Source organism: Colletotrichum graminicola (assembly GCF_000149035.1).
Source record: "Colletotrichum graminicola M1.001 genomic scaffold supercont1.1, whole genome shotgun sequence".
Classification (NCBI taxonomy): Eukaryota; Fungi; Ascomycota; class Sordariomycetes; order Glomerellales; family Glomerellaceae; genus Colletotrichum; species Colletotrichum graminicola.
Window position 1 is genome coordinate 1 of NW_007361005.1, and position 269,282 is coordinate 269,282.

Here is a 269,282-nt window from a genome sequence, read left to right on the forward strand (position 1 = left end):
TTATACTTAACTTATTATTTAAATTAATATAGCTTATTATATAGTAACCTTATAGTTCTAATTATATTATAAATAATTTATTTATTATACTTATTTAGTAGTTATTAAATATCTTTATTTATAACGTTAAGAATTATTTATTATATCTTTATTTAGTAAGTAATAGCTTTCTTACTTATAGTAATAATCTTAGTTAGTTATATACTAAAGCTAGTAGCTTTATATATAGTTTACTTAAAGTCTTACTTTAATTACTATTATTTCTAGTAGTTACTTTATATTTTAATATAAAGTTATAACTTTTTACTAAGGGTGTCTAAGGTTTTCTTTATATATAATTAATCTTTTTTATCTTATATAGCGTCCTATATCTAGATTAGTTTAATAATAAGTTATTAGTTTTATACCTTAAAGTCTTTAACTTTTTAGATTTATTACTTTCTAGCTACTATAATAGTTTTAGTAATTTCTTATAGTTATTCTTCTTTAAGTGTCTTTAATTATCTAATGTCTTCTTAAGTAGCTATCTATTATTCCTTTTTATTACTATATTATTAAGTAATTACTATAGTTTATTAGTTAATTTACTAAATATCTATAGGTTTAGTAGCCTAGGTTATAGTATTAGTGCTTTCTTTTAGGGTGCTATTATATAGTCCCTTTATTATAGTTTTTATTATTTCTTTAACCTTAACCTAGTTATAAAATTCTTTTATATTAATTATTATAAACTATCTTTATTAGGCTGCCTTAGTAGTGTCTTTAGGCTTTTTTAAGTACTATCTTACTTATTTTTTACTATCCTTATAAGTTAGGTAGTTATTATTATAGTAAGTAGTTTATAAAAGTTATTTATAAGGAACCTTTTTTTAAGCTATATTAGCTTTTTATATATACTTAAGTAGGTTTTTATTCTATAGCTTTTTAGGCTATTTATAGTCTTATATAAAGTGTTTTATTTTTTTATAGTTATAGTACTTAATTATACTAGCGTCTTAAACTAGTTACTAATTTTATTTCCTAATAATACTAATATCTATAGGTCTTATATATTATCTATAAGTAGCACTTAAGTAACTATTATATAATTACTACTAGTAGTTTTATTTCTTATTTTATTAGTATAGTTACTTAAGTCTTTAGGTATACTTCTTACTTATATTAGTACTAAGTTTTAATAAAAAGTTTAATATAAAATAAGAAGTCCTTAGGTAGGTTAATAATCTTAATAAGTTTATTTTTAATATTATCCTTAAGTCTTTAATAAAAAGTAAAAATTAGTAATTCTTAAGTAATATTAAGTTAAGTAGCTAGTTATTAGAATTTAGCTATATAGTAAGAGGCTAACTTAGTTTATTATAAGCTAGCTAGGTCTTACTTAGCTTATTACTTCTTATTAAGATCTTAAAATAGTAACTATAAGGCCTTTATAAAACTAGTTATACTTTTAAAGATATTTTATACTTTATAGAAGTATATAGTAAGGTTACTATTATACTTAAGAAATTCTTCTAAATAAGGTTTATACTAGATAAAAAATAAGCACTTATTTATAAGTAAGATAAGTACTTAGTAGATACCTAAGTAAGCACTAATTCTACTTTATAACTATTAGTTAAAAAAACTATTAGGGAATAGTTAGGACTTATATATAAGATAGACTTAGACGTACTTAAGGACAGACTCTTATAGCTCTTTAGTAATTAACTTATAATATATTCTCTAAATATCTTTTAGTATTTAACCTTAGTAATTTAATTAATAAGAAGCTATATAAGCTGCCCTATAACCCTAAGCCTTCACTAATTACTAGGTAATTAATAAAGATAATAAGAAAAACAAATACTGTTAACTAAGTACTAACCTCTGCTTACTATTAGTAGAAACCCTACTGTCTAGAAACTAGCTGTAATATATAGTTAGGAAATAAATAAATAGTAAGACCTAAATACTTAATATATATATAATATATTATATATACTTTATATATATATTCTTTTAGTAAGTAACCTTTTATAAAAGAAGGTTAACTATAAATATATCTCTTATTTATTACTTATCTTATTTTATATTATTTCTTAAGCTCCTTATTATTACTTATCTTACTTTACTACTTTACTATTATACTTTGCTTTTATACTATATTACTTTATGTTACTATTATAGCCTAGCTTTATCTTATTAGATTTATAATAGCTATTTAAAAGGCTATATTACTATTAATACTTAGTTCTTAGGCTTAATTAAGTCTTTTTTTATAATTACTTAAAGTTATAGCTTTTAGTTTAAAGGTTTTTCTTATTTTTAAAATAAGTCTAATATAAATAGTAGTAAATATAAATTACTATTAAAGTGCTAAAGAAGGTAGAAAATATATATCTTATAGAGATAGTTTTTAAATTATTAAGTTTTCTTAATAATCTTTATATTAATTATATTAATATTATTAATCTTAGTAATAGCTATATAAAGTAAATTAATATTATTAAGCTTAGTAATAGCTATATAAAGTAGATTAATATTATTAATCTTAGTAATAGCTATATAAAGTAAATTAATATTATTAATCTTAATAATAGCTATAAAGTAAATTATATATTATAAAGTATACTTACTAAAAGACCTAAAGCTAAGTAGTATATAAATTTTAAGGCTTATAATTTTAATATTTATAATATCTATCCTAAAATCTACTTTATAACTATAATATCTAGACCTATAAGTAAAAAATATCTATCTAGATCTAACTATTTTACCCATAAATTATATTTACTTAAAAAGTCTATATTAATAAGATCTATTAACTATATAGATATATCTACTAGATCTATAGACTGTGTTATAAGGAAATCTATATAGATATCTATAGATATCTTTAACCTTACTAACTCTTGCTAATAACCTACTATCATGGCGCCTGTTGGCTCTTATCTCACTGGCCTTCCGATTCTTCACAGCAAAAAGAGCTATCAGCATTCGCTAGTTGCCATCAGGGCCCTTCTGGATGAACATGACCTTCTTAAGTACATCGAGTCTGACCTGCCTGCTCCTGTTGACCCCACTGCCTTCCTCCGAGCAGTGGCGAAAGGGCCGAGCCTCTCTGCCTATGACATCGTTATCAACATTTCCTTCGTGCGGATAGGAGAACAATCAGGGCCTGAAGACCAGCAAGTACCTGGTGTTGCATGTTTCTCTTTATTCGACCTTTACCTTCAGACGTTCAGTCACTCTGCGGAGGAGATCTTCCGCAAGATTGTCAAGTCTTCAAAAGGGTGCCCACTTAAGAAGCATAAGACGGGCGGCCGGGCGGTTGGCAGTTTTCTTTCGTTGACTTATGTCAGTTTTGAGGAAGGTATCAGGCAATAAACGACTTGATGTTGAAGGAGGATAATGAGCCCGAGACCAGGTCCCTTGACGGTACTGGAGCCTATTGTCTTTCTGAGCGGAACCTAAACATTACGCTCCCAATCAATCAATTCAGTCTTTTGTCTCTGGGAAAAAAAGACGGGGGGTTCAATTCAAGTTCGTTGTCACCCCTTTTCTCTGCTCCAATGGCTCCCTCCATAAAGCTGAGCTTTGAAAAAGAAGACCAATAAACATACAACACCGGGTATTCGCTGGTCGTCACCGACCCAACTACTAATCCGGCCCTCACTGGCTTATCTATGGGAGAGCGGACGGGATCCCGAGTTCTCCAGTGGGTATGGTCGTATGTGGCAGGTGAAGGTGTTGGATATACTTATCATGCTTTTCCCCCGTTCCAGCGAGTTCTGCCTCCCCACAGCCGCTAGGGGGCTCTGCCTCGACGAAAGCCTTTCTTCCAAAGCAGGTCTTTAGCGAGAACGACCATGTACGAGTTGGTTTGCGCGGCCTTTTCGGACAGGGGTTTCCTAGATGCCTGGATAACAGAACCTGAAGAGAGGGACGCGTCGGGGGACTCTCTGCGAAAACCGCCCTCGATGCGACAACTGCGACGCTCACACACACCTTCGTTACACATGTCGGCATCCTCGAACACGAGCAGCGAAACAAGTAAGCGGAAGAGAACAATCCTATTTTCTTCTTTTAGTACCGTAGTCTATCCTTGTCCCCGCCCCGTCTATGGTCTGTCTATGGGGTATCATCATCCTGGCAACGCGCGCCGGAACCCAGTCTCTTCTGACGCCCACCCTCCGCTTGCCACCCCGCCCCCCCCTTCCCCGCGGCCTCTGCGGCCCTGTGAGTCTGCCCCTTTTGTTCAGTTCGCCGCCAAAATCTCCGCCGCGTCCGGCGCCGAGCTGTGGTCCCGCTTGCCGTCGGCCATCTTGAGCATCTCGGCCTGCTTCCTGAGGCGCTCCGCCTCGGCCTGCCGCGCGTGGCTCACGTACGTGCCGTACCGCAGCGTCCCCAGCGTCAGCACCGCCATGAACAGGATCCCGATGACGGACCGTCGGATCAGGATCCACCGCAGGCCCTCGATCTCCGACTTGGCGTCGCTGCTGAGGTGCAAGCTGATCTTGTAGTTGATCTGCTGGATCTGCGGGGGGTGTCAGTCACGTGGGACAGAAGAAAGTATGAAATATAAAAACGGGGGCAGGGAATGTAATCAACCACTCACCACGCTGTCGCCGGCCTTCTGCTCCTCCCGCACCGCCATTTTGCGGTCGTTGAACATGCCGCGGACGTTGTCGTTGAGCGTGAGCAGCTCCTGGTTGAGGCTCTGCGCAAGAATGTCCACCTCGTGCTGCAGCAGCGTTCGCCTCTGCCGCATCTCCTCGTCCGCCAGCTTCTGGTTGTTCTTGACCTCGGTGCTCAGCTCCGAGCACGCCGCCCGGAAGAGATACGTCTCCTGTTCCGGCTGTCAGTCTGGTCCTATTTCATTGCAGTTGCAGGTCAAGACGAAGAACAAAAAGAGGGGGGGGGGGGGGGGGGGGGGGGGAGGGCCCACATTCTCGACGTCGCTCTTGCTCACGAGGCTCTCCTGCGCGACGTCCAGGTTATGCGCCAGGAGCGCCCGGATCGCCTTCATCAGCGTGATGGCCTGCTTCTTGCTGTACCCGCCGCGCTCGAGGTCCTTGACGAGCGAGTAGCTGTCAAAGTGGTGCACGTACGGCGGCGGCGCCATGTGCGGCCGCTGCCCCGCGCCCGACACCGCCACCGCAACCGCCTCCTCGGGCGGGCCCATGTGAAGGATCGCCTCTAGCGGTCCGCTCTTCTTGGCCTGGTCGCGCGCCTCCTGCTTCGCCGCCTTGGCCTCGCCGGCCTCGTTATCTTCTCCCGGCGCGGCTGTCTGACTCGGTGTCGCCGCCGCCGCCGCCGTCGTACCCGTCGCCGTTGTAGCAGTCTTAGTCGTCGTCGTATTCGCCGTCTTCGGGTCCAGCCCACTGATGGCATCCCCCTTGGACGCCCCGACCGTCGTCTCGTCCATTTTCGTCACCGGCTCAACGCCCTTGCCGTGCCGCGGCGCGAACCCGGACTGCCGCGCCCCCGTCGTCGGGGCGAACGCAGCGTACCCCCGTAGCCGGACCTCGGCCGGCGCTCGTCCACGGCATGGTGTCGTTGATGATGGGGATGACGACCTCGAGGCGTTCGCGGCGGCGCCCTCGGCGACGCGTATCGTCCGGAACAGGGGCGGGTAGAGAAAGGTCAATCGGGCGGAATGCATCGTTCCCGGTCGCGCTGCATATATTCCGCGGTGGTTGTGTGTGTGTGTGTTTGTGTGTGTGTTGTTGGTGTTGGTGTTTGCGGGAAGGGAAAAAGCGCTTTGGGGGTGAGGGAAAGGAGCGGTTAATTTCCACGATGCCCTGACACGTGGGGCCGCGGGCGTCCTGAGCTGGTCGGAGGCTAGATGCAGGGACCAGCCGGGTGATGTCATGTGCCTACCTCTGTCGTCTTACATAATCCCGATCCCAAGCAGAGCGGCGTCAGATGCCCTTCCGAGCCGGGTCATGTGCCGAAGGGCCTTGGCGGAACGCCAGACTTCCTCCCTTGACGAGGACGACAAGTGTCTGGGATGCCTAAGGCATCCATATATCCAAAGAGTACAGGGGACATCTTAGATCCACTATAGCTTCAGAGAATACATCTATAATACACACACTTGGCTTGCCCCTAGGTGCACACCCTCATAACGAGGGTGAGGATGAGTGACACACGAAAGCTCCCTGGGATGAACGGCAGCAGATTTCCATCCAGACCTCACTTGCGTTCCACACTTTTTCATGCACTGACGTCTATTGACAGGTCTACCATCAGACTGAGACTGGTATCGCTAGACACAAGGAATCCAAATAAAGTACAAGAAGACAATAAATCAACCCAGCCATTGCGACGCGCCGTGTCCCGAATGCCCCAAGTGAAACCGTGAGAATCTCTCATCCCACATTGACCGGTTCGCCAAGTTTTTTTCTTTTTCTGCCACTGCCCTCTGTAGTCGTCCCCCCCCCCCAGTCCATCTCTCAAGACTCATTATCCGGGAAAATAAACAGAAAGCATGCGACGACACCAATCATGTCCCGTTTTGTCCAGTTCCTTACTATGTTTTCCCCGTAATGTTTGTCCAGACAATTTTCTACCGTAGTGAACCCCACCATGTATGTGTGTGTGTGTGTGTGTGTGTGTGTGTGTGTGTGTTTGTGTTGCCGAATATCCGAAGCTGTCAAATGTAAACAGAAATTAGGTGCAATCGTTTCGAAACAAGTCTGGCACGAGGGGGAGGGGGGAATCCCTCGCGTCCGGAATCGTCAAATCCGTATGTGGTGTCGTGATGCATGTCCGTGGTACCTCGAATCAACCGTAGACGCCGTCATCCCCGTGGTTCCGTGTGCTGTTTGTTCAGGCCTCGTCCACCTCCACCTTGAGGCTGACGCCACCCGGAGCGCCGACCTTGCTGTCGTCCTCTGCCACCTCGCCGACGGCGCTGGCGCTGGTGCTTGGGGGACTGCTGCTCTGCGGGCTGTTGGGCTCCATGGTCAGGACCGGGGTCGCAGCCGTCGAGTCGGCCTGGGACCCGCCAGTCTTGGCCGGGGGCTGCGTCTGCGTCGCGTAGATGAGCCTGTCGATGGCCGCCAGCTGGCGGCTGGTGCTGGTCTTACGCAGTGTGTTGAACTGGGGTCGCATCTCCTCGACAAAGGCCTCGCGCTCAGGTCCGTCGAGCTGGTTCAGCAGCTTCTGGATAACGTAGTTGCCGTACTGGTCCTTCATCATCAGCTGGAGCGAGCTGGTGCCGTCGGCGCTCTGGGAGATGATCTGCTCGCGGATGCCCTTGCGCTCCTCGGCGGAGCCGTACTGAATGCACTTCTCGACGACGTTGGACGCGAACTTGTGCTTGGACATGGTGACGAGCTGCGCGATGACGAGCTGGATGATCCTCGACCGGTCCTCGGACTTGCCGTGCTCGATGATGTGCTGCACAACATAGTTACCGTACTGGTCAGTGATGAGGACCTGCGTCGAGTTATGCAGCTCGGCCAGGATGGTCTCCTTGTCCTGGTCCGTGCCGTACTCAAGCATGCGCTGGATAACGCGGCAGGCGTACATGTGCGCCGCCAGCTGGCTGACCTGGCCGCGGAACGAGTCCATAACGAAGTCAATGTACTGGCGGGGGACGAGCTCGATGATCTTCTGCACGACGTGGTTGCCGTTCTGGTCCTTTACAACCTTAAGAATCTCGGGCTCCAGCTCCTTGACGAGCTCTGCCTGCTGCTCGACGAGGACGTGTTCGAGGGCCTAGACAACGTCAGCGGGTCCGAGGGAAACGGAAAAACCGACAAGGGGAGGGCTACGCACCTTCTGCACGACCCTGCAGGCGTACATCTGCATCGATAGGTCGACGACCTTGCCCTTCATCTGCGAAGCCAGCACCTTCTTCTGGACCTGGTTGCCGTGCTCAAAGAACTTCTGGATGACGTAATTGCCGAAGACGTCCTTCATCAGCTGGATGGCGTTGGGCTCGATCTCGCGGAAGACCTGATCCTTCTCGTCGCTATTGGCCGTCTCAAGCTTCTGCTGGATGAACCTCGAGCCGTGCTGGTCACCGCTGAACTCGACGACGTGGCCGTAAATGTCCTTGAGCTCGTATCGCTTGTTCGACTTGGAGCTGGACCTGAATTCCTCCAGGAGCAGGCTCCGGACGCCCTTGCCGGGGTCCTGGTCCTTGGCCGGACGGACGGGCATGACGCCGGGGATGGAGTAGGGCGCCATGTGCAGGCCGTAGCCGGGCAGGGGCAGCGAGGGCCTGCCATAGGGGTCGAACATCTGAGGAGGGTATTGCCCGGCGTAGTTGGGGCTATAGTAGGGGCCGGGGTAGAAGGCCGGGGCCTGGGCCTGAATGAAGGCCGGGACGGGCGTCCGCCGGTCACTGTCCGGGACCATTCTCAGGTCGCGAGACGGCTGCCTCTGGGCCCAGGGGTCGGAGAGCTGGGGCGCATAGTTCTTCGGGCTGGTGACGACCCGGTACTGGCTGGAGGAGGTGGTGGCGGCGACGGGGCCGCGCTTGTGCGGGAGGTACTGGGCCATGGCATCGGCGTAGGCGTCGGTTGTGGTGACGTCTGCCCTCCAGGGTTGGGACACGGGGTTGAATTGGAAGTTCTGCGCGCTAGCGGCAGCGAGGCTCTGGGCCTCGTCGAGGGTGAGAGTCTTCTTGAACTGCGAGGCCAGGTCGGCGTCGTCCATCTGCCTGCCGTTGGCCATGAAGGCGCGATTGTTGGCCGTCTGCGTGGGGAAGGAGGAAGAGTGGCCGGGGATGGCCGGGCGGGAAATCGAGTTGCTAGGCGTGTGGCCGTAGCCACCGAAGGTGTCCCGGAATGCTGGGGGCGAGTGGTGCGAATCGTCCGACTGACGCGAGGGGGGAATGCTGTCGTCTCTCGAGGGAGCGCCAACGACGCCGAGGCCGAGGTAGGCGTTGTCCTTGGAGCCGCGCTTCTCCTGCCGGGTGTAGGAGCCGTCGAAGGGGCTGTTGTAGCTGGGGCCGAAGCCGGCGTTCTCCTTATCCTCCTCGAGGTAGGACTTTGGGCGGCCATTGATGAGGCCCCGTCCCTGACCGACGGCATTGTTCTCGAAGAAGGACGTGGCACCGTGCAGGCTGTCGCGTGTGCGGTTGGGCGAGGCGCTGCCGGAGGCCGTCCGGGTCTGGGCGTCCTGGTTCCACGGGCTGTGGCTCCAGGTCTCGGCCTCCGAGTTCTCTCTGAGGGCGCTAGACCCGGACGGTTGTCCGGGGAAGGCGTCTTCGGGTCCTGTTGATTGATGTTGTGTCAGATGCCGTCGCAGAGGGCTAGTCCGGAGGGGAGGGGGTGTGGTGGGGATGGGATTGTAGGCATACCTCTTGTGTCTCTCTTGGCGGCGCCGCCATACGTGGGGTTCCAGATGTTCTGCGAGTACAGGTTGGAGCCGGTGAAGCCGCCGGGGGCGACGGCCGGGGCTTGCTTCTCGTTCTGGCCGTTGGTCATTGGGAAGCTCCCGTACCGACCTGCTGGCCGGGCCTGGTGAAGGTGACAGGTTAGCGAAGTGGCAGCCATGGGTGGTGGATGGCAATAGAGGAATGGAGAGGGTTGAAAACGAGGCGCGAAGCACGCATTTTTGAGCTGTTGACCAGGTCTAGGCGAAGCTCCGAGCGCCGGATGAGTGAGTCGGGCCAAGGCCATGACGGCGCTAGCAAGATGCAAGTCTTTGACACACACGGTCGCGCGCTCGCAACTCCGCGACCCGGGGGGGGAGCTTGCATCCCCCATCGGACCTCACGTGGTGTAAAGGGGAACCAACTTACGGTAGTCGTCATGTTGGCGGGCGGTCTCTGTGCAGCAGCGACGGTCGCAAAGCAGGATGGCGGATCGGGTGTTTTAGTGGGCGAAGCGGGGAGGATCGAGAGTTTTCGGAGGATTGGGATGGCGAAGGGGTCGCGGGCTGCGATGAATGGAAGCAGGAGTCGGAGCACCTGGCGTCGATAGCACACACAAAGGTTGTTGAGCGTGTGGCAGTTGGCTGGTAGCGACACACGCGGAGGGTGTGTGTGTGTGGTGTCGGCCGGTAATGTACGGTTTTGGATTTGCTGGGGGGGAGGGGCTTTTTTTTTTTCTTTTCTTTTTTTTTCGGGGGATTTTTTTTGGGGGTTCCCCGTTCGTGAATTATATACCGAGTAGGCGTAAACCTTTTTTTTTTCTTCCTTCTTTTGGGAATGCGACAGGAACTTTCTCCAGGAATACTCTCTATGGCGCAGACTAAAAAACGAAGGGAGAACACCGAACGTCAGCAAAACCAGGCAGACTAGGGTGCACACAATCTAATGCCAAGCAGGGACAGTTGTTGAGGTTGTGCTTTGTCGTGAGGGAGAGAGGTATGAGGAGGCGAAGAGGGACAATAGAGTATGGAGGGATAAGGGTGGACGAGCAGATTTCAATTATGTAGAAAGAAACGGAAGCGAGCGGGCTTCGAGGGCGAAGGGACCGGGGGGGTGGACAGGGGTGGGGGAGGGGTGGTGGTAAGGAGGAGACGAGAGAGAGAGAGAGGCGAGAAAGAAAACAGTGAGAGTGCGCGCGGTGTGTGTGTATGTGTGTGTGTGTGTGAGTGAGAGAGTGGTATGTGGAAGCTAATAGCGAGAAGAGAGGGATGAGGAATGAGGAGTACGAGATGACGAAGAGGGAGACGAGTATGGAGAGCAGGGAATCGATGGAGAGCCAACAAAAACAAGAAATAAAAATAAAAAGGGTAGAGAAAGAAACACCCCGACAGGTCAAGCGTCGTGGTAAGGCTGATTAGGTTGATTGATGATGGAGCACCCGCTGCCAGCTGGGGCAATGGACAAGGCGGGAAGCGAGCAGCTAAGGATTAACTCTGTAGGTTTCTTTGCCCTCCCTTATCTTCCTCTTCCCTTCTTCCTGCTTGTGACGGCGCAATCCCCGTCATGGACGGTGACACCCTTGGGGTGTTAGGTGGTGATGTGCTGCTGTATTGCGCCGTGCTGCAAACTGGAAGCATCCGCCGGCACGGGGACGGGAGAGAAGGGGGGGGTGGAGGGGCGGGTTTGAAGGGGAGCTGAACATGGAGCTTCTTCGTCTTGGGCCCTGGGTTTTGACCCAGTCAATCCACCCACGGCTGGCTTGCTCGCTTGCTGGCCCAGCCTGCAAGCATGGATATGGCTGAGTGGAACCGGGGGGCAGACGTGCCAAGATGGGGGTGGGTGGGTGGATGGATGGATGTAGGGAGTTGTAGGCCTTGGACTTACTTGGACGATAGACGTGGAGCCGGAGAAGAGGGGACAAGACCACTTTGGACGATGGATGGACGGGGGAACAGGAAGAGACGGCTGATACGAGGGGTGGTGGGAAAGGGTACTGACGGACACGAGAGGGAGAGGGAGAGGGAGAGAGAGAGAGAGAGAGAGAGAGAGGGGGGGGGGGGGCCTTCCTCCGATACCCGAATCGTACCTTGAGGTTTGGTTTTTTCGGTTATTGGTTTTTGGCCTTTAATTTTTTTGGCCTTGGGGGCGTACCAAACATGGACCGCGACAGTGCACGGTGAGAAAAGCGATGCATGTATGTGTGTGTGTATGTGTGTGTGTGTGTGTGTGTGTGTGTGTGTGTGGAGAGAGAGAGGATTGGAGGGACGAGGGAGGCGAGGGAACAGCAACATGGGAATGACCGAAATAGGTAGACAAGGAAGGGGGGTCATTGGCCCCCAATTCAAGAGAGACTTGCTTCGACTTACCGAAATCTTGTCCCTATATGCGCTCTTTCGAGTATGAACAATCCCTCCTCCCTAGCTGCTGTGATCCGTGGTGCTGAAAATAAAGGCCGGCTGCGGATTTCTCCCCTTCCCCTCTTCTCCTTTAGTTTCTTGAGATTGTCTCTCGAGTGAGGGAACAAACAGATGGGCCGGCAGGCCGGCAGGCAGGCAGGCACGCGGGCAGCCGGGTGGTAATGATGACAGATGGACGTTCGGAATGGGAAACGGTGTCTCTGGTTTGTGCGCCGTGGGTAGGGAACAGCGTTCGTCTCCAAATGATGTGATGTGCGGCTTGACAAAAGCTAATGATCGTTTGCGGTTTGTTGTATGGGCTGCTTATGCGTGCGTTCGTACACCGAGGGGGGGCGGCCAAAGGCGGCTGCGGTAGCAGCTAGGTGCGCAATAGGTGCAGTAGGGTAGGCTGTATGTATCCGTAGGTAGTTGGCCAAAGGATACGGATACCTTGGCGACGAAAGGCTACCTTCCTTGTACGTATACCTCACTGCGTAGACAGACAGGTAGACAGACTCTGGCACATGTACCTACAGCTGAGGGCTGGGGCGCAAAGAGGTACCGACCGTATCGGTAGTGGAGGCGGACAATGTCGACGTCCAATCATACAGTGTACCGAGCCAATGGCAAACTGGAAACTCGATGATGCCTCTTGGATGCAGCTGCAAGCTTAGTCGACTAGAAGCCAGACTCTCGAGATTCAGAAGAGCGGTCGAGCAGTACAGAGCCCCCAGGGTTCGAAACGTCGAAAGAGGTCGGGACGAAAGGGGCGTACGCAATCTGTCGCGCGTGTGTGTTGTCTGTCCTATGTCGTGGGCGTGCCGTCTATGTTTGGGCTTTGTAACTACTGTCGTCCGGTCTTCCACAGGCAAAATGTCTTCTCAGGGTAGGGTAGGGTAGGGTAGGGTCCGGCAGACTCGACGAGATGGCCGCCCTAACAGGCATAGGATATATAGGCAAAAAGAAAAGAGGATGCGAGGATGGAGAAAGCGGGCGAGGCGTCGGGCACGAAGGAGGAAAGAGGAAGAGGAAGAGGAAAAGAAAGAGAAGAGAGCAGAGAGGAGCCCGTGACGAGGCGTGGCTCAAGATAATAAACATGGAGACAGCGGGAGATTCAATGGATGTACGAGTGCGACGAGGTGCCTCTGGAGCCCTTCTTTTTCTCTGCTCCTCTGGAATGGGATGGTGGTTTGCGATTGGCCTCCGACGGCTGGCCACAGGCACGACAGGGAGAGAGAGATGTTGATGTTGCAATTGTACAAAATCCACAAGGCGAGGTACTTTGGGTTACCTCGGCAGAGTAAGGCCAAAGCAGGCAAGTCAAAGGTACACCGACCTTGAATACCCAAAGAACCTTGCAGACGTGTGTGTGTGTACCGAAACCGAAATGAACCCTCTTGATAACAAGCTTTGAGGGATCTGGTATTGGTGCTGCTGGTGCTGACATGGCAGATACGCGATGCACTTCTCGCCCCGCCGATGCATCATGAGTTGCAGACGGCTGTCCGACTTGAATGGCTGGAAACGCCCACTCAACAGGATACGATACATACGACAGGGCTGTTTCGTTTGTGCAGCTTGCAATCTTGCCTTGCAGCAAATCGAACAGAGAAACACAGGCCCAGTCGTCCAGGTAGAAATGTGTACCTATCTGATGCTGCCGCGGTGCGTCCACACCTATCTGCCCCAGAGAATCCTCAGGCCAGGAGAATGCGCGCCTCAGCTGTGTTATTACGCTGGCCGAGGCGAGAATGCGGATGAGAGATGCAACGCACGGAGCCGCGAGTGTGGGCCACTGCCGAGCGAGGGGGGGGGGGACAGAGGAGACAGATGGGATCAACAGAATCAAAAAGGTAGGTAGGCCAGACCAGATGGAACAAGGCCAGGCACACAGCCAACACTCTCCCGTGGCTAGAGCTTCGTACGGGCGTGGCGTGCTGGATTGTACGAAAGCAGAGCCAGCTGCAGGTCCATTTGAGACACGAGAACAAATTGGTGCAGGTCCTGCCTGTCCTGGGACGACGAGAATGACAAGAGTCGCCGTCGCGAGACCTCGTGTGGTGCGACGGCGAGTGCAGGGCGAATATGGGAAACGGATTTCCGTCCATCCACGAGATTGTGGTCATTGCCGGCACTCCAGTTGATGCGTGCTGTATGGCGCTATCACGGCAGAGAGAGTACAACACACTGGGTATCGTTGGCGGTCCGAGGCTTAGGCCTGGGGGGAAACTGGGCTGAACGATGCGCAGGCAAATCCAAGCGGGGAAAAGGCAGCGGACAGGAGCAGGCGCTAGGACGGGTCAAGTTAAGAGCAGAAGCCCCGTCCGCCGGAGGAGAAGATGGGGGTATGTCGCCTTTTTAGCGTCCAACGGGGGTCTGCCTGCTCGGAAGCTCATCGACGGAGCCATGGGATCGAGAGCGGGCGGGCGGGCGCGCAAGAGTTGGAGAGTTGGAGAGATGGAGAGATGGAGAGATGGAGAGATGGAGAGATGGAGAGATGGAGAGATGGAGAGATGGAGAGATGGAGAGAGACGTTTCCAGCCTGCGCCTGGGGGGGGGGGGGGGCGCAGCTTGCATTCTCGGAAAGCAAACGGATACGGCGCGCTTTCTCTGAAGAACACGTTATCCGGCAGATCTGGCGCTGACCGGAGATCAGTGCAGGAGAAACGACACTGGCAAGGGACGGCTGCTGTTGAGAGACAAGCCCGCGCCTGCGATTGATTGCCCTGAGCGGGTGGTCTGCGTTGTTGTATTGTCTCTAAGGGAATCCGCGGATGGCGTAATTGCCTGGCCAAGCGATATTAACCCGAAGCCGTCGCTTCACTCGCAACAGAGGAGCTCACGCTACTTGGTGAGCCGCAGCACCTTTTAGGGAGGGTCGACGTGAAGAAGCTTGCTTGAGCCAGGGGTTTAGGGGGGGGGGGACACGGGACCACAACTCTGCAGCAGCCGGGTGGATCGTTGTGTAAGAGACTGCCCGATGACGACGAGCAGCCAGCCGCGGTTGTTTGGTTTGTTTCCTCGCCTTGTGTGAACGAGCAAACTGCTCGTCGCCGTTGTCGTTGTCGCCGTCGTTGCAGCCACCGGCTGGAGGCTAGAGTTGACGGCAGCTCTCTCGAAGCATGGTTTGGAGAGGTCGCCACCAACTGCCAGGACCCCGGATCTACCAGGGCGGGAGGGCATGCATGCATGCATTGGTGTCCTGCTGTCTCTGCGCCGTGCCGTGTTGCGTCGTTTCGACTCTTGCCCGCTGTCTGTCCGGGGGGCGTGGGGAATCAGGACCAGCCAGGGGGGAGGCGATATATACCTCTTGGGCGGCAATGGTATCGCCTCGCCTCTGCCCGAAAACAACGGTGCTTGCTCTCCAAAGAGAGAAAAAAAAAAGAATGGATCAATGCTGTGAAAAAGGAAAACTACTGCTATTCAAGGTCGTGTGGTTCGCCTCGTGGTTGCTTGAATCCAACACCCTCTGCATGCTTGTGGAACTCGGTCTATGTACCAGAGGGAGAACTGGCAGTAGGCAAAGTGATTGCTTTGGTGCAAGACAATGCAACACAGCCAATGTCGAAAGTATGCTCCAGAGCCAATCCCCGTGTCTGTTCCTGTCGGGTCATCGAAAGCCTAAAGGTACATGGCTCGTCGGACCTGGGTCATTCGTTGGAAGGGTCTAGATCATGGTACGTGCTTTCCCGTATGATAAAATAGAACTCTTGGAACAGCCAACCCAGGTTAGTCGCTGCATCGACAAAGTATCATTGCTTTGCCGGGTCCCCAAGAAGGGAGGACGAAAGCAAAGTTATTTAGTTGAAAAGGAAAAAGAAAAGAAAAGAAAAAGCCAGCGTCATCATCGCTGGTCACATGCCGAGTCAATGGTTTGGCCGCACCTCGCCCCTTTTCCTCTGTCGTCCCAAAGGAGAGCAGCGGGAGGTGCATGTGACACCATCGCCGAGTTGAAGACAAACTGCGGAGCACCCGGCACGCCAAGCTCCTGGGACATGGCTGCCATATCTCGTCAAGCTTGTCTCTCGAAACTCTGGACCGGAATGTGGTAATCTAGCTGACGGGCGCGCCGGTATGTGCGTGGTCATCCCTCGGCTGATCAAATGAGCTGTTCGACCTTCCCGCTTGGTACGAACCGGTCCACGGGCCCGGCACTTTTGGCCGGGGCTTTCCCGTCCCAAAGCGCCCTGTCAAACCCACATCGGTTGGCTTGGTATCGCAACCAGGAACAAAAGTGGTAATAGTAGCTTGGGGCGCCACCTTGGGAAGGCCTTGTTTTAAGCACCCACGCGCGCGCCAAGCCGTTTCCGCCGCCCTCATGTCGCCAAGTAGTTTGCATGTCCGACGACTGGACTCTTCCGCAGCGTCACACCGTGACTGGATGCGGCCCCAAGACCCCTTAACAATGTCAAAGACAAGCCGGACCCGAGGCAACCGTGTTCTCGGGGCGGGATGGTCCTCTTTCATGAGGTTAAAATGTTTCGTGGAGTGTTTTCTTTCATGTCACGAGTGTGCTGTGACCCCCAAGCGCTCGTCCTCTTACTACACAGCCTCTGGGTAAAGCAGGTGCCTGCAGCCTTTGCCGTGCGTCGCTTTGCGCCATCTCACGGGTGCGACCTCAGTACCCCGCCTGCATTCATTATATGCCTTACGATCCGCTCTTTAAGAGAGAGGCTGCCACGTTCGGAGTCCGGAGTGCTTCTCTCGGGCGTTGCGGGGATTCCTTGAAACTTGGAACTGGGCCTCTTCTATTCTCTCAGCGACGCATGCCCGATGTTGGACCCCGGATTGTACCCCACTCCTGTGAGGACGTCGTTGTTTCAGTGTTTCAACTCTGCCGGTTCAAGGGGCTACCCGTGTTTGTTCACTCCTGGCGGCCTGGTCCGTCAAACTTTTTGTTGCCTTGATGCTTCGGGAGAGCAGCTCATTGGATGCCAGCACTTGAAGCAGCTATAAATGAGGAAGAAGGGAGAAGAGAGAGAAGAAAAAGAAAAAAAGGAAGAAAGAAAAAATAAAAAGAAAAGAAGAAGAAAAAAGACAATTGAAAGGCAAACGGGGGGGGGAACGAAGGGTTAAGAGGCAGTAAAAGAAGGGGTGGCAAAACTACGGCGACAACATCAGAGCCGTCGTCGTCCGGCCTTACTATGGCATCATGGTAAACTGGCATTTGTGCAATGTTGCATGAGGACATGAAATTGCTTTAGGCTGCGTTGTTCTGTTGCTAGGCCATACGCCAGCTCGCGAGGCTTTCATTGAGATATTGCCCATGAGAGATGCTCTCGCTTTCTTCTTCTTGGGTGGGGGGCAACATCTGCACCTGTTGCTCGGGCAGCCCTCTGCTTCCACATATGGCACTTGAAGCTAGGCTGATCCTACTGCTGAAGATGCGGCCGCAAGGATCCATGGTATGCCCGCCGAGCTCTTGGGCCTGGTGTCACTGGCGTCGACTGGCGTCGCGAGTTGGTTCGTAGAGGCCTGGAGGAAAAGCAAACCGAGACACGTCCGTTATGACCTGCCTGAAAATCGGTCACTCGTACAATGCACAATCGCCCGGGACAGTCGCTGCCTGGCCATTACGAATCGAAGTTGTTTAACTCCTCATGCTAACCATTATGAACGTAGAGAGCTGTGCTGTCAAGGGCAGACTCCGGGACGTGCAGCGTGAGTTGTCGAGGACGCGTCTGTCCGTGTAGAAGGAAGCGTCAGGGTTTTCACAAAGGTCTCGTCTGCTGCTGAGGGAAACCGAAATCATTCGCTGGTTACAAACGGTCTCGGTGATCAGCCACGTCGCTGACCGCCTTATGTTTGCTTTTTAACGTGAGCCGACTGGGCTTGCATGTCAACAGTGGGCATTGCCAGCAAGTCAGGCCGAGACATCCTTAGGTCGGCCGGCAGTCCCATCTTGCAGTCGCTCGTCGCTGTGTGACATCAATATTTCCCGCCAAATATCCATACGTGGCTGCTGCTCCTAAGCGCCGTGAATCGAGTGGTATTATCTCAGGCATCTTTCAAACGTAGTTTCACTCGAAGCACCGCCGAAAAAAGTGCCACACCACCTCGTCTATGGTTAGTCTGGAAGACGAGTCCGACACGATTTGCTCAAGTGCCAACGACGAGGTTTTCGATGTATCGCAGCGGGTAGCTGCATCCGGGGTAACTCAAGCAAGCACTGGTGCTTCGTAAGTCAGAGGTCGAGAGCATACCGCGCTATGTCGCCGACAGGCACTGCCACCACCTGGTGTCTCGGAGGCTGTCAGAGCAGGGCTATAGTCGCAAGCTAGTCGGATCTCCGTTCCGGGTTCCGATGGTTGATGAGCAAAGCTTCGCGGCCGTATGTTCAACCGCATACTTAGCTGTGGTGTCTGTTCGCTGGGGTCGAGTCGAAGCATGCTGGCGTCTCGTAGAGTCCTGCGTCAAGTTGTACCATGCCCGCCTATACCGTGGTTTCGCCGTGTCCCTGAAGCTGTCTCGCACTCGTTGCGGCATCACGGGCTACCTCGTTTTCGCGAGCCAAAGCTGATGGGCAGAATAGCGACCGAGGAGCTGCTCTAGGCAGGAGCCATCTCAAACCACTCCGAAGGTACAGCATTACTCTCCGAGGGCCACGATTGGCGTCGGCGTTGTCGAATCTCTGAGCGACGGTTTGGAGAGGGCAAAGGTGATGCCGATATGAGCATGCCGTTGGGCCTGATAACAGAGCTAGACCGGGTGCTTTCCCTGTCTCTGCCGTCGGTGCGGGAAAGCGACCACGTTTGATGCGGTGGGCTGGTAGGTGAATAGCTGGGCAACACGGGTCCATGGAGTGAGCACGAGTAGTCGCAAATGACTCTGCGGATGATGTGCTATTTAGCAACGGCGGGCGATCTGATCTGGGCTTGAGGGAAGGGCGTCAGCCCGCCTGCTGTGGCGTCTTGTGAATCGGGCGAGCTGACGCCACGCCTCGGGAGCCCAGAGAGGAGGCGTAAGCCACAGAGCAGGGCCGAGCACGGGTTCGGTGTTCGGTGACAAGCCGGCAATGTTGCATTGGGCATGGGTCGGCATGGGTTGAGGGATAAGAGGTGGTCGCTGCCTTGCACAGCGCAACGTGGCTCATAACAACCGAGATGAGCAGCTCTCTCGTTTTGTCTCCAAGGGGCATTGGCAATTCGAGGGAATCTCCTAGGTGTACCTAAAAGGGAAGACCTGCGACAAGAGGAGCCCGGATGTGGGAGCCGGAAGGGAAAGCTCTGGCTCGACTAGGTAGGGCGGCGGAAAAACGTTGAAAGAGCCCATCTGCGAGCTGGCCGCAATCTCGTGGCGTAGAGTAACGCTGGAGTCGACAGGGTGGACCGTGCTCCACAAGCCTCGACTCTAATGTGGCTATTTCTAGCGTCGAGAGATGGAAAGAGATGGGAGAGAGCAGGGAATTGCATGTGGTGCTTCTAGAATGGAGTCGGAGTTAGCAAGCGTGATCTGACATTGTTGAATGATGTGTTCGTGGGTGTCTCATTGGGAGGGCAAACGCAAATCGGGACGGGACATGGACACGTTGGGTCTTGTCAATCGACGACGGGCGGGGAGTTGAACGGTCACCGGCAGAACCGGGCGAGGTCGAGGACGAGGACGAGGTTGAGGTCGGAGACAGTCAGTCGAGTCGGTCCATGGAGTGGGCGGAGGCGGGAGGCGATAGGAGGGGACGGTGGGGGACGGTGGGAGAGCTCAATCTCAAAGCCACCCCCGTTAGCCGTTGGACGCTGCATTGAATTTGTTGTTCATGCCGCCGATAGTTTGTCGCCACGCAGCCTGAGAATTATTGCTGACGGGCGGGGACACATTGGTTCCCGAAATGGATGTCATCACAACGCTAAAGCGTCTTCGTTGTAAACTAATAGTACGGAGTACCTACATCCATACCTAGGTAGTCCCCGCCAATCAAGGGCCCGCGGTGGATGCTGATTTGCGAGTCCAGATTGCACAAGAAGAGGGGAGCCCCAGCTTCTCATCGGTGCGATCCAGTGGAAAGACAAGGCAACACCTAGCAGAGCAAAGGAGCCAAGTACACACAGTGACATGTAATAAGTCTGGGCTCACCTAATCAAGGTGGCACATTGTGTGGTGAGCCAGACTTATTACATGTCACTGTATCCGTATTGGTGCAGTACTGAGTAAGTACGTAGTAGGTAGATAGTAAGATGGGGGATGGGGGGGGTAGTGCAGGATACAGGAACAGGAAGGAGCAGGCAGGCAGGAGCCAGGGGCTCGCTCTCGGCTTGGCTCACGAGCTCACGGACCAAGAGCCCCCTTGCAGGGGGGTCAATGAGCTTAGTTCACAAACCACCAACGGCCGCCCAATAATCCGCCCCGTTTCATGGAGGCACCCGGTAGAGTCCCACCTATGTCAGGAATAATCCACGACCATTGGTCAATGGGGGGAAATTGCAGCTGGCCGTCGACGAATCGCCCACGCCTGTCAATCTGGAGCGTTGCTTGGTACCATACCGAATTCAGTCCAAATCACTCCGTGGGCTGTGCTCGCCAGAATGGACATCTGTCCAGGTCCAGGTTCCACCTCGCCAACAGAAGATGGGGCTATCCCATGGAGGGCGCGTATGAATACTACCTGTACGTACGAAGTACGGATACAGTGGTTCCTTTTGGAGGGCTGTCCTCCGATACCTCATCTCCTCTTCTTGGAGCTTCTGCTATCGGCGGGCGGTACCAATGGATACAGGGCCAGAACCAATGCAGCCCCCCCCCCCCCCCCCTTTTTTCTTCCCGTGCTGGCCAGGCCCCATGTCAACAATGTGACGTTGTCGGGGGGGGGGGGGAGGGGAGACGGAGCGCCTAGGGAGAACCCAATCTGCGATCACGAACCGGCGTGTCGCCCACCTCGCCATGTGCTGTGTGCCGCGTTGTGCTTGTACTGTACTGTGACGTCCGCCTTATCCTTGGATGATGCAGTAAAGCCGAGAACGGAAAGGTTCCATCGCGCGAGCTACTTACTCCGAAGCGTCCAATTCCCACTGGCTCTGTGCCTGGGAGGCGTGGAGGCGTGGAGGCGGCCACCGCCCAGTCCCAAGAGGGCTTGCAAGCCTGCCAAAAAAACATCCCTGCTCATTCATTTCCACGACATATCCTTCCTCCTCCCCGTCCCGACTTCTTCTCCTCCTCTTCCCCCCCTTCTTCTTCAACAACTTTGTTCAATCGCCGTCGTCCTTGCTGTACGTTGGCAGGATCGTGTGTTGTCACTCGCTCTTTACCTTTGGTTACTTACCATTTTCACAGTCATTCTCTAATATCGCCCTCCGTCCCCCTTTGGAATTCCGGCCTACATTCACTCGGCTGCGTTTTCCGTCCTTTCGTTAATCCCACTCGCTACTACCTACGTCTCTGCCCCACCCAAACACCGAAGCCCAAAAATACACACGGACAGCCAGAAACAAGTGCGTTCTTCACCACTTTTCGCCACGGCCCTGCAGACAGAAGACTTAATCCCTTGCGTACGTCCGTTCTGCTCCGCCCCTGTCCGATCCCACGAGGACATCTGCTGCGCTGGCCGGGGTGGGAAAAGGGAGATCCGGAACAGGGTCCCTTTTCCCCAATCTTCACCTGCCAGTGTTCCGGATTGTCTTCGCAGACGTCGGAATCTCGCACAGCAAGCCCCTTTCGCGATGCTAACTGGCCGTCACAGTCGTCTTCTCATAAATCATAATTGCACTGAATACCGCTCCCTCCCGCCGAACTAGGACGACCTACTCTCGAACCAAACGAGGTACATTCAGCAGTAGTAATCAGGGCCATTTCCACCAACGATTCGATTCGCAATGCCTTCTATCCAGCACCTCGTTTCCCGAAGCGCCTCGGGCGTCGTCCGCCGTAGCGACGACAACGGCGTCACGCTTAACCTCATGATCGTCGTCCTGGCGTTGGTCTTCTTCGCCCTCCTCCTAGTCTCCACACTCTTCCTCATGCGCCGCATGCGCAGACAACAACGGCAAGACGCTCTTCCCACCTACCAAGAGGTGAAGGGCGTCCCCCGCAACCACCACAACCTCACCATCCAGACAAGCCAGGACGGCCGCTCAAGCGTCCTGTACATCGGCCATGACGGACGCTCGCCGATGCTCCAGAACCCCCAGTCTGCCCCCCACTCCCCCGACAACGTCCCCGAGATCCACATCACCTTCCCCGACGAGCAGGACGAGGGCGGTCGCCCCAAGAGTGGCCGCGTGCTGGTCGTTCGCGTCGGTGACGGCGGCTCCGTCGGCCTCGAGCCCGTCCGCGATGAGGAGCTACCCGCCTACGAGAAGGACAGCAAGTCGCAGTTCTACTCTGTCGACATGGACTCGATCGGCGGCCTGCGTGAGAAGGAGCGCAACAACTAAGCATGTATACCCATGCAACCCTTTCAAATGTCCCAAATGCTCGGACAATACATTTCGAAATGTACAGATGGGCACCCGCTGTACAAACAAACCATGAAGCATCTTTCTCGACATGGCATGGCGTTGGACGACACACCTTTATACCCTGCGCACCGATTGACTTTGCTCAATGCATGATCCATAAACGGAGGATCGGCCAGTGTTCTGTGGAGTTATCGTGCATCGACATGGAGATGCGGATCTGGGCGCAACAATTACGTATATAAATCTAACGACCACCCTGGGAAGCCTGTCCCGCGGTGTGAACGAAAACAGGAACCACCTCGTGGGTGAAGGCCCAATGCCGGGTTGTGGAATATTTGTTTATTTCAATACTGTATAATTTTCCTTCGTCTCACACTTATTGAATATAGCCGGTGATTATGGCTTCCCAAGTGTCTTATTGCCCTTGCCTGCAACATTTCGTTCCCTTTGGCATGTCTCCGGCCGGCCTGCCGATGGAGGTCCGTCGGCAGGTCCTCGTCGGCCAAGCTGCTCTCCGGGATCAGGACGAGCAGCCGTGCGCGGGACGGCGAGCGAGTTGCTGCCTCGTCCGTCTGAGGGTCAGCCCAGAGAATAGCAGATCCTCGTGCTCCAAAGTTCCGAGGCCGTCGGCCAACTACCCGATGCCCGCCTCGGGCTGTCACCCCGGGCAATCGTTCGGGGCACGCAGCCGTGGTGGGCAAGATCGACGGCGATCACGCCCACCGCGGGCAATACACATGTGCATGCCCCCTTCCTTTCCCCTCGATCTATGTGTCGTCGCTCATCTCGTTTCCTGGGAGCGGCCCGTATCTGGTCTCCCCACATCCGCTCGGCCTGGCTCTGGAGCCCAAGCCGGTCCACGTAAGTTCGAGCTTCATCACCTCGAGAGGCTTCTCGTATCACCTCTCACGATGGCGTTCTCATCGTAGATCCCCCTCCTCTTCACGGGCAGATCCGGCCAGTTGAAAGTGGGCAGGCCCAACTTCACCAATTCTTCGTGCCGGATCAGCTCGACCATGACTCGCCGAGGTCTCAACGAGAACACGGCCATAATCGCTGACTCACGGAAGCATTCGCCCCTGGCTCATGACATGTAGCCAAGAAGCCCCTCCATTGATTGCTTCAGGAACCGCCTCATACACGCCTCGGTCTGCGCGCAGTCCCGTGGCAGCATCTTCATGGGCATCTACCCGCGCGTCTCCGGGCTACCGCCCTCTCGCGACCCTCACCAATCCGTGGGAGCCAGCCCTGTTCCACTCTCTGCGGGGAGGGGGGAACCTACCTTCGCACCGGCGATGGCGCAGCAGTCACTAGACGGAAAACGTATTCTCCGGGCCGGAAACACAAGAGGGGATCTAGAAGCAGGCCCTCTACAAGGTCCATGAGGAACCTCTCCGAGGCCATGGAGTACGACGACGCGGTCACGAGGGGCATGCTGGACTGGTCGGAGCACCCGTCGGCCGATAGACTGTGGACGCTGCTCATGCTGTAGAGCTACTGCCTATCGGCAAAGGTTGGCTGTTCCACAAGCTTGCACTTGGTCAAGCAACCAGCACGGGTTTATGCTGAAAAGTACTTGCCCGTAGGTGAAGGTTGTTGCTGATGGTGAGTCTTTTGCCGAAACGAGAAAGCATGCGCCAGGCCAGAGAAACATTAGCGGAAAACTACATGCGCTTGCCGACAGCCTTCTGGACTGGTCAAGGCCACTAGCACTGTCCGCCTGTCCGTTCCAGGCGGGGGGCCGTACTTCTTGCACGGCACGATCGGGACCAGATGGGCAAAGCTACGGACCCGGCCGAGAAGGCGAATCCTCAATTCCTGGCAAGTTTCGAACCCCTCGATCAATAGAACATAGCAGACCGTCTGCGAGCCCCACTACGTTACAGTCCAAGCCGCGACAAGTCCGTCGCCCACGGCCCGATGGTCGGGATCTGGGTCGAGATAGCGACATACTACGGCATGATTTCCCGGCCGGACGACGACGCTCTCGTTACCCGACCACGTGGGGTACCTCAAAAACGGAGTCCACATTCATGGTGGAGTGCTAGTTCCTGACGAGCAGGCGTTGTATTTGAGTGACGTCAAGGCGGCGCGGCATCACGGGGACACGGCGGCCGCGGGCAAGAGCATGGCGTGCCGTAACAGAAAGCAGGACGTCGGTGTACGGCCTGGCCGCGGTGGCCGGGTTACCACGAATATGCGCGATGCTTCCGGGCCCGAGGTTTCGGGTCGAGCTGTGCTGGTTCAGCGCCGCCGTGGACGAGCAGCGCCATGGACGAGACCATCTTCGAGGGCGAAAGGCTGCGTGTCCATTTGCCTGGATAGCCCGCGTATTCCGATTGACATGCGGAGCCTGGCCAGAGGTAAAAGTCTCCGACTAAGAGGGAGGGGGGGGGATCGGTCCCGTCCGATGACTCCCATCTTGGCGCCCGGTAGCGGTGTTCCGAACGAGCCACTGATGCGACGAAACCCTCGCGGATATACGGCAACCAGCCAACCCACGATAACCCGGGAAGGAGGAGAAGACGAGAAAATCAAATGAGACGTTATTTTCAGACGACGGAGGAATCCCCCCCGCACGCAAGCACGACCAGGCGTGGCGCCACGGACGGCAAGGGGGGGCAGCGTCATGGCTATTTGAGAAGTACGGATATATCTGGAAAAAGCGCAACCTGAGTCCTGTACCGCGAGCCGGATGACGCGCGGAGCGCTTCAGTTCGAGCATCATGCCGCGGGCTTTTTTTTCTTTTTCTTTCCTTTTCTTCTTTTTTTCTTTTGCGTGGTTCGCCACGGTGACACACCGGGTTGCCGGGAATATATCCTCGACGTTGGGTGTGTGGTTTAGTACAAGCAGCCAAACCCAATCTGTCCCAATCGAGGGAAACGACCTCGGGGGAACCCAGAAAACAAACACACATACACACTGCAGCAGCCGAAATTTAACTCTATTTGATCAATGAGCCTGTCGGAATGTTTTCCCTCTGTGTCCTGCCGACCTTCCCCTTTCCGGCGGCGTGGAACCCTCCCACGATAATCACACACACACACACACACACAAACAGAAATATGCATAGAAGGTTGTTCTTTGGGTCAAAGCCAGGGGTACGGCGGGGAGGAAAATGAACGAGGAGGAGGAGGAGAGGTTGAAGAGGCATGGGGCGTGACTAAGGCTCCCAGACCGTTTCCCCCCCGCCGATCAGAGTGGTATCTCTCGACTTGTTTTGTCTGATGCCCAAACCTCGTCCGTTTCTCCGTCTCTCCGACCCTGCTTTTGCTGCGTCTGCGACGCCGCCGCTTCTTTTTTTAATCTCATCTTACTGCGTAGGCAACCTGCGCAGGTAGCTAAGTGTGTAGTATTTAGCCCCTGACAAGGAGTGGGGGGGGGGCGGTTTCTCCACCCATTGGAGAGCTCCTGCAACACATCTGACACACGACACACGGGCCCCTGGACACGCCCATCAACCGGGGTCTTGACACAAGAAACATTCCACCACGGGCTTATTTGCACATCACCGCACCCGGCACCATCGCTCATCACTACCGTGGTTGGTATAGGTAAGTGCGCAGCTGCAGGGATCAAACAATGGCAGCATCCAATTGGGATTGTCCTTTGGTCCCTAATTCGCGTCTACTTTCCCTCCTCGCAAAGCGACCTGTCTTGAAAGCCATCTTCCCCGCGCATCTTCAAGTCGCCGCCATGGCCCATAGGGGTGGGTGTGCAACCAACCGGCCAGCTGGCGGCTCAACGGCATAAGGACGACATCGGGCCAAACCGCCAGGCGACCCGGGTAATCAGACCAGACTGTTTAGACTATCAGGCCGCCGGGCCGGAGGAGGCCAGCCAGGCATATATACCTACATGCTATGATACGTACTATACGGAGTATCAGACTGTGATACGTAGTGCATCCCGTACAATACCTAGGTACCTCCTACCAAGGTAATTAGGGGACAGTGGTAGTATTTTACAAAAAACAAAGGACCAAGAGAGAGACACACACACACACGAGAGAGACTCGGTTGCACATTTCCGAATCCCATGGACGGGCACAGACGAGGCGGTCCAGGTCTGCGTTTCCAGGGATGCGGGTCTGGCCAAGCTCGCAGGCCCTGCTTGTCACGTCTACCGCGCGCGCGCGCATAACCAACTATCGCATCTTGTCTCTTTCACTTGACCCACACGCCCCCCCCCCCCCCCCCCCCCCAGCTCCAGTCCTGCCGCTCCCCCACGAACATCCCAAACACTGGTCTAGCCTGTGTCGAGCTCGAACCCTGCCGTCCCGCAGCAGGCATGCTTCAAAGTCGAGGGCGCTGGCACAGGGGGAGGGGGCTTACTGTTTGCTCTTTGTTGTTGTTTTTTACCCTATCGAGATTGCACGGGGATATTTAATACGAAAAGTCCCGTAGTACCCGCCCTCGCTCGGCCTGGAGTCCTTGGGAAACATCTGACTGTCATATACATAGTATATATATATCAATGGGACGAAAGTAGCGTCTTCCATCTCCCTCTACGCCTCTCCGCCTCCATCTCTCTTTCTTTCCTGTGGTTTCTTAAGCGGGGTTTCGTCTTCTTCTTATACTTCTTCTTCTTCTTCTGGCTTCTCCCTATTCGTGTCTGTGTAGATCACAACCGAGGCTCTTTCTTATTATTCCTTTTTCTTCTCCTTCGTTCTCTCCACTGATACCGCTCCTTCTTCGTCGCCATCATGAAGGCCTCACTCGTGCTCCTGGGCGCAGGCTCTGCCCTCGCCTTCCGGGAGTCCAAGATCATGTCATCGGGCTCCGGTGAGATGTGCATCTCGTCACAGCTGCTCGCCGCCTCGTCGGGCGAATTCGTCTGCCGCAACAACAAGGACGGCTCGGGCCTCTTCTACAACGACCGCGAGGACCAGCAGTTCCCCTTGGCGGGCACGTCATCCCCCTTCACATCCTCGCCCCTCTCACACTCGGTCTGGACGCACTCGACCCCCTGCTTCAAGAACAGCACCGACAGCCCCAAGTTCTGCATCTACCACGCCGGCAGCTACGCGTCGGGCAAGGGCATCTCCATCATCACCGAAGCCGACCGCGCCGCCCACATCACCCGCTCCCGGGGCTTCACACATCCCGAGGATCTCGAGGGCACCAACCAGCCGCTGCGCAAGTTCCAGGTCGCCAAGGTTCCCGGCAAGGACTACGGCCTCGTGGCCACGCTGCCCATCCGCCGCGGCGAGATCATCCTCCGCGAGACGGCCAGCCTGCTCATCGACTACGCCGCTTTCACGCACATCCCCCCCGAAGACATGCGCAAGCTGCAGGCCCAAGCCATCGACTACCTACCCTTCCCCCACCGCGGCGAGTGGCTCAACATGTCGAGCCACGGCTACCAGGGCGACCATATCTCCATGGTCGACAAGATCCTCATCACCAACTCTTTCGACGTCGAGATGGACGACAAGCGCAGTGACGACTTTTACGCCGTCTTCGTTAACAGTATGTCCCCCTTACCAGACAGTAAAACCCCTCCTCCTCCACCCCCCCACACACTAATACGCTCAGCCTCCCGCATGAACCACGACTGCCGCCCTAACGTGGACTACTATTTCGACCCGCGCACGCTGACGCAGCGCACCGTCGCCCTCCGCGACATCATCCCCGGCGAGGAGCTGACGCTCTCGTACATCGACCCGATGCAGTCGCGCGAGGCCCGCCGCGAGCGCCTGCACTCGACCTGGGGCTTCCACTGCTCCTGCCACCACTGCACGCAGCACCGCCTCAAGACGGAGGAATCGGACCGCCGCATCGAGCAGATCTCCGCCCTGCGCGAGGAGTTCAACGACTACACGCCCGCCTCCCGCGCCACCCCCGAGATGGCCCAGCTGCTCATCTCCCTCTACGAGCAGGAGCAGCACTGGGGCCTGCTCAGCGAGGCCTACACCCTAGCCGCCATCGAGTACAACGGCGTCGGCGAGCCCTGGCTCGCCACAAAGTACGCCCGCCTCGCCGTCGAGGCCGGCCTCACCACCCACTGGGAGGGCCACGGCGACGTCGTCGAGATGAGCAAGCTCGCCGAGGACCCCTGGTCCCACTGGAGCTGGATGCTGCGCACCCGCAAGCGCTACAGCTGGGGCGGCAAGCCCGGCCGCTACGACGACGACGGCGACGACGACGAGTAAGCGGGAGACGCACGCACACGAAAACCCCACCTCCAGGGTTTCCGGGTTTGGAATTAAAAGCATACACACATACACACACACATTTCATGTAGATGTGACCAATTTGTCCGACGACATGTACTCTATCAAGGTCAGGCCAGTGGGAGGGAGGGTTTATTTAAGTCATGGGCGTTACGGGCAACACGGCGTTCTTTGGGAGGTAGGGGGCGGGAGGGGAATTAGGGGGTTACCTTAATCCTCCTAGCCTCTACTACTATTGTAGCACGTAGACGAAGAAAATGAACAAAACGTGAACTATTAACGCCGTGGGACACACAATCGGAAGAAATTCCGAATCGTCTCGTCTTATCTCGTCTATCGTATATCACACACACACACACACACATAGTTGAGATGAAAAATGACGATGCCTGCCCCTCGTCGCCCCATCGAGTATTTGCCCGCGGCGGATATGCCGCCCCGCCGTTGACACTGCCAAGCCGGCCTCGCCCACCGGCTCTTTGCTGGCGAACTCACTCCAGCCCTACTTGTGCTGAGACGGCGCCGGAGGGGGGCCTCGGGGGCACGGGGCAATCGATGGCTTCGGCAACTTGTAGCAGAAACCATATCGTCCTGAATCATGACAACACCCTCGCGGGGCTGGGCAGGGCAGAGCCGCGGGATCCAGCACACAAAAAAAAAACAAAAAAAAAGACAGTGAACAATGGGCTGTTTTGAAATGTCGTGTGCTGCTGTTCATTCGACGTGTCTATCCAGGTAAAAATGAGGCTGAAGTACGCCAGCCGTGGCGTACGCGATGTGTGCCGCACCTCTTTCAAACGGGCCTTGCTTTCCCATCTGTCGTAGCCCGCCTGATGCCGTTGCCTTCCATATGCCTGACGCCGCGGAAAATGGTCTAAAACCCGGGTATCGTAAACCAATTGTAATGAGAGAGTGTTGCCAAAATGGACCCGACGACGCTAAAAATCAAGAAGAAAAGAGAAAAAGACAAACAACCCCCACCCCCCCTCCTCTCCGTATGTTGAACCCAAGATCGTCTTTAAAAGGTGAGAGATGGCAGCAGGGGCGCTCTGCCATCCGTATGCCACGCCGCGGACTTGACGCGAGACTCGAGCTTCACCCCGGCATACCGGGCCGCCACCTCGGTCCACGCCTCGACGGTCCGCTCCCACGGCTTGAAATCAAAGGTACTGGTCCAGGTGAGCGTTGCCTTTGACGGCTTTTCGTTGGCCTCCTCGACCCTGTACTCAAGCTCGTGCTTGCCTGCCCACATGAGGGGCCGCTGCTTGACGGTCATGTGCTTCAGCCGGGGCATCGTGTAAGCCATCCGAGCGGCTGCGAGCGAGACGTTCTGACGGAATTCAACAAGCTCCGACGACTCATTGATGTTGTCGCCCTGCTTGTGCCACTCTGTGTTGTACCAGATGGAGCCGTAAGAGATGTACAGCGTTTCGAGGTGCCAGAACTCGGGGTAGTAGGGGCGATGAGCCAGGAAGGGCTCCGTGTCGTCGGCGCCAAGGGGCCAGTGGGGCCGGAGGAACTCCCGTATCCGCACGACGTTGGTGACGTTGAGGTGCTTGAGGTGCTGGGCGGTGGAGCGGAGCCTCTCACAGAGCTTGGCGCCGCTGTCGCCTTCGGCCAAGGCCTCGTGGGGAATCTGACGCCACGACGAGATGGTGTTGCTGGCCATGGTGAGCGACTTGAGCGTGATGGGCCAGTTGCTCATGGAGCCGGCGAATTCTGCGAGGGTGGTTAGCCGTCGTGCACTTGAAGAGGATAAGATGACGGGGGGAGGGGGGCGACGCACGGTTAAAGTGGATTTTACGCGTCTCCTTCTTACGATCCTTAGTGATGTCGAAGCAGGCTTCTTGCAGCCCTGGCAGTCTCGCAACGATGTCGGCGTGGGCGGCAGGCATCAGAGCTCGGTGGTTCTGGGGGCTCAAGGTGAAGGACCGGATGACACTGACGGCGGGCAGGCGGTTGACCCTGTCGAACTCCTCGTCCTGGCCGACAAAGTCGATCCAGGAATCGGCGAAGCGCTTCTCGCCAATGTCTTTGATGTTCCATCTGCGGCGTTGCCACAGCTCAAAATTGGCGTTGCGAAGGTCGCTGGGTGAGGAGATGCTCAGAGTGAAGTGGATGCCGCCGCTGGTGACGTCGTCGGCGGACCAGCGGCTCATGATGTGAAAGAGGCGGTAAAATGCACGGGTGAAGCAGACATTGTTCTCGGCCTTGTCCTCCCAAGTCTCCTTCTTCTCGCAGGGATCATTGTCGTAGGTGGGCAGCTCGACGTGCAGATTAATCTGCCTCACGATACCCCGCCTCGAGCCCACCATGGCGGTCTCGAAGTCGTCCAGGTTGGCCTGGGTGACTCGCAAAACGGCAAAGTTGAAACGCTCAACGATGGCCTGCCACTCCTTGCAGACGAGTGCGTAGTCGGCGATGGAGTCAGAATCATCGCCGTGGCGCCAGTGGTCGACGACGTGCTCGACGACTGCGGCGCGGAGCTCCGGGGGGAGCCGACAGAACCTATCCATCCTGGTGGGAGGGGACGGTGAAGCGCAAGAAGACATGGAGGGGGGAGAGAGTGAGGGCTAGATAGTATAGCGGCTCTGCGAGACTGCGCAAGAGCAGATGAGGTTGCGGGATGAGACGGCACGACGTTGACTTGAGTTCGGCTGTAGCCTGCCAATGTGGTCGGCAAGTATCGGTCAGGTCCAAGTGTAGTGAGTGTAGTGTGGTAAGAGGGCGTTTGGCGGACAAGTGAGCAAGCGGCAGGGCGGGGAGCGCACCTGATTTCCCTCTTGGTGGGATGGGATGATGTGATGGGACGGGACAAGAGAGTACTTCTGCCAGAGAGGGAGGATCCCGCGGTGAGGGTCTGGCCGGGAGGGGGAGTGTGACGACGCATGTACCACGGCGATACCACGACTGTCGAACCCTCGCAAAGCGCTGGACTTGGGTTAGGTACCTAAGTTTACCTAGCTTACATTACCAGCTAGGCCCGCCGTTTGCTAGGGCAGCGGCCATATTGTATACTGCGTACCTATGTAAGGTGGTAGGTAGGTACGGATACCTCAAGAAAAGGCAACCACCACGGATGGCGGGTGCGGTGCGGTGCGGGGGAACCGGTGTGTGATTGACAGACTGACAAAGGGTAAGACTGACAGATGGCGCCGGATGATGACCTCTGTCGGAGGAAATGGAACAGTTACTAGGAGAGACTCTCATATAGCGTTACCATCTCTCCGCTTTGGCCCGGGTTGATATCCCAAAGATAGGCTCTCTCTCTCTCTCTCTTTTGTTTGTCGGTGTGCACCTGCAACCCAAACGATAATCGAGTGTGCCAAAGGAGAAGTGACACAAGACAGGCAAGCAGGGTCAAAGGTACTGGCAGATCCAGGGTACATCCACCACAGGCATCGATCGTATCGTATCGTATCGTAGGTACTAAGGTATCTTCTCGTGCCTTACCATATCGCACTGCGCTCCTTCCCCGGTCGCCAAGGGGTTGTCGCAGTGCATCCCGCTATCTTGGCCCTCCACTCTGTGTTATCGATAACGCATCCCCAGCGCAGCGAGTCTCCAGGGTCCCGTCCCCGACCCACAGATTAGAGGGGACTACCTAGGGACGGTCGGATACTCAGTAATGTCAAGCATCATTCAAACACGGGCCGATCGTCCGCAAACCGGTGTACTGCATGAATGAATGACACTGCCACCCGCTCTCCTGAGTAGGTATCCCGTTCTGAGAAATCCCAGATCTGCCGTCGCAGAATGCAGGCACTGGGCATAATTAGACGCTGGACTGCACCAGACACGTTCACCGCCAAGCCTGCTCCCCGCCCCAACTGGAACCGGCCTGCGCTGGACCTGATGGCCGCCGGGTTTCATTGCACTCGTCCACTGACACGTCTGCACCGAGGGCGGGGGCAGCCTCTAGTTCCACCGGAGACCCTCGGTGTTCCAGCATGCCTTCAACTCTCTCTCTCCCTCACGATCCAGTGTGTCCCCGCCCCATCCTCACTGAATCAAGGCTAGTGCGGGGTTCTCATGCTGAGCCCACCGGTGGCATTTCTGGGTCTTGCTGCCATCGCCCGCCTCAATCTCCTCTACCCAGGTACCTAGTCTAGTGGTGTGTACCTACCTACCACTTGTGGGCACTAGCATTGTGAACTGCAATGTGGTGAGGTGCTAAGTGCTAATTATATTATTGGCTGATGGGGGAGAATTTGGATTGGAACCTCTCCCCCCACCCTTGCTCTCTTCTCCGGCCGCACTACATTCAGCGCCGATGACGAAGCTTGGAAAGACGCAGCCTCTCTTTTTTTCCTCGTGCTATTCTTCTTCCCCTTGTCTCCCTCTCCGCTCGTTTCGCCCAGACTTCTTCTCACCCAAACCGAACGACAGACAGAGAGGTGTCGAGCTGAACCATGATTGAAGCGACGAATCACCCTATCGCCATGGCTGACAAGCCCAACGGCCTCCAGGCCCTGCGCGAGTCCAAGCCACCCGCGACCGATACGTTCACCTATCTCACCATCATCGGCGAGGTGCTTTCGCCCGAAATCTTGCCCGAACTCAACGAAATTCTCCAGGATGCCCAGCTCACCCAAGACATAGGCTGGGACTTGGTCGAGATGCTCGTACCCGTCCAGGGGAGCGAGCAGTGTCTCGAGACCATCGCCCAGCTCGGCAACCCGCGCGAGGTCATCCTGAAGGTCCTCGAGGTCATGGAAAAGACCGTCCACGAGGCCACCGACGGCGAGGACGACCCCGCGACGACGGCCATCTTTGTCCACCTGGTCGGCATGCTGAGCATCCTGCACAAGCGCTTGAATGTCGCGCGTCCCTCACGCTTCGTTCACACGACCCTCCAGAGCGTCTATCGCACTTACCACCCCCGCAACCCCGAAATGACAGCTGCTGTCATCGCCCTCGTCCGCTCCCTCTCGGGCGATAAGCGCCCGCCCCTGCCCACCCGCCAGTCCAGCAACAAGCTCGACACGCCCTTCACCAAGAGCGACCCTACGAAGCATGCACCCGACCCCGAGGCCGGCCAGAAAGAGCAGCTCGCGCCGACCGAGCCGGACACGACCAAGAGGCTGCTCCAGTCCTTCATCACCTGCATAATCGAGGCCTACGTCAACTGTACGGGCATGGAGTGGGCATCACGCCTGTTGGAATTCTACAACCCAGAGCGTGTCGTGATCCGCAAGAGCGTCCTGCGCGCCTTTAAAGAGGACGCCGACCTCTTGGCGAGGGACGCTCTGGTTGGTCAGTTGGTTGTACGTGCAATTCGTCTGATGTCGCGGACGGACGAACCTGCTAACAGTAAGCCCAGGCACTTGCAGGAGATCTTGGCCTGAACAGAGTGCATGCTCTTTCCGTCAAGGACATCTTCGAGGGGTCCATCCCCAACAGCCCGCTGGCCATCGACGCCGACGTCCTCGGCCCCGATACCATCAAGCTCTCCACTGGCGGCGTCTGGTGCCTGGTTGCATACTGGCTCTTCTCGGCCGAGGTCTTTGACGCCGATTATGAGCAGGTCCAGATGACAATGTTCCCCGACCACCTCAAACTCCTGCAGAACTTCCTCAGCGACGACCCGCAGTCGCGCATCGTGGGCAACCCTGGCACCACCGAGGCCCTCGTCGTCATGGGGCTCTGGCTGGAGAACTACAAGCGCATCTCGCCGTCAGACGGCGACTTCATGCCCTACCACCACCTCTTGACGCTGGTTTCCGTCTTCCACCCCTCGCTCTCGGTCCGGAACGTCGCCACGACCCTCGCGGGGCTCGTCTTGCACGACGACCCGGATGACAACGACCGGCTGAAGATTCTCGAGGACCTCCTCGAGAACTGCATCTTCTCCGCTCTGCAGGCTTCTGCAGTGACGTGGTTGAGGGAGGAGTTGATCGTCGCTCAGAAACGCAAGCTCACAAACAGGTTTGCGACAGCAGACGCAATCGAGGCCCTGCAGTACGCGCTGTTCCCCAACATGGCATTCCTCAAGGAGCAGGACGTTCCGGCACTCTGGGAATATTGGGTGCAGAACTTCCCCTTCCACCTGCAGGTCGCCAACTTTGCCTACCTTTTGTTCGCCGGCACGAGCTTCCAACATCTGGTACCGGCCAGCATGCCCGGGGCCGTGGAGCAACGCTACGTCGAGCCCTTGCAGCACGCCGCGCAGACGTTGCTGACGGCCATCGAGAAAAAGGAGGTGGACGATCAGGGACAGGGAGGAGAAGTCCGCCAGCAACTCGAAATTCTGACGATGCGGTTAAAGAGTCTACCTTTGCAGTAAAGTTCTTGTGCAGTGGCAGCTGGATACCACGGGGGCCCCCGGCGCAGGTAAGCCGAGATGCTTCGTGGTGTGGCTTCGCATTTCGGGAAGTAGGTTTCACGGCGAAGGAGTCTCTTATGAGTTACGAATGATCTTGGCTGCTGAGCAACGTGCAGCCGCATGAATTTGAAAGTAAAAAAAGTCCAAATGTTTCCACCGATGCTCGATGCCGCATTCTGCAAAATTGATTCTGGTGATGGTTCGGTAGAGGGGATATGGTACAGCTAGGAGCGGAGCGGAGCGGGGCGTTTATGGAAAAACGCGGCGTACCTGTACGGCACACTCACCAAGCAAATCATTACAAAAGGCACGGAATGTAACCAGCAGTAAAAAGTCACACGTGTCGTCTCTACGGATCCACAGCCAGGCGAGGACGCGATTGAGAGATGCTAAAGGTCGCTTCGGGCGGATGACGGAGTCTGTGCAAAAACAGCCACGACCAGGTCCAGCCGTCCATCATCGCCCCCCTCCAAAAGCCACATCCACGCATCGTAACACACAAATACTAGACTAGAATTTGACCCTCATACATAAGTGGGTACACATATCACAGTGATGACATGGACGTTGCAAAATGCTGGGCTGGCCGGTGGACACAGCATGTGGCGAGTGACTCGTGGCTGTGCTTCGCGTGTGCGGACCGATGACCGACTTCATTGGACCGCATCGGACAGGTGTGGATCACATGCGTGGCGCCAGAATAAGTCAACCATGGTAGCTCGCCCCTCAAAACCAAAAGGTTCCAGGTCGTGCGTGTCTGGGGCGACGTGCCGTGTGCAGTGTGCATGGTCCAAGAGGCTTGAGCCCAGTTTGGGTTCAGGCGGGAAACTGCTAGCGAGGCGGGATGCGGTCTCATACTTTTTCGATTCGGTTGAGGCTGCATGCTCATTACGGTCATGCTATCTGTGCCTGACGTGTCTTGGTGGAAGCCGACGACGTGACTGACAGAAAGACAGGGAGGGGAGGTGCGTTGTCGAGGAGGTAACGTCTGCATAGGAATTGTTGAAGACGGGTTGGAATCCAGAGGCCGTGTTTGGCTAGAAGAACCGGGCAAGAGTCTCCGCCTACCACACACGGGATTATATTCGCACGGGCCAGACCGATCTAGCCAATGTCAGTGAATGCACGGACCAGGAGCTACCTCACTGGCAGGGGTGGTCCTTGCAAGCGCATACGTCTAGCGCCCTGGGGATGTGATGTCATCGGGAGCAGGGGCCTGGAATTCCAAGCTCAAACTGTGATGATGATGCTTTGGGAAACAGTTGGAGCGGTGCGTCAAGCCCAGTCCAGTCCGTCCTCATGAGCTAGCTTTCTTTTTCGTGAAACCCTTCAGGTACCTATCCACCTGAGCAATTAGCGCCCCGGTACTACTAAGGTAAGGGACAACAACGCTTCTCTCAATGCTTCCGCCGCCTTCTCATTACACTAGCCCTGCTGCCTCCTCTCGCTTCGTGCCTACCGTACGTCCATCTTCGCATGACAACAAGCCAAGATACGGTGACGCGACTTCTACATTGTTTGACCTTTCGCCCCCAAGTCCCTTCTGCCTAATTGCCCATAGTCGCACCGGGTGTCGTCTCTAGTTCAACCCACTTCTTTTGTGCGCAGGCATTTTACATCATACTCCTCGACCTACACAACGAGCTTTCCCCAGACATCTCCATCGAAAAAAACTCAATTCAAGATCAACCACACGTGAAAACCAACGCCATCATGGCGCACCAACCCACCGCGGCAAAGCTGGCCTTGGGCACGGCGACAGAGTCCGAGGAGGCTGCAACGCCGCCGCCCCAGGAGCTTCATATCGAAGAGATCAACCGGGGCGGCCAGAACGCCGCAGTCGTGAGAGACGAAAATAAGAACATCGCCTATCCGTCGTTGGTGCCGCCCGAGGTTACATCGCCACAACCGATGACAGCCCCCAACCCGTCCGGAGCACCGCAGAAAGACGACAGGCCGCAAAACGCACCCTCGTCGAAACATCTGGCCCCTCCGCTCTCTGGACCGTCCGGTGCGATCAACCACCAAGAGCGCCCGTCCATCGAACAGAGGTCGAGGACAGATGCGCCGGCCCGCAAAGCCGGACCCAGCAGCGCAGGCTTCCGTCGCGTACCCAAGCGCGCGGGAACATCCCACTTGGACAGGGCCCTCTGGGCCGCCAACAGACGCGATTCGAGCTCGAGCTCGAGCTCAAGCGACTCCTCGGACAACGAGGATGAAGATTCGGGAAGCACCGCCGCAAAGAAGGATGCCCAGAACAGAGCCAACGCGAAACGCCAGAAGGAAATCGCCGAGCGTTACCGCCGCTTTCACGTCGGAAACGATAATTACAACACCAAGGGGAAGGTGAAGAAGGATGGCCGTCTGCGCATCTCAGTCAAGGAGACGGCAAACACGGGGTATTTAGCCAAGGCCCTGGGACAGGCCGTCAAAAAGGTCGTGCCAGTGCCCGAGGGCGAGGAGCGCCCGGACGACCAGCGGTCTGCAACCTCTCGTCTATCGTCTGCCACCACGGCCACAGCCGATCGCGAACCGGCACCACGACTGAACATTGTCATCATGGTAATCGGGTCGCGCGGTGATGCCCAACCTTTTTTAAAAATTGGCAAAATCCTCAAGGAAGACTACGGCCACCGCGTCCGCATCGCGACCCATCCCGCGTTCCGCGACTTTGTCGAACAGGACTCGGGCCTCGAGTTCTTCTCCGTTGGAGGAGACCCCTCGGAACTGATGGCTTTCATGGTGAAGAACCCGGGAATGATCCCGACGCTCGACGCCGTCAAAGCCGGAGACATCGGCCGACGCAGATCGGCCATGGCCGAAATGTTTGACGGGTTCTGGAGAGCCTGCATCAACGCCACCGACGACGAAAAAGACGTACACAACGTCAAGATGATGGGAGAGAAAGACCCCTTCATTGCTGATGCCATCATCGCCAACCCTCCCAGCTTCGCCCATGTCCACTGTGCCGAAGCCTTGGGCATCCCGCTACATCTCATGTTCACCTTCCCGTACACGCCGACTCAAGCCTTTCCCCACCCGTTGGCGAGCATCAAGAAGTCCAATGTAGACCCGGGCTACACCAACTTCATTTCGTACCCCCTGGTCGAGATGATGGTCTGGCAGGGGCTGGGCGACTTGGTCAACGACTTCCGCGTCAAGACACTCGGTCTGGATGCTGTTTCGACGCTGTGGGCCCCTGGAGCCACGTATCGTCTACACGTCCCCTTCACCTACCTCTGGAGCCCAGGTCTTGTCCCGAAGCCACAGGACTGGGGCCAAGAGATCGACGTCTCTGGCTTCGTTTTCCTCGACTTGGCCTCGACCTTTGAGCCTCCTAGCGACCTGGAGAAGTTCCTCGACGCCGGAGAGCCGCCCATCTATATCGGCTTCGGCTCCATCGTCGTCGATGACGCTGACCGCTTTACTCAGATGATCTTCGAGGCTGTGAAACTTGCCGGTGTGCGCGCCCTGGTGTCCAAAGGCTGGGGCGGCCTAGGAGGGGACGAGATGGATGTGCCTGACAACATCTTCATGCTCGAGAACACACCTCACGATTGGCTCTTCCCCCGAGTCAAGGCCTGCGTCATCCACGGCGGAGCGGGAACCACCGCCATCGCTCTCAAGTGCGGCTTGCCGACCATGATCGTCCCGTTCTTTGGCGACCAGCATTTCTGGGGCAGCATCTTGTCAAATTCCAAGGCGGGGCCTGAAGCCGTGCCTTACAAGCAGCTCGATGCCGAAAAGCTCGCCGCCGGTATTGGATACTGCCTTACGGACGAGGCGAAAGAAGCGGCCGCCAAGGTGGCTAAGGACATCGAGCTGGAAGGCGACGGCGCGAAGAATGCCGTCAGGTCGTTCCACCACCACCTTACCTTGTCTGGCATGAACTCCATGCGGTGCACCATCCTCAAAGACCGCGCAGCAGTCTGGACGGTCAAGAATACCAACGTCAAGCTCAGCGCACTCGCCGCCGACGTCATCGTCGAGCACGGCGAGTTATCGTGGAAGAAGCTCAGACTACTACGTCACACCGAATGGAACGATTTCGAAGGTCCCGGGGAGCCGGTGACGGGAATAGCGGGCTCGATCGCCGGGACCATGGGCAACGTCTTTGGCGGAATCGGAAGCGTGCCGTACAGACTCGCCAAGACCTCTCACAAACGAAAGGAAAAGAAGGAGAAGAAGCGGAAGCTCAGGGCCCTCAGAGACAAGCGCACAAACGCCAAGAACCGGAACCTCCAGGCCGACGCGAACCTCCACCAACACGTCGAGATTAGCAACGACGCCCTTCAGACGACCGGCAACCCGCCGGAAGAGGGCAGCGCCAGGGGGGAGACAAACAAAGAGCAACCCCAGGCCGACGGAAATGCGTCCAGCAGACCGGGAGCTCAGGACCGCCGGGACACAATGTCTTCCGTCGACACGGGAACCGATATCGAAGACGCCGTGGACGAGTACGCCAACGATGTCGGAGAAGGCGTGAGCAAATCGGCCCAAGCCCTAGCGAAGGCGCCGGTGAATCTGTCGATGGCAATCGCACAAGGCTTCCACAACGCGCCTCGCTTGTACGGAGACGACACCGTCCGGCGCCCGCCTCGCGTCACCGGTATCAGCTCCGGTCTCAAAGCGGCCGGCAAAGAATTTGCATATGGCATCTACGACGGCACAACCGGTCTGGTCCGGCTTCCCGTCAGGGGCGCCAAGAAGGAGGGTGTGAAGGGCTTCATCAAGGGAACAGGTATGGGCATAACGGGGTTTGTCCTCAAGGACCTTAGTGCTATCATCAGCCCCTTCGGCTACACCCTCAAGGGCATTGCCAAGCAGGTCGAGCGGAGAAAGCAGCCTGACCGCGTCGTCCGCCGCGCACGCCTTGTGCAGGGTCAGCGCGAGCGGCGCAAGCAGGCAGACGATGTCAAGAAGAACCTCGACAAGGACGTCATGGCTGGCTGGGCCACGATTCGCGAGCTCATGGAGACCCTCGAGGCGGAGGAGAAGAAAAAGGGCGTCTGGGGCATGCTCCAGTCGAAAAAGGACCGGGTCAACAACGCGGCCTTCGAGAGCGTTGACGTTGCTGAGCGCGCGCTCCAGGCGATCAAGAACGGCCAGGGCATGGACACCGTCGTCGGCACTGAGAAGGAACTCCGCAAGACGGACGAGAAGCTCAAGAGCCGCGCGACAAGGCACAGCACCGATACCAGACGGTCTGGGAAGACGGAAACGGCACAACGATCCACGGACGCGCGCAAGTCCACGGAGAGCCCCAAGAAGCCCGACGACATTACCGAGAACGAGGAAGGGGAGCAACGGGCCGAGTCGGCGGACCGGGCCGACGCGAAGGGCACCACCGACGCCCAAGACAGCGCCAAGCCCAACGGAAAGGCCCTGGTGAACGGTAGCGAAGAGACCGGACACGGAGGAGGCGGCAGAGACGGAGCCGTGGAGAAAGCGGGAGCTGCTCAGGCGGAGGACGGACCCAGCCGGCTCAGCGTTGATCGCGCGAGAACGGCACAGGTCTAGGAGCCCGGAGGACGGATAACAGCACCGGCGCGTCGGCGTTTGCTTTGTCCTTGATTATAATTTCAATGCGAGAGGCTAGACGCGCCCTGATATATATGTTGTTGGCGTTTTGGGGGGAGAGTTGTTTCTCAGCTTTTCCTGGTTTTTTTTTTTTTTCATAATCTTTGACTTTATACCCCCCTCTTTACCCGCCATACTCGTTTTCCTTTTTCCCTCGGGTCTTTGAGAGATCCTATTGCAGAACTGTAGAGTATAATCCCAGTAATCCAGGTAACAAATCATACCGAACCCGCCCAGGCCGGACCAGCCGATGAGGCGAAGTGACGATCGTCTTGTCTGCCCTCTTTCTTAGTTTTGCCGCCTTGGCATGAGCCAAGGTGTTTGACTCTCTGTCGTGACCCGGGTGGCTGAATACTGCCCGCGAGAGACGGGGGAAGAAGAGAAAAAGAAAAACCCTAAACTTCGACACTCGAGGCTTCTCCTCCGTTCACGAGGCCCCATGAGCTTTCCGAGTCACGACCAACTCACGTCGGGATGGCAGCTGGCTTTCAGAGGGCCAAGTACCCTGGAGAAAGGGGTTTATGTCTACGAAGGCATGCGGCTTTTCTCTTCCGGGGGTTCCCCATTTCAGAAGCACACCTGGGTATCACGCGCTGAATCAACACACGCCAACACACACTAACACACTAACACAGCCCCGACGGACGTAAGGCCGACAAATGGGTCTGGCGGGCGAGGAAATCGTGGGTACCATGATGAGGGTATATATATTGACAATGCAAAAACGACGACGCAAACGTCGAGGAAGGAGATCAATATACAGGGGGGATTCGCAAAAGAATAAAAAGTAAACAAATGAATTCAGGTGCTGTCGCAAGTGTCCTCTCAGAGCACCTCCCGTCCTACCCCTCACAAGGGATTGTCCATCGCCTATAAGCCAAACGAAGTAGCTAAAAACCTCTCGCAAGCTAACTGCAACGCAAAAGTTTAGGGGGAGAAACCACTATTTGTTTTTGTACAATCCCCTCGACACACTCCTCACTCGCTCCCATCAATGTCCATCGACTCTTTGGCGGCCCTCCCTCGCGTCGTTCGCGCCGACGCCCTAGTCGCCGCTCTCGGGGCAGGCTTCTCCTTGGCCGCGGGTCGGGCCGGAAGCTTCGTTTTGGCCGCCGCCCTGGATGCTGCCGCAGCCGATCTGCCCTTGCGTCCGTTGGATTTGGGCGGTGGTGTGGCGGCTTCCTCGGGCTCCTCTTCGTCATCTGCTGCTGCTTCTTCCTCCGCTTCTTCTTCTACTTCCTCCTCCTTCTCCGGCTCCGGGTCAGCCGTCGCCTCGTCCTCGGGTTCAGACAGGGCCGATTCCTCATCACTGCCGTTGGCCACGGCAATGGACTTCTTCCCTCCCTTTTTGCCATCCTTCTCGTCGGGAACGTCTGAAAGGACCGAAGAGTCGTCCTCATCCTCGTCCTCGTCGGACCCTTCTTCCTGCGTAGGCTCGCCGTCAACGTATTCCCACTTGCTAACACCATCCCACATCTCGCGGTCGTCGTCTGAGGAGTCGCGCTCGGTGTACTGAGAGACCCTGGTGGCTCGGGCGCTGCGTCTTCGGTTCTCTGGCGGAATGTCGGACTCAGGGCGTCTTGGCTTGGCCTTGGCAGGCTTCTTGACCTTCTGCTTCTTTGGCTTGGGCTCCTTGGGTGCTTTGGGCTCTTTGGTCCTGGGTGCCTGCTTGGCCTTCTTGGCGGGTTGATGATCCCCCCTCTCGTCCATGGATTTCCTCTTCTGCAGTACTGTTAGCCTTGGCCACCGAGCATGCGATGGGCACGGCAACTCACCTTCTTTCGGTCGATAGACTTGAAAAGACCGTCCAGCTTCTCGTCAATCTCTGCTGGCAGATATTGCTTCTCGGCAATCTCCTGGGCGACCTGGTGCGAAGGCAGAGCAGTGTAGAGACCGATCGGCAGGCCGACCTTACCCGGGTACGCCTGGAAGCTCCAGTTCTTCCTTTCCTGCCATTTCCTTATGACGGCCTGGGCCAGGTCACTGACGATGTATAGGTTCTCGCTCGCCTCCGGATCGATCGCGTCGCGAGTCTGCTTGACCCTTTCAGCGTACTTGTAGATGAGCCCCAGATTGTCCTCGGTGGCCACGTTGGTGAGATAATAAAGGATGTAGCGGCCATGGTCCGCCAGGTCGCTTGCATAAGCTGCCAATTCCTCAGCGCTGGCGTTTTCTAAGTTGTCCGGCTTGTTAAAATCGGGATGGTGGGCCAGCAGGGAGATGAGTCTTCCCATGATAGCCTCCATGGGATGCTGTTCGCTCGTTTGCAAGGCGCGGACGCGAGAGCGAATCCAAGTCTCGACGCGCTGCTTGAGGTCCGCGCTTGGCTCGAAAGCCGTCAGAAACACGACAGTGTAGAACCGCGCTCGGAGCTTGCCCTGAACGAGGTACTTCTGGAGCTTCTCGAGGAAGCCGCGGCGAACGTTGAGCTGCGGGTCCTGCGCGGTGAAAGCAAGGCGGTTGAAGTCGGCAGGGGTCAGGAAATCATCAAAGTGCTTGATGGTGCACAGCTTCAACAGTAACCGAGCGGCCAACAGGCGAAGTCGAGACTTGTGGTGGTTGGGCGTGTCCTTGACCTTGCAGAGCTCCCCCCTCTTGGCGACTAGCGTCTTGAGAAGCTTGAACACCGGGAGGGCCTTCTCCTTGGCTTCCTCGACATCGTCCATGCTGCGCAGTCGGTTGACGAGAATGTGCATGGACAGGCACTTCGCATGTAGTTCCTCGTCCACGTCGGCATCCTCAACCCACTCGGGATCCTTGTCTGTAGCGTCCGTGCGGACCTTGAGCAGGATTTGCTGTACCGTCATGTTGAGAATGCTGTCGTCCGAGTCCAGAGTGATCTTTGGGGCCTGCAATTCGAGCTGGGCGACGGACTGCAATTTGTTTAGGAAGTGCGAAGAGCCGTAGTTCCAGTCTTCCATAATCTTCTCCAGCAAGCTGGTTGCGTTGACGAGGCCCTTACTGTCACCCTTTGCCAGAAGGATCTTGATGGCGTATTTGGCAGACTTGACAGGCCGTCCGTATAGAGCGTAGCTCACGAGAGCCTGCGAAAACTTGCGATCCTGTGGAATCTCTTCGGGGTATTTCTTAGAGTACGACGCACAAGCCTTCAGGGTGTCGACGACGGTCGAGTCGTTATCGTTGGTCTCCGTAGGCGCCTGCTCGACCAGGCCCTTGCAAAGCTCGCCCACGTGGGTCTTGAAAAGCTCGGGGTTGCGCTGGGAGATCTCGTTCAGGATCTCATGGGAGACGGAGCCCAGGCCATCCTTATCGTTCCTGGAGTAATCCAGGATTGTCGCCAAATGGCTGCGGTTGAACAACAAGCAGGCCGACCGGTACAGGAGAGGCAGGAGGGTGTCCAGGCACGTCGCGCTCTGGCTTGCGTTGATGCGCTTGACCAACTCCTTGATGGCCTGACGCACCGTCTTGTAGTCGCTCCCGGCGCTGACGGAGAACCTGACAAGCTGGTAGGCGCGTCGGTCGTTGAGGTTGGCGAACTTCTGGAGATCCGTCTTGACCTTGAATGGGTCCGGGAAGAACTGCGTGATGTACTGGACCGTCCTCTCCAGGTTGGCCGTCTTCTTTGGCCGGTTGTCATCCATCACACCGCCGTTGTAGCTCTCGCACTGGTTGATGAAGGCCTCAAGAACCTGCGCGAACTGGGGCTGGCGGCCTTGCATTGCGAAAAAGGCTCTCTTGGCCGCGGGGTCCAACGACTGAGTGAGGAGCAGGATTCTCTCTGCCCGGATGCGGTCCTGATCCGCAACGCTCGCAGTCTGTGAGCTCTGGCTGGCCACGGCCCTGGTGTTCTTGGGCGCTTTGATGGGGGGGTAGGACAATGGTACCAGGCACTCGAAGAGCACACGATCCAGCAGGATGTTGAGCTCAGAGTCATTTGCGTAAAACGCGTTGAATATGCGAGAGGGGATCCCGGCCAGGGCCGCAATAACGCTCTCCTGCCCGGCGGCCAACTCTCCAGACCCAACAGCCCACAGCTTCGCGAGCAGAGTCATGGCGTCGACTCGGACAGCGGTGCGCTTGTCACGACAGCGGTCGGCAAGACTGCTCAGAACCGAGCCATCCTTATCCACGCCACCGGGTGCGGCAAGCTTGGTGACGAAGTCTCGGAAGCTGAAGAGCTCCATCACCTTGACAGCAGCCAGACGAACCTTTTCGTCACCATCATTGAGCTTTTCTCCAAGATGTTTCACAAGCTCGGACTGCTCCTCGCGGTTCAGACCGATACCACCAGCCGAAGTGGCCAAGATGTACCCAACAGCAGTGGTCCAGGCTGCGCGAATTGTTGCTGTCTTATCGTTCCTCCTTCCCAGGAAATGGTTATACGCCGACGAATGCGTTTGCGCAAATGATTGAGGCGATAGAGGCGTGGTGAGGACGTTGTCGGAAATCTGACTAGGGGCCTCATCGGCCAAGCGCAGCGGTGGGTACTGGGCAGGGTCCAAAATGGGCGGCGGCGGCGGGCCGGCGGCACCGATTCCAGAGATCATATCTCCGAGTGTCTCGGTGGCCAGCTGTCGAAGATCCACGTTGTCGGCCGAAAGCTCGGCCTCGACCTGCGGAATCACATTTTGCAACACGGATGGCGCGGCGCGCCACAGCTCCCTGATGAGGTAGTGGGCCTTCTTGAGCTCCTTCAGTTCTGCATCCGTTGGGCCCCTGGGCGCATCCTCGTCCTCGTCCTCGTCGTGACGGTTTCCGACAGTCTTTGCCGCGAACCGTGAGGCATCAAGGATAACATCGCTGAAGTACTGGCTAACGTAGTGTACCATCTTCTCTGTACACTCGTTGCAGATCTCCTTGGCCATGATATAGGCAGGCGGCTCGTCCTTGGGCAGCAACGTCAACTGGCTGCCGTTTTGCTCCGCGCGTTCGGTGCGGCTCTGGAAACCCCCTGGGGGCGCTGCCCTCAGGAATTGGGCCATAATGACCTCGATGACCTTGGGGTTCATTCCCGACGCCTCGTCGACCAGGGCAATCAGCATCTCCGTCATGGTGTTGCGGACCTCTTTCGAGACACCCTCCTCCGGGCCTGCGTTCGAGCCGCCAGAGACGCCATCGAAAAAGACGGAAAACAGTTTCAATAACAAATCATCGGCGCCGTCGACATCATTGATCAGGAGGATACTTTTGACATCGGTGAGCGCCGTTAGCACATACTTGTGCTGTCTGTGGTAAGCATGACCTTGATCGCTCAAGGAGGGAAAGATGTGTGTGACCACGAGGTTGAAGAACATCTAATGCGGTCATTAGCCAGGAGACCACGGCATTGAGGGCTCATGACGTACCTTGGTCTGGTCGGCGGTAAATGGCGCGTCGGGCGCACACAGGCGCAGGATGTCCGCTATGCATACTGCGGCGTACGCCCTCACGCCCTTATCCTTGTGCGCCAGCAGGTTACGTTGACCCAGCGCGTGGGCAACGTCGTTCAGAGAGTCGACATCGACAGTATCCTGGTCGAGCCCGCCAAGCTCTTCGGATAGGAGCTGCAGGCGGATGAGAAGTTCGGTAGTAGGTATGGGTTTCCCGGGCTTCCAGGTCAATTCTTGGTCGAATTGAAGGCTGACAAGCTCTTCTCCCTCTCCCTGTTCCTGTTCCTGTTCCTCCTCGACCTCCTCTTGAGGCTCAGCGCGACCGCGACGGGGCGCCATCTTGGAAGTTGCGTTGCGGGCGCTCGGAGGTTGACGTGTTGGTGAAGCGGGGAAGGGCTGTATTGATGCTGTCGTCGATCGACTAGGGCGTGTTGGGGAAGCGATGATACGCGCGTGGCCTAAATCATGGATGGAATTTAGCGCGTCGAGAGCACTGTTTGAGACGCGCGGCGAATGCGGCGGGTGCGAGGAGTCGCGAGTTCAATTGTGGTGGTGGCAACGGGAAGGGGGTGAAGCCGGCGTTCTCGAGGTTGCGACGAAAATGGAAGATTGATGGGAATAGTTGAGGCGTGTTTCGCGCCTACGCCTACAGTTCGTCAGGTAACGCGTGCTTACCTGAGCTAAGGTAGAGGGAAGGTACCTGCTCAAGCTTGCTGTACCTTCCCCCTTGTCGTGGCTTGACGCAGCCCGGGCGCGAACACATGTGGAGTCGCGGCTGCTGTGCCTCGGGGGTGGCTGGTGACGGAGGTCGCCGTTCATTGCTCAACGACCTGTCTCCACTTCACTTCCATGCTCTCTACTTTAAGCTTCATCTCAAGTTTCTCGTCATGGGCGGCCGGCCGACTCAACCATGATTGTTTACTTGTGCTTCGCTCAGCATCTGGCATGGGATGAATCAATTTGGTGTATGTGGCTCTCCCTTTGATTTCCTGTGTTATTTTTCTAACCTGCTCAGGTTCTCCCCCCACCCCCTTTGTGGCTGCGGAGTTTACTCTTAGTCCCGACTAGGGGAGAGATAAAGGAACCGTGTTTTAGATGGGCAGTGAATTTGCCATCCTCTGTGTTGGGCTTCTCGACGAAACTGACAGGTAGACCGTTGTTTTAAATGTAAGACGCATTCTCAAAAACACAAACAGTGTCCATTTGGTAGGGGAAATGTTCGAACGCAGCACCGGGTGTCGAGTCAACATGACGCGTAACCTTTCTTTTCTCAAGTTTTTGAGAAGCACGTCTTCTACATCAATATTCATAGCAGACTTTTTCAAATCAACCAGCAATAATGCATGTCAACAGATAAATTAGGGAAGCGGCCCACAGTTATATCCTCCCACACTGGCCTCAAGCCTCGACTAAGACGATATAAGGTTAACAAAAGAAAAGCATGGTCGGGTTTCTAAATCTTACAAAGAGTGCAAGTGATACCTGCCCAGATACCCTCACAGAATAGTCTGCTCCGCGGGTGATAGCGTAGCACAAGGTGGTCAGGCCATCTTGCTTTTCTTTTGCGAGCACATGTATAGGATTAGTCGTTCAAAGGGGTACTTTTCAAATACGCAATGCCTTTTCCTCAAAGATGTGTATTCAAGGAAGTTCCATTGGCATACAATATTGGACTCGGAAAGCAAGATCCCACGATAGTTTCATGACACCAGAAGCTATCATTCTAAATCTCAGGATGTGATCATAGTGCTTCAGCAAACGTAGGAGTGCCCTCAGGTACAATCGCCGTGCCTCTTGTTACTTTAAGGACCATGTTTGGTTTGTCATGCCGCATACTGGAGTGGTTGATTGACTGGATGCGGGGCAATAGCCTCCTGGCGAGCATCCTACCACCTCGACTGGTTGCTCCATAATCACACCAAGAGTATTCACCCCCTCACCGATGAACTGACGAAACGGATTCTCTGCCAACTCATAATTGGTCTTAATAAAGCACCTGTCATTCTTCTCTTCCCACCCACGCAATCTTGAATCCGCTTCCACTTTTCTACTAAAACACCACCACCGCATATCGCGCCACAACTTTCGTTTGCCCTCTAGCAAATTCAAGGTATGTTGACTGATTGAAAAAAATCCTTCTTTCTCCGTTTGTTTATTCCCTATATCGTCGTCGCTGATGATAGAAACAGCACACTTTGCGTCCTTCGTTCTCATCGCCAGCACTCTTTTGCCATCTCGCCTTCGAGGTAAGTTAAGATCACCACTTTGCAGTCTTGATATCCATCTCATCTTTGAGATGGAATCAGCCCGTTTCATATACTGTTTTTTGTTTCTCCTTATTATCCTCACTCCTGGATCATGGCTCATGAGAAGATCAATTACATCTCGATTGCCTTGATCATCAGATCGAAATAAGCTATCCGTTATCTCACATGATATCTCTCTATTACGCCCTTGCTGTTTCTGTCAGCCCGAGTTTTTCAGAGAATCCATCCATCCATCCCTTCGTACCTTCCTGAGCAGATTTGGGTGTGCGGTCTTGTTATTTCCCATCTTTGTTGACGCGCTTCTCCCACCCTCCTCCGCGTACCTTCTCTCACTGAGCTTCTCACTCTCACACACCAACAATACTTCACACTCTTTTTACGTCAACACACAAAGTCTTTCTCTTTCTCACAACCAACTGACCGCAGAAATCTTTTTGCAGACGACACACTCTCTTCCGCTTTATCTCTCGTTCAACAGACGCAGTAAGTCAGACTCATTCATTTGTTTCTCATTCGTTTTACACATCTACACATTTGCTAAATGCTTCTTTGTGGCTCAACGGCATTAAACCCTTGCTTTCACCTTTGCCCTCATCTTTGCCTCATCAGATCACACTCTTTCATTGCTCCCGAGTCTCTCTCGTGAAAAATGGCGAGCTAACAAATCCTCAGATCAACCCAAGCCAGCACTTTTCCAACAAGCTGCAGGTTTCCATCACAATGACGAGTAAGTCTTTTGTCGTTTGAGCACCCCAGACTTCTGTGGAGAAACTAACCGGCTTCACAGACAAGCACTGCCCCCGCAGCCATCGCGGCTACTATCGCGAGGATGACGACCTGAGCGTCCATGATGGTGCCGTCCAGAACAACAAGGACTGGAGCACTTATCGCAAGACTGACACGTTCATTGTCATCTGCGCTGCAATTGTCCTTGCGTCCATCATTGGCGGTGGCATTGCTATTGGCGTTCATTGTGAGTGTTGTGTCTTTTCAGAGATTTCACTCTCCTCTTATGTACTAACACCAAAATAGTCGCGACTGGAGGCTCGGCTACCGGTAGCGCTGGCCATGATTCGGGCACTCACATTGTCCCTCGTTTCCCTGCCATGCAGTACAACGCTGCTCACATCAACAGCACTCACCACGGCATCAATTCCACTCTTTCTGACATCTTGCCCACTGGTACCCTGACTCTCTGCTCTGATGACGCTGAGGAGACTGTCACCGGCTTTATGAACCAGACTACCGCCGACACTACCACGACCATTAAGATGACTCGCACTCGGACTCTTCACCAGTCTGCCAAGGGCACCACCGTCTCATCTGCCAAGGCCGTCAATGCGACCCTGTCTGGCCCATCCGCTGTCTCTGAGTAAGTTTCCCTCCTTCCGATCTTGTTGCTCGTTTCTTACACTCTCTCAGGTCTGTCCCCATTGTCACTCAGTTCATCACTACCTCTGTGACTAAGACTGCGTACTTGACCGCCACTGCCACTGAGAGCCACGTCGACTCTGAGCCCATTGTCAGCATGTCTTCCACGGGCGTTTCCACCAGCGAGGCTACCCCTTCGGTAGAGCCCTCTTCTGCTGATATCGCCTCGGTCATCCTTACCAAGACCCTGACTGAAATCCATGTGGTCACGTCGGCTGTCCAGGAGGTCACCTCGACCTTCACTTACACACCCACGACCATCATTCTGTCCACCGTCACGGTTGACTTCCAGCCCAGTTTCACTCCTTCCCTCGAGGCCCAGTGCTCGCCTGAGGTTCAGGACCACACCGTGTACGTGACCGTCACCGAGGCAGCCATTGTCAGCTCGTCTTCCTCGGCCCTTGTTTCTTCCAAGATCTCAAAGACGACCTCTTCGGCTCCTGATTCCGAAACCACTGACACCATCTTGATCACCTACACGGTCACTGTCGATAGCCTGACGCCCATCTCCGAGATGCCCATCGTCAGCTCGTCCTATGACGTTCCCAAGCATTCGACCAAGACTTCCTCGCGCTCCAAGGCGACCCAGGTCGTGACAGAGGTAGCGACGCAGACCGTCTACGTCTCCGTGGCTGATGGAACCACTCTGACCTTCAGCACTGCAGTGTCTTCTGCCATAGGCCACGTCGGCACTCCTGCCCTGACCTCCACCGAGACCTCCCAGGCCTCGACCGCCACGGACGTCGTCGTCATCACCAAGACAGTCACCGACCAGGTGTTTGAGACCGTCAGCGCCTCCCCCGCGTCCTCGGGCGGTGTCGAGACTCACATCATGACCGACACCCAAACTTCCGTCGTTACAATCACCGCCAGCGACCACGTCCAGACGTCCCTGGTCACTGTGAACAAGAACCTGACCGCCACAGTCACGCAGAGCAATACCAAGAACAGCACTGCTAGTATCTTTACGGATGTTTTCCGTCTGCCCCCGGCCAGCACGACCATCTACATCACGGGCACCCCAATGCTGCACCCGCGTCCTACCACGGACGTCTTCCCCCCCTACCCCATCACCAACGGCACCGTCTTCCGCCCGACCGCGCCCCCGGCCCTGTCCTTTGGCAGCAGCGCCAACGGCAGCGGCTCCCGTCCACCCGCCAGCACCACGGTGGTCGTCGTCTCCAACGCGGAGAAGCGCGCCGAGCCCGTCATGTTCAGCCTCGATGCCGCCACCGGCGGCTGCAAGAGTTGCACCACGTGCCTGGTCATCTTCGTCCTGGGCCTGCTGGTTCTGTTCTAAGCAGCATTCTCACTCTTTACTTTGTTTGCTTTGCTTTCCTCCCCACTGACTGAGGCATGAAAAAAAGCAAAGCATATTTCTTTCTGTTTTTCTTTGGACGGAGTTGGGAACGGTTGATACCCCCACTCGTGTTGCGGAATGGTTTTACGGGGATATTTCCCCCCCTATGAGTTCCGATACTTGGTCGTTCGGCAACGGGGATGAAACTGCAGAGGGTTTTCCCCTTGCTCTTCACGGTATACTTGGAACCACGACCGAAGGAACTTCTAGGTCTACGAGGGCGGCATTTTCTCAGATGTGATGTCCTTTCTCTTTCTCGACAACGGCTTTTGGGTGGTGGTTAGTCTTCACTTTTTTTGTTGTAGATAACACTTGCCGGGGTGGCGGGTCAAGGTTGGGTTTGTGGACGTGGCACTTGGAGACGGGCGGCCCTTCTGGGTAGTTTTGAGTGTCGAGGATCCGAGGGTTGGAGGGCGAGCATGACTTGGCTGCATGGACCAGTTGCCTAATGATACCAGGACACACGCATTATTCATTACCTGACGGGTCCCTTTGTGATGTTTTGAGGTGACGTTCCTCCGTGATGGCCTCGATGCTATTCGGCCGAACTAGTCGGCCTGGCCTCTCATCCACCCCCTCTCCCATGTCACTGGCGACATGTGCCGTCTCGGAATATTCGCGATTCGTCAAGGCCCAAACGCCAGGGTCGTAGTCATTCATCGTTATTATCTTGATTCTATCTTGGCGTCGTCCTGCCCGCTCAGTTGTGGGCGACCTTCAGGATCCACTTCTCCATCTCCTCGAACGCGCCGACGATGGGTTGGTACCGCTGGAACACGCCGTCCTTGAACCCGTCGTCGACCTTCTGGATTGCGCCCTCCTCCTTCCACCGCTTCCCAATGAGCTCGTCGAAGCTTTCGCCCTCGGCTCGCTCGAGCGCCCACACGGCCTTGTACGCGCCGCCCAGAGCGCACGCGTTGCCGCCAACGTCGAGCTTGTATACGCCGTCGACGCCGCCCAGCACATCGCCCATGACCCGCGCGATCGCCGGGTTCAGGGAGCCACCGCCGACAAGGTAGATCCGGCGCGGCTGCGCCGGGAGCCCGTCGCGGGCGCTGTGCACGAGATTCTGGCTGCGCAGGCGCATCGAGAGCGCCTGCGACTCGACAATGATGCGCGGGTCCGTCTGCTTGTCCCACGCGGCCGCGGACTCAGCGAGGTCGCTGCCGTCCTGGTTCGCCGTGTACCGCCATGTGCCGGCCTTGATGTTGGGCACGATCTCGGGGAGGTCAAAGTACAGACCCAGCTTCGCCCTGTCGGACTCGGAGCGGACGTCGAGCGGTGGGGTGTCGAGGACGGCCCGGTTGAAGTTAGCCCAGGGGTCGCCGCCCTCAGGCCGGGTGAGGGCGTCGCGGACGCTCTCGCGCGCGAGCCCACCGTTCTTGTAGCAGAGCATGAACATGTACTGGCCCGGGGTGCAGGGATGGTTGAAGAAGTGGTAGGCAGCGTCGGGTTTGTAGACGGGGGTGACCATGAGGAAGGTCGACGAAGTGCCGAGCGAGACAATGGCGTCCATGGGCCGCAGCGGCAGCGCGAGGATAGTGGCCGGGTTGTCGCCAGTGAAGGGGGCGATCTGGCAGTCCTTGCTGAAGCCGTAGCGCTCGACAAAGTACCGGGAGATGGGACCCATCGAGCCGCCGCCATCGTGCCGTGGCTCGCCCAGTTTGACGCGCAGGTCAGCCGCCTTGGACTTGTCGCCAGCGGTGAGCTCAAGGAGCGGCTCGCTCCAGGCGCCGGCGGGGATGTCCCAGAGGTTCATGCCACAGACGTCGCTGATGTCGATGGGCGCTACGGTGCCGAGGAGCACAGAAGCGAGGAAGGAGGAGACAAGAGAGATGCGGGACGTGGCGGCGTACATTTCGGGAAGCTTCTGGCGGAGGCGCATGATCTGCGTGCCGGTGAAGCGCTATCCTTGCGTATTAGTCAGGGGCACACACGGGCGGGGAGGCTCTCGGGCGGCAACACGAGGGGGAACACATACGTGGTGAGCGGCGCTGCCGGTGATCTCGGCTAGGCGCTGCGCTGTCTCGAAGTTGGCATCGAACTCGTCGCACTGCGCCTGCGTGCTGTGGTCTTGCCAGTTGGGCGCGTAGGGGTGCGAGAAGGCTTGCTTGAGCTGCTCGACAAGCGGTTTGTCCGCCCGCAGCCCGCCCAGCAGCGCCTCGGCGTCCTTGCCCCAGTAGGTGCTGCCGTGCTGTTGGCACGAGCCGCTGATGCCCTTGACGCGGTCCAGCGGCGTCTTGGCCTTGAGGCGTTCCAGAACGAGGTCGATGGCCTCGAGGAACATGGCGACCGGGGCGTAGACCTCGCCCTCGGCCTCGTTGGTCAGGACACCCTTGCGCAGGCCATACTGCTTGCCGAAGTCGGCATCAAAATCGACCTTGGCCTCGGAGACGACCGTTAGGTCGGATTGCACGACAATGGCTGTGAATGCATTAGAGCCGAGAACCGAGATGAGGGGTCGATGATTCCGTGGACTGACCTTTGAGCTGTTGGGTCGAAAGGTCGAACCCGAGATACAACGGACCGGAACTCATGATGGGAAGACGAGGCACTCAACACTGGGGGTTATTCAGGATCCGTCAATCTCCAAAATTGTGTGGCTAAGATGATAGACAGACAGGCATGTGTGAAGGAGAGAAAGGGACGCAGATCAACCGACTACTTGTAAAAGTTAGCCGTTGCCAACACTGCTTCTACGTGTACATCACCTTGACGTGGGGGGTGTGGGCATGGAGGGGCAGTTCGGACGGGGTGCATGACCTCAGCCTTGCGGTAATTCAGGCTAAATGCGGGCAGGCCAATCGTCGGTTCCACAGGTCGATGTAACGGATACGCGCGCCAATGATGCCGGGACAGCTTGGCCGGAGCCAGAACAGCCTTGTCCCTGGACTCGGGACTTGGGACAGCTCGTCCCGCATACTCTGTGCATCTACACTAGCGTAGGCTGTGACCCTGCATATGTATTTGAGGTATCCGTAAGGGTTGCGGGATTGGACAGGGCATGGGCGGTTCAACGAGACACAGTGGCATGCACACCGGCGAGTGAGACAAGAGCAAAGTCAGTATTGTATGATTGAGTAGCCGCGAAACAGAAACTGTCCTAAATGGCGGGCCTGTCGCTGGCCTGTTGCAAAAACCCCTTCAACGCCGTCCCGATGCAAATGGATGCCTCGAGTGTGCTATCCGCAGATGCTCTCTATACATGGTAATCCCTGTCAACTAATGAAGAAGGGACAAAAAAAAAACACCTAGATAAAAAAAACAGACGGCGGCGTATCCACGCTTCCAGAAATGGTTAGGGAACCTAGGGTATCTCATCGTGAACGGCAAGCTCTTCTTCTGAACGCACAAGGAGTTTGGCGGGCTTATTCATGCTTGTGGCCATTGCCGTTGGCGTGGGCGTGGCCCTCGGCTTCCTCGCGAACATCCCGATTGGCTTCTCCCGGGATAAACTCATCAAACTTGCGCGCAACCTCGGCCTCCTTCGGCACGAACCGCACCTTGATCCTCCGCACACCTCGGACCTTGGTGCCTACCAACGTGCGGACCTGGTCCTCCACATCACGGACGGTCTCGACAGACCAAGCTCCGGGCACAGCCAGATCGATGTCCACCAGGTAGTTCTGGCCCGACTTGACGCCGGAGACGTTACGAACATCGACCTCGTGGCCGTCAGTAATATCAGAGAGGCTCCTCAGGGTGTACTTCCGGATGTCGTCTTTGACTTCCTCGTCAATGGCACGGTCGGCCAATTCGTATACGGCAGAGAGTGTGTTTTCGGCTCCGGCCTTGATGACAAGAAGGGAAATCATGAGTCCACCGACAGGATCCAACCAGGTTGCGTCCTTGAAAAAGTTTGCACCCAGGATGGCGAGTAAGGTGACGATACCAGTCCAGCTGTCGACACGGTGATGGACGGCGTTGGAGGCAAGAACGGAGGACTTTCGTTCGCGGGCGACTTTCATGGCTGTTCCACTTCCTTATTAGCTCTTCACCTTCTTTGGCTCGACTCGGACCTGGGGAGGGTTGGGGAATAGTGCTTACTAGCTTGGTACAGCCATTCCTTGATTGCGACCGTACCCAGTGCCAACCAGGCGGCGTGCAAACTCGGGCCAGTATGGGCATGGCTATGGCTGTGACCGTGGTGAGCGTGGGCGATTGCCTCTGCAGCGGCTGCAGGGTCGAGGAAGAGGTGTGCGTGGAGGGTGATCAAGCTGCTCCAGCACATGAACAGGCCGCCGCCCAGAAGCATGCTGGACACGCCCAGAGACCCGAGACTTTCGATTTTGCCGAAACCGGTGGGGAAGGCGTCGGTCGGGGGCTTCAGGCTCCACGAAACAGTGGCCAGCGTCAAGATGTCGGAGGCCAGGTCAGTCAGACTGTGCCAGGCGTCGGCAATCATGGCCTGGGAGCCGAAGGCGTAGCCGCCAGCGCCCTTGGCAAAGGCCATCCCCAGGTTGGAGAAGAGGCCGATGCGGGTGATGCGCACGCCGGCATCGTTCTTGTTGGCCGAGGTCAAGTAGACATTGTCGTGGCCGTGGTGGTGGTGGTGCGAGTGACCGCCATGGCTCCGACGGGACTGGACGGGGTTGGCAGTCATGGTGGCAGTTGAGGTGGAAGACATGATGACTGCGGCTGGTATTGAAGGGGAAGTGTTCCTCGCAGCCGTCAGGGTGTGTGTGAGATGGGGGAAGGAGGGAGTGGTGGAGCGTAGGCGGACGGAATGGCGGGCGGCGCTGAGGGTTATGTAGGGATCGCAGGGAGAGGCGGCCGGGCTAGATGTTTGATAGACGCGGAGGGCGACGCGGCGCAGATGTGATTGAGGTGGCCTAAAGGGGTATGCAAAATGGAGGCAACGGAGTAGGGTGTGTGTTCCCGTGCCGGATCCTCCAGGTGCGGCTGCGGCTGTTCGTGCAGACGTCACACAGCTCACATAGGAAAGGCGGCAGAGCAGTCCCGCAGGACGCTTGGATGGGGGAGACATGCCCAGAAGACTGTCTCTCTTAGATGTTGCCGAGATGCAAGGCTAAGGTAAATTGACCCGACAGGCGTTGCGTGGACTGAAGGGGAGGAGGGGGGGGGCAGGAACAACGGGTTTGGCTAATTGCGAGCAGGCCAGGGGCACGCGTACATGACAAGCAAGCGACCGAGGAAGCGACCGAGCAAAAAACAAGGGCCGGGAAACGGTTCGTCAGACAATTACAGAGGGAGACGGAGTGTGTCTCGGTCTTAGGTAACGTTAGATAGACAAACGAGGGGAGTAGTGCAGGTATGGAAGGGGTGAAGGGTGGGAGGGAGGGAAGGTTCAGTCAGGTACGGCGACAGATTCAGCAGGTTCGGTGCGGCGGCAATCCTCGAAAGGTCAAGGCAGGGACGATGGTTCCGGCTGCGCCGGCGCCCGGGCAGCCTTACCTGCTTGCCAGCCCACTACATAATCCAAGCACCAAGCTGCTCTTGCTGTAGGTACTGTGCTGTAGGTGGTAGGTTGCACAGGTACCTAGGCAAGGCAATTGGGATGAGATTGGATGGATTGATGAATTGATGGAACTTTCTTGCCAATACCAAACATTCGGATCCCTGGATAGGTCCGCTCTTTGTTTTCGCCGAACCCACATCAAACTCGAGTCAATCCAGCGTGAGCCACCAGATCAAATTTCCTTCAGATCAAATCCATACATGGTCGTAGTACAGAGTACTAGTGGTTCATCTTGCGCCCCAGCGCCGTCGGGATTGCGGATCGGGAAGAAGCTTGAGGTACCTGATATCTTTCTTCTCTGCGCAATGCAGGTGCTTTTGGCGCCTCCATAGCAGCACAGCGCTTGTTGTCCCTGACTTGAGCAACGGCACACCTCAGTCTCCAAGACCATGGGGACCCGGCCGGAAACGCTGGCACGTGGCTCTTTTGATACAAATTGAGTCGTGACAAAACGAGGATATCCATCAGCTCAAGGGTCCATCCGTCCTATGGACACGTTTCTCCGCATGTCCAGCTGACCTTGCGACAAAGAACAAGCGCAAACACTACGCAGCAATATACTGGTACAACCACCGCCGACACGATCCAAAACAGACCAGCGGAACGCCGCCCTCCACGATGCTACTTCGTCCTGCAGGCCCTGCAGTGCGGTAGAGGCTGGCCCTTCATTGGTGAACTGGCGGCGTGAGTACACCCCTTGGTGTTCCCCAGAAAAACTACGAATCCTTTGGGTGTGGTTGCTGACTACGGCGTAGCATCTGATGGAGCAATCTGCCCAATTTGTCGCAGGGTTGTTGTGCATGTCTGAGGTACGTGGGAACTCTCGACTTAGTAAGCAAATTATTATCTAATCGGCCTAAACACTGCCTCAAGCCACATGGGGCTTGGTCATCCTGTGGAGATGCTGGCGAGGCTCGTCGCCGAATCATGACGAATTGACCACTGATATGAGATCGCCCCCTTCAGCTTACAAGATGGGCCTGTCACAACGTTTTCCGCATACACGCGCTCTTCTAAACTACCTAGAATTCTCTTCCCGTCCCTTGCACACTTCTATTCTTGGACTCGTGCTGGGGTTTGCATGTCCACATAATACTGCCAGTTTCCTCTTAACCTCTACCGAAGACGGACTTTCCCCTGGCGCTTTCTCGCCCTGATTCGACAGCTCCGGCATCACCTCCCACATCACGGCAGCCTTACGCTACGCGACACCTCCCCAATGCGCAAACCTCTTATGCGTATTCCTTACACGGAACTCTTAGCCCCCCCTACAGTCCGCCCAAGCAACGCAAACACAATCCCGGGTGCTGTCGCGGCCCTCGAGAACTTCTTCACGGCTCCGCCCCCTAAAGGCTTGCCTAGGTCGACCGTCGTATTGACTGGCGCGGGCCTCTCTGTCTCTAGTGGGCTCGCCGACTACCGGGGCGTCAATGGCACATATCGTGTGAACAAGACGTACCGCCCGATCTACTACCACGAGTTTCTTGCCAACCACGAAGCCAGAAAACGGTATTGGGCAAGGAGTTTCCTGGGTTGGACGTCACTTCACAAGGCGTCGCCAAACCAAGGCCACTATGCCGTCCGAGACCTAGGGCAACTGGGCTTGGTTCGGAGCGTCGTTACGCAAAACGTCGACTCTTTTCATTCGAGAGCTCATCCAGACATTCCTACTCTGGAGCTTCACGGCTACCTAAGGTCCACAGTTTGCGTGACTTGTAGGAACGAGTACCCCAGAGACATCTTCCAAGAGGAGCTCGCACGGCTCAATCCCGCTTGGGCTGCCTTCCTTGTAGAGGCTTTAGCTTCTGGTGCTCTCGACACGGAGAACCCTGCCGAGCGCAAGGCCAAGGGCATCAGAACGAACCCTGATGGAGACGTGGACTTGCCGGGCGCGCCTTACACCACCTTTAGATACCCAGCCTGCCCGCATTGCCTCGCGAAGCCGCCCTCCACGCTTGAAGGCTCCAGACATGTCATCGAGGTCGACCACGACGGGGCGTGGAAGCCCACCAGCTCGGGAGGAATATTGAAACCTGCCGTGGTCATGTTCGGCGAAAGTATCGCCGGCCAAGTGAAGACGGCGGCCGAGGAGGCCATCGACGGGGCTGGCAGGCTCCTCATCCTCGGAACTTCGCTTGCCACGTACTCGGCATGGCGACTGGCAAAGAGGGCGCTGGATCGCGGTATGCCCATCGCGATCGTCAATACGGGAGGCGTGCGAGGCGAGGATCAGATTTCTGCCGTGTTGGACCCGGATCCAACAGGCGCTCTGGGACTTCGGACAGAAGTGTCTACAGACATCGTGCTCCCGGCGCTGGTCGAGCGGCTTCAACAGTTACCGGGAAGGGCGTCGGGCCTGAACAGGACAGCTCTTGGGGAGAACCACGGCGTTTTCAAAGATATGTTGTCATAGCCCTAAACATGTACCAATTCATAGCTTTTCCGTTTGTAATCTAGAAAAAGCTCGACATGCCCCGTGCTGGCGCTTTGACAGCCTCGGGTGCCACTGTTGGTTGCCGCTCCGTGATTGCTTCGGCCTTGCTCTTTGCTGCGGCCTCCGCCTGCCGTGCCTTTTCCTGCTTCTTTTGACGGAACATGTCCTCGCGCTCGATCTCTTTCAGCACTGGGAACGACTCGTTAGCATGGCCGAACGTGGTGCTCTCGTGCTAGTGACCTACTCTCTTCCCACTCCAGCTCCTTCTGCGGGTCGCCAGTGCCCAGTGCCTTTTCTACATCAACTGTCTCACCCCTTTGAAGTTTCTCGACAACCTCCTTGAGGACGCTAATGCGCACGTCCGCTTGGCGCGAAAAGGCCTCAAACGTCTGCTTCGTCGATAGCATGTTGATGGACATGGATCCGATCAGCAGGAAGATGACGATGTAGAAGGTCGCCGGGTTCCACTCCTTCTTCCTCTTCGATTTGACGCGCTTGATCATGGGATCGTCGCGAAGCTTCTCCTCTGATCGGAACGGCTTGGGGATAAGGGACTTCCAGAAGTCCAGTTGTGCGACCGTGGGAAGGGAGCTCGAGTGTCGCGCGGGGAGGTAGAGGGGACGATGGGCGGCTTGCGCAATTGTCACAGCTCGCAGGCACGGCGATGCTGCGAACAGCCGTTTGGTGGAAACTCGTGACATGGTGGATGCTCCGATAGTCATAATAAGGAAGAATTGTGATTCAACGTCGCCTTCCCACTGAAGAGCAACTGGCCAAAAAAGTGCCGGATCCCATCGCGGTTCCTTCCAGTCTGGATGGTCCGTGCATCTATGGTTCCTGTCTGCCCCTGCACGGACCGAATCGGGGGCTCGGTTGCCCCCAGCAACGCCCCGGGGCAATGTTTAGCGAGACCTGACAACTGCCAACCGCGCACGCCTTAGCGATCTGGATGGAGTCATGTCAAACTACTCACAAACTACAGCAGTATTGCCATCAACTGGCCATTTTCTCGTCGAACTGTCTGGAATGAAGAACAGATGACGATACGCTTATGACCTCGATACGCACGACTCCATGACTTCCTTACAAAGCAAGGTAGACGTCGCCAAGGCGGCGGCAGCATCGACCGCCACATGCACACCAGCAACCTCGGTTCTCCTCAAAGAACTTCTCGCGACGGAGACCGAAAATCCCACGACATCTCAAAAGTCGACAGCAAGAACGACGAAGGCCACGACGACAACGCGAGGAAAGACAGCTGGATCAGCCAGACCGGGCACGACTGCGAGCAAAAATGAACAACTGACGCCAAAGGAAAAGGCTACACTGGCCGCGTACATCATCAATGTTGCCCTCAAGTCGCTGACGGAGGCGTCAAAGCCTGCACCCGCCGTACGACCCACGACACCCTGTCGAAAAGAAAACTCGGGCGATGACCTGCAGAAACCTCCTAGCAAGCGGACCCTGAGACGATCGAGTTCCATGCCGATGAGCCCCATGCAGCCACGTTCGCTGAACCGAACCTCAACATCCCCCATTACCACGCCCAAGCCCTCAAAGACAACAACAACAACGCCGACGGCGCCTGCCATCGCGTGTCTCGCTACGGTTGAATGTTTGCGAACCGCATTCACATGCTTGCGATCCTTACAGACCTCTGGCGCGGTGACGCTTCCGGACCTGCAGCTCGAGAGCGGAATGTCTTCTCTCATCGGCAAGCTCGTAGGGCTTGGTCTTCAGGAGCACGCATTGCGCGAATTGACCGTTCTCAAGCGAAGACTCGAGGCAATGGGCACTTCGACGAAGGTCAAACCGAAAGGAGGAAAGCCGACAGTAGCAGATACCAAGGTAAAAGGACTGGCAGAGCTTTTGGACTTTGGCGATGCCAAGTTCTCAGGATCGACGCTCAGTCTTGTCATCACGACCCAGACCCAGATCCTGCGTCTCATGTCTGCAACAAAAAAGGCAGCTGTCATCGAAAGGGCGTTGCCAAGTCTCGTTGCGTCTTGCCCTACATCCCCCGCAAACCTCCTCCTGGAAGCTGCCAGAGAGTCAGCACAAGCCAAGACAAAGGTTGCGCGGCAGCTCGATCTGCTCTCGCAGCTACTCCTATCACTGGCTCCTAGTCTATCGATCAAAGACGACGAGGTGGCCATGGACTCTCGCTTGAGCTGCGCTCCCTCCACCGCACTGGAACTGCAAGCGCTGGGACTGGAGGCGCGTTTGCACTGGTGGCAGATGGCCAGTCACAAGGCAGATGTCGACAAGGACATCATTTCGCCACTTTCACGATGCATCACTTCGTTTATCCGCAGAGCCAAATCCGACCCAATTGGGGCGTATCAAAAATCTTCCGCCGTCTTTGACCGCATCACCGTGATGACTAAGTCCCAGCGTTTGGAGGCCACCCTGTCATCAAAATCACCACTCGCCGTGATCTATCAGGCTCTGGGAACGGCAGCTCAGGCAGCTCGATTATACAAGGAATCGGCCGACTGGATCTCCAAGATCAAGGGAACTCTCGACCCTGAGAGTGACTCGGCATCCAGGTGTTGCGCAGTAGCTGCGCAGCTTGTGGCCGTCCACGCGAAACAAACACCATTGCCTCACGAACAGCTGTCCGCGCTTTTGAGGGAGGTGACCGATGCTCTCCAGGGAACGCTCAAGGGCGATGTGACGGAGTTGGAGGAACTCATGGTCAATCTGTCTGCTGCCCGTAGGTCTGTGGTAGGTATCTTGGCCAGCAAGACTGGGGACGGGTCAGAAGACGTCCACGAACTGATGAACAACCTCGTCCTTCAATTCCCTCGGTTTGCCGTAAGGTGGCTGGGGAAAGCGCCGACGAAGGACGCCTCTCCTAAAGAACATGTGCGCCACGAGTCGAGGAGACAACTTTTACTCACATCCGTTTCCCAGATCCTGGAATCGGCCCTCATGGTCGCCAAATCACACATCGATAGCAACAAAATGGCTTGGGGAACCCTCGATACCCTTCTCCAGGAGTGCCTCTTGTTGCTCGAGTATGTGGGGGACATCAGTGCCGCCGGCTCCAAATCAGACGCTGCAAGCTCCCACTACGTCAGGCTATCTCACCTCTACTTCATGTTCTTTCACTGGTATCGCCGCAATGCCGAGAGCAAACCCGGCGACAAGACCCTCCTTCGGGCTCTGAGACGGTCTGTTGATTGTGTCAAGGACAGGTCCCCGGAAGAAAAGGAGAAGGCGCAGACAACAGCGAAACTTGAGTACTTCGCAGACCTTTGTGAGCGGGCTGGTAGAATCAATGACGCCCGAGATGCCCTCAAGCTCATCTGCACGAACATGGTAGAGGAGGGCGTCCTGGCCGCAGTGGCAGCCTCGTTGTCGGAGAAGTCACCGGCCGTGGCCTGGAGCACGAGTGTCAAGGCGGAGACGTTGTCGCGGGCCTTGGCAGCCATGATCAAGCTCGACCAGTCCTGGAATGACTGGACATTCTTTCTCGCAGATGTTGAGCGAGCGGCAGTCCTGGAGCGTATCATCCAGCTCATCCTTTCCAACTCTTCGAGCGACTCGAGCCCCGGCGACATCAAGGAGCCCGTGGAGGAAGCTCTCCTACGGATCTACACGCCCGATCGCTTCCCGATTCGTCGCCTTCGGACTCTGTCTCAACTACTGACCATGTCCATCGGCAAACGGGAGGAGTTCCAGAACCTTCGCGAACAGACCGAAGCAGCTTTGCTATTATGCCGTGGCCAGAGCTTCGGGGAGGACGGCGGCCTGGCCTCGTACGTCCCCGATCTGGAAGCCGGTCTCTCTTGTACTTTGGCTCTGGTCGCATCAGAAACTGGATGGCGGGCGGCAGACTTTGAGAAGTCAATCAGCGTCTGGCGCGCCCTCGTCAACGAATGCCAAACCAAGGATGAGCTGCTGACCAAGGTCAATGACACGGAAGGGCTCCTCAGACAACTCAATGCGGTCGCCGAGTACGCCAAGCTTAGGGGCGAAGACGAGTTTTTGCTCTCAGTTCTAACACTAGCCGCCGACTTCTCGTTTAAGCTCTCAGACTTGTCGACGGACTTGCTCGTCCAGGCGCACAGCAATCTGGCAGACCAGTATACCCACCTGGGCTACTCCGAGAAGGCCGAAGAGATTCTCAATAAGGCCAAGGAGTTTGCCGAATCCACGAGCAGCAGCCCCGATCTTGCAGCAGTCAACCTCCAAATATCTTTTACGGAGTACCAACTGGCGGCCCAGAACTCGGATGCTGCGTAAGTTGTCCCAACCCGAAATGAAGAGCAACATCTAACACGAAACAGTCACAAAATGCTTCTGCAGGGTGAGGTTGCGTTCGAGAAGGCCTCGTCTTCTATCCGAAAAGCGTCCAGGCTCCAGAGGAAGCTCCTCCTGGCAAGGGCTGCTTGCCTGTCTTCTCGCATAAAGTGGGACAAGGGCGAATACCAGCATGCGCTGTTCCACGCAAAAACGAGTGTCCGCATGCTGTACCAGGACTGGACCAAACTGGAAGCTCGGTGGCAAATGGCGCCAAAAGCAGAGCCCAAGCAGTCCCCCAGGCAAGACTCGTCCGACGCCGAGGAAATCGTCATCGGGACGGAAGCCTCCACAAATCTGATTGAGCTGTCCGACGGCCCCGACAACTGGTCACTGGCGTGCGCTCTGCTGAGGTCCGTTTTGCATCTGTCTTCTGTGTATGCCCATTTAGGCATGTTCCAGGAGACGGTGTATTATGCAGAAAAGGCACATCAAATCGCCAACGCGACGGACGCCTCGATTCATAGGGCCCAAGCAGCAAGCTGGATTGGCTCCGTGTGGATCAAGGCCTGCAAACTCGACAAGAGCATTGGTTACCTGAACGAGGCGAGACAGCTCATGGCCACAGCCGTCAAACCCACACGCCAAGCTTTCCAGCTCGCCTGCGAGCTCAGCGCTTCGTTCGGAGAGATGAAAGATCATGAAAACGAGCACCTGCTTCTCGAGCTTGCCGAGGTTACGCTTGGCAAACTGAACAACAGCAGCCGCGGTACCATCACCGGGGTCAGTAATGGGCAGGTTGTTACTAAGATGGCAAAGCTCACGCTCAAGGCCCCGGCAACCAAACGAACCAGAGCAACCAAGGCAGCGGCCCCTGCAACGACGAGAACGACGAGAACGACAAGAAGGGTGGCGGCTCCGAAGACCAAAGCTGCTGCGCCGTCCAAGGCCGTGGTAGTGGCCTCGAACGACAAAGCGTCCGACCTGAAGGCCTCCATGCTGATGTACAAGGCGCTCGTTCACCTTAGCAAGGGGGACTGGGTTGACGCTGCAGCACTCCTCGAAGAGGCAAAGCAAATGTCCAGCAGCTTACGGGAGTCTCTGAGAGTGCAGATTGGCGAAGCGATCTGCCTCATCGAACAAGGCACCAAACAGATGGAGGGCGACTCGGTCTTCTCGGTGGTGAAGGAGTCAACAATCTCCTACCCCTCGATCCACGCGGCGCCTGACAAGAACCATGCGGAAAAGACGTTGGCGATGGGTCACTCGCCTCGGAAGGCCCAGAGCCATGCTGCCTCCGCCGAGCGAAAGGCGTCCAAGGACAGTTCCACTTTCGTCGAGACTTTGGAACAAGCGCAGGCCCAGCTGATGGAAGCGCAGGCTGCCGCTGCTGTTTCAGGAAACGGGCATCTAGTTCATCGCATCTCAGCGTTGCTTCAGAGCACGGGCATATTCTTGTCAGCGGCTTCCCAGAGTATGCCCAAGAATATTGGAAGCTTTGGATACGCCACCTGCTCCGTCGAATTCGCACGCAATCTGACGTGGAGACGAGAGCGAAACACCGTGGTGACGGAACAACTCAATCCTAGCTTCAGCGAGATGGGATGGCCGCTGGCTCTACCGGTCAAGGACGATAGACGAGCGAGCATCATCACCGTCGACGACATGGCGAAATTCCAACGCGACTACGTCGACATCATCCCCAAGGCATGGACCGTCTTGTCAATCGCGCTGAGCGACAACCGCAAGGATCTCTGCATCACCAAGCTGCGGGCAGGTCAGACGCCTTTCGTCTTGCGGTTGCCACTCGAACGCGTGGCCTCGCGGGATGGCGAGAACGAGCTGTTCGACTTCCAGCACGGCTATGCCGAGCTCATGGATATCATCCAGGCAACCAATACGAGCTGTCACAATTCCGGCGACTACGCGTCCAAGGGAGCAAAGTCAGCCTGGTGGGCCCAGCGCGAGAATCTGGACGAGAGGTTCAAAGACCTCCTCGACAATGTCGAACAAGTCTGGCTCGGCGGGTTCAAGGGCATCTTCTCCCAACATCGCCACCGTGCTGATCTCCTTGCCAAGTTCCAAAAGGCCTTCTCCAAGATTCTCGACAAGCATCTCCCATCGCGTAGACAGGTCCGAGGAAAGAAGACCAGCAAGACCCCCAAGATTGCTCTGGAGCCGCGGATCCTCGACCTGTTTGTCGGCCTCGGAGACCACTCGGCGTCGGACGCCGATCTCGAGGACCCCCTGAACGATCTCCTCTACTTTGTCGTGGACATTCTGCAATTCCACGGCGAGAGGAACGCTTACGACGAGATCGACTTCGACTCGATGGTCGTGGACACCTTGGACGCCCTGGACGCATACCACACCGCAGCCAAAACGTCGGTCCCCGAGGAAGGCGCCCACAGCATTTTGATTCTCGACAAGGCCCTCCACGCGTTTCCCTGGGAGTCACTTCCGTGCATGGAGGGGCTAGCCTATTCTCGTGTCCCCTCGCTGTCGTGCCTCCGCAGACTGCTTCTCGAGCAGCGAGCCGCCAGAAATGGAGACGAAATCACTGATGACCATCGATCCACTGTATCTCCCCTCGGCGGCACATACATCCTCAACCCCGGCTCGGACCTCAAGAACACTCTCGCCACTTTCGAGAATCCACTGAAGGCTCTCGGCGACTCCTGGACAGGTATTGTGTCGCGCAAGCCAACCGAGGACGAGTTTGAGGGTGCACTCAAGGGCTCGGACATTTTGCTTTACTTCGGCCACGGCAGTGGCGCGCAGTACATCCGTGGTAAGACGATCAGGAGACTCGAAAAGTGCAAGGCGGCGGCGCTTCTCATGGGGTGCAGCTCGGCGTCGCTCCAGAACGTCGGCGAGTACGAATGCCATGGCCCTGTATGGAACTACATGCTGGCAGGATGCCCCGCTGTCGTGGGGACACTGTGGGATGTGACAGACAGGGACATTGACCGGTACGCCGGGCGACTATTCGAGGAGTGGGGGCTCCTGGAAAGGGGCACCTTTGTGGACGATGGTGGAAAGCATGGCAAGACAGGCAAGAGCAAGGGGAAGAAGCTATTTGCGTCTGCTGCTGCGAATAAGGAAAGGGGGAAGAAGGCAAGCCCCGCTGAAGGCGAGGGTTCAAGAGGGGGTGCGTCGCTCGTGGAGGCCGCGGCCAAGGCTAGGGACGCTTGTCGGTTCAGGTACATCACGGCCGGCGCGGTGTGCGTGTACGGCATCCCTGTGTATATTGACAAGGCCAAGCTCAGTGACTCATGAGCAGGAGAGGAGTGTATATGGAGAGGAGGAGCGTGTCGGCAAGGAAAGGGGGCGGTTGGAGGGGTTCAAGGCAATCTTTCTGATTCGATGGCAGGAATGGGCTCGGACTGATAACATTGGATGGAACTTAAGGAGTCGGATGAACATTGTCTGAGTTATGCTGCTGTCATGTTCAAGTGGCAAAGCATTCAGGGGTGGTAGCATGAGAGGAGGGGGGGGGGGGGGGGGGGAGTTGGGTCATGCCTCGGTCTTTGGGTCACGACCACTTCTGCATTGTACCGGTGTATATGGAGCAGGGAAGCGGGTTTTGATAGCGTGGGCAAAGGGGTATACCAACTGATTGTTCTCATCTGTTTTCCCACAGGTTCTTTTTCCCCTTCCCGCTACCCCTGGCGTGACATGGGATGGGATGGGATGAAGGCTGCCATTGTCTATCCTCGGTACGTCTATCTGGTGTAGGTCTCAAGGCGTAGGGAGGGAAAAAAAGGATACACCACGCAAGGAGAGAGCAAGAAGGGAAAGAGGGTATCCGTCGTGGCGGTGGGACTTGGGGTGGACTGGGATGGGCAGGACGTCGTCGGGCCTGCCTTAGCACACTCGCGAAATTTGGCCATATTCGGCGTCTTCCTCGGGACAGGTTGAGGTGAGAGAAGCCCAAGGAAGGTTCCACGATGTGGCCATTCTAGAAGGAAAGGGAACGAGTACAACGGACGGGGGGAGGGAGATGGAAGAGAGGGAGGGGGGGGTGTGGTTGTCCGGAGGAGCCGTATTGGCGGGACTGGCCAGTCGAGTCGGCCGAGCTGATGGTTGCCTGTGAGAAGGAGGGCACAGGAGATTGCGCTCGAGAGGGGAAACAGAGCCCTTGCTCGTTGTCATCCTATGCTTGGCCCGAACGAGGATGGGACGACGGGTCTTTCATCTTGGAAGCATGATGGGCCTCGTTCATTTGGGGGGGGGGTGGCTCAGGTGGAGGGCGCTCCGTCGTTGTTGTTGTCGTCGTCGTCGTTGTCGTCGTAGGATTTGTCGAGGCCAGCCGCGAGCGGGTTCTTCCCCTTGTTTGCCGGCCGGCCTTGCCTATATCTGATGACTCGTCGACGTCAGGAGCGCGCGAGATGCTGTAGAGACGAAGAAGCCCTTGGGAAGGGGGGGGGAGGGGGCGGCGGAGGGGTGAGTGGGATGTTGTTGTCTGAGGTCATCTCATCTCGACTGTGTCATGCACCACCAGGAAGCTTGGTATCGTGGGAAGGGGAAAAAACATTGCGGTGGCAGGGCAACTGGGCTTTGCTGCGTGCTTCTTTGGTGTGTGGGGGGGGGGGGAGGGCACAAGGAGGGTGGCGATGAGTTTCGGAGCGTCCTCAACATGAGGAGGGCCTTTTGGTTTTGGGTTATTCGACCCGGTATCATTATAATATCGAGTATGTTAGTTGTGAGAGACGACGGACGGAGATGAAGGATGGGACTGAGGAAAGAAGACAGGATGGGTCGTTCGTCATGCGTACGTTCGTTCTCTCACCCCCCTCCAACACACACACACACACACACACACAGACACAGACACAGACATAGACATAGACATAGACATAGACACATAAACACATAGATACACGGGTCTTGGTCTGCGAGACCGCGCATCATGAGGTTCACGTCTGATGGGCACTGCGCGCTGCGCCTCCCGGTTTGATGTTTCCAGGTCCATGGTTTCGTTTCCCGAGACGGGCCTTGGTCGGAGGGGGGATGGGACGGCACTCACATACACGCCCTTGTTCGGACTGTTTTTTTTTTTTTCATTTTCCTAATTTCCTAACAAAGCCCAGATCCTTGAAGCCAAGCCACCCTTTTCCCTTTCTCCCGATCTGGCGTGGTATCCATCGCTGGGACCGCATCTTGGGAGACTCCCGTCCCACAAACGAGAGAGGCCTGTCGTGTTTTGGAAAAGTCGGACGGATGGGTAGATGGATTGGCAGGTGCGGGACGACCGATGACCTCCCAGTCTATTTCCTATTTACCAACCCAGATCTGATGGCGGGCCTCCGAACCACCCCCTGGATGCCAATGTCATCGGCCAAAGTGGCAGAAACCTACCCCCCCCATCATATCAGGTGGGAGGAGGAACGAGGTCCGTCTGGTCCTGTCATTGGATCCAAGACGCGGAAGATCATCTCCTTTGGCGGCCCTGATCCTGTAAAAGGGGGGGGGGCATGGTATCCGCGGAGACCGCCTCTTGTTGGGACAGCTCCTATCCCATGCAGACGGTGGCGTGAACAATCCGAGAGAGAGAGAGAGAGAGAGAGAGAGAAAAGGGGCCCCCAAAGAACCTGGCTCTCGCTTTCACTTCCCCAATCGGATACTGCCAGGCCTCCAGCAGTTAGTGTACAGCCTGTACGGCCTGGATGGCCTCCCTTTCCGTACAGCGACGTGGCCGACTCTTTCCTGCTCTCACGGACGTTGCTCGTTCCTCCCGCCCCATACGATCCCTGCCGGGCTGGATTACGACATGGAGTTGCAGCCAGGTCGATGAGCGGAGGTGATGTGCGGGCGAGATCTGGGCGATTTCTTTCTGTCGGTAGTGTCGTTGGCTGGCAGTCTAGGATCAGGGGGGAACGCGCACCCCCCCGGGCACCCAGGGCGGTGGATGCTATATCGGCTCTGACATTGGAAAGGGGGCCTCTATGCCTCACAACCAGCGCCAGATGTCCAGATGAGGCCCTCCATGGGTGTCGCGAGCCCGACGCCTAGCATCCCGGGTCCGACTATATTCAACACATGTAGTTGGACGTCAGTCGATGGGGTGCTCATGACGGCGCGGCGCCGATAAGAATTACATTGGAGGCATCCATCCGTGCGCGCGTTGTGTGGGTTTTCGCACCTAAAGGTCGCAGCAGAACGAGGTTCCTCTCCCAGAAGCGATACTCTTTAAAGGTCAATGGGGAAAGGCTACCACAATCTTATTTTGGAATTTTATTCTCATCTTCTCGAACGGAACAGATGTCACAAGCCACACTAAGGCGTCTTCTGTCAGCCTATGCATTTTCTAGGCGAAAGGTAAATAGTTAGGAGCACCGGTGTTGGGGGAGTGGGTAGGTGGATGGGTAGTAGGTATTTCGAACCTATAGGTACGGATACCTATAGGTAGCATGCTGCACCTGGCATAGCCACAGGACAGACACCTCCGTCTTCGCCTCCACGTGAATAAGGTGGTGCGATGGTTTTGCTTCTTTTCTTCGGTGAAGAAGAAGAATTGAGCAACGAACCTCCTTTGTGTCCTGGCAGCCTCACCGTCATTTGGATCGCAGCGGCTGTCCGACTAGCTTAGCTGCGTTCGGGGAGCGTTCCGAAACGCGGCTGCTGCGGACAAGGCCACGAGGAAGATGGTGGCCTGGCGTCTGCTTGCCGGGCGGGGGTCCTCTGCAAGGTGTCGCTGCAAGGCCAGTCATCAAAAGTAACAGGGAGGGAACAGCAATGCAGATCATAGCCCGGGGAGGGACGGGGGGGGGGGGGGGGTCGTTCTGGCGGCTAGTTGAGGAGCCAATCGTATCCTCGGAGAATCACCGAGTGGGGCCGAATTGGGACAGAAGGCTTGGTGAAAGAGGAGGGCATAGTGAAAGAGACGTTAAGAATGACTCCTTGACAAAAAAAAAAAAAAAAAAAAGACGGACGTGAGGCCGACAAACAATTGGATGAGGTGTGCGGTGCGAATGAGTACGGATACGCACGTACGAAACGCTACCGCTATAACGGGAAGCTGTTTCCTAGATTGGTGACGAAACGTCGCGGTTCCCCTGCCCAAGGCAGGGTGCCGACCAGGGACCGCGGGAAGGGGGTAGGAATGGGCTCGGCCTGGGAGCGACCGGGCCACAAGATGCCAGGTGCCGTAGTAGTACGTAGTACAGAGTACGGCTACATTGCACCGAAACAAACGCGCCATCGATGCCATCCCATCATGACTGCGCTGAGTCGTAGACCCGTAGGGCAACGAGCTGGCAAACACCGGGCAGAAATTCTAGTTCTAGGAGCAACGTGGCTAGGCTCTTCTGACTTACACGCTATCACTGCACCATTACTGGCGAGAAAGCCTATCGGGGAAGTGCCCCGAAGATCGGTGCCCATCGGGGACAACATGTGTGTCTCCTGGAAGTCCGATCTCATCGCTTCTTCTTCCCAAAGTCAATACCATGCTGACGAAATAGGTAGCCACACATGGCCGCCCCGGAAAGATTTCAGCTTTTCCACCATTACCTTGACTATCGGCCGTGGAAGAACAGCCCTTCACCCATAGGATCGAGAGGAACGCCGAAGGCAGCGCTCTGAGCGTCGCTGGCAGGGCCCCTCGGGTTCCTATTCGTCGTCTCCCCTGCCGTCAAAGCGGGAGAAGGGGAAGACATTCGCCCTTGCTCCCATGCCGCTCCGCTCTGTCTTTGGCCAGAATTCAATCTGCCAGATTGTCTGCTCGGTGCCCGGTCCCTATGGCTGATAACGACATATGCACGAGCCTGCCAGATCCTCGTGTGCAGCGCCTTGGGCTACACGAATCGATGCGGCGGCTGCCACATTTGGTGGAGAGACCTGGCTTTGAGGACTGATGTGCGCCTTGCATGCAGTAGCGGCTCGGAATCTTGCGCGCATGTCGTGTTTGTTGGCGTGCTGCCAGAGCGCAATATGACCCAACTGAGTAATTCGAACCGCCAGCCGCAGCTCCAGTCAGTGGCATGAGCCTAGGAATGTAATTGTCTGAAGGTTTCGTAGACGACGCGACGGAGATCATCCATCCGGGGATACTACCCTGTAGGTACACGGCTCGACACGTACCGTTATCGTGCGTGCCCCAGGCCACCTGCCATATACCTGGGTAGCGAATAGGGCACACAAGCAACGACGAGGAGCGGGGCAGCCAGGGAGATGCGGTGACTGGTACACGGAGATTTACAGTGCGTACATGAGATTTGCGAGGAAAATTCCGAGGTACACGGTTGATTTGTTGACGAAATCAGCAATGCTACCTCGAATAGAAAGGGGGGGAGGGGGGTGAGCATACAGACGTGCCAGGCAAACTGGCGGTATCAACACATGGCCAATAGATTGTACGCATGATGTCCTGGCGAGTTGGCTGCTTATGCCAGAATTTCCTGCGGTGCCTGTCCTCTCGCCTTATCCCGCAAATGCTCGTAGTATCTAAGTCGAAGGAAATCAAGGTGCTGACGGCTGCGGGTGCGAGGGCCGACGAGCTTGAGTATGTGTCGATCTTGGGTTACTCTCGGGGATTGAAGGCAGTGGGTGCGCTTTGGCATTCGTCTGAAGTCGGATTACCTTGTGTACATGTATGTACAAGAGGCAAGTTAAGAATAGCGATGGCTTATCAACGGCGGTCCCACTCTCTGTTTCTGGTTGACGTTCAATGTTCTGGCTGACGGCGTGTCAAACTCGCCAAAGCATGTTGACCCAAAGACAGTGATCCAGATCCCAGGGCAGGGATACGGACGTCCATGCGGCTCGAAATGAAATATGTAATAGGAAGAAGCAAAGCGAAACAGAGGTTCGATAAGGCTTGGCGGTTGTCGATGGAAACCCTCTGACAGCATGTGGATAAAAGCTGCCAAGCCATGAAGGACGGTGAAGATTGGAAATACTCATATGAGTCTTCAACAACGCGTGATGTTTTTGGCACGAGGAACGGGCCAAAGTGGAGCTTGGATACCAGCACCTGGAAGGTACAGGGGAAAATGTTCCCTTGCCGCACGCATGCCATCCTGTGATTACCACATGGGCAATATAGGGAGGTGCACGTAAGAGAAAGTGAGAGAGAGGAAGTGAGAAGGAGCGAGCTGTCGTAAACTGCAACAATAGGTCGTTGCCCTCTCAGTTCCTCTGATAACTTGCAATTTGCGCCTATAGGGATCCATTAGTCATGGCAGCGTCTCTTGGCCACTTGAATCGAGGCGGCCCCCTTCCCATTCCGCCCTTTCCCTCATCCATTGTTGAGCTTAGATGACGGGCGCCGGTCGATTTCGTCGACATTGGGTCGGACTTTGGGGCCAATACCATGGCTTGGATCTGAACAGAAGAGATAATCCAGGCACAACCAAGAAGCCAAAGTCATGTCCGGCGACCCAATCAAACCCTACCCTACCACTGGGCACAGACAATGCCAGGGAATCCCATTCAGCATGAAGGAGGCAGGCATACGATGTAACAGTCCATACCTGTTCCTCCTAACCATTCGACTTGGAGCCACAGGGAATTGCAGGCGCTCAGACTGGGCTTTACGTGGCTGATAGGCCGTCCCTAACAAAAACCTTACTTACATCGTATATGTGCTTCAGCAGAACAGTTTTAACCGAATCTGGTCGCTTGGCCCGGCGTAGGTCGTCTTTGAGCCTCGCCTCGCCTCGTCGAAACCCACCCACTAGGAGCGTTTTCGCGCCACCGACAGCAGCCAAATTGGACGCAAGGCAGGGTTCGCGGCAGCCTAGTCGTGCCACGTCGCTGACGAATCATTCGTTGGGCGTGTTGATCGCGGTCGCGTGCTGTAGTAATAAATCCTCGCACGTAATACATACATAGTACTATGTGCCGTGTCTGTGCAGTTGCGTTGCGCCTAGCGGATCCTGAGACAGCTACCGGGTCCTGGCCGGACATGCGAGACAATAATGTCTTGCAGACGAAGAAGCTCTGAATTGACGTCGATGTAGAATAGCCCAGATGTGCTAGGTAGGAATGTCTTACATTGCGTGAAGCCGCGGAATGCCTGCAACCACGAAGCCAGCGACACAGTACCTAGCTTGTCTTTGTGCTCCTGGAACCCGTTTGTGCTTTCCACGAGGACTAGCTTTTCTGACGCTACCTACCTAGGTACCCACCTTCCTACCTACCTACCTCAGTACCTAAGGTGTATTGGATACCTAGATAGGTATCTAGCTACCCAAGTAGGTAGTGGAAGGTAAAGACAAGTGATTATTACCCATCGACCTCCTCCTCGTTCCCATCCTTACCTCAGCAGTCATCGTACCCTAATCGACCAATCATAAAGCACGAAAATCCGAGGCGACTAGCTGAAGTGGGTACTGGTTCTAGCGCGTGTCCTCCACACCCTCATCCCCTCCTCCTCCTATCATCGTTCAGGCATATCGCGATCTACCACCAGGGTCATCATGTCTTTCTTCAGCTTGCCAACTCCAAATTCCGACCGTTCGAGATGTCCTACCTGGTAACCTGTTGAGGAATCGATACCCCTCGTTTATGTGGCCCCCAAATCTCCAAAACCCCGTGGCAGCCCATGCAGCATGATTGTTTATCTTCTTCACCGACATGGGTGACTGACTCCGACCTGAAGCTATCTTATCCCTCATTCGACCGAATGACCATGAGGTCCCCTATACCACCTCAGGCTCTCATCCGTCAGGAGCATCACCTTTCATTCCCACCCCGGACCGCGATATTCGATGCCGAATTTACCGGGCTCCACCAGTGGAGTCGACGAAAACAGAGTCCAGCATCAAGGCACTGCACTTGAGTCTTTACAGTATGCCATCTTACAAAGCTTCCAAAGTCCGACTTTGGTTGAACAAAGAGACCAGCCCAGCCCAGCCAACCTCCCCCCGCCAACGTACGCCTACGTCCCATTGCGTCGGCGCCACTGAAACCCGCGCTAGTGGCTTCGCTAGACTTCATGCTTGGCTATCGACAGAGTTCAATCCACCTACGTTCTATCCAAACAACGGATTCCATGGCAAGGGCCCTACAAGTAGTTGGGACACTACGCCTTACAGATCCGGCTACATGCTCAGCAACGTATTTGTAGCAGACGACACCCCCGGGCTACAGGGTGGCCAGGGCCAGCCCCGACAAACACGCGTCATGGCCAAACCGATGCAAGTCCGCCGCAGTCACTCCTAGCCCGGGTCCGGGATCCCTAGGCCGGCTGTGACCGTTCCTGGTGGGACTTATCGCCGAACAGCCACGCAACCGGCTGTGGCGGCTTGACGGCCCTCCTTTTAGCGTTCCGTTGAAGACATCCTATGAACGATAAGTCAGACACCAGCATGCATGTGCGGACGGGATGCCATCGCATTCCCAATGTCGTCATTGCGACGGCCTGGGTAGTGCGGGGCTGGCTGCACCAGCCAACCAGCTTCGAGATGTCGTGTCTGGCAGCACTTTTCTTTCTTTTTTTTTTTTTTTTTTTTTTGTGTGTGGCTGAGAAGACGCATGGCCAATCCATAACCTGAAGGCATGGTGATGTTAGTGGGGTTTCGCGAAACACCACACTCGAACGGCGACTGCCGTTTCTGATACTTTGCTCACGACTAATGCCCACACGCTTACGACCGCTTGGAGGCTCAAATGATTACAACCAACCCGGTTTCGCCATGTCCCCCTAGACCAAGGGCAACACCAACAACAACAACACCGACCTGCAAGATGGGACGACGGGAGTCCTGCATATAATTCCCTTTGGCCATGCAATGGTATCGCATTCTGAACTGGGGGCTTACTGCCTGCGATGCGCGTCTCAAGTAACGGAATCACCGCGCAGTCAGACTCCTGTCTCTCCTGGGCATTTGGATATCCTTGTCTGTATGGCCTAGGTGTTCTACAAAACCAAAACCATCGGAGTAGGAACATCATCTCCACCTGGTATCTCACCTGGGCACGGAGCGCTTACCCACCCGTCGCGGCAGAGCTCGGACGATGTTCCTAGTCGATTCCACCAGACTTCCGGCCCTGATGAGATGCGTTCTTGAGGGCCATTTCGACTGCTGTCGTTGTCTCCACTTGCTACACCCCCCTCCACTTTGGGTTTCCATACCTCTTCACAATGCACTGCCATCGTGGGTCTTACTATGGAGCCGGGGTGAGGGAAAGTATCGGTCCAGGCGAAGACATATTCAAATACCTACCTGTACGGAGTATGGATACTAACGGGCAAGGAGATGGAGTAGTTACCACCCCCTTGTAGATCAGTTCCCGTGTTCTCAAAGCCAGGGCTAGCTCCTGCTGCGATATCTTTGGATGGCTGTTGTCGATGTTTCAATGTTAAGACGGACTAACATCTTTCTGTGTAGACTAGCTACCGCGAGGCTAAATGCAGACAGGCAAGTGTCGACATGGCGCTTGATCCCGCCCGGGGCACCGGGATGCAACATTCAGGTCAAGCGAGAAACGAGGGTGGAAACAAAAAAACACCAAAGACCGAGAAGACAACTTTGGGAGCTGCGCGTCGATGACGCTTGTCTGGCCGTCGAAGCACCAGGCCAAGCTTTTCTTTTTCTAAGCTGCCGCACATCACGGCGCCAGTACAAATGCAGTAATGGATGTCTCCAGTACCATGCCTCTCCCCCCCCTATCACCCATGTTTGCACTCCAAGGACAGGCAGGCAAGGACCATGTATACCTATACGTCCCCTTTCTTGCAGACATTCTTAGCACAGGCCGCAGGGACCAGGTTTGATTGTGGTTTCCACCCCAACCCTGACTTACTATCCGTACACTTTTTTTCCTTTTTCCCATGCCGCTCAGGGTCCAGGTTGACCATCACTTCCTGCTGTTCCTCTATTCTTGTTCCTTTACGACTCGCCCTCGTCGTCTCTACTGTCGTTATAAGAGAACCCCAGGCCCCTCCTGTTCAGGCACGACCGCAGTTATCTCGTGCACGCCCGCAAAGCTTGGGGGATTTTGGATGCATCATAGCCCGCAAACCTTCACAAACGTCACAAGCCTCGAGGCCTGTCCCATCGTTGTTGGCTCTACTAGTTCTCTTGTCTAACCGGCGCCGAGCTCGAACGGAGCCTCTGTCTCAAAGGGAAGAGGGTATTGCGCCGCCAAAGTTACAGACAAGACTTGTCTTAGCCCCAGCTAATCATCCCCCTCGACGACGTCGGGCAGCAGCGCTGCTCGCACGCGGGGCTTTTCACCGATCCACCGAGCCGTCCCGGTACCCAGCAAGCTGCCACTGCGATCAAGCCACGGAACCGACCGACGACAAGAAGGACGAAGAACGGCCTACCGCCCTAAATTCCATCGATTCCCGAGCGCGAGCGCGAGCGACAGCAGGTGTCAATCGTCTGCTTCCGGAGCGCTCGGAGTTTCCTGGGACATCTCTCGTCCCCCCTCACGGCCATCAGAGCAAGTTCCACCGAGGACGGGATCACCCGGCGGTTATTAGCATCGCCATACATAGTAAGCATCTGTCAGCCGAAACCCAGACACCGAAACCGCCAGCGTCGCCAGCACTGGTCGGAGAAGGAAAGCTCACCACATTGTGACTGTGCTGTGTGGTCTGGCCAGCAGCGGGACCAGAAGCTTATTCACTTCATCCAGCGAGTAAAATCGGGGGTTACTATCTGTAGACGACAGCCAGGCCTGTCTCTGTCTCGTGACGAAGCGTGGGAAAAAGAGAGAGAAAAAAAGGTACTTCCCCCCGCAAAGAGTTCTGCAGACGGCCCGAGTCTCGTCCCCCCCCCCCCTTCGCTCCTCCTCAATTCTACAATGTACAATACCCAGGTACCTAACCAATGTACAGCGCATGCTCTACGACAAGCCCGGCCACGTTCCAATTCCAGCATCGACACGGCACCCCACAATTTCACCGCCGGAAACGCTTTTTTGCTGCAAGAGTCTCCAACTCGGTCGCCCACACACGCCTGCACATCCATCTGCACCAGACTTGCACGCCCACTTGTATTGGAGCACCACTGCCCTTCCATGCAATCAGAAGCGGTCCTTTAGCACACGCCCCCTCCTTCACGACGGTCGCCCCACCACTCCACTTCCCCCTCTCCCCGGCCGACCGGCCATCTCCCCCAACCCCAGTTTTTGCTGCTGCAGCGAAAAGCCGGCGACATTCCCCATCTCCATTGGAAATCGCAAGCTGGTTTGGTTTGGTTTGGTTTGGGTTTTTCCCTTTCTTTTCGGCCTGGGCCTTCTCGCTCGACTTGATTTGACCCAAGATAGACCTGGCCTCGCTCCCCTCAGCCTTCAGGACTCTGCTTTTTTCCTCCCCAAGGTGCTTTACAAGTGGTAGAGTCGGAATTTCTTCTCTACGACAAAGCTCGACGCCTCTTTCTCTCTCTCTCTCTCAAAGTCTCTCTCTCTCTCTCTCTCTCTCTCTCAGGGCTCTGTGATGCAATTACGTTCTCCAGGCATAGAGACTATGCCATCAACAACAGGGGCGCGGCCTGTCAGCGGTTGTTATACGCTCTCGATAGTCCCCAGTCGTTTCTTGAGGCCCGTCGCTGCCAAGCGTTCTCTTTGATTCAGCTTCCTTCCAGGCTCCTCCTGATTTGTATAGTCTCTCTGGGTCATTTATATGCATGTGCTGGCCCGAGATCCTCAGTTAAGTGGAACTAGCAATAGCCCGTTCACAGTAACAGCAAAGGTCCTCCTCGCCCGCAGGACCTGTTCCCGACAATTTATCTATAATGTAAAGGAACCGAACTCAAGAGAGCGTTCAGGTCCTCAGCAAAAGCTGTCCCACGGCGAGCAATTCATTCATGTCTCCACCTTCATCGCTGCAGGTCGGTTCGGCTGTTAGTTTTCCGTTGTTAATAGTCAATGAGTCAACGTCCCCGTATCGTTGTTCGCGTAGGCTTGATCCCCATTCGTTCCCTCGTACCCTTCTTCTCTCCAACTCTGTACATCTTTCTCGCCAACCAACACATTACAACACTTGGCACCACCGGGAGAGACGAAACCGCCGACGAAGACGGGGCAAAGCGACCGCGTTGCTCCTTCGCCTTGGGATCGGTCATTTTATTTTTATACTTTTCTCTTTTCTTTTTTTTTTTTGCCCTACATATTATGGTCCCTGCTTACGACAGCTGTGACCCCCACTGTTCACAATCGCGTTCACACTTACACCGCGGTCGGAAAGCATAAACAGACACAGGGACAGACGCTGTCCTCCAACACCGGCGTGCGGGGAGCCAGTTTGCTCGGGACTGTCCTCTTCCCGCAGTCGCCTTTCTGTTGATCTTTTCCCTTTGCTCGTCTCCTCCCGCATGGCAGAGGAAAAATGTCATCTAGTAGTATGCAGCAGCTCCAAAGCCAGCAATTCAGAGCTGCCAGTCTTGAATACTCTCAGCAGGGCCTGGACTCGCCCGGCGCTCACTCCCACATAACCACCACTTCCTCGGCCTCCCACCAAGCATTTTCCTCCAGAACTTCAAATGACGGCATGCCCTCCAACAACGTCTCCCAAACTCTCATCGGCCCTTCTCACTTTGCCAACGGCCTTTCCTTTCCACCCCACGACCTCCACGACCAGAATCCAATCATGTTCCTCGGCGAGCCAGATCATGCTTCCGACCCCTTCGCGACGTCCCACCCCCCCTCTTTATCCTCAATAGCCGCACGCCAAAATACCATAACCGTCATGCCTGGTCCTTTTGACAGAACCATGGGCCGGCGACGTAATAGCGTAATCACCTCGGAAGACGGCAGCCAAGATAGTGGCCACGCCGACCACAACCCCCTCGAAGACGCCGGAGCCGACGAGTTCGGCTTGCCTACGCAGACGGCTGGCAACGGCGCCGAGCCGGCCGGCAAGGCCAAGGAGGACAAGACGGACCAGACCCCCGCATGGAGTGAACTAAAGACCAAGGCCGGGAAGGAACGAAAGCGCCTTCCACTGGCATGCATCGCGTGCCGACGCAAAAAGATCCGGTGCTCCGGTGAAAAGCCCGCCTGCAAGCACTGCCTGCGCTCCCGGATCCCCTGCGTGTACAAGGTGACGACCAGGAAGGCCGCGCCCAGGACCGATTACATGGCCATGTTGGACAAGCGCCTCAAGCGCATGGAGGAGCGCATCATCAAGATCGTCCCGAAAAACGAACGAGACGCCAATGCCGCGTCGCTGACCCGCGCCGTCGTTAAGCCGGCCATCCCGGGTACCCTCCCCGCAGCCAAGGCCGGCTCCAAGAAGCGAGCCGCCGACGAGGCCTTCGGCCAAGACCTCGACCACTGGGCAAAAGCACCGGTCAAAAACCTGCTCGAGACGCCCAACAAGCCAACTTCACTTCGGGCGCAGGAAGCCGAAGACAATAAGCTGTTCCTCGAGGGGCTCGACGCACTGCCTTCCAAGGAGATCCAGGAACATTTAGCCGAGGTCTTTTTCGAGAACATTTATGGCCAAGCATACCACTTGCTTCACAAGCCGAGTTATATGAGGAAGCTTAGGTATGTCTCGTGAGACGGCCTCCGCTGCCGACCCAAGGCTAACCGATTCGCAGAGCCGGCACGCTGCCACCCGTTCTCATCCTGTCCGTCTGCGCCGTCGCCGCGCGCTTCTCCAGCCACCCCAAGCTCAACAGCTCCTCGCCCAATTTCTTGCGCGGGGAGGAGTGGGCATCACACGCCAGAGATATCTGCACCAGGCGGTACGAATGGCCCAACATCACCATTCTGACATGCCTGTTGATCCTGGGCTTGCACGAGTTCGGCACGTGCCACGGCGGGAGGAGTTGGGCCCTGGGCGGGCAAGCAATCCGCATGGCGTTCGCCCTTCAACTTCACAAGGACCTGGACCACGACCCGCTTAATCGGAACGGGTCATCGCAGTTGAGCTTTATCGACCGGGAAATTCGACGAAGGACGATGTGGGCCTGCTTCCTCATGGATCGGTTCAACTCATCGGGCACAGAACGGCCGACGTTTGTACGGGAGGAGACGGTCGACATACCATTACCGATCAAGGAGAGGTATTTCCAACTCGACATGCCGGCGCCGACGGAAACCCTCAAGGGTAAGGTTCCGCATCCCGTGTCGGCAGAAGATGGCCAGATGGCCAATGCCAAAGAAAACATGGGCGTTGCCGCCCACATGATCAAGACGATCGCCTTCTGGGGGAGGGTCATCAACTATATCAACCAAGGAGGAAAGGAGCTCGATCCCCACCCCATCTGGAGCCCCGAGTCCCAATACGCCACGCTGCTCGAGGAGGCGGACAGGCTGCTGGATGACCTCCCCGAGTTCCTGCGATACTCGCCCGAGAACCTGGCACTCCATGACACGGAGAGGATGGCCAACCAGTTCCTTTTTCTCCACATCGCGATCCATCAAAACATCTTATTCCTCAACCGTGCCGCCGTGGTGACACCGGAAAGCGCCGCGGCCCAAGGGTTTCCCAGCGACTTTGTCACCAAGGCCGGCGACAAAACATTCGCGGCGGCCAACCGCATCTCCGAACTCCTCAAGGACGCCGAGTCTCACATGGTCACCGCCCCCTTTGTCGGATACTGCGCGTTCTCTTCGGGAACCATTCACATACTTGGCATCTTTTCCGGCAACCCCGCCGTGGAGGCGGCCTCAAAGAGAAACCTGGCAACCAACGTCAAATTCCTCTCCAAAATGAAAAGGTACTGGGGCATGTTCCACTACATGTCGGAAAACCTTCGTAGCCAATACCGGACATACGCCGACGCTGCCAGACGGGGATCCTCGAGCAAGGATGCCACCACGGCCTCCCCCATCTTCCAGTACGGCGACTGGTTCGACCGATACCCCCATGGCGTATCACAATCCGACTTTTCGGACCCAGCGACGCAGAAGAAGAAAGAAAAGGGCGACGATGCGGTCTTGGAACAGAAGCCCGAGCTACATACCGTGGAAGAGTATTTTACCAAGCTGTCACCGCCTCGTAGCGTAGAGGGCAGCTCCTTGAGGCCGAACCCGTCTAAGCGCAAGTCTTTTGCTGGAAAGAAACTGTGCATGGGGGTCAGGGGGGGAGGGGCCCATTCCGAGCCGCTCTCTACCGAGAACATTGCCGCTACCGCGCAGGAGCAGCTGAGCGCTCGCATGCAGCAGCAGAGAGCCGCGCAAGGCTCCCTCGGCGCCCAGGCCAGCGGTTCAGCCAACTTCAACCCCCTCGGCGTGGCTCACTCGCAGGGACCGAGTTACCATGCCCTCTCGCCAATCAGTCCGATCGCCGTCGGCCAATTCGGGCAACACCACCAGGGCACGTCGCCATTCTATCCGCCCGACTGGCTCAGCATGTCGTTGCATCAGCAGAGCGGAATTCTGCAGCCCCTCGACCGGCAGCTCGTTTTTGGCGGGTACTCTATGGAACAGGGCAACATGGGCCATTTTGACGGCATCGACTGGGATGGCATGCCCTCCAGTGCCCACAGCGCATCGGGGACACACCGTGAGGGCGCCCGTCCTCGTCCGCATCGCGGCGGCAACCCCAACGGTATGGGTGGGCCCGGTCACGGACACCCGGACAGCGTTGCAGGATTCGGGGGTCAAGAGGCATCGACGGCGTGGTTTATGCCGTTCAATATGGAGCCGCCCGAAATCGGCCAAGACATGGGTATGAACCTGGACGGGTTCGGCAACGTTTTTGGCCACAGCCTGCATCACGGAGCGCGCTGAAGCGGTCGGTTGAGGCGTGGCGTTGAGTAAAAAAAAAAAAAAAAAAAAAGTAAATAAGGAAGGCATCGGGCGTTCCTATGAACCACATACACATACCACCTGGTGCATTGCTCATGTCTTGGGGAGGGGGTTCTTTTGGCGTTTTCCCTCCTCTCTACTAATGAATCACATGACGGAGGCGAAAAAGGAAGGGACGGTATAGGGACAGGACTTTTGTAGATATAAAAAAGGTTTCGGGCGGTTTTTAGCTTAACTATTGCACTTGCGAGATACCTACCATTAATGGCAATGAGAGGATGCAGTAAGCTTGTTTGGGTTTTATGATGCGTGCGGCCCGTGACCCGTTCCCGTCTTAGTCCGACGAGGGGGAAAACTGTACATGGATAGTATGGTATCATGGGGTGTGAGTGTGGTCTAAATACAACTATTTTTTTTTTTTCCATGCCTGCCCGATGCAATGACTAAAAAAAAAAACCCAAAGAAAAAAAAAATGACTTTTATGAAAAAAAAAAAAAAAGCCCCCAGGATCAACAGGTAAACTGACCGGCTCTTCGGTATAGGTAGCCCCCGTCACTCCGCCGCTACGCCATCGGCCTTCTTCTTGCCCCCCCTGGACCTCTTGCGCTTCTTGCTGGCGCCGTCCAGCGCGGCGCCGCCGTCTTCGGCGTTCTCCTCGACCCCACCCTCGCCGTCGCCGCCGTCGCCCGAGCGCTTCTTGCCCCGCTTCTTGCTCTTCTTCTCCTTGAGCTGGACCTCGTCGAGGCCGAAGGTCGGGCCGGTGCGCTCGTACTCCTGGCCAAAGTGCTCGCGGCGCCACTGGCGGAGGCGGGCCTTCTTGCCGAGGCGCTTCTTGTCCTTGCGCTTCTTGTCCTCGTCGCGGAAGGTCGCGAGCTTCTTGAGGCCGGCGAAGCTGTTGAGCGCCGCGTCCGAGGGCGCCAGCAGGATGTCGCGCGCCGTCAGGCCGAACGACTGCGGCGACGTCTCGCGGTACCGGAAGGCCGGGAGCTCCGTGTCCTTCTGCGACGAGGAGCCGGACGGCAGCGCCGCGTCCATGTCCATCTTGGCGTCGACGAGGGCCTCGAGCTTGGCCCGCTCGGCCTTGGCGGCCTTTTTGGCCTCGAGCCGTTCCTTCTTCAGGTCCTTTGTCGTCTTGCGCTTCTTGGACGGGCGGCCGTCCTCGTCGTCGTCGTCGTCGTCTTCTTCTTCTTGTTCTTCTTCTGCTGCTGCCGCCGCCGCCTCGTCGTCTGTGAGCGTGATGGGGGGGAGTTCTGTGCCGTCCTTGAACTCGGGGACGATGTCCTTGATGTCAATGTCGTCGTCCCACGTGGGCTTCTTGGGCTTCTTCTTCTTCCGCTTCTTCTGGTCGTCGCCGTCGCCGCCCTCCTCCGCCGCGTCCGAGTCCGAGTCGGAGCCGCCGCCCTCGGCCACGGCGTAGTAGTCCTCGCCGAACCGCCGCTTCATCTCGTCCTCCCACTTGTCGTCGTCCCAGGCGTCGTTGAGGAACCGCAGCCACTCCTCGTCCTTGAGCTCCTTGCCGCTCAGGCCCGCGGCGTGCTTGATCTTCTTCAGCTTCTCCTCGGCCTCCTCGAGCTTCAGCTTGCGCAGGCGCGCCTTCTCCTCCTTGCGCTGCTGCTTCTCCGCCTCCTTGCGCTCCCGCTCGGCCTCGCGCTGCTTCTTGCGCGAGCTGGCCGCCTCCTTGCGGACGGACCGCGCGTTGATAATCTCACGCGAGTACGTCTTGAGGGCCTGGTTGGCCTTTTCCGGATCCTCGAACCGGAGGTTGTACGCCTCCTCGAACTTGTCGTACAGCTCGCCCTCGTCGCCCTCGCCCTCGTCCGAGTCAAAAGCCTTCCAGCCGTGCTCGCCGCCCTCGGTCCACGCGCGCGCCGCCATGAAGTTGGACAGGAACAGCTCCGGGTCCTTGTCGGCGTTGGCGATGTCGTCCTCGGTGATCTGCTTCTTGGTCTTCTTCTTGTACGGGTTGACGTTGGCCGCGCGCGCCGGGTGGATTCCCTCGTCGCCGAGGTCCTGCGGCTTCACCACCTCCTGTCCCGGTTTCCGCTGCACAAAGTCGTCCTCGTTGTCCGACTCGGCGGCCTTGTTGATCTCCGAGATGATGGACTTCTTGAGGGCGTCCTGCTCCTGGTTGTACGTCTGCGGCGGCGGCGGGGCGTCGTCGTCCTCGTCGTCGGAGGCGCCGACGCCTCCGGCCAGGATCTTTTCGCGGTGGTAGTCCTTGAGGAACATCGGCTTCTCCTTCTTCTTCGAGGGCGTCGCCTCGGCGACGGCGTTTGATGTATCCTGGAAGAAGGAAAAGTTCTTGTCGAGCACCCTGGGGTCCTTGTTCTTGATCGCGCTGAGGGTCGCCGAGATCTGGGCGTCCAGGTCCTCGGTCGCGAGGAACCCGTCTTCGTCCTCGGTCTCATCCGACGACGACGAGTCGGCGTCGGAGTCGTCATCCTTGCCTTTGCCGGTCTTCTTGAACTTCTCCTCAACTGCCTTGTGTCAGGTATTGCCTCCGGCTACCATGAAGGACTCGAATTGGGCCCACTTACGTCTGTGCAGCTCCTCGCGCTTCTTGTTGTGCTCGAATCGCTTCGCGTACTCCTCGTTGACCTTCAGTTGCGGCGTCGCGATGTCTGCCCCTCCATCCTCGTCGTCTGAGTCGCTTTCGTCCAAAAGGTTGACCTTCTTCGGCACCTTCTCTTTGTTCGATTCGGGCGCCATTATGTCGGTTCCCTTTTCCCGAGGCCGGGCGTATGTGCACAATGTTGGGGTGGGCGAAAGAGAGAATTGAAGTCTTGCAAGCCTTTGCCGGACCCTCCAGAATCCAAGATTCAAAGGTGGTCAAGGAACTTTTTTTTTCTGCCGCCCAGTAACGGCTGCCGTACGCCTGTCGCGGGCCTGGCCAGACGGGCGCCCACACCCCCCCCCCCCGACCACCCTACCCAAGCGGACTTCGGCACATCAATTCTCCGCCCCCCCTCCAGGAATTCTAGAGCTGGAGAAGAGCAAGCGCACGGACCAACACCGGCGCCGCCTGTCGAACGGGGGCGCTTCGTCATTGTTGCGCCTCATCCTCGTTGTTTCAGTGGCCAAACTGCCGTCTAACCTGCACTACCTCACAATCACGAAAACCGTTCAACCAACCACCTCACGCGAAGCCAGCAACTTGATTCAAATTCGTCGCCCTTGCCCATCTGCACCGACTTTTCAACTCGTCCGCCCGCCCAACTCACGAAACTCCATACAGGCTGTCGTTATCGACCCAACTACCGATCAAGATGGACGGATCCGGCGGTGCCCCCAAGCCGAGCAGCAGCGTCAAGCTGGTCCTGCTCGGTGAAGCTGCGGTCGGAAAGGTACGGCCACCATCCGAACTCGGCATCGTGAATTCGTGCTAAACGCATCTCAGTCGTCGCTTGTCCTGCGCTTCGTCAACAACGATTTCCAAGAAAACAAGGAGCCCACTATCGGAGGTACGAGACATCGCCGTTGCAGGACGGTCGCTGGGCCAAGAGCTAACCCGACGACTCTATTGCAGCCGCCTTCCTGACACAAAAGTGCAACCTCCCGACCCGGACGATCAAGTTCGAGATCTGGGATACCGCTGGCCAGGAGCGTTTTGCCTCGCTGGCGCCCATGTACTACCGCAACGCCCAAGCCGCCCTCGTTGTCTACGACCTCACGAAGCCGACGTCGCTGATCAAGGCCAAGCACTGGGTGGCGGAACTCCAACGACAAGCCTCGCCTGGTATCGTCATCGCCCTCGTCGGCAACAAGCTCGATCTCACAAGCGAAACTGATTCCGGATCTGCCGGCGACAGCGAGGGGGCCGACGCGGACGACTCTGGCGACGCCCGGAAGGTCTCGACGGAAGAGGCCAAGACGTACGCCGAGGAGGAGAGCCTGCTCTTCTTCGAGACGAGTGCCAAGACGGGCCACAACGTCACCGAGGTCTTCACGGCGATCGCCAACGCCATCCCGGAGACGTCGTTGAAGAGCGCGCGGGGCCCGGGCGCCTCGCACGCTGTCAGCCGGGGCGGAGAGGACCAGCAGCGCGTCAGCCTCACGGGATCTGGGGACGCCGCCGCCAAGGAGGGATGCGCTTGCTGATCGTAGGCCGACGTGCGTGCTCGTTTGCGTTTGCGTTTGCGCGTGTGTGTGTGTGTGTGTGAGAGAGGGGCAGAGAGAGTGTGGCCAGACCCCGAGAGGGACCGACTTGGCGAAGAGGAATCGTTATTTTCATCATTTTGGAGTCGTTCAGTTTTCATGCGCTGCATTTCTGCTATAGGGTTCATTTTTATGGGAGCGTCCATCCGGCAGCCGCGGGGAAGTTCGTCACGGGTTGGAAGCAGGCCCAAAGACGCTCGCACCCCTCTGCATGCCGACTTTCCGTCGTGTAACATGGTCGTTTTGGTACTGGAATGTATTGCAGCAGAAGACATTGGGATGGATTGCGGGTCAGTTGGAACTGATGCTTCGTAGTGCATTATGTAGATGAAGTCTCCTACACAGTCAAGACGATTGATTCACAGTAGCGCTCTCATGTTCTTTAAGACAGCCCGGTACAACAAACCCCAGGCCCCGCCGCCCGTTTCATCGTGGGATTGCCAGACTGAAGGGGTGAGTCGGCAGGTGAGCGAGTAATTCACTGGGCAGCACGGGTATCCGATCCCAAGCAAGCACTGTAAAACGAGCAGGCCAGTAACGTGAATGGTGGCGCCTGATTGGTCAGGCGTCACCCACGCGTCCCACCGTTTTTCTGGTCCTTCCCGCGCCTCGTCCACCTCAAACCTGTCCGTCACTACAGAATCTTTCTGCGGCCGCCTGCTTTCTTGCGCAAACAAGCAAAACAACGCACAACCGTCACGACCAGCCGTCATGAGAGTGACCTGCGCGACACGTTGAACCCCTTATTTATCCCCTTTCCACACCCAATCTCCGGCTGACCGCAACGCGGCCACTTCCGCTGTACTTTTCAGACCCCTCCATCGCCCATGTCTCCCTCGTCTTGAGCGCCCTTCCTTCTACACCGACGACAGCATGGCTTCGTCAATCACCCCGGCTCAGGCCGAGCTCATCAGGTAAGTCTGCAATCTTAACTGCTTACTTGGGGTGCCGGGCTAACCCGTCGCCTTTAGCTCACTCGCGCCCGATGACATTCCGATCAAGCTGCGGTGCGCCATCTGCAGCAAGCTCGCCGTCAACGCCTTCCGCCTCCCCTGCTGCGAGCAGGCCATTTGCGAATCTTGTCAGTCGTACAACCTCCTGCGCTACCGTTGCGATCGTCCTCTGACTGATATCCCAGGCCAATCTTCCCTACCCTCGTCTTGCCCGGTTTGCGAGCACTCGCCCGTGTCCGCCGAGGACTGCACGCCGCACAAGTCGCTGCGAACGACAATCAAAGTCTTCCTCCGTACTCAGGAGAAAAAGCGCGAGGAGGCGCGGTTCAGGGATGTGAAGGACTCGGCACCACCTCCCCCCCTCGATTCGAAGCCGAATCCATACCCAGCTGCCCCCTCCGAATCCCCGGCCGTCGAGACCCCTTCGCAGCCTGCTGCTGCACCCAGTGCGCAGGGCGAACATGCCGATTCCAGGCCTGCGCCCGCCGCGGACGCGAGTACGAGCGAGAACACTGACGCCGATGCGGCTGCGGCACAGAACAGCAACGTTGGTGCCCCAATTGATGCTTGTGCTGGTTTGAAACCTCGCTGACACGCCTTCTAGGACGCGCCCAACCACGGCGAAGAGCCATCCATCTCTAAGGGAGAGGAGGACGACGACGAGATAATCATCATCACCGGCGACGAGAACGTGGCCAAAGGCAACGGAAACGCCGAACCGCAGGAGGGTGATGATGCCGCGGAGAATGAAGGTGCCAAAGGTGATGATGCGAATGCGAATGGAAACGCCAGCTTCAATGGTATGAATGGAGGCGGCTTTTTGAACATGAACTTCGCCGGGAACGGCGACTTCAACCAGATGCAGATGATGATGGCCATGCAGAACGGCATGGGGGCTAACTCGTTCGGCAACTTTCCTATGATGGGTAGGTCTCATCCGTTGCCACATGCGCAACCTGAGCTGACGTTACAAGGTATGCCAGGAATGGGTATGGACCCAATGGCGATGCAGAACATGTACATGAACGGCGGCTATGGTCCTCAAGGCATGGGCATGGGAGGCTTCGGCGGTGGTTTCGGCTCAGGCTCCAATAACTGGAACGGGCAACAGTCATGGAATTTCGGCCAAGATAATTTCAATTCTGCTAATGCTGCTGGCATGGGATCTGGTGACTTTGGCAACTATAACTCAGGATTCCAGTCAGGGTACAATCAAGGTAATTATGGTCACCAATTCAATGACTACCGCCGCAACAACTACGGCAACCGTGGGCGTGGACGAGGACGCGGCTTTTACGGCGGTGGCTATGGTCGGGGCGGATACCAACAGTATGGCGGCTACGGGGACCAGAGCCACATGCAACAGCAGCACGGGTCCAACATGCCCGCCCAAGCATCTGACGTCGCTGGTCGAGCAGCCAGCAACGTGGACGAGTTTGGCCGCGAGCGCACCAACGAGCAAGGCGACGCCTCTCATGCGGGAGGTGACAACAGCGGAGAGGATGGTAGTGGTGGGGGCGAAGGTTCCAAACCCGTGAACGAGGCCGGGAACGAGGAGGGCCCTCGTGATGGATTGGAGAACGCTGAGGACGGATCACACATGGCACAGGATTCCGGTGACTACTCTGCATATAACGGGAACGGTATGCCTGTAGGCTATGGACCCCAGCGTATCCCACCCCCGACTTTCCCAAACCAGAACCCGGGATTCGCGCCTGCGGCACCTGATGTTCCTATAAATGCCCCGACGGGTCCCAAGGCCATGCGCCAGGGCCTGCCGAATACAAGCTTGCACACGTTGCGTGCACGAGGATATGTCGTTCCTGATGAGAGAGGCGGTCGACAGGCGTCGGCTGATGGGCCTGTCGCGCAGAGCCCCGTCGTGGAACAGCAACGATCGAGGAGCAGCTCATCTACGCGCACCAAGGATAAGGACCGCAGCCTGCGACGGGAGGCGAGTCAAGATCGTGAGAGGGAGCCTGACGTCAAACCAGAGAGGGACAATGTCGCCCGCGAACGGGACCACTCACGCTCCCCATCACGCAGCAGAGATCAGAGCCGAGAGCGCAAGAGCGAGCGCGGCGACCGCCACCGGCGTCGGCGCAGACGCTCAGAATCCAGGTCCGTCGACGATCGAGACGATGAGTACCGTCGCAGGAAGCATAAGAGCCGGAAGCACACCTCATATAACGACGACGACGAGGTCAAGTCCCGATCCAGAGACGATGGCTACGAGGAAAGGTCGAGGTCTGCCTCGCCCAGCGACTCGAAGAGATCCGGTCACCGGGGCCGCAGGGACCGCGACGAGAAGCGGCGCGACCGGGAGAAGGACAAGTACCGGGACGAGCACGACGATGACTACCACAGGAAGTCCAGCCACCGCTCCCACAGAGACAGAGATCGCGACCGCGACCACGACCGTGAGCGTGACCGCAAGGATCGCGACCGTGAGAAGGATCGCAAGCGCGACAAACACAGGGATCGGGAACACCGTCACCGCAGCAGTCGCAAGCACTCGGCCGAGCCGCCGACGCCCGTCGAAAAGGACTTCAACCCGCCCACCGGCCCGCGGGGCAGCACATCAGGCCTCGAGATCAGGGGAGCGAGCTCCAAGCCTGGCCGAGCCTCGGACCGGCAAGACACGGGAAGACGAGGCTCTCAGGCATCGGTCAATAGCAAAGCCGCGCCTAGCGTGCCCACCAAGGATGCCCATGCCCTCGAGCGTGAGGCCAGGGACCGCGAGCGTCTGCTCAAGGAGACGCAGCGCATGGCTGGGCTGGCCGGCCTGGCGGGTGTCAAGCGGGGCAGAGACGAAGGCGGCGACGACGGAAAGCGCAGCCGACGCAAGGGGCGCCGCAGCGAGGCCATCAGCGCGGAGGACGAAGAGGAGCGCATGCGCAGGATGGAGGCCGAGCGGGAGGGACACCGTTGGGGCTAGCAGCCCGGCGGTAACGCTGCGTGTGCCGGTATAGGGGCGAAGGGGAAGGCCGGCGGCAGGTTGGGTCACCACGTTATCCGCCCGAGCAGACAGCGGCGGGCGGACAATGCCACCGACCACTTCTGACCGGGGTGGGTTTGCACTTATGTAGAGGTCGGAGGAGGGGCATACCAGGTTACATTCGATACCAACTCAACAAAAAAAAAAAGTCCTGTTCTCCCCACGCTACGGCCAGTGAGCACTGGCGGCTCGCGAGATTTAAAAAAAAAAAAACCGGTAATAGGTAGACCTTTTACGCTTCAGCAGTCGCGCGCGGCCTTTTAAAGTTGTAATTGAACTCATTGATATGACTTTGGCTTTCCAACCTGGGTGATGCTTGCGAGATGCGTGATCCTGTGACAGCAAACTCACGACTGGACGAGGATTCCATTCCGATAATGGACGGGCTCGTCCGCGGCTCGTCCCTCGGACTCGGGCATGGTCACTGCACGGTTGCGCGCCGGGATCCGCGGTCGAGTCAGTCGGGAAACCTGAAAGAGATGTATACGCGCGGACGCCGGGTTCCTCTTCACGGCCCGCGCCGCCGGCGAGGTGCGTCGACCGGCACCCATTTTACGGGATGTACTCGGGGCCGGGGCGGTACGCCAGACCCAAACCCCCGCCGTCGGTCCCCCATGATATACTACGTATCCCTTCCCATCGTCGTGTGCACCAAGGCCCAGCCCAGCCAACCATCTGGAACACGTTGTGGCGCCATATAGTCTGACAAAGCGTCGACGACCTTTTTATTAGTGGACCCTGCCTAATTTGCCGGCGTCCATTCAGGGTGACTAGGCCGCCCATCCCACTACCAGCCGGCGCTTACCGGGCAATCAATACTCGAGTTTGCCGGCCAACGTGCTGCGGCAGTATCCTAACGGGGGGGAGGAAGCACATCACGTCAGCACCAGCGATCATCCCTGGCAGGTACCGAATCGAGGGCGCCCGCCCTACGGCCCAGGTCTGCAGTTGTATGAGGAAGAGGCAGTCAGTCTTGGCTCTGCGCGGACCCCCCGACACGCAGGGGCACCGAATAATCAAGCTCATTCGGCTTTTGTCAAGCGGATGCACCATCGGAACCGTCTTGTTGGCCGGTGCTCTCGAACGCCCCACGCCCCTGCCAATGTCGGGCTCTTCAATTCCCGGAGAACCTGCACGACTGCTACGGTACCCGCCCATCTCGAATACGACACCACGTCGGCTTGGTAGTTTGCCCAGGATTCGCAGAGCTCGACTGAAGGAGGAAAAGGCCACATCTCTTTCTCTCCTGTTCGTCAGTTTGTCGAGATGGGAAAGCTCGTGGAGATGACACAAAAGCCAACGAAGAGGACGTGCTCGACGTCGAGTCTGGCTAGGCGCCAGGATCATCTCTCATCGCGCTAGCTTGGGGATCATTGTTTCTGGCCTTACGATTGGGGGGTCTCGTTTGAGGTAATGTAGATACAGCTTCAAATCCGGGGGCCATATGGGGGGACAGGCCGTACCTCCACGGCTCCAAGTATACTTACACACTTGGTAAATACGAGGTGGAGGATCATTGCCTGCCGGAGAGGGATGCGTACAGCAGTTGATCACAGCAGCGACAACCGGATCCCGCTGCCGTCTGCTCTGGCGCGTTTCCCCGGGCTATCCTGATGCCTGGCTGATGCGCGAACGCCACCAAGGGCAGGGCTGGAGGAGTGGACGGCACCAAAGCGAGCGTCGGGCCAATACGGGCCCAGCCCATCGGGTCAGCCCAGATGGTCTCAGGTCTGGCCCTCTCTTTCCCTTTTCCCCTTCTTTTCCTTGAACAGTCTTCGGTTTCTTTCACCTTTTGCGCGAGCCTCGCTGCTTCTTTGCTTTACTGCCGCGGACCTTTTTTTTATTTTTTTAATCCCCCTTAGCGTGCTTGCGTTCCTCCCCGCCCCTCGTTCCGTTTGTTCCGCTTGGTAGTAGAGCCAAGTTACTCTGCGAAAGGCGTCTAAACCCTCACCATCTGGAGTGCATCTCTCGGCGAAAGTGGCTGCTCTTGTACTCCATTAACGGCCGGCGCTCTTCGATCTGCCGCCGGGGGAAATCGGAAAATTCGGTAGATAGGGTTCAAAGGGAATGGACAGAAGCGGGAGAGACGATGCCAAAGCACGCGAGCATACCGCCGCCGACGGAGACGGGGTGAGAGAGGGGGAGAAGTATCTCAACATGAAGCACCATCACCGACACCAGGACCAGCAGGAGTACGAGTCGGGCCTCGAGGTCGTCGACGCCCCGAGCCCCTGGCGCCCGAACGACATCCCGCTCCCAGAGGTCGTGCCCTACGCCCACGCCCACGTCGACGCCAAAACCGCCTTGGCGCCGCACATCGCCGACGACGCCATCGCCTGGCACAACTACTACAAACAGAACCCGGGCCTTGAGGTCGCCCCCGTCTCGTCGTACTCGCCGGCGGCATCGGCGTACGGCCCCGGTGGCCAGCAGCATCCCCCGGGCTACCACCACCTGCCGGCGACGCCGCTGGGCCAGAGGTCGCTCGACACCGACGGCCAGCGGAAGCTATGCGGCGTGCGTCGGAAGCTATGCTACATCGTCATGGTCGTCGCCATCGTCATCGTCGTGGCGGCCATCGCCATCGGCGTCGGCGTGGGCTTGGCGGTCGGGCGGCGTTCGCAAAGAGACTCAGGGTATGTCTCGTTTCACTTTCTTTCCCCCTTTTCTCTCTCTCCCTCTCCCATATGCCCGTTGTCTCTGTGCCTCTGTCTCTCTCTCTCTCTCACTTCCGGCTCTTAAACGGATATGGGGTCGAAACAGTGACTAGGGCCAGCCACAAGATTAGGTCGGCCGTGACAAGGTGCTAAGTATTAAAATCTATCGCCCTTCATATCCACTTTTGGTATCGCCGGTACGTGTAACTGACCCTAATCTGCCTAGCCACAGGGCGCCACCGGACTTACTCGCGGGCTCGGCATCTCTAGGAAGAACTTGCGTGAGATATCGTAGCTGATCTTAAAAGCAGGCCCCCACCTCAGATATCATAGGTCGTTGTCATTATTATCCAACACTAACACATTCTAGCTCTTATTCTTATTGGACCTGAACGTGTCAACTATTGAACTTCAGCAAGATACAGTCCGTCTCTGTTAAATGATTGGAACGGCGGAACAGCCCGTCGGACTTGGATCCCCTTAACAAGTGATCTTAACTAGAGTATCTCCCGGTAGACCAAATATCCTGGCGTTCCCTCTTCCTTGCTCAATCCTTGGCTGGAGCGTCTACTCTCTAATCGGTCGAGGAGGTAGGTGGATGCCGGATGCACCTTGTTTTAGAAATTTGAGCTTAGTGGAACGGTTTTTATTCAAACTAAAGACTCTGGCGCCGGTTGATGGGAGCTAGCTCTCTCTCTCTCTCTCTCTCTCTCTCTCTCTCTCTCTCTCTCTCTCTCTCTCTCTCTCTCTCTCTCTCTCTCTCTCTCTCTCTCTCTCTCTCTCTCTCTCTCTCTCTCTCTCTCTCTCTCTCTCTCTCTCTCTCTCTCTCGGCTCCGCACCATCCCATGTTTTGGCCGACCCAGCTAACACAGACCTCTCTTCTCTTCCCCTCCTCCAGCAACTCAATAAACATCGAGTCAACAGAACATGCGACAATCACCTGCCCGGCCAAGGACAACGCGACCTTCTCGGCACAGGGCAACCCCGCCCGTCACTTCCGCCTCATCTGCGGCCACGACTTCAACTCGGGGGACGGCGCCATAGACCTCTCGTCGCAGGAGACCACCACGATGGCCGCCTGCATCGACCTCTGCGCCGCCCACACCGACTGCGTCGGCGCCGGCTGGGGCGACTACTACGGCAGCCGCATCTGCTGGATGAAGAGCCGGCTCGGGGAGATGAACACATCAGGGAAATGGCTCTTCGCCGTGGACGTCAACAAGGCGAAGGTGTAACCTGCGTCAGGAACCTTTTTCCCCCTTTGGATCTTGTTTTGTGTGCGGCTGCCGGGGTCAAGGCTGCATGGTGTCGGATGAGAAGGAAGGAACAGGCGGCGGCGGCGGGCAACGGGAAGCCCATCGATGAGAAACATGACGGCGCTCGGGAGGCGCTTGATCTTGCGCTGAAGGGTCCTCGGTAACGGAACGGGAACGGCCTTTTCCGCGAGTTGGGACGACTAATGAACATTGAAAATCATAATGGCCTGTACAGGGGAAAAGGGGGGAAAGAAACGGGCGACAACGGTGCGGCGATATGGCTCGGAATTGATGGCTGGGGCAGGCTGGGGGGAGAACATGTACGATACCAAGTTCATTCCATTCTCGGACAAGGTGGTGTCATCAAACGTTCAAAGTCTTTTCATTCATTGCTTTTTTTCTGCTGCTTTCTGATCATTTGCAGCTCTTCGTCACCCGCCAAGCGACAAGACCGCGCCTACCGATCACCCGTGCCAGGGTGTTCCAAATGCCGTCGTCGCCAAAATCCAAATCGTCGAGGTTTAGATGCTGCCTGTAACGCCATACCTCGCGGAACCGCAGGCCCTTGAGCCCCTTATTGGGGATATAGGGGTCGATCCATGTCGCCGACGCCGGCGCCATCAGGTACGTGCCGTTCTTCTCCTTCAGGTACTCCGAGTTGCGTCGGTCGGCGGGCGTATCGCACGTCGCGAGCTTGGTGAGCTCCTCGAGGAGCGTATCGCCCTTCATGCCCATAACGTCGCGCGTGGTGAGAACCTCATTTTTGCCGTTGAGCAGCCAGATGGGCGGCGTGTAAGTCTTCCACCAGACGGCTTGCGTCGCATCTGGTTGCTTGCTCAGAAACACCTGACCTGGCACAACACCTCCCTGGTGGTAGATGCCCATCAGGATGCCGAAGAACAAATTGAAGACAATCCAGGCGCCGATCCACACCCGGAGAAGAGTACGACTCCTGGGCATGTGAACAGACGAGAGGATGAGCGGGACGGTCGGCAACAGGAACCGGGCTTCTTGGTGCTGGAAGATGGATAGCACGAAGACGCCGGAGATGGCCGAGTAGAGTCGAAGCGAGATGTGCGGCTGGGTGAAGAGCAGCACTGCCGCCGGGCCAATCAGCATGGGGATGTTGACCAGGAGATGCTGGTACCAGGGGTGTAGGCCATGCTGCGCGAGGTTATTTGTGTCAATGTTGTAGAGAAGGTTGTTGAGTGGCGTGATGACGGGGCGGGAAATGAGGTCTGTCCATTTAATGGGCTCAGAAAGATAAAATGCCGTATCCAGTGTGATGGCGACGAAAGTGGTTGTGAGACCAGCCAAGGCCATGACGATGAAGGAGACGGGCCTGTCACGTTGTTAGTGGGCGCGTGCATCCCTGATACCATGACATCAGGGGAAAAGACCAACCTGTTGAGAAAATGGGGTATCAAGCGAAGTCCCGGAATCAGCAAAAACGCCGGGAAAGTTATCCTATTAAACAATCCGAACACGGCTACTACGCCAAGAATCGAAGAAGCGAGAAGCGACGATTGTTGCTGCCACAAGCATTAGCATGTCAGTCGGTGTGCGGCCGCAAAGCTCTGCTGAACGGGTCCTTACCGGGCTCTCGACAATGCGCTGAATCAGGACCAAACACCACGCAACAACCAGGCATTCAACCGAGTTGGAGAACGTGTGGGTTTGGTAGGTCCATGTGACATAAGACGAAGCAACCAAAAGCACAGCAACGCGTCGGTGGCGCGGGGAGCTGATGAGCTCGTGGATGGCCCAGTCCTCCAGTACAAAGCTGGTGGCGAACATGAGCACGCGAAGGGTCCAAAAGACTGCGATGGGAGGGATCTCCCCGTCCTTGCCGTTACCGATCCACAGCCATCGCAGTAGCAACATGGGCAGGCCGTACACAGGCCATAATGGAAAGACGCTTCGTATCGGATGTTCGTTTGTGAATTCCCACGTGTGTCGGACCGGGTAGCTGAAGATTTGGCCTGCGCCACGCCGTCAGTCTGGATCCTTGACGAAAACGAGCCCCAACTCAACCCGAGCTCAAGTGAAGCTCGGGGAAGCTCGACGGCGCACAACACAGAGATGCACCTATGACCCGCACCGAATGGGACAGCGTATTAGACATACCTGCGATAACCTCTGGGCCTTGGAAGTTCTCGTCGGGGTGGAGGTAGCTGGGCGACAGCGCGAACCACAGCCGGATCAACACCAGGAACAGGTAGGTCCTCCGCCACATAGCTCGTCACGCTTTTGATCAATATATGGCCGTCGGGGGTGCTGCGTGCAGCTCGAGCATCGGTCAGCAGTCGAGTGCGAAGGAATTACAAGTTGATGGTCGTTAGTCGGGACAAGGACGACAGGTTTGTTGTGAAGAGTATTGGTCGCAACGTCGCATCATCAGGAGGAAGAGCGCATGCAAAGAAGCCGAACATGCGATTGTTCGCCAAGGGTAGGTCGGCGGCGAGGTGTGGAGGGGGAAGGAGAGAAATGTAGGATCAAGTAATCCAACAGAAAATGGATGTTGTAAGGTGAAGGAGAGGGCGGAGGAAGAAAAAAGAAACGAAGGCAATGAACTGCGCAGCAGAGAAGAGATGAGGTAGGGTGATGGTCAGGGTATTTCTGCGCGAACGCTGAGCGCCCAGTCCCAACGTGTCCCAGTGGATGGAGGGGGGGTACTCCGTACTCTGGTGCTTTTTTTTAGGGTAAGGTTCCAGGTCCCGAGCATTAGACACAGAACTCTCCATATGAGGGTGTATCCGCAATCCCTGAAGTAGGCACATGGCCCCTGCCCTTGATTCTGCTTGGTGCTTCGCTACTCTTTCTTGCCAGGGGACTTCTGGATGGCATGAGATGTCAGGTGAGGGAGAGTTCTGGTCTGGTCAGACGGACGGACAGAACTCCAGGGAAGGTAGCTCGAGGATTCTGAAGACCGCAAAGGTGGCTGTCATCTCAAGGCAAGCAGGCACGATGTCCTCTACCTACCTACCTGAGCTGAGTACTATTACAGATAGTCTACCAAGCATCACCTTAAAAACACCTTATACCTACCTTCCTTGGATGGGGTGCATGCCAACTGCCAACGCGCGACCGTACTACTAATGTATACGTCGCTGCAACGGCCCCCCTGTTCCCTGCCAGTATCTTCTCGCAAGAGGCCTCGCATCGGACCACTAGCCCCCAAAACGGCTAAGGCGGGGGGCTCCTTCCATTATCTGATTTACTTGTCCTCCTCCTCGTCCACTCGCTCTCCGTACAATACACTGCGTGCCGGGGGGGTAACAACACCCCTTTCCCCAACCAAGGCCAACCAAATAACACGATATGAATTAGCGTCATCATGCATCATCTCCATCCGGCATCCCCTCAACCTAGCGATGGCTTGCCAACTTGTTGCACTCCTGAAGTCAACCCGTCTCTGGAGTAACAGGCGCACATGCACATACACACGCATGCACGCTCACACTCACACACACACACACACACACCCGGATGAAGTCGGTTGACAAACATCGTTCGTCCGGTGAGGCCTGATATCAGACGAACGTAATGTAATTTGGCCCGGGGCACCTTACATCCATCCGCGCAAGCTTCGGCTTCGTGGGCCCCATTAACATTAGAGGCGCTATAGGTTACCATTGATGACTGTTAGGGACGAAAGCGCGCCACCTACTCTGGCTGGAGCGGTACCATGAAATTAAGTCCGGAAAATGGACCCAGCAATCTTTGTACTTCTTTCCAGTCTCGCGCCCAGGAGTTTTTTTGCGCGACAGGGAATGCTTCGCAGAATGTAGCCATCTCGAATGTCTTGGGCCATATGACTGCGCGTCATGAGACCATTGGCTCTCCCCTGCGTGTCGTGGGGGTTGATTCCCTGGGGCAGACAGGCTTCCTTAAGTGCGTGCAGCTCGCTTTCGCCATCGGCCCTGGCTTGCCTTATCGCCCGCCCCCATCGTCTCCAGATGCCAGTCCGATATGGGCTTCGGTACAGGGCCACATCCATGGCGCGTGTAAGTTGACAATACTGCGTCGTGCCATGAGAAACACAGTCACGCTCAGGCGGTGAGCACAAGCCCCGCCGCCAAATTCACTGCCGTCGTCATCGTCATCGTCGTCGTTGTTGTTGTTGTTGTTAGCAAGCATCAACCTAGGAAGTCAGAGCCATCCCGCCCGAGCAGCTCGTTCACCGAACAACCGTTGAACGGGTGGCGGTGCTTTGCCGGCACTCTAACGGAGGCGCCAAAGACCCGGTTCTGTTCCGGCGTTTGCCTTTCCGGTCGGTTTTGGCAAATGTACACCCGCCCAACGGCGTCACGCAAGCGTCCTCCCGGTACCGGAACATCTTTGCTCTCCCGTTCCTCATTGACACACAAACCTGGAAATGGACAACTCATTTTACACTGACCTTACACTTGTATTTCCTTTACAGGGCACATGCAGCGGTAAGAGCGTGCTTTGCTTCGAATTCGATTTTATCAGCTGGGGCGTCTATGGTCACGAGTTGTCTACTCGGTCACAAGCGTCTCTCGAAGGGGCATCGTCTGGACTATTGTCATGGGATAGGCCCGACTTCCAGGGAATCAAAATCTGGGCCCAACCAGATACGGCACCGTATCTGTGTGATTCGTTGAGTTGGCATATTTATATGCGCAACTTGAAACCGTTCAGCACGGTACCTAATATGGCATCTTCGTCAGACCACGGTCGATAGTTCCAGGGCAAACCGCTCTGCAGCAAGAAAATATAATATGATCAAGCCCAAAGTATATGCAGCACAGTTGCCCTGTATCAGAAGCCTGTAACAAATGAGGCCGTCAAACATCAGCCGCTGTCAAGGCCATGTTTGAGTTGATGGTTCTGCTGATCACTCTCCGCCAGGTGCCTGGCTGAAAGGCCTGTGGCTATCGGTGGCTTGACCTGACCTGCTTTCTAACAGCAACCATAGATCAGCCAAGTGAGAGTCGGCAAACGAATCGATTCCGAAACGCAAGGTGTTATGTCGCCCGCGGTAGACCTATAATTACTAAGCGCAAGAGAGAACTGGGCCAAACATTTTCACCAGTGCTGTCACTTTTTTTCCATCTTGAGCTTCAAAGCGCTGCTGGATTGGCCTTGGTCGCTGCGGGTTACAAGTTATAGGAGAGTATCTTGTCCTTGTTGGAGTCAACCGCAAAGGGCATGCAGACAGCATCACCTTTCCTTGCCCCTTAGAGGTGAAGGGAATTCGGAAAGTAGTCATCCCGGGTCTAGAAAGATCTTGAATTCTCTAATGCTTCTGCCTAGTCACACTGGGGCCTTGAACTAAAAACCAACACCTTTATTATTAAAATAGACTCCAGGAGAGCGGGGGGTTCTCTCCTGTCCTGAAGCGCAATGGGTTCCGCTGCCCTGCAGCTTTAGTGGGGGGCTTTGGCTGAGGCCTTTGAGGTCGGCTGAAAGACGATGATTTGCGGCCTAGGACCAGCTTCTCCAGTCTCCAGGCACCAGAGGCAACGGGCCCACTATTCACTAAGAGCAAACGATTCAAGCCAATCACAGTACCTGCCTCTCTTCCTTTTTCTAGCGCTTGCGTTTTCCACAGGTAGCCATCCCCTCCGTGACTTCCTTTTCTCCACAACCTACCACCCCCGACCCCAAAACCATCCAACCCAAAGTCAGCCTGCCAGCCGTGATCAAAAGCTACCTCCGACTGCACACCATTTCCACTCTGTTTGTCGACATTGCTTCGAACAAATCCCAGGTTGTCTTCGCCTACGAACATAAACCTATTCGATATATTGCATTCTCCGAACCGTAAGTTGTCAGTGCACATCAGCGTGCGACAGCCGCTTCACCCAGGCTCGCCTTCCCCCACCATCTTCCGCCTTCCACCCTCAGCCGATTAATCAATCAAGCAACGCTCCATCATCGCAACTCACCACTTCAAGCTAATACCCCCCAGGACAGCATCACACGGTTAACAGCCCATATCATACAAAATGGCCGCCGAAAAGAAGGATTCCAAGATCTGGGTCCAGTCTAACGACAACATCACCATCCCAGTTGGTACGTCAGACCCCTCCCGCCGCCGCTCGACCTTGTCGCACCCTGCTGACTGAAAGGCACTAGATCGTGTTGTCGCTGAGCGCTCCATGCTCATCAAGAACATGCTCGAGGATGTTGGTGACGACAGCATCAGCCAGGAGAACCCTATTCCCATCCCCAACGTACGTCGTTACCCCGCCATTTCTGCGTCACCCATGACCACAGCGCTAACCTTCCTTCCGCAGGTGAATGAGGCAGTCCTTCGCAAGGTCATCGACTGGTGCGACCACCACCGCAACGACCCCGTTCAGACCCAGGACGACGAGAACGATGCTCGCAAAAAGACTACCGAGATCGAGGAGTGGGACCAGAAGTTTATGCAGGTTGACCAGGAGATGCTTTTCGAGATCATCCTTGTATGACGCTCTGCCGCCCATCGATTGTTAATGTGACCGAGCTAATACCTGTCTAGGCTTCCAACTACCTTGACATCAAGCCTCTACTCGACGTTGGTTGCAAGACCGTTGCCAACATGATCAAGGGCAAGTCCCCCGAGGAAATCCGCAAGACCTTCAACATTACCAACGACTTCACACCCGAGGAGGAGGAGCAGATTCGCCGTGAGAACGAGTGGGCCGAGGATCGCTAAGAACCATGGTCGATTCGGGTGGTGGATGGCCGGAGTATGGGTTCGAATCCCTCTTCGGATATCTCTCTTCACTCCTAATGTGTGATGCATCGTACTCCGGCGTTTATGACGATCGCTCTTTTATTCGGTTTCGGTTGCCTGGAAAGTTTGCGGGTTGCTCCACAGGTCAGGATTTGGGTGTTCACGGACAGGGACATCAGGATGGTGAGTGAGACAGTCGACACACGACTCCCTCTTGCCGAGCAAACATGCTCCGCCAGTTGGTTTGCTAGACAGTTATAGCAAGACACTTTGAGTACTCATTCTCTCTGAACCTGAGGATGGCCAGACGATTCCAGTTTGCCTTATTCCTTTTCTCTTGGTAGGCAAGTGAAGTGCCCTGCGGGGATCCATTCTTATTGCGCTGCCTATTGGAGCTTGAGGTCTACAGTGTCTGGATTACAAGTCCTGGGCAGGACAGCTTGTGCCTAGCAATTCCTCGGGCCTACATATTTGCGTTCTAGCCTAATTTGGTTGCGAACTACCCAAGTAGGGCGGGGCAGTCGGCACGGAGGACCAGGATGGACTAACAATCTCAGGGCGCTTCTGCACACAATGTAAAAGAGCAATCATTTTACCCGTCATCGGAACGGCAAGTGCTTGAGCAGCCGCTCACCGGGTATCGTCCACGAATCACAAAATTTGAAGTAAATGCGGGCTCTACAGGCAGTATCCGTCAGGGCCGCCGTCGTCTCGGTGCCGATATCATAGTCCTATTGTACCGGATGAAGGCGGCCTTGCCGGCCTGAGTTGGCATCAGGACCCGAGTATCATTGACTGACTTGGCATACACGTTGACGTATACCGACGAGCCAAACTGGCGAGCCAGACCCTGAACGACCGTTAAAGTCACGGAAATCCAAGCCAGCGAGCAGTGGTGGGGTTCTTGTGTCTTCGTTCAGAGGCATCAATGATTTTGCATTCCTTTCCCTATGACCGTAACATGCAATACGTAGAGAGTCTAGCCGAGCCGGGCATTCCCATTTTGGTTCCCCTCCATCCTGTGAGACTACCTCCCCCTCGAATCGGGACTCGAGCCAGCGGGTATTTAACGAGTCCGTCAGAGTGACCCCTCCTAGTTGTGAAAGAAAATTTTCCTCAAGTCGAGCGCGGTGTCGTCGTTTCTTCGGTCGGCGGTACCATGGGAGACCGGGAAAAGCCCGCAAGGTATGGCAAGGGGATTTTGAAGAGAGAAGGAGGCGAGTGGTTTAGATGCCGAGCTTGCTCTTGCGCCAGTGGCGTCTCTTCGCGTTGTAGCTGTACTTCACGTCAGTCATGTGCTCGATCAGACTTCGGGGTCGAGATCTTCCCCGCCTGGCCGTCCTTCCAGCACGTAGTGCCGAAGGATGATGGCTGGAGGGAGCAATCCCGAGGGTGTATCGTACCGAATGGTGTTACCGGTGCGAAGACGGATCCATTGGGGGATGGGGCGGTTCTGCTTCTGCGCCTTGGCGAGCTTCTGCTTCGTGCGGAAAGACTTGTGGCTCTGTATTCGAGAAGAATGTCAGCGCTCTGCTTCCGGGTTGGAATATTGTTCCTCGTTGCGGCCCCTTCTCTCCGATCGTGATAGCGATGATGTGTATTGCCCCTCCACCTCTCTCCTCAAAAAGTCCACGAACCCGCGCGCGGCGGCGGCGGCGGCCGGGGGGGGGGGGGGGGTTCGCTTCTCTTCACCATCCGTTTTCCGGGTAATTCGACCGCGACGGAGGGGAATCACATCATCATTGTCGTCGTCGTCGTCGTCGAAAAGGGGCGCGCAGAGAGAGCGTGGGCATCACGTACCGGCATTTTGACGGCTGTTGGCTGATCAAACTGGTCGAGTCCTTGGGGTGCAGTTGTGCTCTCGATGGGTTTGGGAGATTTTTCTGATTTCTAGAGAATTCGTGCGCACGAGGCGTACTGGGTTAGCGAGCCCGCAGTTGCCCTGATTGGCGGGCAGGGCAAGAGGTGGGGTCGGTCACGCTTTCCGGAGGAGTCACTGCGGTCACTCGCCTCAGAGGCTCAACCGTGTGGCTCCGCATGTGGCTCTCCCCTCCTTAGTGTACATCGAAGGCCTTCTGATTAGATAAGACTCTTTCTTTTTATCCTTTTCTTCGGAAATGACTCGACATCGAAATTCTGCCTAAGGCAGTATGAGCAGACGCTGATTACGTGATAACCCCCAACCGGCCCCAGAGGTGCCGCTTGAACGCCCGGACAGGAATTCCCATCCCCCCATGCATGTCTTAAAAATTGTCAATTAGGGGGGGGGACCCGTTTACCGTTACCTTACGGGAGCAAGCCGTCAAGATTCTTGTACAACGGTCCTTTGTTCACTAGGTTGCAGACAAAACAGCTTGAAGAAACGGACAGCGCGACTATTTGTCACCAAAACAGAAAGGGATAGGCAGGCCTCTTGTCATTTTACTTACCCCTGAACTTCATCCGATCTCTCGGGTTTTTCTCTATCAATGCGAACACGGGTACTATTGCCCTGTACATAAGGTACCTAACTCACCGCCAGGGGTCTTCCGTCATTCTGCTGCCGCCTCCTGGGAAACAAGCCACCTTTGCTACCTATTTACACCACCAACCCTTATGTCCCGAGGCCAACCGCGTACAGTGGCAAGCAAGCATTACTACACTCGCCCGCAACACCACGGTCCTTGCGTCCCTACTTGCCAGTCCTGAACCCAGCAACAACCCCTTCCGAACCCTCCAACGTATAATCCATCAAGATGGGCGCAAGCATGTCATGGCTCTCCGGCCTTCTGTGGTCCAAGAAGGAGATTCGGATACTGATCTTGGGACTGGTACGCAAAAACTCCCCCGATAGACACGTCCCCCCATCGCTGCCGCTTTCTGGGGGACCCCAAACCCCCGTCCAGACACGGATGCACGAAGCTGACAAACTGCGGATGTAGGATAACGCCGGCAAGACGACACTCCTGTACAGACTAAAGGTGTGCTTGCGCTCTAAACATCCCCGACGCTCGCGCGGGCGGGCGCGCATATGTGGTCAACTGGGAAGCTAACGTTTTGCACCGTTCAGATCGGCGAGGTTGTCACCACGATCCCGACGATAGGATTCAACGTCGAGTCCGTCACATACAAAAACCTCAATTTCAACGTCTGGGTACGCGGAGCCCCCCCTCCATGCACCCCTCACACGTTTTAGCGAGCACGCAAGAGACTGACACGAGCGCCCCGCGCGCTTTGCCCGTAGGATCTAGGCGGCCAGACCAGCATCCGCCCGTACTGGCGGTGTTACTACGCCAACACGGCCGCCGTCATCTTCGTCGTCGACTCGACCGATATCGAGCGTCTACAGACCGCCGCCGAGGAGCTGGGCGCCATGCTCAACGAGGAGGAGCTCAAGGACGCCTCGCTTCTCGTCTTCGCCAACAAACAGGACCAGCCCGGCGCCAAGGGCGCGGGCGAGATCTCGGAGGCGTTGCGCCTGGGCGAGCTGCGCGACCGGAACTGGAGCATCATGGCCTGCTCCGCCGTCGACGGCAGCGGTGTTACGGAGGGCATGGATTGGCTTGTCGTACGTTGACGTCCTACCCCTTGGCTTTCTTAAGGAGCAAGTCATTTTCCTCAACAGTACTAACGTCTTGTAGCAAACTGTCAACCAGGAGTCATAAACAAGGAGTCTCGGCTCCGTGAACCCCATACGCCCAGCCAACCTCCCCCCAGCAACCATTATACATAACGCCCTTTACGATTCATAATATGGCCCCTTTTAGCCGGGTAGAGCTGCGCATCAGTGGTGTGTTTTGTCGGTGTCTTTTGGTTAGGGAGAAGGCACCACGTAGGATTGTTTTTTTTTTTCGGCCTTAGGGTACCGAAGCATCGGCGTTTCGCCTTCGTCGAGGGTGTAACACAGTGATGAACGTGGAATCGGGTGGCAGTATTGACCGGTCAGCCTCGCCGGTTGTTAATGGGCGTCAACGCCCTCGTTGGAACGATGGGCTCTCGACCGGGAACGGATGGATACATACATTTCGCAGATACATTGCATGAGGCGGTCAAAGGGCATGGCCGGGACGAGACAGACAGAGGGAAACTCGAGTTGATTCGTCGTTTTATCAGTTTATACGCTTCTAATGCCAGCACGGGGACGTCGTACCGCGTCCCTGGTTTCTGTTCTGACAGAGCCGTTCCTGTTGTCCACGCCTTGGCCGCACGATATGACTGTGGAAATGAGGTGGGAGGGGTGCGTAAGAAACATTTCACAAGGCCTCGCTTGAGTATCGAGACTCGCGCGCAGCAGACACCTGACGTGGTTGTAATTCTCGGATTGGATTCATGGGCATGAGCGAGCCCTATTTGAAACATGGAAAAAAAAAAAAAGCAATGCCGATTTTATCGAGCAGCTGCCTCGTTATTATGAGGACCTCCAGAGCAGGCTAAACCAGCAACGCAACGGCGGCAGCAAGCGCCGCGACATCCCACCGCCGGTGTGGGACGGCGGCGGCCGCCCCGGTCTCGGTGGGGACCCCGGCCGGGGTGTCGAGCGAGGACACGAGCGACGTGGGGCAGGGCACCTGGTTCCCATCCGAGGGCGCCCGCCTCGCGAGCGGCACGTCGAAAAAGCACGTCGGCGGTTGCTGGTCCGCGTCCGTCGGCGTCAGCTGCGTGTGAACCGTCCGCGTCCGCGTCGTGGTGGACGACACCGTGATGGTCGGCGGTCCGGGCGGCGGGGATGGGGACGGCGACGGGGAAGTAGGAGGGGAAGGGTGCTGGTTTGCCGGGTTGCGGCAGCCCTCCTTCCTTGACGGGCCGCACGACTGGGCGCTCTCGCATGACCAGAAGTCGGCGGTGAAGGGGTCGTTGCAGCAGCGCTGGTTGTCGCGGACGCAGACTGGGCCGCAGGCGATCGTGCCCTCGGGGCAGACAGTGTCGTCGTCGTCGTCCGGGGCCGGGGCCGGGCTGGGTGTTGCTGCGGTGAGAATGAGGAGGAGAGAGAGTGGTATTGCGAGGTGCATGATGGGCTGTTCTTTAACGGCTGAAGGTCCACGGAGGAGTCTGTAGCTCGAAGCTGGGGGTTTTTTGTTTTTTTTTCGAAAGATTACTGAAAATACCAGATATTGTTGTTCTGTACCAAAACAGGGTTGGGAGAGTGGTATATAGGATTCTCAGTCTACTTCGGCAACTCCGGCGGCAAGATTTCCTGTAGCCGCGATGAAAAGGGGTTCGCTGTGAATCACGGAGGGTGTGTGACGGTGAATTCTGTGATAGACTCATGTGTTCTCACAGCCACACGCTCGTGGAAACCCCCTACTTGAGCATCCACCGTGGATAGAGGGCGCGTTCGGGTGCGGGTCGGATGCGGGTGTGACGCTGGCCTTCCCATCGCGGAGAATTCGCCACGTTTGCTCCCTCCCGCTTGTCCTTCGCTGTGCGGTGTCGTGGTTCGTGTGTCGCCGTAGTTTGGGGGTGGCAAGCTGGGGATGACGCATCCAGCTCGTCCTCTCTGCTTCGGCGCGAAGACTGCCATCGAGCGGGGAGAGAATCACCTGTAACACTTGACAGAAGTAGGGGAGGTTGTTGCGGGGGAATGATGAGCCTGTTCGTTCCGCATGGCCGGAGGCTGTAATAGGCAAGAACCTGGGGCGCACGTCGGCGGTTCTGCCGTCAACCTCCCGAGCCGGCGCGTCGTACATCATATGTCGCCGGACTTGCCCTCTTCACCTGTCCGACGAAGGTCGATTTTGCCTGTCACGAGAACTTCCCATTCGGCCAAGCCGATAGAGACCTACTAATACCTTCTCGGCGGACGAAGGCGAGGCTCGTCAGCCAAATAGTCGGTGACACTGGTTGAGGTTGCTTGCCGTACGTCCCCCATATGACGCGCCCATAATTTCTTTGACGGGCAAACAAACTGTTTATTCCCCTCTGTTTTAGTACCGGACGTTTTTTTATCTCGTTTTATCTGGCCATAACGCCGCACTAGCTTTTACAAGAGAGGACAAGCACCAAGTCGATGTGGTGATGGTGCCGGTTTGATCCAAGACTTGGTCTTCCTCTCGGCAAGCCGAGTTCTGATATTCAACAGCACGTTGACGCCTGTTGCATGACGGATAGCAAGTGCCTCTCGATCAAGGCCTACGTCGAATTCGTTGACTATGAGTTTGTAGTTGTGAGAGCGGGGACGTCGTGCATCCGACGTCGTGGTATGTCGCTGGTAGTTGATAGGGTTGTTGGGTAGATGTAACCGGGGGAATCCAATGCGCTCACCCCTGTCACCTACCGGAGCTCCTCTTCCAAGCTGCCTACGAATATAGTGCAGCTTGAGACTTACAGCTCCGGAATGGCTTCCGCGCCGGAAGGCGCCGTCTGTCTTGCTGAGGGAACGCCACCTCCATTCTTCCGCGGAGCCACGTGGATCCTCACCGGGTTGAAAGAGAAATTCTGTCTCTTACTGGCGGGCGGACATGGGATCTTCCATGTTGTGTTCCTCTCCCAGCGCAGCATTTCGACTCGATCGGGGGAGATTCGTCCCTACAGTCCTGTCCGTTATGGTGTATAGACAACCAATAGCATGCACACCAGCTACATGGTCTTCAGGCTCAATGCAAGATTCCGGCCACCCCCGGGATATCGCCGAGATGCGAGGTCTCAGTCCTCGGCGCTTGGCTGACAGCACGCACCCCTTGCCCAAAAGCAGAGCCCGCGGGGCCCGGCGCGCTTCCCGGGCCCCGTCGGCTCGTCGGCCGAACCTGGCGAGCGGCCATGTGACGCAGCGAGATAGAAGTTCTGTCTACCTGAATGCAGCGCTCGGCGGCTGCAAGAAGTCTCTGGTGTGGACGTGACCTTTGCCACGGCGATAACGCCCCGCGCGATGTCGGTGATAACGCACAGCTCTGGCCGCTGTTAATTCGTCCTGTGCTCCATTTCCAAACCGAGGGGTAGTCACCGTGGATTGGGGGGGGGGGGGCATCGTCGGTTGGATGCCGTGTATTCTTTGTCCTTTGGTACATCTTACATCTCAAGGGCGTGCCTTGGACGACGGTGTTCTCCGAAAGAAACCCTTGGCCTCGGTCAACAATGTTGAGACTGCTCATCCACGTTCCGCCACATAAAGTTGCATAGTCACTAGGTTTAAGCCGCCCCTTGGATATTATCATATCGCCAGTTCTTAGTACAGATCCAAGGAGATGTAATGCAAACTTCTTTCTAGATGTGGAGCTATAAACAACCTTTAGACACGATCAACTTGGGGCCTAATTCTGGCCAGGATATTTCCCTTGTATTTATTCGATGCGCGGGATGATTATAACGGTGCAAAAGGACTGAGTAGGGTGCGTTGGCATGGGTTGGTCCTGGGGCAAGCTTCACCCACACATCTCAGCAACAAGGGGGTGGAGCTATGGAGTACCATCTACAGATACAAGGGGGGTGGCCGAATGACGCTAGGAAATCTCGCGATGGAGCCTCCCGGTGGACCTCGGCCGTCCCAAGCTTGCATTCATCGGTCCTCCCATTGGTCACACACTCTGCTGGAGCTTCACGAACGTGAGAGAACGCTGGTTCCAGGAGCCGAAGAAACTGGGCAGCAGAGGGGCCGAGGTGATGGGAGGGACCCGCTGTCTTTTTGCCTTGTCGTACAACAGAGAGGATTTATCTTTTCCACTTCCCTTCCAGCGGACCCTCCCCCAGCGATCTCGTTTGATCTGTTTCCCGATCTGACTTCTGTGCTTGTTGGTGCTCAATTGGACCCAAGCCGACCGACACTCACTCGAAGCCTCACCTCACCCTCTCCTTCCCACCCGAACGAAGACGATAACAGACCGACGAGATGGGTTCCGACGACGAGAAGCCTCCTTCCACCTACCGGTACGACGAGAAGCCGACTTACACCACCTCCAATGGCGCCCCCGTCGAGAACCCCCAGGCGTGGCAGCGCATCGGGCCCCAGGGCCCTCTGCTGCTCCAGGACTTCCACCTGATCGACCTGCTGGCTCACTTTGACCGCGAGCGCATCCCCGAGCGCGTCGTCCACGCCAAGGGCGCTGGCGCCTACGGCGAGGTTCGTTTTGTTTTTCGAAAGAGGGACGGGGGGCAACGTGAACAAGATTACTGACATGGCGGCTGCAGTTCGAGGTCACCCACGACATCAGCGACATCTCCTCCATCAACATGCTCAACCAGGTCGGCAAGAAGACCAAGGCCCTCGTCCGGTTCTCGACCGTCGGCGGCGAGAAGGGCTCCGCCGACTCCGCGCGCGACCCCAGAGGCTTCTCCGTCAAGTTCTACACTGAAGAGGGCAACTGGGACTGGGTCTACAACAACACGCCCATCTTCTTCATCCGCGACCCGGTCAAGTTCCCGGTACTGTTTGCCCCGCCTAGTATGTTTCCGTAAGAATTGAGGTTGACATGCTGTAGGTCTTCATCCACACTCAGAAGCGCCACCCTCAGACCAACCTGAAGGACGCCACGATGGTATGCAGAGAATCACTTATACGCTGAACGTATCTATTAACGTCTCAGATGTTTGATTACTGGTCCCAGAACCAGGAGTGCATCCACCAGCTGATGCACCTGTTCTCCGACCGCGGAACGCCCTACTCCTACCGACACATGAACGGCTACTCGGGCCACACGCACAAGTGGACCAAGCCTGACGGCTCCTTCGTCTACGTGCAGATCCACCTGAAGACGGACCAGGGCAACAAGACCTTCACCAACGCCGAGGCGGCCAAGATGGCGTCCGAGAACCCCGACTGGCACACCCAGGACCTCTTCGAGGCCATCGAGCGGGGCGAGCACCCCAGCTGGACCGTCTACGTCCAGACCTTGACCCCCGAGCAGGCCGAGAAATTCAAGTGGAACGTCTTCGACCTGACCAAGGTCTGGCCGCAGAGCGAGGTGCCCCTCCGGCCCTTTGGCAAGCTCACCCTCAACAAGAACCCCGAGAACTACTTTGCCGAGATCGAGCAGGCCGCCTTCGCCCCCTCCCACCTGGTCCCCGGCGTCGAGCCGACCGCCGACCCCGTCCTGCAGTCCCGCCTCTTCTCCTACCCGGACACCCACCGCCACCGCCTCGGCGTCAACTACCAGCAGATCCCCGTCAACAAGCCCCTGAACGCCTTCAACCCCTTCCAGCGCGACGGCGCCATGGCTGTCAACGGCAACTACGGCGCGAACCCCGTACGTCCTGCCACCCCCGTCTTTCTTTTTGCATATATTCGTGCTCCATCTGTACGACACGAACGAAACAGCTGACCCCTCCTCTTTTGCCACAGAACTACGCCTCGAGCTTCCGCCCCCTGGACTACAAGCCCGTCAAGGCCGTCAACACCCCGCACGAGAAGTGGGCCGGCGAGGTCGTCACCGACCTCTTCGGGCCCGTCAAGCCCGAGGACTACGAGCAGGCGCTCGGCCTCTGGCGGGTCCTCGGCCGCCAGCCGGGCCAGCAGGAGAACTTCGTCTCCAACGTGTCGGGCGCACTGGCCGGCGCCCGCCCCGACGTCCGCGCGCGCACCTACGAGATGTTCGCCCGGGTCACGCCTGAGCTGGGCGCCGCCATCAAGAAGGAGACGGAAAAGATTGCCGCGTAAGTTTTCTCTTCCTTCTTTTGGGGGAGGGTTGGACTTTTATGTTGACTTTGATCGCTGACTTGTCACAGGCCCGCCAAGGACGTCCGCTCCAAGCTGTAAGCGAGGAAAGATGCGGTTTTTGATATGACGGCAGACGGGGACAGGGCCATGCTGCGGTTGATGTAAGTCCGTGTAAGTCTGGACAGCAACAACGAACACAGCCTTCATGCGACACGGTTGGGTCCGTTGAGGGGGAAAGGGTAGCTGAGAGACAATGTCGGCCGAGCACTGGCGTGAGAGCCATGTACGACGAGCTCAGAATACCCTACAAGACATGAACAAAAAGCACGATTGTTCAAAGATGACATGCTAGCAAAAGCTGTGATATATAAGAAAATAACTCCCCACCAAAACCCGATGCCTGGTATATATGATGTGGTATACGCCTTGTTTCCCTCTTTACCGTAACCCGCCCCTCCCCGTATCGACCACCTCCCGCACCGTGGGCGCGTACCGGCGACGGCGGGGACTTCTCGGGCTCGATCCCACCTTCGCATCTCGTTTCGGAGGTAGTAGCTTCGACCCGTTTACTCGAGGACATGGGTTTCCTGACTCCCCTCGGTTCCGACAACAATCTTGAACGTGACGAATTGGAGAGGGGAACTAGCAGCAGCAGCAGCAGCACTCGAGGCACTCGTAGCAGCAGAGGCCGGCGCAGAGCCCGCAGCAGAGGGCCTTGATACAGAGGGGGGTCGGCTGTTAGCTATCGTGCTTGGCCAGAGATGGATGTGGTTCTTTTTGCGCAGGCGTGAGGGGGAATCAAGGCTGAAGGGAGGGGGCGATGTTTGAGGGCTTTACTAGGAGGGGTGGGGTGTCTACTTACTCCGGCCTCACCTCCTCGAAGGTGGGTTGTTTGGTCCATCGTCATGGGCTGGTACGGGCGCTGCACACCGTTGCCGGTTAGCTCGGGCTCGAATGATCATGGACATGCCGGAGTGCAGTTGCCCACGGGCGGACGGAAAGGGGGAACAACTCGATATGGGACAGAGTGCGCCGTCGTCTCGACAGTTGGAGATGGTTGTTGCTTGGGAACTCACAGGTTGCTCTGCGCTCAATTTCTGTTCCGGGAGCACGGCTGGGGCAGGCTCGCTTGGCATCTGATTGTACTGGATCTTCTGGGCCGACATCTTGTCGTTCCGGGATTACGTATTATTGGCGAAAGCTTCGCGGCGTTATCTTCTTCTTTATTAAAGCGCAACGTCCTCCGTCCGCGGGTGTATAAGTGTATCTTGTGGTGTCTCGGACCCGACTCCGGCCAGTGGTTCGAGAAACGAGAGTGATGATGATGATGATGATGATGATGATGATGAAAGTGTGTATATGTGTATGTGTGTAAGTGAGGTTGTTCGATATGCTGGGAGGCCAAAAAAGAAGGAAAATATCCAGGCAAAACCGAGGCGGCGACCGGGGCGTTACAAGAGGACGTGCGAGACAGCGATCAATTACTCTTATCAGAAGAAGGTGGTAGGAAACGGGCAGGAAAGCATGGAAGAAGATTTGGGAAACCAAGTTTGAGGTGCGTGGCCCTCCCCCGAGGTCCGGGGCCACCACCCCTTCGCATGATGGGGGAAAAAAGGGCAGGAGACGGTGATTCGAGGCCGGGCCAGAGGGGCGACCGTGGGCTGGCGGCATGCGTCCTGCGCCGGGTTGACCGTTTCTCTTGTCTTCTTTTCTTTTATTTCCGGCGCGTTCTCCTTGTACCGCCTACCTAGGTAGTATACGACACATGATGTAAGTCAATAGTCCCCCGTACGTAGGTACACGTACATCGGGGTGGACATATGGAATGCGAGAGAACGATGCAAGAATGGGCGAGGCTTCCGTCGGGCGACTCGCCGGTTCGGTGTGTTTTGGAGGGTTGGGAAGAGTCCAGCTACAGTATAGAATATGTGGAACGTCCATTTTTCTTTGACTACGGAGTACACAGGAACCAATGTGTACAGATACACGCATCATAAGCACGCAAAAGTCACCCCGCGGTGAGGACTCACCGGCTGATAGCGTGATGCGAGCTCGGGATATCCTTTCCAGGACTGCGCTGAGACAGGGCCTGAGCTTGATCTCGTGGTGGTGCACAGCAGTCGAATGAATGGGGGTGATCCCTGGTCGCGGCGGGGGGTAGAATGACCTCAGCGATTGCGGTATGCATCGGTATGACAAGCTGCTGGGAGGGTCTGCACGGGAAAGCTTGTTGCTGGCCCTACATCGCTTCTACCTACCCTTGAGATGGCATCAGGATGGTTTTGCCCTTTGGAGTCTGGGCCCTATCTGAGTTTATGCGACAGTATTAAGATGAGCCGATGTTCCGCGAGGCTAGATGCCTCGCTGGGGGGCTGGCGCGAACTATTATTGCAGGGCAAGCCGGTTTCTTCTAGATTTCTTCGAGATACCCTGGAACTGTAGATGCCGCTGGCTTTCTAGCATCCCGAGGGGCCCCGATCGAGCGACGCCGACTCGTTGCCAGTAGATGAACGTCACCTCCCCCACCCCCCCCCCCGGCGCAATAAGCACCGCCTGTCTCATCAGCTGCGCCGAGCCCGGAGCAACGATCCGGCGTCGTATTGCGGATGCTATAACGGGGTGTGCCAGGATCTCAACCCCAGAAGCCTCGATTTCCTTGCTCGTTCAGTCCAAGTTGGCGTTGACGGGCTTGACTATAGATGGACAATGTGCTAGAGTCGTAGCGGCATGTTTTAATATGCCTTGGGAGGGCAAGGTATTCGGTAGGTTTAGGTTTGCTGGGAGTATAGGGCTCCGCGATTCAATTCGAAACAGTGACACTTCGGATGGGGGGGCCCAATGGCACAGGGCAAGCTGCGAGAGCGCTGAAGAGCTATCGGCGTCTTGAATTTGGCTCCGAAAAGGCTGAAACCCTGGAAATATGACAGCTGCTCGTGACTTGGGATATTGCATCTGCATCTAACTTTACCTTCTTATGATAGCCTTGTGAGCGGGGAGGCGGTAAACAAGAACGAGTGCCAGTCAGCGATCCCCTATCAATGAGACAATAGCTGCGTAGAGCCGCGCACCGGACGCCTTCACTTTTGTCACTTGAATATACATATACCTGCCGTATTTCCAAGATTCCCCAAAATAACTGAAACTTCTGATTGATCTCAATGTCATCTTCTTCTATTTCCTTCCAGCACTGGCTGTGCCTCGGTCCTGGCCCGTCCCGTTTAACACGACTCGTTGATATTAGTGAAACCATAAGCCACAACAACAGTCAGCTTCCGTATACCCTCCGCCGGCATATTCAAAGGCGATACTCAAAATAGCGTCATGTCGAAGGCCAGGACTCTTTTGTGAGCTGATCTTTTGACATGGGCCGCATCCCAGTTAAAAAGCCTATGACAAAGCTCGTAACGCTGAATGTGCACAGCCTGCCGGTCTCGTCGTTACCTGCGCCATCGAAAGGTTCGGGCTGCTGCGACCTTCCACGGAACGGAATCAAGCACCGTTCCCACCCCCCAGGAAGTCGACTCGGGCTCTTCGCCAAAGACGCCAACATCTATGAGGCGGTCAAACTACAGATGCCTCTTTTGAGAGCATAAGGCATGTGAAGGGATGGGGAGAAATCAAAGTGGCCCTTGGATTATTGTTGCACCTCGATAAGTTGAAATGCCAACAAGCTGCCGTGGATTTCATAGTCAACTTGTAGGAAATGCCAACAGGGGGATATTACTAAACACCCAGCTCGCTCTCGGCGAAACAAAAGAACAATACCCGACCTGACTCATAGCCGATGGCCACCGTAGACCCTGCCACAGCCCGTTCCGGAGAACGGTACTCTGGTGGTAGCCAAAGTAGACCCACAGAGTTTCTTGTAATCCACACTTGATCATCGCGGATCCTGTAGCTATGAAGTCGAGGCGCATCGCCCGCAGCGACCGGCAGTGGTTGTTGCGTGCTGCTTGTGGTATATGGACTTTCCAGGTCGATGACCTATTCTCCAACACGGAGTTGTGCACCAGTGGCTGAAAGAAACATACCGCAAACCCTAGTCGGCCATTCCACTATCTGGAGACACTGACCGGTTGCGACATCCCATATCTTTATAGTGTCCCACGATGCAGAAGCCAGTCGCATACCATCACTTGAGAAGACAACTGAGGTGACTCCATCACTACGGCCCTCAAGTGTCTGAAGACACTGGCCTGTTGCATCCCAGACCTTTATAGTGGTGTCCCACGATGTGACTTCATCACTATAGCCCTCAAGTGTCTGAAGATACTGACCTGCCGTAAGGTCCCAGAGCTTAATAGTGCAGTCGTCTGATGCTGAAGCTAGCTGCTTTCTATTGCCTGAGAAGGCTACTGGAGTGACGGCATCGGCATGGCCCTCGAGTGTCTGAAGGCAGGAATTCCACTCATCTTCCATATCTGGCTTCGTCACCAACCATGCAGGCTCCTCGTGACGAAACAGCTGCCTGACGATGCTACGCCTGGGTGTGAAGATAAGTGCGGAGGCATACACCTGAAGGGGATAGTTCGCGATGCTTGTTTTATGCGCCCGAATAAACCGGAGTCTATCCCAAGCAAGCTTGTGTAAGTCTACCGACGCCTACTCAGTGTCAGTACACACTGTAATGTAGCTTGCGATATCTACTCAGACGAACCTCGGGTAGATTTGCCAACTTGGACATCTGGAGGATACCCTCAGACATGCTATCCAGAAGGCTGAGTGCTTCCAGCCAGTGAAGATAGTGCTGTTTCATAAAAGCATAAACTAGTCCGATGTCCTGTTCTTGTCCGTAAAGGGCCCCGTCCGCCAGGTGGTAGACCCAGTAGACGCATGAATACCGAGCTGGTGCGAGTAGATCCGGGTCGAGTGGTTTGACTTGTTGGATGGGAAAATCTGGGGCGCGCAGGTTGTATATGTCACGTCGAAGTGTTCTCGACATAACATGAATAGATTTCAAGGCGATAGTACGGTGTTCTCGTGCAACGCCATCTGGGTATATCCTGGATTCGTTCTTGAGCAGAAAGTCTTTGGCCGACTGATGCACAAAGTAGACAACCCCATTCCGGAGAGTCAGCAAAGGCCCACAGGTAGCGACAATCTCCTCCAGGGAGACGGCATCTTCAGCATAGTCCTCTAGAGAGTCGGCAAGAGAGGCTAGTTCCACCAGGCGGAGCGGGCGGTGGGTAACCGACACGAGGCGGAGCACCTCTCTGCAGATATCGACATCGTCCGAGTTGAAAACGCGGTCCATCATGCGTTTATATAGTGCATCGAGCCCAGGTGGGAACGAGAGCAGCTTGCCGCGGGTGTGCCATCTCCGGACCTTCGGATCTGCAAGCTCTTGGCAGACCAATGCTACCCATAGGAACGTGTCGTTTGCGTTCGACGTCAAGTGCTGCTGGACAGCATCTCGTGTTTCACAGTCGTATTTCTTTGACCGCACCAGCTGATCCACCTTATACCGTGTGTAATTACCGACGGCGACTGAGATGGACTCTTCGTTCAGCTCTAAGCAGAGCCGAATCTTACGCGTAGCATCGGCCAAGGCATCCGCAATGTCTGGCCAGTTGCGGCTAGACACAACCAGCCTCGCGCGTGACGACGATGACGCTTGGACGATCAGGTATAGAAGCTGATTGCGGTTCCTTTCGCATTCGTCGAGCGCGTCGATGACCAGATACGTCTTCTGCAGGCTCGGCTCTTCCAAGACGCTAAATAGCATTTTCGACAGGGCGTCCCAGCTGTTGGCGTCTTGTCATCACGCGGGTCGGTCACTCGTAGATCCCTAAGGAAATCGGCGTCGGCGCCGGGTGTTGCTCCTGTCTCTTGGGTCAGCACGGCTTCGTGATGCGTATGAGGGGCCCTACCAATGTAGATGTTGTGAGCGCTGAAATTGCCGGAGCCTGAGTGTTGAATGTCGGTGCCGTGCAGCTCTGACCGGGCACCAGTGCGAGATGACCCGCTACCGTCATCCCCCATTGCGCTGGTTGTTCGGGCCGTGGAGAATGGTATGAGGAGGAGCTATCATCACTCTCGGTTGATCAGACTGAGCAGACGACGGGTGATGGTTGATGGGTCTTATCCAGGCCCTGATCTTCTCGTTGCCGGTCGCCTATTCAGCAGTGCAAAAAGGAACTGCCCGGAAACCCTTTGGAACGTTTTTCTAAGCTGTCAAACCTCTTTGAATCTCTTTGAGCTGTGATTTCGCTGCTGCATCTGTTTGCTTCTCAGATCATGCAATGTTCCTTTCCGAATCAGTGGCTGAGACAGACTGAATCAGGTATAAACCGTGCGTATTGCCAGCCTTTTGTTATACATTCTGGCATCCTAGGAGCCTCTGCCAGTCGCCAGAATCTGTTGCCAGACACCACCAGGGTTGCAAGAAAGAGTGCACACTTTAGCCCACCCACACCAAATGCTCCCTTTCCCTACCCCTATGAATAGAAGCATAAAAGTGCAAATATTGCCATACAAATAAGCGATTTTGAATTCTTATAACGATATCTATCAGTACTGTGTCATTTTGCCCTCTCTTGAAATAGTCTTATAAAGTCGCTAGGGCACTTGATCTACCCACTTGTTCATAGTTTCTTGCTGTAACTTTTACCCCCAGGCCTCTAAAGCAGCTAACAAAGTGTGCAATTTATTTTGCCAGACACCCAGAGAAGCGAAACACTATGGATCAATGGGTAGTTGCTATATGATATGTCGGTAGTCCAATTAGAGGTACATAGCAACGACTGTGGACGTCCGGGTGCTTGGTGGAAACCTCGGTCGATCAATCCCAAAACAAACGCGCCCCGGGATCCTATTGGACCCTTGATTCTCCGCTGTTGTACCTACGGATACCTAATGCTACAAGCCCACGCCCTCCTTCAAACAGACCGCTGATCGACCCCTGTCAACAAATCAAGCGGAGGGCGTATTGTGGGTTCGCGCCGCGGCGTCGAAATTAGCTAGGCCGGCCGGCCCGTTCGCTTTAAAGCCGCCATGCTGCCCGCCGAAACATAATGTTTGTCACTTGAGAGGTCGGAAACAACGAGTTTGGAGGGCTACCAGGCAGAGACGGTAAATTTTCCAAACACAAAACTTGGGGGGAAAAACCGGAAAACGCAACCATGTCCTCGCAGACGGAGCTCCAGTACCTCACCCCGCGCACCGCGCAGGTCCCGATCTCGGCCCCGCCCCTCCGTGGCCCGCACTCGGCGGCTGAGTCCGGTACCGGTACCATCAGCGGCGTCCGCGACTCGCACGACGAAGGCCAAGAGTTCCCCTCGCTCCCGCCCGTCGACGGCGGCAGGCAGGCCTGGCTCTTCCTCGCCGCCTGCTTCGCCATCGAGATGCTCGTCTGGGGCTTCCCCTTCGCCTTTGGCGTCTTCCAGAACCACTACTCGACGAACCCGCCGTTCGCGGGGCAGCCCAACATTGCCGTCATCGGCACCTGTGCCATGGTGAGTACCCGGTCGCTGTCCCTTATGAGACGTCTCATTGCTGGGCGGGACGCTGTATACTGACAACAACCCCAGGGCATCATGTACCTCTCCGGCCCCGTCGTGATCGGCCTCCTCCGCCTCTTCCCCCGCGAGTCCCGCCACGCGCCGATCCTCGGCCTGGTCGTCATGTGCGTCGCCCTCGCCGCGTCTTCCTTCTCCCGCACCGTTACCCACCTCATCGTCACCCAGGGCGTCTTTTACGGCATCGGCGGCGCCGTCGCCTACTGCCCCTGCATCCTCTACATCGATGAGTGGTTTGTCCGGCGAAAGGGCTTTGCTTACGGCATAATGTGGTCCGGAACGGGCCTCGCCGGCGTCGTGCTCCCGCTGTTGATGGAGTACCTCCTCGGCCACGTGGGCTTCCGCACGACCCTCCGCCTGTGGTCCGGCCTGCTCTTCGCCCTCACGGCGCCGCTGGCCTTCTTCATCAAGCCGAGACTGCCCGTCTCCCAGGCGACGCACGCGCGCCCGTTCAGCAACCTGCGCTTCATGCTGTGCCGCCCCTTCGCGCTGTACCAGGTCGCCAGCATCGTCGAGGCGCTCGGCTTCTTCCTGCCGGGCATCTACCTGCCCTCGTACGCGTAGTCCGTCCTCGGCGCGTCGGCCTACGCGTCGGCCTTGACCATCATGCTCGTCAATGTCGCCTCCGTCTTCGGCTGCATCGTCATGGGGTCCCTCGTGGACCGCTTCTCGGCACCCTCGTGTCTGATGCTCGCCAGCGCGGGAGCGACCGCCGGCACATTCCTCGCGTGGGGGTTCTCGTCGAACCTCGGCGTACTCTACGTCTTCTGCGTCGTGTACGGGCTGTTTGCCGGGGCGTACACGTCGGCGTGGCCGGGTATCATGAAGGCCGTGGTGGAGCACGAGCGGGAGCGGGAGCGCGGCGTCGATCCGAGCATGGTGTTTGGCATGCTGGCTGCGGGGCGGGGGGTCGGGAACGTCATCTCGGGCCCCCTGAGCGAGGCCCTGATCAAGGGCGCCCCGTGGAAGGGGGAGGCCGGGTTCGGGTATGGCAGCGGCTACGGGACGTTGATTGTGTTCACGGGCGTTACTGCTCTCATGGGGGGAGCCAGCTTTGCGTGGAAGAGAGTGAGGTAGAGGTCAATGGCTGGGAACCGATTGAAGAAATAATTGATTCTTCTAGATTATCATATCATCTACGTCAGATGATCTACTTCTCCAAGCCTGTGCCTTTTTGATTTTCCTGATTTTCCGATGGCAATGTACTTTTAAACCCAGCAACCAAAGACCTGCAATGCAATAAATACTTTTAATATCAAATAATGTCCACCAGCACTTTTGCCGTGCATCGCGTACGCCCGAAAACACATTCGCAAATACAGTCCTTTACAATTAAGCAGTGGGGAGGGGGGTTGTACCGCCCCTCAAGGGTGGTGGATGGAATCACCACGCGCGAGCAGAGGACGCTGATCCCACTGATCTTCGTCGATGCTCTGGTCATCATCCTCCTCATCCTCAGTCGCGAACTCGTCGGTGCGGTACATGAAGTACTGCACAAAGATGCCCATGTCGAGCAGCAGGGTACCCAAGCTTCCCGCCAGCCAGCTCAGGTTGACCAGGATGTAGCGGCCGTAGATGGCGCCCGCCTCGCCGGGAGCGCACTCGTCGTGCTTGCAGCGGGGCTCGAAGGCGAAGATGCTGAGCACGTAGGTCAAGTTGCCGAGACATGCGAACAGGAAAAAGAGCATGCTGACGCCTTCGGTGGATTTGCGGCGGTAATTGAGGAGGAGCTGCGGCAGGCGAGAGCCGAGGTAGAAGACGGCGCAGAGCCAGCCAAAGACCTGGCCCAGGGTGTTGAAAGTCAGGGCGTCGTTGTCGTGGGTCTCGTGGCCGGGCTCGTCGGGGCGTGAGTACTCGCGGCTGAGGAACCAGCCGACAACGCCGGCGGCGCAGACCATGAGAACGGCGGTGGTATTCCACAGGAGTGCCTGTATCGTCGTCGTCGGTCTCGGGGGAGGGGCGGGCACGCTCTCGGGACGCATTGGCGCGGCGGGTGAGAGGCTGGACCAATCCGAGCCTCGGCGCTCGCGGTCGATGAGGGCCGAGGGGAGGAGGCCGGTCCGCTCGTTCGGTTCGCCGGTGCGGTTACGCGGCTTCGGGGTTGGCGGGACGACTTCGTCCCTCCAAGTGAACCCCCGGTAGTAGAAGCACTGTCCTAGGAGCACCATATCGGCGATGGTATAGTAGATGGCGAGAATGATCTAGGGGTAGCGGAGTCATAGCGTTAGCCAGGGGTTCTCGATGCAGTAAGGCGGAAGCAACATGTTTGCAAGGGCTAGCTCTGACTCACCATGGTAGGAAGGACGCCCTGAAGGACAGCGCCCAAAATGTTGAAGACATCGCCCGCCAGCCAGACAATGATGAACTGCAGCGAAAGGCCATCGGCGCTGCCTCGACGGAAGTTTTCGAGGATCTGGGGCGAGAAGACAACGACCCAGCAGGCAATTGAGATGGAACTAGGCGCATCGGGTCAGTACTGGAGTGATTACAATCTCATGAGGGGCAGCAGAGCGCCCTTACCCGCAAATGCCAGATATGGCCTCAACGTCGAGGTTGAGGGGTGCGGTAGGGGGAGCCATGACGCGGCTTCGGACACAGGAGAATGCAACGAAGGGATTAACAAAGGGGGAACGAAGCTCTTGGAGGGGAAAAAGAAATTCGGCAGTAAAAGAAGCGTAGATTATGGACAGTGATGCCTACAAAGAAAAAAAACCAAAACCAGAGGCCTTTTCAATTTCTAAGGCGGCAATGGCTAGAGAAAGAAGGAAAAAAAGGAGAAGGTAGAATTGTCCTTCCAGGGTCTGACGATGAAGAGTGGGAAGACTTTTTTTTTTTCTTCGCATCGGCAAAGACATTAGCATTTCGCAAAGATGGTCGCCATTTCGCGCATTCCCGCGTCCGCTTCCGCTTCTGCTTGGCTGGGGGCGGACACACACCATCAGGGTCCCACGTGCGCTTGCAAGTTTCTTTGAGGGGTGCCAGGCTCCCTCTCACCCAGTGGAAGCGAGGCCCTTGGCTAGGATCTTTAGCGAGGACCCGAAATGCCACGACGTCACTGCCGCCGCCGGAAAAAGAGCAAAATGCGGGGGAGTGGGACTAGGGTGCGCTGGCACATCTACTTTTTACAGTGGTAGGTCAGGTGCCCACATACCTACTGCGTACACTACCTAGGTACTGTAATGTAGGAACCTAGGTACGTATATGCAGAGTTTTGGCGCACCCAGCTCAGTCTTACGTACCTTTTGCACACTAAGAATGTTCATATGACTAAGCTCTCCTTCTGTACCCCCCATGCCTGCACCTTGGTGATTCTGGAGGATCGAGTAGAGTGAGTGAGTGGATAAGCTTATTCCTAGGTGGAATTGTGCATGCTCTCTGATCCTACTCAATCCGAGATGCCGCATTAACACTCGCCATTTGGGCTCTGCCATGCATTATTTCGCATCCTCGATGGGGTTGGTCCTCATTTAATTATCTCTGGCATTGAAAGGGGCCGGCGGATGGGCAATTTGGAGATCGGCCGCGAAGACCCTCTGTCTACCTGACATCCACTGTCAACCCTCGGCTCGAATCTATATAGGTACAAATACTTTTACCCTTCGTCTAATCTTCGAAGGACAGATTACAGACGCAATGTAGCTCTACCATCTAGCGCGTTTATTGGGCCACCACTTAGCCCCGAACTCCGCGACAATACCTGGCCATTCAATGACAAGTCCATTTTGGGTGTCAAGCGTCCCGCACACTTTTCTGTGACAAGGTGGGATCTGCCGGGAGCTCCATTTATTGGGACGGCGGCGATTAGTGATTCACCGTAACGGCTCCATCGCAACGGGTCGCTCGGTAACTCCCCCATCTCTCATTATTCCTGTCCTGTCCGTCGATAAACTGATTAATCAGCCGTTTGAGCCCACCACCGCTGCACGTCTCTTGATATCCCACCACTTTTGGACGCTGCAAACCATCCCCTTGTTTGCATTGTTCTAATATTTTTGGGATCACTTTTCCTCAGGTTCAACCCATCGCCGGATATCCTGCGCGTCGACGTCGATCGCCAGACCGATACCCGGAAATCCCGCGATAGCTTCACCGTCACCACCCCCCGAACCTCGGCATGGGTTCTCAAGCTTGGAACCTCCCCGCACCAGTCGACGACCCCGACTCCATGCTGTCCCGCAAGTTCGGACGGGAGACCGTCAACTACTTCGCCGGCAGCGTCCTTAACCGTGTGGGCTGGCTGCGTACTGACCACACCTTCCTCAGGGCCGCCTTCCAGTTCAAGGAGGCAAAGTTCATGCTCCTCAAGGACCTCAGCCCCCTCACCAACGCGCCCACAAAAGTCCAGTTTGTGTCTTTTGACGATGTCAAGCCCCTGACCACCGAGGACCCGTTCGGCCCCTCCGAGGAGGACCTCATCAAGAACTTTGACTCGACAGTCACTAAACCGCTCATCGTCTTCCTAGGCCTCGAGGAGAGCGCAGATGTGTCCTTTGGGTACAAAGAGCTCAAGGGCCGGCCCTGGTTTGCTGTGGATGTGACGCCCAGGGGCTCGTATGCCGATGCCGCCAACCAGCTTATCGAGGCGCAGGCCAGCAAAGGCTACAAGTTCCTCGAAGGCATGAGGCCCATGACACTCGAGCCGGACGCGGGTAAGGTTTTCTCTTGAATCACCCGCTTTCTCGGTGGCTGACGCACGCACCAGCTGGAATTTATGCCCAGGCCCGCTCCATTACAGACTGGAACACCCGCCACAAGTTCTGTGCTGGCTGTGGACAGCCGTCCCTGTCCGGTAATGCTGGCTACAAGCGGCTGTGCCCTCCCACCGACCTTGCCGGCTCGGACACTCCCCGCGAACGGGCCGAATGCGCCACTCGGAAGGGCGTTTCCAACATCAGCTTCCCGAGGACCGATCCCACCATGATCGCCGCAGTCATCTCCTCTGACGGCCAGAAGGTGCTCCTGGGCCGCAACAAGAGGTATCCTCCTAACTGGTACAGCACCCTCGCAGGCTTCATCGAGCCCGGTGAGTCCATCGAAGAGTCTGTGCGCCGTGAAGTCTTTGAGGAGAGCGGCGTGAGGGTCGGGCGTGTGGTCATCCACTCGAGCCAGCCGTGGCCCTACCCTGCGAGCTTGATGATCGGTGCTATTGCCCAGGCTCTACCCGACGGCGAGACGATCGATCTTGGCAACGACCCCGAGCTGGAGGATGCGCAGTGGTACCCTCTCGAGGTCCTCCGGGATGCGCTCAAGTATGGCGTCAGTGGCCTTGGTGAGCCTGCCCCGGAGGGGTACAAGGAGGGTGGCCTCCGTCTGCCCCCTCCTACGGCCATCGCTAACCGGCTTCTGACTGCCGTGGCTGATGGTTACGCGACCGTGATCCCCAAGATGTAAGTAACACATCAGGAGTGTGTTGGGTGACGACTTATCTAGACATGGAAGAATTTAGACCTGGATGAATAGAGTTGGCCTACCTTGCCTCGAGATGCGATATGCCGTTCATGTTCATGCACTTTTGATGATTTCTCATACCATACTCCCGAAACCATTATTCCGAGTCGAATATAATCATATAATTCATATGGCAGGTTGTTGAGATGAGATGCCGTATCCCCCAGTCTCCAGACGACACATGTGCTGGGCCGTGGTGCAACGGACAGTAACATAGGGCTGAACAGCCGCTCACAGGAGACCCCCTGAAACCCCTGTAGCTCCCTCCCCCCACCACCACAGCACTGGACAGCGTGTCAGTGCCGCAGAACCAGCACAAGCTGGCACAAGCTTCCACACCTGGTCCCGTCGCACTTCGATCATCCATCCACATCCCGCCAATTGCGCCGACCGAACCCTCCACCCATCCCGCCGCGTCAACGGCCGCCCTACCACTCTCACCCACCCCGTGCATCGCAGCCGGCCTGCTCGAGAGCCATATTTGCCCGCCATGTATCACCTCGCAAAGGGCCTCTACCTTCTGGCCACCAGCAAAGAAGGTTCGCGCACATGGATCACAGCAGCCCGCACCCGTTGTCGCCCTAGCTGACCTCTCCCTCCCTGTCGCAGAGTACTCCGTCATCCTCCTCGGCCTCGACAATGCCGGCAAGACCACCTTCCACGAACAGGTCAAGTCTCTCTTCCTCCCCGGAAACCCCGATCCGAAGCTCAAGACGGTACCGACGGTGGGACAGAACGTCTCGACCATCACCCTGCCGGACATGTACCTCAAGATCTGGGACGTGGGCGGCCAGCACTCGCTGCGTCGGCTGTGGCAGAGCTACTACTCCTCGGCGCACGCCATCGTGTTCATCATCGATTCGACCGACATTGGCAACGGGACCCTGGAGAACAACAGCTCGGGGCGCCTCGAAGAGTGCCGCCTCGTGCTCGAAGACGTGCTGCAGCACTCCGAGACCGAGGGCGTGCCGGTGCTGGTGCTGGCCAACAAGCAGGACCGCGAGGACTGCGTCGAAGTCGTGAGGATCAAGGAGGGGCTTGTGAAGAAGGTGTTTGAGGGCGAGAAAGCGAGCAGCATCCGCGACTCGAGGGTGCTACCTGTCAGCGCGCTGACGGGGACGGGCGTCAAGGAGGCGGTGGAGTGGGTGAGATCAAGAGTGAAATGGAACAAGGAATCGCGGCCGCCGGTGATGCGGTAGTCATCAGCGATGGACTGTTGTTTACGAGGCATGATTTTCACAGGAGATGGAAACCATCTAGACTGGCGTTGCTGGAGTTGAAGGGCCTGACGGGAACGAGTTCGTCCGCCCCGAGAGAGCGGCTCTCACTGTTGCAGGCATTGGATCTTTCGAAGCGTATATGGCTGGGTATCATTTTTACAAATTTCTTTTCTTCGCATCTTGGACTTTTCCGTCTCCGTCTATGCATCCACTACCCGGTCGTTCTCCGCGGACAAGAGCTCTGATATGAGACCACCCTTGTCTCTCCTCTTGGCGTCATCCGCCAGCTTCTCGTCCACCAGTGTCGAGAAGTCCTTAGACTTTTGTAACGCTACATTCCCGCAGTGCAGCAGCGTCACCGCCTCGATAGGTGTGCCTCCTAGTTTGGAAATCTGGCTGATCTCGCCGTGCTTGTTCAGGCTGACCGTCATGCTGCTGGTGCGCAGCTGCTCCTCGATCCAGTTCGCATCGACGAGCGTGATCTCGCCCTCGTCGCCGAAGAAGCTGAAGGTCACGCAGAAGGGGCTGTGCAGCCAGCTCAGGGGTACGGGCTCGCGCTCGGCAGGGGTGAAGATGGTGAGGGACTGGCCCTCGTTGGAGGTGTCGGGCTTGCGGAAGTGACGCAGGGCGGCGATGACGGCGAGGCAGGCCGCGTCGGTGAGGTTCCCGTCGTGGGAGAGGACGTGGACGTCGGCGCGGACGGACCAGACCTTCTGACCGGCGATGAGGCAGAGAGACTCGGTGTCGAGGGCGCCCGAGCGTCGGATCGTCTTCTCGAGGATGCGCGAGAGGAGCACCTCGGCCTCAGTCGGACGGTTGACCTCGAAGGCGGGCGAGGCCATGGGGCTCAGCTCGGAGGTGATTTGGAAGATGCCCTCGAAGGGGCGGTCTGTGTAGGGCACCGTGACTTCTGCCGAGACCTTGGCGAGAACCCTGTGAGGCGTTTTAGCACTAGTGACCCAGAAAGCATGAATTGATGTCGTATTCTGACCTTGTCTTGCCGAGTTCGACATTGGCGACTCCGAACTCATCGCCGAAAGTGAGCTGGGCTTTTCGATACTGGTCGAATTCCCGGCCGTCAAGCCTCAAGTTGTCCTTGAGAGCTTGTGTGACAAAGGCCTTCTCATTTGCTGACGGCTCGGCTTCTCTGGGCATGTTTGCGGCGGATCGGGCGGGAAAAAAAGTGACCTTCAACCTAGGAGCCTCATGAGAATCTGTCAGTGAGTGACCTTTAGGTCTTTAGTGAGGTCAATCGCATTGGTGGGGCGCTGCAAATATTCTGCCGGGCGGTGAAAGCTTTAATTGCTTGCCTCCCTGCCCTGCAGCAGCCGAGACCCACCCGGCCGCCGGCTGCGCGTGCATTTGCAGGGGAACAAACGAACGTCAATCCGCGGCGACTTGACTTCAAACCCTTCAGACGCCGACCTCTTTCTTCCTGCACACCATCGCAAACCGCCAGGATGACTACCGCTCACCGTCCCACGTTCGATCCGGTACGGAAGTCCTTTTCGGTTTTTGTCGCAGCTCGCTAACAAGCTCTAGGCCCGAGGCAAGGAAGCACTCCGCGGTCCGGCATACCACCAACGCCTCCTGCCGGCACACACCCAGCTCAAGTTCCGCCAGGCCGGCCAGGGCGGCGACGCCGATGATGAGGCCCGCGACCTCCGTGCTGAGCTCCTCGCAGCCGAGGCTGCCCACTTCGCCAAGAAGAACGGCGGCGCGCCCCCCCCTTCCGCAAACGACGACACCGACGCACCCGCCGGCGGCGTGAAGCGCGCCCTCGAGGCCGGGTCGCAAGCAGACGGCGAAGAAGACTTCGAAGCAAAACGGAGGAGGATACTAGAAGAGTCGCGGGACATCGACGCATCCTCGGACGAGGAGGAAGAAGAGGACGACGACGATGACAGCGACGACGACAGCGACGACGAGGAGGCGGAGCTGCAACGCGAGATGGAGAAGATCCGGCGAGAGAGGGCGGAGAAGAGGGAGCGCGAGGAGCGGGAGAGGGCCAAGGCCGAGGAGGAGGCTAGGGAGAGGGACATCGCGCTGGGCAACCCGCTGCTGAACAAGCCCGACTTCAACATGAAGCGGCGGTGGGACGATGACGTCGTTTTCAAGAACCAGGCGAGGGGCACGGAGGAAAAGGGGAAGAGCAAGGAATTCATCAACGTAAGTTACACTGCCCTCCCAAACGTGAAGGGCTGGCGCGGAATGGTTATGCTGACTCTGACGTCCAGGATCTCTTGCGTTCCGACTTCCACAAACGATTCATGAGCAAGTATGTTAGATAGATACCCCACCACCGACGACTTCCCGGGTGGACAATATCACTTTAGTTTGCCTGCGAGCATCGATGTCGGCTGCTGGACGGTATCTTCAACAACAGAAGACTGGTGAGAAGGCCCCCTATGCCTGTTTCCATGTCTGCGTACGGCTGTTTATCACTTCTGCAGAGTCCACAATCACAGAGGCTCAGGAGCAGCATTGGCGAGCTACGGAACGCGGGTACCTGTGCTGCCTGGGCGGTGGGGGCCATATCATTCCGTGACGCGGTGGTCGTTCCTTCCGTGACGACAACCTTATTGTCCCTGCCTCAGCCACCCAGCCACCCAGCTTCGAAGATGCCTATTTAATCCATTCCACCGTCCTCTCTGTCACCGGTCCGCGATGATGGCGTGTGTGGCCTAGCGGTTAAAGCTTTAACACAATACCCCCGAAACAAAACTCACCGGGCCTTGTTGGGGGCGCGCTGTTCGAACCACACTTAAGAACAGGGCGTAGAAAAAGATCCTTTTTTTTTGTTATTTTATTTGTTTTTACTGGTTTCTTATCTACTTTGGTGTTGGAATACTGATTATTACAAGATTTAAAGAAGTACAGGATGACCGACTGTCTTTTTCTTTTTTCGATTGCCTGCCCCACTTGTCTACAGACATCTAGGGCACCATTTGACGCTATTCACACGACCTTCGACGATCGGTCGCCCAGTCCAGGGGGTGCAGTTCAAGGATCCCAAAATGCAAACCTGATAAGCCCCAAAGCTGCCAAAGAATACAATTTAATCCAGAGATTAAATTGCAGGCTGTCTTTCGCCCTGCTTCGGTTGCGTATCGTATTACATTTGCAAAAAAAAAAGATAGAAAAAAAGCAGTATGGCCATGTTTCACACCACCCAGGGAGGGGTACGTATCAATTTGTTTGCACCCCATACATATGTTTGCATGCCTCGTAAAAAGAGACCTCCTCCCGCCGTCCCTTAACTCAACACCTCTTCGACCCAACTCCTTTATCCATCTCATTCCATCGCTGCACAACATGCCCTTGTCGGAGATCGACTACATTGACCTGCCCAATGGGCGAACTATCACCGTTTGCGCACATCACCACCTTGTGACGTGCGGCATGTGCTGCCTCGACTTCAGCGATGACAATGCCGACGTCCTGCACGGACAAGACTTCTTCTACCAAACCATTGTTACTAACCCTCGCCCCGAAACGACCATGGTGTTCCCTTCCAAGTTCAGCCAGCAGGGAATGACGCCCCTCTCGCCCGAAGAGCTCTTCCCCGGCATTAATATCGCCCTGCAGAGCATCCTCTCTAAGCGCTTCATCAACCGCTACAACGACTCCGAGTTTCTGATCTACACGGACGGCGCCTGCTCCGACAACGGCGCCGCCGACGCCCGCGGAGGCTGCGCATTTGTCTTCAAGCCTAACGGGCTCAACGGGCAGAGCGGCAGCGTCGCTTTCAAGCTCGAGGACGGACCGCGGCCCGGACGGCCAAAAGTACCGTCACACCAGCAACCGCGCCGAGCTGCGCGCCGTCATCGCGGCGCTGCGCTTTCGCGCTTGGCACGACGAGGGCTTCCGAAGCGTCGTCATCGCCACGGACTCGAGCTACGTTGTCGACGGCGCCACGAGCTGGACACGCAACTGGGCCAGGAATGACTGTCGGCTGTCTACCGGCGATCTCGTCAAGAACCGCGACCTCTGGGAGGCGCTGCTCCTCGACGTCGAGGAGCTGCGCGACTGCGGCGTCAGCGTCCGCTTCTGGAAGATCCCACGCCAGCAGAACACACTCGCTGACAGAGAGGCCAAGCGCGCGGCCTCCGCCATGGAGTCGACGGAGAAGTTCCGCAACATCAAAGGCAATTTCGTGTAGTTGTGTAAGTCGTCCGAGAAGCGCACAAAAAGAAGAAATTCTTTCCTGACTTTCTTGACACAGCCCTTGTAACGATTGGGCCGGGGCGGATGGCACGACACAGGTCGACATATAAATCGCTGTGGTCAACAGGGTCGAAAGAGGGGCCTGGCAACCAACGCTGTACTCTCAAGCACTCTTTACCATCATCACCCTGCACAACTATTTCTTTCTCTCCTTCCTGCCCGATACTCCGAGTGTTGTGGGAAGGGACATTTTGGGATTTATCGGTTAGCTGTAGGCGGAAACTGCTCGGGACAGTATGGTATCGCATTTGGCAGGCTACCGGGCCGTAACTGGGGCTTGGCAACCCCGTGTCAACAAGCACTTTTTCTACACATACACATCTCATATTACACAAACACTCTCGCTCTTTTCTGCGTGACACTCCGAGAATTGTGTGATGTAGGCAGAAACCTGCCTGGGATGACAAAAACAGCAAAAACATGCTGAAAGCACGCAGGGGAGGGAGTGACTTAGCAGCCTGGTCTACTACTATACATAGGTAGTATTCAGGCTAAGTGGCCAGGCTATTTTCTCTACATGCCATTTGCGGCACATATGCGCCTATCCATCAACGGCTTTTGGCTACTTTCGTCAGTACCAGCTTGGATGACGGCTGACGGCTGGCAGATAAACGAGATGCATAATCAAGCCGACTGTTGGAACAGCAACCTTATATGATCGCACGACGAGTACGACAAAACCACAGTCACTACGACTCATGAATTGGAAAAAGAGGTCCACAAAGATTGGATACTCGGACCTCGGGCAGAAACAAAGAACACTATCCGGATAGTTCGGACTCAGTTGTACGAACTACTCAAGACGTCATACAACAGCCAAGTCAGCCACGAATATTAGTATCCTTTGTTTTCCCATTCTTGTTTCACGGCGACGTGTTAGAGCCCATTCAACACCGATTCTCCTCCTCTTTGTTTCTTTTCCCCTCTTCTCACATACCCACCCGGTTGACAAAAAAGATGGCACACCTAAACACTCCCTGCACTATTATAAACAGCACAACACTAAATACATAGATATACCTATATAAAATAGTCAGAATTAATGTCAGTATGCTCTGCCTACTATTAAATATACTTCTCCTATATCCTAACTGCGTCTTGTGGCTGTGTTAGTATAAGAAAAAAACACTTGTTAATAGTCTTGGGGCAGATGTGCTGTGAGAAAGTACTTTAGGTGTGCCATCTTTTTTGTCAACCGGGTGATACCCTACGTCGTTCAAGCCGACCGCCACAACTGCGCTTTCCTCATCGTTAGCATGCTTTACCCCTTGAGACTCAACACCCAGCATGTCTAACCCGTTGGAATACACCATTGGTTGTCGAGGAAGCTGAGTATGACTCCCACTCCAATCAGCACGAACCCAAATGCCATCCGGAAACACGGGTTAGCTTGTTGAAGGAAATTGAAACATGGACGAAAGACCGAAGAGACCAACGTGTGTGCTGGCTTGTCGGATCCGCCGGTACCGGAAAGTCAACCATCTCATGGACATCTGCCAAGCACTTCGACGACGAAAAGCTGCCCGCTGCTACGTTCTTCTTCAAAAGAGGCGTGGCGTCTTGTAGCACAGCACCTTTGCTACTCGGCACAATTGCTCGTCAGCTGGCAAGACGGCGACCCGAGGCCCAGCAGTTCATTTTGAAGGGCATCGCAAAGGCGGAAAACGTATCCTCCAAGGGCGTCGCAGTTCAATTCAAAAATCCAATTCTGAACCCACTGGAAAGAGCCTACGCAGAAAGTTCCTTTATAGAACTGTACAAACCGCGTTTCAAAAAAGGCTTTTTGGAAAGCCTTTTCAGCGAGCCTCGACGGGTATCATTAAACCCAGGGTCGGCAGGTTCAGAGTCGTTGGACTCGGAGTCATCGGATTCGGGGTCATCAGATCCAGAGAAAGAAAACCTCAGTAGACACAGCCTCCCATATATAATACTGCCCTCACTGGCTTCCCCTTATATCTTTCTCTGTCAACGTAGGACTTCCCCTGACTCTATAGGTCCTTCGTCGACAACAAAGTTACTATAGAGGCAGAGGTCAACGTCATTATAAAAGCAACTGTCAATAGCTAACCCTCTCTAACGTGGCCCTTGACTATCTCTGTTAAAGTCAGTATGTATTCGTTACTATAGGTCTAAACTATAGAGAAGCAATCCAAATTCTTGCTCTTGGTGCCGGAGGCTGATTTCTGGGCCATGCTTGCCGCTTGTGGCAGCTAAAACAAAGGTTTTAAGGACAGTAACTTAAAGAAGAAAAGTAAAGAGAATATAACACTAGGTATTTACTAATTATTACGTGAAGTAGCAGCAGCTAACATTAGTACTTAGTGTTAAATGGGCTTTCGTACATCGATGTACTAACAAAACATAAGTGTAGGGGTGAATCAACATATATTCTCGTGACTAAAGAGCTAATCCTACTTGTCGTCGTACGAAGGGTTTTATACCCATTCGTACGCCTTGAGTCATTCGGCTATACGCGATGTCATTCCTCCCTAATGGTCTTTGACCGTGGGCCGAGTATCCAGTCTGTGCCCTTGATATTGAATCATGACAATCCATTCTGAGTCGTGAATACTCCATGGTTGTCGTACAATCGATTGTCCCATGGGCGTCGTACGATCATGTGATATTGTTATTCCAACACTTAGTGTCGTTCTATAAATATTCTGTTTTAGTAAATATGTTATAAAGGCGTATTACACTCTCCACCAAGTATATAAGAATATTTAGCTAGGTGTTCTAAGGGTCTTGGGCAAATCGTGGCAAGAGAGTGCCTTGTGCTAGGCGTCGCGCTCCCTGCCTAGATATATTTAAAAGAGTACTGTAGAAAAGATAGAGGGTGGAGCCAGCGCAAGCGTAGAGAGTCTGTCATTTCTTGCGAAAAAGTGATGTTTGTAGGTTTTAGCCGGAAGCACCCAAGTACCAGCAAAATATACCCAAGTCACCAACGGCAGCATTGAGCAGCTTAGTTAGTGATGATTATAACCATCTACTTTAGTACTAAGTGTAATAAAGTTAGAGTCAACCAAGAATGTATTATTTGTGATTATCCTTCTAACTACAAGACTTAACTCTTAGACGGAGAGATACATATTCTTGTCTCATTCTCAAGTGAATTTAGACCCAGCTTACATTGGCCCTGCCCTTAGGATAACCAATGACTGAATACCCGTTGTGTGCCCTTTGTCCTAGATAAAATCTATCCTGTTGGGTGTCGTACGGTTATGTGACATAATATGTCAACAAAAGGTTTATATGCGTGAGGGTTGGTTCAGAATGTTAGACCCCATGATTCCTACAGGAGCTGTTTTCTGGGTCTCGATGCCGTTCTTAAGGTCGTAGTTGTAGGTGGGCGGATATCCAATATTGTGGAGCAGCTTCTTGAGTCTCTTTCTAAATGAACGTCGTTTCACCTTTGAAGTCACTAGCCCTGGAGAGGCCTCCTTTTCCAGAGATTTGACAGTAAGTGACTCCGTCTGATCGGAGTGATTATGCGAGATACAGCTCATGTGCGCAGCTTTTTATATTTGTAAAAGAATAGGACCAAGATGCATGACCAAGAATCTAAAGACAGTAATCGTGATAAACTGGTAATTGACCTATGATAAGAAATAAGGTAGTAATGGATAGAACAAGAGGGGTTCCTGACTGATTTTGTATTTAGTAATGTGTATCTAGAATTTAACCTCCTAAGTTATTAAATCTCTTGTAGTAATAAATAGCGGCTTGATGCCTGATTCTTTGAACAGATAGGCTTTTAAAAGTGTAATATTAGGAATCGACTCTCCTTACGCTAAAGAAGAATCCTTAGAGTATAATTAATTATACACAGGTTTAACTAGATATAGTTTTGTTAACAAAAGAAGGTAGGGGTTATAGTGCAAATGAGGGGGTAGTGTAAATGGGGGGTATTTAAGTTAACAAACTTGAACCTTGTTACTAAGTTATTGTTTAGCCACTAGTGGCACTAGGTAGTATTAACATAGTATTAGCTAGTGGAGGAGTAGGAACCTAGTAGCAAAAATGCTTTCTAGAAGCTACTAGGTTGACAAATAATAGTTTACTACTACTGCAAAGCCGGTGTTTAAGTTAATCGACTGTAGCAGTTTTCATAAACTTTATTACGTATACTAGGCTAAGCGACGTTAAGGTGACCTTGAAATTAATTTGTATAAGATTTCAAGTTTTATAGAAATGTTCTAGAAGCTTTTTGCTCTTCACGTTTTAAGCTCTGGATCTAATAGTGAAAGTTCTATGTATGAAAAAACTAGATAGAAGTTAGGGGGTAACATATTATCCTCGGGTTGAAAGTTTTACAGGGGTGCTTGCTAGGGATACATTGAATCTTGTCGAATTTGTATGTACTCATAGCCCCCCCCAAAGGAAAAACCAGTCATGACTTGTTAGAAAGCTTTTGCCAATTTCTTACACCTCAATTCCTCCTTCTTACACAATCATCTCAACCACCAGCAATGCTCAGTATTATGAACTACAAGGAGCACTATTCTCGACTAGAGAATGGCAGTGAGGCTTCATTACAGTCAGAAAACATAGAGCCATCAATTTCTTCCAGGTATTGGGTTACAAGCCGTGTCATCAACGTACTTACAGTGGCATGGCACTCTGTGTGCCTACTTATGTTCATTGGCGGGGCAATAATGATGACAATTGCACTAAGTTGGGTCCCATCAGACAAGTACTGCGCTTCGAAGCTTAGCGTCTGGTGTATGTATTACCCATGTTTTCTGGACCCAAGTCGGTTTTCATACGCTTCGATACTAAATAATCTTCCTAGCTCCGCTGCTTCAAGCCGTCGAGTACGAAGAGTACAACTGGGAGAGCGGCTCAGCAGTAAAAAACTCAGACTACACTGGTCCTCCTACAGTAGAACTGGAAGCCAAATGGAAGAAAATAATCGAAGGTATGATTACTGCACGAGACTCGATATTAATCAGTACTGAGGGACTAATATAACGAAATATTATTACAGTGCCTTCCGTCATAATACCACCCGAACGTGTTCCGTTGCTCAATAGAAGCGTTGAACAAGGATTCTTACGTGCACCCACAAGCTCTCCCACTTCAGGCTACGTTGGCGTGATTGAGGTTTTTCATCAACTCCACTGCATCAATGTATTGCGGCAATACGCATGGAAGGATTCATACCCCGAGGGTCTGTTGCCAACTCTGCTGAAGTATAACTCGCCGGAAGTCGCAAGACAACATGCAGATCATTGTATCGAAACGCTGCGACAAGCAGTCACGTGTAACAGCGACGTTACTCCGTTCCTTATATATCAAAAAGAGCCTTCACCTGGGGGAGGTAGAGGTCTAGATGAGGACTTTGGAGCATTCCATAAGTGTAGGAGGTTTGACAAACTATTGGATTGGGTCAACGAAAATGGGGTTGTTGTTACATGGAGCAACATACAAGATGATATGTGAGAGGTCATTCCTGAGAAACCTATTGAAACTTGTAAATCCTGTTCATGAATGCCTTTACGATACTAAGTCGCAGTAAGTTACGTATATTTTGGCACGCAGTTTTCATTAAACCATAAGCGTCATGATGTATCTTGAAACAGTAGACAGAAAAAAGAAAGAAGAAACCGTGTGACAAAGTATAAGCTTCTTCAGTAATAGTGAATCTGTCTCATTATCTCCTGTTGTGCATCAAACGATCATGCTGTGCCCAGAACACCCTGACACCAATTGCGTAAAGACATTTGGAGACAACCAGAGACGCCACGTAATTTTGCACCTTTCGGGCGTGTAGCTGTCGAACTCTAAACAACTAGAACAGTACCATGCTTAGACCAATCACCCGATCAATAGATATGAAGTGTGTACAGGGCCATAGTGAGGCTCAAAGTTATTTGCAAACTCGATAGATTGTATGCCGGTAGCCCGGTAATACTATCTTACCGTCCAGTTTTCGTCCATCCATTGCTCTATCTTAGTAAAATTTCTGCACTTGTGATGCGTTTCAAAATCTGCCCGTTTACCCAGTGGTCCACCTAAGCGAACAAATAACGGAGTGACGTCGGCGAAACACATGAGCGAAATCCGTAGAGCTTCAATGCAATGATCAACATGAATTCTGTTCTTTAGTGGGTCAAATGCCAACCCCAAAGGCGGTTTGTCGTATTTGCCTGCCTGCAACCACGTGTACATTCTGACCATATTCTGTAACGAGGTTAGGCATGTTAGCTACCTCTTCTTTAATGGGTCAAGAGACAAGGTCATACTCACCAAGCAATGTAGCTGGTGGAATACCTCAATGAGCGCGACGTAGCCACTGCCCTCCTCTTCAGAAACGCGCTCCAAATGATCCTCCTCAGATCGATTCAGTCCGGAAATTTTGTCCTGTGGGATCTCAACCGCATGTTCTTTCGACGTATCAGTTGATGAATTCGTTACTCAAAAGAACATCAGTGAAAGGAGATACTTACTGTACGTCAGATCGAACCAGGCCTGCTCTCTCTCCGGGGTTGGGGGACCACGATAGATGCTCGTTGAATTGAAAGCGTCATCAAAGTCGTACTGTATATACTCGACAGCGTCAAGTACAGGAGCTGCGTAATCTCATCAGCTATTCATTCTACCCATGAACAAGTATTCAAATTGTGTTAAGAATCAATACTTACACCACATGGACAACTGTCGGGCGCAATCCTGATCACTGGGAGCCCGCAATACGGAAAACGCAAAACCAAAAGCCATGCTTAGAACAACAAGACAAAGAAAGCTCGTATGTCCCATATATAAGCTTTGAAGCCGTAATTTCCACTTCGACCAAAGTCGATGCTTTGGAGCCCCATTGATAGAGTACATGGAGCCTTCAAGAGACTCGGAGTCTCTGGTCTCCTCTGACATCAGAGGTTTGTAGGATGTTTCTTTGCTTTCCATAATGTTTGCAATTTCGAGAGTCTTAGACTTAACCTGTTCTTGTAAAAGACAACAGTTTATGAGTGAAAGAGCGCAAGAAACTAGAATAGAGCCAATTATGCGGAACCATACATAAAGGTGCAAACATCATATATGGGAGCTGATCCGGGAAATAATTCGACTTGTAAAAGAATCCTCCTTATAGACTTTGAAAACATTCTTTACATTTAGTTTACATCATAGGGACTTGAGTAAGGAAGGTTTTAAACTATAATTCAGGGAGCCTAGCAAACTTTTGATATTGCTAAAGTAAGAATTGTGGAACATATGTTTGAGGTTTTTACACTAGTCCTGAAGCTTTTTTACTGTTTTCCCTTCTTGGATCTTCTTATAAGTAACAAATCTCAGCATAACGACGCGTTAAATAGTTTTAGCGAATGTCTGGCTAACTCCCAGGTCACATAAACTTGGTAAAGTTAAATGGGTCAATATACCTTAGGTGGCAACGGCCTACTACTACTATGTCAACACGTGTTTTTGTTACAAAACTAGCTAGTGGCTAAACGGGTATATAGCTAAGCGACATTACCCTTGTTTGTGAATCTAGAATTGAGGTGGTATTGAGAAACTTCTCCTGACGCAACACTGCCGAGAGATAACGGGTCATTTTTAACTGTATGGATTGTCCCCTAGGAGGTCCTGCTTCGTGATAGTTATGAGCCTAACTCTGACTTCAACACAAGCGACAGTAACCCTGTCTAATGTGAGGTGTTTTTTGCTTAGTATCATAACTTGGCTAATGGCTGGATTTGCGATGGTTCTGCTGTGGAAGAAAACTATTGGAACAGGGCGGGGCGATCAGGCCTATTACACATTACAAGTAGCCCTAAACACAAGGAATAAGAGGTGGTCAGGGCAGGTTAGTTAGTATTCCGATCGTGTCACAGGACAGGTGCCGTCCTTCACGTGCCTATCAGGTATATAGACTATCACCATCAGACCTCCCACAGGAGAGAGGTCAACCATCAATACAGCTATCTATCTATCACTTGTTTGTCCTGTGTCATCCGTTCAGCTCCTGGTTATTGCTTGCCTTGCTTCACTGCTTTGCCGTTACGCTTCACCTTCGCACTAAGTCATTTCACGTTACTATCGTAGCCTAGCTCCTCCTGTCAATTCCGAAACGGCTGCCAGGAAGGCTGTGTCAGATCAGGTTCTCAAGATATCAGACCAGACTAATCACAGATAGATAGGCGAGTCATCGAACTTTCTTTCCATTTTCTAGACACCTATCTTTTAGTATAATCAAGTCTAGAGCCCTGCCTTGATTGACTGATTAGATGTGATAATACAAGACGATCGGGAGAGTTACCCCTTCGATCGCGGCAAGGCTTATCTCGATCGGGGCCTGAATCAGTTCGATCGGGTAGACCGGGAAGCTCCGATCAAGCCAACCTCGCACTGATCAAGGAAGCATCTTGTGTTGCCTTTAAGGTTGTTAGTGTGTCTCTTCTAGATTACTACACTACTTAGGCCCCTTCTACTCTGCACACTTTCACTCTACTTAGAAGTTAAACCTTATAGTAACCCTAGCCTAGTTAGTCTTTTGTTAAATTATATTTTAAACCAAGACTGTTCAAAACTAAAGGCTATAGTCCTAGTAGAAGGCTATCTTTCACTATATAAAAGGATTCTACCTATGAGTTAAATCTTACAGAAACCTTGTCCTATACACATGTCTATATAATTTCTTACATAACTATCTTACAAGGTTTTACAGGTCTCATTATATGTTTATAAAAGTCTAATATATACTGAAATGTCTAATAAGTGTCCTCAAAGGTTAGAGGCTATATCATTATTTACAGGTTCTATTAATTTAACATAAGTTAGACATAGATCTAGCTCAGTGTATATGCTAGAATAAAATAAATATCATTAGCTAAACTTACAATGATGTGTTTCTGTTTATGCACTCCCCTCTTTCTTATGCATGGGCTCCTAATCTGTGGAAATCGCTGTAAGCCGTTTACGGCAAATGAATTAACCAGAAGAGAAATGTTCCCTCTCCTGGCAATTACACAGTGATTCACCGACCTAACGTGTGAGGAACACAGAGATCTGTTGCCGAGAGGAATTATTGTCACGAGATTCGATCAAACATCATGGTAGTTTAGCAATTTCACCAAAGGTCTTAAGTATAAAGAGACTACTATTCCCCCATCTGAACAGTCTCTTTTTCTTCACCAGTCACCCAACAATTTCAACAATATCATCTTTACAAACTTCAAACACTTCAACAGTATTAACTGTTCACAAGCCTTCCCAAGTTTTTCAATCAAGAACACCTCTCAATCAAAATGAAGTCGACACTTTTCGCTCTCGTTGCCGTCCTCGCGGCTACCGTTGCTGCCACCCCAGTCAAGGGCATCAAACCCGAGAGCATCAAGATGTCGCGCTCTGAGGCCGAAAAGGCAGGCATCGTTCGGCGCGACAGGGATGTCTCTGACAGCGTCAACTATATCCTCGTGCTTATCGATGAGAAAGATGGAGTGGACGCTTATCAGGAGGAAGTTGACGCTGCCCGCGCCAACCCCTCCGACACTCTCGGTTAAGATAGCTTCAACAGAAGCCACCGTCGTTCACATTAGACATGCTGCAATATCCTGGCATTGTCGCGCAAAGACAAACGGGATTCAACATTCTCCTCGACATACATTTTGCGGAACTCGTGCAAGATGGCTGCGAACAAATTCAATCAAGAGTGTACTCCCATGCTACGGATTGTAGAATGGACGATGGGTGATTTGAGGATAATTTGAGGACCAGACTGGTCTCTGTATTTAAACCTAAATCCGTAGACCAAAGACACTCGCTTAAAAAATTATTGTGCCCGTGAAGTCTAAAGTTAAATTGCTGTAATGTGCGTGAGGAACAGTTGTCACTTTTGAAAGCATGTAGAATATTAAAACTTTACAGAGTAAACATTTGAGTCACTAAGGTCCTAGACAAAAGATTTGTCTAAAGTTGTTACTATTGAAATAACTAGGTAGAACTGGTTTTCTCCCCACGTAAAGAACTCTTAAGATTAGCATAAAGAAAGTCGCGCTTAGGAATCTAGGATAAGCGCCAGGCTAGGTTTATAGCTAGAACAGCAGGAATAGTGCTCTGCTGCTGACAAGCACGCCAGATGACAGCAAACGTATAATTGTCTCAAAGTGCGCAGGACTGTTCAGGAGTACGTTTGTTAATGCAACTAGATAAAGCAGTGGCAGCCAATCAATCTGACTTCCAACAGGACGTTCTATCTTTTGATCTTGAAAGCGCCCAGGCTTGAAGTATGTTGATGCCTGGCTAACAACTGCGGCTTGCCTGGATTATACTTGTTACAGACACGTCCTGGTGAGTTGTAAGCCCTCGCAGAGGTAGGTCTATTACGTTTACAGCTACTTTCATCATCCAAGAGGGGTCTCTATTTAGCTACACTAACCACCCTGCCTCACATCTGCAAAACCCCAACACCTCGTAGACTCAAAAAGCTAATATCGACGCAAGAGGCCATTAAAAAAGTGCACACTAAGTCGCCGCTGAGGGTGGGCATCGAGACGTCATCACGCTGATTATAAGAAGGAATTTTCATTGTTCCCGGAAGATGAGCGATTCTTGCCAAGCCCGGCTTGTTGCTCGCCGCCCTTCAGGGCTGCATCTCGCAGCCGTAGCTAATACAGACCTGAGCTGGATAGCATACGCTTCCATATCGTGGATGAAAGACCTCTCGAAATACCGAGGCCCTTGGCGGACATGTAGACAATTGTTCGCGTTGAGGATGACGATGTCTACAAGCAGCTTCCAATCTCCGGCTTCAAGTATCTCTCGCAGAGACAGCCCCTTGATAGCCGCTGCTATGTCGGGCCACGAAGACATCGTCAAATGGTGCCCGAGTGGCCAAGACGGTCTCGCCAACGCGCTTCTGGGCTACATTGCAAGCCGAAGTAGGAAAATCGACACATGGCCCGGAAGAAGAGAACCGTCGAACAGCGCGCATATAGCACTCGATCTGGTTTTGGAGCACCTTACCGTTGAGGAGCATTGCAACCTCGTCAGCTGGTTTCCGCGGCGGTCGAAAAATACCAGCGTCCAAGCCTCCGCAGGGTAAGGGGGGGGGGGGGGGGGCTCCAGTCGGACTCCCAGATGTGTTACAGGACAGGAATCGTCGCCCTCGCAGTAACGTCAAAACAGGAACACTGTGGTGGAGAGTCCTGAACGTCAACCGGTGCCAGGACCGATTGACAATGTGTGCTCTGCGGAAAGCTGTCAAGGGCAAACCATCACCAAGAGGTGAGACAGTTGCAGTTGGCTGGTTTGCGTGTGCCACGAGAGGCGCCATGGCCCATCGCTCTTCTGGCATGTCGACTTGGGAACTCGAGGATCATCGACTTCGTTGCTCGACATTGCGCTTCGACACACCTCGATCGAGACGGGGATGGGCCCGGATCTTGCTGGATTACGGCATCCCTAGGCACGCTACTCAAAAGCGTCGTCTCATTCCCCCTCCCTCCAGTTCTACATATTTGGATGACCGGTCCACCTACTAATGGGCCCATGGGCATTCTGAACCAGGTTCCCAAATGGGACTCACAGTCACCACACCAATCAATACAAACGATCTAGGTTGCAAAACAATCAGCAAGGTCATAGGGGTAGGGGTTAGGCGTTTGCCTGACAGTATTAGAGTTATAGACAAGATAATAGATGAATAAAAAGTCCTCTTCTTGTTATTTTAATAGTGCTCTAATTTTCAAGTTTTCCTTTTTCTATATTTGCTTACTACTATTTAGCTGTCTACTTTTTTACTAGAGGGGAACCCAGGCCCAGACGCACACGGCTATATTGCCTACTTCGACATCTAGTGGGTGTAGTTATATGTAATAATTTATAGGTGTTATAGAGATTATGTTGCCCCTTAGCTAAGGGAACAAAAGCAAAAAAACATACAACACCAGGTATTTGCTGATCGTCACCGACTCAACTACTAATCCGGCCCTCACTGGCTTATCTATGGGAGAGCGGACGGGATCCCGAGTTTTCCAGTGGGTATGGTCGTATGTGACGATAGCTGGCAGAAACTTTGAATATTAAGCTGATTGCGTGCTACGCGCTACAAGTCTTGCCGGCTCTCAGCGAAGGATGGAGGGAAGGAGAGAAAAAGAAAGGCACTATAGCGAAGCATGACATCTAGCAGACACACTCAGGGCCATACGGGCTTAGCAACCCTGTGTTGACAAGCACTAGTTTACACATACACATCTCACGTTGCACGACGCGACTGACACAAATGATTGATGTTTGTTGGAAAAGGAGAAATTGTATTGACCGGCTCCTTATCCGTGCGCAGAGCTTCCTATGAATTGCCCGTAGGGTTCGTCCCGCATTGGTTTTGATTGCTTATGCGAATAGGCACTCAAGCCCTCGACATAAACAATCCCCCGCGATGATCTAGTACAGACGCCGTCGTAGAAAGAAGGGCGCCGCATGCTTAGTAGAGGCGCTTGGGGGGGGACATGGTAGCCTTGATGGTAAGGCTACCGACGTTCTGCCAGCCCTTCTTCAGCAGGGAGACGAGGTAGTTGATGGCCAACATGATGTTGGCAATCAGCTGCTCCTGGGTCATGCCGACGTTGCCGACGGCGACACCCATGCAGAGAACCTTCTTCAGCTGGAACTTGATGGTGGACTTGACCTCGGTGATCTTGCCAGAGAGATCGTCGGCGTGGGAGACGGGGGTGGGGAACTTGCCGGCTGCGTAGACTGTCAGTACCTGATCCGTAGGTTCGGCAAAGAGGAAAGAAAGACATACCCTTGGACAGACCAGGACCCAAAAGACGGGGGATCTGCTTGATCAAGGTCTCGGAAGCGACGAAGGCGTCGTACTTGCGAGCGAGCTTCTTGATGAGCTTCTTGTTCTTGTTGAGCTTCTTCAAGTCGTCGGCGGACATGGCGTCGACACCGCCGTGCTTGGCACGGTCGATATCGTGCTGGTCACCAAGAATGCAGATGCTCATGTTGGGACGGGGGACGACGGGCAGGCGGACGGTGCCGGAGAAACGCTTGTCACGCTGGGGGTCATAGTTCTTGAGGCCGATCTGGAGCTCGACAGACTCCTGTGAGGGGGTTAGCGATTGATCCGAGGCGACAGGAAGTCAGTCTTCTCTCGGCCGCGCGCGCACACACAAGTCGGCGGCGAGACGAGAGAGGAAGGGGGAATACTGACAAGGAAGTTGCGCTTCTTGGTCTCGAGGGAGTACTCGAGGAGCTCAGCGACCTGAGTGCGAACGTTGGCAACCGTAATTTTCGACATCTTTGCGATATCTCCCAGGAATCTGGTGCTTACGGTAGATGCTGATGGGTTAGTTGGGGGGGGTTGGAGGAGTAGGAAAAAAGAGGCGATTGAAAATTTGGCGGGGCGCGACTTCTTTTCAATTAGGGCACATCTGTGTGGCGTGGCCCGTGCGCGTGTCGTTCCCTGAGACGCAGACGATTGGTCACGCCGAGGTACCATGTACCTTGCCTGCCGATGAGTCTTTTCGCCAGCGCGCCGAGTCAAGAACAGTTTTGCGCCTGCGTCTGCGCCTATGGGCCACTCGGTGAAAAACTCATAGTGACTTTCCAGTACTTGACGGCCTTACATTTCACTTTCGCATCGGGATATTTTATGTAAGACTGGCTGGAATGCCAGAGTTCTGGGTGCACGCCGTCCCGCCACTTACACGCCGAGAAAATCACACCCCTGCTGATACCGGCTCGGTACCTAGCAGTCAGTACACCGCGCTCATTCGCTTCTCCCGTGCCCCTCGGTGCCCCTCATTCAAATTTCAGCGTCACTCGCCGGGCAGCCGTCAACCCCAAGTTATGAGATAGCGATGAAGCAGGATACGGCCCCCCAGTACGAGAGCTTCGTCAACCCGAGTGACCTGCTCAAATGGGTTGAAGAACAGCCTGAAGAGTCATGGACTTCGTAAGAGAGATTTTAGCCCTTCCTAAACTGCGTGTTCCAAGCGTAAAAGTGAATTAACACTCTTCTCCCCCCGCCCTGTTTTAGTATCGCGCAAGATGTGTTTGACCATCTCCTGTCTCTGGCCGCCCAGCCCAAGGGCGTCTCGGGAAACTCCTGCGTGAAGCTTTGCGGGTTTGTCGAGCAGAGCTCAAAGTCGGACAAGCCGGCGCTGCGGCAATGGGCCTTCTCACAAGAGCCTAGCCTGCGGCTGTTCAACTTCTACATCAAGTGGAATGAGACGGAGCAGCACCGGTCCATGAAGCTGGTCCTGGACCTGCTGCCCTCGCTCATCCGCCGCAACCCGGACCCGGTCGCCGCCGAGACCGTCAAGACGACCGTCCTCGACACCCTCATCTCCATCATCGGGCCGCAGTCCACCAAGCCCCTGCTCAAGTCATCGCTCAAGGCCATGGACCACTTTGCGTCCAAGTCCGTCTTCACTGTCGACGACATCGCCGCGAGCTACCGGCGCACGCAACCGTCGTGCAGCTGGGCATCCGACATTGGGCTGTGGCAGGACTTCTTCGGCCAGATGCTCGACTGGATGACCATGCACTATGTCTGCCCCACCGCGGGCAAGTTCATCGTCACCATTTTCAGGGCGCTGCGGCAGCGATCACTGAAGAGCCCGCAAGCCGCCGCGGCCGAGCCGTTCAGCGTCGAGACGTGGCTCCGCTGGGTGCAGGCCGCCATCTCCAAGACGCCGTCTCTCCTGGAGGGCATCAAGACGTATGTCTTTCTCCCGCTGTTCAAGGACGAACGCAAGGATTCGGTTCAGATCCTGGAGCAGATCAACAGCATGTGGTCTGCGTCTGGCTCGGCGGTAGCCGAGCTGGACACGTTGGCCCAGCTAAACCTCGCCGTTCTCGAAGTCGGCAAGAAGGTCGGCATGGTCGAGGAGCCCGGTATGTTATGTCGCCACTGGATGTAAGCAACGTTTCTGACGACCATCGATGCAGGTGCCATCTACAGAGAGGAGTCCTCCTCGGTAATCCTGGAAGAGAGCGTGCTTGAGAGGGTACTCTCTCACCCTTCCCACGAGCTCCGCTCGCTAGCGCTGTCGCTCACCGTCGCCTCTCCCTCTACGACAAGGCCGTATTCCCCGGTTGCTCTTCGTCTTTTGCAGGCCCATCTACCAACGTATTTCTCAGAATCGGACGCCAAGTTCCGCATGGAGGTGCTGAGCAAGCTGAAGGACATGTTCAAGCGGAACAGGGGTGCCATCTTCATCATCACCAAGAGCTTGGCCCGCCTCAAGGCCTTCGACGGTGCGGCCGCCGCAGCAAATGGCGCGCCGAAACCCGCCCCCAAGGCACCGAAGCAGGCAAACCACCGGACCAACATTCTGTTCTGGCCCGAGGACAAGCTGCGAGAGAGCCTGAAGCAGCACGAGGAGTTCCTGGCATGGTACATTGCCTTCCTGCGGTCCGAGTTGATCCCCACCGCGTCGTTCCAGCGTCACTTCACGTCTCTGCGGGCAGTTGCCTTCGTCCTCAAGCTCGAGGCCGACCTCGCCAAGACCTGGGAGACAGAGGACGACGACGTTCTTTTCTTCAACCTTTTTGACGACAGATGGACACGCACGCTTCTGGACCTAATCATGGACCCCTTTGACGACGTCCGAGAAAACGGCACGAGCGTCCTGAAGGGCCTGTTCGCCGATGAGCGCTTCAAGTGCCTCGTCGGCACGCAGGGTGTGTCGCACACCCTTGAGGAGTTCTTGTCGAGAGCCGAGGACATCGCGAGGAGGACTGCCCGCGCCGACCACGCCGACGGCGTTGCCCGGACGAACGAGCTGCTTTTCAGGTTCTACGACGGCAGGACCGCGCAGATTGCGCACATTTCCAAGTTGGTGGACCTTCTCGAGAGCAAGCTCACGCTCGCCGAGGCTGACTTGGGCAACGCCGTGCTGGAGGCTCCCGTTCACGGCTACTTCGCGTCTCTTCGGTGAGTCCAGACAGAGCCATATGCCTCTTTCGTACAGTAACTGACCGTATCAGCTACATTTGGCAAGCCGCTGCCGATATGAACTTCACGCAGTCCGAACTCGAATTGATGACATCACTCCAAGGCCGCATCGTCATGTGTTGCCAACGTATTTGGGCCGCAGTCAGGGACATCCTTTGTGACGACTCACCCGAAGGTCACCTGCCGCAGGAGCTCGAGGACCTCGAAGGCCTCGATACCAAGGATTTGCTGAGCTACAGCTTCCGCGCCATCCACGAGTCTAGGTAAGAATCGTCCCCCCCCACCAACAGTACGCGGCAAGACTGACAAATCTCAGCGCCTTGATGCGCGTCATGGTCCTGTCGCTCAAGACCAAGGCCAAGGAGGGGACCATGCGTCCCTCGACGGAGCTCTTCACGGCCGTCGGCTCGTTGACATTTGACCAGCTTTCCAGTCTGCGGCACCGCGGTGCATTCAACACGGTCTCCCTCTCGTTCGCGACCTGCTGCCAGCTGGTCAAGCACCTAGACGACCCGAAGGCCGGTCATGGAGGTGACGAGACTCTCCTCGACATCTGGTACAAGGTACGCGTTCCCTGTCCGAGGAAAAGCGCCGCTCCGATGCTGACCCCCGCTGTAGGGAACCAAGGAGTGCATCTTCGCCCAGGCGTCCACCACGCGACGCTCCGCCGGCATCCCGGCCATGATCACGGGCATCGTCTCCGCCAACGCCCCCCGGCCGTCGTTCGACAAGGTCATCGAGGAGCTCGTGACGATCGCGCAGAAGCCTGCCTACAACTCCGAGTCGGACGGGTCCAAGCTGCCCCAGGTCCACGCCCTCAACTGCCTCAAGGACATGTTCAAGAGCTCCTTCATCACCCAGCTCGGCAAGTCCGCGCCTCACATCCCGGGGTGCCTCGAGCTCGCGGCTAGCAGTCTCAAGTCGGAAGTGTAAGTTGACCTCCGCCTCTTCCCTCCTCACCAATACACTCCTCCCGCTGACACCCATCGCAGCTGGGGCATCCGCAACTGCGGCCTCCTCTTCCTCCGCTCCCTTCTCGACAACCTCTTCGGCACGAACGAGAGCAAGGCCACCCTCGAAGCCGGGTGGGACGGCAAGACGACACGCCTGCAGTACCACAAGTACCCCGTCCTGCCCGGCGTCCTCCTGAACCTCCTCCGATCCGGCCGCGAGGTCATGAAGCCCACCACCCTCGGCAGCACCATCGCCGCCGAGTCCGTCTTCCCGGCCCTCGACATTCTCCGCCGCGCCGGCCCGCCCGACGCCTCGCGCGACGAGCTCTACGGCCTCGTCGCCGGCTACCTCGCTAGTCCCGTCTGGCACGTCCGCGAGATGGCCGCCCGCGCGCTGTGCTCGTTCCTGCTCAAGGACGACGGCTGGGTCGCCGCCGCCGCCGCCATCGTCGGCGACGCGCTGGCCGCCGCGCCCGCGAGCAGGAACAACCACATCCACGGCGCGCTGCTGACCGTCAAGGCCGTCTTCGAGCGGCTCTCGGACGTCGCCCCGCGAAAGCTGTCGTCCGCCGTCCCGCGCCTGGCCCAGATCCTCTCCAAGATCGAGGCCGGCGACCCGGAGGCCTTTGAGCACTGCCCCGACATCCGCGCCGCCCACCTCGAGGTCGAGAACCTCGTCTCCCTCTTCGCCCTCTCCCACCCGATGCCCGAGCCTGCCGCGCACCTCTTCACCACCCCCGAGTCGGGCCTCTATTGGGAGTTCCCTAACGCCTGAACTTCGGACAAGTGACGCCAACGGAGGAGCAATACACCTGCCCCATTCATCCCTTTTCTCCATGGTAGTGCTACCGGATGCCCCAGTCTTGGCTCATGAACTCGGCGAGCATCTGGGTGCCGAATTTTACGGATTGGATGAACGAGTACTAATACTGCACAGGCATGATGACTGGTATTAATTTGTTAACGGCTTATTTCGCTTGGTTTTCACTTCGCCCTTTCTTACACGGTATGGTCGGCATCCAAGCGCTTAGTTGCCCGACTAACACGTGGATGCAGGCATATCCCGCTGTCGAGGAGTGTAGGTGGCGACCTCTTCTCCAGGTTAGCGTTAATTGTGTAATGTTTCTGGTAGCCGCGCGGTACTCGGCAGCTGCTAGAGTCGAAGAGTCCATGTGACCCGCGCGCCGCGGCCCTCGACAACCTCGCCGAGGTCCTCGACCTCGTCCTCGCCTCCGCGGGCCCCGACGCCAGGCAACCCCCCGCCGGCCTCCCGTCCGCGGAGAAGCTCGTCGGGCTCTGGCAGGACCTCGTCTCCAAGACGATGAACCCCAACCTCTACAACGCCGTCGTCCGCGCCAGCGGCCCAATCATGGCGGTCCTCGCCGCCTCCCCGTCAGCGGACAACGCGGCGCCCGCGCGCGCGCTTCGCGGCTGGGGCCGGATGATGTCCTCTGCCCTTGTCGACTCCCGCCCCTTCGACACCCGCATCGCCGCGACGGCGTCTCTCGCCTCCTTCTTCGCCTCGTCATCAGCCGCTGCCGATGCCGCCGACGAGGCCGCTCGCCTCCCCGCCCTGGTCGCCCTCTACGACGCCCTCAACGACGACGACGACGAGGTCCGCGACCTGGCCTCCGTCTCCGCGGGCCACGTCCTCGCCCGGCCCCTCGCCGCCCTCGACGCCGCCCCGCTGCTGCTCGTCCACATCGCCCGCGACTACCGCGACGCCCCCGCCTTCCACGCCCTCCTGGCCTCCCGCCTCGCGGGCCACAGCAGCGAGGACGCGTGGGAGCCCGCGGAGGCGCAGCTCGCCACTGCCCTCCGCTTCGACGACTCCCTCTTCGTGGTCGAGGAGCAGAACCTCTTCATCGACGAGGTCCGCGAGTCGACCCGCTGGGCCGCCGTCCTCGAGGACGTCTTCTCTCCCTCTTCCTCGTCTTCTTCAGCCACCGCCACCACCACCGCCCTGACGCAGTGGACGTCCTCCGGCCTCGACGCCCTCCTGGGCCTCGTCTCCCCCGACGACGCCGTCGACGGACCCCTCGGCTGGGCCTCGGACCCCCAGGTCTACGCCGTCTGCGCCCGCGTCCTCGTCTGCGCCGCGGCGCTGACACGGACGGGCGCCGCCGGCGCGGAGCTGCTGCGGAACAAGCTGGAGCGGTTCCGGAGCGCGGGCCGGCGCGGCCGCCTGCACGGGCTGCTGCTCGACTTGGCGGCCGTCTAGGCGGCGGGGGTGGCGCGCCCATTCGTATTCACGGTTAGGTAGACGGGTATGGATAAAGAGGTAGCAACAACGGTCTTCACTCTTTTCACTGGTGGGGTTTGAGGAAAAGAAACGGAAAAGAAAGTTTCAAAAGTTTGTTTGGCTCAGAGATGCTTCGTATACAATGCCGTGAGAAGAACGACAACAAGAATAGAAGGAAATGACCCGTGAAAAGTACGTTAGAAAAAAACTAAAAAACTTGTAGAAGGCTGGCTGGCACGCCCCGACGCCGTTCGATGCTTGTTTCCCATTTCGAATTCCTCGTTACTCCTGCCTCTCCCCCTCCTATTTTTCACGCGACGCACTGGGTATCCTGTCTTGCAGCCCACTCGCCCCCTGCCCTCAGGCGGATTTGGCTCCCTGGCTCCCGTGTCTCGCAGTCACTACTCCTGCGCTTGGCCTAGTTGGAGACGCTCTGGGCGACCTGCTTCTCGCCGGTCACGCTCAGCGACGAGTCCTGCCTCTTGGGCCCGCCCATCCTGCCCATCTTGACCACCAGCATGGTGTTCTGGGTCTGCAGCTGGCCGATTTGCTCCTTGAGTATGTCGATCTCCTTGAGCGCGACGTCCCGCTCCGTCTTGACGCGCTCGAGCTCCAGGGAGAGGTTGTTCTTCTCTTCCTTCTCCGCTTGCTTCCGGCGCTTCTCCTCGGCCTTGCGCTGCTCGTGCTCGCGACGCTGCTCCAGGCGCTGCAGGTCGCGCTTGTACTTCTCCTCCTGCTTGGCCATCTCCTTGTCGTGCTTCTCGCGCAGCTTAGCCAGGCTCGCCGCCTCCTTCTGTGTGTCCTGGTCCCGCTTGCTGGTCATGCGTTCCTGCATCTTGTTGATCTTGTCTTGCATCTTCTGGCGGCGCTCCTGGAGCTTCCTGAGCTCCCTCTCGTGGTTCGAATGCGGCTTGGACCCCTGGATGGATAGAGCAGCGGAGCCCGACGAGTGCAGCGATAGCGTGTCGGGCTGCGTGGTCTCGGGAGGAGTGACGGCCTCGCCCTCGTCCGTCTTCTCAACGGCAGAGGTGAAGCTTCGAATGGACGACGTGTCGCTTTCATTGCTGTCCATATCCACCTCGTCCTCTTCAATTATCGAGCCGCTGGTGCTTGGCGCCTGGAATATGCCTGGAAGAGCGTAGCCGTCCGGGATGCGGCTTGCCACCACAGAGCTGGCCATGCCAAACGCCCCGGAGATGATGCCGTAGAGGCCGTTGCTGCTGGGAACGCTCTCGTCCCGTACCTGTGCCGAGGGCTCGGGCACAAGGTTTGATGTCGGGCGTTTGGCCGTCTCCGCGGGTGAGGCATCCATGGTTTCCTCAGCCTGCTTAGCACCTTGCTTCATCTCCTCCTGTTCAGAGTCCGAGGCGGTGAAGTCTTCGGCAGGCTTAGCGGTTAGCCAGTTGAGGAACTTGGCGGCGTCTCCTATGATGCCGCCTGGCGTACCCCGATCGATGAGGAAACGAGGCACGTTGCCTCCAGGGTCGCTGCGGGTGACCATGAGCCATTCGACAGCTCTCGAACCCTCCCCCTCCCCGAGGCTCTCACCGGCATGTCTGGCGTCATCTCTGGCCGGGGCACTGTTGACAGAGACGCCTCGGTGGCGTGCTTCGCCATCCGTTGCCTTCTTGGCTGCCCGGAGCACGGCTTCCTTGCCTATCGACTCGGCAACCGCCTGTCGTTCCATTGCACCGTCTTGGCTAAGGTCAATTGAAGATCGTGCGCGGGAGAGGGCGGCGGGCTTATCGGACGGGATTTCGCGTATAACCTCGACCGATTCGTATTGGCCTCGGATATAGCCCTGCCTTTCGGCACACTCGGGATGTATGCACGGTTTCGAGACGATCATGAACGTCCTTAGCGGACGCTGGCCACCCTCCTGCGGGGCGCTGCCGGAAAACTCGGAAGTCAGTAGCAGGGTGACAAAGTCTCTCGGAGCCGTCGGGCCCGGGAATTGCGCCGATAATTGGAAGACTGCGTGGGAAGTTGTCAGCGAATGGGGGAGCGTGGGTGCGAAAGAGCTTCAGGCAAAGCTCACCTTCCATCTTTCCAGATCCTTGAACGACCTGGTGCACGACGCATTTCTCTGCGCCGATGCCGCGGATGGCACCGGCGCCGGGGCCGCTTTGCACTTTCATGGACTCGGCAAACTCCCTCTCGAGGCCCAGCTTCCACTTCTCAAAAGTCAGGCCATCGTGGACGCTGCGGCGGGCGAACCAGCTGCCCTTGCCGTCCTTGGAGGCAAGCTTATAGACGTTGATGGCGAGCGGGTTGTCTCTCGCGTTGACCTTGACCTCCTTCCACTCCTTGGACAGGTCCTGCGACAGGCGCAGAGAAGCGCCCGTCTGGCGCTGAGAGAGGGAGCGGTTGATGTCGGCGACGGGTAGCGGGGGGTCGGTCTGCGAGCGGGCGCGGCCTTGGGAGGCGACTGCCTGTTTGACGGATGCGGGGACGGGGATGGAGTCGACAATCGTTTGAGCGTCGGCGAGGACGCATTTCATGAACTCTTGGGGGTCCTCTTGGTCGACGGCGTCCCATTTGACAGGTGCGAGACCTTGAAAGGGTTCGTGATGTGGCACCATTGCTGCTGTGAGGGTTACGAGTGGCGTTGGAGGGGGAGGGGAGGGTGAGGGTGAAATCGGGGCGTAGGGTGTTTAAAAAGATGTCATAGCCCAAGCCGCTCAATGAAACCGAACAGAAGTGATATTGTACAGCGAGTACGGACTCGGACGGGTGGTTTCAAAATTTCGAGTATTGCAAGAGGGAATATTCGTCAGGGACCGGATGTGAGCTCAGTGACGGCAAAAGGGATGGGCGGTCGTGTTGGTGGTCGTGGGGCGGAGCAGGGTTGACGAGGTTAATAGTTGGGAGGGGTGGTCGATTACTGTGCAAAAACGGAGAGGAAATAAAGCTTCAAAGTTGGGCCTAGAGTCGGTCTGCAAGAGGTGCCCCACGTGCGGCTTAATACTAATGAAGTGTGCCTGCGTATACCTATGTACATATGTACACACTGAAGTAAGAGAGACGTCAATGGTACAGTAGGTAGCACGGTAGGTATGGGATCACGGCCTTTCCCCGGTCTCAGGGACGCGAATGAGCTGGCCGGCAATCAAGGTACGGATACAGACGGATGAATGGAGGCCGATGTTTGGCTCGACTGCACGCTTGTCCGAGTTGCATAGGTACTATGTACGTTATACGGATACACGGGACGTAGTGCATGTCACGCGATGTGGGTAATTATCCGTCCTGTCCACGTCTATATTTGTATGTATGGACGGATACCTAAGGTACCTAGGTAGATCGGGATGCGCTTAATTGCCGTCGGCCCCGGACGGACCTAATTCTCCTTCCCCATGTTCCATCACGTCCATCATGCCACTCGCAATCGAGTGAGTCTCTTCCGACCGATCCGCTGCAAAGATGTCGGGAATGGCATCGTTGCCCAGGTTCTCAGTCCCCGTACGGCCAGGTTCACCAACAGGCAAGACTGGCAAGTTCCCCCCTAATTCTAGGTGGTGTGCATGTACATGTACAGTGTGGTCTGCCTCCCTCGCTTTCCCCCAAGTCTGAACGCTGACGTCATTTCCCATGTCCATGTACACAGTACAACGTTGGCCCTCAGAGAAGGGGAGAGGCTGTCGGGAATGGCGGCTCCCCTGGTTCGTCCCGACGTCACAATTGGCGGTCGTGGGATCCATCCCTCCCCGGCGGACCAATGGTCGGGAACCTACGGCGCTACAGATCGTCTAGAATCCGTGTGTTCTACTGGTATCCATACATGGGCTAGAACCCCCGCCCGTCCCCTCGGGTCCCTCTCATTGGAGACCTTCTACGGCGATGAAGTCAACCCCTTCTTGCGTGCCGCCGACTGTTCTTGTCCCTCACGAAGTCCCTCACACTGGGTGTCGTGACTACGTCGTCCAAGGCTCCCCCATCCGGCTGTGATCCCTACACAGTTATGTCACTACGTCGTCCCTTTTATCCATTTGTACCTTGCACTCTCTCCGCTATTGGGGGTCTGGGACACGAGGGGCGGGCGGGCGTTCTTTTGCATTCTTGACTTACGTAGTCGTTTCAGTCTATCCATACTCATATTTGGGTTAGATCTACATCGTAGTTAGTCTATCCGTACACTGCTTGCATCTCGCAATCCTTGGGCCTGGGATGAGGCACTTGAGATCTTCGTCCCTCTCTCCCTCTCTCTCTGTCTCTCTCCCCATGGGGTCGAATTGACCCGAGGGAAGGGGTGCACGGCTGAAATGCATCGTCGACGAAACCTGTGGAGGGCTTCCACCCCCCCCCCCCCCCCCCCCCCTCTTTCCCTCTTTTTTTCTGTCCGTGTGCCAGGCAGACAATCCCGCCGCATCGTCATGATGTTCCGGAAATGCTTTCAACGGTCTGGGTCATTCATGGTCTTATGGGACGACCGCAGACATTTAGCAAAAGACACTAACTAAGCCAAGGCTTGCGACTAGAAACCACGCGTGTAGTGTAAAAATGATGAAACAAATGATTATTCCCCAGTACGGAGACGAACATTAGACTGTGTATGTGTTTGTTGACGAAAGCTTCCACCGTTTCCAACAAAACGAAAAAATAAATGTGTACCCCAGCCAACCCTTCTCTCCCTCTCGCTACAGGCTTGCCAACGAGTTCCGCTCGCTCATCAGCGCCCGGTGATCCAGCTTGCAGCTACCGCAGTATGTGTCGTACCATTCGCGCAGCGTCTCCTTCTTGCCTTCGTCCATGGCCGCCGTCATGACCTTTTGGCTGCCGCTCCGCTTGGTTTTGGCACCTGCCCCGCCCTCCTCCAACACCATCTTGAGCTTATCGCAACGCATGTTCTCGTCCGCGAGCCAGTTCTCCCACTCGGACTGCATCATCTCCCGTTCGATGCTGTTGACGATGCGCATCGCCACGATCAGGTCGTGCCGGTACGACCCAAGCCGCTGCCGTGTCCGGCGCAGCCGCCGGGCGGTTGCGCGCCCCGTGGCCGATGCCAACGTTGAACCTGCGTCTTCGTACGGAGCATCGAGATCGGTGGCATTGGCAACAAGTTGGAAGGTGGTGAAGCTGTCATGTGTTAGCGTGCATTCCCCCTCCCCTCCGACCTTCTCGGGCTTGACTAACCATGCGCTATCCGTAGGCCAGCTGTTGTTGTGGCCCACCGCCCCCGTTGCCTCGTTCAGGTCTGCCATGTAGATGGCCTTGCTCATCATCACGTTCGGCCCAACGCCAACGCGGCTCATGAATTTGGCCGCCTTTCTCTCCATCCACCATGTCGAACTCCCCTTGGAGGTCAGCGCGATGTTCGTAAACGCGCTCACGGCAAGCACGAGGAGGATGAGTCTATGAGCCGTGACCACGCTGAAGATCGTCTTGACGCCTGCGATGGCCCACATAATGAGCGACGTTACCGCACTTTCGCCAAAGGATCGGAGCGTCTCCAAGAGCATCGCCGTCAGCGTGCGTGGCTTGATGAGCTGCTTCTTCGACGCGGCCGCGTCCGCCGGCGAGAACACAACCACCTGGGTTTGCTGCCCGATGTTTCCGTACACCTGAATCGCCCGCTTCGTCCGGCTGTGCGGGCCTAGCTTGCGCACTTGGTCCGTTGCTACGTCCGCCAGCTCCTCGGCGTCGCCCTCTGCGTCGTTCAGAGCCTGGCGCTCCACCAGGTTCTTGGAGAACGTCGGCACCTTGGACCATTCGATCTTTGTGTAAATCGCCAGCTTGCACTTGGACTTGGCTACGTGCGTGATGACAACCTTGGTCACCAACTTGAAGTCCTGCGAATGCGGGAGGTGCCACGCCGTCTTGGTGTGCGTGACGACGTACGTGACATGCTCCTGGAAAATGTCCATCGTCTGGGAGTCGACAACGTCCACCGTCTTGTGGCGGCCAAGCATGTCTTTATAGTCGAACTTGAAGTGGAATTCCCGCTTCATGCGGCCGTGGTCTGCGAGTTCCCATGGGCCTTGGGCGATTTGCTGCGCTCTCCGTTCAAAGTAGAGCTTGGGGAAGACGAAGCTCTTGTCTCCAAAGAGCACGTGGAAGCAAGCCTTGGCACTGATCTCAAAGTGCCGCTCCGCCACCATTCTCTGCATGTCTTCGGGCTCATAGATGACGGGATGCGCGGGCAACTGGACCTTGGGCGTCTGTCGAGAACCGGGGCCTGATAGGCGAAGCCTGGGTCCGAACTGGCTCTGGCGCCTGGCAGGGCGGCCCGAGTGTGTGCCATCATCGAACGGTGTATTTGAAGAGATTTCTTCCCAGCTCTCGACACTTGGACTACGCTTGTTGTGGTCTTCGTACTCCTGGTTGATCAAAGCCCGGATAAGCTCTGACAGCTCCAGCGGCTCCTCCGACTGGAGATCGTCGATGAGCAAGTTCAACCTTGCGTGCAGTAATTTGAGATTGTCCAGGAATATCTTGATAGTAATTCTCGTGTATCCTGTGTCGTTGCCATCCTCTCCGAGGTGGAGGAAGATGAAGTCGCATTCCTTTCCAGGTGCCGCCGTGACCTCGGCGATAATGTCGAGGCTGATGGCATAGGCGACGACCAGACCCATCTGTTGTCCATAAAAGTACATATTGTCGGGGGTAATGTAAATGCGGCCGTTGCCCGCAAGTCCCTGCCCATGCGATGGCGAGTCTTTACCTGCCGAACTTGACCAAGCAGCCCGGAAGACGAGGACGAGCTTCTCGTCGAGGGGAACAGTGGGGAAGAGAATGCGAAACTGGTGGTGCTGGATTCTGAGCTCGGGCGGGTAGCCTGGGGGGAATGTCTCGGCCGGCTGTTTGAATGGTACATGGGGCTGGTTGATCTTCGCATCGACACTAACTGTTTTCCTGTGTCCGCCGGCTGAGGTGGCCAGAGGCTTCTCTTCCCCGGGTTTACCCACCTCACGGACAACTATTCCGAAGGGGTTCTCCTCGAGCAGCCCAGGAGTCCGAGGACGGCCCGGGCCCGACCCATACACGACGCTCCAAGCACTGCTTCCCCAGTAGTTGGCGAGGACGGCGGTGGGCATGTGGCTGGTGTTGTCCCCTCCCACACTCCTGTCCACGGAGAACATGACAGCCGTCCTGCTCAGGTTAGTTGCTGCGGGAGGTTTTGCCAGTGTCAGAGGGGCCAGAGTCCCCTGAACTGGGTCCAAGGCAGGTAATCTCGAGACCGATGAGTTCTTTGACCCGCCCTGGGGGGGAGAAGGGTATCCGGGGAGGTGGCCGTGGCTTGCCAACAAACTCGCGATACCGCCGCTGCCTGGCGTGGCGGCAGCAGCAACCGCTGCTTCGGCACCGGCTCCAAAGGTCGCTTTTCGGTGTAGATCTAGCTTCTGGATGATCCTCGCCGCGTGGTCGCGATTGCTTTCCCCTTCTTCGCGAACCATCTCGCGACCTAGATCCCTCCCCAAGGCGGTGATGGAACGGCGAGGCACGCCGTTCACGTCGAAACTAGCACGACCGCCCGCGTTGCCGTCTGCTGAAGGCACTGGGAGGGTGCCGGCCCTTTCAAAGGTTGCTGCAGGTTCCTCGCCCGCGACCACCGCGTCCAAGGATCTCGCCGAGAATTCCGGAAGGGGAGGTGGCGTGATGGAGAAAGCCGGGTCGGCTCCGGCAGGCGAAGAAGTGCTGTCCCTGTCCATACTGGTCTCAAACGCTCTCTTCTTGGCGACTTCGAAGACCTCGAGCCACTCGGTAAGCTGGGTCTGGGTCTCTGCCTGAAGCACGAGGGTCTGGCTCTTCGTCTTGACCTCGAAGCAAAACCTACGATCCTCTGCAACAGCTGGCTTGGCGTTGCACAGAAGGACGCCAACCTCGTCACCTTGCAGCACACCCTGGGGGCTGTTGATCAGCCAGCCGAAGATGCCATCTCGACAGTAATACCAACGGCGGACCCAGTTGGACCTCGCGGGCTTTCCATAGAGTGTCTTGAGGAAGAGCCAACCTTGTTTCTCCGATACGACAGCCGAGTTTTCTTGTGGCTGAACACTAACCGGGCCTCTGGAACCGAGGAAGGGGACGGTCGAAGCACTGTAGTCCTCGAGTTCTCGAGACGGCTTGAAATCCTGCAGGGTGCTTTCTCCAATATCGCGGCGGGCGATCTGCAGCTCCCTCTTGAAGACGAACTCTGTCGTTTCCATCTCCCGAGACCAGCCACGGATGCGGTCCATCTCCGAACCCCACTTGGTGGAGGCGGCAGCGGCATCACGCGAGCGCTTCATCTCTTTCCAAAAGTCGGAGCTGACACGAACGAGAAGCTTGTCCAGGCTGAAGCGGATCTGGGGCGCGAGCTGACAAAAGTCCATGGAGACCTTCAGGTATGCCTTGCGTGTCTCGTACACGGCGAAGGCTTCTTCTCGGATGGCGGATGGCTCCTTGGTCTTGGACTGACTCATATACCGAGCCATGGCCTGGTCGAAATTCCTCTGCGTGTGCTCCAAAACCCTCCTGACCTCCTTGAAAGAGCGCAGGTCGGCGGCGACGAAAGAGCGGATGGGCTCGACGGAGATGGTATCCATCTTGCGCACGGCGGACATGATCTGCGTCCACCATTCTTTGGATCCATCGCTGATGCGACGCAGGGCAAGCAGGGTGTAGTCGTGGTCGACGATGGAATCGGCAATCGCGGCGGGCGGGAAGATCTTGGATAGGTAGGCGTTGACGCTCTCCTCGAGGGCCAGGATGTCACGGGTGACTCGAGAAGCCGAACGGACGTAGTCATCGAGCCATTTCTCGACATTGTCAATGTGCTCCCCGAAATATTGGGCGGTAGCTCGAAAGGTTGGCGAGTCGAGAGAGGCCTCGTTCAAGCCGACGGGGATCGCAGGGCTGGTTTGTTTCTGCGCCGGGGTCGTTGCGGCGCCGGGGGCAGCCGCCGGAGCGGGCTCGGTCATCGTTTAGGGGACAAGGCGACTTTGGGTCGTTCGGGTCGCTGTCTATAGGGGTATCATCGGTGTTTATGGTACGTAATATGCATGCTCGGAAGGGCAGCGTCGATAGGGTATTTCGAAGGAAGCGACAGGACGCAGATGACTGGTTGAAGTTGTGATGACGTCGGCGAACGCCGCATTTGGGAGGTCATAACTTTTGAGAAACGTGCTGGCACTGTCGAGCCTCGCCCAGGAGATCAGGCTGGACCCCAGAGAGGAGATGACCAATGGGGCGGCCTCGCTTGGCGTTCCGCGCCCCGTTCTTTACTGGCCGCTCCGCTGTGAACTCGGCCGAGAGCACCCCGCAGCTGGACCCTGGGACCTTTCCTCGGCTTAGGTAGGTAGTGTGCCCCGTACATAGTAGGTAGCTTAGCGAGAAGAAGTGGCCAAAGCTCTCTCTCTCTCTCACTCTCAATGCCATTCCATGCCATTGATAGCACTGACAGCCCAAACATCAACCACAGGCCTTCAACCCACAAACTTTTCGGCGTTCCCTGTTCAACTGCACGACTTTTGGCCTCCCTCCGTCGAAACAATTTTCGGACACAATTTGCGCTGGCACAAGTCTCAATGTGATACTTCTCACACGGGCCGAAGGAGCTTTGCCGGACTTGACAGCGATACCACCACAAGGCCCATGGTATCTACAACGAACCAAAGCATCTGGAACAGTCAGCCGCCATCGATATCGAGTCATGCAAGGATGGACGGGACACATCAGCAGCTGTTGCCAAACACATGACGATAATAGTGTCACTTGAAAAGCTTGTCAACCCCATCTAGGCGTCATGATGTTTTGTCTCGCAAAGTGTACCCGCGCCAGCGTCTGCGTCTGCCCCATCAGACCTACTCGAGTCTATTGTGTTCGAAACACGGGGCCATAATGACTGGCCGGGACGTCGTTGGTACTCACGACACACTTCCACGACAGTCTATCCCAAATTCCTAACTCAGATGCAGCTGCAACAGGCTCACCTAGATGGACTTTCTATGGTGAAACAAACTCCGTCGTTGACACCTGGGGGGGAAACAACTATGATGACACCGTGTCGGCCAGGATTGGTATGGGTGGGCTGTCCTGCGGCCGTCTCTGCACCCACTCGGAGCCGCGTCACTGTCGACAACTCTCAGCGGGCGAGATTGTTCCGTGGCCTATCTATGCAACGCCTAAGGAGGGAGGGTCTGGTCAATGCCAAAATGCCTGCCATCAACGAGTCAAAGTCGTGGTATTCTGCGGGCAGCACAGCCCCTCAGCCCCCTCCAGTATGGGCCTATCCTATCGCTCATGCAGAACCGAGATCCGGCGACCACTAACAAGCAATCGGCTTGAAGCGATCAGCGGGTCTTCTGCATCGGTAGCAGCACATTTCAGCTGCTCAAGGATGCAACTTGCGCCCAACCACGGCGCCCCCGTATTTGGCGTACCACTAACGTAGGTCCCCTGAGCTGTGCATCTGCTAAGATGCATCCCCCCTCGGGAACTCCAATTCCTCGCAATCCTCGAAGCACAATACCTAACAGTTGCAGAGGCGTCTACCGCAAGCATTATGAAGAAACGGCAGGTTCCCACCCCACCACCCTCCCTCACCAGCCTCCCGGTGCCTGCGCCACACGCAGATCTTCAAACAGCGGGGTTCTCGTCGCACCGTTGCTCCCCAGACCGGCACGGCAGTCCCTGTTCTTTTTTTGGGCATCTTTCGGAGTTTCGAGATCTGGGGAAACCTTACGATCATCAATGGGTGTCGCTGTACCTCCACCCACCGGAGAGAGATACGTCGCAGCTCTTCTGCGGCGCAAGATGTTGCCACCCTCTTGTGGGCATGCTGGGTATCATCCGCACCCAGCGCGCGACGTGGCAGCGTTTAGTAGTCACTGTAGCTTCCGACGGATTCGATGAATAGTTGGTGGCGACTATCAGGTATGCCCCAGCTCCGATATCAGGCACGTGTGTATGTCCTCCTGATGCAAGCTCGCCCAAAACAACCAAACGTTCTCCCCTGCTCGGTTCAAACCTTGTTATGCTAATTTAGATGATGTTCAAAGAGTCTAAACAAGCCTCGGCTTTGCACATATCACCCCGCGATGGGCAATTCTCTTGGCGCTTAACAATGCGGAACGCGGAAGACGTCCTCCCGTCTCCGGACTTCCGTGCACAATGATTGGAAACGAATGACGGGGCAAAGATGCCATCTTGCAGAAGCTTGGTTTCGCGTTGTCGAGGTGTATTACTACTCCTCAGTGTTTTTTTTTTCTTCTTTTTCGAGTCAACGACCGTTGCCCCAAGTAGGTAGACAAGGACGAAGTGGAACTCCTTTCGCGCAACCGGGCGGCAAAGCAAGGGCTGCGGGCCCAGCCACCGGGGCAGGGATCAGCCTTGCAATGCGGCGACACCGGAGCTCACACGGCTCGCGAGTCTTGGCTGGTTGCACCTCTGCCCTTTGTGAAGGACGAGATGGCAGGCCTGTCAAAGTCCGAAGGCTGCGGGCGACGCCCAGCATCACGCACGTCGGCGGGTAAACTCATGTGACCGAGTCAACTGACGGTACACGCGGGTCACGGGTTTTTGGCAGACCTGCGCGCACTGGCTGCTGTCATGCTGGCCGTCCGACTCCTGCAGATGCGGCAAACGGCGGATCCGCCTGCGTCAACGACGGACGAAATGTTGTGGGGTCAGCAGACTGTCAAGACTTCGCCTTCTGCCGCGTCTGTGAACGAACAACCGCCGCCCTCCCAGGCGACTATCACCTCCTTCTGAGGTGTCACTGTGAATTCCACGCACAGGCGCCCGCCGTAATGCCCCCCCGCCGGGTCGCAAAGGATACATTCGTCAACCTTGTCGGCAAGGGAGTCGTCAATTTCGCCACAAGACCAATAATGCCTCGCAGTACGGATAGAATGCCCTACGTAGCAGCCGACAATGTGGTGGCCCTTGTTTGTTTCCCAGGCCTGTTTCTGGGCGTCGTCCCCTTGTTTGAGTCAAGGTCGGACGGGGCGGCACGTTCGCAACGCGGTTGGGCGCCAGATTCGTTGGCGACAGACGACAATCTGCTTCTGACGAGGTTCGAGAACAGTTTGCTTCTGCAGCCGGGCATCCGCGAACGGGACAGGCCCATTCCCATTCCGGAAATCTTTGGCATGCAACTGTCTCCTGACGCCCCCATGACCTTGCTTGTTGTTCTCCTCCCGGACCCAGGCGCGAAGATGTTGCGCCATTAACAAGAGCATTATTACGCGGCTACTATAGCGACCATCGCTGCATGCTCCAGGGGCGCGAGTGCCCCAGGAGAGTACAATATATGGTAGATGTTTGACCCCGACTAACTGTCTCTCCTCGTCGTGGGCTCAAGGAATATGCAATTCGCGATTGGTCAATTATAATGAATGAATTTCAGCATTTTCGCCAATCACAATCGATGCTCTCGGCCTCCCCCCCCCCCTGGCCCACATCGTCCGAATATGGCCCGTCAGCTAAGCGACCAATGAAGCAGCAGAAGACGCCTTTTCCACAGACACACCTCAGCTCACCTTCCGCCGCTAGCAAGGGCAGCAACCCTACAAGAAGTCGTCTACAGGCTGTCGTTGCTCGACATCTACACCCTCGACCGACCAAGACATCTACATTGGACCCGCGTTCCATTTTGACGGGTCAACACCCCTTCGGCTCGACGCACATTTGAGTGTTGGGAGGGAGGAGAGAAGTACCACGCTTCTAGACAAGACTCTCCACGCCGGTTCCTGGGCGGAATGGTACTTTAGCATAACGACTCTGTCATTATGGTACGCCTGGCCTGCATCGTCTGGTCTTTTGTCTCCCTCCCCTCCCCTCCCCTCCCCTATGAAGCGGGGCCCGGCCGGGATTGCTGTTGGGTGAAGTTTAGTGTAGTGATGGTTCCTCTGGCGGTTCCTCCAACGGTGTCTTGGGGCCGCTCCAATCATGCCACTGCCCTGAGTCTCGAGAAAGTCGAGCCGGTCCATATCAAGTACGAGCTTACATGGCATACTAAGAAAGAGGCCCCAGCTGCATACGGGGAAGCCAGGCCCAGCCAGTGTGCGACGTGATGACATGTAGCTATTGGGGCTACCCGCGGCGGCGGCGGCGGCGGCGGCGGTTGCATCGTTTCAGAGACGATCTCCTGCTAGAGCCGACATGATGCAGGGCGACGAGCAGAAGTGTCCCTGTAGGCGTATGCAAGTCATCCAGCTACCAATATTCAAGGACGTGAGGTAAGCGGCGTCTGGACCATACGACTGGCCAACAGCGAGGGTCGGCGACATGACGATTGCCAGAGGAGGTGCTGGTCATCTCCGAGAAAGTCTCATCTTCTCCGGGTTGGATAGTCATGAGTAGAACCCCCCCTAAAATCGTGACGGCCACCCTGGCCGCGGCGAGCGATGGCGCAAGGAGCCTGTCGATAGCGGCCAGAAAACCGAAGATTGTCCCTGACATGACAAGCACCAAAGGATCCCATAGCGGCAGACTGGTCAGAAGGAAGGTTGACGAATGTGGTGGGCTGCATAGGCGCAACCATCCAACGGAAGTTCAGGATAGCCTCCTAGCGGCGGACGAGCTGAGAAGCTCCGAATGCGCATGCATCCGTCTGCATGATACAGAAGCCCGTTTTCTGACGGACGCAATAAGCCCCGGACCTGCGTAGGATCCGGGTGTGCGTGCGCGGCAGAGCATGATATCACATAGTGTCCCAATCATGGTCGCCCTCGCGACGATTACACACACTGGCCGAGCAGACCCGACACTGCGCAAAAGAGCAAGGTGCATGGCCAAGGACCAGGCAAGCAGGTGAAGGGCGAGACGGGCAATGTTTACAAAGTGATATATCGAGAAAGAGGGTGGGGGAAACAGGCCGTGCTGGGAGATGACGGCTAAGATGATTCGAAAGACCACAGAAGCACCATCCACGGCTCTGGTGGATGGTAGTGGCAGCATCCGGGGACACGATCAATGCCATGGCGTCAGATGAGGCGCCCGGGGGCCTTGCGTGGAGGTAGAAGCCGTCGCAAAGTCACCTCTCGGTCTTGTCGTCGTCCCCCCTCAACCTTGCTTAAGTGTGCTGGGACAGACCCCGTTGGTGGTGAGGGCAGGGGTGGCTTTCCGTCGAGATACATGTGAAAAGGGGGGGGGGGGGGGGGGGGGGGGTATCGGCAAGCAGGGGGTAAGCCTCGTCTAGAACAGAAACATTTCTGACAGCAGTGACAAGCGTCGTTTTTTCTTTCTTTTTTCTTTTCTAACAAGCCGCCAGCGGGCGAGCCTCGGACGGTTAGGATTCGTGCCGGGGCAAACGACAGTAGCCCTCGGCAATGTCTCTGCTCGGGCACATGTCTCTGGCCGGCGAGACACCCGGAGGACCAAGATCACAACTCAGAAGTTTTTATGACGACGAGTTTCTCATGCAGGCTGTCAGATGAGGACAATTGGCCGTGGACTTTTTTTTTTTTTCTTTTTTTTTCCGAAGGGAGTGCAACAGGCAATGAATAGGGGAGGGGGATGCATGTATAGCGGAGGAGAGTTATCGATGGTACTTGGACAGGCGCGTCTCTTTTGGAGAGACGGTACTCGGCCCTCAGGTGGCGGCTACTTGCGATGGCGGGACGATGAAGTGAGCGAGACTGACTGAGAATCGGGGAAAGAAAGAAAAAACGTACCGGCAGTCCGGAGGCGATACTTGTTTTCGAGAAACAGGGAGGAAGACGCGGTACCCGTATTCGTACAAGCTGATATGGAGAGGGAGAGAGAGAAAGAGTACATTCGTTGCTGACGACGAGGACGACCTAGTTGCCATGTATGGACAATAGGTCGGAGGGCGTATCGGGTCGCTACCAAGACCGGAATCCCTGGCCGCTCGGACTGATTCCTAGGACTATCTATCCGTACCTAGGTACCTACTGGAGCTGCTAGCTATACGACCACTGGCGGTCGAGCTTAGGGCCGCCTGAACTGCCAGCTGGGCGGGAGGCCACCAGGCGCCCCCCCCCCCCCCACCTCTCATGGCAACACAATAGGTCCATGGCGATCTCTGGTCCGAAATGCGTGAAGCTTGGATGGAAAGCAAGAACAGAAGCCAACGCAGCCCGACTAATGGAGTGTCCGAGGGGGGGCTTTGACAGGCACGCCTGAAGTGCCACGGACGACTTGCACGTACAACTACCTAGTGCTAGGTAGGTGCCAGGTGAGTAGTGCATGATGGGGGCACACGGGCACTAGTGAAGCCACGGTACGTACAGATAGACACTCAGCAGATAATCAGGCTCTCTCGGCAGAAGAAGGAGAAGATGGAATACGGCGTCGCGGGTCATGGGTGGGGCGCGCAAGCCACAGCCACAAGAAGCAACGGCTTCGTTTCTGCACGAGGGCACCGAGAATACGTCGACGCTACGGAGTAAAATACGCACTAGTTTCCCGGTTGTGAGGCTTGCCCGCGCCGAAGAGTGGCTTCTGGTGGGGGAGACATGCCTCTTATTCGCCCGGCACCCTCTCGGATTCTGTCATTGAGCATTACTACACATGCAAGTCGCAGCACAGCCCCTCGTCTTCCGCGACCACCCGACTCTCTCTCTCTCTCTCTCTCTCTCTCTCTCTCTTCTGCTCGAGTTGCCAACGTTGTTGGTGTTCTTTGTGGTCTCCGAAAAAACTCCTTTTTTTTTTTTAGAGCACCGCTCCGTTCATCGGTTTTTTTTTGGCTTCGCTTCGCTTTCTGCATCGCCGCTAGACCGAATCAGCCAGGATCTTCTGTGATCGGTGTATCCGTACTACCGCCCCATATGTCAATGTCGGTGTCCTTAGGTACAATACGATGGATGGATCGAGCAAGGGTTTTTAACGGTGCAGAAGGGTCTGTTTAGGCCCCAAAGATGTGGAAAATCTACAAGTGCAAGTGCTAGCTAGAGCTTGGAGCCTTCTCTTTCTCCCAATCCCGTACCCAGGCCCATAGGAGACACTGTCTTTGCCTTGTCATGCCATATCCGCCCCCCCTACAACACCAACCCCAACCTTGCCCAGCCTTACCCGGGGTCGCCTTGAATGCCGAGAGCTGTGTTTCTTTTCTGGCAATATGTCGCCTCCGTGCCCGAGGCTGTCAGTCCTTTTTTTTGATCGCCTTGCAGGGTTCAGCGTTTTCCGGGACTATTACGGAGAAGGTATCTAAGGTCTTGGGAGACCCATGGCCGACTTTGTGGCGCACCGCACGAGGCAAGCCAGACCACGCATACATTCTTCTGTTTGCCGAGAAAGAAGTAAAGAATCGTTGGGGGGGGGGGGGGGGGGGGGGGGGGGGGCTGTCTGGCGAGGCTTATTCCACACTGGGAAACCCCCGGTCTGCAATGCAGAGCTCATTCGACGAAAACGGGAAGACTACCTAAATGAAGAGAGAAAAAAAGAAAGGAAAAAACAGAGGAGGAGGAGGAGAAAAAGGAACTGAGCGAGAAACAGACGTCCCGGCTGGGCGGGCAGCCAGAGGCTAGGTACCACGAACTTGGCTAATCGTATCGTAGCTAGGTAGGTACCTGTAGGTAGGAAATCAATTGGTGTGTGCATGCAGCCTCTCAGTCAGCATCACATCATCCCATCGGTTACCGGCGCAAGGTTTTTTTTTTTTTTTTTTTTTTTTTTTTTTTTTTCACATTCTGCCTTGGTTTTATCAAACCCGCAGGTGGGGGGAAAGCATACACGGGGAGCAACACTAAAAGGAACACCGAGGGTGGCCTTTTTTGGAGAGAGCGCATGAATACGATGGCGATAGCGACTCTCGAGAGACACTGACGCAGGTCCATCCATATCCATGCCTTGCCTTGCCATGCCATGCCATGCCATGCCATCCATGCCTGTTGGAGTCCTCCCATCCCATGTAAACTACACTACAGCACGATCCTGTACACTACCGACCGACGTGGACGTCTCCATCGCATTGCATCGGGACGACGACCAACACGAACAGAGGCGCCCGGCGTCAACACCAGCGCCAACGCCAACCAACGCCAGCAGACATTGCCCCCCCCCCGCCCCAGGGCCCAGTTGTCCCCCGCCGCCGCCGACGACGCCGGTGGTCTCAGCTCCACAACGATGCCTCCGAGGACGACGACGCCTCCCCCCCCCCCCCCCCGTTGTAAACTAAGCTGCTATACCTAGTACACTACTACCATACACGTGTGGTGCTACGTACCCTAGAAACAATAGAGCTTCGGGTGAGGCGACAAGCAGATCTGGAAGGGGGGGGCTGTCATGTCTTACCCTAACCCTGAGGCCTAGTGTACTTGCACGCCCAACTGCATAATGGTTTGGTAACGTAGCGTCAGTCTTGGACTACGACGACGACGACGTTGACGACGATGGCAAGTACCGGCCCGCCGCTGGACATGTACCCTGCGGAAAGTACCTATAGCAGGTACCTACGCTGTATGTAGGCATTGCGTACTACCTACAGGTATGTAGCGTTACCATGTAGTCTAGCCCCCGGTGCCTTGGGGAGATCCGATGCTACTGCACAGAGCGCCGCGCTGCCCCCCCCCCCCCCCGCCGGCGTGCATCTCTCCCAAGGATGTCAGTCTCTGCCATCCACTGGGCAGCTACCAACACTGCCGTCTCTCCCTCGCCTTTGGGCTCTTGGCTCTGGGCTCCGAGTTCAGAGTTCTGGTTCCGTTCTCTCTTCCCCACCTTGCTTGCTCCTCCCCGTGGCTCAATGTTCCTCTCCCTTTTGTCCCTCACTCCTTGCTCCTTGCACATGTATCCGTATACCGCACCAAAAGGACCCTCACACACCCCATCCCACACCCCCCCCTTCTTTTCTGCTTGCTTGCGCCTTCCGACCTCCTGGTCCATGGCCCATGGCCGAAAGCCCACTGGCATGGTAGAGGCGAATGAGCCGGGGGGGGTGGAGGGTGAGAGTGAGAAGCAAAAGAGGGAAAAAGGGTGAGAAAAAAAAATCAAGACAGCAGCACCTAGTACCCCAGTACTTGATCTAGCCGCCCATGGCACCCCTGCCCGACATCTTGGTACAAGTCTCTGGTACCCAGCCTTCGCTGCAACCCAGCCGCAGCAGCGGTCAGTAGGTACCTTGCCCTTCCGTGATAGGGCCTGACTGCGCTGAACGGGGTGACTGGACAGAGTGCACAGAGAGAGAAAGATAGAGAGAGAGAGAGAGAGAATCCCCCCCCCTCCTCTCGACGGGGTCAATTATAACACCCCACCACCCTCGCACCACATCCTGCCTCTTTCTCACCCTCCCTCTTCCTTCTTCACGAGCTCTTCGTCCATCATCTTCTTCTTCTCATTCGCGGTAGCAGGCGTGCAAGCCAAATAAACATCCCTTGCTGTATATCTTCTCGGGACCGTCCAGCTCCGTCATCGCTTGTTTCCTTCATTACTTCATTTTTCCTACCCTCCCCCATCTGCCCACCCTTCCCCCGGTTATCGACGAGTCTAACAGACATAAAAGACGAAAAGACCAACATCCAGATCAAGACGTCTTAACAGTCATCTCCGACCACCACAAAAAGGCTCTCTGCTACGACACGACACGACCCTTCACGACAACCGCCACCTTATTTCTTCTTTTTGTCTCCCCTTCAGCAACAACCCCTCCCCCTTCCCGCAAAATGCCTGTCCAGCTGCTGCCAGCCTCCGCGGCGGCTTTTGCCCCAAGAGCCTCATCGGTCAACGTCGTGCTAGGATCCAAGGTCGAGCCGTGGTTGACCCAGACACTGAAGCGCATCAACCGAGTCAAGCGTCCCCTCAACAGCGTCCCCCAGCACCAAAGATGTCTTACCGAGACTCTGTCCTCGCCCAACGCCATCTGGACTCTTACATCCATCATGCTGCCCAAGGCCCCGGAATCCGACTTGCGCCAGGACTCAAACCCCCTCGTCGAGGCCCTCTTCAACTATCAGCTTCTCCACATCGAGGCCTACATCGTCCACGTCGACATGGTCCTGCGCAACGAGGTCGCCTTCAAGCTGACCTCGGACTCAATAGACGCTCTTGTCGAGTACCACAAGGAGATCCACTGCGTCGACTCAAAGGCAAACACGTACGACTGGTCCGAGAAGGACCAACAGTGCAAGAAGCTGCACGACGATTTCGTCCAGGCCATTAACAAGTTTGTCTACCGCACCCACGTCTCCGCTCTCGAGGGCCTCGAGGAGGAAGGTGCCGGTGAGCTGCTGTCCGGCAAGAGCGACGAGGTCAAGAACAGCATCATGAGCTTGATGAAACCCTTGCTGCCTCCTCCTCCCCGTGTTGTCGATGTCATCAGGCAGCCTCCCCTGCTCCCCAGCTCGCCCGCAAGCGGAAGCATCTGGTCGCAGCCTCCCACCCCCGCCCACCTGCCCGCCGTCGACGCATGGAGAGTTCTGCCTTCGAGCCCGAGCATCGCATCCACCTCTCAGGAGTCAACACCCATCTGGGCCAACATTGGCATGAGCGACGTCCAAATCCCCTCCCCCACGCCCTCGTTCAGCCAACCATTCTCCACCGCCGGCTTCTACTACAGTGCACCCGCCATCACCGCGCCCATCCCGGCCCTGCCGCTCCCTAGCATGTTCACCCCGCAATGCGGCGTGAGCGTCGGCTACGGCGGCTTCGGCTGGGATCGCTACCAGGAGTACGCGACGACCATGTGACAACCAACGCCCGTCACGTCTGAGAGCTACCCTGTCGTCACGACCACATAGCACTGTCAAAGGCACGAATGGTCGCCACACAGTTCCTGGAGAGAAAAAGTTGAAGTCTTCTCGGTTTGCTCGGCATAGAAATCTTCCTCACAAAGCATATTGGCGTTTTGCATCAACGGGGGGAGCGAACGGTGTTGGCGACATCTCGCGAGACCAACGACACAAAAAAAGACATAATCCGGGGTTTTCCTTTTCGTCGGCAGCAAGCGAGCGTTTGATTTTATATTTCTTATCCTGTCTTTTCGATATCCGGGGAACAACAACCATGACTCACTCCGCCGCAAGCTCGGCCACCACTTCGTTTGAATCATATCATGGCTGGGCCCGGGGCGGGCATTTGAGTGCATTTACATTTGGGGTGGTTCTTGATATGGGCGGCTTGTTTTCATATCCAGGTCCTTTTTCTTTCTTTTTTTTTCTTTTTCTTTTTTCCTTTAAGGTCTTCTCTCATCTAAACAAGAGGAACACGCAGCAATGCAACACCCCCCCCCTAGCTCGGCTCCAGGCCTGGAGCCCGAGACAGAAGAAGCCGACACCTTGGACTCTCGATTCCCCCGTTCTGGACTTCAAATCTTTTTCTCTCGTTTCCCTTTCTGGTTTTTTTTTTTTCTGGTTCAAGAGGCTTTCTTAGAGATACCCCCATCGGCATTACATTGGTTTGGAAGATACCAACCGCTGCTGCGCATTCGCTTTCTTTCATTTCCTTGGACTTGGGTTCCTGTCTTGCGGATGGTTCACGACGACCATTCTATCACGAATGATGAAGGTCCACGACCGCGCGACGAACGATACGGATCAAGAACAACGTTGCTCCGGGGCTCGATGCCACGACACACGCCAACACTCTTGGTTTTCTTTTCGCTTCGCACAGGGTTTCGGATTTTCGGTTTTGGCGACAAAGACTTGCAACCCGGACTGGATCCAATAATGGCAACGCTCTTATCGCAGAAGGTCGATCTGCGAAGCCATCATCTCGTAGCCGAGACTTGGCCGTATCCGGAATACGGCCGTCGAGGCAGGCACCGGCTTGCCGACAGGATCTTGGCCGACATTGAAATGAAGGAAGAGATGGGATCAAATCAACAAAACTAAAAAACAAGCTGGGCATCGCGAAGACGACATCTTGCTGCGCGAGAAACGATGCAAAAGACCTCTTGCCGACGCCCATAGCTCTACCCTCACGACGACACCTCCCCCCGCTCGACCTGCGCGGGAACGACGAACCCACACCGGGCCATGCTGATCACCCCACCCGGACGCCCAAGTACGACACGACGGATCCTGCTAGCCGGGACCGTATGTGCACGGAACGTGGCTGCCCGGGATGGGGGTCATTGTGTGGATTCTGGGGAAAAGGGGGGTCGCGCCCGTGACAGCCTCGGACTGGGGAGGGATGGGGTCAAGGGGGACCAGAAGCTTGAGGCGACATGTAGCTCGCTCTCCTGCGTGGGGAACCCGACCCCTAAACCCTGATCCCCTTCTGCCGCCGAAGAAGATTCGGAGAAGCATTCGGTTGCTTGGCCTTTTGGGTGGGGAGGGGGGAGAGGTTGAACAAGCCGCCCGGGACGTTGACGTTCCGGGCGGCAGAGGGCGCTGGGAAACAGGAAATGGTTTTATTTTTGGCAGAGCGCGGATGTGGGGGGAAACGTTGGCAGACTCGGTAACCCTGGAGGTTCCGTTCACAAAAGTCTGGCCTGAAGACACACGCAGCTCAATGGGTCTATCTTATTTTGCATTTGAAGCTATTAGTTAATCCGAACAAGATTTTCTTCACCAAAGTAAGCATGTGGTCTGCATGGTCCCTTGATGTGACTTGAGAGAGAGAGAGAGAGAGAGGGAGGGAGAGAGCATATGTGATGTGTGGTTTGTTTGCGGCTTGTGGGTGTGGTGGGAGGATTGAGTTGTGTTGATCTCCCCTGCATGGTGATGAATCGACCAAGTGCCTTGGGACTGGGGGGGAAGAGAACAAGATTGGGCGGAGGGCGAACCCCAGCACCGCGGGAACAGAGTTGGGTAATCTTGGGACAGATGCAGAGAGAGAGAGATGGATAGAGATATGCGCCCCCTCCCCCCTCCAATATACTTGGATAACCCTCATTCATCACGGGAATCCGGAGATGGATTGGGCTTGTCGAGCTTCGTTGGCATCATGCTTCTTGTCCTCTCCCCCCTTTGCAGTCAGATATCCACTCCCCCCTTATTCAACCTTATGCACGATGCGCGTCTATTTTATTTCTGTGCTATCTGTTTTATCTCCGTTCCTGGCATCGGGCCTCGACGGGATCGCGCGCTCGCGCCCGCGCCCGCCCATGCACACACACTCACACACACACACACACACACACACACACAACATACACACCCCTAGCTGCCGGGCGGACGGGAATTGGGTTAGGGGAAGTTTTCCCCTTCCCCCTCCCCCCCTTCGTCCCAATTTTTTTTTTCTCCCTTCTTCTAATTCTCTTGGTTTCATTTGATTATTTATGGAAATAAAGGCTTTGACGACATTTCACGTCGTTCGGCAATTGATTTCTCTCAAGAGCAAAAAAATTATCTTTTTTTGTTTTGTTTTCTATAACCACAGTTTGCTGTTGGGGGTGGGGGGGAGGTGTCATAGAGTTTGTTTGCGGTGGTTTGTGCTAAGACACATCCATCGGGGACCAAATATTCACCCTCATCCGCCGCCCCTCTCCCACTGGAGCGGCGTGCTCCAACGTCGCATTCTCTCTTCCGCCCTTCCCTCTCCCTCTCTTTCCCGACTCGGCTACACGGAAGCTGGGGACCACCCGCGCGTCGCAAAATATTCGACGTCGTAGCCTCGGAAGATTGAAAAGGGGGGAGGAGCGTGGGTGGGGGAAGAAGACGGGCGGAGCTGGTGGTAACCGGCATGTAACCGTCATGATCCCAATGTACGGTTGCAATGCGGGCCCCTCTCGAGGACCTCGACGTGCCCGAGCCTTTTCTGCTTCGGAACGTTGATATCTCAGGGATAGGGGGGCGGCGCCGCGTCTGTTTAGGCTTGTTTCCCAAATAAGATGTGGTCAAGTATACCGCAGTTCGAATACTCTGCACTGCCTGACAAGAGAAAGCAAGCCTCTCTTCCAGGGCGGTTGAGCAGCACGCGCGCAACGATGGGCGGCAGGGTTCTAGAAGACGGGACCGGGTTCATGGATCATGGCCAGCACCCGTCATTGATCACCGGCCGTGTCTGAGCGCTTGCTGCCGATGGACGTGAGTGATCGTCGCTGGCCCGAGTCTGGGTATGGCAACGCCCCCCACCCCTGCTCGACAAAAATTCCCCTGCGATAAACTACCGTATATATAGGTAGGTGGTAGTACAAGGGGCATGCCTACACACCACCCCTTCGGGAAACGGTCTAATAGCTACGAATTCGGCCCTTTGAATGCCACGCTGGCGCTCGCACGGACGTGAACGCCTTCATTTGATGAGTGATTCTGGCCCTGTCAATGTCGACAGGCACACCAAATGTGACGGCGGCCATATGAGTTCAGCCGGTCCCCGAGAAAAGGGGGCGGAAACTTTTGACGAGACGAGTTTCAACCACCAGCTTCGCCCACCTGCTAAGTTGCGAGACGTACAAGCTGCCCGGGCAGTCAGAGGGGGAGAGGAAGAAACGCGCCGCGGGCTACCGAAATCCGCGAAACGCCTTGGCATCTGCAACCCAGCCGGACCGAACAAGTGGTGTGGAGATGATGCTCTCCGTCGAGCACTTGATGTACAAGATTCGGGATGACATCTAACATGTTTACGGGCGACGAGGTCTGCGGTGACAGACAGGGTTGCCTTCACTGACGGCTTCTGTCCTTGTCCTTGGCTCTATCCGACGTGCGCTGACATGTTTGAGGCTTCGCGAGTTACGCGGCCTTGCCGGGAAATCGCCTTGTAAGGCAGCGCACAAGCGAGCTATCCAGGGCCGTTTTCTTTCTTTCTTTCTTGGGGGCAAGGTTTAGTCTCGAGGTGCTTTGAGGGGAAACATAACACCAAATCTTGGTAGTTGCGCATTTGACTTTGGGCGTCGCCAAGGCTGGCGGCATTGTTTCTGCAACCTTATAGGCAGTCCGCGGCTCGCCGCGCATGCTGCACGGGAATGACACCCACACATGAACAAGGGCATTCGCCTCGCGTTTATTTGAGCCGGGTTTTTGTTCTGGCTTTCCCCTCGAGCGAAAGCCCCATGCCCGACCGCAAAACTCTGCACCGACCGATGTCGATGAAGTTGAGTTTTGGCAGGCCACGTCTAGCTTCTCGCGTCAGCAATCTTCCGTGTGACGAACCAGTAATCGCAGACGGGAAAGAAGAGACGGCTGCAGAGGCGAGGTAACAGGGCGCTGGATACACTCCAGGGGGTAAGCCTGGACATGGTGCAAGACAGGGGTGAGTGTGGCTTGCCAGTGCCACTCGCAGCTGGCAGGGATGCGGACCAGAGTTGCGGCTGAGTCGCCAAAAGGGGTTGGCGGCGCGCGTGTTCGCCATCGCCTGTGTCGCAGTAATGCGCCTTTTATCGAGGATGGACGGTCAAGTGTGGTACCGTAGTGCGGGCGGCTGTTGCTGTTCCGTTGCGCGCCCATTCAGTCCTCGTCCTGCCTCGAAACGAAACATTGTGTGGGGTGGAAGTGCGGAGTCGCCTCGCGCCCACATTGGCTGACATACGAGTGCGGAGTGTAGGCCGGATCCGATCCGGGGGACATGACATGGCCTTGATTGACACTCGGCCAGGTGTGCAACTCCCGCAATATACATCGTAGGATGGCCTGCAGTGCCTGCGCTTGTGACGATCGAGACTCACTCCTTGGCCTTGCCTAGTCCGTCTTACTGCACTGTGTCTCTCTTGTACGATCCGCATGCATGCGGAAAAGGTATAGAGTACCGTTGGAGGGGATCCGTGATGCCAGGTTTGGGACGCTTGCTAGATGGGTTAATTCGTTAGCCAAGTCCCAGAAGGGGGTGGCAGATCGCACGGGCGGCTTGGTGCGCCTGTCTGGGAATGACACCGTACCAAGACACTATAAGTGTTTGCGATGTGACGGGCTGGCCGACGCAAGCCTTGCTTGGCAACGGGCTCGCCCGGCCAACTTTCAGCGTCCGAATTCGGCTCCTTGGCCCGGAGCTCAGCGCTGACGGTTTGCAGACGGCTTGCTGTAGTGCGCAGATAAGGACCTGCATGCAGGCTGCAGGATCTTGACGGATCCTCCATCGCATTTTGACAAATTGGCTGCGGTCCTCGATCCGACCGAAGTACCTAGAGTGTTGAAGGCGGCTCTTGCGGAAGCTATGCCCGGGCGACGCAGTCTGACAACAACGCTCCGATCCCACGCGCGGGTGATTCAACGTGCCTGGAGCGGCGGCAGTCTGACTGTATCGGTAGAGTCCAGCTATTGCTAGCCATACCGGGCCATTGCTGATGCAGGCATAAGCAAACAAGTCCCCGAGCTTCCCGTCGCTTAAGCCGCTGGTAACCACAAGAACCAGATGGTCGGATTCGTATTGCCTCTCACGTTAGCAGCGCAGCAGTCGGGGGACGCCAATATCACCTTGTGAACAGGGCACCCGGATCACGGGACCATATATCGATTGGGCTCATTGTCCTAGAACGGGGGTAGCGGGCCGAGACAATTTGAGGTCGGCTATGTGACTGACCTCGGCACTGTGATAGTTGTTACTCTATCGAGTGACGGCGACGTAGGTGCTCTGGGAAAGACGTGTCCTGCTGCATTCTGATTATGTTTGAAGATTTGAAGGTTTTAGCCATGGGAAGACGCGAAGGGCGATGTGGATTGGCCTGTCGGCTTCACTCTCGGGAGAGCAACAACGAGTTTGGCTCCTGCCAAGAACAATGGTTGAGGGTGTGTTCTGAGAAAGAACAATCTGAAGACACTTGCCGTCCCGCTCATAACCAAAGGCAAGAGCAGCTGAAGAAGTCCTTTCCAATTTGCTACACCCGCAGGATAGGGAGGAAGTGGCGAACGTTTCCTCTTCACCACTGCCTGGATCATGTTCCTGACACTAGAATCCACAGCTTTCTCCTCGTTAGTAATATGAGGCGAACCAGACATGTTACAGTCGTCATGTTTCACAGAATCACGAGCAAACAACTTTAGGCCGCTGCTCGTATAAAGTGGGTGTCCCTCACATCTCTCATCTTATACTGATTTCATCTTTAGGTCTTTGCAGCCTTTTCTGGTTTTTCTTAGAGAGAACTTTCGCGCTAGGAACCCATGCAAGATACTTCAAGACGTTACTCCCATGGCCACTGTAGTTCTTCCATCCGTTGATCAAGGCGTTCGAATTCAATCTCGACATGATCCTCATTGTTTACTCTTGTCTCTTCGGTCCGGAAACCAATGGACGAGACTGTGAACTTTCCTGCTCCTCTTCACCTTTAGTGACGCTTAATGGGGTCACGCTACACGTTGACGGGTATGCAAACAAGAATTAGACGTAGGGAGATTGAGATCGGAGGCAGCGCCTCGCGCTTTCTGCAGGGTGTCAAAGACGTATCAGTATCAGTAACTAACTATCTGAGCGGAGACACGAGACCTAGCAGTTTGAACACCGTGCATCCAGGATAATGAGACTGCGACAGGTGTTGACGAGTAATAGGCGAAGGCGGCACCTGGCCCCAGCAAGAAAGGTCCTACAACTGCAGCAGAGTAGAGTAAAGGAATTCTCTTGTCTATATAAGAACCAAGCCGCTTACAATTTCGTAACAACCGCAAACAAGAGAGGCCTATGATGATATACGATACAACTCACTTAGCCTTCTGCCTATAGAATATGAACAACGCAAACTCTCGGACTTGGAATATGAGGTATAAGACAGGAAAAAAAGGATAGACCGCAGGTGAATGCCAAGACAGAAGAAGCAATATATCCCAGCCATCAGTATCTGTACAGAGAGCTACATTCTGTATATGTCTGATGAGGATGTATCTTTAGGCACTGAGGCTAGAATACTCCACTTCTGACCTTGGCATTTCGGGCAACGACTTTTGACGGGCTCCGTAATTGGTGACCTGATATGCCGGCGGTAAGAGAAGGCCAATCAATCGCATCATTGTCAATATTGGATGCTGACTAGCCGTTAGAATGCCACGTACATCTGACGAGGCTTTGCACACGTTACAAGATACGTGTATGAAGCGGCGCAACCCCGATACCTACTAGCGTCCTTACAGCCTGATATCGTTCGCAGATCTATGAACTTCCAATTCCAATGAACATTACCGAGAAAACGGTAACAGCAAGAGTCGGTGCGAAGAAGTTAAGCTTAGGCTTTCGCAATGTCGGAAAGATTAGAATCGGTAAGTGATGCCGCCTAGAGGACTCAACTGCGATACGTCGCTACGGCAATCAACGTAAGTTCCCATTGACAACTCCCATATCAAGCCGTCAGGATTCGGGTCCCCTCTCTACGAAGGTCACGAACCCAACCTAGAGTAAGGCCCTCTATAGAGCGTTAGCATTAGCCGTGCCGAGGATGTCTGGTCGCTGAGTCTAGCTACTCGTATAGAATCATCGCGGTTCATGGCATCGGGGCTCATAGAGACTTCACTTGGAGCTACCAGGGCATCAACTGGCTTGGTAGAAAGAACATGCTGCCGAGCTGCTTCCCGAAAGCTCGTCTCATGGCTTATGGATACGCGTCCAACTGGCTTGGCCCACAGAGTATTGCAACTAGCCTCGTCGCCGTAGCTGACCGACTTCTCAACTTACTGCACGATTTGAGAAAGGTAAGACGTGCTAGTATTGCTTCTAGGTCGTGTTATGTCTGAAATTATTTGGCTCTTTTCTCAGCACTGTCCTGAAAGGCAGACACTCTTCATCGCGCACTGCTTCGGAGGTATCGTGGTTGAAAAGGCAATACTTCAAGCTCTAGCACGAGGCACAGAATATGACAAACTTCTCATGTCTTCTATCTCAGGTATTTTCCTCCTGGGAACCACCCAAAGAGGCTCGTCATCGGCGGGACTCGCACACATCGTCGCAGCCATTGCCGCGGCCGTCCATCAAGCTTACAGGTTTCCCATCTTGAGCACGCTCAGCGAGGACTCGCAGTTGCTGGAGGATACGGTCAGGAACTTCACAATACAGGCGCACCGCCTGCAATTCAACATTCACTCCTTCTACGAAGAAGGAGAGACCAATATCGCCCAACTGGCTCATTCTTCTCTGAGGAGGTTCATTTCGCCCGCCTCTAAAGTATGAGTTTTTGCGTTCGGATTGACATATAACCATGCTCACTTTTATGCTTCATTTAGACCACACTTGTCAGAAGAGACTCAGCCTGCCTTCAAGGATATAATGGCACAGCTCTGACTCTGGATCATTTCCACCTAAACAAGTTTAGCGACCCAGAAGACGCAAACTACATCCTGGTGAGACACGTGCTGGAGGGAATAATGATCAAAGCCTCAGACCGATGTAAGAACACTGGTCATCAACAATGCCCGTATCATGCCCGCTAGCTAGCCAGAAGTGGACCATCAAGTGATGAGATACATGGAGGAACTTTACGTTGTCGATTCAGAAGACCAACTGCGCAACATAGACGAGCGGTGGGGAAAGCGATATCCAAAGCCAACAAGATCGAATACCAGCAATGGCCCCTTTCACGATTGGCAGAGCGACGACAGCCGCCGGGTCCTTTGGCTTACAGGCGGCACCCGGGTCGAGCAGAGCATTGTCGTGTCCGGTATCGTACGGAAGCTCATGCGAGATTCCTCCCACCCATTGGCTTGCTTCTTCTGCGAGAACGGGCGCGACACACACTCAGAATCCGTGTTCCGAACTCTGATTTGGATGTTGGCCAAGACACACCGCCAACTCGGAAGACATTTGAAGACTCTAGAGGTACCTGAAAGGCGTTTTACAACCGACGTGCTGAATACTCGGCTTCTCTCGTCGGTTCTCTCCAAGATGTTGCATGACCCGGCCGTTTCGACGGTATACTTGGTCGTCGACCAAGTTCACATTTGCGCCGACCAACTGGGTCTGCTCCTCGAGTTCATTTCTCTCGATGCTGCTGACGAAAATTCCAAGGCCAAATGGACTCTTTCCTCCAGTCTTGGGTTTCGGATGCCTTGGACGCATGGGTCACTAACGTCAGCCTGGAGCATTCCGCGCAGACGCCAGCAGCCATACCCTTTAAGGCCTTCACCATAAAGGATATGGCCTTCGAAAGAACGGTATACTATCGGAACCAGGGGTTTGGAGCCTGGTGCACCCTTGAACAGGCTAGAGATACCGCCAGCGCTCTGTTCTCGGTTGAAGAACAGCACACTTTTGATTTGTGCTCGAGTTTGGTGCCGAGTTATGAAGATGGCAGTGCGAGTCAGACGGTATTAATGAGAACAGACTGCCCCCCAGCTTTCTTGGCATGCCTGGAGATTGATCTGGGCGCGAGCCTCTGGATCGACACTTCGAGAGGACGACTCTGTTTCGATCGCCATTTCAAAGGTTTTACGCAGCTATACGAAAATCCTCATGACAAAGCCATTACTGCCGAGTGAGAGCAACAAGACTTCCAATCTTTCCGAATGGGCGCACGGCTGACGGTTTATAGCATTGTTGCCATTCCTGAGTTATATAGATATGCGTGTTCCTCCTGGCGGGCTGAGGAAAGTACCCATGGGATATGGATACAGGACTTCTTCCAGAAGGACCTGTCTCAGTTCCGTCTGCTCATATATGGCTACATCCCCAACTTCGCCGTGGAGGGCATCGAGTCAGTGAACAAGTACTGTGACGAACTCTTGGAACGGCTGCACTGTGTCCGTCAATCACCCGAAGAAACACACCGACCTTTGATTCTCGTAGGCCACAGAATTGGGTGTTTCCTAGCCTCCCAATTGCTCCTCAAAGCTGCTGGCTGCCAGGAGCCCGGGACGATGACCGGTTCTCTAGCGGATAGCATCACCGGGATGATCTTTTTTGCAGTTCCCCGCAGGGCCGATATCGTCGATGAAATCCAGGACATGCTCAAGGACGGGGCGGACTGTCCGAGCCACCACGTCGTCGAGATGGTCAATGGTGCCTTGGACGCGCTGAGAGACAACCTTTGCGACTTTGAGGTCTATCTCGGAGACGGCGAATTCCTGAGGTTGGAGCCATCACGTCCGAAAGAGACGTTACGAGGGACTCTGACGCCCTGGTCAAAGCTTGTCGAGCTTTTCGACCTTGGCTCGCCCATGATTACCACTCCAGTATTATGTGTAGAGAAAACTCCTGGAGACCGATCCACGGTTGCCGAGCTAGAAACCATATCCTCGCCGGCGTACAAGCGCATACTCAAGTTCCTTCGGTCTCACGAAAAGGATCTGGTCAGCCGTCGTAAACTCGAGTGGTTCGAGGCAGCGGGAGTTCGACAGCTTGGTATCACCGTCTTGCATGATCCCATTCCGCCATAGTGGACGTGGCGCTGGTTCCGGGCCTCGGCGGAGATCCGTGGGAGACTTGGTCATGCACCCCCAGGAGCAGAACCCGTTCTGGCACTCTCGGTCGGTTCTGGCCACGAAGGTATCTCCCGACAACCCTCAACGACACGCGCATAATGACGTGGGGTCCCAAAGCCGGGTCATCGGACCAGCTGGAAGGCTTCCTGTCCAATGCACCAGGGCTTCTACGGGACTTGTCATGCATGAGACCGTTGGGTCGGACGTTGATATTCGTGGCGCAGGACGAGGGGGGGCTACTCGTTACGGAAGCGCTTCGGCTGTCGGAAAAGGGGGAGTCAGAGAGCGAGAAAGGCCTCATCAGGTGGACGTCTGCCGTGGTGTTTCTGGTATCACGCCGCAGCGTAGGCAGAGATGGCATGTCCTTTGACAACCAGATCCGGCCAGACGCGGGTTCCTTTCCACAGCTGCAGCGGGACTACTGTATACATGCCAATTACTTCTTAGAGAGCTCGGCCTTGGAATTCCGCGACCCCGAGGTACGATCTCAACTACATCAGATGGATGCATCAACTCTGCCGGCAACCTTTGCGACATCGTCGAACGCGCTGTCGATCGTGGAGAGGATCAGTGCAAGCCCTCAAGGGTTGTGCCGCTTTAAGAGCTTCCTGGACATTGGTTACGTTCGTCTCGCTGAGGCTCTGAGATTGCATACGGACCGAGTGAAGGACATGGGTCTGCACTCTCGAGAAGCGCTATCGGGGTCTTTGCACTTCGAACAGCTCCATGACAGGAAGGAATTCATCAACAACGCCGCCACTGACACAGCAGCGTGGCTCCTCGACCACTAAACTATCTCACCTGGTCGGAGTGGTCTTTTGGGCCCGGCGGCCGCAACCTCCTCTGGATTAAAGGCAAGCCGGGCTCTGGAAAGTCGACACTATTGAAGAAAACACTTAGACGCCTGGAGGCTGCCGGCCTGCCCTCTTCTGTATTAGTCGCTAGCTTCTTCTTTACGGCTAGGAGTAACGTCAAGTTGCAAAATTCAGCGCTCGGGCTGTTCCAGGCAATACTCTACACCCTCCTTACAGAAGACAAGGCCCTGCTGTCCGCCTTCATCCCGGTGTACCGTAGAAAGTGCGCCGCGCACGAGGGCCGGAGGAAGTGGCAGGAAGAGGAGCTTCGAGCGTTTTTCAAGTCGGCGTACTCGGGGGAATATCCCGGCATCAAGAACGCCGTGGGCGTTATCGATGCTCTCGACGAGGTCCGCTCGGAAAGCTACGACGAAGCGTACCGAGTGGCTCAAGACTTCGTTAGTTTCTTCAAAGACCTGACCGAAAAGGGGAAACTGAAAGTATGCCTTTCGAGCCGGCATTTTCCCAACTTCCAGGTCGCTGACTGCGATCAAATCGTTGTCGAGGATTTCAACAAGGACGACATTGTAAGGTTCGTCAACGGCAAGTTCCCCAACCCTCAAAACCCTGCCAGAGCCAACAGGCTTGCGGAAAGGGTCGCGGAACAGGCTAACGGGGTCTTCATATGGGTCACTGTCGTCGTTGGGAGACTGAAATCCGGCTTGGATAATGGGATGACGGACCCGGGACTGGAGCGGGTCTTGGAAGAATTACCTTCGGAGCTGGAGAAGCTGTTTGAGGGCGTGCTTGACAGTGCCATGAGTAGGGCCAAAATGCGGAAGGCCGAGGAAATCTTCCAGTGGGTTCTGCTGTCCCAGCGACCACTGGAAAAGGACGAGCTACAGCATATCCTAACCATTAGCCGCCACCAGGACGATGGATCGGCGGCGACGACGGCCTCGATCGAACATTGGTCTACATCCAAAGATTGTCTGAACGGAGACCCAGAAAAGTTCTTAATGCAGCTGCGGCTGCATACCAGAGGCCTTGCTGAAGTCGTCCTGCTGCGCGAATCGTCTGAGTATGAAGAGAGCCTGGAGTCTCTCGAGGAGGCTCTTTGGCAGGATACTGATGACTATGAAGACCCTATGGTTTCGGGTTATGGAATAAAAGCGCCCTGGAGAAATGAGTACACCGTCCCTGCCAAGCGCAGGCGTACTGTCGGAAACACTGGATCGGAGCGACAATGAACTTTCAGTTGGTCGCCCGTTCAGTTCATCCACGAGTCCGTCCGTGAATTCCTCCTGCTAGACAACGGGCTGTCCTTCTTGCAGGTCGACGGGATTCAACGTTCGCTATCCGAAAGACATGAGATACTGGCAGAGTGCTGCGTGGCCTGCATTCTTCAGGGCAGTCACTTCCTACAGATATATCAACCGGGCAAAGTGCAAGGAACACGCGCCCTTTCCGAAACTGACCTTCCTTTTCTTCACTATGCTCTCTCTGGCGTCTTCTATCACGCCCGGCAAGTTGAGCGTAGCGGAATGTTAGCGGAGAAGGTGATGCGCCAACTCGCGGACGTGCGGCGGACATTCTGGATGGCATGGCAATTCGTTGCATCCATGGATAGCCAAGGAGAAGACGCCTGGAATTCTCGTACTCCCACCCTGCTTCACCTGATCGCTCATCACCGGATGTTCCTTTCCGCCTCTTTTGTACTGAAACTGGGATTCGACATCGGCGCGCAAGACGGCCGCGGTGATTCGGCTTTGCACTGCGCAGCTCGCGGCGGAATCGTTGAGACGGCCCAGTTTCTGATAGGCGACCAAGTTGGCAATGGACTCGGCGCTGCAAACGTCAACCTGGAAAACAAGTGCGGAGAGACTGCTCTTCACCTCGCCATAAAATCCGAAGAAGTCGGAATGGTTGAGCTACTGCTCCGGCATGGAGCCAACACAAGTATCCAAAACAAAAGAGGAGATGCCGCCATGCACATCGCTCTCGGAACGACGGGTTGTTCGATAGTACAAATGCTTGTCAAGTACGGCGCCGATGTCCATTTGCGGAACCGCACCGGAGAGATGGCCGTCCATATAGCATCTAGGATACCAAACGTCTCGATACTGGAGTCGCTTATTCAACAGGGCGGCGACATTAACGCTAAAGACAGACGTGGAATGACTCCGATCCACCACAGGATCAAGCACAATTTTGAGATGCGACCCCTCGTCCGGTTGGGAGCCGACGTCCGGGCCCAGTGCTTTGAAGGGAAGACGGCCGTTCGGACACGCTCAGGACCTGATGTTCATCAAAGACTCCCACGGCATGACGGCATTTCACTACGCGGCCGGAAAGACGTCTGCCGCGATGATGCGGCGGTTCTTAGCCCTTGTTCAGGGGCAGAGCAAGCGCTCCAGGCTGCTGTCATCACAAGATCGCTTCGGACAGACGGCGCTACACTTAGCTGCCAAGAGAGACAACTTGAATATATTCCGCGTGCTCCTCGAAGCAGGCGCAAACCTGGAGCTCTGTGACAAGAACGGAATAAAACCTGTCGACTATGCAGCAGACAAGGTATCGCGGGAGCCGTCGCTAGAGCGGCAGCTCTTTCTCTTAGGGTACCGGCGAATACTGAGGCGCCAGAACGGCCGAATGGTTTCCGGTTTTACGAAGTAGGAGACGACTAGTGAAAGGGACAGCACTACCTAGAAGGTTACAGCAGTTTGGAACTACGGGAACTGCAAAGCCCAACGTTGGCAGCGAGTATCCGCACCTGCACGCACTCTCCTAACGGCGCGGATAAGGTCAACCCGAGGACCTCGGCCTTAACCCGGAAGGCTACGCCCTGTTTATGGCTGACGTATTGGCATTCATCCACTGGTCTGCCAGAGTCGACGCCAACGACGTCGAATTCGTGCTGTCACAGAACCGTCCCCCCGCAACACCGGAGGCGGAGGCACCGGTCTGCTTCCAATCCGGTGCACTTGGACTGCACAGCATGTGGATCCTGGACACTGATTGCTGCAAGAGACGACCATGGACGAGGCTTGAATCAAGCAGGCCTGCAAGAGCTTCTGGCGCAACGACCTGTACTACCCTCGTCCAGGCAGCGATAACAAGAACGACCAGAGGCTGTGGGATATCTTTCAGGGCCGCTTTCTTGAGACCAGCGGTCGCCTCCTGGAGGAAGAGCCCGATGCTGTGAGGCAGCTGCCGCAGCGGCTTGTCGAGTTGATTGGCCAGGCTAGGGGGAAGTTTTCTAGGGGGATAGACGTATGGTGATGGTTGTTACAGGTCGAAGATTGCTTGACGCGAATTGCTGTCAAAACGAATGGGGCTCATGGAAGAATCAATTTTAATCCTGCTCAGTGTAATCAATCCGCAAAAGCCCAACATGATTGATTCCTCAACATCTTTGTTGTCTAGAATGCAACCTCTAGACTTTGTCTTAGTATCCTTCTTTGATCACGTCTAGGTAGACATGTATATATATTTGTTACATGGAATGGTTCTAGTCATGATGGAATGCAAGCAGTGCGTCATTCCTAGGCTTACTGCCACGGGCGAAGTCACATCGAAGACGAGTGTCTAGTTCTTCTGTTGCGAGTGTGCTATACAATCCTATAAGTGATATGACGCCCCTGTTATGAACATTTCTCATTGAATTCTGGTCTCTAGTGGTCGTCGTGAGTGCTGTGCAACAAGTCCTCTGAAGGATAGGCATACGAAGACGCTCGACACAGTTAATAACGTAATTCTACGTCCTATTCTCGCTGACCCGCCGTTCTTTCTTGTCGGATATGACATCTTAACCCGTTTGCTCAAGATGGCGCCAAGCAGTGTGCCATTTTGCCCGAGTGCTCGTGAATGGCTTCCACTTGACAATACATCGGAGTCACATGCAGAGCCAAGAGTGGATCCAATATGCAGTCCTGGTCCGCCAAACATGGACCGCCGTCCAGTTCCCTGCTGCAGAAACGTTTGCCAGCCGCCAATAAGTACTCGGAGTATAGACTTCATTTGCATCAAAACAGCAAGCATCAGAGGCTGCATTGATGGATTGATGCCCCGCTGTGTCTGTTAGCGAGACGTTTGATTAGTCTCCAACCCTGGATGTATGCGAGGCGCTTTCGCCACATCTGGAAGATGGAGCGCCGGCGTGCATTCTGCATGCATGCGCAACAGACTTGCACCAACAATGGGTGCCAGATGACAGGGGGCCGCAGGATGGATTTAAGCAAACAGTGAAGACGGTCTCCCCTCGCCATCTGGACTCGGCCTCTTTTCGTGTTCCCCTCACCTTCCAGACTTCACATGTTGGCTATCTTTCAAACCTCACAGACAATAAGCTGAGATTATTATACCGTGTAGTCAAAGCAATACCACCAGTCTTTGCGTGGACTGATACCAAGATGGCCGAACCAACAACCAAGGAAGAGACCGTACCCCCAGCCGGGTCCGGGACCGCATCTCCCTCCCAGCCCACGACTGCCTCCCCAGCCGTACCGGATCCGCCTGAAAACGCCAATGAGGCAGAGGTGATCGAGCACGACGATGTGGATAATGTTCGTTTTACCCGAACCCTTGTTTACCTGACCGTTGTAGAATCGCTCGCTAACTATAACGATAGGCCTCCGAAACTGCATCCACGGTTGATGATCGATGGTGAGGAGCTTTCCCGTCTCGCTACTCTCGACGCGAATCTAATTGAACAGGTCGACTTACACTGGATCTCTGACTTCGAGCGTGTTCGACTACCCTACAGAGCATGGCCGTCGTTACCATGCTTTCCGATCTGGATGTAAGCATAATGGTCGGTCCCGCTCTGAGATTCACAAATCATTAACGTGGAGCAGCATACTGGGGTCCAAACGATGAGGTATGGCCATGGTCTTGGTCGTTGTCGGGATACTCTCTGCTACTTACTAACCGTGCTCATTGCGAAAGACTGAGATGGAACGTCTGGACTTCAATCACATGCTTATTGTCAAAGTGATCGGTAACAAGCTCTACCTGGCCCCCCTTGATAAGAATAAGATCCACCGAATTCTTGACGTTGGAACTGGGACGGGAGTGTGTAGGTTGCTCCTTCTTCGCACACTTTGTATATTTGTTGACTGATCAATCTCAGGTGCGATACAAATGGGCGACGAGTTCCCCAACGCACAGGTACGGACGTCACTGAAGTCTATTCTAGTTACGAACCAAAACCTCATTGAAAAAAAGCTGACAGCCATGGGTCTGTCTAGATCATTGGAAACGACTTGAGCCCCATTCAGCCGACTTGGTATATACAGTTCTGTGCACCCTTCTTTGGCAAGCAGCCAAGACTAACACAAGCTCAGGGTTCCACCGAATGTCAAGTTCGAAGTCGATGATGTTGAGAGCCCTTGGCTCATCGCGGAGAAATACGACTTCATCTTCTGTCGATACATGGCTGGGTCTCTTGGAGACTGGCCCAAACTCATGCGAAGAGTTTTCAGGTACGTCCCGTGCTACACCAAACATGGAAAACATATAGTCGGAGCGACTGATACTTATGTTAGGAATACAAACCCTGGTGGCTGGGTTGAATTCCAAGACTATAACCTCCGGTGGAAGTCGGATGATGGCTCATTGACGGAGAAACACTTTACCAATGAAGCTGTAAACAACTTCCTCGAAGCCTGCAAACTGGTGAATCGTGAGCCGGCCCCGGGACCCAAGTTGGAGGGCTGGGTCAAGGACGCAGGCTTCGTCAACATCACCCATCAAAAATTCAAAATTCCCGTTGGGGACTGGCCTAAGGACCCTCACTACAAGGAGTGCGGCTTGATCAACTTGATGCAGACCCTCGAAGGCTTGGAGGGATTCACCCTAAGAATGTTTACTAGTGTGCTCGGATGGACGAAAGAGGAGGTTATCGTGCTCCTAGCGGAAGTACGTCGCGAGTTGAAGACTCGAACTTTTCACGCCTATTTCGACTTGTGAGTCTTCCTACTCCCCCACCCTTTCAACTTGCACCGGTCTGGACCTCAGCTGACCATACACAATCACAGTCATGTGGTTTATGCCCAGAAGCCAGAAGTGGAGGAGGAGTAAGCTTTCTCGTCGAATTCGACAAGGCAAACCATTTGATTTGTGTTACCGTGCGGCTCGCCTTCCCTTAGTCAACAGTTAGCCGTTCGACTCGGCATAGGAAGAAATAGGTCCTGCTATGATATTTTTGTTCCAATGACTTGTTAACTGCAAACCGTTCTGGGGCGAAATATTCTCCGTGTCTTGATTGATGTTGAGCGCCCGCTGCCCCGCCGGGCACATCGGGCCGCTAGCCCGTCAACGGCCCGGCCCCACCCGGCGATGCTTCCGCGGCGCGGGGGCTTCCGCTAGCTCCAGGTACCTCATCCTCCCATCACATTCCATGATCTCCACTCACACAGACACTGGGGTCATTTGCTGCCGACCTTCTGTTTCTGGCCTTCTTCCCTCCTCCCCCTCCCAGCCAAGGGTCAGAACCTCACCTTTCTCGATTTCCGACAATCAATAAGCTAAGCGCGTACAAACCCAGAAAAAGCTCTTATCCGGTGCCCCGCTCCAACCAGCATGTCTAGAGACCATGACGCCGCCTCGCGCAGGGTTGAGGATCGCAAACAATGCACTCGGCAAACTTCCCCGCCCGACTGCAGAAACCCTGGCGGGGCGAACGATGTAGCAGGCTTTCTCTATTACCCAGGTAGCATTTGCTTCCGATGATGGGATGTCACGTCGCCGTCTCATCTTCTCGTCGAGCTGCGCTTTCCATCGAACGTGACTGGTTCAGACGACGAGAAACTGATATAAAAAAAATGGCCAGCGATTCAACCCCCGTTGCTCTGCTACTGGCTGTCGCGCTGGTGACGGTCCTTTTCGTCACCGCGAGATCCAAACACGGCAGCCCATCCCGGAAACCACTCAAGCTCCCCGTCATCGGCGACCTCCACAGCTCGCCGCCCGAGAGGCCGCTCGCGAACTGGGGCCGATGGGCCAGGTCCAACGGGCCGGTGGCCGCGTCCAAGCTCTTCGGCATATTCCCGACGGTCGTCCTCAACACCTCCGAGGCGGCCACGGAGCTCTTTGGGAAACGCGGGGCGCGCTACAGCGACCGGCCGAGCTCGGTGAGCATGGAGATGATCACCGGGGCCGCCGGCCCGGGCAAGTCCAGGTTCACCCTGATGCACGACTACGACGCCGACCTGAAGCTGCAGCACCGCATGCTGTCGCCGAGCCTCGGGGCCGTCGTCGCACCCCGGTACCAGCCTCTGATGGAGCTCGAGTCGAAACAGCTGTTGGTCGACCTGCTGAGCGCCACCCGCGCACAGGGCGAGGACGACGACGCGGCCATGCAGAGCACCGAGATCTACCACCTTCTCGAGCGCACGCAGGCCAGCGTCATCCTGGGGCTGCACTACGGCATCCGCGTCCCCTCCACCGGCGACCCCCTTTTCAACCAGATCATGGACGTGCACAAGGAGGTCACCTACGTCGCCGCCAACCCGGGCCTCGTCGACTTCGTCCCGCCCCTCCGACACCTGCCGGCGCTCGTGTCGCCCTGGCGCCGCGCCGCGGACCGGCTGTTCAAGTCGCAGAGCGCGCTGTACCTCCGCCTGCTCTGCCAGGGGATGAACGCGCCCGGCTGGAACGCGACCAAGCAGGCGCGCGCCGTGGCCGCCAAGCACGCCGTCGGTGGCGACTCCGTGCCGGAGATCGATCTCGCGTTTGCGCTCGCCACCAGCGTGCAGGGAGGCATGGAGACGGCCCCGCGGCAGATGATGTGGCTGCTGGCCGCCGCACACGAGAACCGGGACTTTGTGGCGCGGGCGCACGCCGTCCTGGACAAGTTCGTGGGCCGCAAGCGGCCGCCGCGATTCGCCGACCGGCCGAGGCTGTCGTACGTCGACGCCGTCGTGTCCGAGGTCGTGCGGTGGCGGCCGGTGACGCCCGGGGGCGTCCCGCGGAGGGCGGACGAGGAGGACGAGATCCGCGGCACGCGCATCGCCAAGGGCGCGACCGTGTTCGCCAACGCGTGGGCTATCGGGCGCGACAGGGAGGTCTTTGGCGAGGAGGCCGGGGACGTCGCGGCCTTCGTGCCGGAGAGGTGGCTGAGCCTGGACGGGAGCGTGCGCACCGACCTGCCGCTGGCGGTGTTTGGGCAGGGCAGGAGGAGCTGCCTCGGCAGGCGGGTGGCCACGGACAACATGTTCATGGTGTTTGCTAGTCTGTTGTGGGCCTTTGACATCGTGCCCGTGCAAGAGGTCGATACGATGGCCATGGACGTGGCGGGCTTCATGACGATGCCCTCGGCGTTCATGCTCGGGATCAAGCCGCGCGGGCCGTGGGTTGAGGAGGCGGTGCGGAGCAATTGGGAAGGGGCTGAGACGGACATCGGCAGGATCATGGGTAAATGGGCAGACGTCGACACATGATGATGTGAAGATCAACCTCGTGTGCTCTTTGGGCAGCAAAAGACGCTCTTATATTGCGTGAAGGACGGGATGTGCTTCGCTTGATGTATTCCACACTTTGTTCAGACCAAATCGCCTGAATCCATCTGCTGAGTTGCATCAACTTAACAACATCCACACACCTACCCGCACGACTAAAACGAAGAGACGTGCTCCTGGACCATGACCCTGACGTGCGATAGGACGCTGTACTCATTAAAAGCCATTCGGTTCGCCCCGCAAAGGCCAGTCTGTCAGGTCTGAATGACCGGTGTCAGAACCTCGAATGAACACGCGCCAAGATCCAAAGAACCTGACCAACAAGTATCGATATCAAATCCGAGGAAGACGCCCCTAAACACGCACGCCATCCAACTGCTTCACCACGTCCTCGTGGAACCGCATCGAGAGCCGCGCCGCCACGTCGTCTTCGGTCTCGGAGTCACCGTCCGCCAACCCCAGAGCCTCGCCGCCTGCGATGCACTTCCGGGCCGCCTCTTCGAACAGCTCCCCCATGCTGGCGCCGAGGTCGGCGACGCGGTCCTCGGCGAGGAGAGCGTCTCTGACCCTCATGGCGAGGCTGGGCCTCCGACTGATGTCGTAGCCGAGGACGACGTCCACCGGCGCCCAGTGGGCGATCTCGACAAAGAGCACGCCGAGGCTGTATATGTCGAAGCTCTTCTTGAACCGCTCCCTCTTGGCGGGGTTCATTACCTGCACATGGGGGTGACGGTACAGGTTGTACTCGGCATCGTCCTGGGGAATGTCTGTTGCCTCATCGCTCCGGGAGGGGCGGGAATAGTCGAACCCAGTTAGGTATGGTTCCGCATAGTTGACGCGGCCGCCCTTGGTCCGAAAGAAGACCACGTTGTGGCTGCGAAGCCCCTTGTGGAGCCAGTTCACGGCGTGAAGGTACAAGAGACAGTTGCTGATGGCATGCGCCAGTTTGACTCTCTCCGTGACGCGGGGTTTCCTCTCGAGTAGGAGGAGCTCGCGAAGCGATACGGGAGGCAGGGACGGGTGCAGCTCACTGCTGCTGCTGCTGCTGGGCCGTTCAAACACAAGACCCAGCTTCCGGTTAAGGCTGTCGTCTTCTGGCGCGTCATTTTCGGGGCCTAGCATGTCGAAGAAGCCGAGGCAATGCAGCGTTCGGAAGGCCTCGGGCTTCGGACTGTGGCTCAGTAAGGCGGCAAGCTTGCCTACCCTATCAATGATGACCGTTCTCGGGGGCGACTCGTCCCCGGCTTTTTGGCGGTCGTATTCCTTCCATTCTATCCAGACTCTCTTGCTGGACCCGTCAGCGGTGCGAAGGGTCGCCTCGCACCTCGGCTGATCAAATTCCTCGGGTTCTTCATCGAGCAGTGTGATCATTCCTCTGTCTAGGACGAGCTTATCCCGTTGCGCCGGTTTCCCTAGCTCCAAAGACATGGCCGTTGCTTCGTCCCACGGGTGCTGCTGCTGCTGCTGCTGTTGCTTCTCCGACTCTATCGACTCGTTGAAAGCCTTGAACTTGGCTAGCTTGGAGATGAGCTCCAGGTCGTCCGCGTTCTTCTCCCGCTGAGCTTTGGACATGGACGAAATGTTCGCCGGCGCGGTGTTCTCGAGCTTCAGGTTCAGCGCCATCACGAGCCGTCCCAGGTCTGCAATGCGATGATGCAGCTGCAAGACCCCTCGGTTTGTATCTTGCACCGTATCGCGGATCTCCACCTGCAGGCGGGCGTCCAAAATGTCAGTCATGTTGTCGTTCAGGGTAGCAAACCGAGACAGGAGGGTCTCGAATGCGCTTTTGTCGAAGGAGACCCAGCTTAGCCTGAGAAAGGTCTCTCGTGACTGGCTCTTGAGCTTTCCCATTGCTCGCTTTATGAAGTCCCTCCGCTTCTCCGGCAACGGAAAGTTGGCGGCGGCAGCATCCTTCTCGGGGTGTTCGAGGACCGTGTCCGGGTCCGAGGCCGGCTTCAGCCGCCCGTTGCGGCGCTGATGCTCTTCGAACTCTTTGAACAAGCACTGGACCTGGACCAGGAGGTCAAGAACCGTGGTCCGGTGGAGCATGAAGGTGTTGGTACCGAGGACCTTTTCCTGCTGATTCTTGTCCAGGTCGAGAAGCCCGGACGTCTCACTCCAAGCAAACAACCTCTGTTGCTCCATCCGCAGCCGCAGATTGAGGAACTTGCAGTCGTCGGGGAAGTTCCTGGCTGTGATGAGCAGCTGAATGCCTGAGTCTGATTAATATTCAGATGCACATGTGGAGCGGACGGCGGGTTGTTACCTTGTACGCAACCAGTGTAGACCTGTAGACCGATGGATGCAACGCTGATGGCCAAGCCGGCGGCCGATACGGGATCCATGACGGAGACGGGACTGATCAGCTGCCTTCCGGTGAACCAATACGGTTGGGGTTGATGAAGGCGGAGGCTGACGGTCTGAATTGCCGAGTCGAAGAATTACGTGCTTGATTTTTTCTCATTTCTCTTCTTTTTTTCTTTTTAGTGCGCATTTCCCGCCACGCCACGGATGCATGCTTGTCTACATGTACGATGTGCAGCTGTTGAGTAACCGCAGTCACCCCTCCTATGTCCCCAATGAATCGACGCGGGTAAGTAGATGGCGAATGTTCAACGCCCGTAGCCAGCTGGCACCATGCTCTTGGCATCTGCGTGCAGGTGTGGTGTTGGTCGCATTTCCCTTCTTCCTCGTTTCTCACTGTAACACACATGACCGTTTTATCTTCAACGATTATTGAAGTTTGAACTTTGGAGTGGCTTTTTATTTCGTCTCTGCATGTCTTCATGTTGATTCGAAAGGAAACCGTTGCTTGTTCGCCTCATCCACCGCCTTGCGCACCCCTGTCACGTTCTGAAGTACTGTCGGATGGTCGGAATGAACGCAGATGCTGAAGGGCTTGCCCTGGAACCCGAAGCTGAATACACGGTTGTTATTGTCTTTGCCCGAATCATCGAGCAACGCAGAGAGTGCTCTTTCGTAGCACAACTCGGGGGTAGCCACTTTGGACTGTGCCACCGGTACGAGCCGGCCGTCGGGAGAGTAGTCGATGTCGACGTACACTTCCCCCTGGAAGGGGATGCCCAGCTCCTTACACATGGCTTCCTGGGCAGGGTTTTGAGAGGCGTAGACGGGGACGTTGCTTCCGAAGGTGGCGCAGGCCTCTAAGACGGCTCTCATGATGAGCTCGTCCCTCTGCATATAGAAGAAGAGCTCGCCATGCGGTTTGATGTGGGACAGCTCGACACCTTCAGAGTCCAATATGGCCTTGAGGGCGCCTACCTGATACAAGACCATGGCGTACACATCGTTGGGGTCGATCTCCATTTTCCTGCGGCCAAAGCCGAGCATGTCCTGAAGCCCGGGGTGGGCTCCGGCCTTGACGTTGTGCCTTTTGCACAAGCGGACGGTCTTGAGCATGATGGCTGGGTCGCCGGCGTGGAATCCGCAGGCAATGTTAGCGGCATCGATATAAGACATCAACTCTTCGTCCGGGCCCATCTTCCATGGGCCGAAGCCCTCGCCCATGTCGGCGTTGATATCATATTTGCGTGCAAGCCCTGAAGCCATCCTGAGGGGTAGAACGAACGACTGCTGTTTCGTGTGAAAAGAAGGAAGAGGGCGCGGGCAGTGAAGCAAGAGAAAAGGAGAGAGCACGCGGCAAGCAGCCATCTCGTCTTTCGATCCGTGTCGGCCGACCTTGTCTCGGATAGCAGCTGGAAGGACGGTCAAGAGGTGTGTCAACGCAGGTAGGTAGGTAGGTAGGTAGGATATGGCATATAGGTATCTAGGGAGTTGGAGTAGCTCCGTCATAGTTAGGTAGGTAGGGGTTGGGGTTACTCCAAGACGAGGTGGTACGTTGGGAAACAAGCTTCGCAGTCGCCTTGAACCATCAAGTACCTAGGTACCTGACTAGTTAGGTAGGTACTTATCGGTAGATACCTGCCACATGTTGGGGGGTAATCGGCACTTGATAGGGCCAGGGGAGGGACGCTTGATCGACCAAACCTTCCTTCAACTTACAAACCAAGACTCACATGCAACCCATCAGCAATCCGTTATCTGGAACCGAATCCCCTCCTTTTAAGGTATCAGCCGCTGAGGTAAAGCCGTGAAGCTTCGACGAGAATGGCAACGGCGCGATAGACCCAGCCAGTCCTCATGATGCTGCGGACCAACCTCTGAATCCGCCGGTCCATGGAAGGATTGAAAAGAATCCGAACCTTCCAAGTATCCTACAGTCTTTCCTCCTCATTCATCACCCACCAAAACTGCATCCAGCACATTGTTGACAATGTCGAATTCTAGAGGCGCCGTGGAGCCCAAACCTCTTCGAAATATCAACAAGGTCTTGGTGGCCAACCGAGGCGAGATAGCCGTCCGCTGCGTCAAGGCATGTCGCGAACTCGGCGTCCTCAGTGTCACTGTCTATACCGCTGCCGACGCAACTTCACTGCACGTTCTGCAGGCGGATGAAGCAATCGCATTGCGGGGTAACAAAACCTACACCGACATGTGAGTACTCCATGTCTTGGCCTGAGTGCCATTGGCCGCCTTGGGCACCTCGCTGAGCACTGCAGCAGCGATGCCATCCTCGACGTCTGTAGAAGCACAGGCGCTGACGCCGTTTTCCCTGGCTATGGCTTTCTGAGCGAAAATGTCGCCTTTGCCGAAGCCGTCGCCACCGCAGGCCTCACCTTCATCGGCCCTTCGTCGGCATCAATCCGGGCAATGGGCCTCAAGCACGAGGCGAGGTCCATCGCCCAAGCTGTCAATGTCCCGGTCGTCCCCGGAACATCGCTTCTGTCGTCAGCACACGAGGCAATCGAGGGCGCCAAGAGACTCGGGTTCCCCGTCATATTGAAACCCACCGGGGGTGGTGGTGGCATGGGCTTGCAGATTTGCCATGACGAACAAGACGTCCCAAAGGCCTTCGCCACAGTGGAGAGCCGTGCCGGCGCCCTCCTCAATAACACCGGAGTCTTCCTAGAGAAGTACTATCCACGCTTTCGGCACATCGAGGTGCAAGTATTTGGAAACGGTACCCAAGTAGTCGCTTTCGGAGAGAGGGAATGCTCCCTCCAACGACGTCATCAAAAGATAATTGAGGAATGCCCTAGCCCGTTCGTAGAGCGGACCCCCGGTCTCCGCGAGAAGATGCTGCAAGCCGCAGTCAGTTACGCCTCACATCTCAAGTACAAAAGCGCAGGCACTGTGGAGTTCCTCGTCGACGACGAGACGGCCGATTTCTTCTTCCTGGAGATGAACACGCGGTTGCAGGTTGAGCATGGCATCACCGAGATGTGCTACCGAATCGACCTCGTCCATCTGATGCTCTACCAGGCCGACTACGAACGTGGCGGCCAGTTGGGCATACCTTCAGATGAGCTTCGGGGCTTCCAACAAGCACTCCCACGCGGTTCGGCCATCGAGGCAAGAATATACGCAGAGATCCCTCTGCTCGACTTTACTCCCAGTCCTGGCCTCATACAGAACGTAAGCTGGCCGCAAGGCGACGGCGTCCGTGTCGATACCTGGGTGGAAAACGGCCAGCATATCACGCCTTTTTACGACCCATTGATTGCCAAGATCATGGTACACAGCCCTGGCGGCCGAGCCGACGCACAGAGAAAGATGGTTGCGGCGCTAGCGAAGACAACCTTGCAAGGTACTCAAACGAATTTGCAATATCTGTCGCAAGTCCTTCAGTCTGATAACTTCTCCAAAGGCAATAGCCTTACCAATTTCCTAACCGCCTTCCAGGTCGAGGTGTGCGCTATGCAAGTTCTCAGCCCCGGTGTCTTAACCACGGTCCAGGACTACCCTGGACGAACGACCGTGGGGCATGGAGTGCCCCCGAGCGGCCCGATGGACGATCTGAGCAGCCGAATCGCCAACATCCTCGTTGGCAATGATCCCAGCGTCGAGTTCCTCGAGATCACCATGACGGGCCCAGAGCTCAAGTTTCATGAGTCAGCCATTGTGGCCGTCTGTGGTGCCCAAGTGTCCGTGACCATCGACGACGAGGAACAGCCAATGTGGTCTCGCATCGTTGTGAAGCAGGGACAGACACTCAAGATTGGTAGCGTTTTCGGCGACGGACTCAGGGCCTACCTCGCTGTCAAGGGCGGATTCCCCGAGATTCCGCTCTTTTTTGGCTCCAAGTCCACAGCACCAGAGCTTGGCCTTGGTGGTCTGCAGGGACGAAAGTTGCAGGCCAACGATATCATCGCTCTCTCCCCGGAGTCAGGTGCCTGGGCAGCCGCGGCTACGCCCTTCTCGCTACCCCCGGGGGCCATGCCGGACTACAGTGTCTCCGAAATATACTGCCTCAATGGTCCGTTTGGCTCGGAAGATATTCTTACCCCAGAGGGCATGGAGATGATTACTAGTTCCCAATGGACCGTTACCCATAACAGCAGCCGCAGCGGAGTTCGACTGGAGGGCCCACGACTAAAGTGGGCGCGTACTACCGGTGGAGGAGGCGGTTCTCATCCATCAAATGTCTTTGACTATGGATACCCAAACGGCGGCGTCAACTGGACAGGGGAGTACCCCGTAATCTTCTCGCGCGACCGCCCAGACCTCGGAGGGTTTGCCTGTCCTGTGACCATCTGCTCGGCCGAAATGTGGAAGGTCGGCCAGCTGAAAGCGGGCCATGGTTTTCGTTTTCAAATTGTCACCTTCGAGGACGCTGTGGAAATTACCCGCAGAAACGAGGGGTATTTGAAGTCTCTGGCCGCTCTTGTGGACGGCGAGGAAACCGAAGTAACCCCTCCCGTACGGACGTTCGGCCCTCAGAAAACCACTTCCATCCTACATATGACGCAATCCCTTGGCGACCATCCCCGCGTCACTTACCGGCAAGGGGGCGACGCGGCTATAGTTGTTGAGTATGGCGAGCAAGTTGCCGATCTGCGGAACACCGTCTGCGTCAAGATGCTCAAGGAGAAAATCGCGGCCCGGGACATTGTCAGCATACGCTGCGAGCCCAATCTTTCCACGCTCACTGTGCACTTTGATCCGCTCCAGATTCACCAGTCGGGGGTTCTCCAAAACTTGATAGAGCTTGATGGGAGCATCGAAGAGGTTGTAGGCGTCAAATTGGCGGTCCGCGAACTCAGACTCCCGCTGTGCGTAGACCACCCCACGGTCAAAGAAGCCACAGAACGATATATGGAAAGCATTCGGCCGACGGCCGCCTACCTCCCGGATAACGTCGAGTATCTGCGGAGGAACAACGCCCTGGAATCCCGCCGCGACGTTCTCGATTCCCTAGTGAGAACGCCCTGGCTCGTCGTCGGTGTGGGCTTCTTCGTCGGAACCCCGGTCATGTTTCCGCTTGACCCCAAGTATGTCTTTACGGGTCAAAAGTACAACCCCAACCGCACATACACGCCGAGCGGCGCGGTTGGTTTGGGCGGCTCTCTGTTGGCAATCTACCCCGTCGCCTCTCCAGGAGGGTACCAGCTTATGGGCCGCGCTTTGGGTACGTGGGACATGATGGGTACTCGACCTGGCTTCTCGCCTTCGCGGCCGTGGCTGTTTGAGCACTTTGATATGGTGCGATTTCGCGAGGTTTCGAGGGAGGAGTTTGACCAAGCCGAGCGCGACTTTGAGGTTGGAAGATATATGTTTGACATTTCGGACGGGGTTCTTTCCATGGACGAGCACATTGCCAAGTTCGACGCGGCAGCCCGGGACCCCGCACACCAGGAGTGGCGGAAGCGTCAGGCTGCGGCGGCCAAGGAGATGGGCCAGCTCGAGCAGCGTCTTTTTGGCGAATGGATGGAAGCCAAGGCAGCAGATGCTTCGAGTCAGAGCGAAGAAGATGGCGATGCAGCATTGGACGATACTCTCACGGTGGAGTCGCCCATGAGTGCCAATGTTTGGAAGGTGCTGGTGGAGATTGGGGATGTGCTGGAGAAGAAGCAGACGGTGGCGATCCTGGAAACGATGAAGATGGAAATCAAAGTGCTCACTTCTGACGCACAGGCCGGGGCAGTAGTAACCAAGATTGCACGCACACCCGGCAGTGTTGTCAGTCCGGGAACACCCATCGTAGTGTGCCAAAAGGTGATGTAATGCAGCTGGTTCTTTTCACGGAAGGGGAACGCGTATCTAGGCAATTTGATTGAATGAGTTGATGAAGACCCAAGAATCCATCTCGCCGAACTTGGCAAGGGTTGGTGTATGTGTGTTATTGCAGTCCGAAAAGGCGGCCGGATATGCGGGGCCCCCACTGTTTCGGCCCCCAACCGAGCGCCGGGCCGGGTATGGGTCGGTCCTGGTTCAGACGGAAAACTCGCGTCTTGCCGCGCGGTCTACCACGAATTGTGATGGAGGCCAAGCATGTCTGCAAGCCTCCGAGTCCTTTCTCCCCACCTCCTTCTTTTCTTTCCAGCGACTACGACATCGGCAGCCGGATACTTGAACCTTCTCCCCCCAATCCGAGGGATCATTTGGAAACGCGAATCACACAAACTCAATCCACCCGCCGTAGCCGCGGACTGTGGCTTCATCCCATATAGGTACCTAGGTAAACGAACTAGGTAGTTTAGGTTCCCAAAATGGCCGGGCAAGCTTCGGACGCACGGCCTTTATGGGATGGTGACGGGTAACCGTGGTCTTGGGCCGACGGCAGGCGGCTATATGCAGGGTTTTATAAATAATTTTCAGCCTCTCCAACTCCTCAACTTGTCATCGGCGACCACGATGGCTTCGAATCAGCTACCGCATCCCCGACGGTGTGTACACATAGTAGAGGACAGACACATGGCGACTATCATTCACCCAAGTACGAATACCTACATTTGGCTCCCAAGCACGCCCCTAACCCGTGTCCTTCCCCCGCACGCACGGGACCCGCCCGCTCCTTTCAATAGGTAGTGGATATCCATCCCCTTGGGCACCAAACATTTGGCAGGTGGAAAGGGACCGCCACCTAAGCATGCGCACGACCTCGGCCTCATCTATCGCAGCTTCGCTTGAAGCTGACATAGCAGACGGCCCCATTGTTTGCGTGGACTCTGTGCACAGAGAGAGAGCGAGAGAGAGAGAGAGAGGCATAGAGGAAACAGGACTAGGATAGGTTTAACAGGCCAGGCCACCCGTCCATCGTATCAGTGCGCTGGGGTCCTGTTTGGGGGCGCGTAACACGGCTGCACGGTAGCAATCAAGTTGATCGCTACTACTGCCCGTCTTTGTTGCCGACCACGCACGTCTGTTTTCTTCCTCCTACAAACATCCGCCCTCTTTTGTCGCGACGCACGCCCGATCGCGACCAAGTCTCGTCCCCTCCCCGTCCACCGGTTCCGGCAATCGGCCGCTCGAGCCGTCGACATGGAATTCTCGCTGACGCCCGAAGTTCCCCTGTCTTCGGGGACCGCGTCCAGCGACGGGTCCCCGAACCCTCTGAGGGTGGTGCCCGACCCAGAGTCGTCCACCGATCGCGACTCGCCGAATGCGCGCTCCTCGGCGACCAGTGAAACCCGCTCCCAGACCGCCCAACCAGTTATAGCCGTCCCCGCTGCCTGTCTCGGCTGCGTAAGTGACACCTCGTCTCACTACACCCCACCCCTCCCCCCATTCCTCCCGTCAAGCCGATGCTGCAGCTAGTTGACCCGATCCCCTCTTGTGCGGCAGCGTGGGAAGCACCTCAAATGTGACGGACAGAACCCTTGCTCGAGATGCCAGAGCTCGCAGTCCGAGTGCATCTACGTCGCCTCGCGCCGCGGCTACAAGGGTCCGAGGAGGAACAACACCGCCAACCCGAACAAGAGAGCGCGCTCCTCGTCTCCCACGTCCACCGTCGGTGTCGGCGACAGTTGCCCTATGCTCTTGGCCGCTAACGGCACCACGGCGCCCTCGACCATGCAGAACTCGGCGGCCTTTGGCCCCATCGGCGTCGGCCTCCCCGACACCCCCAGTACCACGTTTGCAACGACGCCCAACTACACGAATATGCAGCTCTACCGCTCCTTTGGCGCCGCCACCGGCTTCGGCTCGAACCAGCTGGCCCTGGGCGTGCCGCAGTCCGGCGCGCCCGCCCAGGTCCCCGTGCCCACCCTTGCCGAGCGGTGTCTCGACTCGTTCTACCACCACTTCCATGCCTCGCACCCCTTTGCCCTCCCCAAGGAATGGCTGCTCCGCATCATGAGGGACACCAACGTGGAACCTCTGCTGGCCACCATCCGCTGGATCGGCTCTCTGTTCCTTGAGGCCGGGCCCGCGCGGGCCGGGTTCCTGGACGAGGCACTGCGCCTGGTGCAGAATCCTACCGTCAGGAGAGACGGCTTCTTCGTCCAAGCCCTGGTCCTGTTAGTCGTCGGGCTGGACGGCAGCTGTGAGCAGGATAGGGCTCGGGACCTGCTCGCCGACGCCGAGCGCACCGCGCTCGAGATAGGACTGCACACGCGCGGGTTCGCGACGCAGTACGGCCGGGGCATCCCCGTGCTCGAGGAGAGCTGGCGGAGGACGTGGTGGGACCTGTTTGTCGTCGACGGCATGGTGGCCGGGGTCCACCGCCAGACCAACTTTCTTCTCTTTGACGTGCCCGCCGACGCCGCCCTCCCCTGCGAGGAGCATCAATATCTATCTGGGGTGAGTGCCTGTTGGAGCGTGACCCTTCCCCCTCTCCTTGGCCCATTCAAATAGCTAAAGTTGCGTCGTGGTTCGTACAGAACATCCCGCCGCCCATGAACCTCACGGACCTGGAAGACCAGGACTTCTCCGGCGAGGACCGGCCGTTCTCGTCGTTTGCCTACCGCGTCCTGGCCGGGCGCAACCTGGGCAAGCTCATGCGCGTCCCGCCCATCTTCGGCCCGGACGACGAGAACCTGGCGCGCATCGAGGCGCTGCTGACCAACTGGAGACTCCACCTCCCGGCGGCTAAGAAGAACGCGCTGGACCAGAAGCTCCAGCCCGACGAGATGATCTTCCAGGCCAACATGATGACCAATGCGTAAGGCCCCTCCTGCCCTGTTCCCATGCGTCCAGTCCTTTTCAAGCAAAAATGGAAGAGGAAAAGAAAAAAGAAAAGAAAAAAGGACGCCAGGCACTGACGCAAACACAAAGGACGTCCATCATGCTTCATCAGCCGCACTCGCAGCTGGACTCGACGCCGGCGCGGTCGGTCACGTCGTGCGCGCCGCACCGGCCGGTGCCGTCCGGGGACCTGTTCAACGCGCACACGAACCACACGGTGACGTCGGCGGCCGAGATCAGCAAGATGATCACGCACCGCGTGCCGCTGACGTCGCACACGCACTTCTTCACGTGCGTCGTGACGCTCTCGTCCATCGTCCACCTGAGCAAGTGGGCCCTCTTCTTCGTGCCCCACGACGACGACGAGCTCCGGCAGCAGATCCGGCTCAACATCGGCGCCCTCAACAAGCTCTCGACCGTGTGGAAGGCGGCGGGGCGCGCCTCGGGCCAGGTCCGGGCCGTTGCGCAGGACATCTACCGGTCCAAGAAGACGTCGCAGACCAGCCCGTCCTACTGGCAGGGCTACACCCAGGAGGAGGTCATGAACAGCATCGCGGCGGACGAGACCATCATGAACGACATTGAGTCGGGCCTGGGCGGCATCTCCATGCCGCCTCTGGGCGGTCTTGGCGGGTAGCCGTGGCCCTCTAATTGCTATCGGTGCTTCGAGGGGGGGGGGGGGGGGGGGGGCGGGGGGGACATAATGTAACTTGACGAGGAAGGACAAGGGAAAGCTGAAGCTGTATGATACTTATCCTCTAATATACGCCAAGCGTGACGGCTAGCCGTGTGCTGTCGTCAAGCCAAAACACTAGTTTCCGCAACCACCTCAGTCCGGAGACCCTTGTGGCGCTTTTGACCGCAGAGGTTTTGACTTTAGCGTCGTCCATGACCCTCCCCAATGCCGCCCGTGGCTGAGAGGAGAGAGCCGGCCGTGCTAGCCGGATCCCAGACGTCCTAGCGGTCCTTGGAGCTGTCGATGCCGAACACCCCGACCAACACCGGCGGTGCAGAGGATTTCCCCCGTCTTCCCTCCTAAACGGAAGAAGCCCCCGGGTCACTGGAACGGAGACGGCTGCGCGGACGGGATATCTTGCCCGGTCTAGACGCCGGCCGACCTGAGGACCCCCCTTCCCCCCTCGACAAGCGAAACCTCCGTCGACCCCACGCGGTGTGGGGTCGCAAGGCGTACAGTCGCGTGGCAACGCAGGGTCTCGAGTCTGTTGTTTCCCATGTTGTCCGGGCACACCCCACCCACCGGGGAGGTGCGGGAAACCGTTGTTGCACGCCCCGGGGATATGCACACCACGTGGGAAGGGGAGGAGGGTGCGCGACGCAGGCTTGGCGGACTCGGCGTCCAGGGAACCCGTCCAGCGTCTCGGGGACCATAATTCAAGGGGACTCTCCACCCTCTTCTTCCCCGCCGTGGGATTCTCGAACTTGGAAATCCGGCCACTGCTCCTTCCGGCTGTCTGACGGGGAATGCGAGGAAGAAGATGCAACGGAATCTTGATCATCTCCAGATGCGAGGGTGGCATTGGCTGGCTGATGGTGGCAGCACGGGAAGCAAGAGCGGACAGAGCCGTCTAATTGTCGGCATACGACAGTCGCACCCGTTCGGCACGGTTTGGATGTCCCGCATCGTCATTCTAACCATGCCGATATGATCCATGCTGATGAGTTCTCCTTAGGAGTTTTTCTCATCGCCGGCCATACCGATCCAGCAAGGAAGTGCGTGTAAGTGAACAATTGGTCGGACGAGGTACACACGTCTGTGGGGGTACACACACCCCACCACCCCCTGGTCTCGGGGCCTTTTTTTGACTGGATCTTGGGGACTAAAAAGGCAGCTTACATGGTGGTCGCCGATTACCGCGATCCTTCTCAACCGTCCATCACTTGCATAAGTGTGCTGCTGCCTGCATCGTAACGGGGCAAGCAGGGTAGGCTACCCGATTCAGCCTCAGATGCCGCCATGCAGCGCCAGCAAAGCAAAGGAAAATAAAGCAAACCGAATCAAAGGAGCGCATCCTCGTGGCTGTGCCGGCCGTGGTTGGCTTGCGGGCCCGGTGTAAGTGAAGAGCAAGAAGATAAAATCTGTGCCGCTCCTCTTCTGCTCTAGGTTCGTGTCCTAGGCGCCCGTTCTACATGCTCATGCTTCCCTCGGAACTCGGGACTTGTATACCCTGCTTGGCCAATTGCAGGCATAAACACACACATATAGGCATAAGACGTAGCCATGACGGCTCGCGACAACTACGCATCGGGGCGCAAGGCAGCGCGGTGCCAGGACCACGGCTTCTCCAAGCAGGACGCCGAGCTGGGCGCCGCCGACGCCCACCTGCTCAACACCACGGTGCAGAACATCTCGTGGAGCGGCATCGAGGTAACCGTCAAGGACAGAGAGACGAAGCAGCCCAAGGACATCGTCCACCGAGTCGACGGCCTCGTCAAGGCAGGTGAGTTCCCTCGCCCCCCTTCCTCTCCCTTGGGTGTACTTCAAGACGGCGACGTCCCTTGTGCTAATACCCGCCCGCAGGTGAGATCTGCGCCCTCATGGGCCCCTCGGGCAGCGGCAAGACGACTCTCCTCAACGTCCTCGCCGGCCGCCCGACCAACGCCGCCTCCGTCGGCGGCTCCGTCCTCGTCAACGGCGCCAAGGCCCCGCGCGCCGACTTCCGGCGCATCAGCCGCTTCGTCGAGCAGGAGGACGCCCTCATCGGGTCCCTGACCGTCCGCGAGACCCTGCTCTTCACCTCGCGCCTCGCCTCGTCCTCGCTTCCCGCCCGGGAGCGCGCCGCCCGCGTCGACGGCCTGCTGACCGCCTTCGGCCTCGAGGACCAGGCCGACGCCCTCATCGGCACGCCCCTCCGCAAGGGCGTCTCGGGCGGCCAGAAGAGGCGCGTCGGCGTCGCCAGCCAGCTGATCACCGGCCCCAGGATCTTGTTCCTCGACGAGCCGACGAGCGGCCTCGACTCGGCCGCGAGCTTCGAGGTCATCAGCTACCTACGCAAGGTGGCAAAACAAAACAATGTAAGCCGGGGCGCCTGCCTGCCTTCTCAGAACCCCCCGCCCCCGATTCGGCCTTGGAGGAAGGGGAAACGCCGATTGCTAACAGCGCCCCGCAGCTCATCGTCATCGCGTCCATCCACCAGCCCTCGACGTCGACCTTCAACCTCTTCGACAAGCTGCTCCTCCTCTCCGGCGGCAAGACGCACTACTTTGGCCCCGTCGACGGCGTGGCCCCCCACTACGAGGCCATGGGCATGCCGATCCCGCTGCAGGTGAACCCGGCCGAGCACGTGCTCGAGCTGGTCAACACCGACTTCGTCCGCGATAAGCACCGGGCCGCGGAGCGCCTCGAGGCCATGCAGGCGGCGTGGGACGCCTCGCGCGCGGCCGGGGACCTGCGCTTGGCCCTCGCCGACGTCAAGGAGCGGCGGCGGCGGCGCAGCAACAACAACAACAACAACAACAACAACAACAATAACGGCGCCGTCATGGTCGGCGAGGAGACGGAGCCGAGACCCGGCACGGCGGGCCTGGTGGTGACGCTTCTGCACCGCGGCTTCGTCAAGAGCCGCCGCGACGTCGTGGCGTACGGCATCCGCCTCGCCATGTACGCGGGGCTCGCCCTCATGATGGGCACGGTGTGGGCGCGGCTGCCGGCGGAGCAGGCGTCCATCATCCCGCTGACCAACGCCATCTTCTTCGGCGGCGCCTTCATGTCCTTCATGGCCGTCGCCTACGTCCCGGCCTTCCTCGAGGACCGCGGCCAGTACGTCAAGGAGCGCCGCAACGGCCTGTGCGGCCCCGCGGCCCTGCTCGCCGCCAACTTCCTCCTCGGCCTGCCGTACCTGTTCCTCTTCGCCCTCTCCTTCTCCGCCGTCTCGTACTGGCTGTCCAACTTCCGCCCCGCCGCCGACGCCTTCTTCGTCTGGGTCCTCTGGCTCTTCCTCGACCTGCTGGCGGCCGAGGGCCTCGTCGTCCTCTTCGCCTCGCTGTTCCCGAGCTTCGTCGTCAGCCTCGCCCTCGTCGCCTTCGCCAACGGCCTGTGGATGAGCGTCAACGGCTTCATGGTGCCGCCCACCATCCTCAACGCCTTCTACCGCTACGTCTTCCACTACTGGGACTACCAGAAGTACGTCTTCGAGGGCATGATGCGCAACGAGTTCGCGACCAGGACCTACGCCTGCGCCGAGGGGTGCCGCTGCATGTACCAGACGCCGCTGGCGGCCGAGTGCAGGATCGCCGGCCAGGGCGTGCTCGACACGTACGGCTACACCGAGGACCACTTCGCGAGGAACGTCGGCATCATGATCGCCATCATTGCCGGGTACCGCATCGCTGCGTGGGTTGTGCTCAAGCTCAAGAAGAGCTGAGCGCTGGGTCCTGCCGCCGGCCGGTTCCGGGGGTGGGTGGGGGCGAACGATTTCCGGCTTTCCCGTGATGTCGTTATATAGTATTTGAATGTCACTGTTCGCATCTCAAAGGTCTGCTCTGTTGGCAAGGAAGCGTGGGACGGTTGGCTGGTTATCGGTGGATTGGTATTACATGGTACATAGAACATACAGGCACAAATAGCAATGCCCCCATTTCATAAATACATGAACAAGCGCCCGGCCCCATACAACACAGACATGCCTGTCCCCTTTTAACTAAGCTTCGTCCTTTCGCTTTTTGAGCCGGCCAGAGTGGGTGATACATAAAAAAAACAAAACCAAAAATGCCGTCAAAGGCGTTTTACAAGCATCGTACAAACCCGACTTCGTCGCTATCTTACACTAGATTCTCGAGCTGGGTCCAAAACGGCCCGCGCCCTTGTCCTTCTGCCACGTCGCCCACCGGTTCTTCGTCTCGAACCGCGAGCCAAACTTGCTGTGGCCGAACGCGTCCGACACCGTCATGGTGGGGACCAGCTTCGCGTCCGACTGGTACGGCAGCACGCTGCGCTCCTTCTTGGGCCTGGGCGCGCGGGCCTTCTTCTCCTCTTGCGTCTTGAGCGACTCTCTCCGGTCCTTGAGCACCTGGCCCAGCTCCATCTCGGTGCTCGCGATCTGCGCCCTGAGGAAATGAGGATCGGTCGACGTCGAGTCCTCGAGCGTGTCCATGACGGGCGTGCGCGGGACGTACTCGATTCCCTCGAGCTTGGGCGCGTGTGCCGGGTCAGGCACGATGGCGGGGTCCAGACGGGCTTCGGCCCCTTTGGCGAGGAGGGCCGTGATGTCGAGGCTCTCTCCCGGAGGGATGGCCGTCTTGTGGCTTGGTGTCACGCAGTCCATGTCGACCTCCTTGCGGAGGACGTGGTCGATATCGATGGCGGAGAAATAGGCCACTGACTGCGGCAGGTCGTTGATGCCCACCTGCTGGGAAAACATCGCTCTCGTCCAAACGTTTGCCACCTGAAGTGCCATGGCGGCGCGATACTTGTCGTGGTCCTTGACGAGATATCGGATTTCGTCGTGGACGGTGATGGCCAGACGGGCCTCGATGTTGAACCGCCGGGTGAGGTAATCCATGCCTACGATCAGGAGGTGGAGATAGTCGACGCCCGAGGACTGGATAGCCCAGTTGATGCGCGAGGTCAGGTAGCCGTTCTGGTTGATGAAGCGGCGCATCAGGGCCTCCGTGATGCCCGCGCCCAGGACAAACGTCCGGGGTCGCTCTTGTGCCGCGAACTCTTCCAGCTTGTTGAAGAGGAACGATTCCGTCCCGCCGCGCCAGAACGGCCGCTTGCTCAGCACCGATCTGTTGGTCTTGGTGCCCTTCGTTTTGGCGTACAGCCTCGCCGCGGTCTCGTTCGTTTCCTTCTCGGACAAGTTGGGGTTGAACTGCCTGAGCAGCTGGCCGGCAAACTTGAGCCCCGCGCCGTAGATGCGGCCGTAGTTGAACACCTTGGCATCGTTTCTCGTGATGCCCAGGATGCTCGCCGTTCGCGAATGGAGATCTGTGCCGGCGGCCTTTGTGCCCTCCAGGGTCATGAACCCGATGGCGTTGCCGCCGTGAAGCTTGAACGTGGCGTCTCCGACCAGGCTCGCGATCCATAGCTCCTCCGAATCAACGTCGGCACCGACGAAGCTGTAGCCAGGCGGCGCCTTGACCATCGATTTGAGCTCCGACCCGACTCGGTTCTTCTTCGCGTTGCTCGCGGTAAGCCACGTGTTCTCCACTGCCCTTCTCGTGATGGTCCCCATGGGTATTATTTGGGGTAGGATATAGCCTTGAACTTGTTCTGGGTCCTTCTCCTTCCCGGAGCTTGCCTTATTGTCTCTGCCTGGAATGTCGTTCTCGTAGACAACCATCTGCGACATGATGCGGTCACGGGCGCTGATCCAGTACGAACACGACGCGTTCATTTCCAGGGCTTCCTTGGCGTACGAGTACTCGGAGGACAATGTTCCCTTTTCAAAATAGGATAGGTACCCTTTGGCCATGGGATTGACACACCGTGCCGTTGGGCCATCCTTGTGTGGCAGCTTGAAAAAGACGCCATGCTCTTTCCGCAGCGCGGCATCGCTCTCCGAGTCGGAAAAGTCGCATTCAATCATCTGCTTCTGCTGGTAATCTGATGCTTCGCTCCGTTCCACTCTGAACGTCCAGCCGTACTTGTCTGACCAGAACAGCGGGTGGTTGTCCCACGAGAGCTTGAGCAGTATCGGTGCGATACGAGTCCGTACCGTGAGGTTGATGGGAGCGTCGTTCTTCGGGAACAAGTCTTTATACCACTGCGGCATACCGGGCTTCTTCTGTCTCGCGGCCGGCCGTGGCAGATCGTTCTTCTTCTTGCCTTTGACCATTTTGATTTCCTGGCCAGACCAATCGAGCTGCTTCAACCACGGATCATTGCCCCATTTCTCTGGGTCGTCCTTGATTGCGAGAGCCTGTTCGGTGAGCCCGATCAGACGTTCCTGAACGGCTTCGGATAGCGCACGGTAAGTGGCCTCGGCGTTGTGAATATAAGCGTCCCAGGTCTTGTTCACAGGCAAGATGACGGAGGAAAGATGTCGCAGCGCCGCAAAGCTGACGGGGTGCGGACAGGTGTCGAGGAAGTTGGGGAAGACGATCTGGTACACGCGGTGAGTGATGGCGACATCCGCGGCGCAGTAGTCCAGGAGGTTGTCCAGCTTGCCCAACACGCCAGCTCGGTCAAGCGTGCCAAACTCATCGCGCACAGCCTTGTCGATGGTGACGTCGAGATGGAACTTGGCCACGTCGCGAAGCGAGTTGACCGAACTCCGGTCCACCCAAAGCTCCTCCTCTTCTTGCCGCAAGGCGCTATTTCCCAGCAGCTCGGCCAACTGCACATCGTCGGTTTGACTTGCAATCTTATCTCTTAGTTCTCGGCTCTTCTTGTGCTTCATCCACGTCGGCCTCTGCTGCGAGCACATGCCGTTTACGGCCACATGGAGCGACATGGTGTCCATGAAGTAGTTGCGCGTTTGCTTCACGTCATACTCCTCCAATATCCTCGCTCTGTCATATCCGATGTTGTGGCCCACTATCACACGTTCTTTCGTCGGGTCGCCCAACGGAATCAGGTGCCGGTCAGACTCGGACTCGCCCAGCAGCCACGGCGACAGCCATGCATACCAGGCTGTCGGACTCGATGCGCAGGCCATGACGGCGAACGAGCTCTCCTTCCACATGACTTCGGTGTCAAAGCACAACATGGACTCGTCGGGCGCATCGATGGCTTCAGTCCTGCCGTCGGAATAATATTTCGTCCAGCCACTGCGGCGGACCCATTTTCGCGGCTTCGGCGGTGTGTTGGCCCTCGCAAACTGTTTCGCGAGGGATAGATACGGTTCGGCAGAGTCGACGGCAAGCTTGTGGAAGTGCTCGTCTAGCGTTCGTCCTTGAAGATCGGGGAGGTCGAAGGCGATGGGTTCGCTGTTGTCATTGTTCTTGCCGAGCAAATCATGGCGGCGCAAGTGATCCCTAGCGAGGTTTACAAGCTCGGGCGGCGGCGGCGTGTTTCCGTCGGGAAACAACTGGCCGTAAACATGGGCACTGAGATGCTGAACGCCGATTTCGTTGTAGCGTGACTGCGACGAGACTGTGATGATCAGCAAAGGGCCACAAGACCGACTGATTGAAGGAGGGCGCAAAGCTCATACGATTCAGACCGTGCTGTCGCTCCTCGGTCTTCTTATTATCCGCAGCCTCCGATGTGACTGCAGACTGCCAACGGACATGCGAGCGCCATGCAAGGCGACGAGAAGCATGGTGACGGGCTAGGCGGACGAAGCTCGCAGTGGAACCCCTCAGGACCTGGTTTGCGATTTCGACCATGGTCTTGGTCGAGCGTGCGGCATGTCGCTGGAAGCGAGAACAAATGGGTTGACGAGAATACGGGCTCTCAGCACATGACACGGAATATGAGGTGAATATTTTCCCAGTCGCAAAGGCTGGGGGCGGGCGAGCAGGACGACGTAGAGGGAGATAGAGGAAGACGGAAGAGAACCAGCATGGGAAAAAAAAAACTAGAGAGTTGCCGTCACCACTTTGACAGGCGTCGCGATGCGATAGGGGGCGGAAGAGAGAGGGGCGCGTTAGCTTGGGTCCTCGTGCGGGGCAGGGATCATCAGCCAATCGGCGAGCTTGAGCTTCCGGCATCTCGCCTAGGTAGTCGTCTCCACCTTTTAAGGGTCTCCCGCCCGCCTGGGTTCTACATAGTAAAAGAATTTCGGCACGCCATGCCCTGCACCTTTGGATTTATGGCATCGAAATGGCCGTCTGAAAGTAGCCAACTTCTCGTTGAAGACTTCCAATGAAGTTGCACTGCATTTCAGGGTTCCTTGGCGTGGTGAATATTGTTTGTGTCTTTAAGAGGAGGAACAACACCAAACGATGAAGCCATAGGTACCTAGGCACGTATGCTGGCTGGCCTGAGTATGGGTACGGACATATACAATGTACAGGGTGGCAGGGGTAAGTTTTTTCCCCCTATGATGTTATCCCACATAGCTGACATCATGATAGAGGGGGAATATTCACCAAAAGTGAAGTTCTGTAGTAGGGGGGTGAGCATTAGTTACCTAACAGGGGGGAAAAACTTCGGCCGGATACCATCGTACATGTAAGACCCGTTGGAGCAATTGAGAGCCGATGTCTTCTGCCGACTAGGGTAAGTACCTGGGCCAAAGTCTGAAAGCTGCACAAAATCGTTGTGGTTCGAGATGCAGAGCCCGAGACGGGGGTCTGTTGAAAGGTTGCTCTCAGTGTCGGCGTGGGTCTCAACCAGCTGCACATTTGAACCACCGTGACTCGGCCAGACTGTACTATAGTACGTGTACTACTAAGGGGCCGCCTCACAGACGTATGTACCTTAGTGGTACACGCACTACCTATGTATGTACTATGTAGACACGTATCTAGGTACGTAACCCTTGGTACTGTGTAACACCGGAAGCACCCAAGATGCAGTGCGGTGCAGACACAGAGATGGACACAGAGAGGGAGAGAAACAGACCTGGTTACTGTCGTATCGTTTCTTTTTCCCGAGTCTCATTTCGCCCTCTCCGCCTCGTCGCCTTCGTCTATTCCGAAGCAGAAGCAGGAACAGATTGGAGGGAATATGACACCCTTTCCCTTCCGTTCTGTGCCTTGTGCACACCTGGGTAACTGAACGGCTGGCCAAGTGTTGCCTAGGTACCTACTCCGTATGCACTTGCTGGCTGTCCTGGTTTGCCCTCCAAACCCCACCCCCTTGGGTACAGATACTGCCGCACCAAATCACCTCAATCCCCGAACCTATGCCTAAACCCCGAAACCACGACACTGCGCACTGGTGACGGCCATCCGTCATCCCGCCTTCCTCGCTCCCCTCCATCTCTTTTCCTACACAACGTCGACATGGCCAAGGCCCCTTTTGCTGACGACCTAAAATCTCCCTACCCTGGATACTTGTCTGTTGATTAATTCTTGTCTTTCTTTCCAATATTTTACAAATTGGACTGTATTCCCCCCTCCCCCGCTACGATTTGCCTCGGAACTGCTTGTTTTTAACGCCCAAATCACTTCGTCGCGCCCAAAAGACAATCGGCGCTTCCTCCCACTTCCCATGCCGGGCCTCATCTCGTTTCTGTCTACGCCGCAGCCGACACGAACCAACTCTTCTTTCACCCCAGCCCGGCCGGTCAACAGCTACCTCGGGACAGATCAGGGTGTTGCACGAGGCAGCAACTGTCAAACACCCATCCAACTTGACAACGAACCCGAGCCCGTATCCGCTTCAGCCTCTCGAAACGCCACTCACACCCAGCAACACCAACAACACCAACATCAACATATCGATAGTCTTGTGGCCGCCACTGCACCGGACAGCACCCAAACCCAACAAGCCCTCCCCTCATTTCTACACTTCGCCGCCACCCTGGATTACCAACCCTTCGACGCAACTGCGCTACAGCAGAACGGCGCCCCACAGACACCCAACCGCCAACCGATTACCGACGAATACCTCTCCGCACTAGTCGACGGGAACTTCTCCTCACCGTCCTCATATCCCCGACACATCCAGGACTCTGCAGACAGCTTTCAGCACCCGAACCTTGCCCAAAGTCCTCGGAACCCCCCCCATCGCCACCCTTCTGGCACGCCGCTGCGGCCCGACCGCCCAGCTAGGTACAGCCGCCAGAACACGAACGCTGCGCTGAGAGCAGCAGCAGCAGCAAGAAATCCAACGTCGCATCCCGCGTCCCGCGACAACGAGCTCGAAGACTCGCTTTTCGTAAGCTCGGACGACGAATCCCGGGCCACGATGCCTGTTCAGACCCGCCGGAGGGCTTCCACGATCCCCAGCTCTGATCATGACCCCGACCCAGAGGAGATTGTGGTCTCCGCCACGCGAAAGCGGGCGGCCCCTTCGTCCGCCCCTACCAGAGGGACTGCCGCTCCCAAGCGACGACGAACGTCGCAGCCTCAGACCGTACGCGACCGGACGACAACGCCCGGCGCCCTGACGCTTGACGACGACATTTTTGGCGAAGACGCTGTAGATGTCAAGAAGGGCAAGGGGAAGGTCGAAGAAGTCATTGATCTTGCCGACACGAACGAGGTGCCAGAGGATTTGAAGGCGCCCAAGGATGACAACAGAGTAAAGATTTCGGCATTTCAGTGTGTCATCTGCATGGACGATGTCACGGCCTTGACAGTAACACACTGTGGTACGTTGTGGTCTGCAGGTCACTTTTTTTGTGTGTTCGGCATAACTAACGCCGCCAGGCCACCTCTTCTGCTCCGAGTGCCTTCACTCAGCGCTGAACGTTGACGCAACCAAGAACAAATGCCCAATCTGCAGACAAAAGGTTGAAACCAAAGACCGAAACACCTACACGTCCAAGACAAAGGGTTTCTGGCCCCTGGAGCTCAAGCTGATGACAGCCAGCCGCAAGGGCAAGCAACGGGCGTGAGCCACGCACAACTCTTACAAGGCACATATCCGAAGAGTCTGGGGCAGGTTTGCCACGGGCTGCACATTTATTTTCACAGCGAACAGGAGGGAAGGGCATATAGGAGGCATATGGATCCGTGGGCTTTGCAGCATTTTCAGTGCGTTTTGTTGGTGGAGGGGGGGTTGTACGGGGAGTAGGCAATGTTATTTTTGTGATACCCGTCCAGCCAGCATTGTGTTCAATAGAGCGAGGGCAGCAGAGGCGCTGGCATCTGTGCCATAGCGTGAACATAGACGAACAACCCCGTTTCCAAGGGTTGACGAATTCAACGTGTGGCTCATGTCTCTGTTTGTCTTGCGTTGCCCGTGCAATGTTTTTTTTTTTTTTCTTTTTCTGTTTATCCCCTTTCTTCTCGTAAGTGGTCGGGTCCGTGGCAACCCATCGCTATGAAGTTTAGCCCCCGCCCCCCTTCGGCCTCCTTCCGTCCGTAGCTATCAAGCAGGGGGTCTGACGGCAGGCCAAGGTACAGATACTGAGGAGGGATTGTAGCAGGTCTCGCTCTCCATAGCCGTGGGGGCCTTCTGCTTCGCGTGGGGGTCGGTTGCGGTGGCACCTCTACAGTGGTTTTTTTTTTTTTATGTACTGCGTGTCGTCCTCGAGGGGGGTAGGGGAGCGCAGCGCATCCCCGCCCCCAACCGAGACCGCTAGGTATGACCTCCCAGCCAGTGTTCCGTTTCCTTTCCGGCCCTTCACTTCTCCCAAACGCCTGGTTTATATGCACAGATGACATCTACGCTGATTTTAGGTCTTGCTTATGCTCCTTTTTCTTTTGTATTCCTCCGCTGATTATGCCGCCGCCGCCGCCGCCGTCGTCACGCCTCTCTCTCTCTCTCTCTCTCTCTGTATCTGATTCCTCAAGTGAATAAGACAGGGCCCTGCCTTTTAGGCTCCGGCATCACCTCGTTCTCAAACTGTAGACGTTGTCAGCAAAATGGCCGCTGAAACAGCGATTAAGAAGTGTTGCGATGTGGTACATACCTCGAGGAAACCTGTCGCGGCGATCAGAACCATGAAGCCCTCGGCTAACTCCTCGATGCGTTCCTCCAGGACACCCTCCCCTTCAATCGTGCCGATGCCTGCACTGCGCTTGAGGGTATGCGTCACCAGCATACGATGCTCCGTAAGAAATCTGCGCCCCTGAAGCACATTGCTGGAGCCGCGGCTGACAATGGCCGCGCTGACAACTTGCGTGACCTTGGCGAGCAGCTCGTAATGCTTCTCCAGAGCCTTGGAGTTCGTAGGGTCGATCTGCAGTTCCGGGTCCGCCGCGAAGAGGCCAGAGGCCTCGATGGACCGGAACAGGTTCGCGTGCAGAACGTACTTGGCGCCGGGCTTGGTCTGTACGAGCTGCAGAAGCAGTGCCAACTTGGCTGCCACGTACGTCTCCTGCGCCGTGTTGCCTGTGTGAACGACCTCGGTCCAGTCATGCAAAATGGTCCGTAGCGAGTCGACGAGGATGCCGATGAAATTGAGCCGATTGAGCGTTTCGACAATGTGCGGGTCGTCTTCTTGTCGGCCCAGATTCACGAGCACGGTGAGGAGGACGAAGGCGGCGGTCTGGCACGCGGGGTCACTACTGTACGCGTCGTCGCAAATGACGTTGATGAGCCTCTCGCCGTACATCTGGATCGTTTTCAGCGTCTTCTGCCGGCCGGCGACGAGCAATCCTTGATCCACCATCCCCGTCAAGTAGCGGTAGCAAATGCTGTAGTAGATTGCTCGGAGCTCTGAGGAGCCGGTCCACTTGCCGATGGCTTGCAGGCAGACCTGGAACAGCTGGTAAAGCTTGTCGCTCACGAGACTACCAATAGCCTGACTTTCTCGGTCCAGCGAAGGCTTCGAGCTCAAGTCGAGCTTGAAGAGGAGGACCCTGGCCAGCTTCGCAAGCTCCATCGCTTCCTCTGGCCGCTCGAACGCCGAAGCCTCCAGGCCGGGCAAGATAGCTTGTAGCGCTTGCAGGTAGAACGAGGCCTCGGTCGTGCCCCTGAACTCGTTCGATGCGACCATGACGAGAAGCAGATTCGTCCATGTCTTTAGAACACCGAGACCTTGCGACGCTATCCGCTTTCGACGGTTGGTGAAGATGAGGTAGTTGACGATCAACGTCTCTTCCCGCTCCAGAGTGGCAAAATCCTGCGCCGTCATGACGACGCCATCATGCTTTCTTTCACTGCGTTTAAGCAGCAGAATCTCCCTCGCTCGGTCGACGTTGTAGATGGCGTTTCCGTGATCGTCCTCCTCGAGACAGGTACTGAGATCGAGGTCCTTGTAAAACTGGAGGGCAGGAAGTGATTCATCCCAGATACCCTCGGGTAGTGAAAAGTCGTACAAGTCGAACACGGTGGGAATGGGCATTGGCTCGTTGTTCTCGCCCACGATCTGGCCGTTGAGAGCCTCGAAAATCCGTCGCTTGAGGGATGGCATCCGACTCTGCGATATACTGCAGAGCTCCATCGCGATATACTCTAAGCTCATGCTGCGCAGAGCAAGAAACTCGATAAAAGTCGGCGCACCTTCAGTGAGCGGGAAATCAGGGGAGCTGATATCTTGGTTTTCCCAATGCAATTGGGGCTGGATAACTACCTCGCGGAGCAGGAGGTGAAACAGGACCTCGTTATCTCGGAGCTCGTCGATAACAAAAGGGGCCGATAGAGGTGATGTCCACAAGACCCTCAGGATATGCATAGACTTGCTCTTCAAGGACACAAGCCAATACCGCATACCTTGTGCGTCACCAAATGATGTGTCTAACAGCAACCTCAGCATGTTGTGGAAGACCGACGTCCGGGAGGCAAAAGTCCCATTGGGCTCTATAGACAGCGAGTCAACGCCACAGTGAAAGCCCAGCAGGAGATGAGCAATCGAAGGCTTGTCAGGGCTTGCTGCTAGGCAGCTTGAGAGAAAGTCGAGAATGTATGTTTTGGTGAGATAGCTGGGCGACTCGGCTTCCCGTCCCCAGTCGAGGGGCGTCATCAGCTCCGCGGCGAGCGATCTGGCTATAGTCTCGTGCTCTCCATTCGCCTCGAGCGCGACAATGGCTTTGTTGCGATGGCTTTTGCGGCCAGGTGTGGATGACCATGCCGAAGTGATCTTGAACGATGCCGTCATCTTTTGTAACAATCTCAGACAGGACAGTGTTAGTTCGGGATGGCCAAGACCGCAGTAATTTCCCAGGTCAACTACAAGGCCGAGATGGCCGACGAGGCCGTCTTCGAAAGAAGCGTACGCAGCGTTGGCAACAGGGGGGCGCCGGTGATTAGACTGCATCTTGATCAGGGGCCGGACAAGATCAAGGAAGGTTGCCTGGAGATCCAGAACCTTGGAGATGACCTCGACAGCTCTGAGGATACCCAGGATGACTGGCGAATCGGGCGGTGCGTTGCCGACATCCACGGCATCCTGATGGATGGTCTGGGCGAGAGCCGCAATGACCTTGTCGTTGAACATCCATTCCATGACTCGGGCAAAAGGGTGTAGCTTGACATAGGTTGCCAAATCCGTCGCCGCCATCGCCGAATCAATGGGAATGTTGGTTTCGTTTGCGATGACAATCAGGTTTTCATTGAACGTTGAGAGACAGGTTGCTGCAAACTCAAGACAGCTCAGGCGCAGCATCCTTAGCTGGTTGATGTCATTCACTTCGTTGGCCTTGTTTGCAAAAACCTTGCCCAGAACAGTGTCAACGTAGATTTCGATCCCAGGCATGCGATTAGCCGACCCGAGGTTCTCCGGGAAGGGCAGCGAGTCGTTGAGTGGGCTACTATCCTCGGGGGGCGTGATCAGTGCGATCAAGAGCTGGGTGAAGGCATGTGGCTCGTCGAAACCGTGGCAGATGTCGTCGCTGACCGTGTCCATGGACACAACCGGTGAGCTCTGGGGGGATCGGTGCTGACTTGGGGTCACTATGTAAGCGCCGTTCATCCAGGCCTCCAGACATTGCCACATGATGTTGGCTTCCTCTTGTGTTTTGCGAGAGATCAATGCGCGCAAAGCCAAAAAGGTGCCTGCGCGCAGGTCCGCCGGAACTGGACTGCTGGCGAGCTGGAAAAGCATCTCCACAAGGTTGAAGCTGGGCTCCTTCAGAAGGAACTGCCTTGCAGTCTCGCTCTCTGAAGCAAGCTTGGTGATGAGCCGCAGGTATGACTGCAGCATCATTGTGGACTCCGGCTCGGATTCGGCCTGGTCGCTGCTGGGACGACCGGGTCGATACGTTGACGAGACCTGGGGGGCCGTGGCCTTCTCTCTGATCTTGTTAGAGAAGAAGACAAGCTCCCTAAAGATTTGGTGCCAGGTAAGGGACTGCGACCGCCTCATCTTCCCCGAAGCATGATGTCCTTCATCCAGTAAAAACTCGTGAGCAGCCGTCGCGCATTCATCGTTTCCAGAAATGGCCTGCAACATCTCACAGAACGAACTAACGAGTGGCGTTGAAGCTCTCCGTGACGCCCAATGCATGAAACCCGCCAGATTGCTGTCAGGGTCCGACCAGAAATTCATCGCGGCATCAGGACGGCCTTCGTACGCGTAGGCTATGATGACCAGAAAGCGCTCCAGGTCTAGGTCTTGTTCGTGTGCCTGGCTGAGTTGGCGTTGCTCATCTTCCTCGACGCGAAGCTTCCTGAGAACGTCGGGAAGATTGGAGATGAAGGCGTCGACGAAGACCTCCAGCTGGTTCATTAGTAACTCTTGGAAGTATTCGGCAAAAACAATCGAGTCGGAGATGAGCGGAGGGGCCTTCCGCTGAAGCCAGTTGCGCATGGTAATCCTTGAGGGGTCGACCCATTCAGGGGTCTTGACATCTGCAGCAATGGAGAGGATGAAGTCGAAAGCACCGTCTTTCAACGCCTCCATGAATTGCTTGGACCTCTGTCGATCCTCTAGGCGGTCGTTAGTCCCAAATCTACAACCGGACGCCATCGAACTCACCTTGATCCAAATCCACACCTTCCAAGCCGCCGAGAAGCGAGTCATCCAGATACCATCCACTATACTCAGACAGCCACCAAGCTTTCACCGCTGCCTGTAAGTAGACTAGGCGCCAGGGGCTCTCGTCGTTCTGCGGACAAATGATCGGATTGAGCTCTCTGGCCATGCTCAGGCTTGATATGCCTTCAGTCGAGCCGTAGAGTGTTATGTATGCGCCCAGGGCGGGAAACAGATGCGCTAGACACGTCAGCGGACAAACAACATTCAAGGGGGCCCGTGGTATTTACCGAGCAGGACATCGTATCTGTCGGTATTCCTCAGATGCTGTAAGAAAGCTTTGAAATCGCCAATCTCAGCCTCTCGCTTCTCAATTGTGCGACAGAGGATGACGGCTAGGATCTCGTGTTGCTGGTAGAGGCTGACACGAGAAAACTCAATCGTCTCCATCTCCTCAGGGACCTGACCGCCTCTGCCGTTGATCAATACGGCCGCTGCTGTCATCTTGTCGGCGATCTTCTGAAGCCAAGCCCGGACGTCTTGCATCGCTGACATGCACCTTGGGAGTAGTCTCTTTTGTGACGAAGCAGTTTCGCCGGGTAAGTTATGGAACACGGTCGCTGACAAGCACATTTGTACGACGTTGAGTATCTCTGGGTCGACGTCTTCCTCGTCCAACGCGTCAATTTCCATCATCAGTCGTACAATGTCGAGGGTGTATTTGCGTTGTTGATGAACTCGAATCAGTCCGCACTCGAGCAGCGAGCGACCCAGACTGGCGGGGTCATCTTTTGCGTCGAGCAGGCATCGCGTCGCTTCGATTTCATTAATCTCAGCCTCATCGGCAAGGTTGAGTACAATCTGCTGAAACTCTTCGTTGAGGGCGTATTCTTCTTCGTCAATGACGAGCTTGCCTGGCGCATTACCCTAGGTCAGTGTCCGAGTCGTACTGACGTTTTTGCAAGCTATCGACTAACCGGACTTGACGGCCTGCCGACTCTTCTCATCTCTCTGAGGCCTTTGCCATGTTTTCTCGAGTTCCGTTTCGAACAAGGCGTGGATCTCGGGGTTGTCCAAGGACTCGACGCCTTCAGGACGTCCGTTGCGAACGGCAGCTAAGTCGCGGTGGAAAAGCTGCAGCGCATCGAGGGTAGTTACTTCGGCCATTGTGAGGGGTTGGGCGCGCTATTGCATGGCCTCTAGAGCTGGTAGTGTCATGGGCTAGGAGGAAGCCGCGAATCGGTCGCGTTGGCGGAAAGCGACGGGGTTTTGCCCGATTGCTTGGTCGTGGCTGTCGGCGCAGGCGATGCTTTTCGAGATTCCGGGAATTTTAGAGTGGATCAGAAGTTATACCTCACACGCACCACCATCAGGTGCGGTGTCAATCCAAGTAGTGGGGGTTGTTAGCCGTGCTGCAGGCGCGTAATCTGGGCTGGTTGGTGCTGCTGGCTGGTCCAATCAATTGCGTCTCTGGTTGCTGTGTCAGGAGAATTCGCGGGAATCATCAATATTCCGCGCCGAAGTCAACAAGACACGTACCGAACTAGTCCATGTCTAGCAGGTGGTGGGGGGGTTCTGCCGCCACTTTTTTTTGGGAGGCAGGGATCGGGTGGGAGTTAAGGAGCTTCAGGGAGCTTCTGGGAAGAGCGGTGTTGATTGCATGTACAGGCTGTGAAGTGCCGCGTCTGACGTTGCGATTCCCAAACATGCAATACCTAGCCGCCTAAAAACATTGCCCTTGAGCCCTGTTCCACAACTCACAACTACAAGAGGGAGGGAGCTCAAAGCATCGGGGATCAGATTTCCGTAGCTTAGCCACACCCTAATCTTGGACTTGGCAGTGTCAGTGTCAGTGTCAGTGTCAGTGCCGTCGGCTTCAAGCTCCGTTTGCGCGAGGGCGACCATCGCATACCCATTACATACCCGATCTATCACCGCGTCACACTTGACTACGTCCTCCCTGATTGATGCATCGGGCAAGTGGCAATCTGGAAAATCATACTGCTCATATCATTAGTTAGGTAGGTACTTATACCTAAGCATTAAGGTAGCAAGGTACATTTGGACATTTGGACCCTCAGAAGGTGCCTGATCTGCCGGTGTTGTCCTTCATTGTTCGCCCCTGCCTAACACATTATGCAATTCCATCTGCGTCTTCCTCCTTCCTTCTTCTTGTATAAAACCAGTCAGCTCTCTCTTCCGACATCCGCTGACCAGAAAGCCAGACGCCACAAACCGCTATGTCAACCAGCAGAGCCGGTCTATAGTAGCAAGGATGGCGCCCCCGAAGATCAAGACGGGCGAAGTCACCGTCCACGTTGCTCTAGGTTAGCCTCCCCTCATCGTGTACATGTCTGCCATATTTGCTTACATCCGGTGGCAGATGCAATATCCGAAGGTACTCTCAAGGAGCGCGGGGCAGGTCTGGATGGTAAGCCCTCGCTTTTTATTTCCTCTTTGTTGTTTCTTGGCTCCAAATCCCCCACGTCTGTCGCGGTTCACGCCGCCTGATACCAGAAGTCACAATCTTTGAGCATCTATATTCTTCTGGCAGAAGCCTTAGTTGAGAAGACCCTGCATTAGGGGAGACTAACAACCCGTAGATCTGATATTCCTGCTGGATAAGAAAGGGAAGACCGCAAGCCTCTCCTCACTGGGCGACAAACACTATCATCGCATATTTGAGAAGGTGTTCCGGTGTGTAGTACAAGAAAAGCAGAGCTATTTCGGAGGGAAGAGGACGGCGGCAGCAGGGGCAGGGGCGAGGCTGGCGAAATGTTCCGAGGCTGTCCGGCTCGCGGTTAGCCATGGGGCTACTAAGCTAAAGCGAAAGACGATGCTTGCCCTTGTTGACCATATCACGCAGAGCCTCCCTGAGCCTGGACCTGGTCATGGCGACGAGGCGTACGTCGAGCCGCTCCTGAAAGACTACGTCAAGGCCCTCGTAGCGCTGCTCTCCTATCAGCCCAACGCCGAGCACCTTGCCACGTTGGGTGCCGACGGTTGGCTTGTCTGTGTCGACTTTTGCACCGGCGCCCTGGAGCGTTACCTCGAGAATGCTGATCGGGACCGAGACTCCGGCTCTCGTGCTTCCCCGGCGCCGGGTACGGCATCAATGGCATTCTCTACTGCCAGGAGCACCAACGCGAGTCAAAGAACACCGGGGCAAATCCATCGCGGCACCGTCCAGGACCTCCTCCACTGTGTCTACCTTCTCCTTCTTCCTCCCAACGCGCCGCTGGGTCAAAGATATCGAGACCTGTCCAAAACACTCACGCAAGTTCTTCAAGTGCGTCACCTTGGATTAAGTCAGGTGATCCAGCTAAGCTTCGCCTCCATCAATATCCTCTTGGCCGGAGTCCAAACAGATGACATCTCCCAAGCCAGCAATTTGGCCAGAGACCTAGTGCCACTAATTAGCCACTGGTGGCAAGCTAGAACCGTTTCTCAGGATGAAATGCTAAACTCGGTCAGGGATGAGATGCTTAAGACAATATTCATCATCCACTTACACCTCGAACATCTTGTTTGTCACGGTGAGAACGAAGCTGTTCAGCAGGATATTCAAGACCTCGTCGAGTCTCTGTGGCTGGAATACTCCAGACGAAACCCAAGATCTCAACTCCAACTAGATGACCTCACATTCGTCTCTAGGCTGCCAGATGATTACTTTAGAGTGAGTTTGTTCGGTCTGCGCGTTCACAATCGCGACGGTGAGAGAAGATGGGCCCTAGTGCAGAATATTGCCATCCTAGAGCGTATTCTCTGGATGAGCCACAGACGTGCTAGGTCCCAGTCACCAGACGAGCAACCCCGCAAGAAGCGCAGAACTCAGGGTCCAAGGACGCGGTTACAGGAGAAGTTACAGTCGCCCAGTTCAGCCGTACAGAGAATCTCTTTGCAGCTTGTGCCTTTCCTGCTCGGACTCGGCACTTTCTCTTCGGGAGAAGCCGCAGACATTTTCTCGGACGTTGCAGCTTTTGTTGGCGACAAAGATACTTCTGTGTCATCATGGGCTATGCTGGCTTGTGCCAGGTAGGTCAAGTCAATGAAGGCTGGTCGCAACGATTACTTACTTACGATGCTCTCAGCTGCGCTGTATCCCACGTCGAATTAGGCAACGCACCAACTTCGTGGAAGCATGTGTGGCAGATCGCTGCCAGAGCAATCAGTCTTGCCAGCACCTGTCGGGCGGCTAGTGTTCTCCTGCACACGATCCTCGAAAGAGAAATAGTCCCTTATCACGACATCGCGGACGACATCAACAGCATGGTTACCACTGCTGATGTCAACGGCCCGGCTCTTCTGGTGGACTCTTCGATCATCCTTATGCTACATTTGTTGGCTCTTCGAAATGTCAAACTGCCGAACGCTAGTCAATCTACAAGCCATCATATTATCCGTTGGACCTTTCTGAAATGGAATCCAGGTGAGTTCGCTGTGTCCAAGAAACACTGTACATAAATCTAACTGCATGATAGCCGACCCGAGTTACGCTTCTCTCTATTCAATGCACGCTCCAGTCCCTGAATTGGTCAACCTCATTCAGGCATGTTGCGGTGCAAACCTTGTGCCTCTCGCAGCGCCAGTAACCGTATCTGGAGGACCAATTTGCCAAACCTGGAAGGCGCAATGCCAAATTTCGGCCCTGACGCGATACTTGCTACTGCTGGAGCAACCGCAGACAGAAAAAACAGTCATGGCAGGCTGTAACCAGGCTCCGGTGACTGAATCAATCAAAGTCAGTGATCCGGCAGCTTTTCATGCTTCAAGAAAACTGGTGTTGGAACTTCTGTTCCCCAAGCTTGAGGAATTGCAAGAGCTCTGCGGCTTGTGGAACAGAAGGGGACCAGAAGGGGGCGCCCCAGTCTCGCCAGACAGGCTTCACAGTCTCTTCGCAGCAAATACTGTTGGCACAATGCTTGCCTCTCAGCTCGTCGATCTCAATTCAGGACAGTCGCGAGATATCGAGTCGACACTTGCCAAACTTTCGGAGACCAGCATCAGTGCGGCTCTCGAGTCTGGCGACAACCAAGTCTTTTTTGAAGTCATGCTCAAAATCGTACGCACTGTCCTTCCAGCTCTCAACGCAGCAGAGATAACTACGTTGTCGAAGGAAAACACTCCCTTGTTCCGTCTCTTGACAATTCTAGCAGCAGGCAGTCACGAACGAACCGCAAGGCAAGCATCTGGGCAAAGTCACGATATCATGGACCTGGACGATGAATTTGATTCCCAGGAAAGCAGGACAAGCGTTCCCACGAAAACTCCCGATATTCCTCGATTGAACATTCCAATGGCTCTAGATTCAGCCGCCTTCTGCCAAGACACCATGCAACGCATATATCTTTTTGAGACGATGCACAAGGATGCTTCGCAGGTCGGACTTGTTCCGCAAGAGTTTCTCGATCAGTTACTGCTCCTCCCCAATGACGAATTCCTCCTATGCAGCTCAATGCTATCGGAGCTCTTTGCCTCCGACTTGCCCATTAGCCTAGATGATGCTCTGCGAGTCGTCGAAAAGCTTGGAGACATCATTGGCGAATCAGAATACACGTGCTGCGAAGTGGCCCATTCGACCAGCCTGAGGATTCTTGAAGGTCTCATACGTGTCTGGATGGACGAGAAACACGAGGTGTTCTCATTCGTTGGCGACCTGTACAACTACTTTGTGAAGGCCTCTCTCCCCAAAAACAGTCTGTCTCCCAAGTCACAGATGTCTCTCGCAAGTTTACTACTTGCGCTTCTGCGAATCAACCCGCAGTACGGAAGTGACCTTGGTCTTGACTCTTGCCGCACGACACTACTGTTCGTCATGCAAAACGGGACATTGGCTGTCAAGCACTTCGTTGGGTCTGCCTTGCCAGACATATTCGGCATCTACGTCCTCAAGATGCATGACGACATCTTCGTAGATGTCCTGAACAGCCTTCCTACCGATCCGGACGCCATCGAGGGTATTGCTTTCCGACTATTTGTGTTGTCTCAGCTGGCGTGTCGTTGGCCAACGCTGCTAAGACGATGTACTTATCACATTTTCGAGACTCCAGGCAAGATCATGCAGTCAACAAAGTACGCAAAACGATGCCTAGAGAGGGTATCCAAGGCCCTTAGCTTGTCATCTCCCCAGGAACTGTTCAGCATTTTCAGCCCCCAGCTTTTGTATACCTGGCTAGAACTGGATGCTATCGAAGACATTCCGTTTGAAATATTTGGCTTCCCGAGCCTGGATTCCCTCCTCCGGGAAGGACAGGCCGAGACGACTGCATTGGAGATCATGCGAGGGCGTTATGATAGTGTTCGGTCGCTCGCACAGCGACTTGGAACTCCTTTGGTTGACATGGTCAAGCAAGGGTTCACCAAAATCATGGCCTATACGATTGCACATGAAACAAGTACATCTATCCCCGAGAGCGACGGCGGTGAGACTTGGGTGCGCAAGCTTCTTGGCAGTGAACCTTTCCTGGATCACATCTATCTTAACTTTGCGGACATTGTGGCGTTGTTCTTGGACCTCTTCGATCAAGAAGATCCCATTGAGAAATACCTTTCAAGGGACAAGACTTTCCAGTACGCAGCCAACAACCTGGCCGAAATCAAACAGTTCTCTCAGTCAACAACAGTCCTGCCGCCTAACCAACAGCCTATGTTCAGAGCCAAGTTTCTCACCAGGGAACTATTCCATCTGTGCAGCAAGACGGAATATGAGCTGCACGCACTATGGACACCAGCGCTTGTGGTTTCGGTCGCCCGAAGACTGTTCAATACGGTTCATCCAGCGTTGGGGTCGCTTCACGCATGTTCCGTGCTACGGAAGGTTCGAGTGGTGATCGCCCTCGCTGGTCCCGTGGCGTTGGAGTGTTACCCTCTTGAGATGCTTCTCTCGTCTGTTCGACCATTCATCGTGGACTCGGAATGCGCCGACGATGCACTTGGCGTCAGTCGATACTTGATCATGAAGGGAAGCAGGTATCTGGAACGAATCCCGTCGTTCCTTGCTGGTCATGCATTATCTACCCTAGCTTCACTGAGGGTTTTCCTCGAGTCTAGTCAGTCAAGCACTACTCAAGAGAGCCAATTCCAGGCTACCATGAGCAAGGCACAGACTTTCCACTCATGGTTCAGCTCATATCTCACAGGCTATGACTCACCTAATTTCGCAGACGAGCAACAAAGAGAAGCGTTCAAATTGATTACTCATTCGGCTTCGAACATTCGGTCCTCGGGAAACGCCGAAAAGGGGACACCCGAGAGCACGCTTCTCTTGGAGATTCTCAGAGATGGCGAGCGCGAGGCCAGACTCCTGAACGAAGCAGCGCGAGACCTGGCGCTCGGGATGCTTTGTGGAGATTTTATAGTGCCTACTGTTGGCCATAAAGACGTCATTGAAAACGATAACGAGGCACTGCGCCATAGTGGTCTCGTCTGGAAGAGCTGCAATGCACTTTCATTGAGTGACGAATATCTAGCCTGGGCGGGTCGCGTGGTGGGCAGGTCCTTCGCCGCGTCGGGAGAGATACAGTCCGAGCTGCTGAAAGAGTCGGAGCTCTCGCGGTACAACAGCCTTGCGCCAGGGACTCATGACTCCGAGCAGGCACTGCTCAATCTGCTGCAGCAACTCACACAGAGCAAGGAGTCTGAAGTTGCCGGACTTGCCGAATCAGCATTGAGAGCAGTGGTTTCGGAGGCAGCGGCCCAGGGAGATGAGGCCCTCCTCGTGGCAGCCCAGAGAACATTGACAGAATCGTTGTGTCTAGCTTCGGCTTGGGACCAGTACCGTACGCCACCTTCGGACTTCGTCCTCTCACAGACTGTCCCCGACTCTCAGGTCTTCTTCCGCGACCACGTGGAGAGTTCCAATTGGGTTCAGCAGCTAGCAGTCCATCTCGCACAGTCAGTTCCTGAGTATATCATCCTCATTGCACTGGTGCCGATCCTCAAGAACGTGAAGGGCTTTGCTCAAGACTCCTTCCCTTTTATAGTCCACCTGGCTTTGTACAGCCAGCTCGACAAGCAACAGCTCATCAAGCGCAATCTTTCTGAAGCTGCGAGAGAGTGGCTCAAGATCCAGGATGACGGTGCGCAGACCAATCAGAAGCAACTGATCAACACAATCCTGTACTTGCGGACACAGTCGTTGCCCAAGGAGTCATCCATTGCCGATCGTGCCTCATGGCTCGACATCGACTTTACCGCTGCGGGTGCCGCCGCCTGTCGGTGCGGTATGCACAAGACGGCTCTTCTTTTCACCGAGATAGCCGCCTCACAGACTACTCGCGCGTCCAGACGATCATCTGCAGTTCGTGAAGAAGACAGTACCGAAACCCTTCTTTCGATCTTCGAGAACATTGACGATCCTGATGCCTACTATGGCTTACCACAATCTGCCGATCTTTCCAGCGTCCTAGCCCGTCTAGAGTACGAAAAAGATGGCTCGAAGAATCTGGCTTTCCGAGGAGCCCAGTACGACAGTCATATTCGAAGACGGAACCCCGGATCACAACTAGATAGTCACTGTCTCGTGAGGGCTCTCGGTACACTGGGTCTAGCTGGTCTCTCTCACTCCTTACTCCAGACGCAGCAGAGCCCTGATGGAGACGCGTCTTCTCTCGAGAGCACATTTCAAACAGCACGCCGATTGGAGCTGTGGAACCTGCCTGTTCCTGCAACGGCCGGCAACTGTTCTGTAACGATATACAAAGTGTACCAGAACGTACAACATGCTATAGGGAAGGCTGCAGTGCGCAGCGCGATCTACGATGGCTTCAGCCAGACAATGCGGGGCCTTGTCAACCGTGGGTTGAACGCCGCTAAACTCAGACAGCATCTTGGAGCTCTCGCTGTCTTGACCGAGCTAGACGATGTTGTTAACGTGAACGACTTCTCTGAGCTAGAAGGCATGCTTGGAAGATTCAGAGAGCGTGGCCAGTGGATGAGACGCGGACGGTACGTTGCGTTTATCCTAAATAACAACACGATGTTTCCGTTTCCCCGGACATCTGAGGTCCCCCCAAGATGCTGAGGCCCATTACCTTGCGGTATCTTGAACCAGTGGAGCTTCGACGCTAACTTACCACAGATACGAAGACGTCAGCCACCTGCTGTCTTGTCGACAGACAACATTAAGCTTGATGAGTCAACAGTCGAAACTACGAAATCAAACACTGTCCACTGCCGAAGCTAGACAAGTCGAGATTCGGTGCATGCTGATGTCTTCCGGAATATATCGCTTCCATCAGGCTACGCAAGAATCTCTTAATATTTCCACTTCACTGACAGACCTGGTCGGGCCTTGCGAGGATTTGGGTATCAAAGTTGATGCTGCCATCAAGATCGAGGCGGCCAACTCCTTGTGGGACCATGGAGAGATGATTCCTTCGATTCGAATGCTCCAGAGCATCGATAACGACTCTTCCCTCAAGAAACAGACCATCCCTGTGAGCCGATCGGATCTACTATCTAAAATTGGCCACCAGGTGTCGGTGGCCAAGCTGGAGAAGCCCCATCACATACAAAAGAATTACCTTGAACCTGCCCTCAAGGAGCTCAAGGGCAAGAGTGAAGGACAACAGTCCGGACATGTCTATCATCAGTTCGCTATGTTCTGTGACGAACAGCTTCAGAACCAAGACAGTTTGGAGGACTTGGCAAGATTGCAGAGCCTGAAGAAGGGCAAGAGCGACGAGGTCTCCCAGCTACAGAGTCTCATCTCAAGCAGCCGCGACTCGCAACTGAGACACAGATACCAATCGCACTTGAACCGCGCTCGTCAGTGGCTGCAGCTAGACGAGCAGGAGCTTCGCCGCGTCGAGCAGACGAGGAGCGAGTTTGTTCGGCTCAGTCTCGAAAACTATCTGCTTTCTCTTATCGCATCCGACGAACACAACAACGACGCCTTGCGTTTCACCGCTCTCTGGCTTGAGCGTTCAGAGGAGACAGCGACCAACGAGGCTGTCAAGAAGCATCTTGAAAAGGTACCGACAAGAAAATTCGCCACGCTGATGAACCAACTTTCCTCGAGACTGCAGGATCAGCCGGCTTCAGCCTTCCAAAAGCTCCTCATAGGTCTTGTTTATAAGATCTGTGCAGAACACCCGTATCACGGCATGTATCAGATCTGGTCCGGCACGAAGGTGAAGACGCGAAAAGAGGATCAAGTAGCGGTGCTAAGACTTAAGGCCACGGAGAAAGTGGCGGCCCTCCTACAGTCAACCAAGGCCGTGGCCGCGATCTGGCAAGCGGTCGATAGAACGAGCGCCTACTACCATCGATTGGCCGTTGACCGAGACCCTGCCAAGTTCAAGGCCGGACAAAAGATTGCTCTCAGGGATATCCACTCAGCCCAGTCGCTGCAGAATGCGTTGATGAAATACCGGATTCCACCACCAACCATGCAGCTCGAGGTGTCGGCAACAAAGGACTACTCGGACGTTCCGATTATTGAGAAACTGGAACCTCAGATGTCAATCGCTTCAGGCGTCAGCGCCCCCAAGATCATCACGGCCGTCGGAAGCGATGGTAAGAAATACCGGCAGCTAGTCAAAGGCGGCAATGACGACCTCCGTCAGGACGCCATCATGGAACAGGTTTTCGCAGCAGTGTCGTCCCTTCTGAAGCTACACCGCTCAACCCAGCAGAGGAATCTTGGTATCCGCACCTACAAGGTTTTACCTCTCACCTCGGCGTCTGGCCTCATCGAGTTCGTCCCAAACACTATCCCACTACACGAATTCCTCATGCCTGCCCACGAGAGATACTTCCCCAAGGATCTTAAGGGGTCCCAATGTAGGAAGGAGATTTCAAACGCGCAAGGCAAGACCACAGAGACCCGGATCAGCGTCTACAGAAAAGTGACGGAAAGATTCCATCCTGTTATGAAGTACTTCTTCATGGAGAATTTTGTTGACCCCGATGACTGGTTCGTCAAGCGGCTGGCATATACGCGTACCACTGCAGCGATCTCGATGCTCGGCCACGTGCTCGGTCTCGGGGACAGGCACGGCCATAACATCTTGTTGGATAACAAGACTGGCGAGGTCGTACACATTGATCTGGGTGTTGCGTTCGAGATGGGTCGCGTTCTTCCTGTACCAGAACTCGTTCCGTTCCGATTGACCAGAGACATTGTAGACGGCATGGGTATAACAGGAACAGAGGGCGTTTTTCGCCGTTGCTGCGAGTTTACACTTCACGCCCTGCGCGAGGAAACGTACTCAATTATGACAATTCTCGACGTCCTCCGTTACGACCCTCTCTACTCATGGTCCATTTCACCTGTGCGACTAGCGAAGCTGCAGGGTGGCGAATACGACGGGGACCGGGAGGAGGGGGAGGGAGAAGGCAGAAAGGAAAGAAAGGGGCAACAGGTGAACGAGCCATCGGAAGCGGACCGGGCGCTGGAAGTGGTAAGGAAAAAGCTCTCGAAGACGTTGAGTGTGACAGCGACGGTCAACGATCTGATTAATCAGGCGACCGATGTAGGCAATTTGGCGGTCTTGTACTCGGGTTGGGCAGCATATGCGTAGAAAACTATCCTATTGCTCTGATCGTTCCCTTCTGGGTGTCTTCCAGTGACAATCATACGAGGCCAGGCAGATATCTACGTGAACAGCGGTGCCTCGCCGGCACAAGATCCCGATCCAGCCTCTCTCCGGAAGGGATTCAATATTTCCTGATACGCAGAGGCAGTTGAACACAAGTTCATGTATCAGACTAGACGCAAACTCCTCTATCAATGGATTGCATGATAGGATGTCCATGACGTTGTTATAAGCTATTTATCGCACTTTCTGCTTGTTCGAGTCGAGGTGAATGTCAATCAGTCCAGAGACGTACAGATATATATGCATGAATACGAAATGCAGCTACTCGGGAGATTGCTATAACAGAAAACGTCTCACTCCGAGGTCGTTGCCGTGGTGGGGGGTTCTAGTCTTATCTAATCCCCGGTCAGCGCGATAGCCGCTGCAGGGTACCTGCTAAATGGATGATGCGAACGACCTGGTGGTGATTTGTTCATGGCATTCATAGCTCCGCGTTTAACTCCGCGACAACTTTCCCATGACAACGATCTCTGTACTCGGGTTCCCAACCTCCTGCCAACAGCCGTTCTGCAACCACCCGACGACTTGCATGCACGTAAACTGACCAAACGCCCGCAATCCTAGCCGCCGGTCTGCCCTTCCCCTGCCCATTTTCAACAAGAGCGCATAGATCTGTAGCAGCTTGGACAGAAGTTGTTGCAGGGCCACCCGGTCCATGCCGTCGAATTCACCCCCCGTAGTCGAGGGAGCTTTGCCAACACGGGCGACGGGAAGGACAGGCGGAACAGCAGCTCTAATCAACGACACGGACAGCCCCCCGCGACGAAGACCCCGCGTGGATTCCGACGTCTCGCGCTCCAGCACTCTCGCTCCGCACCAGCAACAGTCAACCCAACAGTCAACCAAACCGAGTCCGAAGCGGTTCAAGTTCGGCGCCGACGATTCTTCTCCCTCCCACTCCGCCATGTCGACCAAAATGAAGGGGAAACTCCCCGAGGTCATTGACCTCACGCAGTCCAACTCGTACCGGCCGTACACGGGCGCCAAGAAGCTGGTGATCAAGAACCTGCGGCCCGCGGCCCGGAACGAGCAGCTAGAGCAGTACTACAAACGGACCAACCAGGAGCTGGTTGATGCCCTGCAGGACATTTTCAACGGGGGCAGGCCGCGAGTGCCCTTGGAGAGGCTATATCGGGCTGTCGAGGATATCTGTAGGCGTGGCCAGGACCACGAGTTGGAGCTTTATGAGATACTGCGGCGAAATTGCGAGGAACACCTGGCCCATGGCGTCCTTCGATCGATCAAGTTCCGTGGCGGCAACACAGATGTCGACATGCTGCGGAGTGTCCTCCAGCATTGGCGGGTTTGGAACAGTCAAATCGTGAGTTGAGCCGGCGATCCCCCGACTGACGCCTCGGAGCTAACGAGCCTGTGAACAGATGACGATAAGGTCTACATTCAGCTTTCTGGATCGTACTTTCCTCCTCAAGGAGAAAGGCTACCCTTCCATCAACGACATGACCATTTCTCAGTTCAAGAGAATGGCGTTTCCGTCTCGAGATGATCCCAATGGCCAGTCGCCCGGTGGCAGGGCACTACGGGGCATATACGACCTGATGTACTATGACCGACTTGGGGACGAGCGATTTGATGCTGCATTACTAAAGGATTCCATCATGATGCTTCACGTCTTCAACATCTACACCAAATACTTTGAACCCCGGTTCATCGAAATTTCAGAGCACTACTTTGAAGAATTCGCAGAGGAGAGGAGCGCGTCGAGTCTAAAGGAGTACATTTTGGCGTGCGAAAGTCTCCTAAAGAGAGAGGACTACCGCTGCAACGAGTACAACCTGGACTCGACGACGAAGAAACAGTTGCTCGACGCGGCGCACGGCATATTGGTCAAGAATTATTCCGACAAGCTCCTCAATGTTGAGAGCCTTTCCAAGCTTCTCTCCGACTACGAAGTGGATTCGATGAAGGCGCTCTACGATTTGCTGCGGCTCTCGGGTATCCAGAAGAAACTGAAGGAACCTTGGAGCGCATACATCCGGAAAACAGGCGCAATCATCGTTGCCGACAAGGAACGAGGCGATGAGATGGTGCAAAGACTCCTCGAGCTCAAGAGGTCCCTAGGGCTCATCGTACGGGACGCGTACGGGGGCGACTCGGACTTCGTTAACGATCTCAGGAATGCGTTTGGCGATTTCATGAACGACCGCAGCATCGCGGCGACATGGACCTCAGGGACATCCAAGGTGGGAGAGATGATTGCAAAGTACGTCGACATGCTGCTTCGAGGTGGCATCAAGGCTCTGCCGAAAGCGATGCTTTCGGACAACAAAGACCGCGCTGCGGCAGAGCAGAGCGGGTTGGCCAGCGCAGGGGACGAAGACGCGGAGCTCGACCGGCAGCTCGACCAGGCTCTCGAGCTTTTCCGCTTCATCCAGGGCAAGGACGCATTTGAGGCGTTTTACAAGAAGGACCTGGCCCGTCGTCTGCTCATGGGCAGGAGTGCCAGTCAGGACGCCGAACGAAACATGCTCAGAAAGCTCAGGGAGGAGTGCGGTATGAACTTTACTCACAACTTGGAGCAGATGTTCAAGGACGTCGAGGTGGCCAAAGAGGAGATGGAAGCGTACAAGCAATGGTCCGAAGGCACCGGCGTTGACAGAGCCCCTGTCGACCTCTCGGTAATGATCCTCTCGGCTGCTGCTTGGCCAACGTATCCCGATGTTAAGGTACACCTGCCGGACGATGTGGCCAAACAGATTGAGCGCTTCGATCAATACTATAAGAACAAGCACACCGGCCGGCTCTTGAATTGGAAACACGCTCTGGCGCACTGCACGGTCAAGGCGAAATTCCCAAAGGGCACGAAGGAGCTTCTCGTGAGCGCATACCAGGCGATCGTCCTCGTTCTCTTCAACGAGGTCGGTCTCGAGGGCTTTCTTACCTATGAGCAGATCTCGCACTCCACAAATCTCCAGGGCGGGGAACTGGTCCGGACGCTGCAGTCACTCGCGTGCGGCCAGTTCCGCGTGTTGACGAAGCACCCTAAGGGTAAAGACGTCAACCCAACAGACACGTTTACGATCAACAAGACGTTTGTGCATCCGAAGATCCGGCTCAAGATCAACCAAATCCAGCTCAAGGAGACCAAGGAAGAGAACAAGGCGACGCACGAGCGCATCGCGCAGGACAGGCGGTTCGAGACACAGGCGGCTATTGTGAGAATCATGAAGAGCAGGAAGGAGATGAGCCACGGCGAGCTGGTGGCCGAGGTTATCAACCTGACCAAGAACCGCGGGGCGGTTGATGCGGCGCAGATCAAGAAGGAGATTGAGAAGTAAGTTATCCCGCGGGGAGACACGAGAGCCTGAACGTCGCTAACCGCCAAACAGCTTGATTGATAAAGATTACCTCGAGCGCGAGGGCAATACCTACACTTACCTGGCGTAGACAGAGAGGTGCCAGTAGAGTTAGACAGACGTCGGACAAGGGGCGGTATCGAACTGCATGTCGGAAAAGGTCAGTGAACATGAGCATAATGAAATGGGTTCCGGATGAACAAAAACTGGAATATGGGCGTTGGGGATAATGGGAACTATGGAGTCAGCTTTGCCAATGTCGTGAGCATCATCATTCAGGCGAGGCCCAGGGCCTGGGTTACTGGGCGGTGCAGAGTGATGTGGCCCCTAAGACTTTGAGGTCGGAAAGACAAGCGAACAACCCCGCACTTGACTGCGAATTTGACGCGGCTCAAGTAATATAGTCGTACCATGCGCCCGTAACGGAACACACATACATTCTTCGATCCATATTCAGCATGAGCGTGGGACGGGAGGGCGCTCTCTCGGTGGCCAGTCACATTTAGTAATCTGCTAGACGTACAGCGTCGGTGAGCTCGGTCAGGACCCCTGCCAGACGGGCGGGGCCCTGCGGAATATCGTTGCACCTAGCGCATTGCGGGGTTCGAAAAAAGTTGCGGCGGTCCCCTCTGTAGCGGTGCGCCTGGGTCGGGGTCTGCCAAAATTTTGGGAGATTTTGTGCCAAAGGCGGTCGGCCAGAAAGATTTCCAATTGCAGATTCCCCGAGCAGCCTCTTTAACTCGCAGTTGATCGAATTCGCGAACCAGCCGCTCCTCCCTACGATCTGAAGTCGTAAAAAGTGCCATTTTTTTTGCTTGATATTCAACTTTTTTTCCCCCCCTCTTTTTTTGTTTTTTTCTTGTTTCGAGATACCCAGCACACAGACGTCCCGTCACTCGCAGCCGCCAAGATGCCCAAGTCGAAGCGCAACAGAGTGGTCAACCTGACCCAGGTGAACAAGAAGACGCGCGAGCAAAAGGACAAGCTCTTCGCCAACATCCGCGAGTCGGTCCCGGAATACCAGCACTGCTTCGTCTTCAGCGTCGACAACATGCGCAACAACTACCTCAAGGAGGTCCGCCACGAGCTCAACGACTGCAGGTTCGTTGTCTTCCGTCCCCAGTCTCCCACGGTCGTGCCACACAAAAAAAAAAAAACACCCCAGGGAACGCCGAAGCCTCCCGGCAAGAACCAAAATGCAATGTACAACAGGCTAACAGAGGCGCGCGCGCGCACCCCCCTACATAGACTCTTCTTCGGCAAGACAAAACTCATGGCCAAGGCCCTCGGCCAGGACCCCTCCTCGGCCGTCGCCGACGGCATCGACCGCCTGACCCCCTTCCTCGCTGGCACCGTCGGCCTCCTCTTCACCAACCGCGACCCGGCCGCGATCCTCTCCTACTTTGAAGGCGTCTCCCCCGTCGACTTCGCGCGCGCCGGCACCGTCGCGACCCGCGGCTTCACCGTCCCCGCCGGCGTCGTCTACGCCACCGGCGGCGAGGTCCCCGCCGAGCACGACGTGCCCATGGAGCACAGCATCGAGCCCGAGCTGCGTCGTCTCGGCATGCCCACGCGCATGGTCAAGGGCCGCGTCTGCCTCGGCGACGCCGAGGGCGGCGGCGAGGGCTACGTCGTCTGCCGCGAGGGCGACGTCCTCGACAGCCGGCAGACGAGGCTGCTGAAGCTGTTTGGCATCTGCCTGAGCGAGTTCAAGGTCCAGGTTCTGGCGTACGTCTTCATCTATCTATCAACACTGTTCTATCTTGCCCCAAAGAATACCATGGCTAACTTTTTCCCCCCCATCCGCAGATACTGGAGCGCCTCTTCGGGAAAGGTGACGGAGGTGAACCCCAACGCCATGGACGGCGTCGACGACGAGAGCGACTAAACCTGTCGGAAGCATTGAATGACCAGAGACAGAGAAATATACGGAAGGGGAAAGAAAGAAAGAAAAGCTTCTAGACTTGATGATTGCTTTCTGTCACGTAGGCCGATACCATCATGGATTTGCGAGGGTGGATTCTAAAAAAACAAAACTGACGGCGTTCCGGACGGTTTGTTTAGAGAGACGTTTTTCGGTCATGCGTCGAGGGACCAAATATTTTATCACTTTTTTTTTTCTTCTCTCCTCTCGCTTCCTCTTTCACACACACACACACACACACACACACACACACACAGTGTACACAGGAACATAAAAGTCCCTCTTCGTGGGGAGGCAAAGCTTTTTCTATACGTAAGGAATCCGGAGCGGGCAGGCTGTGTGCTCTCCGGTGACATGAAGCAAGGAGAAAGCCACCGTACGACCTTGTCTGCGTAGAGAAACGACAAGAGGTCCTCACCTATTGATACAAGTGAAAAAATGAAGATGAAAAAAAACCGTGGTACATGCCCTTTTTTGTTCCATATCCGCGTCTCCTTACTAAGCTCCAGGTCAGTAGGCACGGAGTCCCTTACCTCTGACCTTACCTGTCCAGTAGTGTGTTGAGTCGATTCGTCGTCTGGTCCTTGGATCCGGGTCGATGCCGCAAACGCGAGTGAGAAGGTTACCTTCGAACGAACTGCTGCAGACGTTCAAAGCATTTTTGGTAAAGCGCGAAATGCTTGTATGCTGTGGGATTCCGACGCGCCTGGTTTTGTTCTGCTTTGCATATACTTGCCCAGTGGCATGGGTTTAACTTGTCTTGGCCCGAATATGGAGGTACTGGAAAAGATATTGCGCCCGACACCTTCTGCTTACCCTCGATAGAGAAGGGGAAGGAGAAAACAGACAAACAGATGAGACGAGCGATTGGTCACCCACCGCAAGACACTGCGTGTCTCATCAGTAACGACGCAACTTCCTGGGGTCTTCGTAGCCGCCGCCTTCGTAACCACGTTTCCTGCTGTCATCGTCGCGAGGTCGGTCAAAGTCCCTGTCCCTGTCGCGTCCGCGGTCCCGGTCTTCTCTGTCGCCTCGGTCTCCTCGGTCACCGCGATACCCACCTTCTCCTCTGGGTCTGATCGGCTCCATGTTGCTTCCAGTTCTGCGGCCGCCGTCACGATCCCGATCGCCACGGTCACCGTGACGACCTCCATCACGGAAGCCACCGCCGGACCTGTCGTCAAATGAGCGGCCACCACGGTCAAACCCACCGCCGGAGAAGCTGCGGTCGCCTCGGTCACCACGGTCACCTCCGAATCCGCGACCAGGTCCTGAGGGGGCATCTCTGGGTGCGCCGTATCCGTTGGGGCCACGGTCACCACCTCGGCTGCCAAAGTCGCCGCCTCCACGGAAACCTCCGCGGCCGCCGCCAAACCCTCCCCTGAAGCCTCCACGGCCACGTCCTCCCTCGAAGCCGCCACGAAAGCCTCCTCGGAAACCACCGCCAAAGTTGCCACCAGGTGCGCCGCCCATTGGCCTAGCAGGAAGAGCCTTGGTGTAACCTCTGCCACCAAGACCGCCGCCCAATCTACGGGGCACCCAGCCCTTGACGGTGCGGCCTCGCTCGACGTCTACCTTGATCCGTCGGTCCTTGATTCGAATACCATCGCAGGCATCTAGAGCAGCTACTCACCAGTGCGCCAAGGCGCGCGTGTCAGTAAAACCTTAGCAATATCATACCTTTGCATCATGGTTGAGTAAAGAGAAAGAAGAAAACATGATTTTGAGATGGGCAATCTTGAGGGCCGCAGATCTCGGTGTATAAAGCAGAGCGCGGGCAAGCCTGAGGGCCTCGCGCCTGAGGGGGGGAAGGACTGGCGGACAAGCTATGTCTTGTCGCAAAGGGGTGGGTTTGGCGGTATTACCTCTCATATCTTTCTCTCGTTCAAATACGACGAAGGCGTAGCCGCGGTGGGGCTTCTTCTTCTTTCTGGGCTTCTCATGTGCATGAGTGTCAGTGATGATGCGAATCTGTTCATGTGTTAGTGATGGACCGGCAGGCATAAAGGGGGCATGGGACCCATACGCGCTCAATGGGGCCGAATCGCCCGAACTCCCTCTCGAGGTCCTGTTCGTTGGCCTCGTACGAGAGTCGCGCAACAATCAGGGTCTTGAAAGCGTCGCCACGGATATTCGGGTCTTCGTGTGGCTTGACTGGATGACGAAAGGTTTAGCAGAGATTCCTCGATGGCCGGCAAACTGGGAAACTGACAGTTCTTCGGCCCCTCAGTCTTCAGCCTCTCAACGGCGGCCTGTTTTTCGAGCTTCTTGCGGTCGCGCATCTGCAGCCAACTCTCAGTCGGTTTGTATTCGTCCGTTTCCTTGTAATTTTGGAGCGCAGGGAGGAATTCGGCGACGCCAGAGACTGGTAGGGTTCGTCGCGACTCGGGGGCATGGTCGGGAGGCGGAACCCATCGCAGCGGAGGGCGTGGCGCGAAGAGCGCCAGCAGGTTAGGGGGGAGCTTGTCCGTCATCGCGAGGGCGTAACTTTTTCAAGCCCCGGATGTCGCAGTCGGCGGCTCGGATAAGATGCGGCACGTCCGTTGACTAGCAATACATCGATCGAGCGCAGTGGGATGAAGCTTGAGAAGGGGGCGTAGCGTCGCGTCGATCCAGAAATTGACACGAGAGAGCTTGGGAAAGTTTGTGGTGCAGCCTGGCGCAGCCAGCGTCGTTGGTCCAATCAACCGTGGTTCAGCCGACCCAGTCCTGCTGAGGAGGTACGTACCGGGCCCAAGCTGCCACCTCAGGCTGGGTGCCGGCGGCCGGAACATCTTGCGTTTTCGCGCTAAGAAATTTCCCGCTCGTCCCTGAACAGGAGCTTCTCGTGATCAATTCCATCAATTGGATTCTGTACGCCAAGCAGGATACCATGACGATCAAGGCACTGAAGACAGTGTCTACCGGCCGTGTAAGAATCTCTACCCACAGAAATACTTGGGTCTCTCGCTGACAATCTCACAGAATGGCCTCGGCGCCTTCATCCTGCAATGCAGGAAGATGGACATCCACTACTGCGACTGGGCTGGCAGCTCCAAGGGAATGAAGTATGCAGGTCCCTGAGCATCAACGGCTAGAATATCTGCTGACACTTTCCCCAGAGGTTTTATCAAGTCGCAGCTCCCCAAGTTCGCTGCCGCCAACCCTCAGATCGAATTCAACGTCTCCCCCCGTCCTTCGAAGCACCCCATCATCGTCGGCCACTACATCAACGGCCGCGAAAAGGCGATATGCGTGCGGAACATGGAGCCCCTCGAGATCCTGAAGAAGGCGGAATTGCTGCGCGACGCCAGCGGAGAGAAGGTCAAGAGGGTGAACAAGCCGGTGACGAGCATTAACCCTAGTGTCAGAGGCATCTGGAGTCCTTACCACGGAAAGGGCATGACTGTATAAATACAAGGGGACAAGGGCGCCGTCGATTTGGGAAACGTGTAAAATTATGAACAGAGCAAGGCGTGTATAGGAGAAGACGGCATCTTGGATGCTTGTATCATACGAACAACTGGCAGGATGGAAAGAGGGTTCCATCCAAAAAGCGCTCGAATTTAAATCTCAACATTCACGGGGTCTCCGTCATGCATGTGGTGGGGGTATAATGTTCTTTTATTCTTCTCCGCGCCCTCTGGGCGCTACGGAGTACTAGTCTTCACCGAGGTTACCTTGGGTTGCTCCAGGCCCATATCGGCCAGGCTTTTAAAGTCATCATCATCAAGTATGTAATCATCCACGTTTACTGCTTGGCGTTGACGATGTCGACGACTGGAGACTGTCAGCTGCCTGCTCAAGATGGAAGGATGGGAAACACTCACAGCCAGGCTTCAGGGAGGCACCGCCAACCAAGAAGCCGTCAATGTCCTTCTCCTTGGCAAGGTCCTTGCAGTTCTTCTCGTTGACACTGCCGCCGTACAGGATGCGGGTCTCCTCAGCAACCTTATCGCTGACCTCCTTCTTGAGCCAGGCACGGATTGCGGCGTGGACCTCCTGGGCCTGGTCGTTGGTGGCGACCTTGCCGGTGCCAATAGCCCAGATGGGCTCGTAGGCAATGACGATCTTGGACCAGTCGGAGATGGCGGCCTTGAGGGCGGCCAGCTGCTTGCTGACAACGTCAACGGTGGTGCCGGCCTCACGCTCCTCGAGGCTCTCGCCGCAGCACCAGATGGCGCCAACACCGTTCTCGGTGGCGTACTTGGTCTTGGAGGCAACGACCTCGTCGGACTCGCGCAGGATGGTGCGGCGCTCCGAGTGGCCGAGGATGGCCCAGTTGATGTTGAGGTCCTTCAGCTGAGAGACACTGATCTCGCCGGTGAAAGCACCGTTGGGCTTGTCGAAGACGTTCTGGGCGGCAACCTCGACGTCCTTACGGAGAGAGTCGCGGACGAGCTGGAGATAGATGGCAGGGGGGGAAACGACGACCTCTGCGGGGTGAGCGTCAGCCAAGTTGCACCCCCGGTGAGCCAGAATTTGAGGGGGTTGCACGTACCAGTGTTGGGGTCAAGGTTGGCATTGTTCAGATTCTGGACAATCTCCTTGATGGACGAGATGGACCCGTTCCTGTGATGTTAAAGAGACAGTGCGTCAGTCTATTGTGTTTTTGGCCGGGACCCAAGGCTTCCATGTTCACATCCCCTCTCTACGGAGGTGCAGAGACGGCAGTACCCCGCCATTGGGAGAAGGCTTACATCTTGAAGTTGCCGCCGACGAAGAACTTGCGAGCCATGTTGGGCAATTGGTAGTGTCTGGTGGTTTAAGGGGGGTTGTTGGAGCGTGAGACGGCTGGGTAACTGTCAGGAGGAAAAGATCAGATCAAGGCTGGAGGTAAATGACGCAGGATGGGTTTGGAAGTGGTAGCTCGATCGTGCCGAGTAGGTAGTGAAAAGACCTCAGGGTTGGGTCACGTCGAAAGCTCCAGCGCGAGGTGGGCTCGTCCCATGGAGGGGCAGAAGGAGGGGGCCTACACAAGAGGGGCAGCAGCTGGTACCGCCGCTAGCACGCCAAAAACACCAGTTTACAGCACATAATCAGTAGTTCCGGTGGGGATCCGGGGGCTGCCCCGCCACTCAACCTACCTAGGTACTTAGGTAAGTAGGTACCTACCTAGAGGCTAGCAGTCGAGCTTCGCTCACCTGACGGTGTGCAGAGTGCAGTGTGCCGTGGGCTGAGACCATCCTCCAACAACCAGCGCACCTCAACAGTTTCCCCCCCCGGTGCCCAGTAGGACGGTTGCACTTCCTTTGGCACCCGAGGGCCGAGTTTCTTATGTGACAACCCAATCGGATGTCCGCTATCGTCTCTCTATGTATAGGCATAAGTGATGGGCAGACAGCAGGTGGTTAGTTTGAGGCTTCACTCGGGCACGGTGAGGTAATGAACCTCGCCAACCGTGAAGAAACCAATCCGAGACTTACTTCTCACAAATCCAGTCGAGTGCCAGAGTTCGCAGTCGAACGAACTTGGTCGACTCGAGATACCTTGACTCTGTTTGAAGATGCCTCTCTATTCAAGTTCGACGACATGTGGCAACAGACTCGGTCGAGTTAGTTGGAACCCTGTTTCTCCCGATTCCACGGCTATCTTGGTTTCCAGCCCCCATCGAACCTCGGTAAATCCGTGTAAGCAGCGTTTTCTCGGTTGCGGATAGCATACTAACAAGGAGTTGAACAAAGTGAAGATTTCGTTTGATACCGAGACCCCGAGTAAGTACTGTGCCAGTCTCGTCTACCGTGTCGGCAACCCTCCATGACGGACGTAAGGGGGCTCAACCGTCATATTTCCACAGTTTCGACAATCAAGATGCCGTCGTCGCACGTAGAAAGTTGCTTTGACTCTACCTCTGATGCGAAAAAGACGAAAGCTGTCATTTAATGCAACAGCTCCCATCGCCAGCATGCTTGCAGTTCTGAGTCGTCACTAGACAAGCGCGTCCCAGGACAAGTGGGTATTGTATTCACTCTGGGGCATCAAGAAGCAAAGCTATGATGGTGCTGTCTCAACCCCCCTCCCCCGGGCCAATTGCGACTCGGATCACAAGACCTATCCATGTTCAAAACCTCCTTCACTGAGGAGATTAGCAAGTGCAGGGTTGTGTCCGAATCCCACGCCTGCCATGGATGGTATCACCAGAGGTTGACGATCGGCAATCTTGCAAATCCTGAGTCTTCGCAGGAGAGCGCACGGATCACCATATTCGGGGGCTGCTTCCGAGTGATTACTCTCCTTTTGTGAGCGGCATCCCCAACGTGGGCCGGGCCGGCTCACATTGTTGACGGTGCTCGGCTTTCCCCGAGTCGCGCTGATAGGGGCGTCGTGCTAGGTCTGGGCCGATGGGTCGCGGCTCTGCGAAAACGCAAATTGTGAAACACGTTCGGATTTGACTGCAGTTTGCTTGCGAACCTGGCATTCCAGGTGTCCCAACGCCCCGGGTCTAACTGCAGCGTATAGCCCATAGTCTGTCGTTCCATGTCAAAAATAGCCAGGCGTTGTGGACCGACCTAAACTGGACAAGCCCAACGAGCATTTGACGTGACGGGGTTTGCTGAAGGAAGAGACGAAACTCATGCCAACTGCTATGCGCATTGGCCGCCCACCCACCTCTGTCTCTTCTGCCACCATCTTTCCTCCGCTGACCCTCCGCTGTGTCACGGCGATACCATGCTCGTGGAGACACAGTCCTACAAAGCAGCTCCGAAGTCGCCAAGGAATAAAACTCCACAGGAACGAAAGACCTGGAGACCGGAACTACACGGCAAAGACGAGGCAAATTGATTGCCCCTAGGGGCCGATGACGGTGCTTGGGCGTATCATGAGACCGCCGAGGCAAAGGATTCTTGGACGACACATATACAAGATGTGGAGGTCTCTTCGTAAGACGGGGGCTTCGAGTGTGATTGTGATGGCAACTCCCATCCGAATGTCTCTTCTGCATATCGCGCTATCGGTCATCCAAGAACTGTGTGAAACACGCCCAGTACACCACGTCGTATGCCACGCGAGACGTCTGGCCTTTCTAGAAGAACGCTATGTCTCTGTCCCTGTCACTTCATCGAGTATGCATCACAACTGATGAATTCTATGCGGGTAAGTCTATGAATCTAGTGTATGTCGGACGTCGCTATATTAGTTGACGATAAAGTTGGCCAGTCAAAGAGAGGGGGGGCAACGGGTGTCCCTCGTCCGGGGGGCGCAGCTCAAGGCCGGACACCAGTGGAGTCTTGATTCCATGGGCCAGTCGCATCTCTGCCGGCCCAAGCCAAGAAGCAGATCGTGGTGCCGAAGAACAAGGAGAGGGCTGGACTGGGCTCCTGGAGCGGTTCTTCTAATGACATCCCACTGTGTTAAGAGTATGACCGTGTATCAGTGCGACCTTGAGAGGGACCCCCTTGGAACTGACAGCGGGACCGAGCTGCGCGCCCGTGGGTGACTAAACCCCGGTCGACTTGTGTCAGTCCAAACACCTGCCCGCCGGCGTGTGGTTCGAAAAGAGATCGGAAATAGCAACTCTGGTCATACAGTCGTCGTGTGGGGGCTGACGGCGTCTGGCGTCACTTTTCAGGCCGCAATTACTTTGTGGGCTGATCTGTGGCAACTACCAACAAACATCGCATACATGACAGAGTATGGCTTCGGAGCAGAAGCGGACAAACGACAACAGCGAGCAGTGCATTTCATGTTTCCTGATGTGGGTTGGACGGGTGACACCAAGCAGGCAGCTCCAAGGTTCCCCATAGCAGGCGTCGTTTCTACGATGACCAATATTGAAGGAGAGAGATGGTGGCGGAGTAGGAAGATGGAAGATGATTCGAAAGCGCAAACGCCGGACTGGCAAAGTGCTTCCGAAAACCCTCTGCCAACTTCGAGGCCTCACGTCGCCATGCGCCACTCGGACCGTTCTCGTCTTCACCGCCAATAACACAGTGAACCTGGTGTATACCGTTCGTTAGACTCGGAGATATTTAACGGCCATTCGCAATGAAACGTCTATATATCCGAGGTGATGGGAACCACATCCTTCAAGGCCAAGACATAGAAGAGTGGTCGTTTCGGGCGAGGCTGTCATAAATGTCTCTTGTGGACTTGGCCCACATACGATGACCCCGTCTACATAGTATCCGTATAGGGTTCTCTAGGTAATACTATTACAAGGGTGTCGAAACAGGGGATACGACCAAAATGACCCCCCTGTTATTCAATGTCTTCTGACACGTCCTGTTTGAACTTCCCTCGTTCAACTGTCAATGCGTCGCCGCAACTGAGGATCCGTGCGTCCCGCCAAGCTCCAAACATGCTCCTCTGGGATCTTCGTGCGGGAAGACATGTCTCCTCCACATTAAGTCGTGCTGGTGTGGACTACCAAGTACAACCTTGAACACCCACCACCATTGCCAACGACACCATCACCGCTACCATCACCACCACCGCTATTGCAACCCTTCCCTGACAAGGGGAACGGATCGATCCTCCCAACTGCGGCTTGCTGTCAAATACAAGTCGTTTCCGGCCAGCAAATCGTCGGATCCCTGCCTACCCCTTGTTCTGTCATTCTCATGATGGCAAACGCCATGCATAACATGCACCATCATGGGTGAAGGAGGCCTGACGCCTCCCACAGCCAAGACCGGGGGGAGGGTACTCATCGCGCAGCCGTCTCGGGAGATACTATTAGTTTCCATCTCGATAGCAGCAATCGAGCCCGGCCATTTGATTTGAGTTGGGTCTGCAACTGGAGCCTCCTCGACCCGCCAAACGTACGGCTCCCCCAGTCGCGAGATCAAACAACAACAGGGCTCTCGCCAACAACGGTTCCTGTGGAGTAAACGCAACGGTGTCGCAGCATTGGCTTACGCAATGAAGAAAGGCGCGAAATCTGCTTGCTTGCTTGCTTGCCTAACCGGTCGACTACCTTCACACGGACGCTCAATTGGGTCCAAGGTAGCCTTGGGTCAACGTTGCAACACCGTTCTTCTCTTTTCAGCACTACACCCGTGGTGGTCCCGGGGTGGTGATCCATTGGCCAAGAAGAGACGAGACGACACGGCAACGCCGGTTCTCTCCTACGACCCCAGTACAAGCCGTCAGTGCGGCCGTGAGAACGTCTCGCCATCACACCAGTCACCCCGCAGCCCGGTGCCAGGGTTGGGACAGCCACACCATGGAGAGAAAAAGGATATATTGGGCCAGGGCACACATCGTTGCGCTGATGTCACACGTACAATATATGCTTTTTCATTGCCTTCGTCTAATGGTTTGGCTCAAGCACGGCCACCAACATTGAGAGCTTTCCATTTGCCCTTCTACCATTCCGCCCATTCCGCCCATCATTCGTCTACCGCGTACCCGGACCAGCTCCGTCAACGTGAAAGGAAAAGAATAAGGAGCAGAGAATCCCCAGACTTGCCCGGCGCCTCTGCTTTGCTGCGCCCTCTGCCGAATCTCGTGCCTGCAACATGTCCACACCACCGACGATATGAGAGCCCCGCCGGTTGAAGTCATCCTCAGTTGGCCACCACCGAACTACGACAACCCCGAAACTAGAGGCCCGGTCAACCAGATTATCGCCCTCGCCCTCCTGGGCATCTCCACAGTCCTTCTGGCGATTCGGATCTACACGCGTCGATACATTAGCAATGGCTTCGGCTGGGATGACATCCTTATTATCCTGGCCTCCATACCGGCCATAGGGTTTGTGGTCATCGGAGTCATCGCCTCGCAGAAGTTTGGCTGGGGTCGACATGTGTGGGATATGCCCCCGGGGATGCATACGGTGTCGCTCCAGATTGGTCTCGCAAGCCAGATCTTGTTCGACCTGGCTACCAGTTTCACCAAGCTCTCGATGCTTGCTCTGATGTACCGGATCGCCTGCGCGGCGTCAAACAAGTTGAGGACACTAGTCATGACACTCCAAATCCTCATCTCGGTCAACTGTATCGTCTTCATGCTGGTATCGATGCTGCAGTGCCGGTGAGTCTATCCCGGACGCCTCTGACCCCCCCCTCCTTTACTAACAACATAAGGCCCCTGCAGCTCTACTGGACGCTCTCGTTCAAGCCACAGAACTGTATCGACGAGGGCACGCACCTCGTGGCCGCAAGCATCATCAACACTTCCACCGACTTCTTGGTGGTTCTACTGCCACTCTTCATCGTACGCGTCGTCTATGCCGGCAAGCTTACCTCGAGGCAGACGATCATTGTCAACCTCTTGTTCGGTGCCGGCTTCATCGCCACTGCCGCTGGCGTGACGCGGACGTATTTTACCTTTATCATGACCACGACGCCGGATGCTTCGTGGCATGCCTGGATCAACTGGCTGGTATCTTGCATTGAGCTTTTCCTCGGCATCATATGTACCAGCATCCCCGCCACCAAGCCCTTCTTCAACAAATACGTTCCGAAGCTGTTGGGCACGGCGCGCAGGTCGAGGTTCAGTGGCCGCGGCGGCGCCGCGCTCACGGAATCGACCACCAAGGCTTCCGCTTTCACCAGTCGGGCCTCGAACGAGTCTGTTGTAGGGGAGCCCGTAGCCTCTCCGGCAGAGTCGAAATCCCCCGCGACGAGAGGTTTCAGCGAGGCAACGCTTAACAAACCTCTGCCGGCCGTGGCGAAGTACCACTCGGTTTACACCATCAACATCCAACTCGACGAATCTAGCTTGGGGCCGGCCGACAGGACGCGCGCCCCCGGCGGTCGAATAACAGAACAGGCAGACAGAGCCTGGCGCCCACCAGCGAGCAACTTCAGCCGGCCAAGGAATCTCCATGCCCGCTGCAGCTCGGACCCGTCGAGTCAGCACCGGTTCAGCATCTACGGCTCGGGAACAACCAGATCCGAAAGCCGCAGCACCAACACCACAGCAGGCGAGAGCAGCCGCTACAGCCATATCCTAGACGACATTGAGAGCGTATACCGCCACAGCATCCGCGAGCCCGACGAGGAGAGGGCCTACAGCCCCCACGTGCGGCACAGCTACTCGGCGGTGCCCGAGCCACTGAAAAAGCACGGCAAGTCCGTGTCTGTGAGCACGTTCAGAGGTTGAATGAAACGGAAACAAGAAAACTATGTTATTTACAAACATAAATGAGAGGGGAAGAGGCATAGCATAGCTTTCGCAGGGGGTAGCTTCCTGCAGGGAGGGGAGGAGAAAAGAGACAGAGAGAAGGAGGACATATGATACGCCGCTAGCAGCGGCCAGTCCCCTGCATTTTACTTGACTCTTTCGGCCAATTCTTTATATATATATATATACTATGTATCTTTTATAGTTTTCAGGGACCTGCTCGGGAGCCGAACCCGAACCTTGAGCAATGACATTCACGACCAGCAATCAACGCAGAGTGTCCATCCTCGAACAAGAAGAAGCCTCCCTGGTCCGAAGTGCTTATCTCAGCGTCCGCCCTCCCATCTGTACATCCTGCTCGCCCCTCGGATATCCGAGCTGTAGGCATCCCTATCGCCCTGAACTCTCCCGTCTCTGACGAGTCGTACGGATGTTGGACGAAGGGATCTTTGGCTCAAACCTTGTCCCGTCGTCCTCCGTTTCAAACAGCACAGAGAGAGAGAGAGAGAGGGAGGGAGGGAGACGACAGAGGATCGCACCAGGGCACACCGCCCTCACCTGACGGCCGGCAAGCGCATGAGATGGTTTCTGTCGTCCCTTGTGCCGCCCACACTATCAGCAGAACATCAACTTCTAGCCCCTCGAGGTCATCGGCCGCCGGCGGCAGTTCAGCAGAGGGGAGCAGACAGGCAGAACTTCCAGGCGCCAGTGAGCTCGCAGACTTGTTCGCCCTGCAATGAGGCGGAACGCACCATGCGGCGCAGTCGACAAGAAACGCGGCGGCCAAGCCAAGGCGGCTTCACTCTCGACGCAGGGCGAGCGACCGGCCCGCTCGTTGCCTCCCCGGCGTTGAGATGAATCGGGCGAGCAGCGCGAGGCCGCGCGGGGGTCGAAAGTATAAACACATACAGAACACGATACGAAATAAAATAAAATCAAGAAGAGGAAGAAAAGGGCCGATCGGACCGCTGCAGAGCAGGTCCGAATCCGGACGTCATCAGCCCACTCGCCAAGCGGTTCATCAATCAAGCCATTGCGGGTGGGCGTGTACAGCCGCTTGATCTGGAGTCTCTCTTTCCCTTTTTTCCTGTTCTCTCCCTTCTCCTTCTGTCCTTCCCAGTGAAAGAAGGCTTAGCCGAACCCCCACACTATGCCGATGATCATACCTTCTTCTTCTTCTTCTTCTTCTTCTTCTTCTTCTTCTTCTTTTCTTTTTTTATCCCCCGGGGGACGAGAAACTGGGGCGTGCGTGTCCGACCACCCCCCTACAATTTGAATAAAAAATTAAATAAAAAACGCCCGACAAGGCTAGACGTCAACATCAGATGGACCCCAAAAGCCCACGGGGAGGTCGCTGTCAGCGGGCACCAGGCAACCTGATCTCATCTATTACCTCTCGGGGCCTAACAAGGAACTGGAAACCACCAAAGAGGTGGGTGGGAAAGGGGGGAGGAGGGGTCCGCCATTACTATTACAGTACAAGTCAGACCGGATCTTGCTTTACCGCATCTCCCAAGAGGGGGGAAGCAGAGTCATTCACCACGTCCCCAGGTAGACATGTCGGTTTACAGCAAAACCAGCCTTCCGCAAGTTGTTGGCAGAACATACCGGTTCTTGAAAGGGAACCTCGTAGTCATCCGCTCGAGCCTTCGGACCTTTCCTGCCAGGGGGGGGGGGGGGGGGGGAGGGTTCCGAGTTCCCAAAAACTCTGCCATAGGTAACTTGGTCCTTTTCACCCCTTTCACCACAACAACAGAGTTCACCATCTCCTGATTCTTGTCTCTTAGCTTTTGCTGTTCCTTCTTCTCACTGTGCGGCCGCCCTGCCGCGACTCGGAACCCTGGCCTTGGTGTCGATGGCAGCGGCGCACCGCAGCAGAGCCCCCCCCCGCGCATACAATGGTTGAATTTCTGACCCGGGTCCACGCAAGCCCGTCTGCGTCCTCTCGTCTGCGTGCCGGTCTTTGGCGGCCTCTGCCGCCGTGCTCTGTTTGATAACGGTTGCGTCCCCACAACCGGGCATTTGTCGCATCTTTCGCTCGAGGAGCCGCTAGACCCTGCCGGTTGGGGGGGGGAAGGAGGCGGGCGAACAGAAAGGTCTGACGACAAGCCTCCCAGGGGGCGTCAGACCCCCCCCCCCCCCCCCCCGAGCTTCGTCGTGGAAGTTGGCCGTGCCGAGAGGGGAATGCCGAGAAGTCTGCGAACTTAACCCAAACATAGAATGGATGGCGTCCTCGAAAAGAGAGAGAGAGAGAGAGAAAATAGCCGTGACTCCCCCTCATCTTTCCTCTTTTCCATACCAATAGCCGAGCTGAGAACTACACACACACACACACACACACATGCTGCAAAGCCGAGAACGTGAGAGTTCGGCCGGTGTCAAGGGATTCTACCATGGCAGCCCACCAGCTTTGGGCAAAGGCCAGGGATGAGCCTTGTACCCTCTCTCTCATGTGGAAGGGGCGGGGTGGGGGAGCAGCCTCACTTAAACCTCACCACCGACATTTTCCATCCCATCGCGACCGCCTGCGAAGCTCGCTCTTTTTGCCTTTTGGACCTCTTACCCACCCCCTCATTTCATTATGTTGACGTGTGTAGTATTGCTGCCAACGCTGGCCGGAGGAATCACGGCCACGTACTCGGGACCGAAGAGGCCGCACGCTCAAGGCAATGGGCCTCAAGGGCGAAGAGACGAAAATGCACGGCATCACCTACCCTATGGCAGTTACCCGCCCCCGCCCAAGGCTTGATGCGGCCCGTTTGAGGCTATATACAATCTCATCAATGGGACAAACACTCCTGGGTACGATGGTTAGCAGTAGTAGCAAGCTAGATTCGACACATCGACTAGGTTTATAGTTTCCGAAGGGGACCTCAGAGGTTAGCACCGGGGAGTTTTTTTTTTTTTTCCAATTTTTGTCAACTGTTTGTTTTTTCTCGCTCTCCATAGCTATTCCATCTCCTTATATATGCTTCCAAATCAAAGTACAAAATCCAAGTTGCTGTTGTTCCATCCTCGAGTCTGTGTAACTCGCCACTATCTTTCGTGGCTGGGCCTCGTTCTGTGAGGGTTTCCTTTCCAAAACAAAATACAAGTTCTGTTGTGTCGAGCGTGAGCTCTTACATGTACCCTCTTCTGATACATCCCGCAAGGTTGACTGAAAAAATAAAAATAAACATAAAACAAATGTGCCTCGCCTGGTTGACCGGCATTCTTCCTCTTCCTTCCTCTTGCCGCGGCTCGGCCCTTATTGGAGTACATCTCATAGCTCGCGAGTCTCCTGATGGCGTGTCCATGGCTTGCTTCCTATCCTGGATGTGTACTTGGCCGGGCGGCTTGCGGATAACGTCCGTAGGCTTTGCGGCGGCTCATCCGTGGGAGAGAAGGGTGTTCTGGAACACACGCGAGTCCCTCGCGGTAGTGTGATGGCTCCTAGTGACTAGCACTGTCCACAATTTAGAGGATCAGATTGCTGTCGGAAACCAAGCTCGATGCGCTTGCATCTTGAGCTGGTTAACCATTCTGGTGTTGAAAGAAACTGAAGGGTTCTGGCGAACTTCACCCAGATCAGGTTTTGTCGTCTTGTAAAAGAGCATTGTGGGCTCTTATGGACCGAGGGAGTTGCTCATCCGGCCTGGACAAAGTTCTGGAGGAAGGGCATCTTGGCATCCATTGGCTGAGACGGGCTCAGGTTGTGTCCGATCTTGCCCATGGCGGACAGGTGGTTTTGGGCGTCCTGAATGAGCTGGACGTTCCTGGTGTCCTCGGGCTGGTTGAGGCCACGGACGATGTCCTCGAGCGCCTGGCGGTGGGCCATCCACTCCTCGATGAGAGGCTTGGAAGACTGCTCCTCCTTGGCAGCGGCCTCCACGGCAGCGGCCTTGGCGGTGACCTTGCGAGAGGCAGGGACAGGTCCGACGACCTTGGGGGCATCCTTGCGCTTGCGACCCTTGGAGCTCTGCTGTCCGTTGCTTGTGCTGGTGGGGGATCCAGGGACTCCATTGTCGTTGTGGACACGGCGCATGTGATCCTTGAGGTTCCACTGGCGAGGGAATCCATTGCCATGCATGGCGCGGTCGCATCCCTCGTAGGAGCACAGGAAAGGCTTGTCGCCGTGGCCGTGCATGGCGTGGGCCTCACGCTCGTGACGGAGCAGGCAGGCGGTGGAGGAGAACCGGGCGTTCTCGCAGGAATCAATCTTGCAGCGGTAGGGCTTCAGGTGGGAGTCCACGAACTTGCTGTGAAAGGGGAAGGGCGGTTAGTCGCGTGGGCGGGGATGGCAAAATGTCCAAACAGTCGACTCACTCGTAGTTGCACTTGAGCTTCTCGGGCTTGTGGTTGCAGCTGGATTCTCCCTCCCACGGGCAGTGGAACAAGCCATCGGCTTGCGGGGTCGCGTTCTTGTACAGGGGGTGGTCCCGTGCGGAGTCACCCTCGTTGGTAGGCCGGCGGCTGGGGAACGCAGGGGGCAGAGCGGCATCGCCGACGATGGTGAGGACACTTCCGTTGAGTTCGTCTCCCATGAACTTTCCGTGGGCGCTGTATACAAGTGTCGAGTCAGAGGCTGACTCTAGGCTAGAGCAGCTGATCTGAGGAACGTACCTTGGAGACTGGCTCTGGATAATGGGGGAGACGTGCTCCGAGTGAGAGGGCGAGGACATGAGTGGGGCAGACAGCCACGAGTCCTCAGTGCTGCCGGCGGGCGACGACAGGTGAGACTCGGCGGGGCTGAAAGAGTTCCACGAGGCAGAAGGAGAGTGAGCACCCAGGCTCGAGTCAGGGTCCAACTGCATCTGAGCAGGCACGACGTGCATGTTCAGGTCGCCAGACGAGATGCCGTCGGGGACCATGCCGAGCTCCATTGAGTTAAACCATTGCGACGAGACGGCGCTCGTGTCCGCGTCCAGGAAGTAGGGGTTCACGTCCATCATTTGGGCGCTGTGTTGGGGTCCGTTGAAGATGACGGCATTACCTGTGATGTCCATGGAGGACAGCTGGGCAGATACTTGAGACGACGCCGCAGAAGTCAATCTGGGGCGGGTCTTGGGAGATGTAACCTTGGAAATCCTGTGCTTGCGGCTTCCGGTCGAGCTGCGCGAAGTCCCTCTTCGCATCGACTCGCCGCCAGCAGGCACCACGGTTGTGGTGGGAGCGGCAGTAGCCCACTTGCTATGCATGTCCTCGGTGGCTTGGCCCTGTCCTCGGGGCGTGATGTGACCATCAACTTGGAAAGAAAAGTCCTCGGAGTCTCCCGGGTGGGTAGATCCGTTGTCTGAGAAATCTTGAAAGTTCTGTGCACCTTCTCCTGTCGTTTCCCACGAACCACTCAAGGGGTCCGATGGTCCTGTTTGAGAAGAAAAGGAAAACATTCCTGTGGGCACCATTCCGGCTTGGAAGAAGCTGTAATCGCTGAAATGGGGGTTAGTGTGCTGTTTCTCCACTATTCATATATGCAACGCAAACAAGAAACAAAAAGCAATCAAGCCTGGCACAACTTTGTTCCTGTAGCACAGTGTTAGTGGTCGTTGCTCAAACCTGCAGAGGTTTGGGGTTACGAGTTGACAGACCAGGCAAGCACAGATCCAAGAGATCAGGCCAGGGAGACGGTTCCGGGGTGAGGCGTTCAGGTAGTAGGTCCAGGACGCTCCAGGGGACAAGACAAATGAAAGTTCTGGGCGGCGGCCAAGTAGGCCCAAGGCAGTGTCGAAACTATGTTTGGCAGCACGAAAGACTCCAGATAGTGGGCAGTGTGTCATGGAGGTCGATCTGGACGTATGTCGGTTCCGCTTGTCGTCAATTGAGGATGATTCCATTGGTTCGTGAAGATTCTCTTCGGGTCGGTTAAATCCAGGTTTAAAGTCGGCGCAATGTTGAAACCATCAGAACAAACACAAAGGAATCCCATCCTGTTTTTGGAAGCTGATGTCCTGTAGAAAATCCAGGTCCCTCGAGCCGAGGTAGAAGAATCGAAGCAAACGGAAATCCACGTCATGAACAGGAGCCAACACGCGCAGGCGTGACGAGCCTTGGTCCGGAGGCCAGTGCCAAGACACCCAGTGCGGAGCTTAAAATAAAGCTGTAACTGGGTAGAGCAGAATCCAGGCGGGAGAGAAGGTATCCATGGTAGTCCATCCATAATCGAGGCTGGGCAGCCTCCCCCGTCTTTGGAGACGGCCAATGTCCAGGGCGATAAATATCCATGTGTTTCATCCATAGGTAATCAAGTCCGACAAAAAAAAGAAATCCAGGGTCGAGTAAAATATCCAGTGGGAGTTCAAGTTGTTGCTTGTCTCGGAATTGCTCATGGTCGGGCAATACTCACTGTGGTGAGAAGTGATATCAAATTTCTTTGTGACCGGTCTGGTGCGACGGCAAGAAGGGAAAACCCTCTGCGCTACGGTCTCCTGTCTCCAGCGGGATGAAAATGTTCCTTGTGCATGGGTCCTAGGGAAAGTGTCCTGGAATAAAAAAGTCCGGCAGAAATCCTGGATTGAAGTCCTCGGGTCGTTGTCCTGTGGTATCAAGGCCTCCTTGGCCGGAAAAGATCTGGTTGGTAGACTCGAGAAGAAGAAACAGCAAAACATGATGTGCTCAATACATGACTCGGGAAAAACAAAACAAAAATGGACCACCCTGGGAACAGAGAAAGAAAAGACAATACCTAGAAGGTGTGTGGACGTCGTCCAGGTCAATAGAATTGTAGCCAGGCATATCCGGGCGTTGAACAACAAGGGCAGTCATTGATTCCTTGGATTGTGTATTCATGCAAGTCCAGGGCAAGTTTGATCAACTCGGCTGAGTTGTGTCGTGGTGGAGACCAAGGAGAGGAGCAAACACAGCGGAATGACTTGTTCGCAACGTTCCTATGGAATGTGTCGAGTTTGGTGTCGAGTAGGATGATCCTTGGGTGTGGCAAGATGTGTGAAGACCTTCTTTGAGCTTCTCAGTAGGGCTGATGAAAAAAAGAGGGCTGACGGGGGAGGGATGTTGGCGGGTAGAAGAATAGAAAAAGTCGGCCAAGGTTGGGTTGCCGGGATGATCAGCAATGCAGAAAGGCAGAAGAGTTGGGCAGGAATGTATCGTATCTTGCGGGTTGGGCTGAGAAAAGAAGAAGAGAGTAAGACGTTGGGCAGGGAGAGGGGGGGTCAGCGGGTTTTAATGTTGCAGGATGAAGCGAAGCTTGGGCTTACCATTCCAAGGATACCAACGAACGAGATGAGGTCCGTCTGCGAAGGGGGGGGCGTGGAAGGGAGGATGGCAGGTGGAGACTCCTACCACGTAGTCGTGCGTGGCCCCCTGCTCTCCTACTCTGCTAGCTGGCAGCAAACCCCTGCTCCGAAGCAATGGGCGTCCTTGGTTCTGCATGACAGGGCGGCAATTGTGTGCCAGAACCAGGGCTATCACAATCAATATTTGTTGCCGGCTTGCGCTTCGTCCACCACTCATTTCGAGCCAGGCCACTCTCATTTCTCTGCGCCGTGCTGTGTCCAGCCCTTGACCAAAGCCCCCGGGTTCCCGGACTCCCTGGAGGGTCCTGTTCGAATGAATTCATTCAGGAGCCGTGGAAACAGGAAATGCCGCGACGTCGTGTACCGTCGTATGCGCCGTGCTATCGGCCGTCACAGAGGCCGCAGGTGCCAGGAGTCGAACCTACATGGCGCTAGCCAGCTGGCCTCATTCTACCTACGCATTTCATAGGCCCGTTTCGAGCGACGGTTGTAAGTGACTGGTCCTTTTCCTTGATTTCCCTAACCTTTGAGTTGGGTCCCGGGTGGATGCAGACACGACGTCCCGGGCCTATCGCCGTGCGCAGAACCAGGTGGCCGTGGCAGCTGGAGGGATCATGGCTGCAGCGACAACACATCCGTGCAGACCATAAGAGCAACCGGGAAGACGCAGCCTCGAGAGGAATAGAAAGGGGGGGGGGGGGGGGGGGCTGTCCTGTTTGTTGACTCGCAGCCACCTCGTGCCTACTATCCCCGAACCTTCATCTTGACCACCATCTGCACCATGCGTCGAAGCTGCTGCTCGTCCCATCTCATCGAGAAATGTTGGCCTCGTTCCCTACAACCCTCCCCTGGACCATCCCTTTTCCCTTTCGCACAGACGTGAGAGTCTTCCGGTTCCAGTAGGCGTCTCGAGCATCATCGAAGTCATGGCGCGATCTTGAACAGATGATTTGATGCGCATGAATCAACATTCTTCGTGGCAGGATCGATACTGCCGCCTCACTCTCCTATCAACCCAAGCCCGACTTACGGGGAGGGGAAAAGCACTGACAGCAAGCGGGCCGGCTGACGCTCACTGTACTGTATTTGTATTGTATGTACCGCAGCCGCCGAGCAGTCGGAACAGCGGAAGGGCGGGTTATCAGCCCGCTCGTCCTGCACCCTCGTCCTCACCATCTCGTGTGATTCCCTTTTCACCTTGTCGGCGTATGCTTGATTGGTCTCGAGTGCCTCACGTGTCGATGAGGCATAGGCCGTGGTTGGCGAGCCGCAGTCGCTGACACCAAGCGGCCAACATCTCTCCATGCGCAACTTTCGCGCCATCCACCAACCAGCAGTTACTTTTTTCGTGTTCGATGTTGACTGGCCCGGGTCGCCGTCGCAGACCGGCCGGCCACACCCTTCGAGACAAACGAAAGGCGCTTCGCGAGGTGATTACCCGGGTCACCGCCAACTGGGCATGCTTCTGGCGGAATCGGTCCTCGCCAACCGTTCGCAACGCCCGTCATGATAATGCATGTGTATTGCATGAAGCAACATGCAGCGTATGCCCCGGTGGTCGCTTGAACAACACCACCCAAGTCATCACGCCAGCTTGTCCAGTCCATCGTACCCTGGGGCGCCGCAGGGGTTTGCTGCTTTTTGTTTTTTTTTAATGCGATCACGCGCGTCTCATTCGATCGCTACCAATCGTTCCGCATCGCCCGCGTGTCGTCTGGCCAAAGGATCCTCGACTTCCGTCTGGTCAGAGGAGCAATCCGACCTCCACACCGATCTAATTTTGACAGCAAGGGTCTAACAATGGGGTGAAGTCGTCGGCCTTGACTTTCAGACCGACATGAGGTTAAGACGCGGGGCACCAGTAGGCTTTGGCAGTTGCCTGCGGAGACGACTGAGGGAGGGCAGCTGACGTTGACACGAAAACACAGGATGCGGGATGAATGGAGAGTGTACTACGGAGTAATTAGCTATGTAAGGACGTGAGACGATGCATCCGTTTCTGCGCGCGGAGCCCACACCCATTGTACAAGTACAAGGGACGGAAGGAGCCTAGGCGTTATACGAATACACAGACGACGGGCAGTCGAGATGAAGAACAAACTGCTTAAGAGGGGCTCTTGCTTCGTCCGGTGCACTTTCTCGGATAAACTACTACAGGAGATTTAGTCACCATTCTGCTGCGCGCTAGAAGACCCCTCACTCACGTAATACCTGCTATCTACGGAGTACGTACTCGCGGTACCTACCCTGAGTACCTTGGCACCTGCCTACCTAAGTTTAAGCCAGAGAAGGCCAGCTGCCTGCGCACATGACGACGACGCCAACGACAATCAAGACGACCGGAGGAAGCCACGCCGTCTCGGCCACTTCCCTCAAACGGCCCGCCCAACGTTCCCGGCTTCTTCGGAAGACATGTCCGCACACTCAAGCCAACCCGCAGCCTCAGACCACCACCTCCCCTATCCGTCCATCTGCAATAGTTATAGCAACGCTGCGCTTCCAAAGAATTCCCCGAGCAACGCAACTCACTTCTCGCGGCCTCCAGACAGCCTTCATCCTCGCTCCCGCCAGTGCACGTGATTGGAAGAACACGTTGTAGGTAACCCTTTCCGTCCCTCTACTACGTAACGTTAGAAACGTTGTGCAACCCATCCGGGCCGACAGAGCCGCTCGGCTGCTCCCATCCCCCCCGTCGAGCTGCTTCGTTGCACTAGCGGCGGATGCTGCTTCATTACTCGCCCATGCCCTGCCGAGACTTCCACACCATCAAACCTCTGTCACGCTGGTTCCCTCGGCAGCCGGTAAGATGGCCCTCGAGTCGCCGATCCCCCCTAAACACGACATGAGGCAATCCGCAAGGCATGGCGATTTTTATGCCGACTGACATCCTCGCGTCAGCGTCTTGCAGAGATATTAAAAAATAAATAAGTAAATAAAAATGCACGTATGTACAACAGCTCGTGTATTAATCGATTCATGCGCGTTTAGGATAATTATGCCCAACTCAGTATCCGTACTCCTGCCCATCTTTGCCCTACTGTGGTTCTTATACATTGAACTTGGGCGAATTCGGGGAAGGAGTTCGTCCCCCTGCTATATACACTACCCTGCGTTTCCCACTCCACGATTCCTGGGATGTGCCAAAGCCCCTCATCCGGACACCGGCTAGGCTTTGGCCGAGTACGCCTGCAGCCAGAAACCCAGGGAAGCATGACCTCTCGCACAGCACGCTCAGATCATGTACTGGTAGCCGCCCTGGTTGAGGCAATGGCCAAAGCCCTATACTGCAGGATTCTCGGTGGGCGAGCCGTTCGACTGCCAGCCGCCGTAGTAGTCGCCCGCGTTCCGGCCAACGCGTCTACAGGTGACCGGGTAGTTCCTCTCGCGCTGCACGTCGCTGTACACCCTGTCGTTGGCGGTGGCCGGGTCGGGTTGGTAGTAGTCGGCGAGGGTCTTTTCCGGGCCGTTGTAGTTACGCAGCCGCCCGGCCTTGTCGACGGCCGTCACATACAAGCTCCTGTCACCCGACCCTCGCAGGATGAAAGCCGTGTCGATGCAAGCCGGCATGCTGCTCAGGCGGCAAAGAGCGAGGGCTTCATTTTGAAAGAAAAAGGAAAAAAGCCAATGAGGCGAACGGATTTCTTGACCGGTAAATGAGGTCTTTGAAGCTGCTTCGGTTGAGATGCTGTGTGTGACGAGCTACAAGTCCAAATGCCCATGACGGCAAGCTGTTCTTATAAATGGTCATCGTAACATCTTGACCTTCGCTTCATGAAGCCATGCATTCGCCGAGCACATATTGTATGGGCTCGGGCGGGAAGGAGTCGATGATACACAAGTTGGTGAAAAACTTCGAGACGGAGGAGTAATGGTTTTGGTATCAAAGCCATGATGACTAGGGTTGAGTCAGACGACCGGAGCATTTGAGATTTGGATCTCCATTTGAGGACCGGGGTTACAACATGTCGGGAATGTGCTGCCAGTCCGAGTCTGTACTACGTATGATGGGTAAGTATAAACTCCCTAGCAGGTAGTGTGGAGTTGTGACCCGCGTACGAGAGACTCTCACTGGCCAGAATTATGATAGATGTGCACAAGAAGCTCAAAGTTCCGTACCGTCGCTGGGATAATCAAAAAAGCACGGCCACATTTACCTGACGAGGGGGTTAAACTTTGGCCCGATACCGTAGTAGTCAAGGCGACCATTGTGGGGGGTACCTGACCTGACCTGATCGATGCCTCTGACCTGACCAGACATGATGACCATGCACGCACTAAGCCTAAGTAGGGTTAGTGGATAGGGTCAGTTAGGATTCGGTTAGGGTTGGGGTTAGGATTCAGGTCAGGGATTAGTTCAGGTTATGGAATATCATATTATTCCAGGCGGGTCTAATAATGTGGTCAGGTCAGAGGCAATGGTCAGGTTAGGTCAGGTACCCCCCATAATAGTCGCCCTACATGTAGTCTCAGCGACTCCTATTGCTGTCAAGTTCAGGTAGGCACAAAAGTGGATCATGGCAGGCATGCAGCTACTCGAGATCTGATACTATTGTAAACCCTACTAAACTATAGGAACGGACCTAAGCATCTAGAACCTGTAAATACCACAAGAGGCCATCAGTCAGCCACAATTACAGTAGTCTTAGGCTAGCCCGTCATGTGTAGGCACAAGGGCCATTTCTCTGCGTAGAAAGGAGAGCCCGTCTGTTCCTGTAACCTGGGCAGAAAGATGACAAACCTACCTCCCTTGACCGGCCAGAGCTCCCAACGCGGCAAACCGTTCGTCGAACATCAAGTCTGGAGACCGAGAGGAAATTCATATAGATTGCGAAACTGCTGGGCGAGCTTAACCTACTACCAGCGCCAGCCTGGCGGCCCTCGTGGCGCCCACGCTATCCCGCGTCTAGACTTCGTTTGCCTGAAGGGGGAGCGAAGGTAGTGCCGGCCGCCACCAGAACAGGTCGGCTGGCTTCTGTGCGGCGGCTACACCCATAGTAAGGTTTCCTTAAAGGCGTTTCTTAAAAAGAAGTTGACTATGAGAGTACATGTAAGGCGACCATTGGGGGGTATGTGACCTGACCTGACCATTGCCTCTGACCTGACCAGATCATTGAACCTGCCTGGAACAAGAAGATATTCCATAACCTGAACTAATCTCTTACCAAAATCCCAACCCCAACCCTAACTGACCCTATCTACTAACCCTACTTTGGCTTAGTGTGTGTATGGTTATCTGTTAGGTTAGGTCTGAGGCAGGTTGATTGGTCTGTGACGCTGTTGAACTAGACGCTGTTGAAGTAGGCGTCTGTGAACTGACGGAAGCATGGGGCGCTTAGGAATCGGGGCAGTGGCTTATTAAGGACGTTGTTTCTAGCGACATAGCGAATGACAGCGACGGCAGGCGAGCTGTCTTGCCTAGCACGACCAGCCATCTGGACCCAGTTAATGAGATTGTATGGCGCGCTGTAGTAGACCATTAGGGACACCTGTCCGTAGTTGAGGCTAGTGCCAAAAGCTGACGCGGCAAACATGATGTGATCAGTCTCAAGCCATGATCTGACGGCCTTGTCCTTGTCCTCTTGCGACATCTTTGAGTGGTAGACCTGCCCGACTTCTTCTGAGGCGAGACGTTCGGCCATTTCGATGGCGCGGCAGTAGATGACAGCCAGGCGAGGGGCTTCTCTCGAGGCTTCTTCCACGGCCGCCTTCAGAGGCAATGGTCAGGTCAGCTCACATACCCCCCCCCCCCAATGGTCGCCTTGACTACAGACTCGTTGACTATGTTGGCGATAGGGACAGAGAGAGCGAGGCGGCATGCTGGAGCTCCAGGCGCACATGGTCCCCATCTTCCGTTGTCCGCAACAGCTCCATGATAGATATCCTGTCATTGCTGCATGGAAGAGTGCACAGCAATCAAGAGGTTCAGAACTTGTACATTTCTTCCCCCTACCCATCTCACCGAGTCCCTCCTCAAGAGAGGTCAAGCACCCGGCCCTGGAATTCCCAACCCGACACTGCATTCTCCCAAATATCATGCAGTCTCCCCTCGGCGTCTGAAGCTTCAGTCCAAGCGACCTCCGCGAGGACTGCCTTTGCCGCTTGCCAACTGTCAAGCTGCATCACACTGCTTGCCAAACCCAGCTTCGACGCGTACACTGCCCTCCACTTTGCGAGCTGCTCCCTGCCCGTTGCAGTGATGGGTCTGCCCGTGCTAGCCACGGCAGCACCAAACAGGACACTCCAGAACCAGAGACTCCGACTGAATGTGCCGGCAATCATCTCCTCCTCCTTGTTGCAGACATCGTCAATGAGCTGCTCCAGCAACCACACCGTCAAGACACAGTCCATCTCGTTATCGTTGACTGCCATGACGAGGTAGAAGAACGTAGCGATGTAGCTCGCCCTGCTGCTCTTTGCGTCGCCGTTCAGCATTGTCGCTATGTTGCGTTCGGGATCGAATCCCCGTGAGAGTTCCCAGTTGAGGTTCTTTGTGTAATCCTGCCAAAGCCTGTCCGTGGGAGTCTCGTCCCCCTCCCACCAGCCGTATCTCGGTGCCTGTCGCGGTGGCAGGCTCTCCATGTCCCACAGTGACGTGAACAGCAAGGCGATGATGCTGGGCTGGAAGTCAGCACTGATGGCGTCGTGCATGACGCTGACCTCGCCTCGACGTAGACGATCGCCGGCCCTATACACAACGTATCAGTATGCCTGGTCTCTTACGCATCGCGAAAGAGACATCTTACATCTCCAGCATCCGCTGTGCCAAGTTCGACCTCATCAAGTTGTAACCATTTTTCCTGAGCGTCAGTCTGCGAAGACCCCGCAAGTGTTTTGAAGATGCGTCCAGATCGCCAACGGCACCCTTTGCAAGCTTGGTCAATACAAACGTCAGGACGAGCTGCTGACGGCAACGTACCTCGGTGAGCGCTAGCGTGGCTATAGCGAAAACGGCTGTGTCACTGACGCTTTCGGCAGACTCGAAGAGCTGCTGCTTTGCGAACTCGTATGCCGCTGTCTTGTGGTAGAGAAAAGGTACTTTGACCTGTTCAAGTGAACCAGTCACCCATGCCCACTGACAGGCCGCAACAACCAGACACCCATGGAGAAGGCCCGGGTGTAGCAGCGTCCTTTGGACACTTCTGCGTGTCAGCCTCGCTATATACGACGGGGCGAGGCGATCAACAACATACCTGCACAAGTTTTGACCCCTCTCTACTGGGGTCTGCCCCCTAACGTAGAAGGTAGAGACTGTGCACCGCATCAGTTTGGTCCCTTTTTGAGATGGCGTTCGCGCTGCTCACACTGGTGCCATAGCCACTGAGACATGGACGACATCTGGTAGTCAGACGAAAATCCGGCGAACGGCTGATGTGACACGGCATTAAAAAGAGGAGCCGTTCCCTCCGATGTGGTGGATTCGGACGGGGCCCGGGACTCATGCTTGGGTTCTGGTTCTGGGTAAATGCAATCCTTGCCAGTCTGTAAGCAGGTTGTGCTGCAAGAGGTGTTAGCCACTAAGCTGTGACGGAACGGGGCCCGTGTTGATTATAGCAAGACTCGTCCAAGATTGTCAGAGGCAACGGCCGGGGGAGAGGTCAGAAATGAGTAGGATAGAGAGATAGAAAAAGAATACAAATAGAGAAGAAAGCATAGCAAAGAGTGAGGTACATACCACAGGGGCTTGCGCTCGTCACAACGAACATGACGCTGTTTACATATCGTACAGCCATTCTTGCTCCGACGGTGGAACTTACGGACTCGGTTCTTGGGCGGCGCCATGGTCACTCGGCCTGCCGGCGCTTCGGCCTCAATGGATCTCCACGCGGTCACCGGTGTTCAAAGCGGCGCCGAGTGACCATGCTTGATGCGACAGCAGCTATGCTATTCAGGACGGGACTGGTCTTGCAGGTGCGCATTAGATCCCGGAACCGTGAGCCAAAGCTTGTAGAGAATGACTAGTCCTTCGGGGTATCAAGTATAAGAGGAAAGGGAAGTAAGGCGCATGTGGTTGGAAGATTGAAAAGAGGAGAGGAAAAAAGATGTTCTTCATTTCCAATCGGGTTGTTTGTGACGATAGCGATGACGATGATTGGCGCAGTGTGGGAGTTGCTACACGAGACATGCATGACGAATCGTCCAATGAGATAGGAAGGAGGTAAGTGGGTGGGTCCATAAACCGGCAGTTCGGACGGACTAGTCTCTGCTTTTCTCCGACGAGAAGTGAGGGCAGGAGAAAGACCGAAAGGGGAAGGGGCGATCAAAGGAAGCAGCAATACAATAAAAGAAGGAAGGAAGGCGGCAAGCGTCAGCCATAATCCGAACTTATCCTAACCAACCAACCAACCTGCTTCATAGAACATCACGACATTACTCGCTGGTGCTCTCGCCGACGAAGCAGGCGATTGATTGCAGAACCGACCAATTTAACTCATCCGAGTCATCCTTTTACCTGCACCGAGCATCAACCTTGTTCTAGCTGCTTCGTTAGGCCACCAGACCTTTCTTATAGCAAAGCTTGGAGAGTGTTGTCCTTGTGACCGGCATCGAACGTTTGAAAATGCTTTCGTGGCCGGACGACCTTGATCTGAGCCGACATCCCGAGCCAGCTAGGATTGGCCCATATTCCGAAGATGCGAAGACGCATTGACAACTCGGTGAAAGTGACCGGTCATGCTCCTCCGAATCGCCAGATCTAAAGTGGGACACACCGGCTGTGATTTCGGCCTTTTCATGCGTATTTCCGCCATGCGCATCATCCCGGACTCGTCAATGCCCGGAAACATGGAGATCCCAAGACTTTTGGCTCCTGCGTTTCGGCTAGCTTTCATCACTCTGCTCCGCTCCGGATAGACCTCGTCTCGATGAAGCATGCGAAACGCAATAAACAGCAAAGCAACCCACCTTGGCTCAATGCACTGAGAGCCTGGAGCCCTACCTACCGACACATGCAGCCGCCTCTGCGTGCTTGAGCAGTCACGGGATGGAAGCATATCCCATCCACACCAAGGCGAACCACGGAGAGGGGCGACTGAGGCTGTACACTTGTCTACGATGACAACTAGTAACAAGTGACGATTTCCATCTCAAATCGACAATATGATCGTCCCGCAGCACCCCCACAAACCATCGCTTGAGACAAGCTCACCAAGCGACGAAGTAACCCCTTCTTCCTCCACCCATCGGCCTTGGATCAAATTTCTCCCCATTGACTACACCCTGAGATCGAGCAATCTCCCCACGCACATGATGCACAGATATTATAGCGATCAATCCGGCCACTCTATGTAGCTCGCCCTTGACGTCGGTGCATGGTCAAGTCCGATCAGTTGAGGTTCTCAAAGAGAGTTCCCAGGATACTGGGGTTAACCGAGGCGCACGTCATCCCGCTGATTGGCGATGGACGTTGGAATGACTAGGTAGGTAGTCGCCCGCAGCCAGCAAAACGGCTGGCTGCGCGCCGTTGGCCCTCACGCCACTCAGGGCCTTGCTTCCCCTCCTCCCCAACCCAAATCATCTCCAACCCCCATCGACTTGTGCTCCGGACAAAGGTTGACGGGCCCTGGTTCCCTGCCCCAGTTCAAATAAGTCACGCCCAGCTTCACGTCGCTACGTCAAGGTCGGGTCAATCGGTACTTTCGCGAATCATGGAGCTTCTTCCAGTCACCAAATTGGGCCTCATTTCCAGAAGGAAGGAGGAGCCAGCTGTCAGCACCGTGAGGCGTCCACGAATCTCACGACGGAGCACATCCCGTCGCCGCCCGGCATGATTGGCTGACGCCGCTTCGTCCTCACTGAAGATATCACTGCCAGGAAGCTTGCAAGGTAGGGGTTCTGATTCGATAATGCACAAAAGCAACTTCACCTGTCCAAGTGGGCATCAAGGCATGGTTGGGCACGTACATTTCGCACCTAGCGCGCGTTCCCTCATCGTATCGGCCGTCGGTATTTGCTTGTCCAATTTGTGCCCAACCCGGCGTGCTGTCACCGCTTCTTCCCCACTAGGTACAACCCTGCACAAATCATCCCATCCGGTACCGAAGAGATACTCCGACTTTTCGGGCAACAATTGTCCTGCCCAGCAACAGAAAAGTTTCTGTCACAGCCCAATCGGTGCCCTATTCTACACAACTGGCTCCGTTGTCCGTCAAGAGTTGGCACATCCAATGGCTTCTACACGTCAGCTTGTACGGACCAGCCAGACAAGTTGTCTGTTCTGGGGTATTCCCTGAGAGAGGGGCCAACTGTCAGAAAAAAAAAATCAGCTGGCATCGCACGAAAATAGAGGGGACCGGAGGGCACCAGCCAGCCGAGGGCACGCTGATCTCCCTCATCACTCGCGTCTTGAGCCCACGATCCATGGTACAAACCTGGCTGAGCAGAGCTAGGGATGGATGCCAACTGGTCTTGGGACGCGCACCATTAACCAATCTATTCCAGAACGCCCGACAGACGAACCTTCTCGACTACGGCGCTTGGCAGTCACGTATCCTCCAGGCCATGTGGCAACCATCCGCTTGAAACCAGAGACGTCTCCGTGGTATCGGTCATTGGGGCGAATGCAAATCTTTACTCGAGTCTCGCCGGCCTGCGTCTTTCCTGGTCCCTGTCCTACCTGCCCTCCGCCTCGACTTCCCAACGAACCCCATCTTTCTGCCGTCTTGACCGGGATCAGCCATTTTCGCCGCCTCAGTGCAACGCCCCCCCCCCCCCAACGAAGACAGCCATCGCAAGCAGACATAAATGCCTCCATTCCGAACTTAATCACCCACTGTCAGGATCCTGCTCGCTCCCCCATCCTCGTTCATCCTAGGAGCTTGTTGGTTTCTTCTTTTCCGTTTTGCGCCAGCAGAACCAGACATATCCCACTAACCCCCTAGGGTCTCCCACATCAAGCCATCCCCGGCCATCTTATAAGTCAGTAAGGTGGCAGTCGTGGAGACGAGCTGTTTCTTGGACCGTTCTCCCCCAACACCCACACCGCCCTTGCAACGACCCGAAGTTCTTCAAGGGTGCCATCCTAGAACAAAGCCATTCTGTTATCGTGGATTCCCTTGTGTTTGAGCAGACGTCTTGCCGCATTTTACCAGGAATACTTGGCCGAAGATCATATCCCGAGGACTCTTTCCGGACACCCAGGGCTGACCTGCCCGCCTAAGGACTATTCTTATTTCACGTGGCTTCCGTCCCTGGACTCTTTGGAAACCCTCCAAAGCTCTGCTGCTTGATTTTTCTTATTTTCTTTCTCTACCGTTATGCCCCCGGAAGAAATGGCCCAGCCGGACTTTGCCTACAGACCATCAACCATGTCCAACGGACCGTGGAACTCGACGCGGAGGTACGGTCCGCCCTTTTTGTTCATTTCCTGAAGCCAGAGGAGGGAAAACTGACTAACGAGAGAAGTTCAATGTACAATGATACATTCCCGCCCGCTGGAGGGTTTGACAACAACTATTATCGCTCATCAAGGTAAGAACCAGACGTCGAATTAATTTTTTTGCCTTTTCTTTCACCGAAAGGAGCAAGCGAGTAACACCGTTCCTTTCAAAGCGTGTCTGCATACTCGCCCGGAGCCAGTAACTACAACCTGCCGATCGGAACAAATGCCCATGCTCCCGCTGCCGCCGCCGCCGTCGCCCCTGCGTACGGATCGCGCCCGGCTTCTAGCACATACGGCACCAGTGGTGCCGCTGCTGCCTATGGCTCGTACAAGAGTACGAACTCCCAGGCGTGGGACCACCAGGAGAGATACTCCCCAACGGACTCGGTCGACGACATTATTGCATCCCCAAACCTGTCTGACTACTCCCTCGAGAATGGAGCCGGCGCCACACCCCCGAGCAAGGGAAAAGTGAATGGGAAGGGTCGGCCCCAGCGTAGACCGTCTAACCGCGACGAATTCGACGGCCCGCATCAGTTTCTCGCCCGCCCGCCACCAGAATACATCGCCATGCAAGAGCGCGAACTACCTCACCTGCCTACAAACCTGCACGTGCAGGAGCAGGACCTGGTCCTCACTCAAGTAAACGACCGCCTCTCGCAATGCGCCTACGATTTTGTTGCGAAATACCAGTTTCCAATTCCCTTGACGCAAGACATGCGACCTGTAGAGAGGCCACAGGACCGGGAATGGACCGAGTGGGTCTATCTCTTGAAGCGACTGGCAACGAAGCGCCGTATCCCGGCGCGGGTGCTTTACAACGGACAGATCAAGCAGTTTGTCACGATCCTTGAGAACTCTTTGGAGATGCGGCATGCGGCCAAGCACCAGAGCCGACCATTGAAGGACGACCGCAATATTTTACAACTCATTTCGGCGGGCATCCAGGTGGCCAAGATCCTCAAGGACGCGAGCGCTATGGACTACCTCGACCGACTATACGTTTCTACGGAGAAGCAGATCCAAGACCGCGCGGCCGCGCGGTTCAGAAGCTAAACTGCTTCCATGCCTCTCACGTTACATGCCCAGATCGAACCCCGACAACGACGTGGCTCATACCCAGCCTCGACTATCGTCTCGGTGAACCGGGCTTATTATGATGAATCTTTACGGACCTTACGAACTTGAAAGTTATGGCAGATGGGCGGAATCCTTCTCGCTCTTTTAGAAGAGAGCTCAAAGAAGACTGTAGATGACTATGATACGGACCTCGGGGGGAGTAACAGGACGACAGGATCCCCCCAAAAGGCACGACGCAGGGAGAGAGAAACACCGCAGGCTAGCCTAGCTCAACCCTCCGTCGCTCGGCAAGCGAGCTGCGTCTTGTTTTGTATTTTTGCACTGGCAGAGAGATGGTAATGTTGCCCAACCCGTTCGGACGGAAGAGACAGAAGAGACCTCTTTGTTGCTATTCCGAATGAATTTCTTTTTTCGCATATACCCTACTTCCCCTCCCACCCCTTTTTATGGATTGGTTTCGCAAGCAAAAAAGGGAATGAGCATACAGGGAAGGAACGGGCGCTACGGGTTCCTTGGGGGCAGGGTGGAAATCGTCTTTGTACATCGTTGTTTGCCTTTTTTTTATCTTTTCTTTCACTCGGCTTCGTTGTTCCATCTCTTGCACTGCCATGGCGTGTTGAAGGAAGGGGGGGGAGGTGGCCCTAGAGTCGTTTCAAAGTGTCAAATCCTTTTATTATTCTTTCCTCGGCACACTGCGTCTTACACTGTGGGAGAGCTATCGGCCGGCTGTTTGATACTGGTTTGTGCCATATCTGTGCGTCTGCGATTGCTTGGGATTTGCGATTGTTTCCTGGGCGAGAGGGTAACTCGGGGCATATTTTGAATCTAGCTCACCACCTCTTCTCTATTCGAAATAGGTTGTGAGAGGCTATAGATGAATCTTCAGCAGTTTGGTGTCAGTGGCCGGCCCTGTGCTGGGCTCATTCCTTAGCACCAAAGAATTCCATGCAGTATCTCATTCGCCCGTGGGCGGAGATCCGGTCCTTTAGTGAACGTCACGACTTTGGAGAGAGGCCCTGCTCGATGCACACTGGTGGCTCGCCCTCTGGCACTAGGGAGTCCCCTTCCGCACACGTGGTCTGGGATTTCAAAAGATCCCAGTTGCTTTGCACTCTGGCACCGCATCTTGGTTCATCGGGGCGTGGCAAGAGCCAGTGCTGCCCCCTCGCCCAACGGCGCTTAGATTGGGCTGAAACGAACGGTGATCATCGGCCGACATGTGTCCTGCTTGCGTGCCTGACGGGGTGACTTGGGCTGGAGCAGTGTCAAGGGTGACGACGATCAACTTGGGGGGCTCGACTGCACCAAGGACAGGGAACGAGAGCCGCAGGTGGCCTGGTGCGAACTGTGAGGGAGGGGGGATGTCGCATCCCGCTGGATGGGTCCCCCGGGGAAGGAAGGATAAGAGACTGGGGGGCAAACGGTGAGCACCGGGGGGAGAGCAAGAGAGAGGGAGAGAGGGTGACACGCAGTAGATGCGATATGCGGCCGTCGCAGTACGCCTCAGGACGCCGCCTTGCTACTTCATTCTTCAGTTCTGCCGCCTACACGCAGATGCCGATGATCGCGCTTTTTTTTTTGTTGCAGAAAGCAGGTTCCCGAGCCTTATTCGAAATGCAGGTGGGTTTTTTTTCCGGCTGGAGGCCACAGTGACTGGGAACCGGGTTCGCAAGGGAAGTCGGGTTCTGGCCGAGCGTTCGAGGGCGATGGAATGAGGTTTCGAATGCTGGCTGACGATATATTGAATAAGCAAAAGCGTGTGGCAGGCAGGGTTGGGTGGACTATGTAGATGGTGTGTGGTCATGGCTCACTTGGTATGGCTGTCCCAAAGCCGGTGGAAGGTAGACCCAAGGAGGAATATCGGGGAAAGAATTCGGTGCAGGAGTTCACCCACGGATGTGGCGCTCACTGGGCTAACCTTGACAAAGTTGGTACGTTCCATTCTTGGTGTGTGGTGAGGGTGTCGTGCCAAGCAAGATAGTTCGGGCTCGGAACTCTGCTTTGTTGATTCGACGTTTGGGAGCCAGTTTCGTGTTGAGTTGGGTCACGGAGATAGCAGCGTACGGCACTTAGGTTGGCCTGTTGCTTCTGGATAGTCTGCCGGTGATCTCATACAACTTGAAACGTTCCGAGCCGCTGCCGGCGTGCGGTGTTTGCCGGAGGGACTTCGCGGCGGAGACGGGGGGCAGACTGGCAAGCACGGTAGGGTTTCCAAAAGGAGCGGAGCGGGTGTGCCATCTTGCGCGGCAGCTTTTACCTAACCGGGAGCGGCGGCTGGCGTGGTCGTCACTTAGCTTCGACACCGAACGAGGTTCGCTATGTGGGCTGGGCTGTGCCGGAGATAACATGTATTGCTACATGTAAAAAAAAAAGGAGTGTGTCTCGTGCGTACAAGTCCTACTCAAGCGCTGCGCGCGTACTAAACCTTATATTGACGGAGGATGCCACGAGTCACTCTTGCCGCACAAGGAGCCGAGTAGGTTAAGTTTATTGTACACTAACGTTGTACTTGAAAGCACTGGAAGGAAGAGGTTTTCCTCGAAGAGTTTGACGACAGACACTGTCGCCGTCGCACTTGCCGTCTAGGTATCGAGGCTGAAGACCAGGCAGGGTAGTTCCTCCAGAGACGTGCTCGGGGAAGGTTCACGATGGAACGCGGTGTTGAGGGCACGGGATATGGAGGGTTTGGTTTGAGTCAAGATCCGATGAGGGCTTGAGGTTACGAATGCAATGACACTGATATCGATGGGGAGCGGGATGAAACCCTGGTCGATGTTGGATAGTCGTCGATGGGAGAAAGGTATCTGGGGCTCGGGCTGGTTCGCTGATGCGCGCGCATCCGTCGATCTCCGAGATAGTCGTCAGAATTTACAAGATAAACTATCTTTTGGAATGCAAAGGGGGTTGATAAGCCGGTTGGAGTCAGGTCTCAGTTCCATCGATCCAAACTAGGTTGGCTGCAGTTCATCGAAGAAGGAAGCAGGGAGCGCGACCCATATCGGCTCGTTAAGGAGGGGACACCGGATCCTTCTTGTCTCCATGCCGAACCGACAGGACATTCGAGAGGTCTTGCCCTCCTCGCCACTGAACCACGTGCGTTCGCAGGCACCGAAGGAGCTTCGGTCACCCGGTGTGGGAGAGGGCGTTCCCGCACCGCCGACACCCGGTGAACGGCCGGTGATGCATCGGGCTAGCGAGGCCAGCGACCAATCAACGTAGATTATTGAAGCCCGCCCTCGGTCCCAGAAAGGGTTTAGCGAGCTGAGGTTGGGAGTTCGGAGGGGAGCGGAGACTGTAGTGTTTCTGGTCCAGCCATTAGTATCCGTACAGCAGCTGCAGATCTAAAAGGACTGCGCAGATGGATGGATGTGCAGCGGCGCAGGCATGGGGGTGACACAGCCGTCCACTCGTATTCATCCTGCTGGCCGCCCTTTTTCGTGCCCTTCTCCCATCGTTCCCGCTTTCCTGCATGCCTTTCCGAGCGGTAAAGAAGACGGGGCAAAAACGGACTGTCAAATTGACGACTTCTCGCTCGAGTACGCCCCTGGAGCACTTTGGTGATTGATCCCCTGTTTTCTCTTCTCCTTTTCTTTTTTTTAGTATTGAACGACGATTACAACGAATACGACGACGACGACGACGACGACGACGACAACGGCGACGACGACAGAAACGACAAGGACATACCTAGCGTTGGATTGGCCCGACGAAGTCACCCCCGCGCGCCAGTGTCTGGAATTCGTCAGCACACACAGTCCTCTGTCTCCCTTCGGCCAGCAGGCCATCCGACGTCAGAAGGAAAACAAGTTCGCTTCGATTTTTGATGAACCAAGGTGTTCCTAGCTCTTATCAACTCGGATCAAACGGCCGCTTTCAGAGTTTTTGGTGCTTTTCCGACTCAACGGCGAGGCGCTTCCAGCTACGATTCGTACGTCGCCCGAAGCAAACGTAAAGAAGAAACAGCCGCCACCAACTCACGCACCGCCGCCCGTGATGGCGTCCGTTTCCTCGAGAGGCCCGACGCCTCACTCCCCTTACGACGTCCAGTCCGCCGCCGACACGGACGAGTCGTGGCAATACCTGGACTACGCCTCGTACCCGGCCTCAGTCGGGTTCCTGCCTAGCCCGGCCAGCACAAGCTTAAACGGCTATGCCGTTGTCGGGCACCGCGTCAGCCCAGACCCGGTGGGCCTGTCCCCGCTGAACCTCGATCCCGACCCCGACCAGTCTGCTTTCTCCGCCGCGGGCTTCCCGGACCAGCCCGAAGCTTTTGCCGCCCCGGCCCCGTCCGCTAATGATCAGTTCGTTGCCTCCGGCCAGGAATCGGACTTTTTGACGCCGCAGGGCTATCTCTTCTCGGAAGAGCAGCTCAATCTGAAAGGTGAGCTTAGTCCTCGAATTGCGACTCGTTGTTTTTGCGCCACCCAACTAACTGGTTGCTTCTTAGATTTGACATCCTTCGTCAACTCATTCCAGACGAACGGGCCCCCGATGGGGCTGGAGACATCTCCCCAAAACCAGCAGGACGGCATCGATCTCTCACAAATATTCCCACCTGATGCGAACCCGGGCCCATGGAGTCCGACGAACCTCAAGGTCGACAATGGAAGATCCGTGATCTTTATGGAGGACCTCCCTTCCTCATCGCAGGGGTCCGCAACAACGAGCCCGCCTCACTCGAACCCGACCTCGCCTGATATCAAGCACGAGGCTGACAAGGTCACCGTATCCAGCCCCATCCGCAAGGTCATGGCCGGCAAGGTGGAGAAGAAGACGGCCGAGGCGGCGAGCAAGTTCGTCATCGTTACACCCCACTCTATCAACGCCCACTCGGGCCGGCCCAACCCGTTCGAGTGCTTCGAGGCCTTGAAGCCCCAGACACGCGGGCGCAAGGGCCCGCTGGCCAACGCCACCAAGGAGAGCGCCCTGAAGGTCCGCCGCCTGGGCGCATGCTTCTGCTGCCACAGCCGCAAGGTCAAGTGCGACTTACAGAGGCCGTGCAATAATTGCAAAAAGCTCGCGGTCCAGGTGCCGCAAGTCCTGTGCTGGCAGTTCGCCGACTTCCTCACCGTTCTGTTCCCCGACTTCATGCGGAGCCACTTCCGGAAAGACCAGATGTCCCGCTTCATGACGGAGAACGTCGATCTCGACGCGGTGGAGCTGGCGCCCCGCGAGATCGAGCTCTTCTCGGGCCTGCCGGCGACGCTGAAAATCAAGGCCAGGTTCTTCAAGCCCCGGACCGCCGACGTGCAGCAACATTACCATCTGCACGTGCAAAGAGACAGGGTGGACCTCCAAGCCAGAGGCACGGCCCCGATGGTGTTGGAGCTCGACTCGGTATCTCAAAGAGAGGCTCTGAGGAAGAAGGTGAAGGAGTATCTCGCCGAAATCGCTGCTGAGCCCAAGTACGCGAAATCGGTGACGGAGTCAATACGGCACACGGAGCTGCCGAGGAAAGTGTTGGACGTTGTGCATCAGTATGCCAGCAAGTCTGATGTAACATATCCCCTACCCATCTTGGCGCGTCCGCTTGCTAATACTGTCCACAGTCTACAATGGTCAAGAAAGCCTTAGCGATATACGGCGCCCACTTTGTCATGACCCGGCACCTCTGCATCACCCGGCCGAGCGTCGTCAGCCTGCAAGACTCGGGTCTCGTGCCGCAGGAAGTGCCGTGGGTGACACCGCGCGTCCTCAACCGGCAGATCAAGGCGGTGATTGACGAGCTCTTGATGAAGGACATGCAGCGCCTCTTCGAGTCCTTTTCCAAGTCGCTCAAGCCCAAGTCGCGGGCGGAGTGGGCGCCGTGCATGGCGTCGTTCCTCGTGCTCTGCCTGTTCATGGAGTCACTCGAGACGGCCGCCGACACGTTTGTCGTGGCGCTCAAAGAGATCAGCCTGCGCAACCACACGGTACCCGAGTACAAGCGCGAGGACGCCCTCAACATCAATCGGGAGGTTGAGAACATGCCATTCAAGCAGTTTGCGTACCAGTTCCATCATACCTATCAGACGCACAGCCGTGACGCATCAACGAAGCCGTTCAATCCCATGCTGGACAACTCGTGGGCAGAGCAGGGCGATCTGGACGGGCCGGCGATGGAGATGGTGATGAGGCTGAAAGAGTTGATCCAAGGCGATGATAAATGTAAGGCTTCCCGAGGCCCCCCCGCCAGTGGTCAAATCGTTGTTATTGACGTCGTATTTGCAGACACCGAGTTGGACAATTTGGCGAAGGACCCCATTCTTCCCAGCAACGGCGAACAGCACCCGTTCCCCCGCGACGTTTCGGTCAATTACACCGGTCGACTGGTGTCCAGGTTCTTGCTGTCATTTCTGGACGAGAAGTACATATTTGGCGAGAACACACTTTGACGAAGTTGATGTTATGGCATGCGAGTTTTTTTTATGGAGTTAAGGTTCCGAAACGCGCCGTCAAATACCCTTAGGATTTTATCGGGCAGTCAATGGCCCATAATCACGGATGGGATGAATGACACTGGCATAATGGATGATGCTCATAATACGCGCACAAGGGAACACACCAGTCGCAACTCGAGCGAGAGAGACGTGATATGTTTGTCCGATTTTAGTCCTGGAGCCACACATGTTCTCAATGGCATCAGGGTGGAGCGGACCGGTTGTCTAGACCGTTGGTTTTGTTCTCCCACTCGAACGATATAAAAAGTAAATGACACTCTCGCGTACTGAGATCGCGAGGTGTAGGTAAATCGTGGGGTTTGGTCAGTCGTGACCGATGTTGATGACGACAAGACTCTCCGGTTCTTCGCGTGCATCCGCCGCCGTTGGCATCGGCACTTGCGCAATGTTCCGACCGACGGCGGATTGCTTCAGATTCGACGTGAGCTCTGTCTCGCGATGTTACGAGACAAGTCTGACGCCAGTAGACTGGAAGGACCATACATAGGAATCCATACCCCGATAGGGAATTAGGGGGTTGCAAGCGAAGTCCGTTTTGGAGTGTTGATGAAGGACGGAGAATGAGGATGAAGAGGGGAGGAGCGCGAAAATATACTTTCCCGAGAAAAACAGGTCGGCTGGGAATGTGGAGACGGACCTTCCTCAATCACGGGTTGACGAGGTGCTAGCCCTGATTGGTGCAAGCGCGCTTAGGCAGCACTGCTTACTAACCAGGCCACCAGAAGGCAACGACATCTCTCGCAAACTACTTAGGCCGCGGACCACGCTCCGCCCGTTCCTTGTTTCCCCTTCTTCCTCCTTACACACTTTGCACCAAAATAATCAACCAAACACCGACGTACTTTTTCCAGTTGTGTTAGGTCAGTTTGCGTGCTAGAGGGAAACTGGGCTGTGCCTCCCATCCAATTTTCTCGCGTTCTGGTTCCGTCAATCATGGCGGTGCACTTCACCGAGAAATGTCAGTGGGGGCGTGATTTCCGACATATAAAAAACTTGTTGCCGTGACCGTTTTCTTCCGTCTTGTGTCTACCTACCTTACCTACCCGCCTACCGTAGGTATCTATCTGCCTGGTAGGTACTGCCCCCCCGGCATGCCTTGCCGGCCAGTATGAGTCAGCCTTAGGCGATCGATCAGAAATTGATTGATGCCTGTTGCACGTGCCCAGGGTTATCAATGTTGCTCATCCGAGCAGTGTCAGATCCCGGCTTGGGATTCGACGTCTCTCTTTCATCATTATTCCGCTTTCCTATCTGCCCCAGCAGAAGGGCGCATCTGAGCCCTCGGCGTATCCTAACAAGGCGCAACCACCCCCCCCCTTCGAATGGTCCTTTTTGCCGACAAGCGTGAGTGCGCGCTCTTTTGCAATGGATGCCTTGGTTAGT

The 269,282-nt window shown here is 55.6% G+C and overlaps 71 protein-coding genes and 2 non-coding genes across 73 annotated transcripts; 40 read left to right on the forward strand and 33 right to left on the reverse strand.

Moving 5' to 3' along the window:
• Positions 1-2,910: 2,910 nt before the first annotated feature.
• GLRG_00001 (uncharacterized protein) lies at positions 2,911-3,366 on the forward strand (the record flags this gene model as incomplete). The annotated part of the gene is made up of 1 exon (XM_008090686.1): positions 2,911-3,366. One exon carries the CDS (start codon positions 2,911-2,913, stop codon positions 3,364-3,366), a length of 456 nt encoding a protein of 151 aa, XP_008088877.1.
• A 229-nt stretch (positions 3,367-3,595) lies between these two features.
• GLRG_12501 lies at positions 3,596-3,711 on the reverse strand. Its single transcript, XR_001139436.1, has one exon. It is a non-coding gene; the product is annotated as a 5S ribosomal RNA (ribosomal RNA).
• Positions 3,712-4,237: 526 nt separating this feature from the next.
• GLRG_00002 (MOZ protein represents a chromatin-associated acetyltransferase) lies at positions 4,238-5,644 on the reverse strand (the record flags this gene model as incomplete). Its single annotated transcript, XM_008090687.1, has 3 exons — positions 4,238-4,516; positions 4,598-4,828; positions 4,928-5,644. 3 exons carry the CDS (start codon positions 5,642-5,644, stop codon positions 4,238-4,240), a joined length of 1,227 nt encoding a protein of 408 aa, XP_008088878.1.
• Positions 5,645-6,813: 1,169 nt separating this feature from the next.
• GLRG_00003 (uncharacterized protein) lies at positions 6,814-9,425 on the reverse strand (the record flags this gene model as incomplete). The annotated part of the gene is made up of 3 exons (XM_008090688.1): positions 6,814-7,707; positions 7,768-9,212; positions 9,299-9,425. 3 exons carry the CDS (start codon positions 9,423-9,425, stop codon positions 6,814-6,816), a joined length of 2,466 nt encoding a protein of 821 aa, XP_008088879.1.
• Positions 9,426-21,512: 12,087 nt separating this feature from the next.
• Positions 21,513-22,073, forward strand: GLRG_00004 (uncharacterized protein; the record flags this gene model as incomplete). The annotated part of the gene is made up of 1 exon (XM_008090689.1): positions 21,513-22,073. The coding sequence occupies one exon, from the start codon at positions 21,513-21,515 to the stop codon at positions 22,071-22,073; it is 561 nt and encodes a 186-aa protein (XP_008088880.1).
• Positions 22,074-22,974: 901 nt separating this feature from the next.
• On the reverse strand, positions 22,975-23,582 carry GLRG_00005 (uncharacterized protein; the record flags this gene model as incomplete). The annotated part of the gene is made up of 2 exons (XM_008090690.1): positions 22,975-23,176; positions 23,380-23,582. 2 exons carry the CDS (start codon positions 23,580-23,582, stop codon positions 22,975-22,977), a joined length of 405 nt encoding a protein of 134 aa, XP_008088881.1.
• A 3,221-nt stretch (positions 23,583-26,803) lies between these two features.
• Positions 26,804-28,252, forward strand: GLRG_00006 (uncharacterized protein; the record flags this gene model as incomplete). The annotated part of the gene is made up of 2 exons (XM_008090691.1): positions 26,804-27,569; positions 27,636-28,252. 2 exons carry the CDS (start codon positions 26,804-26,806, stop codon positions 28,250-28,252), a joined length of 1,383 nt encoding a protein of 460 aa, XP_008088882.1.
• A 1,039-nt stretch (positions 28,253-29,291) lies between these two features.
• On the reverse strand, positions 29,292-30,789 carry GLRG_00007 (uncharacterized protein; the record flags this gene model as incomplete). Its single annotated transcript, XM_008090692.1, has 2 exons — positions 29,292-29,992; positions 30,060-30,789. 2 exons carry the CDS (start codon positions 30,787-30,789, stop codon positions 29,292-29,294), a joined length of 1,431 nt encoding a protein of 476 aa, XP_008088883.1.
• A 1,926-nt stretch (positions 30,790-32,715) lies between these two features.
• On the forward strand, positions 32,716-34,559 carry GLRG_00008 (uncharacterized protein; the record flags this gene model as incomplete). The annotated part of the gene is made up of 2 exons (XM_008090693.1): positions 32,716-33,540; positions 33,597-34,559. 2 exons carry the CDS (start codon positions 32,716-32,718, stop codon positions 34,557-34,559), a joined length of 1,788 nt encoding a protein of 595 aa, XP_008088884.1.
• A 1,752-nt stretch (positions 34,560-36,311) lies between these two features.
• Positions 36,312-40,118, forward strand: GLRG_00009 (glycosyltransferase family 28 domain-containing protein; the record flags this gene model as incomplete). Its single annotated transcript, XM_008090694.1, has 1 exon — positions 36,312-40,118. The coding sequence occupies one exon, from the start codon at positions 36,312-36,314 to the stop codon at positions 40,116-40,118; it is 3,807 nt and encodes a 1,268-aa protein (XP_008088885.1).
• Positions 40,119-41,156: 1,038 nt separating this feature from the next.
• Positions 41,157-45,847, reverse strand: GLRG_00010 (uncharacterized protein; the record flags this gene model as incomplete). The annotated part of the gene is made up of 3 exons (XM_008090695.1): positions 41,157-41,900; positions 41,954-45,433; positions 45,485-45,847. 3 exons carry the CDS (start codon positions 45,845-45,847, stop codon positions 41,157-41,159), a joined length of 4,587 nt encoding a protein of 1,528 aa, XP_008088886.1.
• Positions 45,848-48,495: 2,648 nt separating this feature from the next.
• GLRG_00011 (uncharacterized protein) lies at positions 48,496-50,506 on the forward strand (the record flags this gene model as incomplete). Its single annotated transcript, XM_008090696.1, has 4 exons — positions 48,496-48,502; positions 48,563-48,748; positions 48,808-49,147; positions 49,198-50,506. 4 exons carry the CDS (start codon positions 48,496-48,498, stop codon positions 50,504-50,506), a joined length of 1,842 nt encoding a protein of 613 aa, XP_008088887.1.
• Positions 50,507-51,266: 760 nt separating this feature from the next.
• On the reverse strand, positions 51,267-53,103 carry GLRG_00012 (D-xylulose kinase; the record flags this gene model as incomplete). Its single annotated transcript, XM_008090697.1, has 3 exons — positions 51,267-52,472; positions 52,548-52,990; positions 53,049-53,103. The coding sequence occupies 3 exons, from the start codon at positions 53,101-53,103 to the stop codon at positions 51,267-51,269; spliced, it is 1,704 nt and encodes a 567-aa protein (XP_008088888.1).
• Positions 53,104-53,934: 831 nt separating this feature from the next.
• GLRG_00013 (cation efflux family protein) lies at positions 53,935-55,193 on the reverse strand (the record flags this gene model as incomplete). Its single annotated transcript, XM_008090698.1, has 2 exons — positions 53,935-54,536; positions 54,614-55,193. The coding sequence occupies 2 exons, from the start codon at positions 55,191-55,193 to the stop codon at positions 53,935-53,937; spliced, it is 1,182 nt and encodes a 393-aa protein (XP_008088889.1).
• Positions 55,194-57,264: 2,071 nt separating this feature from the next.
• Positions 57,265-58,458, forward strand: GLRG_00014 (Sir2 family protein; the record flags this gene model as incomplete). The annotated part of the gene is made up of 1 exon (XM_008090699.1): positions 57,265-58,458. One exon carries the CDS (start codon positions 57,265-57,267, stop codon positions 58,456-58,458), a length of 1,194 nt encoding a protein of 397 aa, XP_008088890.1.
• A 40-nt stretch (positions 58,459-58,498) lies between these two features.
• GLRG_00015 (uncharacterized protein) lies at positions 58,499-59,180 on the reverse strand (the record flags this gene model as incomplete). Its single annotated transcript, XM_008090700.1, has 2 exons — positions 58,499-58,668; positions 58,724-59,180. 2 exons carry the CDS (start codon positions 59,178-59,180, stop codon positions 58,499-58,501), a joined length of 627 nt encoding a protein of 208 aa, XP_008088891.1.
• A 373-nt stretch (positions 59,181-59,553) lies between these two features.
• On the forward strand, positions 59,554-66,006 carry GLRG_00016 (peptidase family C50; the record flags this gene model as incomplete). Its single annotated transcript, XM_008090701.1, has 2 exons — positions 59,554-62,726; positions 62,775-66,006. The coding sequence occupies 2 exons, from the start codon at positions 59,554-59,556 to the stop codon at positions 66,004-66,006; spliced, it is 6,405 nt and encodes a 2,134-aa protein (XP_008088892.1).
• Positions 66,007-78,013: 12,007 nt separating this feature from the next.
• GLRG_00017 (fungal specific transcription factor domain-containing protein) lies at positions 78,014-81,369 on the forward strand (the record flags this gene model as incomplete). Its single annotated transcript, XM_008090702.1, has 2 exons — positions 78,014-79,176; positions 79,230-81,369. 2 exons carry the CDS (start codon positions 78,014-78,016, stop codon positions 81,367-81,369), a joined length of 3,303 nt encoding a protein of 1,100 aa, XP_008088893.1.
• A 570-nt stretch (positions 81,370-81,939) lies between these two features.
• GLRG_00018 (KRI1-like family protein) lies at positions 81,940-84,096 on the reverse strand (the record flags this gene model as incomplete). Its single annotated transcript, XM_008090703.1, has 2 exons — positions 81,940-83,864; positions 83,925-84,096. The coding sequence occupies 2 exons, from the start codon at positions 84,094-84,096 to the stop codon at positions 81,940-81,942; spliced, it is 2,097 nt and encodes a 698-aa protein (XP_008088894.1).
• Positions 84,097-84,653: 557 nt separating this feature from the next.
• On the forward strand, positions 84,654-85,485 carry GLRG_00019 (Ras family protein; the record flags this gene model as incomplete). The annotated part of the gene is made up of 3 exons (XM_008090704.1): positions 84,654-84,731; positions 84,785-84,848; positions 84,914-85,485. 3 exons carry the CDS (start codon positions 84,654-84,656, stop codon positions 85,483-85,485), a joined length of 714 nt encoding a protein of 237 aa, XP_008088895.1.
• A 930-nt stretch (positions 85,486-86,415) lies between these two features.
• On the forward strand, positions 86,416-89,433 carry GLRG_00020 (pre-mRNA-splicing factor 38B; the record flags this gene model as incomplete). Its single annotated transcript, XM_008090705.1, has 5 exons — positions 86,416-86,456; positions 86,514-86,623; positions 86,681-87,042; positions 87,100-87,421; positions 87,470-89,433. The coding sequence occupies 5 exons, from the start codon at positions 86,416-86,418 to the stop codon at positions 89,431-89,433; spliced, it is 2,799 nt and encodes a 932-aa protein (XP_008088896.1).
• Positions 89,434-91,650: 2,217 nt separating this feature from the next.
• Positions 91,651-93,385, forward strand: GLRG_00021 (uncharacterized protein; the record flags this gene model as incomplete). The annotated part of the gene is made up of 2 exons (XM_008090706.1): positions 91,651-92,129; positions 93,049-93,385. 2 exons carry the CDS (start codon positions 91,651-91,653, stop codon positions 93,383-93,385), a joined length of 816 nt encoding a protein of 271 aa, XP_008088897.1.
• Positions 93,386-93,820: 435 nt separating this feature from the next.
• Positions 93,821-95,642, reverse strand: GLRG_00022 (Alg9-like mannosyltransferase; the record flags this gene model as incomplete). The annotated part of the gene is made up of 4 exons (XM_008090707.1): positions 93,821-94,748; positions 94,811-94,938; positions 95,003-95,388; positions 95,534-95,642. 4 exons carry the CDS (start codon positions 95,640-95,642, stop codon positions 93,821-93,823), a joined length of 1,551 nt encoding a protein of 516 aa, XP_008088898.1.
• A 3,739-nt stretch (positions 95,643-99,381) lies between these two features.
• Positions 99,382-100,076, forward strand: GLRG_00023 (Skp1 family protein; the record flags this gene model as incomplete). Its single annotated transcript, XM_008090708.1, has 4 exons — positions 99,382-99,448; positions 99,512-99,609; positions 99,673-99,843; positions 99,900-100,076. 4 exons carry the CDS (start codon positions 99,382-99,384, stop codon positions 100,074-100,076), a joined length of 513 nt encoding a protein of 170 aa, XP_008088899.1.
• Positions 100,077-101,323: 1,247 nt separating this feature from the next.
• Positions 101,324-101,903, reverse strand: GLRG_00024 (ribosomal L39 protein; the record flags this gene model as incomplete). Its single annotated transcript, XM_008090709.1, has 3 exons — positions 101,324-101,372; positions 101,501-101,601; positions 101,898-101,903. The coding sequence occupies 3 exons, from the start codon at positions 101,901-101,903 to the stop codon at positions 101,324-101,326; spliced, it is 156 nt and encodes a 51-aa protein (XP_008088900.1).
• Positions 101,904-102,832: 929 nt separating this feature from the next.
• GLRG_00025 (ADP-ribosylation factor family protein) lies at positions 102,833-103,741 on the forward strand (the record flags this gene model as incomplete). Its single annotated transcript, XM_008090710.1, has 5 exons — positions 102,833-102,907; positions 103,019-103,057; positions 103,147-103,230; positions 103,321-103,644; positions 103,718-103,741. The coding sequence occupies 5 exons, from the start codon at positions 102,833-102,835 to the stop codon at positions 103,739-103,741; spliced, it is 546 nt and encodes a 181-aa protein (XP_008088901.1).
• Positions 103,742-104,506: 765 nt separating this feature from the next.
• On the reverse strand, positions 104,507-105,085 carry GLRG_00026 (uncharacterized protein; the record flags this gene model as incomplete). The annotated part of the gene is made up of 1 exon (XM_008090711.1): positions 104,507-105,085. The coding sequence occupies one exon, from the start codon at positions 105,083-105,085 to the stop codon at positions 104,507-104,509; it is 579 nt and encodes a 192-aa protein (XP_008088902.1).
• Positions 105,086-107,898: 2,813 nt separating this feature from the next.
• On the forward strand, positions 107,899-109,761 carry GLRG_00027 (catalase; the record flags this gene model as incomplete). Its single annotated transcript, XM_008090712.1, has 6 exons — positions 107,899-108,129; positions 108,198-108,431; positions 108,488-108,544; positions 108,593-109,252; positions 109,348-109,658; positions 109,731-109,761. 6 exons carry the CDS (start codon positions 107,899-107,901, stop codon positions 109,759-109,761), a joined length of 1,524 nt encoding a protein of 507 aa, XP_008088903.1.
• Positions 109,762-110,304: 543 nt separating this feature from the next.
• Positions 110,305-110,828, reverse strand: GLRG_00028 (uncharacterized protein; the record flags this gene model as incomplete). Its single annotated transcript, XM_008090713.1, has 2 exons — positions 110,305-110,397; positions 110,739-110,828. 2 exons carry the CDS (start codon positions 110,826-110,828, stop codon positions 110,305-110,307), a joined length of 183 nt encoding a protein of 60 aa, XP_008088904.1.
• A 2,818-nt stretch (positions 110,829-113,646) lies between these two features.
• GLRG_00029 (WD domain-containing protein) lies at positions 113,647-115,644 on the reverse strand (the record flags this gene model as incomplete). The annotated part of the gene is made up of 3 exons (XM_008090714.1): positions 113,647-114,177; positions 114,320-115,365; positions 115,533-115,644. The coding sequence occupies 3 exons, from the start codon at positions 115,642-115,644 to the stop codon at positions 113,647-113,649; spliced, it is 1,689 nt and encodes a 562-aa protein (XP_008088905.1).
• A 1,139-nt stretch (positions 115,645-116,783) lies between these two features.
• On the forward strand, positions 116,784-118,256 carry GLRG_00030 (major facilitator superfamily transporter; the record flags this gene model as incomplete). The annotated part of the gene is made up of 3 exons (XM_008090715.1): positions 116,784-117,116; positions 117,192-117,733; positions 117,878-118,256. The coding sequence occupies 3 exons, from the start codon at positions 116,784-116,786 to the stop codon at positions 118,254-118,256; spliced, it is 1,254 nt and encodes a 417-aa protein (XP_008088906.1).
• A 287-nt stretch (positions 118,257-118,543) lies between these two features.
• GLRG_00031 (uncharacterized protein) lies at positions 118,544-119,758 on the reverse strand (the record flags this gene model as incomplete). The annotated part of the gene is made up of 3 exons (XM_008090716.1): positions 118,544-119,380; positions 119,470-119,635; positions 119,700-119,758. 3 exons carry the CDS (start codon positions 119,756-119,758, stop codon positions 118,544-118,546), a joined length of 1,062 nt encoding a protein of 353 aa, XP_008088907.1.
• Positions 119,759-121,293: 1,535 nt separating this feature from the next.
• On the forward strand, positions 121,294-122,570 carry GLRG_00032 (NUDIX domain-containing protein; the record flags this gene model as incomplete). The annotated part of the gene is made up of 2 exons (XM_008090717.1): positions 121,294-121,828; positions 121,882-122,570. 2 exons carry the CDS (start codon positions 121,294-121,296, stop codon positions 122,568-122,570), a joined length of 1,224 nt encoding a protein of 407 aa, XP_008088908.1.
• A 547-nt stretch (positions 122,571-123,117) lies between these two features.
• Positions 123,118-123,826, forward strand: GLRG_00033 (ADP-ribosylation factor family protein; the record flags this gene model as incomplete). Its single annotated transcript, XM_008090718.1, has 2 exons — positions 123,118-123,166; positions 123,237-123,826. 2 exons carry the CDS (start codon positions 123,118-123,120, stop codon positions 123,824-123,826), a joined length of 639 nt encoding a protein of 212 aa, XP_008088909.1.
• A 221-nt stretch (positions 123,827-124,047) lies between these two features.
• On the reverse strand, positions 124,048-125,002 carry GLRG_00034 (3' exoribonuclease family protein; the record flags this gene model as incomplete). The annotated part of the gene is made up of 2 exons (XM_008090719.1): positions 124,048-124,780; positions 124,839-125,002. 2 exons carry the CDS (start codon positions 125,000-125,002, stop codon positions 124,048-124,050), a joined length of 897 nt encoding a protein of 298 aa, XP_008088910.1.
• A 305-nt stretch (positions 125,003-125,307) lies between these two features.
• On the forward strand, positions 125,308-126,138 carry GLRG_00035 (Cwf15/Cwc15 cell cycle control protein; the record flags this gene model as incomplete). The annotated part of the gene is made up of 3 exons (XM_008090720.1): positions 125,308-125,340; positions 125,390-126,016; positions 126,085-126,138. The coding sequence occupies 3 exons, from the start codon at positions 125,308-125,310 to the stop codon at positions 126,136-126,138; spliced, it is 714 nt and encodes a 237-aa protein (XP_008088911.1).
• Positions 126,139-127,162: 1,024 nt separating this feature from the next.
• On the forward strand, positions 127,163-128,009 carry GLRG_00036 (uncharacterized protein; the record flags this gene model as incomplete). The annotated part of the gene is made up of 2 exons (XM_008090721.1): positions 127,163-127,588; positions 127,635-128,009. 2 exons carry the CDS (start codon positions 127,163-127,165, stop codon positions 128,007-128,009), a joined length of 801 nt encoding a protein of 266 aa, XP_008088912.1.
• A 5,135-nt stretch (positions 128,010-133,144) lies between these two features.
• On the forward strand, positions 133,145-133,516 carry GLRG_00037 (uncharacterized protein; the record flags this gene model as incomplete). Its single annotated transcript, XM_008090722.1, has 1 exon — positions 133,145-133,516. A coding segment is annotated over one exon (372 nt), but the record flags the coding sequence as incomplete, so codon positions are not given.
• Positions 133,517-133,987: 471 nt separating this feature from the next.
• GLRG_00038 (uncharacterized protein) lies at positions 133,988-134,980 on the reverse strand (the record flags this gene model as incomplete). Its single annotated transcript, XM_008090723.1, has 4 exons — positions 133,988-134,257; positions 134,324-134,460; positions 134,524-134,646; positions 134,719-134,980. The coding sequence occupies 4 exons, from the start codon at positions 134,978-134,980 to the stop codon at positions 133,988-133,990; spliced, it is 792 nt and encodes a 263-aa protein (XP_008088914.1).
• A 2,339-nt stretch (positions 134,981-137,319) lies between these two features.
• GLRG_00039 (uncharacterized protein) lies at positions 137,320-137,574 on the forward strand (the record flags this gene model as incomplete). The annotated part of the gene is made up of 1 exon (XM_008090724.1): positions 137,320-137,574. The coding sequence occupies one exon, from the start codon at positions 137,320-137,322 to the stop codon at positions 137,572-137,574; it is 255 nt and encodes an 84-aa protein (XP_008088915.1).
• A 1,217-nt stretch (positions 137,575-138,791) lies between these two features.
• On the forward strand, positions 138,792-139,115 carry GLRG_00040 (uncharacterized protein; the record flags this gene model as incomplete). The annotated part of the gene is made up of 1 exon (XM_008090725.1): positions 138,792-139,115. The coding sequence occupies one exon, from the start codon at positions 138,792-138,794 to the stop codon at positions 139,113-139,115; it is 324 nt and encodes a 107-aa protein (XP_008088916.1).
• Positions 139,116-139,947: 832 nt separating this feature from the next.
• Positions 139,948-140,063, reverse strand: GLRG_12502. The gene has a single exon (XR_001139437.1). It is a non-coding gene; the product is annotated as a 5S ribosomal RNA (ribosomal RNA).
• Positions 140,064-140,495: 432 nt separating this feature from the next.
• Positions 140,496-141,317, reverse strand: GLRG_00041 (ribosomal protein L1p/L10e family protein; the record flags this gene model as incomplete). Its single annotated transcript, XM_008090726.1, has 3 exons — positions 140,496-140,758; positions 140,817-141,120; positions 141,231-141,317. The coding sequence occupies 3 exons, from the start codon at positions 141,315-141,317 to the stop codon at positions 140,496-140,498; spliced, it is 654 nt and encodes a 217-aa protein (XP_008088917.1).
• A 562-nt stretch (positions 141,318-141,879) lies between these two features.
• Positions 141,880-147,155, forward strand: GLRG_00042 (uncharacterized protein; the record flags this gene model as incomplete). The annotated part of the gene is made up of 9 exons (XM_008090727.1): positions 141,880-141,974; positions 142,059-142,918; positions 142,973-143,960; positions 144,014-144,244; positions 144,298-144,544; positions 144,600-144,910; positions 144,974-145,693; positions 145,991-146,012; positions 146,067-147,155. 9 exons carry the CDS (start codon positions 141,880-141,882, stop codon positions 147,153-147,155), a joined length of 4,563 nt encoding a protein of 1,520 aa, XP_008088918.1.
• A 439-nt stretch (positions 147,156-147,594) lies between these two features.
• GLRG_00043 (uncharacterized protein) lies at positions 147,595-149,758 on the reverse strand (the record flags this gene model as incomplete). Its single annotated transcript, XM_008090728.1, has 2 exons — positions 147,595-149,150; positions 149,215-149,758. 2 exons carry the CDS (start codon positions 149,756-149,758, stop codon positions 147,595-147,597), a joined length of 2,100 nt encoding a protein of 699 aa, XP_008088919.1.
• Positions 149,759-151,813: 2,055 nt separating this feature from the next.
• GLRG_00044 (PH domain-containing protein) lies at positions 151,814-156,076 on the reverse strand (the record flags this gene model as incomplete). Its single annotated transcript, XM_008090729.1, has 2 exons — positions 151,814-152,252; positions 152,310-156,076. 2 exons carry the CDS (start codon positions 156,074-156,076, stop codon positions 151,814-151,816), a joined length of 4,206 nt encoding a protein of 1,401 aa, XP_008088920.1.
• Positions 156,077-165,718: 9,642 nt separating this feature from the next.
• Positions 165,719-166,741, forward strand: GLRG_00045 (uncharacterized protein; the record flags this gene model as incomplete). The annotated part of the gene is made up of 1 exon (XM_008090730.1): positions 165,719-166,741. One exon carries the CDS (start codon positions 165,719-165,721, stop codon positions 166,739-166,741), a length of 1,023 nt encoding a protein of 340 aa, XP_008088921.1.
• A 7,978-nt stretch (positions 166,742-174,719) lies between these two features.
• GLRG_00046 (uncharacterized protein) lies at positions 174,720-177,220 on the forward strand (the record flags this gene model as incomplete). The annotated part of the gene is made up of 4 exons (XM_008090731.1): positions 174,720-175,013; positions 175,073-175,235; positions 175,854-176,319; positions 176,377-177,220. The coding sequence occupies 4 exons, from the start codon at positions 174,720-174,722 to the stop codon at positions 177,218-177,220; spliced, it is 1,767 nt and encodes a 588-aa protein (XP_008088922.1).
• A 545-nt stretch (positions 177,221-177,765) lies between these two features.
• Positions 177,766-181,341, forward strand: GLRG_00047 (uncharacterized protein; the record flags this gene model as incomplete). Its single annotated transcript, XM_008090732.1, has 6 exons — positions 177,766-177,968; positions 178,037-179,248; positions 179,318-180,305; positions 180,355-180,721; positions 180,864-181,021; positions 181,120-181,341. The coding sequence occupies 6 exons, from the start codon at positions 177,766-177,768 to the stop codon at positions 181,339-181,341; spliced, it is 3,150 nt and encodes a 1,049-aa protein (XP_008088923.1).
• A 1,130-nt stretch (positions 181,342-182,471) lies between these two features.
• Positions 182,472-184,140, forward strand: GLRG_00048 (methyltransferase domain-containing protein; the record flags this gene model as incomplete). Its single annotated transcript, XM_008090733.1, has 10 exons — positions 182,472-182,624; positions 182,690-182,724; positions 182,775-182,860; positions 182,916-182,938; positions 183,007-183,136; positions 183,191-183,228; positions 183,309-183,346; positions 183,405-183,542; positions 183,606-184,025; positions 184,098-184,140. 10 exons carry the CDS (start codon positions 182,472-182,474, stop codon positions 184,138-184,140), a joined length of 1,104 nt encoding a protein of 367 aa, XP_008088924.1.
• Positions 184,141-184,883: 743 nt separating this feature from the next.
• GLRG_00049 (cytochrome P450) lies at positions 184,884-186,500 on the forward strand (the record flags this gene model as incomplete). The annotated part of the gene is made up of 1 exon (XM_008090734.1): positions 184,884-186,500. The coding sequence occupies one exon, from the start codon at positions 184,884-184,886 to the stop codon at positions 186,498-186,500; it is 1,617 nt and encodes a 538-aa protein (XP_008088925.1).
• A 372-nt stretch (positions 186,501-186,872) lies between these two features.
• GLRG_00050 (uncharacterized protein) lies at positions 186,873-188,863 on the reverse strand (the record flags this gene model as incomplete). The annotated part of the gene is made up of 2 exons (XM_008090735.1): positions 186,873-188,737; positions 188,785-188,863. 2 exons carry the CDS (start codon positions 188,861-188,863, stop codon positions 186,873-186,875), a joined length of 1,944 nt encoding a protein of 647 aa, XP_008088926.1.
• A 439-nt stretch (positions 188,864-189,302) lies between these two features.
• GLRG_00051 (LamB/YcsF family protein) lies at positions 189,303-190,088 on the reverse strand (the record flags this gene model as incomplete). Its single annotated transcript, XM_008090736.1, has 1 exon — positions 189,303-190,088. One exon carries the CDS (start codon positions 190,086-190,088, stop codon positions 189,303-189,305), a length of 786 nt encoding a protein of 261 aa, XP_008088927.1.
• A 724-nt stretch (positions 190,089-190,812) lies between these two features.
• GLRG_00052 (urea carboxylase) lies at positions 190,813-194,603 on the forward strand (the record flags this gene model as incomplete). The annotated part of the gene is made up of 2 exons (XM_008090737.1): positions 190,813-191,033; positions 191,099-194,603. 2 exons carry the CDS (start codon positions 190,813-190,815, stop codon positions 194,601-194,603), a joined length of 3,726 nt encoding a protein of 1,241 aa, XP_008088928.1.
• Positions 194,604-195,860: 1,257 nt separating this feature from the next.
• Positions 195,861-198,141, forward strand: GLRG_00053 (uncharacterized protein; the record flags this gene model as incomplete). Its single annotated transcript, XM_008090738.1, has 4 exons — positions 195,861-196,064; positions 196,164-197,120; positions 197,201-197,481; positions 197,595-198,141. The coding sequence occupies 4 exons, from the start codon at positions 195,861-195,863 to the stop codon at positions 198,139-198,141; spliced, it is 1,989 nt and encodes a 662-aa protein (XP_008088929.1).
• A 1,602-nt stretch (positions 198,142-199,743) lies between these two features.
• Positions 199,744-201,886, forward strand: GLRG_00054 (ABC transporter; the record flags this gene model as incomplete). Its single annotated transcript, XM_008090739.1, has 3 exons — positions 199,744-199,963; positions 200,044-200,537; positions 200,633-201,886. The coding sequence occupies 3 exons, from the start codon at positions 199,744-199,746 to the stop codon at positions 201,884-201,886; spliced, it is 1,968 nt and encodes a 655-aa protein (XP_008088930.1).
• Positions 201,887-202,288: 402 nt separating this feature from the next.
• On the reverse strand, positions 202,289-205,796 carry GLRG_00055 (DNA polymerase family A; the record flags this gene model as incomplete). Its single annotated transcript, XM_008090740.1, has 2 exons — positions 202,289-205,560; positions 205,622-205,796. 2 exons carry the CDS (start codon positions 205,794-205,796, stop codon positions 202,289-202,291), a joined length of 3,447 nt encoding a protein of 1,148 aa, XP_008088931.1.
• A 1,771-nt stretch (positions 205,797-207,567) lies between these two features.
• On the forward strand, positions 207,568-208,918 carry GLRG_00056 (uncharacterized protein; the record flags this gene model as incomplete). Its single annotated transcript, XM_008090741.1, has 2 exons — positions 207,568-208,672; positions 208,731-208,918. 2 exons carry the CDS (start codon positions 207,568-207,570, stop codon positions 208,916-208,918), a joined length of 1,293 nt encoding a protein of 430 aa, XP_008088932.1.
• An 896-nt stretch (positions 208,919-209,814) lies between these two features.
• On the reverse strand, positions 209,815-215,050 carry GLRG_00057 (uncharacterized protein; the record flags this gene model as incomplete). Its single annotated transcript, XM_008090742.1, has 5 exons — positions 209,815-209,871; positions 209,939-213,837; positions 213,887-214,123; positions 214,174-214,797; positions 214,861-215,050. The coding sequence occupies 5 exons, from the start codon at positions 215,048-215,050 to the stop codon at positions 209,815-209,817; spliced, it is 5,007 nt and encodes a 1,668-aa protein (XP_008088933.1).
• A 1,108-nt stretch (positions 215,051-216,158) lies between these two features.
• Positions 216,159-225,408, forward strand: GLRG_00058 (phosphatidylinositol 3; the record flags this gene model as incomplete). Its single annotated transcript, XM_008090743.1, has 6 exons — positions 216,159-216,210; positions 216,267-216,314; positions 216,487-217,918; positions 217,975-218,312; positions 218,365-222,829; positions 222,963-225,408. The coding sequence occupies 6 exons, from the start codon at positions 216,159-216,161 to the stop codon at positions 225,406-225,408; spliced, it is 8,781 nt and encodes a 2,926-aa protein (XP_008088934.1).
• Positions 225,409-226,141: 733 nt separating this feature from the next.
• Positions 226,142-228,891, forward strand: GLRG_00059 (Cullin family protein; the record flags this gene model as incomplete). The annotated part of the gene is made up of 3 exons (XM_008090744.1): positions 226,142-226,807; positions 226,866-228,778; positions 228,834-228,891. 3 exons carry the CDS (start codon positions 226,142-226,144, stop codon positions 228,889-228,891), a joined length of 2,637 nt encoding a protein of 878 aa, XP_008088935.1.
• An 819-nt stretch (positions 228,892-229,710) lies between these two features.
• On the forward strand, positions 229,711-230,688 carry GLRG_00060 (ribosomal protein L10; the record flags this gene model as incomplete). The annotated part of the gene is made up of 3 exons (XM_008090745.1): positions 229,711-229,901; positions 230,049-230,528; positions 230,610-230,688. 3 exons carry the CDS (start codon positions 229,711-229,713, stop codon positions 230,686-230,688), a joined length of 750 nt encoding a protein of 249 aa, XP_008088936.1.
• A 936-nt stretch (positions 230,689-231,624) lies between these two features.
• GLRG_00061 (RNA recognition domain-containing protein) lies at positions 231,625-233,198 on the reverse strand (the record flags this gene model as incomplete). The annotated part of the gene is made up of 4 exons (XM_008090746.1): positions 231,625-232,349; positions 232,590-232,695; positions 232,751-232,878; positions 232,937-233,198. The coding sequence occupies 4 exons, from the start codon at positions 233,196-233,198 to the stop codon at positions 231,625-231,627; spliced, it is 1,221 nt and encodes a 406-aa protein (XP_008088937.1).
• A 398-nt stretch (positions 233,199-233,596) lies between these two features.
• On the forward strand, positions 233,597-234,117 carry GLRG_00062 (uncharacterized protein; the record flags this gene model as incomplete). Its single annotated transcript, XM_008090747.1, has 3 exons — positions 233,597-233,635; positions 233,689-233,771; positions 233,826-234,117. The coding sequence occupies 3 exons, from the start codon at positions 233,597-233,599 to the stop codon at positions 234,115-234,117; spliced, it is 414 nt and encodes a 137-aa protein (XP_008088938.1).
• A 337-nt stretch (positions 234,118-234,454) lies between these two features.
• On the reverse strand, positions 234,455-235,441 carry GLRG_00063 (triosephosphate isomerase; the record flags this gene model as incomplete). Its single annotated transcript, XM_008090748.1, has 4 exons — positions 234,455-234,483; positions 234,534-235,139; positions 235,205-235,275; positions 235,404-235,441. 4 exons carry the CDS (start codon positions 235,439-235,441, stop codon positions 234,455-234,457), a joined length of 744 nt encoding a protein of 247 aa, XP_008088939.1.
• Positions 235,442-240,184: 4,743 nt separating this feature from the next.
• On the forward strand, positions 240,185-241,752 carry GLRG_00064 (uncharacterized protein; the record flags this gene model as incomplete). The annotated part of the gene is made up of 2 exons (XM_008090749.1): positions 240,185-240,678; positions 240,732-241,752. 2 exons carry the CDS (start codon positions 240,185-240,187, stop codon positions 241,750-241,752), a joined length of 1,515 nt encoding a protein of 504 aa, XP_008088940.1.
• Positions 241,753-245,398: 3,646 nt separating this feature from the next.
• On the reverse strand, positions 245,399-247,157 carry GLRG_00065 (C2H2 transcription factor; the record flags this gene model as incomplete). The annotated part of the gene is made up of 3 exons (XM_008090750.1): positions 245,399-246,011; positions 246,079-246,312; positions 246,376-247,157. 3 exons carry the CDS (start codon positions 247,155-247,157, stop codon positions 245,399-245,401), a joined length of 1,629 nt encoding a protein of 542 aa, XP_008088941.1.
• Positions 247,158-251,733: 4,576 nt separating this feature from the next.
• Positions 251,734-252,029, reverse strand: GLRG_00066 (uncharacterized protein; the record flags this gene model as incomplete). The annotated part of the gene is made up of 2 exons (XM_008090751.1): positions 251,734-251,882; positions 252,020-252,029. The coding sequence occupies 2 exons, from the start codon at positions 252,027-252,029 to the stop codon at positions 251,734-251,736; spliced, it is 159 nt and encodes a 52-aa protein (XP_008088942.1).
• A 252-nt stretch (positions 252,030-252,281) lies between these two features.
• GLRG_00067 (uncharacterized protein) lies at positions 252,282-252,569 on the reverse strand (the record flags this gene model as incomplete). Its single annotated transcript, XM_008090752.1, has 1 exon — positions 252,282-252,569. The coding sequence occupies one exon, from the start codon at positions 252,567-252,569 to the stop codon at positions 252,282-252,284; it is 288 nt and encodes a 95-aa protein (XP_008088943.1).
• A 1,715-nt stretch (positions 252,570-254,284) lies between these two features.
• GLRG_00068 (uncharacterized protein) lies at positions 254,285-254,641 on the reverse strand (the record flags this gene model as incomplete). The annotated part of the gene is made up of 1 exon (XM_008090753.1): positions 254,285-254,641. The coding sequence occupies one exon, from the start codon at positions 254,639-254,641 to the stop codon at positions 254,285-254,287; it is 357 nt and encodes a 118-aa protein (XP_008088944.1).
• Positions 254,642-254,972: 331 nt separating this feature from the next.
• Positions 254,973-256,337, reverse strand: GLRG_00069 (uncharacterized protein; the record flags this gene model as incomplete). The annotated part of the gene is made up of 4 exons (XM_008090754.1): positions 254,973-255,687; positions 255,746-256,129; positions 256,193-256,250; positions 256,304-256,337. The coding sequence occupies 4 exons, from the start codon at positions 256,335-256,337 to the stop codon at positions 254,973-254,975; spliced, it is 1,191 nt and encodes a 396-aa protein (XP_008088945.1).
• Positions 256,338-260,269: 3,932 nt separating this feature from the next.
• On the forward strand, positions 260,270-261,435 carry GLRG_00070 (uncharacterized protein; the record flags this gene model as incomplete). The annotated part of the gene is made up of 3 exons (XM_008090755.1): positions 260,270-260,337; positions 260,403-260,468; positions 260,550-261,435. The coding sequence occupies 3 exons, from the start codon at positions 260,270-260,272 to the stop codon at positions 261,433-261,435; spliced, it is 1,020 nt and encodes a 339-aa protein (XP_008088946.1).
• Positions 261,436-265,452: 4,017 nt separating this feature from the next.
• Positions 265,453-267,833, forward strand: GLRG_00071 (uncharacterized protein; the record flags this gene model as incomplete). Its single annotated transcript, XM_008090756.1, has 4 exons — positions 265,453-265,840; positions 265,907-266,955; positions 267,009-267,606; positions 267,670-267,833. 4 exons carry the CDS (start codon positions 265,453-265,455, stop codon positions 267,831-267,833), a joined length of 2,199 nt encoding a protein of 732 aa, XP_008088947.1.
• Between the last annotated feature and the right edge of the window lie 1,449 nt (positions 267,834-269,282).